At 43.5% G+C, this 288,358-nt stretch overlaps 1 protein-coding gene across 4 annotated transcripts; it reads right to left on the reverse strand.

Moving 5' to 3' along the window:
• Window positions 1–32,745: 32,745 nt before the first annotated feature.
• On the reverse strand, window positions 32,746–211,914 carry SI (sucrase-isomaltase). Of its 4 annotated transcripts, none has more exons than XM_033957601.1 (48): window positions 211,821–211,914; window positions 180,352–180,475; window positions 174,470–174,657; window positions 172,858–172,978; window positions 172,651–172,760; window positions 167,091–167,242; window positions 164,553–164,724; window positions 161,785–161,884; window positions 158,468–158,580; window positions 153,556–153,681; window positions 152,305–152,436; window positions 150,346–150,462; window positions 149,677–149,790; window positions 147,250–147,334; window positions 141,239–141,356; window positions 139,327–139,498; window positions 131,962–132,078; window positions 130,187–130,341; window positions 120,656–120,740; window positions 115,754–115,810; window positions 114,559–114,680; window positions 111,233–111,321; window positions 106,164–106,213; window positions 100,530–100,700; window positions 95,810–95,959; window positions 92,897–93,100; window positions 89,686–89,843; window positions 83,729–83,897; window positions 80,463–80,559; window positions 79,101–79,213; window positions 78,272–78,397; window positions 75,333–75,461; window positions 72,214–72,324; window positions 70,973–71,035; window positions 70,217–70,351; window positions 66,473–66,557; window positions 63,933–64,071; window positions 57,762–57,895; window positions 54,827–54,861; window positions 54,619–54,735; window positions 47,620–47,768; window positions 45,679–45,763; window positions 45,337–45,393; window positions 40,432–40,556; window positions 39,038–39,126; window positions 37,064–37,113; window positions 33,727–33,888; window positions 32,746–32,998 (listed from the first exon to the last, which is right to left on the reverse strand). In XM_033957601.1, the coding sequence occupies exons 2-48, from the start codon at window positions 180,473–180,475 to the stop codon at window positions 32,921–32,923; spliced, it is 5,550 nt and encodes a 1,849-aa protein (XP_033813492.1). In that variant the 5' UTR covers window positions 211,821–211,914; the 3' UTR covers window positions 32,746–32,920. The 4 variants fall into 4 exon arrangements, with proteins under 4 accessions (XP_033813492.1, XP_033813494.1, XP_033813495.1 ...); XM_033957603.1 differs by lacking the exon at window positions 211,821–211,914 and adding an exon at window positions 198,830–198,932; XM_033957604.1 differs by lacking the exons at window positions 167,091–167,242; window positions 174,470–174,657; window positions 180,352–180,475; window positions 211,821–211,914 and having other exon boundaries at window positions 172,858–172,977.
• Window positions 211,915–288,358: the final 76,444 nt, after the last annotated feature.

Here is a 288,358-nt window from a genome sequence, read left to right on the forward strand (position 1 = left end):
TTCTCATCCTACACTGAATATCTCCCAAATATCTGCTTTTTATGGCAGATGTTATTAAAGGTTTTGGCTCTATTAGCCCTCCAGAAGCCAGAAATAATGTGTGTGAATTGAGCCATATGTTCCCACGCCTTTCCCTCAAAATACCAACAGGTGTTTTCTGGATATGCTTCATTAATTACAAACCAATATTGATCTCTTCTGAGATTCATTCCAATCAGTAGTTGGAAAATATACGGCTAAGCAACGCTGTGCACCTGTTTCAAAACCAGGTACTGTAGGTTAACTATTTGAAGTCTGAGGATCTTTTCTTAACAGGTGTTCATCGAATTATCATCATTGTCTGCGTACAATAAGGGCTCCTTTTACTAAGGTGCACTAGTGTTTTTAGCGCACACAGGAAATTACTGTGCGCTACGCTTCTAGAACTAACACCAGCTCAACGCGTTATGTGTGACCATTTGGATAGCTATTCCCGTCATGATCAAGAAAAGACGGCTTTTATATTTATCCAAAGTAGGCTTAACGTGTAATAACGTACCACAAATTATGGCTTCATCAGTTAAGGGAATAGATGACTCAAGAATAAGATTTATTTGTCCCCAAATTGACCTCTGGAAATTAAATGTCAATGGACAAAAATATAACAGATGATCCAGAGTCCCTATATTAATATGACAATGCCAGCATCTATTAGACTGGCTGTATCCTGTTCGAAAATACATGTGAGATGGATGCATTATTCCCTCTAAGTTGAGCAGAGTCCTCCACCTATAGTTCTGCCAGTGGGTGGTGCTGATCCACTATCGCAGTTTCAATAGCAAGGGACAGGCAAACTCTGCAGAACTCAAGAGAACCTGCATGTTTCTAGGGATTGCGCCTCTGTAATATGGTACATAAACCCCCAAATCAACATATGAAAGGACATCACTGATGATTAAGCTGGAAAGCACGCAGGACATTGGCGTGCCGACAATCGCGTGCCGACATCTGCATGCAGGATGAATGCGCACCGCCGGTTCAGTCACTTTTACGCATTACAGTTAGCGTTCTGAGGAGGGGTACCCCCCAGTATACTTAGAACTGGTCGTGCTCTCGTTGGGGGGGGGTTGGGAGGGGGAATGCCCCCAGTAAACTGAAAACTTCCATTCTCTCGCTGTTTGGGAGTTTTCAGTGTAGTGGGGGGGGGGTTCCCCTCAACACCCAGCAGGAGTGGGAGCAGTTATAAATGTAGTGGGGGGTCCCCCCCACACCCCCTTCAGAACGCTAATGGTAACGCGTAAAAGCGGCGAAGTCAGCGGCATGCATTCATCCTGCGCGCAGATGTCGGGACGCGATTGTAGGAGCGCCAATGCCCGACACGCTTTTGAGGTGCCACCGATTAAACCTGTTCTTCAAAGAACAAATTCTTAATTATAATTTTATTAGTTGCGATGTTTGAGTTAATATTTTGTCGCCACATTGCTTGTTAGTGACTATGGGCTCCTTCACAAAGCCGCGGTAGTGAGATGCAATGTGTCAATTGTGACGAAGCCCATTGGAATTAAGGGGTCCTTGTATTAAGGCGCGCCAACCGATTTAGAGATAAGGCCTCCATTATATTCTATGGGCGCCTTAGCATTTAGCACACGCCACATCAGTTTGCGCACCTTAATAAAAGGACCCCTATATAGGCTACATTGCAGTTGCCGTGCTAGGATTCACTACCGTGTCTTTTTAAAAGGGGCCCTATAAGTTGAAATTTTCTTTTTGATTATGTGATATAGTCAAGATTTTTCCTGTATATTTACTTTGTTTGCATATACAGTGGTACCTCGGAATCTGAACGCCCCAGAACTCGAACATTTTGGAATCCGAACTATTTTTTGTAGTAAATTTTGCCCCAGAATCCGAACTCTGCTTTGGAATCCGAACGCCCTGCACATTGTATGTGTGTGTTTCTGCCCCTAAAATCTAGTGTATTTACTGTTAAAATTTGAGTTTGAGGGACTCAGAAATGGATTAATCCAGTTTCCATTATTTTCAATGGGAAAAATTGTCTTGGAACTCGAACATTTTGGAACTCGAACGGGGTTCTGGAATGGAATAAGTTCAGATTCCAAGGCATCACTGTATTGTCAAATGAGATATAAATAAAAACAAAACAAAACCCATAAAGGCATAAATATGAGAGAATGAATGCGGAGTGTTTGGGGTCTAGTATGACATTCAATAAGGTGTGGAGCCCATTGACTGCATATGTTGAATTGCAATGAATGTCAGGTATCTCCCTTTTTATAGATTCCTTACACATCCAGGGGGGGGGGGGGAGAGGTGGGGGAGGGGAAGGTATTTGGGCTTGCTAAAGGTAATATATTCTAGCACCCGTTAATGTAACGGGCTATAAGATTAGTTTATCTATAATATTGTAATAATATATGCATGTGCAGTGTAATAGTTATGCAAGGAAGGGAGGGAGAAAAGGATTGGTAATGTATTAATTTTGTGTATTTTAAGTGTGTTATGTATAATGCTCATGTTTAATATATTTGTATTGCACTGTCAAAATTTGAAAATCAATAAAGAATTTAAAAATTAAAAAAAAACAAAAAACCCATAAAGGACATCACTGATTTTTTTCAGGTTAACTACATAGCTATGGGAGTTAGAAATGCTGCTACTTGTCAAGTAATAACAAATTTTTTAAAAAATTGAAAGGTAGGAATGACCTTCTTTAGTTTAGTTTTTAAAGCTTGTGAAAACATTCTTGAGAAGGATACATGTAATGACAAGTAAGTCGGAGATGATTGACGGAAAATCTGAAGTGGAGACACACAATGCACACCCAGCAAAATCCGATTTCATTTATCAGCAAAAAAGATGGAAAGATTTATTTTACACCGACAGATCGCTGAGAGATTTATATGTAGACAGAAGATTAGAGAATCTATTATTTTGCTCTTGCTCAATGTTTGATGTCCCTACTATCCGATAATACAAAAGTAAAATAATAATATTAAAAAAAACCAACATCTCGGTGACAAAAAAAAAACATTTTCAGAGCAGTCAAACATTATCCCCTTTTTTCTTTACTGTATGGGCTCCTTTTACAAAGGAGCATTAGGGCCTTAACGCGCGGAATAGCGCACGCTAGACCTTAATGCAAGCATTGAGATGGCGTTAGTTCTAGAAGCATAGCGCGGGTTTAGTGCGTGCTAAAATGCGTGCGCTAAAAACGCTAGCGCACCTTAGTAAAAGGAGCCCTATATGTTTTAAAATGTATATGTTTTCTTTATTGTCTCAAATTAATCTTGTGTGTCTCCGTTGTAATCCGCCCAGTTCTTTAGATAGTGTGGAGTAGAAATGTTACAAATAAATAAATCTATCAAGGTGTCTCGAGACTGTATGTAGGAATGTTTTTGTTTTCTTTCTATATTTTATTGCTCATGAAAGTAAAATATAGAATTTTATTTACTAAGAACATAAGAACTGCCATACTGGGACAGACCGAAGGTCCATCAAGCCCAGAATCCTGTTTCCAACAATGGCCAAGCCAAGTCCCAAGCACCTAGTTAGATCCAAAGTAGTAGAAGCCTAAAAAATAAAACAGGAGACTTTCCCCCTGTTTTACTACGGTGCACTATCCGATTAGCGCACGGTAATCAAATTAGCGCGCGCTAAATGCTAACGCGGCCATAGATTAACATGTACATGTTAGCGTTTAGGCGCTCTAAGGGCTCTTTTTACAAAGGTGCCTTAAGGCCTTAACACGCGGAATATCGTGCGCTAAATTGCCGCACGCTAGCCGCTACCGCCTCCTCTTGAGCAGGCGGTAGTTTTTCTGGTAGCGCACGCTAATCCGGTACGTGCGCTAAAAACGCTAGCGCACCTTTGTAAAAGGAGCCCTAAATCAATTAGCACGCGCTAATCGGTTAGCGCACCTTAGTAAAACAGGGCCTTAGCGTCTATAGCATTGAATGATGAGGTAGATACACAGTACTCCCCCTAACCACATCCACTTCTGGGTTTCAGCAACACTATGCGCCGCCAGCTATCAGGGACCTAGACGCTGGTTCAGAGGCCATGTAGCAGAACCTTTTTTTTGTAATTACTTTTTAATAAGAATATAAACTTTCTTTATTCACTATGCTTGCTCCAGGTTATTAAAAACATGTGCACATCACCATGTTTCACCTAGGGCTGATTCAGGGGCATACAGGGTATCTATTGGTCCTAAAATCCACATAAGAACATAAGAATAGCCATACTGGGTCAGACCAAAGGTCCATCAAGCCTGTTCTCTCGGTGACCAATGCAGGTCACTAGTACCTGGCCAAAACCCAAGGAGTAGCAACATTCCATATAGAATCTCAAAGAATAGCAAGATTCCAGAACCCCAATGAAAGCAACATTCCAGAGCTGAGATTGTGATGTTATAATGCCTCATTCCACAGTGCCTCAGAGCCAACCTCATCAGTGATGTTACAATGGCTTAATTGTCCTATACTTGGCTCACGTAAGAACATAAGACTAGCCTTACTGGGTCAGACCGATGATCCATCAAACCGTAACCCGTTCTCTCAGTGGCCAATCCAGGTCACTAGTACCTGGCCAAAACCCAAGGAGTAGCAACATTCCATATAGACTCTCAAAGCATAGCAAGATTCTGGAATCCCAGAGAGTAACAAGATTCTAGAATCCCAAAGAGTAACAACATTCCATGCTACTGATCCTGGGCAGGATTCTATAAGTGGTGTCTAGCGATTGATTGACAACTATGGCAAGAAGCACCTACAATGTAGGCCTTGGCTTAGCAAGGGGGATGGGGGGTGGTCTGCCCCGGGCGTCATTGAGGTGGGGGCACTAGCGCCCGTCCTCCTCTCTGCCCTCCGCTCCTTCCTGACCCCCCCTGCCATACCCCCTTCCCTCATATCGCTTTAATTTTCCTGGCATGAGCAGCATCATGAACTTGCTGCCCGCATCGGTCTTGGCTCTCTCTAATGTCATTTCCAGGTCCTGTGCCTAGGACATGATGTCTTAAAAAATTACTCTCACAGCCATCCAGAATCTCTTTAATTTAAACCTCACAGACTTCTCTTCCCTTTCTCGTGACGAACAAACTTCTCTTTGGGATACTTCCACAAAATCCCTATTAGACTCTCTGGCACCTCAACAAGAAAAAAAGAAATTCACTCCAAACCAGACCCACAAAAACAAACAACAACCCTGGTATAATGAAAATCTCACCCTTCTTCGCAGACAACTTCGCTCCATAGAGCATAAATGGCGAAAAACCTCTCTCCATAACTTCCTCACTCTGTACAGAGAAAAAGCCTCTCACTACAAAAATGCTATTCAACAAGCCAAAAAAGAATACTACACTAAACTTGTAACCACCCGCAACTCTTCTACTCTTTTCAATCTAGCTCAATCTCTTTCAAAATACTCTAAAAAAAAACTACCCCTAACTACCACCCCTTCTGCAAATGAACTAATACTTTTCTTCGATAAAAAAATCAAGGATATTAGATCTCATCTCGGACCTGCCTCTTCTGCTCCTCCTTTACATATGCCCAATGATTCCTCTCATCTTTCATTCAGCTCTTGTTCAACCTTTAAAATGCCTTCGTTAGCTAACTTACTTCCCATCCTGAAATCTCTAAATACCTCTAACACTCCTTTGGAGAGTATTCCTCCTTCTCTCCTCAAAAAATTCTTCTCTTTCTTTGGTCCGTATCTCTGGGAAATGATATCCAAATCTCTTTCCGACTGCTCTGTTCCTTCGGCCTGGAAAACTGCCCTTGTCTTTCCAAAAATTAAACAATACAACTCTGATCCCTCCCTTCCAGCAAGTTACCGTCCTATTGCTAATCTTCCTTTAATATCGAAACTAACGGAAAAAATCATTCACACTCAACTTTCTGAATTTATCGAAAAAACCTTTGCTTTACATCCCTGTCAAACCGGTTTTCGTTCTTCGCACTCAACGGACCTGTCACTGCTAGGCCTCATCTCAACTATACACTATTATCATGATCATCAAAAATCTGTCCTTCTTATCTCACTCGACCTCTCAGCAGCCTTTGATACCATTGACCATTCTCTTCTCTTAAACAGACTCAAAGATTGCGGTATCACAGGATCTGCACTTTCATGGTTCACGTCTTATTTCAAAGAACGTAGCTTTAAAGTCCATGCAAGGAATGAAACCACTACCTCTTTATCACAAACCTATGGCGTCCCACAAGGTTCCATTCTATCCCCTTTACTATTTAATATCTTTCTATCTCCTCTCCTAACCTTAGCTCAATCTATTGGATTTACGATCTTTGCCTATGCAGATGACATACAACTTCTTCATCCAATCAACACCTCTAACATTTCTGATATAAAAGATATAAACAATAAACTGGACACCATAAACGACTGGCTCTACTCTAATAAACTTTCTCTCAACATTGACAAATCCCGTGGTCTCCTATTTTCAACTAAAAATACCGAATTTCTACCGGAAAAAAATTCTATTAAATCTGTTCCAATTCAAATGGAAACAAAAATAAAACTTTTAGGAGTCATTATTGATAAAGATTTATCATTCCACAACCATATTAGTTCAGTAATAAAAACGTGTTTCTATAAACTTCGTATCATTCGCTCATTAACTTCAATCTTGGAGACCGATTCTATCACAATTCTGGTTCACTCTTTGATTATTTCCCACTTAGACTACTGTAATTCCCTTCTCAACGGTCTCCCCCAAAAAGAAATCCGACGCCTTCAATTAATACAAAACACTGCAATAAAACTCATCTATAAACTAGGTAAATATGATCATGTCACTCCAGTCCTGAAAGATGCACATTGGCTTCCCGTGGCTCATCGAATCACCTATAAAATCATCCTCTTGACTTTCAAAATAAAATCTTCTCATCAGCCTTCATACCTTCATAAACTCCTCATTCCTCAATGTTCATCACGAACTTTGAGATCTACAAATCAAAATCTCCTATTAATTCCCTCCATAAAACACTTCTATTACACACGGAAAATAAATTTTGCTGTATCTGCCCCAACATTGTGGAATTCTCTACCACAACCACTTCGAGATGAACAAAAACTAGATAAATTTAAGATAGGCCTGAAGACTTTTTTATTTCGCGATGCATTCTCTTCTGTTTAGATTTTACTCATCTCGCTAATTTCATTCACATAACTTTCAATTTTTTATTTTTTTTTAAAGAACCTTCCCCACCCAATATGTTTTATTCCCACTTCCCCTTTCTCCCTTTTCTCTCTATAATGTAACTCTACCCTCCCATTCCCTTTTTTCCTCACTGTCAAGTTTGTCCTGTCAATGTCTTAATGTTCACTATATGCACTTCTAAATATTTATTATTTTAACTTCCTTTCAATACTTATTTTTTTAATTTAATGTAAACCGGCCAGATATTTGTTTGATGGTCAGTATATTAAAATCTAATAAACTTGAAACTTGAAACTTAAGGAGAGCCGACATGACGCGGGTAGCAAGTTTGTGATGCTGCTTGTGCCAGGAAAATTAAAGAGTTACGGGAGGAGAGAAGGGGGGCATGCTTGCAGCAAGGGGGGGGGCAGAGAAGAGGGCGAGGAGGGGTGCCACCTCCCTGGTCACCACTCACCCTCACTATACCACTGAATGTAGGCGTTGTTTATAGAATCTAGCCCTAACCAGTTATTTTCAGCAGCACTAACCAGTTAATTGCCATTGAACATGACCAGTTAGCCCTGGACGAGTGACTTAACGAGCCAGGAGCCATTTCTGGATGGAGAGCTTGCTTTAAATATTGACTCCCTGGAGACAAATCTCTCTGGTGAAAACAGAATAATCTTCCATGGAAAAGTTTCAGCAAAGTTTAGCATTCTCTTCCTTTTTATGTCACTTATGACTGGCAAAGAGAACGTAGAGGGTGATCCACACAGTTCATTCCTAGCAAGTAACGGAAAACATCTGTTCCATTCTAAATCCTGCGAGACACCCACTTAAGATATTTCTTCTGTCACTGACACTTGGATCTAGGTCAATCTTTTAAATGGGCTCATTAAATGCTGCCTGTCTACGGCAAGAAGTTGATGTGGAAAATTAATGAATGTTGGTGTCTTTAGATCAGTTGATGCAGACTAAGAATAAGTAATAGTGGGAAGCTATATAAATAGAGCATATATTTAATGAAATATTATATACAACTTTCATAGTATCTTACTGTATATTTTAAAATCTGTGATAAATATACAACACATCAAAATATATTGTCAGGGATAAGTATAATCTCTTTTTGAAAATAAGAACATAAGAATTGCCATACTTCGACAGACCGAAGGTCCACCAAGCCCAGTATCCTGTTTCCAACAGTAGCCAACCCAGGTCCCAAATACCTGGTAGAAACCCAAGGAGTAGCAACATTCCAGAGCTGAGATTGTGATGTCATAATGCCTCATTCCACCAATGTCTAAGAGGCAACTTCATCAGTGATGTCACAATGGTTTGATTATCTTATACTTAGCTCACATAAGAACATAAGAGTTGCCATACTGGTCAATCAAGCCCGGTATCCCGATTCCAACAGTGGCCAAACAAGGTCCCAAGTATCTAGCTTGATCCCAATATCAAGTTATTTTTTAAAATCACATCTATTTTTTTTGTTGTTGTCACATTGAAGAGCTGTCATATAATTTTTGGTGATCTTCAGATAGAGCTTCACTGAAAACAACAGATCTGAAAACCACCACGGGAAAACACTCAACGACTACAGTGAGCTCAAAACGCTGCTATCAGACTTCTGAAAAACCTACAAGCCTATGACCCAGTCTCTCCAGCACTGACATCGGCCTAGTGCTAGCTTATAAATCCCTCTACAACATGATACTTAGATACTTCTCAGACAAACTTCCTCTCTACACTCCAAAAAGAGTGCTACAATCCCAGGATGAAATACACCCACCTACACCTTCAGGACATGCCCTCCAGCTCCAAACAGCGCGGAAACAACCCTACTCCCACTTCCTACCAAATCTCTGGAACAGCCTTCCTCCCCACATCAGATCTCTTGAAGGTCTCCTAAACTTTAGAAAAACTATTTTTTAAAAACCTACCTCTTCACCTAGCCTTTCCCTCTACCCTCTTCCACCCCATCCTATCTGTCGTTATCGCCTCAACAAAATTTTCCATAGACTGCGGCTAAATGATTAGACACACGAAGAGGCTGATCTTTTGTGTATCATCTATACTCTTGCATTGATCAATATGATGCTCAATATGTCCTACGCATGTTAGATGCCATTTTTATTTGCTGAAACTCCGTGATTAGGCTGTACCTCGTATCCCCTTCTTATCCACCTTCCATTACTGCTCACTTGACTCTAAAGTGACCCTATCCAAGATTCCTCTAAAACAGTGGTCTCAAAAGTAAAATAAAAAGTTTCTTGATCATATGTCTCTTTAGCTATAAATTACAATATTATTATTAAGACTTAGCCAAAAGGAAAGATTTATAAACTATAAAGAGTTTTACCTCATGCAAAATTGTCATTTCTTGAGGCCTTCCAAGTACTTACAAATCCAAAATGTGGCCCTACAAAGGGTTTGAGTTTGAGACCACTGCTCTAAAACTATGCAATGTCCAGAGAATAACCTGTATAATGTTATGTTGTAACACTATAAATGTAACTATATACAGTGCTACCCCGTGAATTCACAATTTGCGAATCACGGACTCGCTCATTCGCGGTCTACTCCGACCACCTCTTCCTTTAGTAAAGTCGGGCTACACCAATCAGGATAAAGACAGGTTGTTCACCCTCTCCAAGGTAGGGAGAACGAGAGGGCACTCTCTAAAGTTAAAAGGGGATAGATTCTGTACAAACGTAAGGAAGTTCTTCTTCACCCAGAGAGTGGTAGAAAACTGGAAAGCTCTTCCGGAGGCTGTTATAGGGGAAAACACCCTCCAGGGATTCAAGACAAAGTTAGACATTTTCCTGCTGAACCAGAATGTACACAGGTAAGGTTAGTCTCAGTTAGGGCGCTGGTCTTTGACCTAAGGGCCGCCGCGTGAACGGACTGCTGGGCACGGACTGATGGACCACTGGTCTGACCCAGCAGCGGAAATTCTTATGTTCTTATGTCTGCACCAGCTCTGCTCCCAGAGTTTGTTTCATGCAGGAATTTGTAGTCTTGGCTTTCTCAGGGAATTCAGTTAGGAAATTAGACTGCATGACTGGATCAACCCTGTCAAACAAATCTGGATCCAGTTGGCAACCCATATTTTAAATAATAGTATTTATATGTGTAAATAAGACTATGCATATGAGTAAACATTTTAGCAGAGACACAAATTATATGTAACAATATGCAGTGGTTTTAATGAGGCCTATTCTGACAAGCCTTCCAGGTATATATGTGGGATGTATTTTAGAATTTTAATGCACATGCTATATGCATAAGACATTTTGCTCATTGGAATTTAAATCTGCTTAGAGTCAGGTATAACCCATAACCTACCTTTAAGGATGTGCAGGCAAAAAAAAAAAAGTTTGTTTAGTTTCTTTTGTAATTTGTAGGGCTTTTTTTGCTTACTAAATTTTTATTTTGTTAAAAAAAATTTAAGGGTAATTATGTTAATTAAAAAGTAGCTATGTCTGTTGCCAGCACCCCACCCCCCAAAAAAGCAAACAAAAAAAATTATAGCAAATCATTCCAATTCTTGATCACCACCCAAACTCCTAATGACATCTGGCGGCTTCTGGGACAGGTCAGCGACAACACACTCACCTCGTTGCTGTGCCGACTGCCTGAAAATTGAATTACAATGGCCAGGGAGAAGGTAGGTGGAGAAGTCGGGAGCTATAAAAGTTGTGAGGGGAAGCAGCATCGGAGGTTGGAGGAGGGAGGGAGGGTCGGCTGGAGAAACATCATCAAGGGAGGGAGGGAGTGCAAGAGAAGCATTAGGGAAAGGAGAGAGTGCTGAAGAAAAGAGCATGGAGTAGGATAGTGCTGGATGAAAGGGGAGAGACAGAAACAGCAGGAGAGAAGATTAGAAGGAGAAAGAGAGAGAGAGAGAGGCACCTGTGTGTGTGTGGTAGGGAGAGTTGGGACTTGGAAAGAATGAGAAAGAGAGAAAGAAAGAAAGAAGCACCCATAGGAGAGAGGGGTTGGAAGGAAAACGAGAGAAACACCCATGGGGAAGGAGGATTGGAGGGAGGGAGATAGAGAGAGAAAAAAAAAAGCACTAAAAGGGTACAAGGAAACAGGTAAAAGACGGATGGGGTCATGTGTCATCTTTTTTGTCTTCACAAATAAGATACATTAACACCATGGGCTCCTTTTACTAAGATGCGCTAGGGCTTTAACGCATGGAATAGCACACGTTACATTGCCCCGCGCGCTAGACCTTAATGCCAGCATTGAGCTGGCGTTAGTTCTAGAAGCATAGCGCGCGGTGTAGCGTGCAGTAATTTTCTGCGTGCGCTAAAAACGCTAGTGCATCTTAGTAAAAGGAGCCCTATGTGAACTAGTATTTTTGTCTGTTACGGCCCCTCCAATCTGGAATTCGGCACCGAATCACATTACATCCCTCGATAAATTTAAAAGCATGCATACGTCGTATGATAGTCCTTTTAAGGACGGTAATGGAAGTCTATTCCCTTCCACTAGCCTTATATTTTCAGCTAATGTACCTGTTTCCCCTTCCATTTGTTTTAATATTGTAGTTCTGCCCAGTTACCTAGTCATTGTTTGTCAGTGTGTCTGATTGTCGTTGTATTGAAATCTGTTTTTAATGTATTTTTTATAGTTTATTTTTTATATACTATGTAAAACCGCCTTGATACGTGGTCAACCTGATCCTACTGCTATCATTTAACATTTCTATAGTGCTGAAAAGGGTACACAGCGCATGTTAACCCTTAAGGAAACTGTAAGGTAATAGGTTCCAGGAAGAAGATTTTAGGCCTGTTCTGGATTTCTGATGCATTATGGGACTTGCAGCACTGATTTGAAAAAGTAGCATTAGAGACATTGCTTTGGGATATAAGTTTAAAATCAGCACAAAATGTTGTGTAGTAAGTTTTGCAATTGATTTTTTCAGAGCAATGGTAATAAGACTACTGCTAGGGATCATATCAGCCATTTTGAATCTCGGCAACTGCAGGATGGCAGGGAGTAAAAAAAAGGAATTCACTAGGTTATCAGGGATAACTCAGAGTGAGTTCCAGGGGGTGGAGTAAGGTCAGCAGTTGACCTAGTTGGGTTTCGGTCAAGGTTCCTGTTGGGGAACTGACTATGGCGGGTGGTAGTAGTCTTGGAGGAACTGGTCTTTGGGGCAATTCCTGTTGTGAGGGATGACCATTGTATGGGGGCTGATCTTAGTGGTGTTGATCTATTGGGTGTTTCCTGTTGGAGGGCTGATTGCGGCAGAGAAAGCGCTGATCTCAGGAAGGTCTTGATCGTGGGGAACACGAATTGGAAAAGTGGGTGATTTGATCAAGCAAGGGGCTTAGATCAGATGTAGGAGGTCAAAAGGATCAGATTGGGGGGTGGGGGGGGGGGAACAGTGTGGCACAGTGGTTAAAAGCTACAGCCTCAGCACCCATGCTTTTCCTTGTGACCCTGGGCAAGTCACTTAATCCCCCCATTGCCCCAGGCACATTAGATAGATTGTGAGCCCTGCAGGACAGACAGGGAAAAATGCTGAATGCCTGAATGCCTGAATAAACTCATGTAAACTGTTCTGAGCTCCCCTGGGAAAACTGAATGAATGAATAAATTGTCTGCAAGGTTTTATTTTAAGAATTGCTTTGGGCTGTGGTGCAGAAGCATTGAACACCTCTCGAGGAAGCATTAAGTGCAGCTGTAGATGGCCATGATTCACCTGGATGCCACACCTACCTGCACTAAGCAGTTAGCAATGAAGGCACTGCTCGATATGTGCCATTTATAGAATCATGCCTAGTGACGCCTAAGCGGACTTAGCCATCGCAAGGTGTCCTAGACAAAGGCGCCGTTGCATTAGGCCATCTTTTCACCCACCTAATTTAGCAGCGTCTATTTGTACGCCTAACGACGCCTAAGTCAACGTCTCTTCTCCGCCCATGACTACACCTACTTTTTAACATAGGCACCGTTAGGCATCCCTAGGCGTTGGATGATGCCTCCACCTAGGCGTCGCTAGGCATCCTACGATTCGGCGCCAAACTCATAAATTGCTTAATTTTTTTTTTTTTCTTTTTTGATTGGCTGATAACCAGCGCGCTCAATTGCCATGATTAAGCTAATTTTTTTTTTTTTTTTAAATTAAGTTTGGTGCGGATACCAAACTTAGGCGTCGCTAGGCAGTCGTGATTAGGGCACCTAGCAGCGCCTAAATAGGGCGCCATTTATAGAACGTGGCCGTTAGGGCTCGTGTGCTAATCAGTTAGGGCTCCTTTTACGAAGGCGCGTTAGCGGTTTAACGCGCGTAATAGCGCACGCTAAACCGCTAGCCGCTACCGCCTCCTCTTGAGCAGGCGGTAGTTTTTCGGCTAGCGCAGGGGGTTAGCGCGTGATGAAAAGTCACACGCGCTAAAGGCACTAACGCAGCTTCATGAAAGGAGCCCTTAGTGTAGTGTGTCTCAAACTTTTTAAACAACGGCACACTAACCTCCAGGCCGCGGCTGGAGGACACTTGGAAATGCATGGACATTGATGCGATGATGTCACACAGTTTAGGTGTCAGCGGTAAACCCTGTAGGTATAGTCAATACAGTATATAGTATACAGCAGTGTTTTTCAACCTTTTTTGGGCAAAGGCACACTTGTTTCATGAAAAAAATCACGAGGCACACCACCATTAGAAAATGTTAAAAAATTTAACTCTGTGCCTATATTGACTACATATAAAGTAATTCTCTTGAATAGGAATCAAATAAACACAAAGAAAGTATTTTATAATTACTTTATTATGAAATATTAAGTAAACAGAATAGTGAAAAATTATAAAATACTTTATTCAGTGCGAAACCTGGGCCTGTTTGGCTGAACACAAAGCTGATATTCTGGCTGGAATCGAAGAAAGACACACACGTAGTTCTTCGTCAACAGCTCTCAGTCTCTCTCTGTATTTGGTTTTTATAGCATACAAAAATAGACAAATATACCCTCCATCCTTTTTATTAAACCACAATAGCAGTTTTTAGCGCAGGGAGCTGCGCTGAATGCCCAGCGCTGCTCTTGACGCTCATAGGCTCCCTGCGCTAAAAACCACTATTGCGGTTTAGTAAAAGGTGACCATATTGTAAAATATAGACAGCAGATATAAATTCAGAACTGTGCATAGTAAGTGAAGGGAAGTTTTCATCTCTGGGAATTTACCCAGTTAACTATTAAGTTATTTGGGCAAATTCCTTTGAAAACTGTGGTAATACTGCCTCCACTTTGCTAAATTTAAAATAAAATCATTTTTCCTACCTTGTCTGGTGATTTCTGGTTGCACTTTCTTCTTCTGACTGTGCATCCAATCTTTCTTCCCTTCTATCAGCCTGTATGCTTTCTCTCCTCCACACCTCATTCCCTCCCCCAACTTTTTCTTCCTCTCTCCCTGACCTTTCTTTCTTTTTTTCTGTTTCTCTTCTTTCCTTCTGTTTCCCTGCCTGCCCCCTTTCTTTCTTTCTCCCTGCCGTTCCCCAAGCCACTGCCACTGCCGCTGCCTTCGGGGAACAGGACCCACCAATGGATAACAGGCCCCAAAGCCGATGCCGACGCATGCTCTCCCTGACGTCAATTCTGCAATCGGAGAGGAAGTTCCGCCCAGCCAGGCAGCGATTGGATGGCCCGAACTTCCTCTCCGACTGCAGAATTGACGTTGGGGAGAAGAAGACTTATCGGCTTGATAGATTAGATCGCCAAGACAAAGTGAGTCCTGGGTGATCGACTCACTTTGCCTTGGCGAGCTACTGGCGCCCCTGCCTCGGGCCCCCTGTCAGCTCTGGGCCCCTGAATGCAGGACTGGTAGTACTGCCCTGATGGCGGCCCTGCGGCACACCAGGCAACATCTCGTGGCACACTAGTGTGCCGCGGAACAGCGATTGAAAAACACTGGTATACAGTATATTTTCAGTGTCCGTACCAGTGAGACAATTTGTATGACAGTTTTCTGTTCTTAGTATGCTGAAAAGTTGAAGTCATTTTAGTGGTATGGGTTAGATTGACTGTAGTATAATTATGAGGTTGAATGAATGCATATCATGGTGACATATGTGTTTTGTGTATTTCCTTTATCATTTTTAGGTATTAAGGTGCTCGCTCTGATTCTCTGAAGAAGATATGGTGAAACGGGTCCGTCAGAATCAGTTCTTAGAACGATTTGTCTGATACCACTAAGATAAGTGGCTTTTTGTATTTTGTACTATTTAAACATTTGAAATGTAAGTACATTGTTGATTTTGCACATTAAATTAGAGGTGGTGGAGTGATTAAAAACTTTGTTCGTATTGACTGAACAGCCATTTGGCTGGTATGTAACATGAACATATGGTCCGAGGTCTTTCCTCCTTTCCACAGATTATCTAACCGCTCATTGATTGAATTATTTCAGGGACTTAAGTTTTGAACATGTCAGATAATTGAGGGTATATCAATTTATTGATTTTGAATTTTATCTGGGAATAACCAGGCTACTGCCATTCATCTCATCATAGCGTTACATCCCATGTCTGACTTATAGGCTTATATAGCTTGCCCCCGCTGACTATAATTTGTGCGTTCTCCTTTCACTGCAGTTATTCAGATTGCTTTCTCCCAATTCTAAAGATGCCTGAGGACTTGGCATTTAAATTATTATAGTATAAAATGAACACATTACAGTATATTCCCAGAATAGCTGCCTCCACCTGCTGGGTTTCATCTGTCGTCCAGTAGACGCAACACAATACCCATTGGAAATAATATTTCTGTGATGAATGAGCACCCAGCTAAATATCTGTATGCGACATGGGGGAAGGAAGTGACTGCAGGAAAAGACAGGACGAAAGGAAGGACGGCCTAGTCATCAGGTTTCCTCTAGCCATTGAAAACAATTTCTTCTTACGTTTTCAGGCAGGGCATCTTGTTTATGAGTACTTTGCTCTATTGTTAAATTATTTCTTATTATTTAAAACAAATAACGAGGTCCTTTTACTAAGGCGCATTAGTCGTTTAGCGTGTGTTAAATGTTAACGCGTCCATAGAATATAATGGACATGTTAGCGTTTAGCTCACGCCAATATTTAGCGTGCACTAAAACAGCTAACACGCCTTAGTAAAAAGGACCCCTTTGCTATGAGAAATTACATAACCTAGGATGTTTCATTAAGGTGGTATGTGTTGAATTCATGGATGTAGCTAGAGAAAACAGATGGCGTTCTGGGAATAAAAACACTGAAAACAGAAACAGAAGATGAGGGCAGATGAGACCCATGCGCAGGGCCGGATTTTCCTATAGGCTAACTAGGCTTCAGCCTAGGACCTCAAGATCAAGAGGGGCCTACATTCAAATTGTTAGCAAAATTAAAATTACACTATTCTAAAAACAGTGAACACTAAAACACAGAACAGAAAATAAGGAGAAATTCTACGCTTCGGGATCGGAACCGGCTCCGGCCGCAACGGGGCGCCGACTCGGCTTCTCCCTTTCTTTTTCTCGCCCTGGGAGGAGGATTGGGGAGGGAAAGACGTCAGTCCGGAAACAGCTGGGCAAAGCCCAGCCCCGCGGGGAGAGAGGCAAAATGTGGATCCGTCAGGACAGGGCGGCCCAGACTGGCATTGGGGGGGGGGGTGTTTCAGTGCAACGGGGATGGGAGGCAGGCAGGCTGGCATCGGAGGCGGGGTGGGGGGGTTTAATGGAAGGCAGGCAGGCAGGATGGCATGGGGGGTGTTCAATGGAAGGGGGATGGGAGGCAGAAGGGCATCGGAGGGGTTGTGAGGTGAGGAAGGACGCACTGGGGGCACTATGGACATAGGAAGGGGCAATGTTGTGTGTTATGTTTGATTAGTTATTGTTACAAGTACTATATATGGTGCTGAGAATAAATGTCCAAATAAGTGTTCTTGACTTTTTTTAATTTATTATCCGTGTCACATTTTTTATAAAGGTTAGTACCAATAACAACATGTTTCATTTAACATATTGATATATATCACAGTAATGATGTATTTTATTATCTCTCATGTAATTTACAAACTTAAAAATGGGAGGTGAAAGGGCCTCATAAGTGGAATAGCCTAGGGCCTCTTTTCATCTAAATCCGGCCCTGCCCATGCGGCTTCTCCAGTCTGCCCATCCATGCCAACTACTAAGCTCTACAGTCCCTTCTCTCCCTTAGAATTCCTATGTGCTTGTCCCATGTTTTCTTGAATTCAAGTACGGCCCCCCATCTTCAGTGATGTACCTGTGCTGGCAGCCACCTGGCGCGGAGCACCCCCTCCTCTAGGTGGAGCACTCCTTCCTACAGGTAGTGAAGGGTATGCGGAGTGGTTGCAAGGCCGTGGTTTGAAGTGCACAGTTGTTTGCTCTGCTGGTCTCCTGCCCCGAAACAGGAAGTTGACATCAGAGGGAGTAGGGGTCAGTGGTGTACTAAGGATAGGAGGCACCGGTGGCAGTGGTACCCCCCCTACCCTTTCCTCTCCATGTCCCTGCTCCTTCTCAACCCCCACTCCACACTCGCGCTCTCCCTTCCCCCCATACATCTAAATCTTCGCCAGCATGAGTGGCTTCTCCAACATGCTCCTCGGGTCAGTATTGGATTTCCCTCTGACGTCGCTTCTTGGCCCCGTGACCCAGAAGTGATTCAAAGGGGAACCAGGCTGGCGTGAGCAACAGGCAGGAGAAGTTGATTGCACTAGCGAAGATCTACAGAGGTACGGGGTGGGGGGAAGGGATGGCATGAGTGTGGTGTGGCGTGGCGGAACAGAGAGGTGTCGGCTCCCCCAATGGCAAGGCGCCCAGGGCAGTCTTCTCCCCCTTGCAACGCTACTGCTATGGGCCAGTGGAGCCAACGGCCGCACACACTAGACCATGGCCCTGCACTTCCTTACTGGCTGCACCCGGGGTGGATTGCCTCCATTGCCCTGCCCTTGGAACACCACTGCTCATCATTATTTCCACTGGGAGGTTGTTCCATGCATCTACCACATTTTCTGTAAAGGAATAATTCCCTCAGATTACTCTTGAGTGTAGCCATTTTAAGCTACGGTAAGCATTCATTAATAGTTACTACAGCTTGGTAAAAGAACCGCTTAACATTTTATTATATTTCAGGGGAAAAAAAATGCGCTGTTTTTCTCTGCCAAACATGAATCCCCTATAAAAGAAGTGACATAACATTATTTTGCATGGTGCTTGTTAACACAGCAAGAGAGAGATAGGGGTGGCGGTAATGGAGATAACAAAATAAATTATTATCCTGATATCATCTGCCCTATAAAAATAATTTCAGCAGAGTGGGATCTCCTAATGTGTTTTGGAAACATGAATACACCATTATAAATGCATACTGCAGTGCAGCAGGAACAAGGCCTAGTTGTCATTTATTCATCTAACATTGAATTGCTGAAGGTTTTGTTGGTTTTATTTGCATTCCTGAGAAATGACTAGATGATGAAACTTGGTTCAAAGTCATTTGCCCATTATTCTGTCAAAGATTTTTACGAAGAGTAGATTGTCGTTGTAATATTTCCCATAATGGATAAAATTCATTATAATGAATTTAATAAAACCGGGTGAACTTCATTAAATACATATTTATTACTACACCTGTATATGGGATCCGATTTCTAAGAAATGTGATCCAGGACACAAGAACTTGACAGAATCCTTAAAGTAATATAGGAGTCCTTTTAATAAGCTGTGGTAAGAAATGGCCTTCTCACCCCCCCCCCCCCCCCCGTCTCCCCCTTATTTTCATTATCGAAATCTGTTTTTATTAAACCAAGAACACAGTAGAAACAACAACAGCGGAAAACAATGTTTACAAAAAGGTCAGGCACCATGGAGGACTGTACTCTGATGTCCTCCACAGTCACATACAACAATCCCTCCCTTCCCCACAGAAGCCCACCCCCCCGGAATTCCCCCATCTAACCGCGTACCAATGTTTCCAAAGGCAAAAATTCCATTCCATTCATTAATGACCGCGTACCATTGTTGCTAAAGACAAAAATTCCATTATTTTCATTAATGACCACGTACCAATGTTTCCAAAGGCAAAAATTCCATTATTTTCATTAATGACCGTGTACCAATGTTTCCAAAGGCAAAAATTCCTTTATTTTCATTAATGACTGCGTACCAATGTTTCCAAAGGCAAAAATTCCATTATTTTCATTAATGACCGTGTACCAATGTTTCCAAAGGCAAAAATTCCTTTATTTTCATTAATGACCGCGTACCAATGTTTCCAAAGGCAAAAATTCCATTATTTTCATTAATGATCGCGTACCAATGTTACCAAAGACAAAAATTCCATTATTTTCATTAATGACTGCGTACCAATGTTGCCAAAGGCATAAATTCTATTACTTTCATTAATGACTGCGTACCAATGTTGTCAATGGCAAAAATTCCATTATTTTTATTAATGATTGCGTATCAATGTTTCCAAAGACAAAAATTCCATTATTTTCATTAATGATCACGTACCAATGTTTCCAAAGGCAAAAATTCCATTATTTTCATTAATGATCGCGTATCAATGTTGTCAATGGCAAAAATTCCATTATTTTCATTAATGACCGTGTACCAATGTTTCCAAAGGCAAAAATTCCATTATTTTCATTAATGATTGGGTACCAATGTTGCCAAAGGCAAAAATTACCTTGTGAACACTTAGGCTCATATTCTATAAATGGTACCTTACATTAGGCTCCGGTAGGCACTCTACTGATGCCTAACTTAAGTGGAAAATGCCATTTAAAAACATTGCTTGCATCACAGCTTTGGAGGTGCTTTACGATACCTAACACCACTGTCGGCTTAGCTAATGCCAGAAATGGCATTAGGCATTGTAAAGCACCTCCTTAGCCACAATTCACTTGAAAGATAAGCACCGGAAATGAAGAACTTGAAAACTCAGGCACCATTGTGTGATTGACATGCGATCGGTGGCTATTTTTTTTTTAGGCGGACGATAACGACAGTGCCATTCATAGAATCTGGGCCTTACTGCCTCCTGTTTAGTAGGCAGCAGAGACTACCAATTTAACCATGCTCCAACAGGTTAGTATGCAGGTAGGTAGATGCTAACTGGCTAGCACAGGAATGTCTATTCTTCACTCTCCGCACAAGCAATTTTTAAAGCATGTTTAAATCCAGCTGCATTCACTTCTGAAGACTATCAATGTGAGCAGATAATTCAAAGCACTGTAAAGTCTTTTCCAGTCATTAACAGGCTCATTATAGCAATCTATCCCTCACTGTATCTACCCACAGACACTTCCCAAGCTACTGAAGAAAAGCTGTTATCATTCAGATAACAGGGTGAGCCTAAATAAACAAATATAACTAGGGTTTTAATTAGCCTAATGTATTTAAATTCCCAGTAGGCAAAAATTTCATTTCAAATCATGGTTAACCATGCAAAATGACAGACAGGGTTGGTTTGTTTAAAAACTGGTAGAAGGAATTTCTTTTAATATTTAACCACTAGGAGAGTGGAAGTCTAGAAAAATATAAACAGGGTGGTGTCGATCCAGAGGAAGGCATCTACAATGGTTGATGGTCTACATCAGTGGTTCCCAAACCTGTCCTGGAGGACCCCCAGGCCAGTCGGGTTTTCAAGATTGCCCTAATGAATATGCATGGAGCAGATCTGCATTCTGGCATCTCCATTATATGCAAATCTCTGTCATGCATATTCATTAGGGCTATCTTGAAAACCCGACTGGCCTGGGGGTCCTCCAGGACAGGTTTGGGAACCACTGGTCTACGTCATAGGGCGTACAGGAACAGACTTAAAAGATCTCAGTATGAATACTTTAGAGGAAAGGCGGGGGAGAGGAATTATGACAGAGATGTTTAAATACCTATGTGGCATAAATACGCATGAGGCAAATCTCTTTCAATTGAAAAGAGACTTTAGAGGGAGAGGGCCTAGAATGAGGTTAAGAGGTGATAGACTCAGGAGTGATCTAGAAAAAATATATTTTTATCATAAGGGTGGTAGATACATGGAATAGTCTCCCAGTAGAGGTGGTGGAGACTATGGCTGAATTCAAGAAAGCATGGGATAGGCTTGTGGGATCTCTTAGAAAAAGGAAGAGATAATGGTTATTGTGGATGGGCAGACTGGATGGGACATTTGGCCTTTATCTGCCATCATGCTACAATGTTTCTAAAACCATAAAGTTCTATACAATCACAATGCAGGTGTAAAGAGCCTTAGCCAATAAGGAGAGGGGGAGATAGAGGATGCTGTGGATGGGCAGATTGGATGGGCAATTTGGCCTTTATCTGCCATCTGCCAAATTGGGTGCCCTATGCCAGTGTTTCCCAACCCTGTCCTGGAGGACCACAAGCCAGTCGGGTTTTTGGGATAACCCTAATGAATATGCATGAGAGATATTTTGCATATAATGGAGGTGAAAGGCATGCAAATCTGCTCCATGCATATTCATTAGGGCTATCCTGAAAACCTGACTGGCTGGTTGTTATCCAGGACAGGGTTGGGAACCACTGCCCTATGCTATTCTCTCAACACTGAATTTTCGAAATCATTTATAGAATCTGGCCTTAAGTGTTTCCACGTTAAGTCTGTGTTATCCAGTTAGTGCGTTTTGATTAATGCACATTAGTTAGATAAGTAAACAGTCAATGACGTTACAGGGAAATACTTTTAAAACCAATAGGAGAAAACAGAGCTGAGTTTAAAAAAAGGTTTGGTCAAGTTCCTGGAGGAAAAGTCCATAGTTTTCTATTGATATAGACATGGGGAAGCTACTGCATGCCCTGGGATTGGTATCACGGAATCTTGCTACTTTGGGAGGATTCTGTGTGGAATGCTGCTACTATTTGCTACTCTTTGAGATTCGGGAATGTTGCTATTATTTGGGTTTCTGCCAGGTACTTGTGACCTGGATTGGCCACTGTGGAAATAGGTACTGGGCAAGGTGGACAATTGTTTTTTTTAGAAACATAGAAATAGACGGCAGATAAGGGCCACGGCCCATCCAGTCTGCCCACCCTAATGACCCTCCCCTACCTTTGCCTTGTGAATAGATCCCACGTGTCTATCCCATTTGGCCTTAAAATCAGGCACGCTGCTGGCCTCAATCACCTGAAGTGGAAGACTATTCCAGCGATCAACCACCCTTTCAGTGAAAAAGAATTTCCTGGTGTCACCGCGCAGTTTCCTGCCCGATTTTCCACGGATGCCCTCTTGTTGCCGTGGGACCCTTGAAAAAGAAGATATCTTCCTCCGCCTCAATGTGGCCCGTGAGATACTTGAACGTCTCGATCATGTCTCCCCTCTCTCTGCGCTCCTCGAGCGAGTATAGCTGTGATTTGTCTAACCGTTCTTCGTACGGAAGATCCTTGAGTCCCGAGACCATCCGGGTGGCCATTCTCTGGACCGACTCCAGTCTCAGCACATCCTTGCGATAATGCGGCCTCCAGAATTGCCCACAGTATTCCAGGTGGGGCCTCATCATGGATCTATACAATGGCATAATGACTTCAGGCTTACGGCTGACAAAACCCCTGCGTATGCAACTGATTTGTCTTGCCTTGGATGACCCATTATGGCTATTCTGTTCTTCTGTTCTAATGCTACCATGCCCATTCCCTGCCCACATCATTCCCCCTCAAAAATATTTTTTAAAATAAATAGCATTAGAACGGTGTCTCTCAAACTGTGTGCCATGGCACAGTGGTGTGCCACGAGAGATTCCAGAATTTTACTTTATTTTTAACAATTCCTTTCATAAGTATACACTAGAATAGATGACATGTCTGTTGTTTATGCAAGAGTCTGTTAATGCTATAAGCCTCTGTGTGCATAAGGATATACCCTTCCCCCGCCCCCCTCCCCCAAACAGGCATAATTCTTTGACGTGATTGGTCCTTGAAAACTAACGGTAAGTAATTTTACATGCAGCCTTTATCCTAACTTGAGCAACAAAGCAATCAAGGCTTTGTTACCATTTGGATCTTCTTATCTTTGCAAACTTGGATTTTCAGCTTTGACAGAAATTAAATCGAAAAGATGAGAATGGCTGCAGATGTTTGCTTGTCAATTATCGGGCCGCATTTGACTTAATTTGCACATCCACTGTATTGATTAGCAATTCAATTCTAGTTTCACCATTGTTACAATTACCCATACATACATGTAGCTTAAAGTAGTGTTCTTCAACCACCGGTCCATGGACCGGTGCTGGTCCACAGAAATTTCCTGCCGGTCCACAGGACCAGCACGTGCATCAGGCCCAAAACAGTGTTCTTCAACCGCCGGTCCACGGTGCGATCGATGCGGCGTTATCTTCGAGCCAGCTCCCTCTTCCTAACGGATTCAGTGCTCAAAGCCACGGGCAGTGGCTCCTACGGGCATCCTGCGCCTGAACCGGAAGCCTTCTCTCTGACATTGCAACGTCAGAGGGAAGGCTTTCAGATTAGGCAAGGGATGTGCAAGGTGCAATTAGTACTATTATGGGGGCGGGGTCTGGGGTGGAAATTGGGTAGAGATGGGCGGGGTCTGGCCCACGACTTAGCCCCGTGTTCTTCAACCGCCGGTCCACGGACTGATGCTGGTCCACAGAATAATTATTTTATTTCTGGCTTAAAGAACTTTAAATGAATAACTCTCAATTTTAATTTTTGTTGGTTTTGCAATTTTATTATTATTCTCTGTATAGTGCGCCACAAAAAAACATTTCACTATTTAGGCCCTCTTTTACAAAGACACATTTTAGCGTGGATTTAGCACGGCTGAATCAATGCGTGCGCTATCGGCTAATGCGTCCATAGGATAGCATTAGCGTTTGTTTAACATGTGATATTTAACGCATACTAAAAAGCATGGCACACCTTTGTAAAAAGGGGGTTAGTGTGCCGGGGTAAAAAAGTTTGAGAGACACTGGATTAGAATGTGTTTAGAGGCAAACTACTGAAAAAGCTTTAATGCATCTTGCACTAGACCTTTTTTCCTGCATTAAATGTGCGTTAATACTTAATGTGGTTTAGAAAAAAGGTCCCATTGCACCTAGGTCTTTAAAAATAAACAGAGAGAGATCGACCTAAGTGAGACCACATCGAGAGCCTTTTTTTCTAATTTATAGTTAGCACTTCTCTATAGGATAATGTATAAAACCATTTTCTAAAGCACTTCTTTTCATTTATCTCAAGAAAAAAAATTATAAATCTGACTTCACAGACTTTGTTTACAAGTTCATTCCATTATCCATAATTGGCTAAAAAGAAATGTAGATGTCAGATAATGCATTACCTTATGTGGAAATAAAAATGATTTAAAGAAGATTAAATTACCATCTACATATCAAAGGAACTGGTAAAGGATGAATATAGCAAGACATACACTCAGAGCTAGAAAGATATTGACTCGGGCTCTTCAGTTTGGAAAAGAGACGGCTGAGGGGAGATATGATTGAAGTCTACAAAATCCTGAGTGGAGTAGAACGGCTACAAGTGGATCGATTTTTCACTTTGGCAGAAACTACAAAGGCAAGCTAAGTGTTTTAGCGCGAATTTAGTGCATGCTAAATCAACGCGTACGCTAACCGCTAATGCGTCCATAGGATAACATGCACGTGTTAGTGTTTAGCGCGCGCTAAAAAGATTAACGCACCTTTGTAAAAAAGGGGGTAGGGGATACTCGATGAAGTTACAGGGAAATACTTTTAAAACCAATAGGAGGAAATCTTTCTTCACTCAGAGAACAGTGGGAGGAAAAAGGATTTAGAGTGCTTTAAGACCCCCAAACTATCACGATTTCGTCAAAAATCTACTCAGTGAAAATTAATTTACTGACGTAGAAAAAAAGGTCATAGATAAACTGTAGCCATTGATACTGTACTGCTTAGCTGAGTCCCATCAAATTTTCTGTCGCCACTCGACAGAGCCCCGTGTCGGCATCTTCGTCAGGAGCAGAGACTGGTGAGAGCTGATAAGATAAAATAAGGAAGCAGCTAGTCCATTCAGAAACAACAGGGAACCGTGAATCCTGTAAAGAGCAACCTGCCAAAGCTTAGCATAGTCAAACTAGTGCTGCCCAATTCAGGAAAAAATATTTCGATTCGATTCAGCCTATTGAATCGATTTTTCGATTCCATTCGATTTTCCTGCCCAGTTGGGTGGTTTTTTTCCAAACATCCTGGTGGGTTTATTTTATAGCCTCTTCACCCTCTTTGCCCTCTCCTACCCACACTGTGGTCCTGTGGTGTAAACAAAATAAACAAACTAAAAAGACTTTTCCTCTCTCTATTAAATCCTAGCTCACGTTTGCGGTCCAATACCAGCTCTGGAAGGATACACATTTCAAATCTGACATATTGTAATCAAAAAACAGAAAATAAAATTATTTTTCCTACCTTTTGTTATCTGGTCATTTTTCAAATCTTGTTGGTCCCATGTTGGTCTGGTTGTCTTCTGATCAGGCTCTCCTTCTTTCTCCGTGCTAACCATCCATCTTCCATCTCTGTCCTCCCCTTCTGTTTCCCTTTCCTCTCCCGGAGGTCTGGCATCTTTCCTTTTTTTCATTTCCATCGCCCCGCAGCTGCAGCGATGGACCCCACCATCCACAGATCCATCTCTTCTTTTCTCATCTACCCTTTCATCCAGCATCTCTCTTCTGTGTCTCTGTTCCTATGCTCCCTCCATGCCCAGCATCTTATCTCTCCCCATATCCAGCTTCTTCTTTCTCTCTCCCTTACCTCCTGTATCCCCTTCCCAAGGTACAGGCTTTCTCCTACTATCGCTCCTGCCATCCTGCACCTTACCCACCTACTTTGGAGCAGTATCTGTCCTTCTTGTACCCTTCCCCTTGTGGTCTTGCATTTTTCTCTCCCTCTCTCCATTAGTCCAGCACCTCTCCTCTGCTTTCCTCCCCCTCTCTTTGGTCTCTCTCTTCCCTTCACTTCACCCCAGGTCTGGCATCTTCCCTCCCCTCTCTTACTCCTTCCTCCTCCTCCCTATGCACAGGCCTGCCTCCCCACCGCCAAAAGGGTGACGGGGCTTAAGTGCGCAAGACAGATGCATGCTGACAAACGAGCACTGACAACTCAGCACAAGACTTCAGTGCGCCGCAGAAAAACCTTCTTTTAAAGGGCTCCGATGGGGGTGGGGTGGGGGGAACCCCCCCACTCTACTTAATAGAGATTATGCTGCCGTGTTGGGGTGTGTGGAGGGTGTAACCCCCCACATTATACTGAAAACTTAACTTTTTCCCTAAAAAATAGAGAAAAGTTAAGTTTCTAGTATAATGTGGCCTTATAAACCCCCAAAACCCCCCCCCCAAAGCCAGTGCGATCACTATTAAGTAAAGAGTGTGTGTGTGTGGGGGGGGGGTTCCCCACCAACACCCCCCATCGGAGCCCTTTAAAAGAAGGCTTTTCTGTGGCGCGCTGAAGTCTTGCACTGAATTGTTGGCCTGCGTCTGTCTCGCACACTTAAGACTATGAACCGCCAAAGGAACTCTTCCTCCTCCTCCCTCTGCACAGGTCTGCTTCCCTGCCCTGAAGGCCTGTTTCCCGCCACGAAGACCTGTTCCCCCCCACGAAGGCCTGCTCCCCCCAGGAAAGCACTTTCTCTTCTCCTCCTCGCTGAGAAGGCCTGATTCCCCCCCCCCAGCAAACGAACGCCTGCTTCCCCCCGCCCCAAAGGCACATTTTCTCCTCCTCCCGCCGGAAACGAACGCTGCTCCTCCTGAAAGCCTGCACCTTCCCCATCTCCTTACCGCTAATAGGGCAGCTTGCAGGCTGCTGGTTTTATAGCGATCCCTGCAGCTGCCCGTGGTCCTCAGCGGTACGTTCTTCCTGCTACGTCCTGCCCCTGCTCTGATGTCAGGAGCAGGATCACGGCAGAGAGAACGTGCTGCTGAGGACCACGGGCAGCTGCAGGGATCGCTATAACACCAGCGAGCCTACAAGCTGACCTATTAGTATAAAGGAGGCAAGAGCGGGCAAGCTGGGGGAGGCCTTTCTGCCCGACCCTCTCCCCTCAAGCGGGAGCAGCAGCAGATGGCCAGCAAGAGGCAGCGCTGCAGCTCCTGCTTTAGGAAGGCACGGGGGAAGGTTCGGTCATTGAATCGGGAGGCCAATTTTTTTTTAAATTGAATCGATTCGAATCGATTCACCTGATTCGAATTGGTGAATCGATTTGAATCGTGAATCGGGCAGCACTAAGTTAAACTAATGCTAGAGTCTGGTGCTAGTCACTTATAAGTTCCTGCCCAGGGCAATTAAAGGGTTAGTTGTGCCCGTACTGATGTCTTATTAATATTCAATTGACATTTATTGATATTTATTGATGTTCTCATTGGGAATTAGAAGTTTTTTGCCAATTGTTGTTTGGTTTAGACATTGTAATGTAGCATATTCCTCCTGTTTTACTAAGGTGCGCTAACCGATTAGCGCGCGCTAATCGCTAACGCATCCATAGACTAACATGCACGCATTAGCGTTTAGCGCACGCTAATCGGTTAGCACACCTTAGTAAAAGAGGGCCATTATGTCATACTTTGCATTGATATTTGAATATTTTAACTTCTGCAATTGTCTATTGCTCTTTAATAAAAGGATCCCTTCATTTTTTGCAGAAACCAGACTATTGTTCAAGCTCTTTAAAACATATGTGAGACATGCTTTAAGCTTCTCAATGTGGATGAAGGCTGAAGCCTCTACATATTATAGTAACACCTTTAATCAAACTTATATTATTTAAAATTAATGGGAAGGAAAGTGTTTGTTGAGATAGAGATTAACACTTTCACTAAATCACTTTGCTTTTCACAAACAATGTCATTATCAATCAACAAGTAACTGTGCCGGTAAGTCGGAGAGTGAATGTTTGGTGCAGGTAATTGTGATTATTGAGAAAATAGAGACAGTAGTGGTAACTGAAGGATTTAGTGTTAATGTTGGTTGGTTTATATTTATAGTACCCCTCCTGAAGAAGCCAGTTGGCGAAACCTAGGTTGGGGGGGTCGACAGTGTATGTACAATGTATGCAGTTGTATGAATAAAGGAGGAGCCCGGAGCAGTTATATCGATTACCCACACCATTCAAAGCTAAGTTGGTTATTTCATTTGATGTTATTTAGCCATTGTATGGTGGGTGAGACTGTGAACAACGATGATGGTCTCTCAAATCAGCTGCTCCGTGATTTTTTCACTGGGACCTCAGCTGTGGGTCTGAGTGTTCACTAAATACTTCAGTTACTTGTTGATTGATAATGACATTGTTTGTGAAAAGCAAAGTGATTTAGTGAAAGTGTTTATTTGTATCATATCACTTTGGATAAGTAAATTCCCTTGAGGTACAAGAGATAGAGATTAAGACAATATGATAGAGACAGAGTCAAGAACAATGTCCTTGTGTTAAGTTTAACTTTGTCTTTGGGAAAATTGATTCTTTATATTTTCTCCTGCAGTCATTGGCATGTGGTTACTGTTTATCAAACCCAATCATTTGTCTATGGGCTCCTTATTGAGATAAAAATCCTTTGGCACTGGTGATCAAAGTGAGGCCTCTGTGGCATGATCATTTTAACAAGCATTCACTGCAGAAAAATTTTGTTGAAAACAATTGAGGCAGACTTGCTGAAATCTCCTCTGTCAAACAGACTTTATGTGGCTATAATTTATTTATAAGCTTATGTAAGACCTTTGGCACACATAAAAAATTAGATAGGAGAGGTCCCGCGAGTCAACATTATAGTCCTACATTCTAGTGTTTAAAAAGAAACATTTAATCTTTAAGAAAATTAGAAGCCGCCACCCCGCAATGGAAGCTTCTATTTCAACAACAAAATTGCAATGCCCGGAAAAAAAATGTTTTAGCCTCCTATAAAATTGGACCTGCTACTTTTGATAAATGAGAAGCATGTCCTCAAGCTCGTGCAGTGAAGTCTAGAAGTTACAGATTGCAGCCATGTAATTCAACTACTGAAGGACATTTGAGAGCAAGTTTCAGAAGTCACAGTCACAAGCTAATGAATATAAAATTAAATTTTCAGTGTATTAAAATTGTATACCAGGCAAAATGAATGTAATAAAGAAAATGCATTATTGATTTCATGAAAAGATTAATTACCTAAAACAAAAGAGTTTCAGTAATCTACTTCTCAAAGTTAACGTTTCACCAGGAGGTAGAAAGTACAATCGCAAGCTCAAAAAGTATAAAACTGACATCTTACATTTTCAATATTGTAAGGTCCCGACACGAAACATGTTTCATTCTCTGCTTCAGGGAACCAAACCAGGTCCCTGTAAACTTTAAATGAATTCTTCAATCTTCCTGCCCTGAAGAAGAGAACGAAACATGGTCCGTGTCGGGACCTTACAAAATTGAAAATCCTATATAATAAAACCCTAGAGCGCGCATGCGCTCTTGAAAAACTGTGATCCCTGGCGCCGTGTTTTCTGATCCGTGGCCGCGTTCCATTTTAGAACGTGGACAGGGATCACTCTGGCCACTCCCCTCCTCACTCACCAACCCGAAGCAAGCTCCTCACCAACCGGAAGCAAGCACCTCACCTCCCGCCCTCGCTCACCGCTGCTGCTGCCGCTGCTGCTGATTCTTCTCTTCGGGGCAGCCTGCGATCGTGGCTGGCTTTGGCGGGCCTCGCGGGCCGCTTTCTGGCCTTGGTGGCACATTCCCTCTGACGCACGGGATCGCGTCGGGAGGGAGCGTGCTTCCGGGTTGGGGAGCGGCCTGTTAGGTTCGCTGGGGCCAGCCACCACGATCGCGACCTGGAGCAGGCCAGAAGACGCCGGGATGCAGGGAGGGTAAGCAGGGGAATCAATACAGGGGGCCAGAGGGAGAGGGAAAAGGGGCTGCTTTGTGGGGAGGGGTGTGCTGAGGGGAGACAGAAGAGGCCATGGAGAGACAGGGAGAGGGAAAGGGGGCTGCTTTGGGGGAGGGGTGTGCTGGGGGGAGACAGAAGGGGCCATGGAGAGATAGGGAGAGGGAAAGGGGGCTGCTTTGGGGGAGGGGTGTGCTGGGGGGAGACAGAAGGAGCCATGGAGAGATAGGGAAAGGGGGCTGCTTTGGGGGGGGGAGGTGTGCTGGGGACAGACAGTTTTGCACTGGGGGAAGACAGAAGGGGCCATGGAGAGACAGTTAGGGAGAGGGAAAGGGGGCTGCTTTGGGGGGAGGGGTGTGCTGGAGGCAGACAGCTTTGCTCGGGAGGGGGGGGGGAGACAGAAGGACACAGACAGCGGCCAAGGAGAGAGAGATAAAGAAACACAGATAGACAGACACACATATATTCTAGCACCCGTTAATGTAACGGGCTTAACGACTAGTTTAATATAAGTTTGTTTGCACTTTGTGACTGCATGATTTCTCATAAAATATATGCGATGATCAGTCGGTGGGACTTCAATTTGAGATAAATATCTCATAGACACCCCCTCCCTCCTTCACAAAGCCATGCTAGCGTTTACAGCGCCACCCGCCGCAGTAACAGCTTGGACGTTCATAGGAATTCTATGAGCGTTGGAGCTGTTACCACAGTGGCCAGTGCTAAAACCACTAGCGTGGCTTTGTAAAGGAGGGGGGAAGTCTCTGAACATATATTTAAACAAATCAATATACTTTATTATTGCTGGTATCATTTGTTATAGAAATTTACAATTTTTCACAGAATCTGGGTAGCAATACAAAAGTGTGCTCTCTAGTATTCTTGACATTTCTGTGTGCAAGGGTGATAGTTTGGACATCTAGATTATAGCATTGCCCTTAAAATGTACACTTATAACATAACATAACTTTATTCTTCTATACCGCCATAATCAAGCAATTTCTAGGCGGTTTACAGCAGAAGAAGGCTGGACAATCAGCGAAATACAGATAATTACAAATACAACACGTTACTTAACAATGTTCAATATACAATTTTTGTTAACCCTAATATCCATGTTTAGGAAATGAATTTGGCAAACAACGCTGACTTAATTACTTTTCCATAAGACATCATAACTCTACCGACATAATTACCCCAAGACTGCTGCTTACTTGCTTGAAATGCAAGATGAGTCTTATCCCAAAAAGTCTTGTATCTGCAGCCGATAATTTTTGTAACTAAGGCCTCTTTTAGTAAGGTGCACTAACCGATTAGCTTGCGCTAATTGATTTAGCTCATGCTAAATGCTAACACGTAATCGGATAGCGCACCTTAGTAAAAGAGGGGGGGTAAAGTTTCATTATAATGGAACCTGATTTCATACATTTTTATAAATACGTATAAAAATGGCTAAACGATAGACTTCAGAGAGTGGTGGTGAATGGTGCCCCTTCAAAAACGTCAGAGGTGGAGTGGAGTGCTGCAGGGTTCAGGGTAAAATCACATTATTCGCCAAACTATGCAACATAGTAAGTGAGAACACTTTACCAGACAGTATGACGCAGGACCTACTTCTATTGGAACACAGGTCCTCGACTTGGCAGCTAAACTTCAATGCTAAAAAAATGTAAGGTCATGCACCTTGGCAGCAGGAATCCATGCAAAACTTACACACTTAATGGTGAGACCTTAGTTAGGACCAAGGCGGAACGTGATTTGGGGGTGATCATTAGCGAAGACATGAAGACTGCAAATCAAGTGGAGAAGGCTTCATCAAAGGCAAGACAAATGATGGGTTGTATCTGTAGAAGTTTTATCAGCCGGAAGCCTGAAGTTATAATGCCGTTGTACAGATCCATGGTGAGGCCTCATCTGGAGTATTGTGTACAATTCTGGAGGCCACATTACCAAAATGATGTGCTGAGAGTTGAGTCGGTTCAACGAATGGCCACCAGGATGGTCTCGGGACTCAAAGACCTCCCGTATGAGGAAAGGCTGAATAAGTTGCAGCTATACTCACTCGAAGAACGTAGAGAGAGGAGACATGATAGAGACGTTTAAATATATCACGGGCCGTATTGAGGTGGAGGATGATATCTTCTTTCTTAAAGGTCCCTTGGCCACAAGAGGGCATCCGCTGAAAATCAGGGGTGGGAAATTTCATGGCGACGCTAGGAAGTTCTTCTTCACCGAAAGGGTGGTCGATCGTTGGAATGAACTTCCACTTCAGGTGATTCAGGCCAGCAGCGTGTCAGATTTTAAAAGGAAATGGGATACACATGTGGTATCTCTAGGGGGGGTAAATTCAAGGGGGTAGGGTTGTTGGAGTGGGCAGACTTGATGGGCTGTGGCCCTTTTCTGCCATCATCTTCTTTGTTTCTATGCATTAAATTCAGGGCTCCTTTTACGAAGGTGCGCTAGCGTTTTTATTACACGCACCGGATTAGGGCACGCTATAGTGCACGCTATCTGAAAATATACCGCCTGCTCAAAAGGAGGCGGTAGCGACTAGTGCACGCGGCAATTTAGCGTGCGCAATTCTGCGCGTTAAGGCCCTAGCGCACCTTCGTAAAAGGAGCTCTCAGGTTGTTTTTTTTGGTTTTTTTAAAATCACCATATTCAGTATCTTGCTGCTTCAAAAAGATTATGGCCACATGTACAAAAAATACTGAGAAATCTGAACTGGAAAAATTATTGTTTTATTAGGATAAGAGAATGTAATATTCACACAATGAAAATATCATAAAAGCCACAAATAGGAATGAGTTTCGTTAAACATATTTTTAAGATGTTACCCACAATAAAAATAAATCTATTCTTCAGGTGGATCTATTCTTATACTGTATAAATGCAATATAAAAATGTCCCTTGACTGGTTTGATTCTGATTAGGGTGAAGTTTGCCATGTAACTTTTACTGGCTTGTCCAAGCTGACGTTGATGTCTGTCAGAGTAATACTTAAAACCTAAAAAAAGAGAAATAAATGAAAAAACAAGGTTTTTATGAGCTGTTATTTTGAACCAGCTAGATACAGAAAAATCAGAACTGTCATTTTATAGTATTTGACAAATCTAACGGCATTGCAGGCATTTTAAGATGATAAAGGGGCTGGAACTCCTCTCGTATGAGGAAAGACTAAAACGGTTAGGGCTCTTCAGCTTGGAAAAGAGACGGCTGAGGGGAGATAGGATTGAAGTCTACAAAATCCTGAGTGGAGTAGAACGGGTACAAGTGGATCGATTTTTCACTCCGTCAAACATTACAAAGACTAGGGGACTCTCGATGAAGTTACAGGGAAATACTTTTAAAACCAAAAGGAGGAAAATTTTTTTCACTCAGAGAATAGTTAAGCTCTGGAACACGTTGCCAGAGGATGTGGTAAGAGCGGAGAGCGTAGCTGGTTTTAAGAAAGGTTTGGACAAGTTCCTGGAGGAAAAGTCCATAGTCTGCTATTGAGAAAGACACGGGGGAAACCACGGATTGCCCTGGATCGGAAGCATGGAATGTTGCTACTCTTTGGGGTTCTAGAATGTTGCTCCTCTTTGGGATTCTAGAATCTTGTTACTCTGGGGATTCTGCATGGAATGTTGCTACTATGTGGGGTTTAGATGTCAACCCATGAATATATAAGGAAAATATTCCTATTATACTAAAATTAGTTATTATGAAACATATGCTTTATTTTTCACCTACCTGATCGGTTGTGCTACTAACAAACTGAGGGTTATGGGTTGTGGCATCAACTTCAAGATTAACGCTTGTTACTGCAGAGTTTCCAATTCCATAGATTTTAACATAGCCAAGTTTCAGTCCTGATATATAGTTATTATGGATTATTTTGCTTTGCAGAGTTCTCTGGAAAATAAAACCATACAACAGGCATTTGACTGGGTGCATTTGTTTCTCATAACCTGATTTACAATATGTTATTTGCAGAATACCTATGCGGTAGACTCAAAAGTACGTTGCATTCCATTTGCTCCGGTCTTGACAAGATATCAAGATGAGGTGAAGCATCTTATTACAGTAACGGAGCTACATAGCTGGAGCTATTTTACCAGTTATACCACAGCTTGAGACGTGTACCTGTGCACATTGTAAGCCACGGTATGGTATTTACATAATAATGAGCTACGTTACATACATTTGCATGCTTTGCATTTCAAAACACGGCAATTAAACTTATCTATAAGGTTGGGAAATATGATCATGTCACTCCTCTTCTGCAAGAAGCTCACTGGCTACCCATTACTCACCGTATCACCTATAAAACTTTAATGCTGGTCTACAAAATCAAATTTTCGTGTCTCCTTTCTTTTCTCGATAAATTCATCCCTTTTTGCCCTTCCCGGACTCTTAGATCGGCCGATCAGAATCTACTGACCATACCTTCCATCAAAGAATTCTATTACACTAGAAAAACTAATTTCTCCGTTGTAGCTCCTACTTTATGGAACGCCATGCCACTTCAACTCTGCCAGAGAAAGGGCGGGACCGCCGGAAGAGGAAGCAGCATAGACGCAGGGCTAAGAGAAGGGGCAGGACCGCTGGCAGAGGAAGCAGCAGGACGACAGTAGGAAACTTCTACATGATGGGGGGGGGTGGGGAGGCTGTGTGGTGTGCGAGCGGTCCTTCGGGGTGCGGGTGCGTGTTCCAACGCGAGCGGTCCTTCGGGGTGCAGGTGCGAGCGGTCCTGCGTGGGGGGTGAATCGGACGTCGGAGGGGGGCATCAGGCTTTCAGGGTGGGGACAGGACTTCAAGGGGGAGAGGAGAGTCGGGGTGGGCTAAAGGAGAGTGGGCTGGCCAGAGGAGAGTCGGGGCGGGCTAAAGGAGAGTCGGGCTGGCCAGAGGAGAGTCGGGGCAGGCTAAAGGAGAGTCGGGCTGGCCAGAGGAGAGTCGGGGTGGGCGAAAGGAGAGTCGGGCAGCGACGGGAAAGTCGGGGCGGAATGCGCGGTATACAGGTGTGTGCGGTATATAAAAATTTATTTACATAAATTACAGTTCCCCGCGCGCTATACCCGTGTGCACGTTTTACACGGGTGCGCGGTATATGAGTGAAAATACGGTAATTATTAACTTTACATTCCCCCCTTCCCCCTCAAGTTCACAGTCGTACCTGTAATTTGTCCATTTAATGTTCACACTTCTCCTCCCCTTATAATAATTTATTTTTAACCTTTCGTTTTTAACATTGTAAACCGGCCAGGTGTCGGTCGATGGTCGGTATATTAAAATTAATAAACTTGAACTTGAACTTATTGCTATCTAATACAGAGTGACACATTTAACACAGTGTTGGGGCACCATACTCAGCGCTAGAGCCCTTTAACAAGCATTAAAGGGCAAATAATACAGGTTTATGCCCTATCACATCTTGATAGCTTTCTTCTTTAAACCACATATAGACAGTGGCAGATCCGTTTTAGAAAAGTGAAAGGAAATCATGAATATACCAACTTAACCATCTGGACAATGAAAACCATATCTCTTACAATGCCTTATCAACTTATCCGTGTTATCTACCATTATCTGTGTTTGCCATACTATGTTGGCTCTGGTATGATCTCTCATACCTTGTTTGCTACACAATTTTTGAATTTGCAGACCTACCGTATTTTTTGCTCCATAAGACGCACTTTTTCCACCCCCAAAATGGGGGTGGAAATAAGGGTGCGTCTTATGGAGTGAATACCCCCCCCCCCATTACCTTTTTTTTAAATTATGGTGCCCTCCCTCGCTGGACGCAGATGCCTGCCTGGTCCCTGCCAGTTCCCGCGAAGCACTGACGGCTGATGTGGCTGCTTCTGAGTCCTCTTCTTTTCCCGTGCGGCAGAGCGGCGCACAAGGCTGTCTGCCCGGTCCTGCGCCGCTTCCCGACCAGGCAGGCAGCCTTGTGCACCGCTCTGCCGCAAGGGAAAAGAAGAGGACTCGGAGGCAGCCGTCAGTGCTCGCGGGAACCGGCAGGGACCAGGCAGGCAGCTGCATCTAGTGAGGGAGGGCGCCAGAATTTTAAAAAATGTAACGGGGGAGGGAGGCCGGGGCCTGCCCTACCAAATTAAAAATAGGTAAGGGGGGGGGGGGAAGAGGCCTGAGTCAGGGCCGGGCCTGCCTGATATGATAATGCGTTTTAATCAAAATTTTATTAAACTTGAAATTTGATTCTCCGGGACCAAGGCGTAGCATTTGAAAATAGAAACATAGAAACATCGAAATAGATGGCAGATAAGGGCCACGGCCCATCTACTCTGCCCACCCCAATGACCCTCCCGTACCTTTCTCTGTGAATAGATCCCATGTGTCTATCCCATTTGGCCTTAAAATCAGGCACGCTGCTGGCCTCAATCACCTGAAGTGGAAGACTATTCCAGCGATCAACCACCCTTTCAGTGAAAAAGAATTTCCTGGTGTCCCCGTGCAGTTTCCCGCCCCTGATTTCCCTTGTTGCCGCGGGACCCTTGAAAAAGAAGGTATCTTCTTCCACCTCGATGCGGCCCGTGAGATACTTGAATGTCTCAATCATGTCACCCCTCTCTCTACGTTCCTCGAGTGAGTACAGCTGCAACTTATCCAGCCGTTCCTCGTACGGGAGATCCTTGAGTCCCTAGACCATCCGGGTGGCCATTCTCTGGACCGACTCCAGTCTCAGCACATCCTTAGGGTAATGCGGCCTCCAGAATTGCACACAGTATTCCAGGTGGGGCCTCACCATGGATCTATACAACGGCATAATGACTTCAGGCTTACGGCTGACGAAACTCCTGCCTCTGTTTCCAAACTGATTCTCCCATTTGATATGATAAGGAAAATGATGTTGGTAAATCAGTGTGTCTTTCTAATTAATGACTTTTAAAATATAATAAGCCGATGACAGCTACTTCCACTGGATTCTAACTCAGTCCTATCCTTAGACGATTGCACCTGTTCCAATAGATTGCCATATAACAATGCCTAGTACTCACTTACTCATTTGAAGTCCTGTTAAATGTCAACTGAAAGCAAGAATTTCTGTGTATAAACATAGAATACATACCTGAAATGCATTAAATGAAACTTGGAAATAAAGGTTCTTTTCATAGACATCTGTAATGCAGAAGAGTAATGAAATGCATCTCTAAATCAAAAATATTTATTTCTTTCTAACATTTCTAACCAGCTTAAACCTAAGTGGCTTACAAAAATGCATACATAATTATCAAACAACACACTGCTTATTTTTTTTTAAAAAAAACCAACATTCTATAAATTCATTACAGCATAGAAAATATGTTCCCCACAAGAAAAATAGGGGAGAAGTTATCAACATGGGCTAGATTTAGAATATCTTCTTTTAGCTATTTATTTATCGCTGTTATCAAAGTTCCACTCCTTCTACCATGACATTCAGAGCTGATATTCAGACAGCAGAGGCTGAATATTCAGATATAATGATCTGAAATTTGGCAGCTAAGATTTCATGCTAAGAAATACAAGGTCATGTGTCTGGGCTGCAAAAACCCGAGGGAACGGTACAGATTAGGGAGTGAAGAGCTTATGTGCACGACAGAAGAGCGGGACTTGGGTGTGATTGTATGTGATGATCTTACGGTGGCCAAACAGGTTGAAAAGGTGATGATGAAAGCTAGAAGGATGCTAGGGTGCATAGGGAGCGGTATGGCCAGTAGGAGAAAGGAGGTATTGATGCCTCTTTATAAGACTCTGGTGAAACCTCATTTAGAATATTGTGTACAATTCTGGAGGCCCGCACCTTCAAAAAGATATAAAAAGGATGGAGTCGGTCCGGAGGAAGGCTACTACAATGGTGCGTGGTCTTTGTCATAAGGCGGAAGGGGCCAGACTTAAAGATCTCACTGTGTATACTTTGGAGGGAAGGCGGCAGAGGGGAGATATGATAGAGACGTTGAGGCGAGTCTCTTTCATTTGAAAGGAAGCTCTGGAATGAGAAGGCATAGAATGAAGTTAAAAGGTGATAGGCTCAGGAGCAGTATTCCCTCTAAGCGGGCGGGTGTTGTGAGCAAACTTTTTTCACTGTGAGCTAAAAATATCGGGCGCCAGCAAGTTATGAGCCAAATAAATATGTTGTCAAAGTTGCTGATACATGAGGACGAGGTATTCAAAGGAATTTTAGGCCTACACGCTAAATTAAATAACGTTAAATAATATTTTTAAGAACACAAAACAACGCATTAATTCTTGAAAGTACAAAATTCTTTATTTATTTTTTTTTTTTTACCAGAAAAACTCAAATTTATTTTAAAACAGTCTACAGAAATTGTAGGGATGAAATGATATCTTAATAAATGTTTTACAACAAATGTAGTTATGTCTGTTACATCCATATGTGTAAACTGTAAATTAAAAACAGTCCAGAAGACAATACGTTTGATGCTTTCAATTTCTAGACAATCTATCAATTCCAGCTTCTACACAAAAGTATAAATACATTAAAACACCCCCACCCCGACGTCCGATTCCTCCCCCAGCCTCCCCTTACCTTTGCGACGCGTTACATGGACTGCCAGCTCGCCTGCCTGCAAGCACGTGTGTGCGCTGTGACGAGAAACTTGTGCGCTGCGATGTAATATTTTGTGCGCCAGCGCACGCCAGCGCAGCTTAGCGGGAACACTGCTCAGGAGTAGACTAAGAAAATACTTTTTTTTTTATAACAGAAAGGGTGTTAGATGCCTGGAATAGGCTTCTGGTAGAGATAAAGACTGTCTGAATTCAAGAAAGTGTGGGACAGGCACATGGGATCTTTTAGGAAGAGATAGTGGGTGCTGTAGATGGACAGACTGAATAAACCATTTGGCCTTTATCTGCCATCATATTTGTATGTTAATGCGAATTGCCATGGCTAGTGTTTAAATGAAATATCTATCTGTATGTTTCTACGTTATACCAATTAAATAAATTTAATTAAAGAATATATTCAAATTCAGACATCTTTTCCATTCAAACGTCTTTTACCATTTAGGATTATTTCTTCACTGGGAGGGAATTCACTTACCAATACTTATCCCATCATCCCAGCAAAGTTGACCTTGAGCAGTTCCGTTTTCATCCAAAGCAACAGTAAGCCCCATGAAATTTTGGCGGCTGCATAAATTTAAAAATAAAAAGCATAGATGTGTGGATGTGTTGTAGCCTAAGATATCAGTCCAAAAAAGCACCATTTAATTTGTAAATTATAGTCCATAGGTTGTATTACAAAAACATCTTTTAAAAATAAAATAAATACCTATCAATTCCAGTACAATGATTATAGTCCACATTAAAGGAGAGTGAAACCATACACAATCAAGGGTAGTTGAATTAAAGAAAACTAAACTTGGTCATATTTGCATATGCCACAAATGTACAGGGTTCTTATGATTTGATAATAATTTCTTGAATGTATTTAGTTACATGTATCAAAGTGCTTTTTGTGATCTTTGATGTGAAAATGAATAAAATAGATTTAAATATAAATACCTATCAAAATATACACAAAATTATGAACAGAAATAATGTTAACAATACAGAACAACAACATGCCAATTATAGTCTCAACTATTTGATGTAAACCAAACCTGACCCGTTGTCAGATAAGAGCAAAGTCGGATAATACAGAAAACAATGGTAAAAATCACACAGAATATGTACTTTGGGGCTGATTCTCCAAACGGCATCCCGATTGTAAGCGGCAGTAGATGTCCTGCCGCCTTCTCACCAGCCAATCGGGTTGCAAGTTTCTAAAAAAATGTGTGAGGATCTATGTCTACATTTTAGGCAGGTACAGTGCGTCTGTAGAGATGCATAGAGATGCTTAAGAATGCCCAAGGTGGGGCATAGGTGTGGTTTCGTCCAGAAGTGGACTTGGGAGGGCTTATGTATCCCTACACGTCTCCGTGGACAGGAGACATATGTTTGAAATGTAGGCCTGCAAAATGCTGGCCTACATTTCTTACTTCAACAGTAGATAAGACTTGCCATCAGCTAATCACGGCATGGGAATCCCCGATCAGCTGAGCCGGCAGGACTCAGTTCACAGAAGCGTGGGATGAATACAGAAGATTTAGAATCAGAAAATAATATTAAATATTGAACTAGGCCAGTTACTGGGCAGACTTGCACGGTCTGTGTCTGTGTATGGCCGTTTGGTGGAGGATGGGCAGGGGAGGGCTTCAATGGCTGGGAAGGTGTAGATGGGCTGGAGTAAGTCTTAACAGAGATTTCGGCAGTTGGAACCCAAGCACAGTACCGGGTAAAGCTTTGGATTCTTGCCAAGAAATAGCTAAGAAGAAAAAATTAAAAAAAAAAAAAATTTTCATTGAATCAGGTTGGGCAGACTGGATGGACCATTCGGGTCTTTATCTGCCGTCATCTACTATGTTACTATGACTCCCCGAAGCGTTCACTTACCTATAGTAGGTGGTGTTTGCTGGTTCTTGCCACGGAATGATGTAACCGCCACGGACATGAAGGTTTATATGTTCAAGAGGAGCTGGAAACTCATACCACTGTCCCCTTATTCCAATATCCTTACCCTACAAAAGATAATTCAGGGTGTTTGTGAGATTTCTCTATCATTACTGAGCGTGGAGTTTCCTCTTTTTTCTCTGCATATCTTTTTGGTGTTCAAGATTCTGTAATGGTGTGTACAAATCCACAGGTGTGTAGTTGGAATTTTTTTTTTTTTTTAGTCAAAAGGGAATCCAGTGAATGGAACCTCTGGAAGGTATTTATCTCGGTTAGGGCTCCTTTTAATAAGGATTAGTGCGCACTAATCACACCCTAAACACTAACACGTGCATGTTAGTCTATGGACGCGTTAGCGTTTAGCGTGCACAAAGATTAGCACGCGTTAAACACGCGCTAAAATGCTTAGCGCACCTTTGTAAAAGAGGGCCTTAAATTTCCCACTTCATATCGAGCCACTGGAATCGACTGCCCCTGCAGATCAGATCCCTTGGGGGACTCCTCAACTTTAGAAAAGCAATAAAAACATACCTCTTCATCTAACCCCTACCCTTGACCGATAGACTACAAAGAGATGTATATTGGTACCAGAACCAGTATGTGTCACATGAGGATAATTTGTATCATACACTGTAACTTTTTGTTTGTCAAATTAGGATATAACTTGTACTGAAAAACTTATCCTGTAAGGATAACTATTTCAAATTATAACCAGTAAACTGTAAATTAAGAACAAGCTCCGATCCCGTATAGGGAGGAGCGTGGCCAAATCGGCCGAAGCTGGAGCGAAAAGGAGGGTGGGGGAGGGGGAAGGGAGGAGATAGAAGGGCCAATCAACAGAGGAAGCGGTGGGGGTTAGGGGGATAGGGGTGAGCGGAAGGGAGGTCGCCCTTTCGACATGGCGATCCAGGAAGATAGACACGGCTTACCTCACCTGCAGGAATTTCTCGGTAGGCCCAGCGAACCCACCGCGCCTCGTTCGCCTGCCAGCGCGCACCTGCCTACCAGCGTGCACTCTCTCCTACGGAGGCACGCTTTGCCTGAGTCGCGTCGGACATCTCCTACTCTCCCTGAGCTACCGGAGAGTGTCGGGTTTAGCGTGGATAGCCAGACCCCGCCGAGACGCTCCTGCTGGTTTGCGAGGTAAGAACGTCCCGCAAGCGGATCGGACCGCCGTACACGCGACCCCGTACTGTCCCTGAACCCCAATGTAGCTGGAAGTGGGTCTGGCCACTGTACACGCGGTAAACACGGTCACCAGTGTGCACCCAAGGAGCCGGTAAGCGCCGCAGCACACGCGGCCATTTAACTCCCTCGTTAGGGCTACGGCGGTAGTGGGGAGGTGTGGATTCGGCTCTGGCAGTAGTGGGGGGACAGGTTGATGGTGCGCCGCAGCCAACTTCAGTGATCCGCTAGTGATCCGCTCCTGCCGGTGAATAATGGCTCCGGCTGCCGCGGAGAGCAGATTATGCGCCCACGTGTCCCGGCGGCTGGGTCAGTTATCCGGCGCTGCCGGTTTGTCTACAGGGAGGACTCCGGCTGCTGCGGGGGAGCGGGTGGTGTGACCACATGGCCATGTGGCCTCTAGCAACGCAAGCAGCGAAACTTGACCACACCATCTCCAACTTACTGACAACAACGAGCGAGTTTAAATCATTTCGTAAAGACATTAAAACCTTGCTTTTCAAAAAAATTTATCCAGCTGTCTTAACTCTTCCCCCTGCCCCCTCCCTTGTAAATTCCCCCCAAAAAATATCTTCCTCTTTTGCTACTTCATTCTCCTCAAAGTCACATCCATGTAAACAACTCCTTAAATTGCAATTCTCCAGGAAATGTAAACAAATCCCTAAATTATAATTCTCCTGGACTTGTCCAGTTATTTTATTTTATTTTTTCTTTTGCATTTCAAAAATCCTAAATTGTATTCTCCTGGAAATGTCCAGCTAGATTCTTTTGTAAACCGCCTAGAACTGCAAGGTACGGGCGGAATAGAAGTCATTAATTTAATGTAATGTAATATGAGACCCTAGTACATATCGTGGACCTGATGGGTCGCCGTGGGTGCGGACTGCTGGGCATGATGGACCTCTGGTCTGACCCAGCAGAGGCAGCTCTTATGTTCTTATATCAAAATAGGATAAAAACTTGTATTGTAAACTTGTACAGAAATTATCTTTGTTAAACATGTAACCCGTTCTGAGCTCCTGGGGGACAACGGGGTAGAAATCGAATTAAATAAATAAATACCAAAATCAAGAAAACTTTTCTTGCATTGCAGCTACTCCACCGGACCACTGCCCCATACATGGATCTTTCCCGTGCTAAGGTTTGCTGCAGCTGGAAAATGGCCGATTTTTCATGTTCTGCATTAATAGCCACACGCTGTTTCCATTCGCATGCGGGCCCTTATCACCACCCATTTTGCCGGCCATAAGAGCTTATGTGCTAATTACCCTGTTTCCGCGAAAATAAGACCTATCCCAAAAATAAGCCCTAACATGATTTTTAAAGATGCTCCTAATATAAGCCCTACCCCAAAAATAAGCCCTAGTTAAGATCCACCCCCCTCTCGAATTTACCCAACACTCTCTAAATCCATCCCTGACACTAGTGCTGCCTAATTTGCTGAAAAAATTGGACCCTGCTGCTTTAGGAGGCCTCGAGGGTACGGTATGTTAGTCTCACGGTGGGAGGGTCGGTGGGGTTCTGCTGTACAGGGAGATGGGAAGGAGGGATAGAAAGATGCACAAGGGGATGGGTGAGATGGGAGGAAAGATGCTGCACATGGGGGGGGGGGGAGAGAAAGGAAAGAGGAAGAATTGGGGTGGAGGAGAGGAAGGGAGAGATGATTGTTGTGCATGAAAAAAATAAGACATCCCCAAAAGTAAGCCCTAGTGCATTTTTTGGACCCCCAAATTAATATAAGACACTGTCTTATTTTCGGGAAAACATGGCAGTTAGCACATGGCAATGTGGCTGTACTAAATGGATTAGAGCAGACTCTCCCACTCACCACCACCAGACACACTCCCTAGGCCAAAAAATAAAACTTTATATTAGCACACAGGGACTGTGCACGTGCGTCAGAATTTTACAGCAGAATGCTTCAGCGTGCCCCACAGCAAGCCCTTTTTTAAGCTGCGTTAAGCATGCATTAGTGCTTACTGCAGCTCAGTAAAAAGACCCTGTTGTAAATTGGGGTTTTATTTATTTACTAGTGTTTAAGCCCGTTACATTAACGGGTGCTAGAGTACATGTCTGTGGTTTTTTTTTTTATTTGTCTCTCTCTCCTTGGATGCTGTCTGTCTATCATTCTTTCTGTCTGTCTCTCCCTGGCCCCCTGTCTATCTTTATTTCTAACTCTATCCTCTTCCCTCAATCCTGCATGTGCCCTTTTTTCTTTCTCCTCCCCACTTCCTTCCAACGTCTGCTCCCCCTGTCCCTCAGACTTCCATTCAGTGGCTGTCCCATCTCTCCCTCACACTTCCATTCAGTGTCTGTCTCCCTCTCTCTACCCCTTCTATCTACTGTTCACCCTCTGTCTTGCCCCTTCCATTCACTGCCCTCTCTTTTCTTTCCATCCAGTGTCCGCCCTCTCTCTCTCTGTTCCATATGGCATCTCCTCCTTCCTTTCCCCTTTCCTTTTCCCTTGGTCTGGCATACATTCCTACTTCCCTCTATGCCCTGCCATCTCTTCTTCCCTCCAAGCTATTCTCTCCCCCTCTGCTCCCTTTCCTCCTTGAACTTCACCGGGCAGCAGCAGCAGCAGCATTCACAATTCATTGCTGTTGCTGGCTTCAGGTCTTCCTCTCTGTCGGCTCATCTTCCTGAAACAGAAAGTAGGCAGGACCCGCCAGAGAGGAAGGCCTAAAGTCGGCAATAGCAGCGAATTGTAAACGCTGCTGCTGCCCGAAGAAGCCAGGCCTTGAAAAACCCAAGGCAGACCGCTTCTCTTCCCTCCCAGCCCAACCCCCGCTGACTCGGCTCCCTTACCCTTTCCTATCCCCGCCTGTGTCGCGGAAGCGGCAATCGGGGTGGCGAGGACGCTAAGGAGACTGTGAAGGTGTTGGCGCACGGCGGCGCTCCACGTAGTCCTCCTCCCAGCAGCTGCCGCCAGCACCAATCGGGGCGGCGAGGACGCGGGCAGGGAGAGAGCTTGCCTGCGCTTCCTCCAGCGATTGATGAGTGAGGGCGGGAGGAGGGGAGTGGCCAGAAATTTCCCTGCCGCCGGATTGGCTGCCATGGATCAGAAATCACGGCGGCAGGGATCACGAAATTTCAAGAGCGCATGAGCGCTCTAGGGTTTTATTATATAGGATTTTAAAAAATTCTAGCCCACTTATGCCTAAGTGGTTCACAATATATATACAAAATTAATCATCAAAATAACAATACGACAACATACGTTCATCTCAAAAATTTCAAAGAATAAATAAATCTGTCAAGAAAACGCCTCAACAAAACTTCTTTAATTTTGCAAATGCACTACATTAATAATGCTGTAACCTAAGAAAAAACCAGTGGGAAATATTAATTCAAAAATAGGTCTGGAAGAAAAACTGTGAATCACAGAAAGCATAATCCACAGATACAACAGTGATTCAAATATAAGTGACTCAACCCCTCTTTTACTAAGATGCGCTAATCGATTTAGCTCATGCTAAACGCTAACGCGTGCATGTTAGTCTAGGGACGCATTAGCGTTTAGCATGCGCTAATCGGTTAGCGCACCTTAGTAAAAGAAGGGGGCCGAGTCACTTATATTTGAATAACTGTTGTATCTGTGGGTTTTGATTTTTGTGAATACATTAACAAATAACACAGCAAACAAACAACTTATTTCCTTACCGTGTAATAATCATACCAGCGTGCCTTTGGTATGTATGCATACACACTTCTATGTCCCTGAAATTTAAGAATAAAATAATGTTACCTAAACACTCTTATCTTCCAGTGCACCAAGGGCTCCTTTTACGAAGCCGCGTTAGCGGCTTTATCGCACGCGCATTTTTAGCGCGCGCTAACCCCCGCGCTAGCCGAAAAACTACCGCCTGTTCAAGAGGAGGCGGCAGCGGCCAGCGAGGCCGGCAAATTAGCGCGCGCTATTACGTGCGTTAAACCGCTAACGCGGCTTCGTAAAAGGAGCCCCAAGTTTTGAAATATTCCAAGCACCTTTTTAGAAATACTTACTTCATCCAGTACTGGACTAATCAATAGTGCGGGTCCCCAGAGAAACTGTCTGTATACCTCCCAGGTTTCTCTGTCATCCACAAACCTAAAAGAGCAATTTAAAAAAAAATGCATTTATACATTTATAATTCTATCCCAATTAAAGGTTCATTAAAAAATATATATATATATTCCAGTTACAAAGGACATTTGCATATATCCAAGAATTACTGGTTAAAGCTACATCCTCAGCACCCTGGGGTTGTAGGTTCAAACCCACACTGCTCCTTGTGACCCTGGGCAAGTCACTTAATCCCCCCATTGCCCCAGGTAGATTAGATAGATTGTGAGCCCACTGGGACAGACAGGGAAAAATGCTTGGGTACCTAAATAAATTCATGTAAAACGTTCTGAGCTCTCTTGAGAGAACGGAATGGAAAATTGAATAAATAAATACATAAAAAAATGGAATAAAGTGAATCTGGACCATTCAAAAATATTTATTTACGAGTTTTATCAAATGCTTCTCAAATGTTAGTTTCACATTTGGGACATCATTTTCTTTTTGCTTAGGGAGCCCATTGTGATTCTTACTCCCCCCCCCCCCCTTTTACAGCTCTGCACGGGGCAGGAGTACAGGAAGATCGCTCCTGCCCCGCATCACCGCTAGACCACCAGGTAAGGTCTGGGGGTGGGTCAGAGCCGGCCAAAAGTTATTCGCGATTTTTCCCTATTCGCGGGCCGGCTCTGCCCCTAACCCCCACGAATAGGGAGGGAGAAGTGTATATTTTATATATATTTTGTTAACAATATAAAAATAGTAAAATGATCAAATATATGTGTATACACTATATATATATATATATATATTTTTTTTTTAGGGGGGTCATTTTACTATTTTTATATTGTTAAGAAAATTAACAATATAAAAATAGTAAAATGACCCCCCTAAAAAAAAAGAGTTTTATGTTAAACTCTTCCTGCTGTATACCAACTTGGTTGAATCTTTTCATAAAGGTAGCTAATAAATCCTAATAAATAATCTAATATAATAAAGCCTTAAGCGCGCATGCGCACTCCCACCTGCGTGCTCCCGTCTTCCGTGAGCTGTAGGGACCCGCAAGAAGGAGTGCGCATGAGCGCTTAGCTGTGGCAGGGGCCGATTGACAGAGGCACGAAACACGCCGCGACTCCCCCCTCCCGCCCTCACTCACCCACCACCAGCTGGCCTCCCTGCTCTCCACCTCGCGCAAACCTAAATCCAAGAAAAACGGCACTACCGGTAGAAGTTTATTTTTAAGATTAAAGAAGGCTTCCAACACAGGCAGCGATCGTGAGAGGAGCCGCGGCGGCAACTTAAACTTGAAAATAAACTTCTACCAGTAGTGACGTTTTTCCTGCTGTGTCCTCTCGATCTCCTTTATCACACTGAGTGCGATGGTAGGCCAGACCGCGGAAAGCAAAGGGGGGGGGGGGGGGGGTTGGTGGAAATGGTGCTGCACAGGGACCTATAGGGAAGGTAAATACCGCTGCTGCTGCTGCTGCTCAGAGAAGTGGACGGAGAGGGAAATACTGCTTCTTTTGCTGCACAGGGAAGTGAGGTCAGGGGAGGGAAATGCTGCTGCACAGGGAAATGAAGGGGGGGAATGTTACATATGGAGCAGGGAGAGAGACAGATAGAAATAAAGACAGACAGACAGTGGGAGGGAGGGAGACAGAAAGAAAGGAAGAAAGACACGGGCAGGAAGAGGGACAGAGAAAGGGGGTCAGGGAGAGAGAAATACAGCAGGAGGTAGAGAGACAGAAAGAAAGACAGACAGACATCTATTCTAGCACCCGTTAATGTAACGGGCTTAAAGACTAGTATATTATATAATCCATAAAAAATGCTGAATGTCATGGAAACTATTGAAGCAGTATGCAAATAATGCTTTGTCGTAAAATAAAAATCTTAGTACTCACTCGTGCAGCATTGGACGTACAACAGTTGATCCATTAGCGTGAGCTTCAAACATTAATGTGTACAGGTAGGGTAGCAGTGTATATCTTGTATTCAGTACATTTCTAGAGATATTTTCAAATGCTTTATCAAATGCAACAGGATCTTGTCTCTGAGAGGAGGAAATAAGAACATCATTACAATTAAACTAGTCAATATTCAAAGCAATTTAAGTGGGCAGGAGAGGCTCCTGTCCACTTAACTCATGGTCTTCAGGCCAGCCGCTGATACTCAGTGACATTTAACTGGGCAGTGCCATTGTATATCAGCTCTAATTGGCCATTCACAAAGTAGATTGGATGCTGGGGAGGGGAATTCTAAGGAGAGAATTAGGAGGGGGAGGGAGCAAGCAGTGCTGTCCCCTGTGATCAGTTATCCCCCAAAATCCCCTCCCATCAATTTAGCTCCCATCTCCCCAAGGTCCCACCTGCATCCGTGATGGGCCTGGGGTATCTGAGCATGAACAATCCCCATTCACTCCTGCCCCTAGTTGCCCCATGTAGTATAATGGATGCCTGAAACTCTAGTGGTAGTCCCTCAGTACTACTACTAGTATTAATTATTTCTATAGCGGTACCAGATATATGTAGCACTGTACAGAGTCACAAAGAAGACAGTCCCTGCTCAAAAGAGCTTACAATCTACACAGACAAGACAGACAATCAAACAGGATGCCATGGATACAGTTAAGGGAAACAGTTAATCAGCTGGCTGGGTTGGTGGGCAGAGGAGTAGTGTTAAGGATTGAAGGCTATATCAAAAAGGTGGGTTTTCAGCCTGCTTTTAAACAAGGGAAGGGAAGGGGTTTGGCAGACAAACTCGGGTAATTTATTCAAAGCATAGGGGGCAGCTAGATGAAAAGAACAAAGTCTGGACTTGGCAGTGGAGGAGAAGGATACAGCTAAGAGCAGATTATCTGAGGAATGGAGGAGAGAGAAAAGAGGAGAGATATTGAGGGGCAGGCGAATGAACACCCTTGTAGGTCAGCAATAGGAGTTTGAACTGTTTGCGAAAGTGGATAGGGAGCTAGTGAACTGATTTAAAGAGAGGGGTGACATGAGCATAGCGAGGTTGATAAAAGATGATTCGTGCAGCAGTATTACCGCTAGATGTCAGTCTTTCATATACAGAGATCAGCGCATGTTGTCCTTACCATTGCTTTGAATCCTATATGGAAGGCTGACCTCTAGTGGTAGTGCCATGAGACTACCACTAAAACTTAATAATAATAATAATAACTTTATTTTTCTATACCGCCATAGTCAATCGACTTCTAGGCGGTTTACAGTGTAAGAAGGCTGGACAATCAGCGAATAACAAGAGGTCTCAATACAATACAATAAGTCAACATACAATACAATACAATACAAAGATTCTGTATACAATACAGTACCATATAGTACGAGTCTAACTACAATATAATACAAAAATCTGAACACAATACAATACATAAGTCTGAATACAATACAATACATAAGTCTGAATATAATACTATACATAAGTCTAAATACAGTATCCTACAATGAGTCTAAATATAATACAATATTGTAGAAGGGAAAGTTACGTATAGTTTGGAGTTCAATAGGTAATGAATATCTGAGTATTTCTTTAGAACTTCCATTGAGTTGGAGTTCTATGGAAAGCGAATATCTGAATACGTGAGGGGCATCTTTAGAGAAAGAAAGGCGTTTACAGTGAGGGAGTTCTATTGAAGGGGGGGACCGTTTTAGTCCGTGAATTTTGCGAATAAGGCGGTTTTGATCGATTTGCGGAATGCACTGTAAGACTGATTAGGTTTATTTATGTAGTTTTTCAGCCAAACTTGCTGTCTGTTCGCTTGGAACTTAAAGGTTCTATCCAGAAATGATTTGTATCTGCAGCCAGTGATCTTTGGGTATGCAAAGATATTTTTGTTTCTGGTCGCTCGTGTGGGGTTGTGTAGGATGAAGTGAGTTTGTAGATATGAGGGTGCTAGTCCCCAGGCTTGCTTGAAACAGGTGCAAGCAAATTTGAATAGTATTCGCGCTTCAATTGGAAGCCAATGTAGTTTTTTATAGTAGGGGCTGATGTGGTCGTTTTTTCTTAGTCCGAAAATTAGTCGAACGGCGGTGTTTTGTATTAATCTCAGTTTTTTTATTGTTTTTTGTGGGATGCCCAGGTAGATGATGTTGCAGTAGTCAAGAATGGATAGGATCAGTGCCTGTACCAGTAACCTGAATGATGTTGGGTCAAAGTATTTTTTTATGGTCCTTAGTTTCCATAGCGTGTAAAAACATTTTTTCACTAGTGAGTTTGTGTGGTCAGTCATAGTTAGGTGAGTGTCTAGCGTGATACCAAGTATTTTTATGTTTTTGGAAATTAGGTGTTCGTGATTGTTTATTTTTATCAATGTTTTCGTGATTTTGTCATTAGGACTAGCCAGGAAGACTTTTGTTTTTTCTGCGTTTAGTTTTAGTTTGAAATTGGTGGTCCATTTATCGATTTCAGTCATTACGTTTGAGAGGTTGTCTACTATTTCTTTTGTGATGTCATTTAGGGGGACTAGAATGGATATGTCGTCTGCGTAAATGTAGTGTATTAGGTTTAGTTTTTGTAGGAGGTGACCTAAGGAGGCGATATAGATATTGAAGAGGGTGGGCGATAGGGGGGAACCTTGAGGTACGCCTGATGGGTTTTTCCATGGTTTGGAGTAATTTCCATTGCTGATTACTCGGTAGGATCTGTTTATTAGGAATTCTTGGAACCATTTCTTTGCCTTTCCAGTAATTCCCATCACTTCAAGGCACAGTAGCATGATTTCATGATCTACCAGGTCGAATGCGCTGCTAAGGTCTAATTGAAGAATTAGTGCGCTTTTTCCTTTGCTAAAGAGATCATAAAGGTGGTTTAGTAAGGAGGCTAAGACAGATTCTGTGTTGTATCCTTTCCTGAATCCTGATTGGTGTTCACTAAGGATGTTAAATTTGTCTAGGTAGTTGACTAGTTGAAGGTTGACCAATCCTTCCTGTAGCTTTGTGAAAAGGGGAATGCTTGCTATGGGTCTGAAATTGGATGCTAGTGCTGAAGAGGTTTTCTGATCTTTAGGGATTGGAGTGATTAGTATGTGTCCCATTTTTTTGTTTAGTGTTCCGCTTGTGAGGGCGGATGTTATCCATTCAAATAGTTCCTTTTTAAATTCTGGAGGGGCGACTGTCATGATTTTAGGGGGACATGTATCAAGCAGACAGTTAGATTTGGTGTACTTGTTGAATAGGTTTAGGAACTGATGCCAGTTTGGGTATTCGAGGTGGTCCCATATCATGTCTACTCTGGTGTCTTGGTCGTGAGGTTCGAGGTATTGAAGGGCAGTTGTTATGGTAGTGGGTAGAGTTGTTCTTAAGTCAGCAATTTTATTTTGAAAGAAGTTGGCTAGGGTTTGTGCTGATGGGGTGGGTTCATTGTCCTTTTTCAGTATTTGTGTTGTATCGGTTATTGTTTTTACTAGTTTGAACAATTCTTTGCTGTTTATTTTTGAGGTACCAATTTTTTTTGCATAGTGCTTAGTGCGTTTTTCTTTGATCAGATTTTTGTATGTATTCATTTTTTGTTTCCAGTTTGTCTTGTCTGACTCATTGTTTGTTTTTTGCCAGATTCTCTCCAATTTTCTTAGTTCCTGTTTGGTGGTTAGTAGTTCACAGTCAAACCATTCATTTGGTGGTCTATTTTTCTTTTTGTATGTTTTATATGGTGCTACTTGTGACACCATTTCACTACAGGAAGCCTCTAGGGGCAGTAGCAAGTGGGAATTACTCCTATTTGGTTACCACCACTTAAGAATTTAAAGAGCAATTTTCATTTATGTCTAAAGCCACAAAAAAAAACCAGGAAAATTCATATTGAACTACAGTATTTTGTGGCCCATGCTGGCGCGTCTAAAGAAAGGATCTATCTGGTCCTAAAAACTGATGTACATGACCTGTTTGGATATTTCCTATGTTGGACCAGTAATGGGTATGATAACCTTCAACGAATCTTAAAATTTTCAGGTGTGAAAAAGGTTGCAAAACGTTGCTCCCTCCACAGAGTGTTGGACATAGTTAACAAATAGATTTACTGAGGCAAGAGTGCGCACGTACAGCAGGAAAAAAAAATGAATGAATTCTGGTCCTTTGAGTATACAGATCACTGAACCGTAGGTCACATCGATTCTACGACGGAAGGTTGAACATGTTGTCCGAGTTGCTACTCTATGATTATGCAGAGAGACTAAGGCCCACTTTTACTAAGGTGCGCTAATCAAATCAGCGCACGTTAAACGCTAACGCGTGCATGTTAGTCTATGGATGCGTTAGCACGCTAATCGGTTAGCGCACCTTAGTAAAAGAGGGGATAAGAAGCTCTATGGTTATTATTTTTTGCTCTGGCTATTAGGGCACTCGTTCCTGAACAATATACCAACAGACACCAGGGCAAGACAAATGACGGGGTGTATCCGCAGATGTTTCGTCAGCAGGAGACCTGAAGTTATGATGCCGTTGTACAGAGCCATGGTGAGGCCTCACTTGGAGTACTGTGTTCAGTTTTGGAGACCACACTACCGAAAGGACGTGCTGAGGATCGAGTCGGTTCAGCGAATGGCCACCAGGATGGTCTTGGGGCTCAAGGATCTCACGTATGAAGAAAGATTTAAAAAATTGCGGCTGTACTCACTTGAGGAAAGAAGAGAACGGGGAGATATGATTGAAACATATAAGTACATCACGGGACGCATCGAGTCAGAAGATGATATCTTCTGGCTCGTGGGACCCTCGACCACCAGAGGGCATCCGCTGAAAATCAGGGGAGGGAAATTTCATGGCGACCCCAGGAAGTACTTCTTCACCAAAAGAGTGGTGGATCATTGGAACAGACTCCCACTCCAGGTGATAAAGGCCAGTAGCGTGACGGATTTTAAGAGAAAATGGGATACTCACGTGGGATCTTTAAGGGAGTAAATTCAGGGGAGGGGATACTTGGAATGGGCAGACTTGGTGGGCTATAGCCCTTTTCTGCTGCTTTTTTCTATGTTTCTAATGCAAGAGGAAATGTCTGTAGGCTTTCTGAGTATGACAGGTTTGTAAAGAGTCAAAGGGATGATAGCAACCACATGAAGGACTGAGCTAAATATGTCAGACATTTTGCTGCCTGTAATTTATTATCCTCCTTTCGTACAGGGCAGCCTTCAGGACTTTTAAAGAGGCCAGAAGCTCCAGTAGGTGACAGCAGTGAATACTAATTTGCCAAACAATGCCTTAGTAAATTAGGTAAGACTGGCAACTAGATGATAACGCTGATGTCTGGATGTTCATTAAGTATAAACTTCCTATTAAAAGGTATTTCATTAGCAAACAAATGCTGGCTTTTACAAAGCCGCGGTGGAAGTTTCTACCCTGGGCCGGGGAGGTAAATGCTCCGACGCTGTTAGAATTCGTATGAGCACTGGGGCATGTGCCTCGCCGGCCCGCAGCAGAAACCTCTACCGTGGCTCTGTCAAAGGAGCCCACAGCTAATTGTTCTTTTGTCAAAGAAAAAAAGAAAATCTATTTCATGCAGGCGAGCCAACTCATTCAAACGGACTGCCCGAGAAAATATAATTAAAGCGCATGCATTTTTAATGTTACAAGCTTTGTCAACTTTTGTTTTAACAGGAACTAAATTTTTCAGGACCCTTTTTCGATTGTGGTAGAGTCACATTTGATCTTTAGGCAACAGAATATATTACACACGGGTTTCCTTGGAGAGTGCAGTTACTATTGCTAACGTTATTCTTGAAAACATATGCATTCCCGTTTGTGTTTAGCCTCACCAGCGAACTTAGCATTTGCAAGGTTTGCTTTCTATGAATATTTTAAACAATAGTAGCCTTTCATTACAAGACTTGGCGATGTAATCAATAGGCTGTTTCCCCACGGCTCCTAGGATCTGAGTTCAAATCCCAAGCTGGGATTTCTGTCAGGTAGCCAGCCTCTGGCCAACTATCCACTCAAAGTCAGTAAATGGCTCATAGTCAGCATTACTACTGCTACTACTACTAATGACTAGTAGTAAATTACTCATAGTCAGTATTACTACTGCTACTACTACTAATGACTCATAGTAGTTTTATTAAGGTGCGCTAAGCGTTTTAACATGCTTTTAGTGCGCGCTAAATCAATGTGTGCGCTAACCGTTAAGGCGTCCATAGGATAACATGCACGCGTTAGCATTTAGCACATGCTAATATTTACCGCGTGCTAAAAAGCATAGCGCACCTTAGTAAAAGAGGGGGATAGTAAATTACTCATAGTCAGTATTACTACTGCTACTACTACTAATCATCATTTCAATAGCACTACTAGACATTCACAGCCCTGAACATAAGGTTACCAGACGTCTGGGAAAACCCGGACATGTCCTCTTTTTAGAGGACTATCCGGGCTCCCGGATGGACTTTCCAAAACCTGCCATTTGTCCGGGTTTAGGAAAGCCCCGATGAACTCCGTCCGCATCTGGAAGGCCTCTGAGTATGCGTGGATGATGGCCCCCTTCCCTTCCCGTACCTCTAGCTGTTCGCCGCCGCGAGCAACAGCTTAAACATGTTCCTCACGACTGCATCAGCTCTCTCGCCGATGTCACTTCTTGGTACCACGCATAGGAAGTGACATCAGAGGGAGAGCGCCGGGGTCACGAGGGAGTGGGGCACGTGCATGGCAGGGGGCATCGGGGAAGGAGCGGGGGGTGGAGATGAGAGCGGTGGAGGGGAGCCTCTGCCCTGGGCGCTTCTCACCCTCGCTACCCCACTGGGAAGGAGGGGTGAAGGGTAGGAAAGTGATTATAGTGAAAAGAGGTGTGTCTTCAGTTTCTTCTGGAATTCAAGGTAGTTGTTGGGTTGTTCCAAATGAGGGCAAGAGAGAAACCCCTTCGTAAATGAGGTCATCCTGGTGGATACTGTCTGGCAAACATACCTTATTTCCTAAACCATTGTGGTTTCTGGAAAACGGGTAAAAAGCTCCCAACTGCATCCATCGAGCACACATTTCATAGGTCGTTTCCCTGAAGAATCCACAGATATCTGCTCCAGTCTAAAATATATATATAAAAAAACAATACTGAGGCCTTAGAACTATTTTTTAAAGCCATTCAAATAAGGCATTCAACAATATGAGAACTTACATATGATATTCCAAAAAGGCTAAATTCCAGCATACCTGCAACAAAAATAATAGACATAAGGTTCTGAGGCCTAAATTCTCTAAAAGTCACATTAAAAACTGATGGGCCGCTGTCACAGCCGTTATAGTAGAGATTTTAAAAGAGCAAGTCATTTTCCAAAAAAAACACTCATGCAAATGAGGTAGGCAGAGTAGCAAAAACTCGCTAATACCTAAACAATTGACCCGCTCTCCCCCTCCCTCCCTATTCCACCTGAACTTACAGCACTGTTATAAATATAATCTGTTATCTTCATCTTATCGTAACTTTACGTTGCTATTTATCCCCAACAGGTCCTGTCGGACATTACCTACTAAAATGCACATATTACATTTTCGCTCAGCAAATTGTATTTCTATACTATTGCCTCCTGAGGTCTCTGATCTCTGTATTTCCTCTGAATATCTACTTATTGTATTTCGCTGAATGTCCAGCACTCTTGATTGTAAACCACCTAGAAGTCGCAAGATTGTGGCGGTATAGAAGAATAAAGTTATTATTATTATTATTATTATAAATTTTCATGTGCCGGGGAAGTGTGTCAGTTGGCGGCGGGAGAGATTGGGCATCTCTCCTGCTACTGGGAGGATGTTTCAATTGGCGGCAGAAGAGATTGAGCATTTCTCCCGCTGCCGAAGGGGTGCTGGAGGTGTGTTTCTTGGCAGCGGGAGAGATTGGGCATGTCTCTTGCTGCCAAGGGGGGCTATAATACATGCGCTCACTCCCACTAAAAATAAAAAAAATAGACAATTTATGATTCTTCCGGAAACTTTTTATTTTTTTTCATTAGCTACAATCAAAACACAATCAAAAATAATAGTCTTAAAACTGGTTTGGTTTTGTTTTTTCTTCATTTCATAGACAAGATTCTTAAAACTGAATCAAGGAGTGATGCCTTAGGCCCTCTTTTACTAAGGTGCGCTAACCGATTAGTCTATGTTAGTCTATGTGCGCGTTAGCGTTTAGCGTGTTATTGTGCGCCAATCGGTTAGCGCACCTTAGTAAAAGAGGGGGTTAGTGAGGAAGCAACTGAGGCTGGGGGGTGGATCTGGGCAGGCCTGGGGGCGGGGCTGGGGGCGGAACTGGGCAGGCCTGGGGGCGGGGCTGGGGGCAGAACTGGGCAGGCCTGGGGGCGGGGCTAGGGGCGGAACTGGGCAGGCCTGAGGGCAGGGCCATGGGTCCGGATTTTAGTTGCGGAAAATCTGGTAACCCTACCTATATCATCTAGGCGCCCCAATGTAGAATTTGGGGAATTATTTCATCTATGACCTAAATATGTCAACGGGGATGCTGCTAAACAGGGTAGCTAAAATTGTGCATGTTCTAGAAATAAGAATAAAGAACTTGTGGAGAAATGATGTCCAAGTTGAGCGAGTAAGTTATCAATGTGAGATACTGACAAGACGTGGTATTTACTACTACTTATCATTTCTCTAGCACTACTAGACGTACGCAGTGCTGTGCGTTAAAACATTGAAGAGACAGTCCCTGAGTAGAGCTTACAATCTAATCTTTTCGTATGAGGAAAGACTAAAAAGGTTAGGGTTCTTCAGCTTGGAAAAGAGATGGCTGAGGGGAGATACGACTGAAGTCTACAAAATCCTGAGTGTAGAACGGGTACGAGTGGATCGATTTTTTTGCTGCATCAGGATTTACAAAGACTAGGTGGACACTCGATGAAGTTAAAGAAATATTACTTTTAAAACCAATCGGAGGAAATATTTTTTTCACTCAGTTAAAAGTTAACTTCTGGAACATGTTGCCAGAGGATGTGGTAAGAGCGGTTAATGTAGCTAGCTTTTAAAAAAGGCTTGGACAAGTTCCTGGAGGAAAAGTCCATATTCTGCTTTTAAGACAAACATGGGAGAAGCCACTGCTTGCCCTGGATCGGTGGCATGAAATTCTGCTACTATTTGGCTTTAACTTGTGGTTTGGATTGGCCTCTGTGAGAACAGGCTATTAGGCTTGATGGACCATTGGTCTGACTCAGTAAGGTTATTCTTATGTGAGCCAAGTATAGGACAATTAAGTCTTTTTAACATCACTGATGAGGTTGGCTCTGAGGCACTGTGGAATGAGGCGTTATGACATCACAATGTTGCTGGAATGTTGCTCTCATTGGGTTTCTGGAATTTTGCTATTCTTTGAGATACTGGAATGTTGCTACTCTTTGGGTTTTGGCCAGGTACTAGGGACCTGGATTGGCCATTGTGAGAACGAGCTACTGGGCTAGATGGACCATTAGTCTGACCCAGTAAGGCTGTTCTTATGTTCTTATCAAACGGAAAAATAGGACAAGTAGGGGGGTTACTTAAAAGCTGTTATACCATGTTCATGATGTGTATCAAACAATATCTTACCTGGAAGAATAAAGTCAACAATTAGTTGATTCTGATCATCGCCATATTACCAAGAAACCCAAAGACCCCAGTGGAAGAAGCAGATCTTTTCCAGATAAGCCCCGCCAAAAAGTTAGCCCCCGCCACCCAAAAAAAATTATAAAAAAGAGGCGCGATCTGTAGAAAGTAAAGTGGGGGGGGGTTCCCTCCACGCCCCCCCCCCCCCCGTCGGAGCCCTTAAAAAAATGGTCGACAGTTTATCCTATTTTTTTATAATGTTAAGTTTCATATCCTCTTTTTTATAATCTTTTTTGGGTGCTCTGATGGGGGGGCGTGGGGGGGAACCCCCCACTTTACTTTATACACTTCGCGCCGCGTTGTGGGACCGTTGTGCTGAGAACTTCACTGGTTAAGGTTGCGTGCGCTGGCAAAAGGTGGCGGGGCTTAACTTTCGGCGCGTCTTTTTCCATTAGTGGCGGGGCTTATCTGGAAAAGATCCAAAGAATCTGCCCCTGGTCACAAAGCTACATATATGTCGTAAGTAAATTTCCACTTACCAATAATAGATTTAAAAAGTTGGTCCCAAGCAGAAGTGTTATCACCAAGCCAGTGTCCTGCCCATTTCCCACTGGATGGATATGTTGAGCGAGTAATGACGACTCCTCGCTCTCCTGTTACGTTGAGTAAGGCACTAATATAAAAAATAAAATAAGCTATTCAGATGACGATGACCCTTTACAATCTCTGTCTGTAAGTATATGATTTTTATCATTTACAGGATTTAAACAGAATCCTTCAGGACTACTATTACCACTCCTCATATTTATCACTTCTTTAGTGCTAGCGCTGTACATTTGACATTTAATAGACGGTCCCTGGTCAGAAGAGCTTGCAATCTAACTTAGACATGACATATAGGGTTGGCGGATGTAGAACCCAGGGTGAAAGGAGTTGGGAGTTGAAAGCAGTCTCGAAAGAGGTGGGCTTTTACCTAGGACTTGAAGACTGCCAGAGACGGAGCCCGCCACAGGGATTTGGGCAGTTTGCTCCCGGCATTCGGCGCAGCAAGATAGAAGGGACGGAGTTTGGAGTGAGCAGAGGAGGAAAATGGCACAGATAGGAGGGAATTACCAAGTGCTAAACCAAAAGTGTGATGGTGTGGTAGTTTTTGTCCTGCCATGACTATGCATTATTGGGCCCAATTCTATATATGTCGCCTATCAAAATATGTGCCATCTGGTGCGGCGCTACGCACGATTCTATAAATGTTAGACGCCCATTATAGAATCGTGCTTAGAGCTGAACGAGCGTGCTGAGGCAGCAGTAAAAGTTCTAACACAGGGGTGTCCAATCTTTTGGCTTCCCTGGGCCGCATTGGCCGAAAAAAATGTTTGTGGGGCCGCGCAAACGCTGCAGCAAGACAGAGGAGGGAGCCGGCAAGACGGTAAACATCCGGGGGGCAGCAGAAGAAAACACTGCATCGCCCTCGACCGTGGCTGCACAAAATACTTCACGGGGCCGCATGTGGCCCTCGGGCCGCAGGTTGGACACCCCTGTTCTAACAATTAGGCGAACCCTATTTATGCCAAAGTTTTCTAGGTCTAAATGCCTAAACTTAAGTTAGGCGCCCAACAGCTCCTCACTCAAAAACATGCCCATGATCCACCCCCTTACCACGCCCACTTTAACCTAGGCACTTTGCACTAGGTGCCTAGCTGTTCTAGAATCATGCCTTCCAAGTTAGGCACCTAATTTTCAATTAATTCCACTTAGTGCCAATTAAGAGGTGCTGAGTACCGACCATTAGCGCCGATTTAGCCAACTACCCAAGTTGGGCACCTATACCTAGGGTTGCCAGTCGTCCTTTAGAGGACATGTCCGGTCGTCCGGACGGCTTTTTCAAAACCCGGCACTTTGTCCGGGTTTGGAAAAGCTTCCAGCTAGGAGCGACGTCGGGACGTCATCTGCGCATGCGTGGTTGCAATGTGGTGACATCACGTGCATGTGTGTGTGACATCATCACGTCACACCAGCACATGCGCGTGCCCTCCTGAGAAGCGAACAGGTTTAGGGGCGGGGCTGGGCAGGCCTGGGGGCGGGGCCATGGGTCCAGATTTTAGTTGCAGAAAATCTGGTAACCCTACCTATATCAGCTAGGCATCCCAATGTAGAATTTGGGGAATTGTTTCATCTATGACCTAAATATGTCAACGGGGATGCTGCTAAACAGTGTAGCTAAAATTGTGCATGTTGAAGAAATAAGAATAAAGAACTTGTGGAGAGATGATGTCCAAGTTGATAGCTTTATTGAAGTAAATATATCATCCACATAAATATATCTAGGGCCGGAACCTCTAGAAACATATGGACCCTACAGGGTCCTTGTTTCGATACAATTGTCTTCTTCAGGGGTCCCTATTGGTCCTAAGAATGGACTTGTGGATTAAAACAAAGAACTCTGTGCAGAAGCGACATACTCGAACTGCATAAAATCGTGCTCCAAGCTCACAGGCTCAAAACTGAACATCTCACAGGCCCAAAACTGACAGGTTTTGAGCCTATGAGCTTGGAGCATGATTTTATGCTGTCTGAGTGCATCGGTTCTTATGTCTGTGACATTTTGTGGAGTGAACAGGGTCAATTCTTTCTGTTGGCATGTTGTAGAAACACATAATTCTACCAACACTGAAAGGCAAATGCATATTTTCAAGGCAAAATGCTGGCGTACTCCAGGCTTTTGCAAATGGCCATCTCCTTAACTACCTGGGCCTTGTTCTAAGTATAAGAAAAGTAGGAGTCTGTAAACATCTTCTGAAAAATAAACCCATCATTTATCATTTCCAGTTCTGTTACTTTTTTTCAGGATGAGGAATATATTTTTGACGATGTATCTTTTATCATAGTATGCTCTTCCAAGGAGGTCAGATTTTTACAATACAGCAAAATACGCAATTGCTATTCATTCATAATGATGCCTTTCTTTTCAGTTTTCAATTAGTGTCCGCTGACTATTCAAATCATGCCTTGGGTTTGGCTTTATTGTCCTGTCAGCACTTGTGCAAATGCTTTGATTGACAGTGACAGCCTGGTGCGCTGCCAAACATAACATCCACTCAGCCAAAAAGAAAAAAAAAAATTCCAGTGGCCTTGATATTATCTTTCTTTATTGCGATTTCAAAGTTAGGAAGGGCTTCGAGGTCATTAAGACCCATAGATAAACGCTGCTCTTTGCTTGCTCACTGAATTGGAATTGAAACAATGTGCTTATATTATCATTATCTCATGCATTGTCTAGAAGAGAAGAGAATATTAGTCAGTAGAGAATTAAAAGTATAATAAAGTTCGCTACCTGAGACAGTGAATTAATGCTAGGAAAAGCTTACCTACACTCTTTTCCTAAAAAGGATCCATCATCTCTCAAGTCAATTTCCAAAAGACTGATATGATCATAAAGCAGAATAAAAAGTTTGCAAGCATTTAAATATTATGCCTACTCAACATATAAGCCAAAGCTTAAAGTAAATCAGTAGCATAATTAAAAATGTCCAATTATACCTTCAGGCACAAAATATTTAATATTTTTAATGATGTTGATTACTTGGGGGTTACTGTTTTGGCAATTACTATTTAATGACTAGAACTGTTACTGCCTTGTGGTAAATGAATATCAGAAAATAGTATGTAATATTTATTTATTTATGTATGTGTATACTACTTATAGCCTAAGGCCCTCTTTTACTAAGGTGCGCTAACCGATTAGCGTGCGCTAATTGAATTAGCATGCGCTAAACGCTAATGCGTGCATGTTAATCTATGGATGTGTTAGCGTTTAGCGCGTGTTAATTTGATTAGCACGCACTAATCGATTAGCGCACCTTAGTAATAGAGGGGGGATAAGTGATTTATATTCAGCTACTCATGCACTTTCCCTATCTGTCCCACCAAGAGCCATTCAGGAAGCTGCTCAGTGCCGAGCGGCAGTGCCAAAGTGCGCTCCTGCTCAGTACCGATCAGCGGCTGAAGCTGGAACTCGCGGCAGCGACCGACCAGGGGGCATGAGCGCAGAAAGCTCGCTCCTGCCTGCTACACCTCTGGACCACCAGGGATTCCAGCGGCAGAGAAAGTACGATGGACAGGGCAGGGAGGGGGGAAAAGGGTGCAGAGCCTGGCGGCCCAGCGGAGGCCTGCAATAAGTCTGGGAGGGGAGCGGGTGGGCGCTGGCCCAAATATTAACTGGGACCCCCGTTTATATTCGAGTATCTACGGTAATAGTTTTATTGCATGTCCCCTAGTCCTAGTATTTTTGGAAAGAGTAAACAAGCGATTCACATCTACTTGTTCAACTCACGGCATTTTATGGACTTTACCTCCAGGAATCTGTTCAAACTTTTTTAAAAATACAGCTACATAGTAACATAGCAAATGTCAGCAGATAAAAACCTGCAAGGTTCATTCAGTCTGCCCAACAGTCACATATTTTCATCTTTCATACTTTACATAGAAGAGTTTTATGATGGGCAATTCAAAAAAAAAAAAAAAAAGACTTTGGAAAATTACCTGAGTCGTTAATAACAGGTTACTTACTTCAGAAAGCCAAGTGAGCATTCGTTGCATATGTTATTTATAAAATAGTTTTTTTTAATAGACACCTACATGGCATTCCTACCTAAAACTATGTCTGCTTGTTAACTTTAATGCCTATGACTGTGTATTAACAGTGTTAACTAGTAGAGAATGACACGGGGAAAAATTCTGTCCCCGTCACTGCTCCGTCCCCGTACCACCATCCTCTTCACCGTCCCGTCCCCGCCGTCCTCTTCACCACCCCGTCCCCGTCTCTGCTGTCACCTTCACCACCCCGTCACTATCCCCACTGTCCCTTTCACCGCCCCGTCCCCGTCTTCAGCGTCTTCTCCTCTCCATCCCCCCACCTCCAGCACCCTTCACGCAGTCCAGCAGCTCCCTCCTGCCGACCAGTCGTGCATTTCCCTCCCTCCCTTTCCCTTACCTTCTCTTGTTGAAACTGGCGATTTCTATAAGGCTATGCGCTGTATTACAGCCGGAGCCTTGAAGTTGTGCCGGGTTGCCTGCTAGAAAAGTCTCCTCTGATGCAACCAGAAATAGGAAGTTGCGTCGGAGGAGACTTTTCCAGCAGGAAACGTGATGCAACTTCAAGGATCCGGCTGTAATACAGCGCATAGCCTTATAGAAATCGCCAGTTTCAACAAGAGAAGGTAAGGGAAAAGGAGGGAGGGAGGGAGGGAGATGCATGGCCGGCCAGCCGGCCGGCGGGAGAGAGGGGGCTGCCGGATTAAACGCTCATTCACCATGCGTGCTAACCATTCACCACTCCACGGGGCGGTGAATGGCCTTGTCCCCGATCTCGCGGTGACCTTTTTTTTTGGTCACCGTTTTGGCGGGTAACAACCACCGTGTCATTCTCTATTAACTAGTTACTGTACAGTATTAAACGGGACACCCAATCATTTACCCTTTTCCTTCTGGTCGAGACAATACTGCAGAAAAAGCAAAACGATCAACTATAGTATTTTAATAGCTAGTAATACCTAATATACCCCTCTTTTACAAAGGTGCGCTACATATTACCATGTGTTAAACGCTATCACATCCATAGGATATAATAGATTACATTACATTACATTTATGATTTTTATTCCGCCATTACCTTGCGGTTCAAGGCGGATTACATAAGAATTGTCATGATGTTACGACATATATAGGCGGATTACATAAGAATTGTCATGAAATTAGGTAATACATAATGGGTAATTTGAACATTTTAGATTTGATAAGGAGTAGATAGTATAGTAGGTGAAGCTTGGGATCTGGTCGTGTTAAATAGGTTTTATGCATTTTTTGAAGAGTAGGGTTTTTGTTTCTTTTTTGAAGGTTTTGTAGTCTGTGGTCGAAGACAGCAAATTGGTCTAGTTTTGCCGCTCTGTCTAGTTTTGCCGCTCTGGTGGCCATTAGGTTGTCATATAGTTTTCTTCGTTTGACATTTTTTGGTGGGCGGGTGTGTGAATAGTGAGTGGGTTCTCCTGTGTCTGGTTGAGGTGGATTGAGTTAGTCGGTTGTTCCAGTAGGTTGGGCTGTCTCCGTTCATAGCTTTAAATAGTAGGCAGTAGAATTTGAAGTATGCTCCTGCTTGTATTGGGAGCCAGTGTGAGTCGTGGTATGCCTCTGTGATGTGGTCATATTTTTTCAGCGAATAGATGAGTCTTATGGCTGTAGTTTGTATTGTTTGTAGTTGTTTTATCATGGTCGCTGGGCAGGGGAGGTATAGTATGTGGCAGTAGTCTATTAGTCCAAGGATATAGTATGTTGCAGTAGTCTATTAGTCCAAGGATTAGAGATTGTACCAAAAGTTGGAATTGTTTCCTGTCAAAGAATATTCAAATTTGTCTTAGGTTTCTCATAGTTGCGAATGATGTTTTTATTATTTTGTTGATTTTTGGTTGCATGGTACAGCCTCTGTCAATCAGTACTCCAAGAAGTTTTAGCATGGGTTGAATGGGGTATAGATGTGTTGAATGGGGTAATAGATGTGTTAGCGCTTAGAGCATGCAAATATTTAGCGTGCACTATATCGATTAGCGCGCACTAAATCAGTTAGCGTGCGCTAAATTCGCTACCGCACTTTAGTAAAAGGACGCGATAATAATGTAAAAGGAAACAGATTCATAAACTCATGAAAATGAAGCACTTACTCATATGTTGGTTTTGTATGCGACCAGCCATACAAATTATGTACATCATAGTGTCTAACCGGTTTTCCATTTGGCAGGTGCTGCTGGCTTTCCATGCAGAGGGTTTTGTGAATTAAACCCTTTTTTCTTGATTCCAGGGCTAATAAAAATGAGATTTATAGTAAAACAATACAGGTAAACAGCAATAACAAGGACCTGTTGTCTTTTTCCCATTCACCTCGACAAAGGGCTCCTTTTACTAAGGTGTGCTAGTGTTTTTAGCGCGCGCTACACGGAAAATGCTAATGCAAGCTCTCTGAAGGCATTAGCGTGTAGCATGCACGGCAATGTAACACGCGCTAAAATCGCTAGCGCACCTTAGTAAAAGGAGCCCAAAGTTTCTAAAACCTTAAGTTATTTTCTAAGATTGCCTTATGGAATTATTACATATTATAAAAGAGCAAAAATCACTCATGCCTGCACATTGTCTGAATGAAGTCTCCTGATGGCAATGCAATAACCCTATGGCGTCACGTCAAGGCCAGCCTTTTTACATCTTTTCCTCAAATATATAGTGTGATGCTAGTGAAATAATATGGAAGATTTACTGCCCCATTCTGGTGTGATTGATTATTCCTTTCATAAACAGTAAGGTCCACATTCAAATACTATAGATTCTTGGGTTAATGCTCAACATGGCTTAAGCGAAGCTAGCTGAGTTGGTGCACATGCGCAAATGCCCTCTCGACGCGGATCCCGAGCTGGAAGCTTCTCAAAATCTGGACAAAGTGCTGGGTTTTTAAAAGCCATTCGGACGTCCTAGGTGCTTGTACGTGGCGAGCGTGTTGTCGGGGCAGCGGCTGGCTTGGCTCAGGAGAGGACGGGTCGTGCGCATGCTCGCACAGGATGGTGGCCGGCTGGGTTCGGGAGCCGGGAGGCGCTGACGGACGGCAGAGGCATAGGCCGAAGTGGGAGGGCAGCCGCACGGGGACCCCGAGGGAAGGAAGCCACCACGCTGAAAGCGCTGCAGCACCCACAGGCAGGTACCCACCCCTGGGCCAACATTGCTGAGAGCTTGTTTATCGGGGCTGTGCTCGGTTTGCGAGACAAAAGTTTGCTGAGTGTTTTGCTTGTCTTGCAAAACACTCGCAAACCGAGGTTCCACTGTAATTCTATTTCTTCAGTCAAAGTTAAAGCAATAGGTTATCTGTACAGTTGGTTTATGGATAACAAGTCATATCCCAACTCTTGCCCAAATCATCCCTTCCCCCCTATTTTTATATGCTTATAATAATTTACAAGGCCAAAACTATAGAGTTATCTATTCCTTTAATTCTGTAAAAAAGCATTTATGATGAAACAGTGCTTTAGACAGGAACAGATTCTTCAAACTGTGGGGAACCACAAGTACAAGGGGGCACTCGGAGAAACTGAAAGGGGACAGGTTTAGAACAAATGCTAGGAAGTTCTTTTTTACCTAGAGGGTGGTGGACACATGGAACGCACTTCCGGAGGTTGTGATAGGCCAGAGCATGCTACAGGGGTTTAAGGAAGGTTGAGATAGGTTCCTAAAGGATAAGGGGATTGAGGGGTACAGATAGAAGTAGAGGTAGGTTATAGGAATAGTCAGGGACCACTTCACATGTCATAGGCCTGATGGGCCGCCGCGGGAGCGGACTGCTGGGCGCGATGGACCTCTGGTCTGACCCAGTGGAGGCAACTTCTTATGTTCTTATGTTCTAGTCCCATTGTGTTCATATTTACATACATTGTTTTTCAGTTTTATGCACACTTCTCCCCATGTATTTGTGGAGGTTAGGGGCAGAGTGGACTCGCAAATACGGAAAAACCGCAAATAACTTCTTCATAAGTTATTCGCAGTTTTCTATTAAAAAACCCTTGGGAAAATGATGAAACCGCCAAAAACTTCCAACACATCTTCCTTGTGCACACCGGGAGGGAACCTCCGCGGAGCCGGGGTCAGACTTCCCCCAGCGTCCAGACTTCCCCAACGACCAACCGTGCCGAAAACTCCAGGGCCAAGCTCCATGCTTGCGTGATGGGCTCGGACTCGCCCACCAATCCTTTCAGGCGCCGGCACGCGCTCCTAGCTCAAGCTCTGGCTCAGCTCCCTCTCCCTCCCCTCTCTCATTTCTGGTAAACCGGGATGGACAACGAGGCGGCAGCGCCGAGCTCCGGGTCCACTCCACCTGCTCACACCATGCCAGGCTTTTAGGAGAGCAGCAGCCGCCACAGCGTCCAGCTCTTCCCATGAGAACTGGGTAAGCGGAAGGCTCCCTGCTCATTCCCTGTCCCCCGGTTCAGCTCTCAGTTCCCACACGCTTGGTATTCCAGCCCTTTCCCTTGCGCTCTTTCTCTTCCTCGCACTCCCCCTGCACTCATGGATGATGTAATTTGGGGGAGGAGTCAGCGTGAGAAAAATCACAAATAAGCGAAACCGCAAGAGCAGAAAACGCAAATATGGGGGGAGAAGTGTATAACAAAATGATCCATTTAGATCAATAAGCTTGTTAATAGTACACATTTGTTTACCAGCTTACCTGGCATATAAGGTGGATTATTTAGTTTTTCATCTTTGCAGTTACCAACTGTTCCATCAACAAAACTTGATGGCTCATTCATATCCTTTAAAAAAGAGAAATAAAGATACTTAAGGAAAACAGGCATCATTGAGATTTAGGGCTTTATGTTAAGGTAAATGTCCCTTACCACGACTTAAACAGCCCTATAGCTGCAAGGCCAAAATTACCGTGCCAATATTTAAGTTACAGCGTGTTACTCAGTAATGAGATGCAAATATGCAAATACATGTTTTGCATCTCATTACTATGCAAATTGCCTAACATGGCTTGCAGCCATGGCTGTCAAAACATAGCCAGATATTTGGCTCCACTAACCAGATATAATGGCCAGTGCTGAATATCTACATGAGGTGGTCAATGGTGGGGCCTATTAGATAGCAGACTGCTATCTGGATAACTTAGGACAGCTTTTTATTTGTCCAAAGATATCCGGCCAAGTTATCCAAATAGCAGAATAAACATTGCCTTTGTCTGGATAAGTTCTGGCTCTGCAAAGGGCCAAGGTAGTTTGTAAGAATTTTTGAGACACTACCTGAATAGTGACCCTGAATATCCCCGTCAACGACACTTATTCGAAGAGCTCTGAGGCTAAAGATATACCTTAGTTGGCATAGAAGTGATGTGATTACCAAGGAACAGAGAATTCTCCATGATTTTGCTGGAATTATCGAGGTACATATTATCATTATATCTGAAGTTCTGGACCGAAAATAAAATCAGATAGCTCTAGCAATTGTGAAGGTGAGCTCTGCAAAAAACCAATGGAAGCTTTTGACAGTTTAGGAATATCTATAATAATAAAACCCTAGAGCGCGCATGCGCTATTGAAAATTTGTGATTCCTGGCGCCGTGAGGTGTGCTTCTGTGGCAGTATTCTATTTGACACCTCATGGCGCTTGCAGGAGCTGGAGGCGCATGTGGTGGCTGAAGGCGCGTGACTGTGCTCTCTCCCTGCCCGCGTCCTCGGCAGGGAACACACCTCCCGCCCTCACTCGCTGCTGCCGCTGCCGCTGATCCTCCTCTTCAGAGCAGCCTGCGATCGTGGCCAGCTTTAAAGAACCTCGCAGGCCGCTCTCCAACTTCAGTAGCACGCTCCCTCTGATGCACGGGATCGCGTCAGAGGGAACATGCTACCGAGTTGGAGAGCGGCCTGCTAAGTTTGCTAAAGCCGGCCACCACGATCGCAGGCTGCTTTGAAGAGGAGCAGGCCAGAAGATGCCGGGATGGAGGGAGGGTAAGAAGGGGATCAATACCGGGAGCCAGGGGGAGAGGGAAAGGGAAAGGGAGCTGCTTTGGGGGGAGGGGTGTGCTGGGGGGAGACAGAAGGGGCCATGGATAGGGAGAGGGAAAGGGGGCTGCTTTGGGGGGGAGGTGTGCTGGGGACAGACAGCTTTGCTCTGGGGGGAAGACAGAAGGGGCCCTGGAGAGACAGGGAGAGGGACAGGGGCATGCTTTGGGGGGAGGTGTGCTGGGGACAGATAGCTTTGCTCGGGGGGGAGGGGGGAACAGAAGGATACAGACAGCGGCCAAGGAGAGAGAGATAAAGAAACACAAACAGACACATCTATTCTAGCACCCGTTAATGTAACGGCCTTAAAGACTAGTGAGAATAATAAGTAAATTCAGAAAGACCTATTCAATCATGTGAGCTACAAACACACTGAAAGGTGGTGGCCTGCAACAACATTTTCTACAAAAAATTAGATGTTGGACATTTGTAATGGCTAGGGTTACCAGACGTCTGGATTTCCAAGGACATGTCCTTCATTTGAGAACATGTCTGGGGGGGTCCAGTTGGCTTTTCAAAACCCGGCAGTTTGTCCAGGTTTTGAAAAGAAATTGCGTCAGGAGGAGGCATCCGCGCCTTTCTGCCCGACAAACAGGCAGCGGGAGGCGGGGCTGGGGGCAGAGCTGGGGCGTAACGGGACAGGGATGGGTGGAACGTGGTGTGCCGGGGGGGGGGGGGGTCTAGGGGTCCGAATTTTACCAACATAAAATCTGGTAACCCTCGTAATGGCAGATATAGGGCTCCTTTTACAAAGGTGCATTATCGGTTTTAGCGCGCACTTAGCGCGTGCTAAAATGTCGCACGCACTAGCCGCTACCTCCTCCTTTTAAGCAGGCGGTAATTTTTCAGCTAGCACACGCTATAGTGTGCGCTAATCTTGTGCGTGCGCCAAAAACGCTAGCGCACCTTTGTAAAAAGAGCCCTCTCACAGCCTGGTGTTCCACCACTACAATCAAACCATGAAAACTGTTGTATTTTGTCGGTGTTAATTTATTTCGGTGCAACGGTGTTTCTTTAGCAGTAGTTCAAGGTAGGTTACTCTCAGATACAACAGCTATTTCCTTCTCGCTGGAGGGCATATGATATATGGGTTAGATTTACTAGTGCGCTATTGTGTGCTATTAGTAAATAGATCACATTGTATAAAATGGGACCTGAGGTAAGTACCATGTGCTATTGCATTTTAGTTAGGCGCCTGCTACTCAATTCATTTTGATTTTTGCCAATTATAAGTTCATTATTGCTTATTAATGGCGCCGATTCAGCTAAGTAAAAATTAAGGCCCTCTTTTACTAAGGTGCGCTAACCGATTAGCGTGCGCTAATTGAATTATCGCGCGCGAAACGCTAACGCATTCATGTCAGTCTATGGACGTGTCAGCGTTTAGCGCGTACTAATTCGATTAGCGCGCGTTAATCGGTTAGCGCCCCTTAGTAAAAGAGGGGGGTAAGTTAAGTGCCCAGATCAGCATCTAGGTGTCTAACTTCAGGCACCATTTATAGCATCTGGGCCTAAAAGTCTGCCCTGTGTGAGTAGGACATGATTCTACATAGGACACCGGTATTGGGGGCCGCCGAAGAAGCGGCTGCCGATCACGTGTCAATCACTCGGCGGCGTCCTATTCAGAAGTGGGTCTGCACTCCCGGACAGATGCCTTAAATGTATTTAAGGTGTTTGTCTCCCATCTATGGAGACACGTACCGACACTTAAGCCTGCCCAAGGTCACTTCTGAGTGAAACCACTCACATCCCCCTCCCCCCCCCCGCCTCAGGTGTGCTTAAGTATACCTGCCCGTCTCTGTAGACGCACCCCAGATGCCTTCCTTGCAGGCATCTTTCCTCAGTAGCGTTTTTTCTAACAACATGCGTACCGATTGGCTACCGGACGGCGGTAGGATATGGTTCAAGAATCAGCACCTTATTGCTCAGGGCTTGCACACACAACACCATATGTTCTGCGCTCAAGGCGCGAGAAGTGCATAAACTTACTACACTTTAGTAAGAAAAACCCTCAAAAATATGTGGCATATCTAGCCTGATTTTCTTCAGTCTTTTAAATTTTCAGTCATATACCCCCCCTTCCTTTTACAAAACCGCAATAACAGTTTTTAGTGCAGGCCAGCGCGCTGCTCCTGACACTCTTACCCTCTCTTTTACTAAGGTGCGCTAATCGAATTAGAGCGCGCTAAACATTAACGCGTCCATAGACTAACATGCACGCGTCAGTGTTTAGCGTGCGCTAAATTGATTAGCGCACCTTAGTAAAAGAGGGCCTTAGAGTTATGAGCGTTGGGAGCAGCGCAGAGCATTCAGCACGCCAGCCTGCACTAAAAACCGTTATCGTGGTTTTGTAAAAGGGGGTAGGGTGCAAATAGTTCTCTTATAGTAAATGACAAGCAAAACATAGAACTTACTATCCACAGGCCATCAAACTTAATACTTTTTGATTTGTCTGTTGGATGGTCATAATAGTCTCTTATTTCTCTTTCCCACCAAGCAGCAGTGCTGTTTTTGAAGAAGTCTGGCATAGCCACATAAGCTCTGTATAACTGCAAAAGAAAAGGTTTCTTTATGGAGTTTTTTTTTTCCATCAAATATAGACTATGAAACAAATCCTTTTATGTACTTATTGTGTTATGTTGTATTTTTAAAAGCACTACTTAAAACCCAAATGGAAGAAACCTCTTATAGTGAACACACAATCAGAAATCAGGTTTCTATAACACAACTAGAGTGTTATGTGAAATGAGAGGAAAAGGTCTCAGAACATCTGCGTTTTCAATGCATGATCATTTGAATAGCTTATGCAGGTCAGGTTTTGACTCATCGACCAAAAACCTCTCTATTTACTTTATAGATCCTTTTTTTTTTTGTATTTTTTAAAAATCTTTTATATAAATAATATTCAAAAATAAATATAAATATGAAAATGCACTTATCTTAATGTTTCGTTATACAATAGTGCAATAATGCAGTTCAGTTTAGCCCAACGGGTCCCTTTTTTTGAAAGGCAGCGTTGTAGCTGAATGCATTTTCAATAACGACCCCCAAGGAAGCCATTATTCATTATTTTAAACTTGCTTTACAGAACGTTAAAGTTTCAGAAACTGTGTTGTACTTTTTTAACATACAGGGTTTTTTTTTAGTTTGAGTTTTAAGTCTCTATATACCTGAACTTGTGTATCCCAGTCCAAAGAGTTATTCACAGTTACGTTGGGAAGATCTGGCCAGACCTACAAAGGAAAAGAAATGACGGAATTAAGCAATCCAATTTCAGGGTATTGTTTCAATAGGGCCAATTTAAAACAAAAACATATGAGCTGTTGATGAAACTAAGGCCCTCTTTTACTAAGGTGCACTAAGTGTTTTAACGCATGTTCAGCAAGCGCTAAATCAACGTGTGCGCTAACCGCTAACACATCCATAGGACAACATGCACACGTTAGCGTTTAGTGTCTAATTAGCGCACGCTAAAAAACATAGTCACCTTAGTAAAAGAGGGGGTAAGGCTCAAAATAGCTTTACCCTGGCATTTATCCTACAGCTTATCATTTCTATAGTGCTACTAGATGTATGTAGTGCTATATACGTTATCTCCCTAGTTCTAAATATGGCACTCAAGAATTGCACATGCATCTTGGGTGAGCCAATTGAGCACTTCATTGGCTCCCTATCCATTTCCAAATATAGTTCAAACTCCTCTTACTGACCTACAAGTGCATTCGCTTAGCAGCCCCCCAATATCTCTCCTCACTTATCTCCCCCTATACTCCCACATAAGATTATTCTTAGAATTAAGCTTGGAGAGGCATTGTATCTTACATGGTGATATGACTTTACAAAATTTCAATGTTACAATCTTATCTTACATGGTGATATGACTCTTTAACTGGACCATATGGTAATATTAAGTTTAAATAGTAATAGTGGTATCTACAGATACCAGGCAGGTAGTGTTCTGCACCCATTTTATGTGGGAAGTTTCTCAGTTCTTGTATAAAACAAGTTTATGAGTGTTTGTTCTTAAATGTGTAAACAAAGTATGCTCTTTGGACTCAATTTCCCAGAGTGCTTAGCTACTCTGCTCTCTCTCATACCAGTGTGGAAACGGTAACTGTGGCTGTGTACTAACAGTTATCCTATGTAAATTCACATGCTCGTATCTTAGTGTCTTTTAGTAAAAAGACTTTCTAAATAAGGAGTGATATCCTGGAAAAAAAAGTCATTCATCTACAGCTGAATATCTGGGAGGAAGGGAGTCAGTTGATCTTTATCAACCATCATCTACTAAGTTGTTATGTAACGAATCATAATAGCATCTTCAGACACACTTCTGAAAAAGCAAAAGCTCAGCAAGCTCAACAGTTTAGCTCGGTGTTCTGCTAATTAAAAAATATAAATTTCATAGTACCTTCGACCACACAATTTCAGTTTCATTTGGCCATGTAATAAAAACATTATCCTGAACACCTCTTGTGAATGGTTCATAGGATTCTGTTTCATTGCCCGCAATTGCTGGGTCCTAAAAGAAAAATATTAAAAAGTCAAAGAGCTTGTGGAAGAGTCCAGTCCGGGTTTTCCTGGAACCCTCTGTACATTCATCCAAACAGCATAAACACGAGCTGCAATAGTGTCAAAAAGTTATTTATTGACTCAAACACACTCCCTGAATCCTGTTACCTCACAGGATCAGGCCCACGGGAATAGTCTCTTGTCCAAAATGTTCTGAGAGGGCCTGTAGCTGACCGGACCCAAAACATGGACCATGGCTTGTGACTGTCGCCCCAAACATTTTTTCCCCCAGTCAGGCAATAGGGCCTAGATCTAGCCAGACCTTAGAACAAGGCTCAGATGTAAGTAGTACAAGAAATTTGGCTTACCTCAGCCAAACAGAATACAAGGTGTATTCTGGGGCTATTTCTCTGGGGCTATTTCTGGGGCAGAAGTGCTCCTTCCTGCCTGAGTCCCACCTCTCTGACCCAGCAGAGTTGTATTCCTCCTCTAAGGGATCTCAGCACTGAACTATAAAGCTCAGGGCATTCTGGGATATGTAGTTTTCCCTGATTTGCCTAATGCCTCCTGCTGCCCAGGGGTATAACTGCAGCTTTAGTGAGGGAAAACCCCTGAATCTCTCACATACCCTGTTCCTCAGCTCAGTCCTAATAGGTTGATTGACTGCTACTGTCAGGGGCCCTGTCCTCAAGGGTAGACCCTCCCAGGACATCTAGGACCCTAGCCACTATTAGGAATATCTAGGACCACCCCAGAGCCACAACACCATCTGTCACACTCCATTCTTCACACATACTCAAGTGAACAGCAGCCATTGGGTCCTGTCACACCAATGGCCTTGAAATTTTTGTTCTTGACTGTTCATCAGTCCCTTGGGAGTCACTTCCTCTGATTCCCAGCACTCCTGGATTCTCTGCTGCTGTCTTTGTTGCAAACCACCCTGTCTGCTTTGGGGCCGCTCTGGCCTGTCACGCTGGGCCCACTTCTTTTTCTTCAGGCAACCTTGTTCACTGCTGGTCTTGTTGACACTGAAATCTACATATCAGTCAAGGTGTACTCCCCCTGACTTAAGACTTCCAGTCCCAGCCTCATCTGCTCTCGGGTTTCCTACTCATAGAGCTCTTGAAATGGTTCTGTGTGAAATCCCAATTCAAGACTCAAGACCCCTAATGGTAGTCTGTCGATACTACCACTCGGGGGTCATCTCTCCATATAAAAGCAAAACTACAACTAGGAGTTCACGGTGCCACTTTGAATCTCATTGCCAGTGAAAGCATGAGCAACTCATTAGATGCCAATGCATTTTTAAGGTAAGGTGGGGCCAATATTGACATGGGGGTTCTTCAGTTGGATGTGGCTGGTTGGGGTGTATTATACTATTCAGGGGGGTTGGATTGGGGGACCACTTCCGGGGAGAGGGAGGAGGAGGGTAATACATGTGTCTATTTAGCCCCACCCTATTTTCAACCACAGAATGATCGAACCATGCTCCCTTGCCACATGCACATGTACAGTATATGATCTGGACATACAAATATATCCTGGCTTTCTAAAATCAGTATTTAAATCTGTTTGCAATATGTATTTCTAAATGGCAGTTTATACATGTGAAATCATGAATAGGGTTTCAAAAATAGCCACCACACAACAAAGAGTTAAAAATATATACTTACAAAAGGTACAAGTTAGAAGTACATAAGAATTGCCACTGCTGGGTCAGACCAGTGATCCATCGTGCCCAGCAGTCCGCTCCCACGGTGGCCCTTAGGTCAAAGACCAGCGCCCTAACTGAGACTAGCCCTACCTGTGTACATTCCGGTTCAGCAGGAACTTGTCTAACTTTGTCTTGAATCCCTGGAGGGTGTTTTTCCCTATAATAGCCTCCGGAAGAGCATTCCAGTTTCCCACCACTCTCTGGGTGAAGAAGAACTTCCTTATGTTTGTACGGAATCTATCCCCTTTTAACTTTAGAGAGTGCCTTCTTGTTCTCCCTACCTTGGAGAGGGTGAACAACCTGTCTTTATCTACTTTGTCTTGAGTCCCTGGAGGGTGTTTTCCCCTCTAACAGCCTCCGGAAGAGCATTCCAGTTTCCCACCACTCTCTGGGTGAAGAAGAACTTCCTTACGTTTGTACGGAATCTATCCCCTTTTAACTTTAGAGAGTGCCCTCTTGTTCTCCCTACCTTGGAGAGGGTGAACAACCTGTCTTTATCTACTAAGTCTATTCCCTTCAGTATCTTGAATGTTTCGATCATGTCCCCTCTCAGTCTCTTCTTTTCAAGGGAGAAGAGGCCCAGTTTCTCTAATCTCTCGCTGTACGGCAACTCCTCCAGCCCCTTAACCATTTTAGTAGCTCTTCTCTGGACCCTTTCGAGTAGTACCGTGTCCTTCTTCATCTAAGGCGACCAGTGCTGGACGCAGTATTCCAGGTGAGGGCGCACCATGGCCCGGTACAGCAGCATGATAACTTTCTCCGATCTATTCGTGATCCCTTTCTTAATCATTCCTAGCATTCTGTTCGCCCTTTTCGCCGCCACCGTGCATTGTGCAGACGGCTCCATCGACTTGTCAACCAGTACTCCCAAGTCTCTTTCCTGGGGGATCTCTCCAAGTACTGCCACGGACATCCTGTATATGATTTTTGTTACGACTTGCATCACCTTATATTTATCCACCTTGAACCTCATTTGCCATGTTGCAGCCCATTTCTTGAGCGTGTTTATGTCACATTGCAGATCTTCGCAATCCTCCTGCGTTTTCACTACTCTGAATAACTTAGCATCGTCTGCCAATTTAATCACCTCACTCGTCGTCCCAATTTCCAGATCATTTATGAATATGTTGAAGAGCACAGGCCCAAGCACCGAACCCAAGCAGTGAAGGCATTTACAAAACAATTACAAATTGGAGTCTTACTGTGTCAAAGCATAACAAATACAGTATAGTTTATTTTACTTGTCACATGTACTTATAGAAAATAAATAAAACTTTATTGAACTAAAAAATGTATATACTTACCAGAATAATAATGAATCTCATTCCTTCTGATTTCATTTGATTAATCAGGTCAGGAAGGCCTTGAAATTTTGGACTAAGAGTAAAATCCATCTGTCGGAGCATGTAATCAATATCGGTATACTGCACATCCTATGGAAAAATGACACATCAGAACCATGATTGCGTGCTCCAAAGAGCAAGAACTGTCTCTTTAAGATGTATGAATGAAGGTGAATTCCAAATAGCTCATATGTTTGCAGGCTGTTCTTATGCTTTTTTTCTTTTTTTTAAATCTATGTATTTTATTTATTTTTAGCAATGACAGAAATGCAATCACAACAATAACACACATACTTAATGCAAATTTTCAGAGTCCACCCTTTGAAAATGATCTAAAGCAAAACACTCCCACTATCCATATGGAGGGTAATTCTACACAGGGCACTTATTTATAGCTGCCAAGAACATACCTATTTGGTTCCTATTCTATAGTATAATGAAAAGTAGGTGCCTGTATTTTAGGCATGAGTATTTATACCAACCACAGAGCTGGTGTAAATGCTTGCATCTAGACTGTGAAAGCCTCTATACAGGTCATAGAAAAGCTGGTTTTAAGAAAGGTTTGGACAATTTCCAGGAGGAAATGTTCATAGTCTGTTATTGAGAAAGACATGGGGGAAGCCACTACTTGCCCTGGATTGGTAGCATGGAATGTTGCTACTCTTTAGGGTTCTAGAATGTTGCTACTCTTTGAGATTCTGGAATGTTGCTACTCCTTGGGTTTTGGCTAGGTACTAGAGACCTAGATTGGCCACCGTGAGAACGGGCCACTGGGCTTGATGGTCTGACCCAGTAAGGCTATTCTTATGTTCTTATGTTACCTTTGCATGTAACTGTGTGTCCATCCTATGCTGTGCTCAAAGTACAACCATGTGAACTACCTCTACAAAGCATGCCTTTGAGTATTGGCACATTCTTACGAACTAATGCGTGACCAGAAACCACTTATTTATATACACATGGGTTCATAAACGCATGCAAATGACTGGAATGTTGGCATTTCCATATGTACTCACCACCTCAGTCTAGGCATTGACTAGTACATAAATCAGTGTATCGCAAATTTGTTCAACGGGCGAGATCCTAGGTGAACCGCAAGATGCCAGCATAGAGGAGAGGCACCGGCTGCCTACAGGATGTGACTCTCATGGCGAGAGGCAAGTCTTGTAGGCAGCAAACCGGCCTCTTCTCCTCAATGGTGCCTCTCCTGATCAAGCCCCCCCTCCACCCTACTGGCGGCTAAGGGCCCTGCCTGGAGTGCCTTCGTGCATGTGCAGACATCAACACGATGGCATCACGCATGCATGAGATGTCATCATTCACATACGCGCTTTTTTGGGTGCCCTCCGGCTGCAGCCTGGAGTTTACTGTGCCACTGAGTCAAAAGGTTTGCAGGACACTAACATAAATTGTCAAAACCACAAATATTTTTTATCACAACGCCTATGGACAAATTTCAGATAGTCAATGTATGCAGGTATTATGTTCTTCCCTGCTCCACAGAAACAACCCTTCTAAGGGTTCCTTTTACTTAAAGGAGTAATTACTAAAGGTGAAGTAAAAATTGGCTTTTCATTGCCCCTTATTTCACCATGGGAGTCACTAACCCCGTGGTTCCCAAATCTGTCCTGGGGGATACCCAGCCAATCAAGTTTTCAGGATATCCACAATAATTATTCATAACATAAAGGGTCTAAGGTGTTTTTTTTTCCCCATGGCAGACATCTGTTTTTAATACCTGATCTATAGTAGATAAGCGAATAAAGCCTAACTTCTATCTTCACATCAGCTTGCTCTTCTCATTATTTCCACATTGGATTTTGTCAGCTAATTGCATCGCTATTTTCTGTGCTATATTTTAATGCTGGTGCCTGGACATGGTCCCTGGCATTGAAAATCTGGGTTAGATTCGGCCTGTGGAAGTCATCATCTTTAAAACCATTGACCTCCATGGGTTGAATATGGGGCGGTATATGTCAACTTTTGTTTCTTTTTTTAAATGATAATATTTATGATTGTTGCCGTTGTCCGGGTCTCGTTGCGTCTGGGTAAGTAGAAACGACGTTTCAGCCATCTTGCTGTGGCTTTCTTAAGAATGTGCTGTGAGGTCTGCAGTTTGTCTTTACATATAGTGTGTTCTCAAACTGGATTAACTGGGGGCTTGAGGTGACTGAGGCAGGAAAGTCCGTTGGCCATGAATTTGAATTTTGGCGGGAAAAACAAATTTGAATTTGATGGGAAAGTCCGTTGGTCACAATTTTAAATTCTGGCAGGAAAGAGGCTGGAAACTTTGTGATCAATGAAGGTTCCCACCGTAATTCAAATTTGTGACCAACGGACTTTCCTTTCTCAGTCGCCTCAAGCCTCAGCCAATCAAGTTTGAGGACTCACTGTATATAAACACAAACTGCAGATCTCACAGCAGACCTTGAAGAAAGTCACAGCATGATGGCTGAAACGTTACTTCTACCTACCGAGATGTGACAAGACCTGGACAACTGCAACTAGGATTACCAGACGTCAAGTTTCAAGTTTATTTGAATATCTGATTAAACGCTTATCCTAAGGTACAAAGCGCTGAAGAATAAAATTTAAAAATTTATGAGGTTACAGGAAGACAAACAGCTTTAACAGATTTTTCCTGGACATGGCACTTTGTCCGGGTTTTGAAAAACCTCCTCTAAATCGCGCCAGGCAGGAGGAAGTCCGTGCATGTGCGGACTTCCTCCTGCCCAATGAGAGCAGGCCATGGGGTGTGTGGCAAGGGCGGGCCTGGGGGCAGGTCTTGGGGGGGGGGTTCCGGATTTTACCTAAGAGAACTGAATTTTTATATTTGTTGCATAAGAATATATCTAGAACTGAAAATATAACAGTATAAACTGGAACTGAACAATACATACATATGGAATCTTAGCTGCCTTCATTTCTTCATACAAGTTAGCTACTTCTGTGTCGTTTTCATACCCATAGCGACATAACTGGAATCCCAAACTCCAATATGCTGGCAAGACAGGGCGCCCGATAAGCTAAGAAGAACAACACATAGGTTAGTGTTAGAAAGTAATATTAATTGCTGTATTGATGCAGTGGCATAGTAAGGGTGAGGGGCGCCCCCTCACTACCACCCCCAATGTGCCGGCGCCCCCTTCCCCGTACCTTTTTAACTTCTCCGGTGTGAGCAGCATGCCCTAGGCGCGGCTTCCGGAAGTGGCGTCAGAGAGAGCGCCGATGCCGACGCGGGCAGCAACCTCGCGCTGGGGAAGTAAAAAAAGTATGGGTGAAGGCAAGGGGTGCGCGGCAAGGAGAGGAGCGGGGGAGCATAGAGGAGGGGTGCTGCGCCCTTAGGAAGAACGTGCCCGGGGCAGACAGCCCCTCCCCCACCCCCTTACTGCCCCACTGTATTGATGTATACGGTACCCCCCCCTGAAATTTGCGGGGGTCCTGTTCCAGGAACCCCTGCGAATTTCAAAAAAAACATGAATGCGGCTTTTCGCCTGCGAAAAGGCTGAAGAGGCAGGAGAGGGCAGCTGGAGCGCCAGCGGGTGAAGGAAATCACTCGTGGTCTGCTCCGACCGCCTCTTCCTGTAGTAAAGTCGGGCTACACCAATCAGGAGCTGCTTTGACACGCAGCGCCTGATTGAAGCAGAAAGTGGCGGTCGGAGCAGGCTGCGAATGAGCGAGAACGCAATTCGCGAATTCACGGAGGAACACTGTAGTTCAGTAACTTACGTTTGTGTACTCCTGAATGACCATCTCGGGCGTTGGGCCCAGTACCATGTAAAAGTCCAAAATTCCTCCAATCGTCCGATATGTTAAAGCTGGAATTGGTTGAAAAGTGATGTCTGGAAAAGAAAAGAAACTTTTTTGTTTTTTTTTAACCCATTTGCTTTTCATTTTGGCTACCAGTTCATACTGTGACTATGGTGTGATAAGTGGTTATTTACAGCTACCTGAACTATTTTGCTTATTATCCACTCTCTTTGCAGTTTTACAGTTTACACTTTTATGTTGCTTTATTAACCGCCTAACTGCCATGGCAACCCCAATGGTGCGCAATTTTAATACATACAATATAATTAAAAACAAAAAAGGTACTCCAAATACATGACAGACAACTGACAAGGAACTCCAAATAAATTTAAATCCGTTCAAAATGCTGCTGCGCGGCTCATATTCCGTGATAGCCACTATTCTCACATTACCCCTCTCCTCAAGTCGCTTCATTGGCTCCCTAACCTGTATAACCGATTTGTAACCAAGAACTCTTAAAGCCTTACCCATATTCTACTTACATGTACATGATGTGATTTTTACTCTGTCTCTTTCCCTCCCTACAAATATTCATGTATTCAAAGACTTCATGGTTTTTTTTCGCCGACTGTCCAGTTCGTCTTATTGTAAACCGCCTCGAACTACTATGGCTTTGGTAGTATATAAAAATAAAATAATTATTATTATCTCCGAATACAGTTTAAACTCCTCTTGCTGACTTATAAGTGCGTTCGCTCTGAAGCCATCCCCCCCCCCCATATCTCGCTTTACCTATCTCCCCCTATGCTCCTCCCCGTGATCTCTGTTCGTCGGGCAAGCCCCTCTTATTGGTACACTTCTCTTCAACTGCCAACTCCTTCCCTTCTTTCTTGCGGCGCCGTATCAATACGTCATGCTCCCTCCCTGGCAGCGTTCAAATCCAAGCTAAAAGCCCATTTTTTAAAAATCTGTTTTCAACTCCTAACTCCCACTGTATCATTTCCTCTACCATGATCTCCTCAACCCCGAAATGGCCTGTCTAAATTAGACTGTAAGCTCTTCTGAGCAGGGACCATCTATTGTATGTTAAAATATACAGCACTGCATACGCCTTTCAACGCTTTAGAAATAATAAATAGTAGTAGTAGCAATGATAGGACAGACTCCAGACAGGATCCACCCCATAATCGATACCCAAAAAATAACCCCTGAACCTGTACACCACATCATTCCCTGCCCGCACACAGGAAAACATTAGTAGGAGTAATAGTGTCACAAGTATTTCCATTTAAATCTGAGTTGATATGAATGTTGCATGTAAATATGACAGTGTGTTTTTACCCTGTGCATTGCTGTTTAGAAGGAGAACTCCGTGGGCATTTCCATCATTTTCCAGACATGTATAATATGGATGAACACCATAGGAATTCATTTTGTACTGTGAAATCAAAGAGAGGAAATTAATTTTCCATTGTAAGAAATCAGGAAAATATCTTTGAAGTGTTTGTCTCAATTTATGAATGTTGGTAAAATCTTATAATAATTGTCCCTTGCTCTACAATGAGGATAATTAATTGAGGCGTTTTCCCTTTATATGAGTGAGAATTATAGAAAAATCCTTAGGCAATTAGGGGCTGATTCTAGAAGACTACGGGAACTCCCAGCAGCCATTTCCTCATGGCGATCTGCACAGGGCAGGAGTGTAGGAAGATCGCTCCTGCCCCGAAAGCCCTCTAGTCCATCAGGTAAAGTCGGGAAGGCGGCAGGGAGGAAAAAAAGATGGGTTTTTATTAATTTTCCCCCTCCCCAGAAAAAAAATCGCGATTATGTGAAATTGCGAGTGCAGAAACCGCGAATGGGGAGGGGGAAGTGTAATTGCAGTACTTAGGGGCACGCTCATTCAAGCAGCTCATCAAGACAATCAAAGCTAATTTGGCCAACGTAACCACTGTTCCCCAAACAAAATAGTGATTTGGTCCAATACGAGGGACCCCTGAAAAGTTCTCAGCCTAACCATTTTCATATCATTGAAACAAAAAGTGTCACAGTCTAACTAAAGCGCCTAAGAGAAAAAAAAAGAACATCATTTGCATATTCAAAGATAAAAATAGAAAGAAGATGAGAAGGAAGAAGGAGCCCCGGAGAGATGCAGAGAGCCAGGGAAAGTGAAGCAGAGTGGTTATATTGTAGAGGAAAAAATTGAATAGTAAATCTAACATGATAAATATAAATTACTATATCAGGCATATATATTGTGATGTCATAATGCCTCCTTCCATCAGTGCCTAAGAGCCAGCCTCATCTGTGATGTCACAATGGCTTGGTTTCCCTCTACTTGTGCCCATATACTAGATGCATTTGCCTCATTGAAGTGAACAGTGCCAAGAAAAGTGTGGAATAACTTGTAAGTTTCTTGGCTCCACATCATTCTTTTCTTGGTTAGGCTGAGAACTTTTTAGCAGCCCAACAGATAATCCCAAGACTGAAGTGGGTTATCAGTAAGCACTGTACCATTGATCCACGATGCAGAACTTGACAGATTCATCACGACTGGCCATACCCAGTTGTATCAAGACAATACAAGGAAAGATCTGATTCACTTATCAAATATCACCTTGGGATTTATTATTTAACTAGTCTTTAAGCCCGTTACATTAACGGGTGCTAGAAAGCAGCCCCCTTTCTCTCTCCCCCTCCAGTTCCTCCCTGTCTCTCCGTAGCCCCCCTTCTGTCTTCCCCCCCTAAGCAAAATGATCTGCCTCCCAGCACACCCCTCCACCGAAGCAGCTCCCTTTCCCTCTACCCCTCCAATTCCTCCCTGACAGTGTCTCCGTGGTCCCCCTTCTGTCTCCCCTCCCAAGCAAAGCTGTCTGCCTCCCAGCACACCCCTCCCCCCCAAAGCAGACCCCTATCCCTCTACCCCTCCAATTCCTCCCTGACTGTCTCTCCGTGGCCCCCCATTTTTTCTCCCCCCCCAAGCAAAGCTATCTACCTCCCAGCACACCCCTCCCCCAAAGCAGACCCCTTTCCTTCTGGCCCTCCAGTTCCTCCCTGACTGTGTCTCCGTGCCCCCCCCCTTCTGTCTCCCCCCCAAGCAAAGCTGTCTGCCTCCAAGCACACCCCTCCCCCAAAGCAGGCCCTTTTCCCACTCCAGTTCTTCCCTGTCTCTCTGTGGTCCCCCTTCTGTCTCCCCCCATGCAAAGCTGTCTGCCTCCAAGCACAGCCCTTCCCCAAAGCAGGCCCCTTTCCCTCTCCAGCTCCAGTTCCTCCCTGTCTCTCCATGGCCCCCCTTCTGTCTCCCCCCCAAGCAAAGCTGTGTGCCTCCAAGCACACCCTTACCCCAAAGCAGGCCCCTTTCCCTCTTCCTTCTTCCCAGTTCCTCCCTGTCTCTTCGTGGCCCACGCGATTTTCTCTTCTCGCGGTCTGGCCAGCTCCCCTAGTCCCTTGCCGCCGCCGCCACCCTCTTCCCTTCCCGCGGTCGACAAACCTCTTGCCTCCAGCAGCAGCCGCAGCACTGTAAACACGCTGCTTCGCGGCCTCTACTGCCCCGATTTGCTCTTCCATGTCCCTGATGACATCATCAGAGAAACAGAAGAGCAAATGAAGGCAGTAGAGGCCGCGAAGCAGCGTGTTTACAGTGCTGCGGCGGCTGCTGGAGGCAAGAGTTTTGTCGACCGCGGAAAGGGAAGGGGGTGGCGGCGGCGGCAAAGGACTAAGGTAGCCGGCCAGACCGCGAGAAGGGTGGGCTGAGAGGAACCCGGGACCGTGGCAGAGGCTCGTTGCACAGTGTAAATACAGTTGCTCAGTGTGAGGCTTCCTTCGCTCTTCCGGGTTTGCATTCCGACTCCTCAACGCGCCAGCCGGCATAGGTGGTTGAGGGGGGAAGGTTGTGGTCGGAGTTGCTAGGCTGCAGTGGATGTGTGAGTTGCGAGTGTGGGGCCTGCAGCGGCGCGAGGTGGAGACGGAGAGCAGGCTGTGTTGACGTTGTAGGCGCGCATGCGCACTCGTATTTTCGCAACAGATCAGGGAACACGTTTTTTTTAGTGCGCATGCGCGGCCTACCATTTTATTATATTAGATGGTTTCTTGGTCATTCTTGAGCTTCTTACATGCATCAGTGGCTAAAACGGATTCTTTAAGTGGGGGCTGTGGACCAAGCTGTGCTACTCTGCATCCACAGTATAACAGGTAACAAAGTGAAAAGATTGTATTGGGCTGCAGAGGCATCGAGAGACAGAACATTTTAGCTGGTATCAATGATGGAGTGTCTCATCAGGCTCTCTCAAGAGCGGCAGTCAGCTAGGTGCATGGCAGCCAGTCAGTCTGTACCACAAGGCTGGAGGCCACAGGTGTACAATATAGCTTAGCTTGGTTTGGCATGTTGGGTCTAAACCATGATCCTGGTGAATGCCTACCTGTTACAAATCCAGCATACTGCAAATACTGTAATCAACAACATGGACTGCAATGTTGGCTCGGGTAAACCAGCAGATCTCCATACCCCTTGTAATTTTTTTATCAATAAAATTGCAATCTTTGGCGTGTTCACAATTAAGTAGCAGCTAGTCAAATGGAAGAAAAGTAATCCAAAGCTACTAATCACTTACACCAGGAGGCTGGTCTTTTGCAAACATTCCCCAGGTGTGCCAGTTCAGGTCATTCCGGAATGATGAGTGCTCACTCTCTCCAAACCCATATACGTATCTGGAGGGCAAGCGGGTTGAGATCTGGATGAACATGTCGCTGAAGATAAAACCAGCTAACTGAGAATCCCAGCTGTAATCAAAGAGTGTATAATTGTAGTTGTGCACAATTTCCTTATCTATATATATAAAATCGGATGTATGTTCCAGCATAACTCCGAAACACATGGACAGATTTCAACCAAACTTGGTATATATATCAATTACTATCTGGGAAAATATACTGTGGGGATGGGAAGGGGTGACATGTAAAGCAGGGGTGTCCAATGTCGGTCCTCGAGGGCCGCAGTCCAGTCGGGTTTTCAAGATTTCCCCAATGAATATTCATGAGATCTATTTGCATGCACTGCTTTCATTGTATGCTAATAGATCTCATGCATATTCATTGGGGAAATCCTGAAAACCCGACTGGATTGCGGCCCTCGAGGACCGACATTGGACACCCCTGATGTAAAGAATCATCAAAAAAGACAAATATTGCTTTGACCAATGGTGTGAAGCTTGGGGAATGATGTCACACAGAATGATGTCACAGTCAACAGTATATATAAGGAAGTGCAGCTGTGGTATGGCGTGGTGAAGCCTAAACAGAAACTGAAAATTTGTGTGATGTTAATCATCAAGTGAATGTAAACCAACACCCAAGGGAATTTATATCCGGGCAACGCCGCAAACAACTTCAACTAGAGTTATGGGGGAATGGAAGGGGGGCACGCACGTGGAGGGGAGGATTGGAAAGAGGCGGGGGAGCAGAGAGGAGGAGAGGTACCAGCTTCGGGAAAGATGTCACACAGTCATTTAATAGTATATAAGGAAGTGCAGCTGTGGTGCGGTGTGGTGAAACCTAAACGGAAAGTGAAAACTGAAAAATTGTGTGATGTTAATCCTCAAATGAATGTTCCTTAAGGGAATTTAAATCCAGGTAATGCTGGGAGATCAGCTAGTATAGTATATTATAACTGGAATGCATGATGATCAAAATATTAAATTAATCCAAGAAAGGTTTGGATTTTTAATAGTGTAAACTTGGCTGATCAAACTGGTTATGTCACTTGAAGCCCAAATGATTAAGCTGCAACTGTCTTATTTTGTTCACACTATCAGAAGAGAAAGATCATTGGAGAAGGACATTATGTCGCCACTATAAATGCACCTGTTTAGCTTTCAAAATCCTATATGGTATCCTCCTTTCCTTTATCCCTCTTTCTTGGAATTCCTCAAACCCTAATACCACCAGATCCTCCCACAAATTAAAACTATCCTTCCCCTCGCTAAAAGGCATTTCCCACACAGGAAAGCTAGGAACCTCCCTCCCCTTCAAAATCACTGAGCTCTGGAACAACCTTACCTCCCCTCTTCGGAACTTGAGCTCTCTCCAAGTTTTCCACAAACATCTGAAAACCTGGCTTTTCTCAAAAAATGTAAGTCTCCCTCCAACTTAGGAATCAAGGAAACTCTTATATCTTGGCATCCCAAGTCCTCTAAATTTTCTTCACACTTCTACCTCTAACCCTCTGTTGTAGTTCCTTCCTATTACTCCTACTGTAAACCGCATCGAGCTCTACGAACGTGGAGATGATGCGGTATACAAACCTAAGGATTAGATTAGATTAGATGTTTGGGAAGATCGAAGGAACCAGGTGAAGAGGTCGACCTGCAATCAGATGGCTGAACATGTTGAAAACAGCCATGGGGATGACGTTGGAGGACCTTACCGACTAGCACAAAACCGATTTCTTTTTAGATCTGTAATTCATCAGCTCGTTAGGGTTCGAACATGAGTCAATAGCACTTAATTAACTACACTTTGCTTCCTCCTACACAAGGTTTCGCCCTTTAGTCCCATCCGTGGCTCACTGCACTCTTGTTGCTGCTTGGTGTGTCTAGTAGAAATCCTTCGTGCTTGTCACTTTTAATTTATCTATGAAAGTGAGCCATGTGCAATTTGAAAGGGACGTTCTAGGTAACAAACTCTCTAAAAACATACACATTTGCAAATAAAAAAACAAACATACTTATTTCTAAATTCAAGCAATAATGCACATGTAAAGCTGAACATCTTTCCTCTGTTGTGACCTAGGCTTTTAGGGAACCTTTTACAAAGCTACGCTATAAGTGACCATAGCATGCTCTTACGCTGGTCTTTCCTGCACTCTAAGGCCATTTTTTATCACAGCTAGAATATGGACAATTTTTCATTTTCCAAATTAATGGCCATGTGCTAATTTTGCTTTTAGCACATGCCCATTAAGAAAGATTAGTGCATGAGCCTTACTGCCACTTATATTGTAGGAGTAAGGGTCAGATTCTAAAAATGGTACCAAATCTAATCATGTGCTAATCAGTTAGCATGTGGGAGTCCAGACCGCCAAGTTGTTAATCTTTATACCCCATTCTCGTCCAAAAAATTGTCAAATCCCCAAAACACAGAGAACAAGACCTTTTGGACATGGCAACAGAGTAGTGGGACACCCTATAGGGCACTGCTGTGAACGTCACAAAAAGGGTACCACATAAACATCTCACCACAACTCCCTTGCAGGTGAGCTCCCCCCTCCAAAAAAAAGAAAAAAATCCCCAAACCTACTATGCCCACATGTCTACAACCCAATAGCCCTTATGGCTGCAGGTGCCACCTATATGGCAGTACAGCAGGGTTTGGGGGGAAGGTTTGGTGGACTCACATTTTCCATCATGAATGCAGTGGTTAGAGTGGCCTGGGTCCTCCTCTCTATGGTTCACTAGCCCTCCCCCCAGACTACTTATGCTACCTCTGTGCAGAATAGCTCCCAAATAGGCAGCTATTTGGATTTCCTACACGGGTGACCAAGTTTAGATCACGAGTCATGAACGTGCAGCCCACACCAACAACTGAGCCTGCCAAATAGGTCTGTACGAAGGGATAGAGCAGTGGTTCCCAAACCTGTCCTGGGGGACCCCCAGCCAGTCAGGTTTTCAAGATATCCCTAATGAATATGCATGAGAGAGATTTGCATATAATGGAAGTGACAGGTATGCAAATCTCTCTCATGCATATTCATTAGGGATATCTTGAAAACCTGACTGGCTGGGGGTCCTCCAGGACAGGTTTGGGAACCACTGGGATAGAGGGATGGAATCTCAACAACACATGCAATATCCCCTGTTGCAAAACATGCCTTAAGAAAGCCTGACAAAGGCTGATCCAGATTTTCAGAACTGAGAAATCAGATTTCCAGATTTCAAGTTTGCTTCATATTTTCTGCTAGAAAATTTGTGAATCAATTTACTAGACTTTCAAGCGTTGTCAGATTTAAACTTCTGTTCGGTAAATCTGTAGTGAAGAGATTCACACATTTCTGTTTACAGAGGTCTCGTGAAATGCTTCCAGTTTTACAAATGCAACAGGTTTATTAAAAAAATAAAAATAAAAAAATCCAATTGTATCTTTAATCCAACCGCGCTAGCATTTCATACTCAAAGGATGGAAAGTGAACGAGGTAACCCTCATGATGCAATTGTAATTTTCTTCTTTTTTCCCCCTTAAAATTGATTAAGAGAGAAAGTTTGACATTTTCATAGAAGAATCAATTGTTTTCAAAGCACAATTGACTTCCAGTGAGATGCCTGGGGGTATTCCCATCAGGAGACTAGCTGTATCTTAAAACAGGAAATGTTTCACAAAAGTAATAATTTGCTGGGGGACAAACGAAGCAAAATAAAATAAAACTGTTCTAGTCTGATCAAATTGTGATGCATTTTTATAATATGACTAAAGCAGCTTTTCATAAAAGAGAATATAACCTAGTTAGAAGAAATATGACGGAAGCCTTATTCACGTTATGGATGTACCTAAACCAGCATTTGAGGGAAGGGAATCATCAAGATGTGGTAAAAGTTCTTTTTTTTTACCACACCGTGATTCCTCATGGGGTTCAGCAATCTGTTGGATCCTAGTACTGCAAATTGATGAATCCTGGGACAAGAGAATAACTCTGCTTGCAAGCCACCTAGCAAGCAGCAGTCCCTTGGTCCATTGCTCCTGGGTCTACAGAGCAGGGGTTTCCTCCCTGGCTGAAGACCCCCTCTAAGCCTTGAGACTCCCCCAGATTCCTCTTTCAGCATCAAGACTCCTTCCTTCAGGATAAAGATCTCAGGTCGCCTCCCTTCACTCCCTTTAGGGGTTATCTTTATGAGCTGTAGCGATCTAGGTGAATCTTCAGCCAGGAGCAAGGCCCATTCACTCCTGCTCCAACCGATGCCTTTAGGAAAATGGCACCCTAGTGGGGTTAAGGGATCTGGTGATGGAGGCTTGAGCTGGCTGCTGACCAGTTAAATTGTTTGGTTTGGGCTATCCGTTATTTGGGGGTGTTTTCGGGCAGAGTCAGCCCTTGGCCATTCAGCATTTAACTGACCAAATTACCTGTATAAAGGGACCACATAAAAGGCTGTTCATTCTTCATGCGATAACCCATAGCTGTTTAGGTGTTGAATATTGACTTAGTTGGCTATTAATATTCAAAACCAAAGCCTGGACATGGCCCAGCATTGAATATCTAGGAAAAATACCAGCAGCAATCAACAAAATGGCCACCGACGATCACTGTATATATACCCTGACATGATTTCTATGAGGCTAGAGTAGGGCACAAGTATACACATGAAATCCCCATTTCAGAAGAGGGATATAAGATAATGTCCGCTGACACAGAGGCATAGAGAAGGAGGTTGTCACCCTTGGCAGTGGCACCAGGCATCACTGCACTATGAACCCTTCACTCTTTCCTGCCCTCCTCTTCCCCACAGTTTGCCCCCCCTAAGTCTTCCCCGTCTCTTGAGGGCCACCCCACCCCCGATCCTGCATACCTCTTGAAATGTTTGCCGGTGCAAGCAGCATCTTTCACCCGCTGCTCTCGCTGGTGTCGGCTACCTTCCTAGTCCCATGACCAAGAAGTGATGTCAGAAGGGAGTCGACACTGGCGCAAGCAGCAAGTAGAAGATGCTGCTTGAGCCGGCAAACATTTAAAGAGGTATGTGGGGGCAGAGTGGAGGAGAGGCAGCACCAGTGGCCCCCCCCCCCCCATGAAGATGGCAGCTGGGGCGGTCCACCCTTCCCCCCATTTACTATGCCACTTCTCTGACATGATCAAGATTTGCACTTGCTACCAGGAATGCCTAGGGCATAATATGTTGTTGGTTTTGTGTAGTGCTCTATTGGAAATATTAGGGTTGTTGCTCCCTTTATACCCAAAAAGTGATTCTGACAAAGGATATCAGGTGCTCTGACAACTCTGGAACACATAAGAGCATAAGACTAGCCATACTGGGTCAGACCAATGGTCCATCTAGTACAGTTTCCTTTTTCCATAGTGACCAATCCAAGTTACAAGTACCTGGATTGGCCACTGTGGAAATAGGATAAACATGTGTGTTATTAAAATGGCTGTTCGAGCACATACATTGGTATGTTCAGAAATACCAACATACAGATGTATGTGCTAGCACATACATGGTTCCCATTGCCTTGAAGATGCTGTTGTAGTTTAGATGTTGAGATTTATAAAATGACCGTTCCCGACACATATAACTGATGCCTACACATTCATTCCTGGATGTACTATACAACAGCCTCCGTATTGGAAGATCCTTTTCTAATATTCTACCAGAACCTGGCATGATTAGGGTTACCATATAGCTCCAGAAAAAGGAGGACGGATCGAGACATCCGGGTTTTACTTCCATTGAAAGCAATGGAAATAAAACCCGGATGTTGCAATTTGTCCTCCTTTTTATGGAGCCGTATGGTAACCCTAGTTACATGATCTACCTCATAGATGTCTCCATCCTAAGTGTCCTTTCGAAACTCTCCTTATTACACTTACATGATTGTGCCAGTGCTCTTGCGTCGAATCTGGATTCCAAAATCTGGATTGTTTTTTATATCAACTTCATAAAGTCGATCATTTGGAGTACTTAGTCGAGTGCTTGGAATGTTCAGTGGTACCGGGACTTCATATCTTTCATTGTTAGGGTCATAAATCTTTTAAGAAAAGAAGAAAACAATTATTTTGAGGTTATTTTTATATAAATTGTTCTTAGCGTCTTTCAAGTATAAATCACCCTTTGTACTAAAATTTATGTATCTGATTTTCTTCCACATTTTCCCAGGCAACATTGATAAAACACCTGGTGCACTAAGCTATCAATATGCAAATTATCTGCTAAAAGGGTAATTTTAAAGTGATGTGGCCTTTAAATGCAGGTCCTCTGCATATTTTTTAACATTGCACATCTTCTGTCATACGAACAGGCCCGATGTAAAAGAGTCAGCCCACAGAAATGGCAAAATCAATGATACCCCTGTTTGATTGTCTTCAGTAGGCCAACTGCCAATATTCAGTTTTCCTTAACTGGACAGTATTGCTACATATTGCTCTGAGTAGCCATTTTTGAAGTAGGTTAGAAATGGGCATTCCAAGGGCGGAGTCAAGGAGGAGCTTACAGTTATATGTTGTTGGTAGGTGCCATCGACTCATGCTCGACCAGATGGCTAGTACCTAATGAATAGGTCCTGGATATTTAATGCCAATACCCAGACGTGGTCTGGTATTGAATATACAGGACTAACCGCCACAGGCTGAATATCAACTGGCTATATTTTCCTGGATTTACCCCTCTTCCCCTCCCCCCTTTTATCAAGCTGCGCAAGAGGCAAGGTAAGTGCTCCGATGCTGATAGGAATTCTATGAGCGTTGGAGCATTTACCGCACTGGCTCACGCTAAAAACCTCTAGTGCTGATTGATACAAGGGGCCCTTATTAATTGTTATATGTCAGTTTTGGAAAATATGCAGAGCCGTAAAACAACTAACTCCATCTTTTACGAACTCATAGTGCCAGCATTGGCGGTAACTGCTCTGATGCTCATAGAATTCCTATGAGCGTCGGAGCAGTTACTGCCGCTGCCGGGCAAAAACCCACGTAACAGAGGGGGGAAATAAATGTAACTTAGGTTTATGTTTATTTAAGATTTGATATATCGCTCCTGCATTTTACTGACCTAAGTGGTTTACAATGTATCAAACTAAAATGAAATTAGGGACTTGAGAAAAACAACCCGATCTTTCCCGAAGGCTTACAATCTAGCTAAAGTACCTGATAAACTAAAAATAAGTAATAACAACATATCAAAGATCAAAGAAATAGAAAATAGCAATTACTTTTAAGTAATAATTACTTTTACTTGCAAAAAAGTACAAGATAACATTTGGCTTTTTTTACTGAAGCAATAATTTCACCAATTTTCACTATTTTAACCTAGTTACATCTGAAAGGAAACTTTGAAGTTAAGAGGTGATAGGCTCAGGAGTAATCTAAGAAAATACTTTTTTACGGAAAGGGTGGTAGATGCGTGGAACAGTCTCCCAGAAGAGGTGGTGGAAACAGAGATTGTGTCTGAATTCAAGAGCGCCTGGGATAGGCACGTGGGATCTCTCAGAGAGAGGAAGAGATAATGGTTACTGCGGATGGGCAGCTCTATGACCTCACAATGCAGGTGCACAGAGCCTTAGCCTATAGGAAGAGGAGATGCAAATGTTAAGAGCCTTAGCCAATAGGGAGAGGAGGAGATAATGGTTACTGCAGAAGGGCAGACTAGATGGGCCATTTGGCCTTTATCTGCCATCATGTTTCTATGATACATTACATCTGCAGACCCAACAAAAGACATCATTAATATTGCAGCCTGGCTTGACCTGAAGGAACTTTTTACTCAGACTGAGCAATCCACTTTTTGCCAGTACAATTGCTGAACACCTTTTAAGCTGTACTGGTTTAATAATGACTCACAAGCACACTTGCATGAGTGACAGTCATTTTCAACATTTTAGTTTTACTAAAAGCAAAATGGATTGCCTATAGAGCAATACAATTGTTGGGATGAAAACATTAACAATATGTAACTGCCTTCATTGTAGTTACGATACTTTCACTTTTTTACTCAAAAGTATTATATTAGGCAATAACATTTTTACTTTTACTTATGTAAATTTGTTAATATGTCCTTCACTGTACTTTTACTTAAGCATTTGACCATGCACTTTAAACAACATTGGAGATGTGTATCTCTAATAGCTTGCAATTCAGTTTTTATATACAGCACGGATGTCCGAATTTGTTTGGGGTTTTGCAGCTCTGAAGGGGTTTCCCCTTCTCTCCCCCCCACCCCATTCACCATTATTTGCATTTTTCAAGTGCTGACCTTCCTGAATATCGTATTTTCACGTAGATAACGCGCACCCGTGTAAAACGCGCACACGGGTATAGTGCGCGGGAAACCAAAATATATGTAAAAAAAATTTTTGTATACCGCGCACGCCCGTATACCGCGCATGCTGCCCCGACTCTCCCGTTGCCGCCCATCTGATGTCATAGAAAGGGCGGGACCGCCGGAAGAGGAAGCAGCGCAGGCACAGGGCTCACAGAAGGACCGGGACCGCCAAGAGGAAGCAGCAGGACACCGGTAGGAGCTTCTACATGATGGGGGGGGTCGGGAGGCTGTGGGGGTGTGAGCGGTCCTTCAAGGTGGGGGTGCGGGTGGGAGTGGGTGCGAGCGGTCCTTCGGGGTGGGGGTGGGGGTGCGTGCGAGCGGTCCTTCAGGGTGGGGGTGCGAGCGGTCCTGCGGGGGGGTGAATCGGACGTCGGGGGGGGAACTATGTAAAAAAAATTTGTATAACGCGCAAGGTTATGCATGGTTTGTAAAATCGTGTATAATGCGCGCGTTATATGTGTGAAAATACGGTACTTTCTTTCTGCTCTTTAACTGGGTGAATTACCCTTTCTCAAAAGTTCAACATCAAATATTGTAGCAGAAAAATGTTTGGTTTTTGTAATGGAAAGTTTTCTTGCTCATGCCTCTGTCCAGGAAAAAAAAAAGTCTACCATTTGTCATTTTTAATTTCAGCACTTTGATGCAAGAAAACACTTCATACTACACCCCTCCCCCATCAATTATTTACACTAAACTTTACAGTATTTTACATATGAACGCCCAGAGAACAATTTTTCATTTAAAAATCATCTAGGTTGAATTTACCTTAAACTGCAGCATATCATTCTTATGATATATCACCTCCAAGCGAAGGTCGTTGATAGGTGTAAAAGGATTATTGAGAGAAGCAAAGTCGTTATGTAACTCAACCATAAAACCATTACCAGTTTCAACAACTGGACTAACAGAATAACCAGAACTGTAATTGGATGGATAATAGCAAGCTGGCGCTCCAGGACTGATGGAATCCTAAAAAGAAAATAAAAGCATAATTATTGAAATTAACCCAGATTTGGAGGCAGGTTATTTTCCCACACAAGTAGCAGTTTTTCTTCTATTGACCTAGCTAAACCCTCCCCCCTTCCCTTATCCCTATTTATTTATTTATTTAAAAATGTATATACCGTATAATAATTATGCGGTTTACAAAATTACATGCATACATATTTATGTATAATCAATTTTTAATTTTGGAAAAATACTCCATCCTACAAATACAATCAACCATGGAATAACAACCAAATAAAACCATGATACAAACGACACAGATCCAAAACCCCAGCCCCCCACCCCAGATCTATAGTCAAAGCAGAGACCACAGTGCAGTGGACCTGGACTCAGATAGCCCACTGCCAAGGAAGGAAACCTCCATCCCCACAGACCAGAAGAGAAAAAAAAGCAGAAAAGGAAAAAAAAAATATATAAAAAATTGTCCTCTCACGCACCCCGGGACCCCCCACGCCAACCATTTACCAAAGCACCAGCAAGGTTAGAAGGAGCTGAAAATGTCACTCCGGACTCTCGGGGACAAAGACTGAATATAGGGATCCCAAATTTGGAGAAACTGCCTCTTTCGTCGAAGACTGAGACTGGCCACCCTCCATTCCATCAGCAACAGAGCATGCAAGCGGTTTCTCCAGGCCCAAAAGGAGGGTAAGGTGTCACTGATCCAAACCGAAAGAATTACTTTCTTCCCCAAGACTCCCACCCTCCTCATGAACTGCCACTGACCACTACGAGGCATATAAAAAGCCTCGTATTTATCAAGTAAGAGGCCAGCCGCAGATAGAGGGAGAGGACAATCCAAAATGCCCTCCACGTAGGACAAAACCTGCCCACAAAAACATTTAATTTTCATGCAGGACCAAAAGGCATGGAAAAATGAGTGGGGTTGCTGGGAGCATTTAGGGCAAAGAGGTGAGTCCGTATAGCCAGAGAGATGTAACTGGCGCCGCGTAAAGTACCCACGATGAAGCACCCAAAATTGACATTCACGTAAATCCGCATTAACTGAGACTCCAGGCACAGGCATACATATTTAAGAAATGCTAAACATGTTTCAACAAGACAAGAAGACATTAACTAACGGTATCATTATTAAAATCTTCTTTTAAATTCATCCTACAAGATGGAAACACAAGATACCATAAAATCATTTACAGGACGGGAAGGCATTAACAGAGAATAGCATTAGCACAGGAAGGCATTGACAAATAATTGCATTTAGCTTTGAAATATTTGGTCAGAAGTTGCAAGAACTGGATTTTCCATTTTGGGTTGACTGAGACACTCCCCCTCCCCCTCCCCTTTTGCTAAGCCACAGTAGTGGTTTCTACCATAGCCTGGAGTGCAAAATGCTCAGACACTCCTCCGATGCTCAAAGAACTCCTATGAGCGTCAGAGCAGCATCGGAGCATTTAGGGCCTGATTCTCGGTGGTGTCCAATCGCATGTCAATTATGCATTGGCATCCCTTAAGAGAATTGCATCAACTTTTACTAAAAGATGCCTTAAATCTTACATGGAGGTCATTCGTTTACAGGCCTACATTTATGGTATTTATTTTGCATCTAATGAGATGCATAGGGATGCTTACGGATGCCCAAGGCCACTTCCCGTGAAGACCACGCCCATGTCACACCTTGGGCAGCTGTAAGCCCCCAGAAAGTGGTAGAAATCTGGAACGCTCTTCTGGAGGCTGTTATAGGGGAAAGCACCCTTCAGCGATTCAAGAAAAGGTCGAATATGTTCGCAGGTAAGGCTAGACTCAAATAGGGCCACCGCGTGAGTGGACTGCTGGGCAAGATGGACCACTGGTCTTACCCAGCAGCTGCAAATCTTATGTTCTTATGTTCTATGCATCTCCCTAGGCACACGACAAACGCCTACAATGTAGGTATCCTTCCCCGCCTGCCTTTTTTTTTTTTTTTCTAAAAATGTGCATCCTGATTGGCTGTGAGATGGTGGTAGAACACCTCCCGCCACCTATAATGGGATGCCCATTTGTAGAATCAGCCCCTTTGTGCCCTGAGCTGCAGTAGAAATCCCTACTGTGACTTAGTAAAAGATGGCCAAATAATTTTAAATTAAGTCAAAAATAGTAGGTGGTGAGGAAAATGATCTGAAAGAATGCAGGGCTGAGGTCAAATTCGATAACAATATAACACTTTCTTTTTAGACAATGATATGTAAGCAGTTTGTATTAACCTTAAAACCTTGTTTTTTATCTTTCTTCACTCTAGTAAAAAAAAATTTTCGTCTACATCACCTAGCAACTATTTCTTTGGCATTTGAAACTACCAACACCTCTTTTGGGTTCCTTGAAAAAGACCCTCGAAACATGGTCCATGTCGGGACCTACTAACACCCCTTTAAGTTAAGTAGGAATTGTTTTTCCTTTCATTGCCACTGAAAAATACTTTTATTATTTAAGAAGCACCCCAATGTTATTAGCATTATAGTCATACACAGTGATGGGACAGTGGGTTCGGCTGTAGGAGCCACGGCTCTTGGTCGGATTACACATATCTGAGTGTTTGTATAAATGCATTTACTTTATTGTATCTGAATCTCTTCTTACTTCTTCTTTCAAATAATTTTAAATATCATCCCATACATTTTTTGATGATCAAACCAGTTAATCCACAAAGATCTCTTCAAGCCTGGTGGTTTCTCTCACCTGCCAAATACAGTTGCGACTCACACAGCTAGTCTCATTTACATCTGAGTCAGGATGACAGTCAATTCGTTCAATCTCATTAGCTATAGGATTCCAGTCTACAGTATAGGATTCACCAAGCTGAAGCTGAAGCTTTGTCACATGAAAAACCTGTAAAAAAATTAACCAAGCCAAAATCATACTATAATGCATTGTTGCAAAAAAAAACAAAAAAAACCAATTAAATTTTGTCTTAGAAAAATACCATATATTATTTTTTACACGCTACTCTTTAAATCATTTTTATAAAGAATGTCCTATAAATTTCTGGAAGTTGGGGTGATTTTCAGTAAAATCGCCTCTGTGTCTGTCCTCTGACGCTAGCAGAAAAGCTGAAGTCAGGTTTTTTTTTTCTCCGAATTCCAGGATTTGTTGAGTCAAATTAGAACGTGCTGGTTAATAACTTACTGGATTCATTTGTTTGAGTTTCCTGTTGAGGTTGAGTACACAACACATCAGTATTAAACACTGCATTCTTACGAGAAAAATATGAGAGAGTTTAATAACATTTTTTAAATTGATAAACCAATTACGTACAGGCGGTATACACCCATTTTGTAGGCGGCAACGGCTCACAAGGTATTCCTGTACGAACAAGTTAGCAGAAGGAATTTTTTGGAAGCATTAGGAATGAAGATTTTCACACGGCATTAGTCCAGGCTGTTCACTTTCTTCACATTAGAAATGAAAGATATTAATGGCACACGGAACACGCTAAGGGCTCCTTTTACTAAGGTGTGCTTCGTATTTTAGCGCATGCTAATGCGCCCACTATAAGTCTATGGACGCGTTAGCATGCGCTAAATCAGCTAATGCACCTTTGTATTTTATTTTATTTAAAAAATTTTTTAATTCATTTTATATAGCAAAATATAGCTGAAACACAAGGCTCCTTTTATCAAGCCGCGCTAGCGGGGTTAGCGCATTGGACATTTCATCACGCGCTAACCCCCGCGGCCGGCTAAAAAACTAATGCCTGCTCAATGCAGGCATTAGTGGCTAGCGCGGCAGGCGGTTTAACGCGCGGTATTATGCGCGTTAAACTCCTACCGCAGCTTGATAAAAGGACCCCACCGTGTTAGAAAATTTATATAAATTAGCAATATGTTCAGAAAACACCAAGAAACTAGACATATATAACTTAAGACCAACCCCTCCGATCCCCCCAAAATAAGCCCACCCCCCCCCCCCACTCACATCCTGTATGTGTATAAAAGGATCTTGAATTGAAACCAAGTCCAAAAGGGTACATTTTATGCGAGCTTTGTCCCTGTGATTAATAAAAGCAGAACACGGTCCCTGGTCAGGAGAGCTGACCAGGTTAAAAGTAATGATATAGAAATTGCTGACTACCCCTCAGACAGTATGAGCCTAAGGATATTCAGCGGAATGTGCCATACCAGAGTAAATATACCAGAAAGCCTGTTAGGACTTTTACTGAGAAGTGAAGACCTGGTCCTACAGGGTATTCACACTATCGTCAGCCTAGGAGAAACCAGCTTTATTTCCCAAGGGATTTCCATCCCAACACCCCTCCTAGTAGAGAGGGGTGGGTCTATGACACACTTAAAAGCAGAGCCCTCAATCACAGTAGGGGGGAGACAGGGGAGACAGAGGCAGGAGAAGCAAGGCAGAGGCACCAGCAGCAGTGCCACCAGGATGGTGAGGGGAGGAGTCTTTCCCTTCTTCCTCACAGCAGTGAGGACGTGGATATGGCTGAGGACTTGCCTAGCCTGAGACCAGCTGCTGATAGCAGGGTAGGAGCCAAGTCTATGGACACTGCAGAATTGCCTCTAGATGCCAGCTTTAGCCCAGGTGGCTCTAAGGAGAGAAGGAAAGAAAACCTCTCTGTTTTCTCCGTGTCTGTTCTGATGCTTTGTTTGCTGAAAAGCTGTAAATTTAAACCTGTGAAGTTTCTGTGATAAAGCCTCTGCAACAACAGTACCTTGTCTAAAGCACCCTGCTGTGCTACGTCTACAGAAAAGCTCAGCTGTTGCTGATAAGCCCTGTTAAGTGGAGATCAACTGCTTTTACATCTAAGCAGCAATGAGACCAGCCACAACCACCGAGAGCACTCAGACCCGATCCTACCAAGAGTGTGAACTCTTCCCCCCCTGCAATCCGCTAAGAAGATCGACTGTCGGCTCCGGGCGGCTTTCCCGCAGAGGAGAGAATCCTGCATTCACCGTGGACCTCATCTGGGGCAGCCTCCTTGGAGCGGCTGGGACACGGGCAGTGTGTCTGGGAGGGAATGCATGGATGGGAGAACATCGCAGGGGAGGGGACATGGGCATCCTGGGACTGTCGGCCACAAGAAGCCCTTTCTGGATACGTCAATCGCTCCTCCTAAACTTACTTGCTCCACTTCATCACTGACGCTGACCCATTCTGCTTCTATTCCTTTCTCTCCTCTCTTCTACCTTCCAAAGTATTTAGATCAATGCTGTCTTTTTAAAATGTTTATTTTATTTTTATTTTTCCTCTAACTCTACTTTTCACTTCACTATTACCCTCCAGGTACTTTAGTTAGATTGTGAGCCTTCGGGACAGTAAGGGAATTTTCCAAGTACCTTTCTTATTTCTAATCTTAATGTATATTTTCTGTAAACCGCTTAGAACCTAACGGATGTAGCGGTATATAAGAAATAAATTACATTACATTACATTACATTAACCACCGGAGCTCTGAACGGAGCAAAGGCTGAGAGCTGGACACTATACCCTGCAAGGTTAGCCATGGACTGGGGGCTTCATCTCCAAAGTTTTGCTACTGTGTTTGGGTTCCATGTTTTTGCAGTTTTTTTTTTTTCTTGTATGGAATTTTTTTTTCAAGGCATTTCTACTTACCTGAACCCTAGTGAAGAGGACTGTCTTTAACCAGAGAAAGTCCAGGGGAATTATATTGCATGCCATACTTGAACTTTGATAGAAAAAACAGACTGACTGTAGTAATAATGTTTAACAGTGAGGAGGGAGTGGACCTACTGGTGTTCAAAAAATGCTCAGAGAAGTGAAACCCTGAAGAGGGGGTGAAAACCACCTCTTGAAAGGAAGAGTTTACCATCCAATCATTGCATTTACATGTAGAAAATCACTCTCTGGTCACTGGTAAAAGTATAGGTTCATATACTCAATGCAGTATTATTCCAAAACTTATAGCAAAAAGTTCTCTATATGGACAAAATGATGTAATGCACTTAGCTGCAAAAGACTTAAAAAGATTGAAAGTCTCAGGGGACCCCTGAGACTTTCAATCTTTTTAAGTCTTTTGCAGCTAAGTGCATTACATCATTTTGTCCATATAGAGAACTTTTTGCTATAAGTTTTGGAATAATACTGCATTGAGTATATGAACCTATACTTTTACCAGTGACCAGAGAGTGATTTTCTACATGTAAATGCAATGATTGGATGGTAAACTCTTCCTTTCAAGAGGTGGTTTTCACCCCCTCTTCAGGGTTTCACTTCTCTGAGCATTTTTTGAACACCAGTAGGTCCACTCCCTCCTCACTGTTAAACATTATTACTACAGTCAGTCTGTTTTTTCTATCATTTAGCAATTTTCTGACTACATTGATATATATCCCTGTATCCTCTTAAACATACTTGAACTTTGGACATTTCTGACAACTGTGTGAACCATTTTTATTTTTGCCTGATTTATGAATGTCATTATTGTGGCTGACGGTGCTCAGATCACTTACCAAATAAAGCCTAGAATTGAGAGTTTAACAATACCTGGACTGTGTCTCCCATTCTTGGTAAATTTATCTCAGTGTGGACTGGGCAGACTAGGCAGGGGCCTAGGTCTGTTTTTACCTGAAAGGCCTTCCTCTTTCCTGAGGAAGCCACACTGACAGGTCAGAGTAAAACACTGCTAAGCCACCTGAAGGGCTAGGCAGGGATTAGCTGTGTGACTTTTTAAAGAAAATTAACATATGTATCTAGTGGACCCTGTGTTTCTTTCAATTTTCAAAACTCCCCAGATTTTTCTAACATCTCTCTTTCAAACCTATAATACTGACATACAGTTTCCCACCAGAATGAAAAATTCCAACAGTCCCAATGTTTCCAATTTCTCATTATCATCTGTATTGCAATTCCGGTCATAATTAGTAAGAGTTTATCTTTATCTGCTCCAAGCGGATTTTTAGACAAAGAAGTGCCGAAGATAACCGTATCGTAAGACAATGGTAAAGTCACTTCAAGAATGAGCATAATTTTGCTCCAAATAGACCTAAAAAAACCTTTATAAAAGAACAATGAAACAAAAGATGATCTAAAGTACCTGCTTCAATTTGACAGTACCAACATCTGTTGGAGTGTGTACTATCTAATTTTTGTAATCTCACCGGAGTCTAAAATATTCTGCATAATAAAAAATAAAGTGTTTGTCTCATTGAAGCAGAAGCAGTACAGTAGACTCTTTTATTCCAAAATAAAAGAGGGGGTTAGAAGATCAATATTGAAATGCAAAAAATGAAATACATATTTGTAGCAATGCTGAAAGTTTTCTGTGGCTGTTAATATGCATCTCAGATAGCCAAGACTCCATTTAATAGCATAACTATCGATGCAACTGAGAAAAAGTACAAGGTGCACAAGAGAGCACTCAGTACACATTTCTTTTAAATCAAATCCTTGCAAAGTAGTTGATAGAAAAGATTCAGTAAAGGATTACCTTTAGAGCTGCATCGTAGATGAATTGATGTGCTGATGTTTCTATAGTGTTGTTTTTCTTCACAACTACACTGGAGGGACTTTCAAGCAGTCCTAGAATCTTAATATTTTCAAACACCAAGTTGTTTGGGTCATTGTATTTTGCATTTGTGGCATTCATATGCAGCTGGTTCTGCAAGATGAATGGGTAAACTTTGAATATCACTGTATTAATGTAGGATATGATTAGTCAAGGAGATAGACTGAGAGCAAAATGTAATAAACAGACACAATAGAAGATATACGGGAAAATTAAGAGAGTGGAGAGATAGTAGAATTGGTCACTTAAAAAAAAAAAATAGACTACGTTTTTGTAGCTACATATAATAGGAAAATCCAAAAGGAGCAACAGTATGTCTAAAAATAATCCTGTCTTTTAAGTTGTCAATGCATTCTTTTTTTTTTTTTTTATAAATCTTTATTGATTTTCAAAACTTATAAAAAGTGCAACAATTATACACACAATAATAACAAATAACAACACGTAGGGCTCCTTTTACAAAAGTGCGCTAGTGGTTTTAGCGTGCACTTAGCATGCGCTAAAATGCCACATGCGCTAGCCGCTACCGCCTCCTTTTAAGCAGGCGGTATTTTTGCAGCTAACGTGCGCATGCGCTAAAAACGTTAGCGCACCTTCGTAAAAGGAGCCCTTAAATTCATGCAAACATCTGAAACAGATTACCCCATCCTTCCCCCCTCCCTTTCTCCCTTTCCCTCCCTCCCTCCCTACCTGGATGTGTGTAAAAATCTAAATAAAACCAAGGATTTAATCTTTCTATTGCTTGACAAATACCTGCAAAGGATTCCTAATCTCTCTGAACCTTTTACTATTTCCAGATTATTCCGCTATCATCCTTTCATATCTATAGTATTAACGCAGTGTTTCCCACCAAAAAGAAAAATTCAACCTGTCCCAATATTTCCAATTCCTAGTTATTAATTGCATGGCCACGCCAGTCATAATAATATGGATGTCATAAATGCCTCATAGCCTTCATCTCCAATTCGATTCATAAACATAATCGCGGAAGACAAAGGGCGCGCCGACAACTGAGTGCAAGACGGAGGCGCGCGCCAAAGAAAATTACTGTTTTTAGGGGCTCCGATGGGGGTTTTTGTTGGGGAGCCACCCCCCCACTTTACTTAATACAGATCGCGGCGGCGTTGTGGGGGGTTTGGGGGGTTATAACCCCCCACATTTTACTGGAAACTTAACTTTTTCCCTAAAAACAGGGAAAAAGTGAAGTTTTCAGTAAAATGTGGGGGGTTACAACCCCCCAAGCCCCCCACAACGCCCCCACAACGCGGTGCGATCTGTATTAAGTAAAGTGGGAGGGGTTCCCCCCCACGCCCCCCTGTCAGAACCCCTAAAAACAGTAATTTTCTTTGGCGCGCACCTCCGCGCTGCGCTCAATTGTCTGCGCGCGCCTTTGTCCCGGCGCGCTTTTGACCTGACACCCTCCAATTCCCCCCCCTACCAAATGTTCAGGAAGTCAATCAAAACCTACCTGTTTGACAAATTCCTCTAACTTCTCCCCACCTCTTCCTTGACCTCCTCCTCTGACCTCGATTTCCCTCCAGACTCTCCGACTCCTCCAATCTTGTCAGCCACTAAATGGCTTAACAAAATGGATCACTCTATCCAACTAATTACCCTGTCTTCGTTATTCCCCATACTAAATGCCTCTGCTCTGCCTTATCGAACACCGAAGTATGTATCTACGCCGAAGGTAACTCTGCTGTATGTAACACCGCTCTATGTAACTTACAGTAAATGTAACAAATGTAACCTAGCTGCAACATAACTTCACCGTAAATGTAACATCGCCAAAAATGTAAACGTAGCATTGCCGAAAATGTAACTTCGCTGTAAATGTACAGTCTCTTCATCTGTAAACTGCATAGAACTTCCATGGTAATGCGGTATACAAGAATAAAGTTATTATTATTATTATTATTATTGACAAATTAGTCTTTAATTAATTGCAGCTTAAGCTTTTTTGTTGATTTTACAGTATTTAAACAAATTCACATATTGACTTATGTATGTATTGCATGCATATGTGTGTTTTATTAAAATGTAGGACCTGATTTAGAAAAATGTTTTGTTTTGTTTTTCTCTTAGGAACAGAATTGGGGGGGGGGGAAGAGGTTGAAAGAAAGCCTATATAAATCAGGCCTTTAGGCTGAAATAATCATAACCTTAAACCTCATGGGGGGGGGCATTTTTTTATAGGATGTATAAGTCTGTGTTTGGACATTTTGGGAAACACTATCAAAAAATCCTACAGAGAAAATGACCATTTTCAAATCAGAAAATAATGTCTGAGTTTTTTTTTGAAAATTGCCATTTTCTAGATGTTGATCAGCTCAGTATGTCTATCTTTTAGGACCATTTTCAAAAACAAAGCTGCCCAAAAGAAAAACACACACAAACAAGCTATTGAGACGTACAAACTGGCCACACAGACACATTTCAGCAAAGAGGAGGGACAGGCTGGGGAGTACTGCAGTGAATGTCACATTAAAAACTCCCAAGTACACATCTCACCATCACCTGCTTATACACTTCCCCCTCCCCATTCGCGGTTCCTGCACTCGCGGTTTCATATAATCGCAATTTTTTTCTGGGGAGGGGGAAAATTAAAAAAATAGTCTCAATGTAAAAAAAAATCCATCTTTTTTCCTCCCTGCCGCCTTCCCGGCCTTAGCTGGTGGTCTAGAGGGCTTTCGGGGCAGGAGCGATCTTCCTACACTCCTGCCCCGTGCAGATCGCCATGAGGAAATGGTTGCTGGGAGTTCCCGTAGTCTCAAGACTACGTCGGGAACTCCTTACAGCCATTTCCTGATGGCGATCTGCACGGGGCAGGAGCGTAGGAAGATCGCTCCTGCCCCGAAAGCCCTCTAGACCACCAGGTAAGGCCGGGAAGGCGGCAGGGAGGTGGGGGTGGGTCAGAGCCGGATAATCGCATTTTTTTGGCATTCGCGGTCCAGCTCTGCCCGTATCCCCCGCGAATGATGAGGGAGAAGTGTATTGTATTGTGAGCCCTCTAAAACCAGCCCAAAACTTACCCCCCCCTCTTTTACAAAGGTGCGCTGAGCTTTTTAGCGTGCACTAAATATGCGCTAAATGCTAACACGTGCATGTTATCCTATGGACGCGTTAGTAGCTAGCGCCCGTGTTGATTTAGCGCAAGCTAAATCTGTGCTAAAACGCTTAGCGCACATTTGTAAAAGAGACACTTACTATACCCCTTGGAATACCACAATAGCCTTATGCCTGCTGGTTTCATCGTTATGTAAGTACAGTATGTTTGGGGTGGGATTTGGAGGGCTCACTGTACAATATAAGCAGGTTATGATGACTTGTATACCTGAGACTTTTTAACGAGACGTTCACTGCAGTACCCCTTAGAGCAGTGATTCCCAACCCTGTCCTGGAGGAACACCAGGCCAATCGGGTTTTCAGGCTAGCCCTAATGAATATGCATGAGAGAGATTTGCATATGATGGAAGTGATAGGCATGCAAATTTGCTTCATGCATATTCATTAGGGCTAGCCTGAAAACCCAATTGGCCTGGTGTTCCTCCAGGACAGGGTTGGGAACCACTGCCCTAGAGTACCCCTCTGCCGTGCTAAAATGTGTCTGTGTGGCCATCTGAAACTGTAATACAGGCTGGAATGCACTGTGTGCGTGTGGGGGGGGGGAAGAGTGTGACAGTGACCACTGGGGGAGTAAGGAGAGACATGCCTTAATAACTCCAGTGGTCATCTGATCGTTTTGGTCACCTCTTTTTGCCTTAATTCATTTTTAAAATAGGTCTAGCTCCAAACATCTCTGAATGGTGCCCTGGGCATTTTGCTAAATGTTCAATTACTTGCTCACGTGTGAGAGTTTACATATGTGCAATGGTTTGAATGGGTGCATTATTGGGAAAAGAGTGAACACGTGAACCCCCCGACACACACACACACACACACAAAATTTCAAGGTTTCTTTCCACACACGTTGTTCACATTTCTATGATCATTTTATTTGACAGCCCAACCCTAGTAAATAGACCCATTACATAAAATGGGAAATGTGGTTAAAAAAAAATAAATAAATTTTAAAGTTTATTAGCAGGCACTGATATGGTATTAATTTTGAGAAAATCTATCCCTTTGTCTTCCTATTTCTTAATTATGTGCTAATTACCCCCCTTTAAAAAAAAAAAACCCAAAAAACGCATAAGAGGTTTTAAGCCCTGACCGATATGCTGAATGCTCTGCACGGCTCCGATAGTCATAAGAACATAAGAATAGCCTTACTGTCAGACCAATGGTCCATCAAGCCCAGTAGCCCGTTCTCATGGTGGCCAATCCAGGTTCTTAGTACCTGGCCAAAACCCAGAGAGTAACAACATTCCATTATCTCAGGGTAAGCAAGATTCCGGAGCCCCACATAGTAGCAACATTCCATGCGGAATCCTCAAAGAGTAGCAACATTCCATGCTACCAATCCAGAGCAAACAGTGGCTTCCCCCATGTCATTCTCAATAACAGACTCTGGATTTTTTCCTCCAGGAAATTGTCCAAACTTTGCTTAAAACCAGTTATGCTATCCGCTCTTACCACAACCTCTGGCAATGCGTTCCAGAGCTTAACTATTCTCTGAGTGAAAAAAATTCCCCTAGTCTTTATAATTTTTGACGGAGTGAAAAATCAATCCACTTGAACCCGTTCTACTCCACTCAAGATTTTGTAGACTTCAATAATATCTCCCCTCAGCTGTCTCTTTTCCAAGCTAAAGAGCCCTAACCTTTTTAGTCTTTCCACATATGAAAGGAGTTCCATCCCCTTTATCATCTTGGTCACTCTTCTTTGAACCTTTTCTAGCACCACTATATCTTTTTTGAGATAAGGAGACCCGAATTGAACACAATATTCCAAGTGATGTCGCACCATGGAACGATACAGGGGCATTATAACATTCTTAGTCTTGTTAGCCATCCCTTTTTTAATAATTCCTTGCATCCTGTTTGCTTTTTTGATCACTGCCGCACATTGGGTAAGGAACATTTTATTGTATTTTCTACAATGCACCCAGATTCTTTTCTTGGGTGCTAACCCCTAAGGTAGACCCTAACATCTGTGATTCGGTTTATTCTTCCCAATGTGCATCACTTTGCATTTGTCCACATTAAATTTCATCTGCCACTTGGACGCCCAGTCTTCCGATGTCATAAGGTCCGCCTGCAATTTTTCACAATCCGCTTGCGTTTTAACAACTTTGAATAGTTTAGTATCATCTGCAAATTTAATCATATCATTCGTCCAATTTCCAGATCATTTATAAATAAGTTATATAGCATCGGTCCCAGTACAGACCCCTGAGGCACTCCACTGTTTACTGTCCTCCATTGAGAAAAATGACCATTTAACCTAATCCTCTGTTTTCTATCCGATAAAGTTCCTGTGAGCATCAAAACAGCCCAGAGCATTCACCACACTGGACGGTGCTAAAAACTTGATGCACAGTTTTGTAAAAGAAGGGGGATATATTGTATAAATTCTTGGTGAAATGTTGAAACCCATGCATCACTTTCTACTTACCGATTCAACAGAAAACTCATAAAAAATGTAATTTCCAGAGGATATTGAACCTAGAATAATGACGATATGAAAAAAAATATCAGCATGTCGAAACACAGCAGTTGAATGCATAATTTGTCTATAAACAAAGAAATTACTAACACACAAAAGGCGCCAATATTAGAAGAAACACTATCGTGCATAAATGCTTTGTTCAAAACGCTATAGACCGATTTTATGAGAAACATTTAGGGCTCCTTTTACAAAGCCACGCTAGCGGTTTTAGCGCACGCACCGGATTAGCGCGCGCTATAGCACACGCTAGCCGAAAATCTACCGCCTGCTCAAAAGGAGGCGGTAGCGGCTAGCGCGCACGGAAATTTAGCGCGCGTTATTCCGCCCTTTAAGGCCCTAGCGCGGCTTTGTAAAAGGAGCCCTTAATTCTAAACCAAACCATTCTTCAAATCAAAATGCCAACAGTTAAATGTAAAAGGTTATTTTTCTGTTAGCATTTGTATACATGTGTGTGAAGTTTTTTGGGCTTTTCCCACTATCTAGTATATGCATGTGATCTATGCACTTAATCTTTGATTTTTTTTTTTTAATCATACATTCCAACAACTACCGTATATACTTGTCTAAGAAGTCAAGAAATTTTGACTTCAAAATCTAATCAATAAACTGGAGCTATCTATCTTGTCGACGGGCCATTCTCATCAGTGTCATGGCACTCTCGCTATTGCTAGCTTCATGGAAATACAATGAACAGACCCCCCAGTTGGGCTGAAGTAGTTTGAGCTGATAATCCAGTGCTATATATGAATCTGGTGTGGGCAGCACGCTTAATCCAGTGTTTAAATTAAAGAGAAGAGGTTTGGATGAGGTGTGCACGTGAGACGGGGGAATAATAATTAAAAGGTAGTGATTGTTTAAAACACGGAAATATTCTTTTGGGTTGAAAGTTACTCCCCTGTTTTACTAAGGTGGACTATGCGTTGTACCGCACGCTAAATATACGTGCGTGTTAACGTGTCCGTAGATTAACACGCACGCGTTAGCATTTCGCATGTGGTTAGCGCGTGCTAAAACGCATAGCGCACCTTAGTAAAAGGAGCTCTTAGTTATTTTCTATTTTAATTAGAATATACTTTGTAAATTATTATTATTTTCTTTGTATTTTACTTCCCCATTGATTATGGACTTCTTTTCTTTTTTGTTTCGTACTATGTAAACCACTAGGATGACGTATTTAATAGTGGTCTATAAATACCAATACACATAAACATTCTAAGCATGCAAAGTGAGAGGAGGGTATGCCTGCAGTGAAGTGACAATTATCAGGTGACCTGGAGAAAGCTACAGCCAGAAGCCAATTGATTGGCTGATGGCTCAAGCAGTAGGTTCAAAGAGGAAGCTTATCTGAGACAGTGTTCAAAGAGTGGTGGGTTAATTTCAGATTATTTTTTTAAAAATGAAAGACAAACAGGAGAGTGTGTGTGGGTACTAAGAAATACTGATTTCTCAATAACACATTTATCCTTGGATAGAAAGGGTAAGTGACTTCTGAAAATACATTTTGCTTTAGTAAGAGACTTATGAGTGACAGCGTTGTTCCCTCTAAGCCAGGGGTGTCGAAGTCCCTCCTCGAGGGCCGCAATCCAGTCGGGTTTTCAGGATTTCACCCATGAATATGCATGAGTTCTATTAGCATACAATGAAAGCAGTACATGCAAATAGATCTCATGCATATTCATTGGGGAAATCCTGAAAACCCGACTGGATTGCGGCCCTCGTGGAGGGACATTGACACCCCTGTTCTAAGCTGAGCAGGAGGCCTCCACCAATAGTCCTGCCAGTGGGTGACGCTGTTTCACTATCACATTTTCAATAGCGAGGTCCAGGACAAGATTTACATGATTCCAGGTAACCTGCCAGTCTCTAGAGATTAAAAAAATAATATTGAAGCACTGCATCCCGTTGGAAACAATGCAGTTGGAGAACTGAAATCTAATGATTTAGCAGTTTCCTTATGGCTATCTGTTCTTACCCTGTTAAAATCTGTGAAGCTGTGGGCTATGGGAAGAAGGGGTGAGTTTTGGAAAGTCAGGAAAGATGTTGGAGAGAAGGGAAAGAGAGAGAGAACAATATTAGACTGGGAGATGTAGGAGAGGGAGGGTGATGAAGCAATTTTGGACCCAGCCTCAACTTATACACTGCTCACAGCAATTTTTTACTTCTTACACACCTCTTAACTTGTACACGAGATTGACTTGTAAACAAGTATATAGAGTATATATCTCCTAAAAAGGAACTATCCTCTCAGTGATTAAAGATGACATTTAGGGGGAAATTCTTTAACTAATGCCTAAACTTAGGCGTTGGTAGGCACCCTGCTAATGCCTAAGTCAGGGGTGTCCAACCTTTTGGCTTCCCTGGGCAGCATTGGCTGAAAAAAAATTTCTGGGGCCGCAAAAACTGGCAAATGCTGCAGCAAGACAGAGGAGGGAGCTAGCAAGACGGTACACACCCAGGAGCAGCAGAGGAAAACACTACATTGCCCTCAACTGGGGCCGCACAAAATACTTCAGGGGGCCACAGGTTGGACACCCCTGGCCTAAGTAATAGAAAAATGCAATCAGAAACAGCAGTGTTGAAGTGCCTACTGATGCCTAAATAAAAGGCGGCTGAAATAGCTGCTGGAATCACAGCTAGGTAGCCACTTTAAGCCGCAGAATAGTCTCCCGGCCACTTTAGGCCACAGAACAGAATGCACTGGGAAGGAGGCCTAAGGCTCCAGTTGTCCCAGGTGCCTAAAGCCCCTGCCTTAGGTGCCTGGGTCATACCAGGATGCACCAGGAAGGGGGAAGGCCTGCAATTTTGAAGAGGTGGGCCTGCCAGCTGAAGGGAGTAGGCATCCTTCCACCTGGACTTGCAGATAAAGGTACAGGGGCTCGGGTGGTTTTCTGGGGGAGGTGTTCATAGGGTCATGCGTTTGGGGGTGCCGGCAGGAGGGAGTGGGCATCCCTCCTGCCAAGGGTTGTTTTGGGGGTTCTTGCAGGAGGGAATGTGGGGGGTCTCTGTCTGTGATAATTGGCTTACCTGATCGTGGCAGGGGAATGCACTCTCCCCCATCAGCTGAGTGGTGGGACTCCCCAAAGCCAAGATTCTGTATCCGGCGCCCTCAAATGATTGACAGGCAATCCAACATGGGTGCCAGTTACAGAATGTCAGTTTTAGGGAGATCCTGCTGCTCAGCTGATGGGGAAGGGGGGATTGCCTCTGCTGCGATTGGCCGCTGCGGTCTAGTGGCAAAGATAAGTGGCTGAAATGTAGGCCAGGATTTTCTAGGCCTACGTTTCAGCCACCTATCTTGACTAAATAGGCACAATTCTGTAACCGGTACCCTTGAATGATTGACAGGCAATCGGCAGCCACTTTTAAGGTGGCTGCTAACTAGGGCGCTGGTTACAGAATCCGTCCCTTAGAACCAAGGATAAATTATTAGATGGTTGGTGAGACCCCCTACCTAATGTATTATATTTAGATCTGGAGGATGCACCTCCAGAAAGATAGAGACAAACTGGAGATGGCCCAAAGAAAAGCTATGTAATGTAGGATCTGCACCAAACTCCATGTGAGTTAAGACAAGGATCTAAATATGTGTACCCTAGGGCTCTATAAATGGCCCTTAAGCACGCTTACATTGAGGATGCTGGTAGGAGTGATTGTCAATCATCCGCTTGGTGCCACTTATAGAATCATGCCTAGCAGTACCTAAACATGCTTTGGTGTCTCTAGGCATCCTAGAGGTAGATGCCAGTATATTAAGCCAGGTTTTACCTAACTCGAATGTCTATTGAAACCTAAGTCAACCATGCCTATTCTCTGCCCCTAACCACCGCATGAGTCGAGTCTCTTTCAATTGAAAGGAAGCACTGGAATGAAAGGGCCTAGGCTGAAGTTAAGAGGCTCCGGAGTAATCAGAAGAAATACTTTTTTACAGAAAGGGTGGTAGATGCGTGGAACAGTCTCCCGGAAGAAGTGGTGGAGATAGAGACCATGCCTGAATTCAAGAGGGCCTGGGATAGGCACGTGGGATCTCTCAGAGAAAGGAAGAGATAATGGTTACTGCGGATGGGCAGCTCTATGACCTCATAATGCAGGTGCACAGAGCCTTAGCCTATAGGAAGAGGAGATGCAAATGTTAAGAGCCTTAGCCAATAGGGAGAGGAGGAGATAATGGTTACTGCAGATGGGCAAACTAGATGGGTCATTTGTCTTTTATCTGCCGTCATGTTTCTAATAGGCGTCAGAAGGTGCCTGGACATAGGCATTGCTAGGCACCACTTTAAGTTCCACGTGGAACTCTTAACTCTTAATTGAATAATATGTTTTCACTTAACTTCAGTGGCATAATCAATTAAAGCAATTTGAGTTGCGTGCAAATTTAGCTAGGTGTCCATGATTAGGGTGCTTTACGGCGCCTAACGTGGGCACCATTTATGAAATCTATCCTAAAGGCAAAACATGGTTATGATAGAACCAATTGTCCCATGAGGTGTTCAAAATGTAGAAAAACCAAGTCTTCTTCATTTTGTCCTGAGACGCCCCCGGCCAGTCAAGATTTTAGTATAATACATATGCATGAGAGATTTGAATAGACTGTCTCTGTCACAAGCAAATATATCTGATGTACATTAATTGTTGAAATCCTTAAAACATGACTCCCTCGGGATCTTCCATGACAGGTTTGGGAACCAGTGTTCTAAAACCGTAGAATTTTGACAAGAAGAAACAGAGCGTTTGCGTTTCTGTTATGAAGCTTAATGTGTCACATTTGGAATCAAGGAGTATACTGGCAAACTGTTGTATGAAAAGTTATAATTTCAAGTGTTCCTCAAGTTTCCAATGAGATTTATGTCATTGTTTATACGTTACAAACAAACTAATCAGGTCTTTTTGCCTTTACAAGTCCATATCATTGGTCAAAATCCAATAAAATAAGCGTGAATGGTGTAATTTTTCAACAAAGCTTTGTTCTTATTATTTAGGAATTGCATTTTTTTTTCATCAAGTTGAAAAATTCCTACTTCTGGATTCGCCATCGTCCCAGAATAATTCTCCTTTTGCTTTCTGATGGTCATCCAGGGCAATGATCAGACCCATGGGATTTTTACGGCTGTCAAAAAATATAAACTATTTATTATGTGTAAGAAATCACTCTCCCCCCACCCCCCACCCCTCCTTTTACAAAACCTTGAAAGTGGTTTTTAGCACTCACTGGCACGCTGAACACTGCGCTGCTCCCAGAGCATTCAGTGCACTGTTCAGCGCTAAAATACGCGGTTTTGTAAAAGGGAAGGAAAATTTATATTCAATTTAATCTGAACGTGTCTTACTTAAAATCAATATTATAGACTGTTCAGATGATGATATCAACAGTTCCCTTTTATTTCATATCTAAGGTAAAATATGGCCAACATTGAACTCACACAAATTTGAAGCAATTGTACTCAAAAGTACAGTAAGACTAATGCAATGTTAATGAAAGTAAACCCCATGTCAATGAGCATGAATAGAAGTTAATATTGCCATGGACTGATGTAATAAAATATTAATCAAATGTTGCATGCAAATTCATGCAAAGTAAGGCATTAACATTTTAAATGAGTCATAAACAATTTTAAGCAATACAGTTTGCATTAATCTGCTAGTAATGGAAAAAGAAGAGCTGTACCTTTCTGGTCTCGTGTTTGCATTAACCTCTGGGGGCTAATGCGGGAGCAATTAGGGACAGTGGGCCCCCCCCCCACCCATGCACACCAAAATTAATGCCTCTTTAGTATCTACATCAATCCCAAAAAGGCAAGTTAAATCCCCCTTCCATTGTCAAGATTCTCTCCCCTGCATACTCCATTCAAATTAGTGCCCCCGTTGATGGGGGCAGGAAGGACGGCCTTTTTTTGGTGATACAAATGCCAAGAGAGCTTCAAGGGATTGGAGGATGGAAAGGGTCCAGGTTAAAGGGCTAAAGCAATTTGCATTTATTGTGAGCGGGTACTTTCTCTCTCCTTCGTGGGCTCGCAATCTATACTCTTTTGTACCTGTAGCAACAGAGGGTTAAGTGACTTACAAGGCGCTGCAGTGGAAATCGAACCAAGTTCCCCAGGTTCTCAGTCCTCTACATTATGCATTAAGCTACTTCTCCACTCCATTGGGTGTGAATTAGCGCAGGGAAAGGGGTGACATGATTGAGACATTTAAGTACATCACAGGTCGTGTCGAAGTGGAAAACGACATATTCTTTCCCAAGGGACTCTCGGTCACAAGGGGGCACCCGCTCAAACTCAGAGGAGGGAAATTTAATGGTGACACCAGGAAGTATTTTTTCACAGAAAGGGTGGTAGATCGCTGGAACAGACTTCCGGCGCAGGTGGTCGAGGCCACCAACGTGCTCGACTTTAAGAATAAATGGGACATCCACGTGGGGGTCCCTTCGAGGGTCGAGTTAAGGTCATTAGCACTCAGACCTAAAGGGGTGGGTCAGTAGAGTGGGCAGACTTGATGGGCTGTGGCCCTTTTCTGCCGTCATCTTTTTATGTTTCTATGTTTCTATCAGTGCATTGAAGGTTGCAGTAATGTGATGTTTACCTAAGAATTGCCATACTGGGACAGACCGCAGGGTCCATCAAGCCCAGTATCCTGTTTTCAACAGCGGCCAACCCAGGTCCCAAGTACCTGGCAGAAACCCAAAGAGTAGCAACATTCCAGAGCTGAGTTTGTGATGTCATAATGCCTCATTCCACCAATGCCTAAGAGCCAAACTCAGCAGTGATGTCACAATGGCTTGATTACCCTATACTTGGCTCACATAAGAACATAAGAGCTGAAATACTGGGACAGACTGAAAGTCCATCAAGCCCAGTATCCTGTTTCCAACAGTGGCCAACCCAGGTCCCAAGTACCTAGCAAGATCCCAAGTAGTAAAACAGATTTTATTCTGCTTATCCTAGGCATAAGCAGTGCATCTCAATAAAGCCATCTCTTAAAGTTGTTTTATTTTATTTTATTTTTTATCTTCTTTCATTATTTCTATTTTCTATTTCTTTGATTTTTGATCTTGGAAATGTATTACATATTTTTATTTTAATCAGGTACTTTAGCTAAATTGTGAGCCTTCGGGACAGATAGGGTAGTTTTTCTCAAGTACTGTACCTAATTTCATTTTAGTTTGATACATTGTAAACCACTTAGGTCAGTAAACGCATAAACATAAACAATAATGGCTTATGGACTTCTCTTTTAGGGAAGTATCCAAACCTTTTTTAAACTCCGCTAAGCTAACTGATTTCACCACGCCCTCTGGCAACGAATTCCAGAGTTTAATTACATGTTGTGTGAAGAAATATTTTCTCCGGTCTGTTTTAAATCTACGACTTAGTAGCTTCATTGAATGTTTGCTCCAAGAGCGGGTCTAAACATGCTTTAACACTGTTCTTCTCAAACTAATTTAACCAATTACTGGTCAGGTTTTCAAGGCAGTCGCACAGAATAAGGATGAAAGCACAAAAAAAATATAGAGAGGTAGGTCCAATATTACATTACATTAGGGATTTCTATTCCGCCTGTGCCTTGCGGTTCTAGGCGGATTACAATATAGAAATATCTGGAATATTCCAGTAGAGTTACATTTCAGGATAAGTAAGTTACAGGAACAGTAGTGAGATATGAACTACAATTTCACAGAGGATAATACTTGTTACAGAAGATAGTACATATAACGGAAGATAATGCATTTAACAGAGGTAATACATGTTAACTCGATCGGTTGAATCGGGTGTAGTGTAGCAGAATTACAGTACATTCTAGATCGCAGATAAAAAGATAATATAGGTGGGTATTTCCGAAGTCGTTGATTGGGAGGTCATTGGGTGGCGGTTAGAGTGATGGGAGATATTTTTTGAACAGTAATGTTTTTATTTCTTTGCGGAACTCTTTTATGTCTGTTTATGAAATGTTAGGCAAACTTTAGAACTATACATATATTTTTTTGCATTTCCAAAGAAACAGAAACCTAAATCCCACTTGAAGATCTTACACCAGAGGAAAGTGAACTCTGATCGTCCAAGTCTGGTCTGACAAGTTTGCCCACACTGAAACCAACATAATATATTGCTGTAATTCTGATAGTCATTTCTGGCTTTGATGCAACACTTAGGGCTCCTTTCACAAAGGTGCACTAGCGTTTTTAGCGCACGCTAGCTGAAAAATTACCGCCTGCTTAAAAGGAGGCGGTAGTGGCTAGTGCACACGGCATTTTAGCGTGCGCCAAATCCGCTAGCGCACTTTTGTAAAAGGAGCCCTTAAACCCTGATTGCTGTCTAATTTGAACTATAAATGTAGCGTTCATTATTACCTATATACTGTGGTGTTTGCTGGATTTTGTGTAGGATAAATGTAGCCTCCTCTGAGATGAAGTCCAAGTTTATCCGCTGGAAGATTCATGTCCACCCTTGTTTTTCTTGTATATTTATTACCCTGATTTACAAAAATATATAAATTATCGTATTTTGTTTTTTTATGTGAAAGTCATTCTAAAAGGATCTGAGCATGCATCAAAATCTTTTTATAAGCAGATAATTTATAGTATATAGGGTTAAAAGATGTCTGGATTTCCCCGGACATGTCCTCCTTTTCGAGGACATGTTCGTGGGTCTGGATGGCTTTTCTTATGTTCTTATTACATTCAATTACAGTACTCCCCCGATATTCGTGGGGATTCCGTTCCAGGAACCCCCGCGAATCTCGAAAAACCACGAATACTGTTTTTCATGGGGAAGCCTGAAGAGGGCAGCGGGAGAGGGAAGCAGGAGAGCAGCTGGAGCGCTGCAAGTGCAGGAAATCACTCGCGGTATGTTCTGACCGCCTCTTCCTGCACTAAGTCGGGCCTTATCCAGTCAGGACCTGCGTGTCAAAGCAGCTCCTGATTAGATAAGGCCCGACTTAGTGCAGGAAGAGGCGGTCGGAGCATACCGCGAGTGATTTCCTGCACTCGCGGCGCTCCGACTGCTCTCTCCTGCCTCTCCCGTTGCCCTCTCCTTGTCGGCGGTTCGTGGTCAGAAAATACCACGAATGACTGGGACCACGAACCGCAGACCACGAATGACCGGGGGAACACTGTATTTATTTATTTTTTGTACACCGCATAGAACTTCACGGTCCTGCGGTATATAAGCTGATTGTTATATATATATATATATATTCTGTATATATAAATTGTAAATTGAGATATTTATTTTTGGAGGGTACAAAAATCCTGATGTTTACTCCATTACAAATTAAATACAAAAATATTTTCAAAAGGCAAACATTTAGCTGTATGAAAGAATCTCTTTTTTTAACCTCACCTTTGGCAAAACCATAAGCCCCCCCCTTCACCTAGCTTACCCCAGTCTCCTTCACCAAGAAAACTCCGTCCCTTTAAATCTTCCCCTACAAGCCCAGCACCAGCACTCTTCCCCTAAACAACATCAACCCTACCATTCTTTCAACCCGCCAGGCTGTCTTCAAATGGCACAATTTATTGGTGCAATCAAATACACTGCACTTACTGTTTCATATTCATACCACACTGCATCAGGCATATAGGCACTCACTGTGGTTGTACCCTGAAACCATAGAAAAATAGATTTATAAAGCTTTTTTTTTTTTTTAATCAAAGCTAAATTTTTCTTTTTTTTTTTATAAATTCTTTATTCATTTTCAAAATTACATTAAATGTATATATATATTCAATCACATTAACAATAAATATACCATTTTACATTCTATCATTTGTACAGTACATAAATTTTTACCCCTCCCCTTCCCACCCCTCCCTACCATATATTCCATAATCATATAAAAAACATATTAATAAAATATCCCTCACCCTACCCAAATTAATTGATACATTAAAGGAAAACATTTTCAACTAATCCGTACAAAATTTTGCTAATGGTTTCCACACATCCTGAAATTTCTTGAAATACCCTCTTTGTACTGCAATAAATCTTTCCATTTTATAGATATGGCACAAAGAGTTCCACCAAAAACTGTAATTTAGTCTCCTCCAATCCTTCCAATTATATGTAATTTGTTGAATGGCAACCCCAGTCATTATAAGTAACAATTTATTGTTGTTCGCAGAAATCTGACTTTTTGCTCTCATTTCCATGCCAAAAATCACAGTATCATAGGATAAATAAAGCTAAATTCTTGTTAAAGTTACACTTAGGGGGGTCAATATTCAAAACAATTTAACCAGGCAGGGACCAACTACTGATATTCAGCAATACTTAATCCAGACCTGCCAAGTCTTCAGCTTTCCGCGGGAGACTCCTGCTTTAGCGGGTCTTCTCCTGCTGATGAGCCAGAATCTCCTGTTAAGTTGCTTCTCCGTGCCCTGGCAGCAGGAAAGGCCTTCTTAAAAGTTCATTTCCTACTGCTGCTAATTCTGAGGCAGCAGGAAGTGACCTTTTATGAAGGCTTTTCCTGATGCCAGGGTATGGGGAGTCAACTACTTTTGCCTCTGACAGTGGCGTAGTAAAGGGGGGCGGGCAGGGAGGTGGTTCTCCCTGGGTGCCATCTTGCTAAGGCTTGGTACCCCTCCTCCTCTCTGCCCCTCGCCTTCCCCCGTACCTTTTTTTTATTTCCCTGGCACGAGGTTGCTGCCTGCACTGGCATCGGCGCTCTCTCTGATGTCACTTCCTGGGACCCACGCCTAGGAAGTGATGCCAAAGGGCGAGCCAACACCAACGTGGGATTGCTGCTCATTCCGGAGAAATTTAAAAGGTATGAAGAAAGGGAAGGGGCATGCTTACGGCAGGGAGGTGGGAAACAGAGTGGGGGAGGGGCAACACCGCCCCGGGTGCCGTTGACCCTTACTATGCAAATTGGCTGTGCTAGGGGCGGAGCAATGGGTGGCGGGGCAGAGTGATGGACAGGGTTGGGTGGAGCAATGGGTGGGTTGGGTAGTGGGATCGATGCCGGAAATTTCATTTCATGAGATATCATTTGTAAACGCTGCAAGCATCCTTTTGTTTGACATTCATCACCATAATTATAATTCTACATATTTGGGTAGCTACGCTCTTGATAAGACCCCTGATAAAGGCTCTGTAGCCAAAACACGGCCCATGTTGGGTTTATGAAGATCCCAATAAACATTTATGAATCTGAGTCATTTCCACTGGTTGTTTATTGTTATCGTGTGACCTTTGGAGGTCAGTTCTGTCCTTGGTTCTTCTTGTAGCATTTGCACATGGCCATAATGCTCAATATAGAAAATCGAGAGGCGAGTTGTAGTTCATTCTCCTTTTTCTTCACTGCCAAATTTTGTTTTAACACTTTTTAATATTTTTTTTTATTATAAGCCGCTTAGACATTTTATGATAGGTGGGATATCAAGATTGAAATACACTTGGAAGCTTGGGGAGTTTATGGTCACGGTAAAAATGGCTTACGGGAGAGAAAACTAAGATGGCGACGGAGCAGGTTGCATAGTTGCCTTTGATGTAAATAAAAGACAATAAATAACATTTTTTTAAAAAAAGGCTTTCAAACGTGGGAAAGACTCGCATATGGGCACTAATTTTTATTGCAGCTCCGTAAAAGAACCCATATGTTAGCCAGCCAAATGGGACTCCATAAATAGCAGTACTATCTTTGCACCCTTTAATTTACCGTAGCTAAGTAAAAGGAACTTTATGTACGTGTAGTCCTAGTTTCCCGCCTCCACCGCATGGCACAGGGCTCGGGAGAGCTCTTCGGGTTGGGGTGGGGGAGGGGGTCACGCACCAGACCATAGCGCTCACAAAAAGATACAAGATACAAGTTTGGAGGGAAGAATGTCGATTATGCATGTCAAGATCGGAGCATCAATGATATCTGTGGCTGGTGTAGAATTATGGAATGCCCTGCCTAGTATTTTACGATTCTGTATTGAGAGGATGTCCTTTAAGAAAATGCTGATAACGCAATTATTTGCCAATGCTTTCTTATGCTATTGCTTATTCCTTTCATCAAGTTTCAAGTTTATCAAGTTTTATTATAATTTGATGAATCATTTATTCGAAATTTACTAAGCGAATTACAATAAAATAAAAATAAACATAAATTTAGACATACTATTTAAAATTTACATATAATGGGCTAGACCGATAAACTTACAGACAAAATTGATACACAATATCCTCTTGAGATTTCCCTGTCATTAACGTATGATTTAAAGCATGCTGTATTTCTGAATTGATTTGCATGCCAATGTGAATTGGTGTGGCTATCTACTTTAGAGTCGATCATTTGATTTGATGTGAATGTGGTTTTGCCTTGAACTTTTGATATTTTATATTGGGGGGATGTCTATGATTACATTACATTACATTAGGGATTTCTATTCCGCCATTACCTTGCAGTTCAAGGTGGATTACAAAAGAATTATCCAAGATGTATTACAACAAGAACTTACAAAAAAAAAAAAAAAAAAATTGATCATTTTCAAAAAGAGTGAGAAATGGGTAAGGTTATTTGTTTGGGGTAGTTGGCTTTAGTGAGAGGTGGAGTTTGAGACTTGCAGTATTATTTCTTTTTTCAGAGTTTTCTTGAAGAGTATGGTCTTTATTTCTTTTCTAAAAGTTTTGTAGTCTAGGGATGCCATCAGTAGATTGGCGATTTGGTTGTCTAGTTTGGCTGCTTGAGTGGCTAGGAGGCCATCATATAGTTTTTTCCGTTTGACCTCCTTAATTGGGGGGTATGAGAATGGGGTTTGAGTTTTCCTATGTCTGGTTGAGGTGTTGTGGATGAGGCGGTTGTTCAGGTAGTTTGGGCTGTCTCCGTATAAAGTCTTAAATAGTAGACAGTAGAATTTAAATTGTATTCTTGCTGGGATCAGAAGCCAGTGCGATTGGAGATAGGCTTCTGTAATGTGATCATGTTTCTTTGATGTTGTCCAGACATGTCTACGTTATATGTGGAAATCACAGGGAAACAAGATTTTATGTATGTGACTTGGAAACCGCATAGTCGTAGGGAGTGCATACAATTTTTAATAAATAAATAAATGTTTGAGTTGCAAAAATCTCTCACACAGCTGTTTTCAGTCCCTTGTGGACTCACAGATCACACTCGAGCTTAGGCATAGGCTGGGGCCGGAGAGATCCAGTAAATCAGAGGATGAGCAACTCCAGGGTCTCACTCGAACGCCTTAATCTCTTTCTGATGTAAAAGACAGCTCAGTCCAAGGTATGAGTGAACCAAATTGGAACTTTATTTAAAGTTGATTTGAGGAACAGTCTTTGAGCTATTTACATTTAATCAATGAAAGGCAGTTACTCCAGTTCCATCAAAAGATTTTCCCCCATCCCTTCCTTTCTCACTTGGAGGCCATTATTTACAGCTTTTTCAGTAACAGCAGACAATTTGGTTCTATCAACAGATTTTCTCCTGTCACTTTCTATTCTCTTTTGTCTCCATTATTCACACAGACTTGTGAGTTCCCTCCCAAATTGCTCTGAGAGTCTCCCTCGGTTTTGAGCTTTGGTGGGAGAAAGTAACAAGCAAAAAAGTCAGGATCATACTCCTCCCTTCCCTTTTATAACCTTCCCCCTCCCTCCTGGGAAAAAGGGACCTCCCACAACTCCTCTCTAGCCACAGTTAAGACTCAGCGACCACCTGAAAAATCCTCCACCACTGCTTTTACAGCAGAGGAATTTTTCAGGAAGGGGGTCACATATGTTTAGGGTTACCAGATTTCCCCGGAATGTCCTCCTTTTGAGGACATGTCTCGGGGTCTGGACGGCTTTTCATAATCTGGCACTTTGTCCGGGTTTTGGAAAGCTTCCCCCGAAATTGTGTCGAGCAAGAGACGCGGATGCCACGTGATGCCATTGCATTGTCCGACCAGAGCAAGCAGTGGGGGCGGGATTAGGGGCAGGACTGGGGCATGACGGAGCACGGATGGCCGGGTCTTTGGGTCTGGATTTTACAAATGTAAAATCTGGGAACCTTACATATGTTTTGCCTTTTTATTGTACTTCGTTGGGGGATTTTTTTTTTTTTTAATATTGGTCCTGTCTAAGATATGTTCCAGGCTTTTAGAAAATTTTCCACTCTGTATAGTATGTGACTTGCCCAGGGTCATAAGGAGCAGCGAGGGATTTGAACCCACAGCCTCAGAGTGCTACGATTGTAGCTCTGACCCCTGCACATGTGTAAATTCTAGTGCACAGATCTGAAAAGGGGGCGTGGTCGTGTGAGAGGCCTGGATGAGTCATGGGCATTCCAAGAATATGCCTGATCAGATGGTATAAATCCTCATACCCAGAAGTTAGGCACAGATCCTGGCGCTAGATGGCATTCTATAAACGGGAGTCCTGTTTATGGAATAACGCTTAGCATTCATTTTTTTATCGGTGCCAATTTTTCAGTGCCATATAGTGAATTTGGTGCAAGGTGTAAAACTATATCAGACTTACTGGATCTAACACTGGTGTAATAAGAAGCCCAGGACCCCACAGGAACTGTCGATCCACACCCCATGTTGCTTCATCTGAATAGAACCTAAATAAATATAAAAATAACAAGATTGGAGTATGATCGTGTAATGGTCTAAAAGCGATCAGAATAATTTTAAATTGAAATCAGTACATTATTGATAGCCAGCATGATAGTAGAGGACTTTTTCAATCTCATGTGGTGTCCAGCATTCTTACCCTTCCCCTATGTCCTGTAGTGTCCAGCATTTCTCCCCTTCCCTCCCTTCCCATGATGCCCCTTTCTTCCTCCTCCTCCTCCACTGCCACCCCCGAACTGAAAGAACTTCTACTTCCTCACTTCTTGTGTCCCTCCCATCTCCCCTACAATTCCCTCCCCCCAAACAGATGAAGCCCCCTCTTGGACCCATCTGTAGGCCCTGAATGGTGATCTGCAGCATTTTTTTCCCTCTCTGACCTCTCCGCCCCCCCCCCCCCACTTCCCCATGATAATCAACATTTCTCTCCCTCTCTGATACCCCCTGTGTTGACCACTTCTCTCCCTCTTCCCTGCTCACCCTGCCATAGTGATTAGACCTCTCTCTTCCCTTCCCCCTATCCCCATGGTAACCAGCACTTTTTTCTCTCTTCTCCCTCCCCTCAACTATGGTGACAGCCATTTCTCTTCTTACTGGTTCCTCCTTCTGGCCAGTCGCTGTTGACACTGATATGACTGCAAGCGGGGCCATTCTGGGGCCTTATCATCTGTGTATGCTCAAGGCCTTCTGGCCCCCTCCTTCTTCAAAACAGCATGTGCAGCTTGCAGTAACTTTGCAGTGGCAGTGCCAAGGAGATACCAGTAAGAAGAGAAATGCCAATCAACACAGGGGGAAGAGGAAGGAAAGAAATTGGTATCAACTCAAATATAAACTGAGATCCCAATGTTGGGACTTTTTTTGTGTGTGTGTTTGTGGAGGGGGTGAGGGAGTAAAAAAAAAATCTCAGCTTATAGTTGAGTATACAGTGTTCCCCCGGTTGTTTGTGGTCGGCGGTTCGCGATCCTGGTCATTCGCGGAATTTCCAATCGTGAACCGCCAAGAAGAGGGCAGTGGGAGAGGCAGGAGAGAGCAGCCGGAGCGCCGCGAATGCAGGAAATCACTCGTGGTACGCTCCGACCGCCTCTTTCTGCATGTCGGGCCTTATCCAATCAGTCGGGCCTTATCCAATCAGGAGCTGCTTTGACACGCAGCTCCTGATTGTATAAGGCCCGACTTCATGCAGGAAGAGGCGGTTGGAGCATACTGCGAGTGATTTCCTGCACTCGCGGCACTCCGGCTGCTCTCCTGCTGTCTTCTCCCGCTGCTCACTTAAGGCTCCCCCATGAAAAACCGTATTCGCGGGTTTTTAAGATTCACAGGGGTTCCTGGAACGGAACTCGCGTGAATCTCGGGGGAGCACTGCATATGGCAATAGGTCTTAGTAACTAATAATTACTACTACTACTACTACTACTAGTAGCCAAAGTAGAGGTACCAGATTTTCCAAACGGAAAATTCAGACCCCTAGACCTACCCCCAGGCCTGCTCAGTTCCACCCATTCCCACTCCATTATGCCCTAGTCCTGCCCCCATCCCACCCTAGCCCCACCCCCCCGCTGCCTGCTCTCGTCGGGCAGAACGACGATTTGTTGGAAGCTTTTCAAAACCCAGAAAAGCCATCCAGACCTCCGGACATGTCCTCAAAAGGAAGACCTGTCCGTGGAAATCCAGATGGCTGGTAACCGTAAGCCAAAGCATCATTTCTATAGTGCTACAAGATGTATGTAGTACTTTACAGACACATATAACTTACTCATTAGAGCTCATAATCTTATCTAGTCAGACAAATGACACACAATCAGTAACATACAGTATAAAAACTTTGAGTTATGGCAGGACGGTACGTGATGTTCAGACAGGGATTGCTGACATTAATTGGATAAAATACAAAGAAATCAGGACAGCATCCCCCAAACTCTAAATGAATTGCTGAGTCAGGGAAGGATGAGCAGGGAGGGAGGGATGCTATTTTCAGCAGAAATCTATTTGCATCGCATATTTTCCTGGTTATGTGCAAAGGGGGAAAATTCTGGGTTCATTTCCTATCATTTGCAATCTTTCTTGGTTTTCAGGAAACGTGTCTTCATGAAAAATGATTACAGTTTTTAAAAAAGTTTTAACAAGCATTAATTTATAGTTTAACGTGTCCTAAATTGATTTAACGCATAGTATTGAACTGAATGCACACTTAATAAAGCACAACTCTGGTATCTTGCAATCTGGACAAAACTCTGCAGCGCGACTCATCTTCTACCAAACTCGCTACGCTCTCCTTAAATCACTTCACTGGCTCCTTATCCGCCATCACATATAGTTCATTGCTGACCTACAAGTGTGTTCATTCTGCTGCCCCTCCATATCTCTCCTCTCTTCTCTCTCCTTATACACCTCCCAGAGAACTCCATTCCTCAGATAAGCTGCTCTTAGCGTTACCCTTCTCCTCCACTGCCAATTGCAGACTTGGTTCCTTTCATCTAGCTGCCCCCTATGCCTGGAATAAATTACCACAGTTTGTCCATCAAGCACTTTCCCTTGTTTAAGAGCAGACTGAAAATCCACCTTTTTGACATAGCCTTCAATCCTTAACCCTACTCCTCTGCCCTCCAACCCAGCCAGTTGATTAACCGTTCCCCTTAACTGTATCCATGACATCCTGTTTGTCTGTTTTGTCTATTTAGATTGTAAGCTCTTTTGAGCAGGGACTGTCTTCTTTGTGGCTCTGTAAAGCGCTGCATGCATCTGGTAGCGCCATAGAAATAATTCATAGTAGTAGTAATAGTGTGAAGAGTTTCAGACTTTGGGAAGCAGAGCTGAGATTGTGATGTCATAATGCCTCACTCCACCAATGCCTAAGAGCCAACCTCATCAGTGATGTCACAATGGCTTGATTGTCCTACAAATAGTCTCAGGTGTCTCATTTATGGAATTTGTTACCGTTGACAATCCAAAATAAAATGAGTTCTTTTAAAATATGTCCTTCAAGTGTTGTAGAATCAATATTAGGTTTAATGCCCAGTTCTGAATAATCAGGCCAAGGTGGTTTACAAAATTAGTTGTATGTGTAAACTTCACATCTTTGGGTGACCCTCGGAGCTTTGTCATATTGACACTGCGGCCCTTAACATGAAAAAGGTTGGAGATCACTGGCTTAGGATGTCCTTCATCAGCAGATACGTGTTGGCCATGGGAAGTTTGCACAACCTTATGAGGGTTATTTTTAGACATTTACACAAGGATGTTATCACTCTAAAGATGGTTTGTTTGTTTTTTAATTCCACATCATTCTGTAGAAACAGAGATCCATGTATAGGTTTACCAGATGTCTGGATTTTCCCCGGACATGTCCTCCTTTTGAGGACATGTCCAGGGGTCTGGACGGCTTTTCAAAACCGGGCACTTTATCCGGGTTTTGAAAAGCTTCTACTCAATTGTGTCGGGCAGGAGGCAATCTGCGCATGCGTGGATTGCCTCCTGCCTGGGGGGCGGAGCTTGGATAGGACTGGGGCAGAGATGGGTCTAGGGACTGGGGGGCGGGTCTAGGGTGTATGGATTTTACAATCATGGAATCTGGCAACCCTAACCGTGTATCGTTGTTACATGCGATCATTGTTACATTTATATCGGCCGAAGCAGAACTTCGTTCGATGGACAAGTTGCTGTTGGATGTGCCATCTTTGAGTGTAATATGGTTGGCAGGGTTCCGTAAAACCGCAGGTGTCAGAACGAGGGAGGCCACGGGGGCCATGGCCTACCCAAAAATTCTCGGTCGCTTTTTTTTTTGTGGGGGGGGGCAGCCCTCCTCCCACCCATCCTTCTTAAATCTTTGGACAGCCACTGTGCATCCGCCGTGCAGCGCCAGCCAGCAGGCCTGCCCCAGAACCCTTCATTCTGCTTCCGGGAACAGGCCTGATTGTGGATACTGTGCTGAGGCTGCTGAAGATTTAATTAAAGCCCTGAGAGGAGGTGGATAGGGGACTCAGGAGCTGTTTAGAGGTCATGTGCTAGGGCAGAGCACCCGGGCCCCCCCCAAACAAAGCAGCATTCCGCTGCCTATGCATAAAACCATGTTCTCTGTACAGGGGCCTGCCTGTTGGAACATGTTGCCACAGGACTTGAGGCAGGCCAGCAGTGAGTTGCAGTTTAAGAGCGGTTTGAAGACTGTACTGTTTTTGCGCTCTTTTGAACCCTGAATCGGCATTTTGTGCCGTTTTGCTGGGACAAATGGTGGTTTCATAGCTCGCTGAAATCAGTGATGTGTTGTGTTGATGTGGTTATTGTCTTTGTTATGGTTTTTTTTTTCCCTGTGATTTTATTATGCATGTTATTTTGTAATCCGCGTAGAATCGCTGGATATACGGAATATAAATGTTTTAAATAAATGTATTTTAAATTGGCCTCCGTGTTCACTGCAGCTTTTGTAAAATATGGCCTCCATTTCCTAACTATTCAATTTAATTTCTTAGACTTCTGATATTAGCACACATGCACGTAACAATGACTTTTATTCCTGTTCTCTACCTGTTCATTATTATCAGTTGAATCAGGTAATTTGGAATCATTCTTATCTGGCTGCTATTCATTTAAGTCCTTCTAAGCTACTGTCAGCTTTCATCTATGATATAGTTAAAAAGCTGCTCTCTGAAGAGACCCGAGTGGTATTGAAAGTTTTTGAATTAATGTAATAAATTGGATGTGTACGCTATATAGTATGTGCCTAATAAAGCTTTTTCCCAGGTATTGAAACAATGGCATTATTAATAATTGCAGGACTGGGGATGTAGAGGGTTATGAAAACTAGCAATTATTGAATTCATAGTGATTAATATGAAAAGTGGAAACCTCTGTGTTGCTTCAGTTCTCGGCAGCAGAAGAAAATCAGCAATCCTGACCGTTCAAGAGCTCATCAGGATCTCAGCTTTTCAAGTTTAAAAAATGCCTGTACAGCGACAGCATCTATGAGACAAACTTGGTTTTTCTTGTTGCATGGGATTTTTGGGACCCCAGTTCGTTTGCAAAAGTTAGACAGTTCTAAATCTAATAGATGCTGGCATTGTCATCTTGATATAGGGACTTTGGATCATCTGTTGTTTTATTGTCCTTTGATACTTAATTTTTGGAAGTCGATATGGGGCCAAATTAATGTTGTATTTGGGTCATCGATACCATTGACTTATGAAGCCATAATTTGTGCTACTTTACTACATGTTAAACCTTCTTTGGATCGTTATAAAAGCCGGCTTTTCTTAATAATGACGGGTATAGCAATGCAGATGATTACACGCAATTGGAAGAGTTATGATAGACTTAATTATACTTTTTGGTGGGCGAACTTATGTTGCAGTTACAAATATGAAAGAATGAACGCTGAATTTTTGGGCTATAGTAATGCATTTAGAAGGGTGTGGAGCCCGTTGACATCATTTGTTGAATCACATTAGTTGTCATAAACCTCTTCATCTTAGTTATTTTCCTCACACATCCAGGGTGGGAGGGAGGGAGGTAGGAAGGCATCATTATTTCTTGTATTTAGTTTATTGAAATTCTATATGTGGTTATACTTTTGTGGATGAATGGGAGGAAGGGGAGAGAAAATGATTAAAACGAAAATGGTAAAAGGGCTGGAACACTGCTCATACGCCGAGAGGCTGGATAGGCTGGGGCTCTTCTCTCTGGAGAAAAGGAGACTCAGGGGAGATATGATAGAGACCTTCAAGATCATGAGGGGCATAGAGAGGGTGGATAGGGACAGATTCTTCAGACTGAAGGGGACAGCAAATACGAGGGGACATTCTGAGAAACTGAAGGGAGACAGGTTCAAAACAAATGCAAGGAAGTTTTTTTTCACCCAAAGGGTCGTGGACACTTGGAATGCGCTACCGGAGGAAGTGATCAGGCAGAATACGGTACAAGGATTCAAACAGGGATTGGATGGATTCCTGAGGGATAGAGGGATCGTGGGATACTGAGGGAGGAGCTGGGATGTAACACGGGTGTAGGAAGTTAACCAGGAAATGAGTAACCCAACCTGGTCGTGCATGTGTAGACCGGAGGGCTAGGACTTCGATAGGAAGGCAGGACTTAAATGGGAAACCAAGGTGGCAGGGGAGCCCCTTCTGATGATTCAGACAGGTCTTGACCTGTTTTTGGGCCACCGCGGGAGCGGACTGCTGGGCAGGATGGACCTGTGGTCTGACCCGACAGAGGCACTGCTTATGTTCTTATGTTCTTATTGCTTTTAGAATGTTTGTATATTTAAAGTGCTTTTCCTGATTAGTTTATGTTTAAAATTTTTGCAATGCACTGTTAATATTTGAAAATGAATAAAGATTTTTTTTTTAAAAACCCACAATACATTCTGAGAGCTATCTAAAAAATAACAAAAAAAAAAAAGCCTGATTTTTTAAATTCCATTGGCAAGCAACTATGCATGTGGCATGCGGAAGAAAGTTAATTTACACAGAGAGTAGTTTTATGAAGGCATTTTCATGGTGTCAGGTCAAAAGCGCGCCGGGACAAAGGCGCGCCCAGACAATTGAGCGCAGCGCGGAGACGCGCCCCACTCAAAATTAATGTTTTTAGGGCTCTGACGGGGGGGTGTGTGGGGGGGAACCCCCCACACTTTACTTAATAGACATCGCGCCGCGTTGTGGGGGCGTTGTGGGGGGTGTGGGGGGTTGTAACCAGTGTTCCCGCTAAGCTGCGCTGGCGTGCGCTGGCGCACAAAATATTACATCGCAGCGCACAAGTTTATCGTCACAGCGCACGGCGTACGGCAGAAGGCAGGGCGGCGAGAGGAGAATCGGGCGAGTTGGCTCATAACTTGCTGGCGCCCGATATTTTTAGCTCACAGCGAAAAAAAGTTTGCTCACAACACCCGCCCGCTTAGAGGGAGCACTGGTTGTAACCCCCCACATTTTACTGAAAACTTCACTTTTTCCCTGTTTTTAGGGAAAAAGTTAAGTTTACAGTAAAATGTGGAGGGTTACAACCCCCCACACCCCCCCACAACGCCGGCGCGATGTCTATTAAGTAAAGTGTGGGGGTTCCCCAACAAAACCCCCTGTGGGAGCCCCTAAAAACAGTAATTCTGAGCGGCGCACGCCTCCGCGCTGCGCTCAATTGTCTGGGCGCGCCTTTCCGTTGTCTATGAACCCATTTTCACTTCCAAGTGCTATAACATGTAGAAATATGACTTCCAGTGACAAAACAAAGGTGTTCAATAATATAGGAGAGGAAAAAGGATCTCGGAAACCTGCTCAGAAACTGATGGAATACTTAAAGATTCAAGTCTGAGGCTTATCAGTTCCAGATTTCAATCACTGACCCTGTAACACTTTTTATATGTGTATATTAATATCTAATCTTTCATTTTTGATTTTTTGATCGCAACTCCTACTGCACCCACATTAAATCCTTGTGTGTAGCGCATAAAACTTCCTGTAATTGTTATAATATGTAATTAGATGCACACTGGATATTGAATAATAACATCTGACTTATACAAAAAGAGCCACTAAACTTATCTCAAAAAATGGTTTCACCAGTCCAATCCCAACGGTGCCTGTTTCGCCAAACTTGAGTCGGCTTCTTCCGGGGATACACTCAGGACTGGAAAGAACAGGTTTGGCTCAAAAAGATTGTTATATTGTCAGCTCGGACTTTACAAGATAGTAACCACTCCTCAATTACAGCATTGTTTTATAAAGAACCGATTCTATGAAGCGACCCCCATGCCATGCTGTTTTTCCCCTCCCCCATACCCTCCTTTACTTTTATTTTTATGATGTACCGTATTTCCCCTCATATAGGCCACCCCAGTGTACAGGCCACAAAAAATACTTATACATGTTTTAAAACTCTTAGATAAGCCGCCCCATGCTACAAGCCGCGGCTTATCTATGAGTTTTAAAACCACATAGGGGCAGTCTATACATCCCTCCCCCTGTATACATTCCTCACCCCCACCCCCCCCCGCCAGCTGCCTTTTGCAATGTTGCGGCGCAATCTTTTCAGCGTCCAGCCACCACCGCGCTGATTCCTCAATTTTCACCTTCTCCAAGGTAGGAAGAATGAGAGGGCACTCTCTAAAGTTGAAAGGGGATAGATTCCGTACAAACGTAAGGAAGTTCTTCTTCACCCAGAGAGTGGTGGAAAACTGGAACGCTCTTCCGGAAGCTGTTATAGGGGAAAACACCCTCCAGGGACTCAAGTCAAAGTAGATAAAGACAGACTGTTCACCCTCTCCAAGGTAGAGAGAACGAGAGGGTACTCTCTAAAGTTGAAAGGGGATAGATTCCGTACAAACGTAAGGAAGTTCTTCTTCACCCAGAGAGTGGTGGAAAACTGGAACGCTCTTCCGGAGGCTGTTATAGGGGAAAACACCCTCCAGGGACTCAAGACAAAGTAGATAAAGACAGGTTGTTCACCCTCTCCAAGGTAGGGAGAATGAGAGGGCACTCTCTAAAGTTGAAAGGGGATAGATTCCGTACAAACGTAAGGAAGTTCTTCTTCACCCAGAAAGTGTTGGAAAACTGGAACGCTCTTCCTGAAGGCTGTTATAGGGGAAAACACCCTCTGGGGATTCAAAACAAAAGTTGGACAAGTTCAAACCCACAGTGCTGCTTGTGACCCTGGGCAAGTCACTTAGGGGCAAATTCTATAAGAAGCGCTCAAAAGTTAAGCGCCAATATAGGCACCATTCAGAGCGATTCAAGTACAATTGGGTGCTGTTTAGTAAATCGCGCTGAGCGGCACCTCTATGGGCACCTATTTTAATAATAATAATAACAGTTTATATACCGCAGGACCGTGAAGTTCTATGCGGTTTACAATGATTAAAAGTTACAGAGTTAAGATTTAGCGCCCAATAAACAGGCCAGCTCGAACCACAACTAAAACTTTGGTGCCCATGCGAGCACTTAAGCACGCTTAAGAGCAGCGATTCTGTAATAAGGCGCCTAACACGAAGCCACGCCCACGCCTAACATGCATAGCACCTTTTTTTTTTTTGAAAGCCGCATAATTTTTAGAGGCGCCTTGTTATAGAATCGCTCTTTCTTGATAAGCACCTAGGTTTCAATTAGTGCTGATTAAAAAGCTTACTTGAGCTTGTTATTCAATTTAGATAGGCGCCTATCTAGTTGAGCGCCTCCGAAATAGGTGCCCAACATTAGACGCTAGTTACAGAATTTGGGCCTTAATCCCCCCATTGCCCCAGGCGCATTAGATAGATTATAAACCCACCAGGACAGACAGGGAAAAATTCATGTAAACCGTTCAGATTTCCATTATGAGAACAGTATAGAAAATTGAATAAATAAATTTCTGAAATCCCACTTTCAATTCACTAGAAATCTATGCAAATATTGAGCAAGCACAATTACTTATAATAATATAGGTTTCTATATTTCCTTTTCCTTTTCTTTTTTCTACTTACTCATGCATTACTGGTCTCACTACTGTGTCGCCTCTGGTGTGAGCACGGTAGAAGAGAGTGTAGAGATAAGGCAGTAGCATATAACGAATGTTCAAGTAGTGCCTGGAGGTTTGCACCAACAGTGAATCTTCTCCAAAGTACGCTGGATCTTGAGGCTAAAAATTAAGGTGAATTAATTGATATGAGAGATTTGGATAGTTTTCTTATGTTCTTTTTTTGAATGATGATTGCCAATTCATACCTATCTAAGGCCCCCTTTTATCAGGCTGCGTTAGAGTTTTCTATCGTTAGAGTTTTCTGCGTTAGAGTTTTCTATCTGAGGGTAGCCCCTGAGGTCTTTTAAGAAGATTAGGTAAAGGTTTTTCTACGATTGATGTGTCTACTTCCCCTACTTAATTGTGGATAATATCGCTGACTACTAATATGGATTTGGGATCTTTATAGAATAAGGGCAGATCATGCCAAACTTATGCCTAACTGGAAGAAACAGGCATAAGTCCAGTGCTTAAAGTGAGGTGTGGAATGCCAAAGACCTTCCTATGCCACTCCCATGGCCACATTCCCTTTTGGGTTCTGCATGGGAAAAGTTAGGTGCCAAGTTATAGAATAGCACATAGGGGATATCTGCATGAAACTTCAATCAAATATTGTATTATTAATTTATTGTTTACTTATTGTTACTATGTATGTTCTGTTGTAAGTCACATAGAATTGCTGGATATAAATATTTAAATCAATCAATCAAGCACTTATTACCTCATTAAATTGTGCATGTATCTCTTATCAATGTGCAAAAACTGGCTCCCAACTTTGCAGGAAAATGTGTTTTCTCATTTGTAAATGGCATGGGATAGTTCTTTTCCATTGCAAATGCTACTAGGTCCTTTAAGGCTCTTATGTGGATGATTTATTTTTATGTGGATGATTTCAGTGTACCTTTCAAATAAAGTCCATTTAGGAACATCGTCACTCCATAGAGTTTTTTTTGGTTTTCTCTGGATTTTCTTCTTTGTGGATATTTTGGGGTCAGTTCCTTTTGTTTTTTGCTACTTAGGATTTTAAAGTGTTTGAAGCTTGCGCAGATGAGGACGGAGCTTAGGCATTGGTGGAATGAGGCATTATGACATCACAGTCTGAGCTCTAGAATGTTGCAAACACAAGCAGTGTCTTACTTCCGGCTCACCACACAATTGTTTCCCACGTACTCACCTTTATAGGACCCCCCAGGGACCCCTGAAGAAGACTTTTTGTCGAAACGCGGACCGTGTTGGGTCCTGTATCCCTAGCGGACTAGGTCCTTTAAGGCTCTTATGTGGATGATTTACTTTTATGTGGATGGAATTATTTTATGTGGTTGATTTTAGTGTACCTTTGGAACTTTGATACTTTCAAATAAAGTCCATTTAGGAACATCGTCACTCCACAGAGTTTTTTTGGTTTTTTCGTGGGATAGTTCAATATCATTTCCTATATTGTTGCAAATGACATCTCATCCTTACCTGGGATGTCAGAGTGCCTTTGGGGAGGTAAAGAGGCTTGATATACTGACTTTTTCTGGTTACAATCAAAGCAGTTTACATGCTATGTACAGGTATTTAGTTTGTACTTGGGGTAATGGAGGGAAAAGTGACTCACCCAGATTTACAAAGAAGCTGCAGTGGGAATTGAACCTAGTTCCCCAGGCTCTCAGGCCACTGCACTAACCAGCGAGCTACTCCTCCACTGCACTGCACTCTACTATTAAAACGTTTACAAACATGTCCATTCAGCCTTACGTTATATCCCTCTGCATTGTGGTTTCTTGAAAACGGATAAAAAGCGCCAACTTGCATCCATCGTCTGCACAGTTCTTCTGAGACGTTGTCAAAAAATCCACATATATCTGCACCAATCTGAAAAAGAAAAATATTGCTAGTATACATATTTATTGATGTACTAATGCGGTAGAACTGTGCAATCCAAAAAAGCATAGCGCAATTTACAAAATACGTAAAACATAATAGTATAAAACACTAAAAATAATCATGATCTGTAACAAAAAGCATAAAGAAAACATAAGCACAGTCTATGCTTTTTTGCATTCCAGAAGGGTAGTAGGTCTTACGTCTTGCAAATTTACTTAGGCCCATATGCTCTAAGCTTACCGCGCCTTTAATGATCGATGCTAAACCAGATCTAACCAGTTTAATGCTAAAGTATAGAAACATAGAAACATAGAAATTGACGGCAGAAAAGGGCCATAGCCCATCGAGTCTGCCCATACCAATGACCCACTCCCTGATTCTTACTCCCCTATAGAACCCACATGAATATCCCATTTTCTCTTAAAATCTGACACGCTGTTGGCCTCAATCACCTGCTGAGGCAGCTCGTTCCAATGATCAACCACCCTTTCGGTGAAGAAGTACTTCCTAGCATCACCTTGAAATTTCCCTCCCCTGATTTTCAGCGAGTGTCCTCTGGTTACCCTGTATGACTGAAGATATCATCTTTCACCTCTATACGCCCCGTGATATATTTAAAGGTCTCAATCATGTCCCCCCTCTCTCTTCGCTCCTCCAGTGAGTACATCCGCAGTTTTTTTAACCTTTCTTCATACGTGAGATCCCTGAGCCCCAAGACCATCCTGGTAGCCATTCGCTGAACCGACTCAACTCTCAACACATCTTTCCGGTAGTGTGGTCTCCAGAATTGAACACAATACTCGAGATGAGGTCTCACCATGGATCTGTACAGTGGCATTATAACTTCAGGTTTTCTGCTGACAAAACCCCTACAGATGCAGCCCATCATTTGTCTTGCCTTGGACGAAGCCTTCTCCACATGATTGGCAGCCTTCATATCATTGCTAATGATCACTCCTAAATCTCGTTCCACCGTGGTCCTGGACAAGGTTTCACCATTTAGTGTGTATGTTCTGTGTGGATTTTTTTTGCCTAGGTGCATTACTTTACATTTTTTAGCATTGAAGCCTAACTGCCAAGTTGATGACCACTGTTCTAGCTGCCGTAGGTCCTGCGTCATAAAGTCAGGCACACTGCTTTTGTCTACTATGTTGCATAGTTTGGCGTCGTCGGCAAACAGTGATACCTTTCCTCTAAGCCCTTGGGTCAAATCTCCTATGAATAAATTGAATAGAATCGGCCCTAAGACGGAGCCCTGAGGTACTCCACTCGTCACTGCTGACGTTTTGGAGGGTATTTCAGCTACCAATGCACAAGATGGCTATTTGCGGTATTTTCCACTCTATGTAGCAGCCTCCGAGAATTGTTTTGAAATGTATTAAAATGAGCACTCCGGACGATGACCTGATAATGCATATAATGAAGTGCCGGCATTTATCGTTCCAAATGTAATGGTATGTATAGAAGTGCTGGTAGCATTGATACATGTGGATTAGAAGCATGCCTTATGCACATGTGTCAAAGGTGCATCTCATGCACATTTGTTAAAAATTCAAAAATACAAGGTAAGAGCACCATGTCCTGCCGAAACAGTGTAGAAAAAAAATCATACATATCTTGTGTTTTCCTATTTGTATGGCTTGCTTGTAGGTAGGTCTCCGCCCCTCCTCTCCCACCCTCCAATGGGATCGATGGACACTTATCATGTGCATGCCTATGATTCATGCCTATGACATAGGGCTCCTTGTACGCGTAATAGCGCGTGCTAATTTGCCAGCCGCGCTCGCTGCTACCGCCTCCTCTTGAGCAGGTGGTAGTTTTTCAGCTAGCGCGGGGATTAGCGCGTGCTAAAAAGTTGCATGTAATAAAGCCGCTAAAGCGGCTTCGTAAAAGGAGCCCATAGTATTTCCTGGTGCCTGTGCACGTTAATGCCTTTTTTTCTGTGAACTATTCTGCACGTGTCAATCGCTTTCTCCAACGTCTGATCAGATGGGATTTCCGGGAACCTCCATGAACCTCGTCTGCACGCAGTTTTTGAGCAAATTTACCGATACTACGGTGACCCAGAAGATTTTAACATGGACCTTAGAGCATCTGGCTAAATCTTTTCAAAAAATAACACTTTTGAGGCTATTTACTTAAACCTGCTTTTCTGTACCGATTATTCTGTTGATTATAAACTAATTAGTCTTATAGCCCGTTACATTAACGGGTGCTAGATTATATGTGTGTGTGTCTGTCTTTATTTATTTCTCTCTCTCTCCTTAGCCGCTTTCTGTATTTCTGTCTTTCTTTTTCCTCGGCTGTCCACCACCACCCCTTGCCTGCTCCCTCTGACCATTCTCCCTTCCTTTTACCTCCCCTGTGTCTGACAACCACCCCTTCACTGCTCCCCCTTATCCAGCAGCAGCCCTTCTCCCTTTGTTTTACCTCCCCCCTGTTCAGCAGCACCTCTTTCCTGCTCCCCCTGTCCAGCAGTAGGCCTCCCTTCCTTTTTCTGCTCCCCCCCTGTCCATCAGCACCTCTTCCCCTGTCCAGCAACACCCCTTACCTCCATTCGCGTCTGCTCTCCGCCACAGCCGCCTCAAGCCACCACGGCCTGCAGGTACCGACAGCCACGGCGGCCTGCAGGCGCTGACAGCCACCGCACATACCTGAAGCCGACAGCTGCCTCGGTAACGCTTCCGCCATCCCTGCCACCACCGCTGCTTGAGAGGCCAGCGGGACCGAAGGCGGTCAGCGTGTCTGGGGTTCAGGAGGAGGAGTCACACATGCACGCTCCTGCCGACCACTGACCTACAGATCAGGGATCAGGGAACACGCGATAAGAGTGCGCATGCGCGCTTAGCATTTTATTATTATAGATAAGGAGGTGCCTAAAAAAAAGCGCCCTACTTAATTAGTGAATTGACATCAATTATGAGCTTTAACAAGCCCATAATTGAAAGAAAAAAAACCCCTAATTGGGCAGTAGGCACCTATCTTCTTTGGTGCACTTAAGGCTGGATTCTGTATAGGACGCCCGGTCTCAGAAGCCGCCTAAGAGACTTTTGAGAATCACACACGAGCGTCCTATATAGAATCACGTCTGTCCTCACGGACAGACGCCTAAGCCTGCCTAACCACCATGATTCTCTAACCGGCATCCATGTCACAGGCGCCGGTTAGAGAATCATGTTGCCACTGAGCTGATCGCGGCAAGGGAATCTCCCTGCTGCAATCAATTTAACGTCCGTGGCAGGGAACCCATCCCCTCCTCCCCCGAGACATCCTCCGGCAGGAGGGATGCCCAGACCCTCCTGCCAGAACCCCCTGGACTAATCTCTTAATATAGTAGAAGGTTTAACAACGGGAAACTGTGCAAGTGAAATCAAGAAGGGCAGATATTGAGAACTTTTGCCAAAGACGGTAACAAGATTGCAAAGCACAACAACGGAGTGGATTTTTTTATTATGAACATTTGAGCTTTGGGGTGTTAGCAGGGGGGGATAGTCCTGTTTATAACACTGAAATTGATGTAACTACTTTAAGATATTTATGTGGTTTTACGTGGGTATTGTGGAAGGTTGATATATGTTTATAATAAAAATTTATATTTTGAAAAAAATTTATTGTACATTATAATATTAACTAGCTTCTAGGAATTAGTGTGCATTTAACTTAAAACTTAGGTGCTTGTAATATAGACCAGGGTTTTAAAGGCCCCAATCTATACTTTCTAGGATGAGTATCTAAATTTAACTAACATATACAAACTGCAAAGAGAATTTGGAATCCTGCGAAATTGATTAAAATAGCTGATAAAGACTGATGAGGAGGCTGGTTACAATAATCTCAAAACGAAATGATTCTGGTCTTTTGAGAGGCGGCCACTGAGGTCTTTAGATAAATTACTATGAGCAGATGTATGAATACGAGCTGAAATTTATGTTAAAGCTGATAAATGAAAAAGGTGAAGTTTTATAGAGACCATCTAAAAGGACAGCATGGCTGAAAATTTACTTAAAGATAAGTGAATAAAACATCCACTTATCTTTGTGCAGAGCCCATGAGATTGGAGAGACTACCTCAGCCAGATGAGATGAATAGATGCATTTATCAAGATACCTTTATCTGTGATATCGAGCAGTGCTGAGAAATTGACTATTATGCTCAGTAGGTGGTTGAAAAATATCCACTGGCCTCATACTGTATGTAGGCGCTAGGTACAATGACTATGCCAATGTAAACACTGCATATACAACGCCAAATCTATAATATCAATTACAATTCTGCAAGAGAAACCAAGTAGGGTTTGGTTTGCCAAAAGAGAGCTCCCTTGGGCTTTCCTCAGTTCCTTGTGGTTTAGAGCAATGTTTCCCAAATCAATCCTGGAGTACCCTCTTGCCAGTCAGGTTTTTAGGATATCCACAATGGATTTGCATGAAATTGATTTGCATATGCTGTCTCCGTTATATGCAAATCTCCATGCATATTCATTGTAAATATCCTCAAAATCTAACTATCAATACTCCAGGGCTGACTTGGGAAACACTGGTCTCGAAGGGTTCCACTGGAGCAGGAGTGATGCCTGCTCACTCTTTCCCATGGCTGCGATTGCATCCAATATGGCGGCTGCAATCTTTCACCCCAGTCTTGTGATTATGCTGCAGCTGCTGCCATGGAGAGGAACGGGCATCACTTCTGACCCAATGGAACCCCCACTGGACCACCAGGGGCTGAGGCAATCCTTGGGGGGGGGGCTACTGGGGCAGAGAACCTCAGGAAAAGAGCCAGAAAATTTGTTTTGTGTATAATCTCCCATGAAAACAAAATGGAAATTTCCAAAGATGATATTTGAGAAGATACAGAACATCTGTTAACGGTATAATATGTATGTCAACCTGTTACCCATTCTGAGCTCTTTGGGGAGAATGGAACAGAAAACAAATTAAATAAATAATATGTTCTAATTCAGACAAATAAGTATCATTAACCACTGTTCTAGCTTAAGTCGTCTTGGGGATGGGTTAGGGACCCATAGAGAGGAGGACCCTTGTCCATAAGCCCCTGTAATCACTGCATTGATACTTAAACATGTGCACTGCCCTATACACCCCCAAAACCCTTTTTTACTGGCGTATAAGTGGCTCCTGCAGCCATAAGGGCTACTGGGGTGGTAGATAAGTGGGTCTAGGGGATTCTGGAGGTGGTTTGGGGGCTCACCGACACCTATAAGGGAGCTGTAGTGAGGAGAAGCCATGGCTCCCTGTTTGTGAGGTTCACAATAGTGTCCTGTAAGGTACTCCACTATTTAGGTGCCCTGTCTGGGTGTTCTGTCCATCACTTTGCAGGCCCCTCCCATGTCCAACAGGGCTTGTTCTAGACGTTTTGGACTTGGACGGACAGTTGGACGAAAATGTGCTTTAAAGATCGACGTTTTAGCGGCTTGGACGATCAGATCTTCAGGACGTATAACTGGACGATTTTCGTAAGTCAAAAGACGTTGGACGTCTCTTTCGAAAATGGGACTTAGGCTCTTTTTGACTTTGGACGACTTGCGAAATGGACGTAAACGGACTTAGATGTCCCTTTCGATTATGCCCCTCCACATGTGTTTGTCTGCATTTTCACTCCTATCATGTTTAACTTTCTTTCCTCGTTCCATCTGCTGGTGCAGTCTTCTATTTGAGTATCCTGGATTACTGTAATATTATATATCTAGGGGTTTATAAGAAAATACTCAAGAAACTGAGACTGATTCAGAACACAGCTGTTCGCCTCATTTTTGGATTAAAAAAAATGGGAGCACATTACTCCTTTTTATCAAAAACTTCATTGGTTGCTGGTAGAGTCCAGAGTTCTGTTTAAATTATTTAGTATCTGTTATAAAGCAGTTTTTAGTATGTTACCAGACTATCTCGCTCCTCATTTTCTCTTGAGTCTTCCTAACAAGAGTACCGTATTTTCACTCATATACCGCGCACCCGTGTAAAACGCGCACACGGGTATAGTGCGCGGGGAACAGACATTTTTGTAATAAAATTTTAATATAGCGCGCACACGCGTACACCGCGCATGCTAAAACCTCCTCCCGCCTACTCCGAACCGGCATCCTCCCCCCCGCTCGCGTCACCCCCCCCCCCCGCGATCCTACACCCCCCCAGCACCGCAAAGACAACTCTTACCCGAATGGGCACCGGCACCGGCACCAGCACCAATGCACAGGATGTGCCAGTGCCAGTGCCCGAAGATCCTCCCTCGTTGGGCTGGGCTGGGCTGGGCGGTGCGAGAGAGATCCTCCTTCTTCCTGTGCTGGGCTGGACTGGGCTTTGAGCATTTGCGTATGCTCAAAGCCTTTTGGTCTCGCTCTCTCCGAGATTATCTCAGAGAGAACAAAACCAGAAGGCTTTGAGCATGCGCAAATGCTCAAAGCCCAGTCCAGCCCGGCACAGGAAGAAGGAGGATCTCTCTCGCACCGCCCAGCCCAGCCCAACCCAACGAGGGAGGATCTTCGGGCACTGGCACTGGAACATCCTGTGCATTGGTGCTGGTGCCGGTGCCCAATCGGGTAAGAGTTGTCTTTGCGGTGCTGGGGGGGATGTAGGATCGCCGGGGAGGGGGGGTGACGCGAGCGGGGGGGAGGATGCCGGTTCGCAGGGGGAATGCCGGATCAGAATGAAAAAATAAATTTGTACAACGTGCTCAACACATATAACGCGCATGGTTATTGTACGGTTTGTAAAATCGTGTATAATGCGCGCGTTATATGCGTGAAAATACGGTACACGTAGGATTAATCTGTTTAACTATCCCTCTATTAAATCCTGTCAATACAAGAAGTTTCTTGAGAGAACTTTCGCTTTCCAGGCCGCTAAATTGAATACGGTATTTGGAAAAACTATGTTAGAGGCTACTTCTTATTTTGATTTCAGAAAACTGCTAAAGACCCATCTGTTTGATAGGTTGACGCCTTAATACTTTCCGTGTTTTTACATAAAATCTCCTGTTTTAACCGATCTATTCCAATTTTATTTGCTTATTTCATCTCTTATGTTATTCCTATTCAAACTGTATGTATTAATCGTCCTTGTTGTAAACCGCTTCGAACTTTTTGGCTTAGCAGTATATAAAAAAAATAAATTATTATTATTAATAACACACAATAACTATCAATAGTGCACTTTACGCAACGATAGGACAATAACTAAAGACAAAAACAGAGATCAAAGGCCTAGTGTTATCAAAAGTGCTTACATAAGGTATCCCAAAGAGGTTGAATTCCAACATTCCTGGTATAGCCCATTTAATATCATTCCAGTTGGCTGCATTATCACCAAGCCAATGTCCAGAGTATTTTCCTGATCCAGCAAAGGTAGAACGAGAGAAAATGAGGCTTCTTTTTTCTTGGAAAACGGCTTTAATAGCCCTAAAAAAAATGAACTGTATTGAAATCTATTATTGTTTTCATAGAAGCAAATATTGTTTCATACATTCATGCAGTGTTCATGTTTCATTGTTACATATTATAATACTTAGAGGCCGACCAAATGTCATTTTCAGTTATGGTTATGGTGCCAAAACTGACCCACAATCCTTTTTCTGCCCGGTTTCCATTTCAGCCAAAGGCGATGCTCATGGTTTCGGCCAAAAGACCATGACCATGGTTTCTGTTTTGGCTGAAACCATGTGTTTTTGGTGTAAGTGGAAAATTGTGCATTGTCCTGTTTGTCTTCCTCTCTTCCCCTCCCCTCCAAACAGGAGTTGCCTATTCTACCTGTAGATACTCCTTTTGGGCCTATCATACAATCTCTGGAGACTAGGGGTATAGTCAGGGCAGGACTGATCCCCAAGTGCTCTCAAAATGGTTGCCAATACCTCTAGTGTAAATCTTATGAGATTGCTGCAAGAAGTTATAGCAGCCATTTTGAGAATAGAGCTGACATAAGTAAGAGAGACTGGGGATCACTCCTGAGCAAAACAAGCCTTATATCAAATAGTTGTAATAAATATAAACATAACTACATACAAATAGGAAACATCTCAATGGTACTTTCTTTTGTTATTTGTGCACAGTTTGGATAATCATAAAAAGCTGGTAATTATTATTTTTAACACGTTCTCAAGAGGATATTTAACTATATCTTCACTAGTCTTATAACCCGTTACATTAACGGGTGCTAGAATATATGTGTGTGTGTCTGTCTTTATTTCTTTCTCTCTCTCTCTCCTTAGCCGCTTTCTGCATTTCTGTCTTTCTTTCTGTCTTTCTTTTTTCTTGGCTATCCACCCATTCTCCCTTCCTTTTACCTTCCCTGTGTCCACCATCACCCCTTCACTGCTCCCCTTATCCAGCATTCCTATGAGCGTCCAAGCTGTTACCACCACAGCTGGCGCTATAAATGCTAACACGGCTTTGTAACGGAGGGCTTTAATTCTTCATATCAGTCATAATGGATCATGGCTCAAATCACTTGCCCCCCCCTCTTTTACAAAGGTGTGCTAAGCTTTTTAACGTGTGCTAAATATTAGCACCCGCTGAACACACGCTAAACGCTAATGCGTGCATGTTATCCTACAGACATGTTGGCGGTCAGCCCACGTGTTGATTTAGCGCATGCTAAATCCGCAACTAAAACGTTTAGCGCGCCTTTGTAAAAGAGGGCCTTGGCGTTTGCATGCACGCAAAGGGAAAAGTGTGTGTGTTTTTTTAAGATTGATAGTTTGAGTTACTCTGTTTTCCATTACCGTATCCTCAAAGAATCCAAAGCTGTTTGCATTGTTCGTAATGGCGTTATATATCAGTTTCCTTTTACAATAGCTACACTAAGGGCCTGTTTTACGAAGCTGCGCTAGCAACTGAGCTGCGGAAACGGCCCCGAAGCCCATAGAGATTTAGGGCTCCTTTTACTAAGGCGCGCTAGCATTTTTAGCGCACATACAAGATTAGCGTGCGCTAGCTGAAAAATTACCGCCTACTTAAAAGGAGGCGGTAGCGGCTAGCACGCGCGGCATTTTAGCGCGCTAAAACCGCTAGCACGCCTTTGGAAAAGGAGCCCTTAAAGAGCTTCGGGGCCGTTGCCGTGCGGCTTCATAAAACAGGCCCTAAAAATTCAAGTAAATTAATCAAATGTGTCTTAATTTATTAGACGGAACAAGCAAGTCTTACTCTTCAGTTGCAAGGATCATTGAATGCCCATATACACTGTGAAGGTCATAGTGCGTTCCACTGTAGTGCTTTGCATCCATGCATAAGGTTTTTGAATACATAACTCCATCCATAATTCCTTAAAAAGAAAATCATGGGAAATTAATATTAGTTTGTTTATTTTTCTAGACTTTTTTTTTATCCAGGATTTTAAATTTGGAAATATATTAATTCAAAACCATGGGCTGAATTTTTTTTTTTTTTCTTCTCAGATTTTGTCTTATGTTTCTTTTTTTTTATTATTCTTTATTAATTTTCCAAACTTCAATAGGTCAATACATAAAAATGTAACATAATAATGCAATAAAAAGCACATTCAACTTACAAGTAATCATAACCAACCATTTTCTCCCACCAATAAAACACAAAAAACATAGATTATCGCAAAAACCTTACCCTATTCTAATCAATAATATCCTCCCATCATCCCACCCATCCCAACTATAATTACTCAAAGAACAAAATTAAAACATAAATAATCCCCCCAATCCCTCTTCCCTGAATGTGTATGAAAACAAGCAAAAACTGACTCCTACTCAAAGATCTACTATAGTGAAGAAATATAACGTCAACGGGCCCCATACCCGTTTAAATATATTACTGTGCCCCAAACTATCAGCGGTCATCCTTTCAAATCTATAGCTAGAGCAAAGATTTGCCCACCAGAAAGGAAAATTTAAACGATCGTAGTTCTTCCAATTGCATGGCTATCCCGGTCATGATAAAGAAAAAATGGCCTTTATATTGATCCATAGGGGGCTTGACATGTAATAATGTTCCACAAATGACCGCCTCATACGTTAGTGGAATTGATGATTCCAAAATGTTATTAATTCTACCCCATATTGACCTCCAAAAGTTAAGTATCAAAGGACAATAGAACAACAAATGATCCAGCGTCCCAATGTCTAGATGACAGTACCAGTAGAACAGTCTAACCTGTGTAACCTAACCGGGGTCCAGATTTTGTATTATGTTTCAAGAACAGAGAACATTTATTGCTTTTTATCATTTACATTGCAAGTTGAATTAGATTATGATATATTGATTTTATTACGCTTTGATTTTTTTTTTCACTCAGGATCAATGTTTCAGAGTTGTAAATGTCAATCAGCTCTTTACCTGTTTTAATGAACACTATTTCTTTTGGCCATTAATAAGCCTAAAAGCTATAGGACTGTTACATTACCCTATATGATACAATCTGGTTTTATATTGTGTCTATAATTAACAGAGTGCACAGACATATTTTACTAGAAAATTAAAGTATTAAATAATAAATCATTTGCATGCTTATAATGAATACATAACTCTAAGGGGTCAATAATCGAAGTGATTTAAGTGGGCAAGAGAGGTTTCTATCCGCTTAAATCATGCCCGGTGGGCTGGCTGTTGATATTCAGTGACCTTTAACTGGGCAGTGCCATTGAATATTATTACTAAGCAGCTGTCTTACATTTAGGCAGGAACGGGATGTTCTGGGGAGAAGCCAGGAGTTATGTAATTGTTTAGCTATGCAGGTACCAGTACTGAATATTGGCTGATACCTGCGTAACCTCTAGGGTAGCTCAACCACTATAACCCTGAGAAATAATCTGCCAGTAAAAACAAAACTAAATTCCCAAGAACCAACTGGACAGAACTCTAGTTCTTGTGGAAAAAATGTTTGGAGAATATATTTGAAAAGTAAAGAAATAGTAAGATTATCTTTAAATAATGGACATCAGTATGAGCCTTGGTGATACCACACGAGAGACTAATTGGCTCAGGCAGGAACTCATTAGTGACTAGCACTAGACCTTAAGTCTAAATAAGGACTGCCTCATACATCACATTGTCCGTGTGTATATCAATTTCAACAAAACATTTTTTCCAGTAGAACTAACCCTTAACTATCTCCCAAGACTCAAAGAATATAAAGTGCTAAGGTGCTGAGAAATAAAGTGCTGAAAAATGCTCTAGGGTGCCAGCTGACCCTCTGATGCCCCCCACCATGTGGATCCAGTCCTCTTGTGACCTTGAACCACATGGTTTCAACCCTCATCTATCCACCACCATTATGACCCTCCTCTATCTCACTCCCAGTTTTTAATATCCCTTCAACTCCACCCCCCAATTTTTGATTCTGCTCTAACTCTCCTCCCCCAGTTTTTATCCTACTCTACCCTCCCTAACGATCCAATCCTTCTCCAATTCCTCATTTACCTTGCCGGACTGTGATAGAAACCTCTACCGCAGTTTAATAAAAGTCAGCATTAATTTGTTAGAAGTTAGGGTGAATCCTCACTAATGTCTAACATTAGGGGGAGAGTGTGGTGCAGTGGTTAGAACTACAGCCTCAGCACCCTGAGGTTGTGGGTTCAAAACCAACACAGCTTCTTGTAACCCTGGGCAAGTCACTTAATCCCCCATTGCCCCGGGTGTATTGGACAGAGTATTAGCCCACCCGGACAGGTAGGGAAAAAGATGAATGTAACCCCGAACCCACAAAAGCCCACCCGGACCCATCCCTGTACCTTTAAAAGGAAGGCTGGCTGGAGGGATGCCTACTCCCACCGGCCAGCAGGCCTGCCTCTTCAGAATTATAGGCCTTCCCCTTCCAGGTGCATCCTTGGATGCACCAAAGAAGGGCCTAAGGCCCTGATTGGCCTGGCACCTAAGGCCCCTTCTATAGGAAGGGCTTTAGGCAACTGAGCCAATTGGAATCTTAGGCCTCCTTCCCAGTGGATTCTAGGATGCACTGGGAGTGGCCTAAGACTCCGATTGGCCAAATACCTAAAGCCACTCCCATGGGAGGATTTGGGCATACCTCCTGCCAGGGATTGTTTCACATTTTGCAGCAGAAGGGAGTGGGCATCCCTCCTGCTGCAGACAGTGTGTGTGTGTGTGTGTGTGTTGGGGGAGGGGGTTTGAGGATGGCGGCGGGAGGGAGTAGGCATCCCTCCTTCTGGCCGACTTATGGTGGGGCTCGGGGATTCCCTGCTGCGGCCACTCAGCTGATCACGGCAAGGAGATTTCCTTCTCGCGGTCAGTTTAGTGGCCGCGTCTAATTGAAATGTAGGCCAGCATTTCAATGGCATACATTTCAGGTGCCTAGGTAAAACCATGCCCATGCCCATGCCCAGCCTTGGGTGAGCTAAAGCTTCCCTACACATCTACCTCAACTGCAACAGACGTCTACAATGTAGGCGGCCTGCCTCGGATTGTTGGTTTTCTTTTTAGAAAAGATGCATCCCAGTTGGCTGGTTAGACAGTGATAGGACGCCTACCGCTGCCTAAAATCGGGACGCTGTTTATAGATTATGGCCCTAAATGTCCAGGTATGATTGGACATGCCTTTGGAATTTATGTGGGTCCCAGCTGATATTCAGCTGTTCATTTAAAATGTTCCGCCAATTAGCTTGTGATAATGTGTTAACTATGTTAGCATGTGCTAAATGCTAAGACAAACATAGGAACATAATGGACATAAGAATTTTCGTACTGGGACGGACCGAAGGTCCATCAAGCCCAATATCCTGTTTCCAACAGTGGCCAATCCAGGTGCCAAGTACCTAACTAGATCACAAATAGTAAAACAGATTTTAAGCTGCTTATCCTAGGAATAAGCAATGAATTTCCCCCAAGCCATCTCAATAATGGCCTATGGATTTCATATTTAGGAAATTATCCAAGTCTTTTTTTTGAACTCCGCTAAGCTAACTGATTTCACCACATTCTCTGGCAATGAATTTTAGAGTTCAAGTGCACGTTGAATGAAGAAATATTTTTCCGGTTTATTTTAAATCTACTATTTAGCAGCTTTTTTGCACTAGTCCTAGTATTTTTGGAAAGAGTGAACAATCGATTCACGTCTACCCTTTCCACTCCACTCAATATTTTCTAGACCTCTATCATATCCCACCTGAGCTGCCTCTTCTCCAAGCTGAAGAGCCCTAGCTGCTTTAGCCTTTCCTCATAGGGAAGTCGTCTCATCCCTTCTCTGTACCTTTTCTAAGGGCTAGATTCACTAAGCCCACTGATCAACTTCCGACCACTTAGCGACCCTTTTATGACCCGATTTCCCTCTGACCCGATTCACTAACCTCTGTCTCGATCATCCTCCGATCTGCACATGCAAATGAGGGGGAACGGCATTCAAATGCAGGCAGGAAACGATTCACTAATACAAAAAAAGCAACATCGACTGGGCTGGTCGATCCAAAAATAAGCGACTGCTGAGGACCAGTCGCTGAGGTCCTTTCCGACTGCCCTGCCTTCTGCCGCCCTGCTTCTCTGCTCTCAGCCCCGATCTCCTGCCCTTTCCTGCCTGCCCCGAATCTCCTGTTCTTCTCCTGCCGCCCCGCTGTCGCCCCAAATCTTTCCTGGCCTTCCCTGCACTGCGAGCCCATGGTTTTAACCCGCGGGTTAAAACCACGGGCTCGTGAAGAAAAAAAGAAACAAAAGCAAAGTTAAAAAAAAGGTCGCTGCTCTTAAGCATGCGCAGACCATCTACAGATGGTCTGCGCATGCGTCGGGATCACTAGAGAGCGATCCCGACAGTCGGATTGGGAGGGGGGGGGGTTGATTCTGATCACCCTCATTTGCATGAGAGCGATTCATGAATCAGCCCACTGGACATGGATCAGATCGGATCCCTCACGGATCGGATCCGATCCGTGCCCTTTGTGAATCTAGCCCTAAACCCGCTATGGCTTTCTTGAGATGTGGTGATCAGAACCGCACAGAGTATTCGAGTTGCAGCCGTACCACAGAGCGTCACCAGTGGGGTGCCGCAGGGCTCGGTGCTTGGACCCGTGCTCTTTAACATCTTTAAGGGGCTGGAGGAGCTGCTGTACAACGAAAGATTAGAGAAACTGGGCCTCTCCTCTCTCGAACAGAGGAGATTGAGAGGGGACATGATCAAAACATTCAAGGTACTGAAGGGGATAGACTTAGTAGATAAGGACAGGTTGTTCACCCTCTCCAAGGTAGGGAGAACAAGAGGGCACTCTAAAGTTGAAAGGGGACAGATTCCATACAAACGTAAGGAAGTTCTTCTTCACCCAGAGAGTGGTAGAAAGCTGGAAAACACCCTCCAGGGATTCAAGACAAAGTTAGACAAGTTTCTGCTGAACAAGAATGTGCGCTGGTAGGGCTAGTCTCGGTTAGGGTGCTGGTCTTAGACCAGAGGGCCGCCGTGTGAGCGGACTGCTGGGCATGATGGACCACTGGTCTGACCCAGCAGCAGCAATTCTTATGTTTTTATATTCTTATGTTCTTATGATACAAGGGCATTATAACATTTTCATCTTCGTTTTCCATTCCTGTCCTGATAGCCGTGGCATTGAGCGCATGCTAATCTAATTAGCATGTGCTAAGTCAGTTAGTGCTCCTTAATGAATTCCTCCCTAAATGATCGGCACGGCAGCGTAATAAATAGCAGCCACGGAAAACTACCGTTTAAGACTTTTGAACAATAGGCTTTCAGTTTACATAGTCCAGAAGTTGCTCATTATTTTCTCTCTGCCTCGTCTCACCGTTTGTCAGTCGCTGCCATAAGAAACCGATCGAGGGAGTACAATTTTTATATGAGATAAAGAAAAAAAATTGTTGGTTATTGTCATGAGAGCCTGACATATATTCATGATGGGAACGACTGTCATTTCATCTCTCAGCAGGTGAGCTAAAAGTACTAATTTATTGAACTCCTGGATGTAGTGAGATAATGAGCTGAAGTTACTGGAGGCTTCTAAGTACTGGATCATGCATTAGAATTTCAATTTAGTTATGTTAATAAGACTTTGTGCACACCTAAAGCTATGACTGATGAAGCATGATCAATACTATTAATTAACTCAGTAGCAACTAAGAAAATGGAGATTTTTTTTTTTTTGGTGTGTGTAAGAAATGGTTCCCCTTGTGACACCAGTGACACTATAAATCCCAAAGAGTTTAGGATTATTGTGATTCAATTACAAATATTGACTTACTGGGAACAAAAGGAGGGTAATTTAAGTTGTTATCTGCGCATCCTTTCTTAGAACCCTTTAGAAAATTAGATACTTCATTCATGTCCTGAAATGAAAAGAAAAAAAAACACAACAATAATATCCTGTTTACAGAAGAAAATACACAGCCGTAGACCTGTCCAAATTGAACAGTTTTAACATTAAAGAAAATTTAAAATAACCTGAATAAGAAAAGAAAGAATCAGTAATTGCTCCTGATTGTAGAAATGAGAGGCAAGGATATGTACAGAATCACTAATAATAAAACCCTAAGCGTGCATGTGCAATCCTACCTGCATGATCCATGCTCTGCAGCTCCGTGGCTTTGCATGCGCAGTAGAAGGAGTCGGCGGTGGTTTCTTCTGCGCATGCGGAGGCACCTTAAGCAGGGACCCACGGAGGCGACTCCCCCCCTCCCACCCTCACTCCGTCTAACACAGCGCGGCCCGTGGTCTGGCCGGCTCCCTTACAGTCCCTTGCCGAAGTTATTTTTAAGTTCAAAGCCGTCGCTGCGGCTCCTCTCATGAGCCGCACCTGCGTCGGAAGTCTCTCTGATGTCACGTCAGAAAGAAGGCTTCCGACGCAGGCGCGGATCGTGAGAGGAGCTGCGGCGGCAGCTTTAAACTCAAAAATAACTTCGGCAAGGGATTGTAAGGGAGCCGGCCAGAAACAAACAGAAATGCTGCTGCACAGGGAAGTGGAGGGGGAGGGAATTCTGCTGCACAGGGAAATGGAGGGGGAGGGAAATGCTGCTGGTGAAAAAAGGGGGCTGGGGCTGGAAGCCGAAAGGGAAAAGATGGGAGATGGGGACTGGGGGGGAGGGTAAATATGGGTTTGGAGTTGGGGCTGAAAATAGAGGACATGTGAGGGAAGGAGGCTTTACTGGCACCCGTTAATGTAACGGGCTTAAACACTAGTTAAAAATTTTAAAAAAACAAAAAAATAAGCAGACCAGTCCCGCACCCAAGGTGGCCATGTTTTGCCCACAGGCAGTGTCAGGAGTAATAACTGCAGGGGATAGACAAACACAGCCCCTGCCAGTCAGCATTTCCAGTCCACAAAGCAAATCAGAGTATCTTCCTTCAAAACTGGCAGCGTTTCTTTGCTAGCTTGCCAGCTTTTGTGAGCAAGAAATGCTGCCAGTTTGAAAGAAGATAATCTGAGTGCACTAAAATAGCTTGGGTCAATATTCGATTGCCTCATCCTCCTGGGGAGAGGAAGAGATAGTGGATGCTTCAGATGGGGCAAATGGAATGGTCCATTTGGCCTTTACCTGCGGTCATGCTTTTATGTTTCTATAACCATAATGGCTCTATGACCTCACAATGCAGGTGTAATGAGCCTTAGCCAATAGGGAGAGGAGGAGAAAGTGGATGCTGTGGATGGGCAGACTGGATGGGCCATTTACCTTTATCTGCCATCAGGTTTCTATGTTTTTGAAGTCATAAAATATGCAGATATTCAAATCATTATCCAGATAGAGCCTGATTTTATAAACGGTGACAGATTTTTTGGTTTTTTTTTAATAAGTCGCTGCCCAGATACTATTTATCAGACCCAAATTCTGTGTCCAACTTTATGCAACATAAGAACAGCCTTATTGGGTCAGACCAATGGTCCATCAAGCCCAGTAGCCCATTCTCATGGTGGCCAATCCAGGTCACTAGTACCTGACCAAAAACCAAAGAGTAGCAACATTCCAGAATCTAATCTAATCTTCTATTTGTGCGTCATGCATACCTATTCAGGCAACATCAAAAGGAGAAGAGGAGGGGAGAGGGGAGGAGGAGAGGGAGGGGGAGGTAGGAGGGGTGAGAAGAGGAGGGGGAAGTAGAAGAAGGGAGAAGTAGGGAGAGCGGTGGGAGAGGGAGATTATGTATCGAAAAGATGGGTTTTCAGTTTCTTCCGGAAGATGTAGCAGCATTCTAGAACCCCAAAGACTAGCAACATTCCATTCTACCGATCCAGGGCAAGCAGTGGCTTCCCCCATGTCTTTCTCAATAACAGACTATGAACTTTTCCTCCAGGAAATTGTCCATACACAAGAGATGCATGTGAAAATACATTAATGAGCTCAGAAACATCACTTGTTGGATAATAGCAACTAATTATTGATGCTCATATTTGTGTGCTCATCTCACCGACTCATATTCTACAAACCGTGGCGCCTAACTTCAATTGCATATATCTGAAAAGTGACCATGCCTGGGGGCATTCCAAAAAATTGGGCACTCAAAAGTTAGATCCCAGAACCTTGCTTAATGCTGTTCTATAAAGGGCGTGCTTCAAACTCAATTTCTTTGGCGTTGAAGTTTCAACACCATATATTGAATTCCCCGATGACTGTGTTTCTAGGCCTGGATATTTAGCATACCTTTCAAAATATATATATATATTAAAAATACTTACAATCCATATTCCATCATATTTCACTTTCTCGTAAAACCTCTTGCATTCATCCACCCACCATTCTTTACAAGCTGGATTGGTGTAATCTGGAAACACTGTACTTCCTGGCCACACCTGCAAGGAATAAATGGTAAACAGAATTTTGTGATCTATGTGATTGATAGCCAAAAAACAGATGTATACCTACCCCCCCCAAGACAGTGGTTTAGTGAGGGTGAGAGGCACCCCTTCCCCGCCCTCATCTTTGCCCCCCCTCTCCTTCTCCGATCCCCCTGTCGCACGCACGCCACCTGCCCTTCCCTTCCCCCACTCCTCTAGTTCTTCACTGCCATGAGCAACAAGAACGTCAATGTGCTCCTCGCGACTCCCTCGGCTCTCCCTCTGATGTTGCTTCATATGCGCGGCACCCGGGAGTGACATCAGCGGGAGAGATGACGCGGTCGCGAGGAGTACGTTGAAATTGTTACTAAGGGTGATGAACAACTAGAGTTCCTATGAGCATCGGGAGCTGTGCAGAGCATTCAGCTTGCCGGCCTGCGCTAAAAACCACTAAAGGGGGGGAGGGGTAAGTTAGGTGTCGCTAGGCATCCGTGATTAGTCCCTGTTTATAGAATCAGGCCCTATATGTATGTATTTCTGCAACATATGAATTGTTGTTTACAAAGTTACCTCTCCAACAAGCGGTGCATTACCATCGGATTCATACACCCATACTCTCTTCTCATTTCCTCTGTCATAAGTTTCATAAGTACCATTGACGAGAGGAGTGTCAGCAATAGCTGGATCCTAGTGAACATGAATTAAAACAAATATTAAGAATTTTGCAAGAGTTTTTTAAAGTTACATATTCTCAGAAAAATCAGTCTCAGTTGTATTGTTGGTGACAATTGCAAGCAGTGTCCTTAGGCCCCTCGCCGGTGCATCCCACAATGGGGCAGGCCCACCATTTTGATGGAGACAGGCCTGCCGGCCAGCCGGAAAGCGCACCCAGCTGGCTGGCCAACAATAAAGGTTAGAGGGGGGTCTGTATGGGGTCGGGTGGGGATATGAGGGGTTCTAGTAGTGGTGTGGGGGTCCGGGTGTGGGTGGAGGGTGGGTTTGAGGGGTGGCCCTGCGCTGAACTACGGAGGGGAGTAGGGGGATTCCAGCAGGAGGGATTGGGCATCCCTCCTGCCAGCGATCTATGGAAGTGTGTTGGAGGGTGCCAGACAGGAGGGATTGGGCATCCCTCCTAATGGCAATCTATCGAGGGGGTGGGGGAGGGTTCCGGCAAGATGGATTTGGCATCCCTCCTGCTGGCAATCTATAGAGGGGGTTGGGGGTTCCAGCAGGAGGGATTGGGCGTCCCCCCTGCCAGTGATCTATGGAAGGGTGTTGGAGGGTGCCAGACAGGAGGGATTGGGCATCCCTCCTGATGGCAATCTATCGAGGGGGTGGGGGAGGGTTCCGGCAAAAGGGATTGGGCATCCCTCCTGCTGCAAATCTATAGAGGGCATGGGGGTTCCAGCAGGAGGGATTGGGCATCCATCCTGCTGGTAGTATTCGCAGGGGGTGGGGATGGGTTGCCACTAAACCTTGCTGCGATAAGTTCAGTGGCAACCCGATTCTCTAACCGGCGTTTGTAACATGGCTTTCGGTTAGAGAATCGGGTTCATTTTAGGCGGGCTTAGGCGCAATTATGTATAGGATGCCCATCGGCTTCTGAGACCAGTCATCCTATACAGAATTCGGGCCTATATGTCTATGTTCTAAAAGATCAACATTAGAAGTTGCATCTCCTCCTAAGCTTATTTAGGATTTGGGGACCAGTCACCAATCTAGGTCACAAATACCTGGCAAGAACCCCCCAAAATAGAACATATTTTATGCTACTTATACTAGGAATAAGTAGTGGATTTTCCCAAGTCCATCTTAATAATGGCTTATGGACTTTTCGTTTTGGAAATTATCCAAACCATGTTTAAACCCTGATAATCCAATTGCTTTTACCACATTCTCTAGCAATGAATTTCCAAATTTAATTACACATTGAGTGACAAAATATGTACTCTGGGTTTTTTTCTTTTTAAATTTCCTACTTAGTAGCTTCATTGCATGTTCCATAGTTCTAGTATTTTTGGAAACTGGAAACAAGCAATTCACATCTACTCTTTCCACTCTACTTGGTATTTTCATAGATCTCTGTACATTGGAGGCCACCTTTTAAAGCGTCCTATAGTAGCCTGTTTAATGCCTTATAGTAAAAGGGCCCCTTAAAAATAAAGAGAGAATTAAGGACATAAGAACTGCCGCTGCTGGGTCAGACCATTGGTCCATCGTGCCCAGCAGTCCGCTCACGCGGCGGCCCTTGTGTCAAAGACCAGCGCCCTAACTGAAATTAGCCCTACCAGCGTACATTCTTGTTCAGCAGGAACTTGTCTAACTTTGTCTTGAATCCCTGGAGGGTGTGTTCCCCTATGACAGACTCCGGAAGAGCGTTCCAGTTTTCTACCACTCTCTGGGTGAAGAAGAACTTCCTTATGTTCGTAAGGAATCAATCCCCTTTCAATTTTAGAGAGTGCCCTCTCGTTCTCTCTACCTTGGAGAGGGTGAACAACCTGTCCTTATCTACTAAGTCTATTCCCTTACAAGTATAATTATGTAATGTTGTCCATGGGCATGAAGATCCTCAGCGAAAGCAGGAAGGTCCTTAAATTTCTCAAGGTCAATTGTGAAGTCTTTTTTATTTTCCATGTAGTCAATATCAGTGAACTGGACATCCTGAAAGACAATACAATTGACATTAAAAATAAAGTGATGCTCAAATCTATATGTATTTTGAGACATTGCCTCTTAAAGCAGAACAGTGGTTCTTAAATCTGTCCTGGGGGACCCCCAGCCAGTTGGGTTTTCAAGATTTCCCTAATGAGTATGCATGAAACGGATTTGCATATGATAGAGGTGACAGGCATGAAAATCTGCCTCATGCATATTCATTAGGGATATCTTGAAAACCCAACTGGCTGGGAGTCCCCCAGGACAGGTTTAAGAACCACTGAAGTAGAATATTTATTTCCATGTAGTTACAAGAATGGACTGCGGCAAATGCAATTTCCACCACCAATTTTGATAAATCATCAGAATACAGATGAATAGTTTCAAAATGTCTGATATGAAAATGCTTTTCAGTACCTTGGCTATTGTTTGACAAAAATATAAAAGCCTTTTTATTAAGTTACCTTAAGCCCTAACATATGTTTAATGCTGGAAATATGGCTTTAAAAGGACACATTCTCCCTTCTGCCTGCTGCCTACCTTTAAAGTCAGTCTTCGGCCCTAAAGGCCAGCGGCAGTCATATAGAAAGGCTGCCTGTGTCCTACACAGGGCCTTTGCGTCTGATCTGGCCTACACCTTCTGAAAGAGGAAGACACAACAAAAGAGGTGGGCCGGGTCAGAGGGAAAGGCCTAGTGCAGGCCGCATATAACCTTTCTATATGGCTGCCACTGGCCTTCAATGCCAAAGATTTATTTTAAAGGTAGGTAGTGGGTGGGTGGTGGAGAGCAGCCATATTGGGTCAGGGGAGGGGGGAGGTGAGTTGATGCTGGACTGGATGGGCAGGCGGGTACACAAGGAAGTTCCGAGGCCGCAGGTTGAGGTGTGCAAGGGGATATAATTTATTCCCCATCCCCTTTCACTCCTGTTCTCTTTCCATCCATCCTCTCCCCGCAGTAATAATTTATTTTTTTTTTCTTCTCTATCCCTGTGGGTTTCCCATCAACCCCATCCTCATGCACACCTCTAATGTAGGGCCAAAAATTCAAATAATACAAAATGGCCAAATTTATTGCCACATTAGAAAACAAAGCTGAATTTGACGTTTTATTTTTTAGGTACTTACATATGGTAATCCAACTGCTCTGTTCCGCTCTAAAACTTGTTTCACTTCATCCAGAGACTGGTAACCCCAACGACTTATCTGGAATCCTAGAGACCAATAAGCAGGCATCATTGGTCTTCCAATAAGCTGAAAGACAATGCATAAAAATCCATTATAATTAAACTACGTCTGGATTTTAAATCCCCAAAATCTTAAGAGTCAAGATTAAAGAATTTTGCATACGTCATACAAAAGATGAATATTATTTTGAGTAGGCCTGGGGCCAGTTATTTTTCTATTTGTGGGACACGTGGAGGGATATTTTTTTAAGTTGCCTAGGTTCAGAGGTCAAATAACTGCTTAAATGAAGCTTGTTTTATAAAGATATGAGCACATAAACAGGACTGTGAAACCCTGAGTGAATTTTTGCATTGGCATACCCTTCCCCCCTCCCTTGATCTATTATCTCCCCCCTCTATCTCAAGTCTTCCTCCCTAATGTTGGTGATAAAGGACACCAAAATATTGACTCCCAATCCAGCATCTCTCCTTCCCCACATGCAGAGGGGAAGGAAGAGAGAGGGAGAGATGCCAGACTGGTGTTTTGGAGCCCTTTATCACCGATGCTTTGGGTCAGGGCCTCATCTGGCTCATAGGTTGAGCCAGTCCTGTATATAAGCACCAATTTGTCTTTCTAAAACACTAAGGGAAACTGGGACCAAGTGTAAATGTTAGCACATAACATACATGTGTACAAGTATATTATGAAGCATTTGCATTTCTTAGGGTCAACAGACATCTGGGAAAACCTAGATATGTCCTCTTTTTAGAGGACTGTCCGGGTTCCCAGATGGACTTTCCAAAACTCAGCAGTTTGTCCAGGTTTTGTAAAGCCCCAAACTCTGGCCTTGTCTGGAGGGCCTCACACGCATCCACAGATGCTGGAGGCCCTCCAGACACAGCTTGGAGATCGGGAAAAAGAGAAGCGGCTTTTGGGGGCATGGCTGGAGGCAGAATGGGGAGGGGCTGGAGGTGGGAACAGGATGGAGCATGAGATGGACTGGGGCAGGGCTGAGGCAGAACAAGGCAGAGCTAGGGAGCCGAACAGGGCGGGGCCATACATCCGGGTTTGTCCATCTTTAAATCTGGTAATCCTAGCATTTCTGATCCACCAAAACTCGGCTACAGAACACAGCAACAGGAAGATTGCATAAAAATACATTCCTTCATTGCACTTACCCCTGTCACCATTTGGGTAATTTTATGACAGCCAAATTAGTAGAATAAAAAGGCCTTTATAAAATTTGAACACCCAAAGTTGTGCATGATCCTTAGCTCCAATTGCAAACAAATTAGATAATGAGTCATTAACAATCAATGACTGGCTGTTAATAATCAATCAATTAGTAACATTGGATGAATGGATTATGCCCCTGGAAACCCTATATTTGAGTGAACCTTTTTTCCCCCTATTTGGGGGGGGAAAAGGTTAGTTTGGTTTATTTCCGGACCGGTTCATATTTGAGTATAAACGGTACATGTATATTTTCTTGGCCAAGTATTTGGTTAATGATAATGTAGATGTGTATCTGCTTCTTTTCTTGCTATTAGATGTGCAGTTGAATTTACTTCCCATTTTGTCCTTAATTTAGGCATCTACATTTCAAATACAAAACGCCTTGTCCTTTCCTTCCCCAGAAAAGCCTACCCTCAGTCTGGGTAAATGTATATACACCTAAGTATTTCTATGCATTAGGGAAATGTGCAAAGGAACTTTTTTGTTTATTTTCAGTTTAGAGTTTGGTTTTTTTTCCCAGACTTTGTTTGTTTCACACATTCATTTTAATAATAGCTTTTTTTTTTACAAACGTTAGAACATTTTAACATACACTAATAGACTTATGGTACATTAATTCATAGCTTGATGAGCTTTAAATCAGTTTAGCGCTTATAAAAAAAATTTTAAGGGTTTCTAATGAACCGAATGCACACTAACAATTTGGCATTCCTACTATATACCAAGCAGAAAATGTTATGAAAGCACGTTTCCATGGAAATGCTTCTGAAAATTACCTTCTAAAAGTAACCCTGCAGTTTGGAGCCTCTGTTTTTGTGTGGATGCCCATGGAGGGTAAAACAGTGTGTGTGCTCTTTCCAACCGATGTTCCTTCTCTGACCTATTCCTTCCGGGAATGGATCTTCAAATTGCTAAAAGTAGCTACCGGTAAATTATGGAAACTAGCAAGCACATCGTAACTGGGAAGATGAGAATGGTTTTCTTCTCACTTCCCCTCCTTTGCAAGTCAAAATGTAGGGTGAGTAGTGGTGAGCTTGCAGAAGCCAGCCTGTTCTATTTATTTATTTAAAAATGTATATATTGCATATTAACTATTTCCTGCACGCCAAAGTTTTGCTACGCAGCGCGAGAGTAAGCCGGCATCAACGGCTGGTCGCCTCTTTTCTGTCGCCGTGTTTCCTGCACGTCGCTCAGCAGCTAGCGAGAACACTCGCCTAGACACTTTTTAAAACAAATGCACGAGCTCCGCTAGCCAATGAAATGAATGAACGGGGAAGCTGGTCTGGCGCCGTCGGCTGGTCCGGGTTCTGAAAAGCCGTCCGGACCCCAGACATGTCCTCAAAAGAACGACAGGTCCAGGGAAATCTGGACATCTGTTAACCCTACCTACGGTCACCTAAATCCCGCTCCACCCTTAAAGCACCAAGGCGTAAGGTGCCATTAGGTGTCCTGCTGTAGACACGATTCCAGTGCCTATACTGTAGACACCACCCGGAGCTTTAGGAGAGGGGGTAACGTGAGTATAGCGGCTTTCCTGGAATTATGCTCAGGTAGGATGCAATGGTTTGGCCCAGATGTTATTTTTTTAATCATTATTATTAGTAGAAGCAGTAGTATTTTGGGCAAAAGCTGCAGCTACTTTTTAATTCGGCAAATTGCCCCTGAAATGTAAATACATTGGGAACAAATTTTTTTTTAAAATCCACCTTGTAAATGACACAGGAATCTAAACGGAGTGGCCTAGTGGTTAGCGCTACAGCTTCAGCACCCTGAGGTTGTGGGTTCAAACCCTGCACTGCTCAATCCTCCATTGCCCCGCCAGGATAGATAGGGAAAAATGCTTGAGTACCTGAATAAATTCATGTAAACCTTCTTTCTGACATCAATTCTGACGTCGAAGAGGACGTTCTAGGCCAGCCGATTGCTGCCTGGCTGGCCCAGAACGTTCTCTCCGACGTCACAATTGACATCGGAAAGAAGACTTCCTGTCGGCTTTAGCAGCAGCAGCAGGGTGGTAAGATAGCAGCCAACTCGGGGAAAGGAAGGAAGGAGGCTTTGTTTTTTTTTTGGAGCGGCAGGGAGGGAAGGAGGTAGGCAGGCAAGCAGGCTGGCTTTGGCAAGGGAGGGAGGGAGGGAGAGAGGTAGACAGGCAGGCAGGCTGGCTTCGGGGGTGGGGGTGGGGGTGGGACAAAGTGTGGAAGGCAGTGAGAGGGACATAGGAAGGAGGCACTGGGGGCACTAAAGACATGGGAAGGAGGCACTGGGGGCACTAAAGAAAGGAAGGGGCACTAAGAACATGGGAAGGAGGCACTGGGGGCACTAAAGACATGGGAAGGAGGCACTGGGGGCACTAAAGACAGGAAGGGGCACTAAGAACATGGGAAGGAGACACTGGGGGCACTAAAGACATGGGAAGGAGGCACTGGGGGCACTAAAGACAGGAAGGGGCACTAAGGACATGGGAAGGAGACACTGGGGGCACTAAAGACATGGGAAGGAGGCACTGGGGGCACTAAAGACAGGAAGGGGCACTAAGAACATGGGAAGGAGGCACTGGGGGTACTAAAGACATGGGAAGGAAGCACTGGGGGCACTAAGGACATGGGAAGAAGGCACTGGGGGCACTAAGGACATAGGAAGGAAAGAGGGAGTGACAATTCTTGGGCCTGAGTGCAGAAAGAAAGAAATGAAAGAAAGGATACATAGACAGAAGGAAACACAACCAGAGACTCATGAAATCACCAGACAGCAAAGGTAGGAAAAATGATTTTATTTTCAATTTAGTGATCAAAACGTGTCAGTTTTGAGAATTTATATCCGCTGTCTATATTTTGCACTATATTTGTCTATTTTTCTATAGTTACTGAGGTGGCCGAGCTCGCGGAGATGGGGCGGAAACGGGGTTTTTAAATTGTAGTCCTAGTAGTTTGCCGGTCCACAAAATAATTATTTTATTTCTGCCGGTCCACGGGCGTAAAAAGGTTGAAAAACACTGATCTAAGTGGTTTACATACAGGTACTTCAAGCATTTTCCCTACCTGTCCCGGTGGGCTGACAATCTATCTAACGTACCTGGGGCTACGGAGGATTGAGTGACTTGCCCAGGATCACAAGGAGCAGCGTGGAATTTGAACCCACAACCCCAGGGTGCTGAGGCTGTAGCTTCAACCACTGCGCCACACACTCCTCCGTACTGCTCCTTGTAACCCCGGGCAAGCCGCTAAATCCTCCATTGCCCAAGGTGTGTTAGATAGATTGTGAGCCCACCAGGACAGAGAGGGAAAAATGACTGAGTACCGGATTGTAAGCCGCCTAGAGAACCTTGATAGGCGGCTTATTTTTTTTATTTATTTTTAATATTTATATACCGTCTAAACCTAGACAGTTTCCATACAAACATACACAATAAGAATTAAAAATAGACGAGATAAGCCACATCTTAAAACTAAATAGTAGCCGCCTAAATAAATACCACTTTGAACCGAAAGGTATTGGTGGAATAGAAATCTGTAATGTAATGTGAATACCTAAATAAATAAATTATATATATATATAATTATTATTATTATTATTTTTGCCCACAAACCCCTAAAACACACAGAGTACTGAATATGGTAAAAGTCTGTGCTAGACATACTGTTAAATATTCTTGAACTACATTTTCCGGAGATGTTCCTAAGAAGACGTAGAAATCCAGAATTCCTCCAATTGTTGTATAAGTCACTGCTGGAGCTGGTTGAATAGTAACTTCTACATAGGTGACAAGAAAGAAACAGGTCAAAACCACATGAAAAAATTACACTTCCCCTCCCCTCTTTTTACTAAGACCGACAGCATGGGCCAGTGCGGTAAATGTTTAGACCAGGGGTGTCCCTGGGCCGCATTGGCCAAAAAAAAATGTTTCTGGAGCCACACGAACGCGCAAATGCTGCAGCAAGATAGAGGAGGGAGCCGGCAAGGCGGTAAACACCCGGGGGCAGCAGAGGAAAACACTGCATCGCCCTCGACCGGGACCGCACAAAATACTTCACTGGGCCGCATTCGGCCCTCGGGCCGCAGGTTGGACACCCCTGGTTTATCATAGGAATTCAATGGGCATCAGAGCATTTGCTGCAAGGCACTCGGCTGTGTGGCTTAGTAAAAGGGAGCCAAAGTGACATAGATAACAATGTGGGCTACCATGGAGATAGAACAGTGTTTTTCAACCTTTTTATACCTATGGACCGGCAGAAATAAAAGAATTATTCTGTGGACCGGCATTGGTCCGTGGACCGGCGGTTGAAGAACACTGGGCTAAATCGTAGGCCAGACCCCGCCCATCTCTACCCAATCTCTACACCAGACCCCGCCCCCATAATAGTTCTAATTGCACATTGCACGTCCCGTGCCTCATCTGGAAGCCTTCCCCCTGACGTTGCAACATCAGAGAGAATGCTTCCGGTTCAGGCGCAGGATGCCCGTAGGAGCCGCTGCCCATGGCTTTGTGCACTGAATCAGTTAGGAAGAGGGAGCTGGCTCGAAGATAACGCCGCATTGATCGCACCGTGGACCGGCGGTTGAAGAACACTGTTTTGGGCCTGATGCACGTGCTGGCTCTGTGGACCAGCAGGAAATTTCTGTGGACCGGCACTGGTCCATGGACCGGTGGTTGAAGAACACTGAGATAGACTACTTTGCCTCTAGCTTGTGCTGCTTTAGCACAGGTCCCATTTTTTTACAATGATCCTATTTACTAATAACTGGGTTTATCAATACAATAACACGTCACAACAGTAGCCCAAGCGCCTGTGCCCACTATAAGGAACACTGAGTCTGTAGAATTCTGTGATGCATGGTCAAGCCGTAAGCCCCAGGTTATTATGCCATTATACAGATCCATGGTGAGACCCCATCTGGAATACTGTGTGCAGTTATGGAGGCCGCATTATCAAAAGGATGTGCGGAGAGTTGAGTCGGTTCAGTGAATGGCCACCAGAATGGTTTCAGGACTCAAGGATCTTCCGTATGAGGAACGGCTGGATAAGTTGCAGCTATACTCACTCGAAGAACGCAGAGAGAGGGGAGGTATGATCGAGACGTTCAAATATGTCACGGGCCGTAACTAGGTGGAAGAAGATCTCTTTTTTCTTAAAGGACCCACGGCGACAAGAGGGCATCCGTGGAAAATCATGGGTGGGAAATTTCATGGCGATATCAGAAAATATTTTTTCACCGAAAGGGTGGTTGATCGCTGGAATAATCTTCCACAACAGGTAATTGAGGCCAGCAGCGTGCCAGATTTTAAGAAAAGATGGGATTGGCATGTTGGGTCTCTTCATGGAGGTAGATAGGGGGTGGGTCTTTGGTATGGGCAGACTGGATGGGCCGTGGCCCTTTTCTGCCGTCATTTTCTATGTTTCTAAGCTAGTCTACACAAAGAAAGGCATATTCTCCATGGTACGAGCTTATTTGGAGTGTTGCGTTCAATTCTGGTCTCCTTATCTCAAGAAAGATATAGCGGCGCTAGAAAAGGTTCAAAGAAGAGCGACCAAGATGGTAAAGGGGATGGAACTCCTCTCGTATGAGGAAAGACTAAAACGGTTAGGGCTCTTCAGCTTGGAAAAGAGACGGCTGAGGGGAGATAGGATTGAAGTCTACAAAATCCTGAGCGAAGTAGAACGGGTACAAGTGGATCGATTTTTCACTCTGTCAAACATTACAAAGACTAGGGGACACTCGATGAAGTTACTGGGAAATACTCTTAAAACCAATAGGAGGAATTTTTTTTTTTTTAATAATTTTGAATACTTTACAATATCCAACAATTCAAAAGAAAAAAGGATATCACATAAAATAATACATAATCAAATCATACATACAAAGCTCCTTTCAAGCCCACATTAATGGGGAGTATATCTTGCTATTTCTAATAAAATAAAGTTCAAGAAATATAAAGGATAGTGATTCTTGGTTCATATTTATGAACCCTGAGTCATTCCTTAATCTGGGATACTGTTATATTAATTCCCCTCATATTTCTCAGTAAGGTGAAACAAATCTCATTTCTATTTCTTTTCTCTTGCAATTAAGGATTGTTGTAATTGTATTGGATCCCAAAAAGAATATTCAATATCTAGTAGTTTGATCATACATTTACAGGGAAATTTCAGGTAGAAGGATGCATCCAGTGTCAACACTCTATCCTTCAATTTCAAAAATTATTTCCTCCTCAACTGTGTGGTTCTGGATACATCTGGAAAAATCCTGACCAAATCCCCACAAAATTTTGTTAACCTATTTTTGAAATAAAGTCTCATTATCAACATTTTGCCCATGGAAATTTTTTTTTTTCAATCAGAGAATAGTTAAGCAATAAAAACCCAGTCAAAATAAGGTGCGGACCTTACACGGTTGTGTCTCGGTTAGAATTGCCTTCCTCAGGGGTCCAGGATATGAAAACCACACACTTGATAATGCATAAAATGAATCCCTTAATTTTCATGTTTTTTTTTCCTGCTCACTTTTCATTTGATAATAACATCTAACATCACGACATATGTCGCTGACATTTTCACATATCAGTGCAAATAAATACCCATCCCTGTCCTCAATATGACCCACTATCTCTACAGATTTATTATTTATATCTAAAGTACAACCCCAACCCCTCAAGAAAAAGAGATGCAAATTTACTGAGGCCCTCTTTTTACAAAGGCGCGCTAAGCATTTTAGCGCAGCTTTAGCGCATGCTAAATCAATGCATGCGCTAACCGCTAACGCGTCCATAAGATAATATGCACGCATTAACGTGTGTTTAGCGTGCGATAATATTTAGCATGCGCTATAAAGCTTAGCGCACCTTTGTGAAAGAGGGGGTAAGGGTAAAATGGTTCCTATTTCGTCTTGATATTTATGGTTGGTAGTAGAAAAGAATGAGCAAAGGCAGTAAGATTTGGAGACATAGATCCTTCTCACCCATTGCATTACTATTCAATAAGAAAACGCCAAATGCAGAACCAGAATTATCTTCTAGACACAAGAAAAAGGTCTGGGCTCCATACAAGTTATGCATATCCTACAAAAATACAAAAAACAAGACAGCACATAGTAAGCTCAACCAAAATTATATTAGAAAAGCATTAGCATTGCACTGGAGTATAGCAAAGACGAGAAAGGAAAACAAAACCATTAGGAAATAGTTGAGAGATTGTTGTGGCGGTAAATTTTTGCTGACTTGACACCTTTTTTTTTTTTTTAAAATCACATGCTGTGATGGACCAATCACAATCTGTGTTATTGATTTGTGGACTGTTCACTATCCAGATATTATTCTGGCAGTTTTTCCTTTTGTTTGCTGAATTTACAGTGTCCATAAAAGTCAGATTTAACTCACTTAGCTCAGTAAGGAGCCCCTAATAATAATGAGCTGCTCTACAGAATATAGCAGTGCATCACCTCATGAAATAAGAGTGCACATCACAAAAATAACGTACAAAAAAGTTTCACGTGCAAAAGAGGATTTTGACATGCTCCTCACACAGTAAAGATGGAAGTTATGAGGGTAGTTTGAAGAGTTTGTTTAAAAAAAACAACCAAGTTAAATAATGTCGTCTCCATCGAGGGCTATACGCTTACCATCCTCCCCTTTTACAAAACCGCGCTTAGCGTTTTTAGAACTGGTCTCAGAGGTAACAGCTCTGACATTCATATAATTCTATGAACATCGGAGCTGTTACCGTCGTAGTCGGCGCTAAAAACTGCACTATGGTTTTGTAAAAGGGGGGTTCGTCCAGCGAGTTTCCAGTTTTGTCCTAAGCTATTTTTCCTACGATACGAAAAAATTGGAAACTCGCTGGACTAAGGTGCAAATTCTATAAGAAGCGCCCAAAAGTTAGGCGCGATTCAAGTAAAATTGGCTTCCGTTTAGTGGATCACGCTGAGCGGCACCTATTTTGGAGGCGCCCAATAAATAGGCCAGCTCTAGACGCAACTAAAAGTTAGGCGGCCTTCTAAGCGTTTAAGCACGCTTAAGACCAGTCATTCTGCAACAATGTGCCTAACACGTAGCCACGCCCGCGCCTAACACGTAGCCACGCCCACGCCTAACGTACATAGCACCTATTTTTTTGAAGGCCGCCTAAATTTTTAGAGGCGCCTTATTGCAGAATCGCTCTTTCTTGATAGGCGCCTAAGTTTCAATTATTGCTGATAAAAAAGCTTAATGGAGCTTGTTAATCAATTTAGATAGGCGCCTATCTAACTGGTCGCCTCCAAAATAGGTGCCTAACATTAGGTGCTGGTTACAGAATTTGGGCCTAAGTGTATAGCTAAGGTGACCATACATCCCGTTTTGAATGGGACAGTCCCGTTTTCAGATCTCCTGTCTCGCTGTCCCCACAGACAGCTTCGGGACGCTGAAATGTCCCATTTTCAGGGACAGCGTCCCAAAGCTGTGCTCAGGGACAACGGGACAGGTGATCACTTACTGTCCCTCCCTGCCGCAAAAAAAAAAAAAGAAAAGCCTCCCCATCTTTCCCCCTGTCTGTTGCTCTTACCGCCCAGCCGCTACAGCTGCTAAACCCGACAGGAAGTCTTCTTTCCGACGTCAATTCTGACGTCAGAGAAGACGTTCTGGGCCAGCTAATCGCCTTGACATCTTTAAACCCCCTCCCAAATATAAATGATAATTAACATTTTCTCTGTGTATAGTGTGCTTTGTAGTTTTTTAAAATTTTATGGTTACCATTATGAATTAATAAGATATGTGTTCATGAAAAATGAATGGAAGAAATTGGGGGCGGGATTGGGGGTGGGGCTAGGGTGGGGTTGGGGTGGGGCTAGGGCGGGGTTGGGGCAGGGCTAGGGCGGGATTGGGGGTGAGACTGACAATTAATAGATGTCCCCTTTTGATGAAAAAAATAAATGGTCACGTTATGTACAGCCCTCAATGGGGACTACTTTCCTTAACTTGTTTTTTCACCAAACCTTTCAAACCACCCTTGTACTAAGCTGCCAGAAAAAAAAAAATAAATACAGATTCATTTATCACAGAATTCATTGAAGGGGGAAGTTAAAATCACCTTTTACCGCACCTTGATTTACTGCAGTACTCAGCAACCAGTAGTGTAACAGTTTTGCAGGTTAACTAGAACTGGTAAATAACTAGGTGCCATCTCAAAAATATTGCTATTTTAGCAGCCCAGAGCATTAGGCTGCCAAGTTATAGCCTGATGCTCCTGTCCATCACGATCTCAAGCCCCGCCCCCCAATGCATATCCCCCCTACCTAATGCTCCTCCCTCAATCAAGCCCATGAGGAAAACCCCCCCACCTTCCACCCCTCAAAAATTCCAGAGACCTCCTCCGCCCACCCCCACAAGGTCCCAGCTCAAGCCCCTTCCCCCACAAGGTCCCAGCACGAGGGGGGAGCTTAGACCCCCCACAAGGTCCAAGCTCCCCCTTCCCCCACCACATGCTGTTAGGTGCCATTGACTCGTGTTCGAGTCCTAGCGACTTGATGAATTGCGGATCTAAAAAGAAATTGGTTTTGTGCTAGTCCGGAAAGGTCCTCCCCATATCCCTAAAGGAGCAGTTTATCTGGGATGTCTTCTTTTGCATTACTATTACTATTCACTATTTTATTGCATTTACAACGTCTCCCCGTCTCCCCCCCCCCCCTCTTAGATCATCATCCTTCTAAATTAATTTCAGCAGTTTGAAGGAGATGCATGAACTAATACTTACACCATTGGGAAACCAATCCCTTGTAAAGATGGGCCATGTTTTCCAGTTTACATCATGCTTGAACTGCCTGTGAACGTGTTCCCCCAAGCCATAGATGTTGGCACTGGGTAGTTTGATGGAAAGTTGTAAATACTGGTCCGCATAGTGAAGTGGTCCAATAGTCGTGTCAAACCTGATGAAACAAAAAAGAACCTCAGAGTCTACTGGAAAAATCAATCTCAAAACCCCCCAAATTTAGTCAAACATTTACATGCAGGATCAGGTCCAACTTCCCTTTCCGTTTTATGCAAAGCAGTGCACTTATCACACAGTTAACACAAAAATTAACGTGGAGTACATGTAAAGCCTGGGTGGCAAATTTAGGGGGTGTACCCTGTGTTTGCCCTGCCTTTACTGCACAGGGCAGTCAGTTAACACAGCACGAGCGCTGCATTAGGTAAGGTGCTAGACAGCATAGGTCTTCTTGTGCTAGCCACCGCAGTGTGTACCCAGGAAAGTTGTATTTATTTAAAATTTGATGAATCGCTTAATCAGTCTTCTAAGTATAGTGTGCCATTGCCGCCCTCCCTTCCCCCTGCAGCTCCATTCCCTCCTGCATCACAGCCCCCTCTCTCCCAACATAATAACTGTCAGCCCCAAACCTTCTGACACTCCAAGTAGAGAATGACACGGTGACAAAATTCATCACCGTTCCCGTCCCCATGGATAACCGCGAGAAATAATCCCATGTCATTTTCTAGTGTCTATTTCAGCCTCAGTCCTTCTACACCAGCATTCTTCAAAGCAAAGCTTGCGGGTCAGTGGTTGTGGCCATTCATACTCTGATTCTTCCCTCTCTCCTTAAAGAATGACATGAAGATGGTTTCCCGCAGTTTTCCGCGGGGACGGGAACGGTAATGAATTTTGTCACCGTGTCATTCTCTACTTGGAGTGTCAGAAGGATTGGGGCTGCCAGTTATTATGTTGGGAGAGAGGGGGCTGTGATGCAGGAGGGAATGGAGCTGCAGGGGGAAGGGAGTGATCACAACTACCAGCTATGCTCCCTCTCCCAATCTCCTAATATCATAGCTGTATCTCTAATTCCCCTCCTATCACTGCCAGCCCCAATACCCCTCCCTTCTAAATACCTCCCCCCCCTCATTATGTTATACCACCTTTATCAGCCTGACACTCCTTCTGACCCCCATCCATCCCTAGTAACTATTGAGAGTCTTCCAGGTGGTCCAGTGGTATCCGGGTGTCAGCCGAGCCCCTCTGCTGCCTCCCAGTACTCCACCAGGAAACAAAATAGCTGTCATGGCCCCTAGTGATTCTATCATCTTGTGGCACTTACATAGGGTTAGGGTTTCCCCAGACATATCCTCCTTTTGAAGACTTATCCAGGGATCTGGACGGCTTTTCAAAACCCGGCATTTTGTCCAGAGTTTTGGGGGTTATTTTTTGAAAGTTTAAACTTTATTAATTTTTCAAACCAACAAAAGTACAGAACAATATATATATATACAATCATTAATCCACCACAGTAAGCACTTATAATCTGTCAATAATAATACATAAAGAATAACCTCCTCCCTTCCTTTCTATAACCTGTAGACATAGAACATAACAAAGCAAAGATACCCCCCCCCCAACCTCCCACCCTTCCCTGGATGTGTGTGTAATTCCACAAAAAACTAAAGATAAAAGACAATTATAAGAAGTAATAAAAGATGTCAATGGGCCCCAAATCAAATTAAATAATGTGCTATGCCCCAACATATCAGCATACCTGTGGCAGAGGCATAAATTTGCCTACCAAAAAGGAAACTTAAGGCGATCGCAATTTTTTCAATTACGAGTAACCATCTGTATGGCCACCCAGGTCATAATAAGGAGTAGCTAGCTTCTTTATCCGGGTTTTGAAAAGCTTTCCTTCATGTAGGAGGGCATCCGCACATGCGCGGATGTCCTGTCCGACGAGAGAAGGCAGTGGGGTGAGTGAGGAGGGGGTGGGATTGGAGGCGGGGCTTGGGGGGGCTTGGGGGCATGGCAGGGTGGAACCGGAGCATGATGGGGCGGGGATGGGAGGGATGGATTGGTCGGGGGGGGGGGGGGGCGGGTCTAGGGGGTCAGGGTTTTCTGGATGGAAAATCTGGTAACCCTACACTTAACAAAGCCTATGAAGCATTCACTCTTCTTTAAGATTAAGGCTGGCAAGGAGGTAGGGGCAGGTTATGAAGTGGAGAGAGGAGATGGTGAACATAGTGGAGGATAGGGAAGGGAAGGGGAGATAAGATACTGGCCAACTGAGTGTGGGGGCACTGAGGCCAACTGAGGGAGGAGGAGCTGAGGGCGTAAGATGCTGGCCACCATGGAGGAAGCGATAGAGAGGGGGTAAGAAGATACAGAACTATGGAGGAAGAGGATAGGGTTTCAGCTACCCCTGAGAGGGAGCACGGCTGGTGGCTTGCCTAAAGCATCAGACATTTGGGGGTCAGTCCTATCTGCACAGACCATCTTTATCTGATCACATTTACAAACTGCCATAAAGTTACTTACAAGATTTTTGAATTTGACTTTCTGATCACTTTGAGGCCAAACGGTTGCTCAGTAAGTTTAACAATGTAGTTTGGATTAGAAGCGGCTGGCCCATTAAATGGTGCTATATTCTCATGCACAACTTCATATCTTTTTGCATTAGGATCGGTAATCTAAACACAACAAAAATCATTAAAATCAATAGAATTTTGACTAGTGGTTGGGAGTCTGTAATAATCTGTTTCTCTCAGTGAGGCACTTTTTTTTTTTTTTTGTAAATCTTTATTGAGTTTCCACACTACAATTGTGCAAACAACAATTGATATATATACAGTGGTGCCTCGCATAACGGACGCCTCACACAGCGAACGCTGCGCATAACGAACTTTTTGTCTTGCTCCCTATAACGAACTTCGTTTCACACAACGAAGTCGCCCGAGGGGCCCGGGGGGGGGGCGGAACTACTCTCGCCGCTTCCTAATGTGAGCCGGGAACAGCAGCACCCTCCTGTCTGAATGCAGTGTTCCATCATCTCCCTCCACCTTACCTTAGATGCCGAGTTTTCCGGCTTTCTTTTTCGGCCAGCCACACACTTTCAAAGAGCAGCACATGCGCGCATGCTCTGTTGTTCAATCTTCTCCTCTGACGCAACCGGAAACCGGAAGTTGCAGGAGAGGAGAACATTGATCAACTCCAGCAGCTGCGCGTGCACAGCTTTTTGAAAGCGTGCGGCTGGGTGAAAAAGAAAGCTGGCAAACTCTGCATATAAGGTGAGGTGGAGGGAGGGAAATGTAGGGCTGCAGAACGAATTATTTTGTTTTACATGTATTCTTATGGGAAAACGCGTTTCACACAACGAACTTTTCGCATAACAAACTTGCTCCTGGAACGAATTAAGTTTGTTGTGTGAGGCACCACTGTATTATATTACAAGAAAAGCACATTAAACTTACAGACATTAATGAGCAATTATTTTCCCCCACCCCCCACCAAATATTCAGAAAAAGTAAATATCTTCAAAAAAAACCTCCCCAAATCAAATTCCAATACAAAATCCTTCCCCCCTCCTACCCACCCTGGATGTGTATGTTTAAAGGTCAATAAAATAAAATCAGTGATCATTCCTTGCAGAATTTAGTCAATGGCTCCCAAACATCCATAAATTTCCTGTAGCGTCCCTGTTGTATGGCCATCAAGCATTCCATTTTAAAAGAATAACAAAGAGATTCCCACCAGAAACTGTAATTTAACCTATCCCAGTTCTTCCAATTTTTTATAATAAGTTGTATTTCAACCACTGTCATTATAAAGAGAAGTTTGTTATTCCGAGCACATATTTGACTTTTAGCTCTCATTAACATACCAAATAGGATGGTATCATATGTCAATGCCACTGGATTTTCCAATATATTATTCACTTGATCCCAGATAGATCTCCAAAATGTAAGTATCAAGGGACAATAGTATAGTAAATGATCCAAAGTCCCAGCTTCGAGATGACAGTTCCAGCATCTATTAGACTTTGAACTATCTAATTTCTGTACTTGAACTGGGGTCCAAAATGCTCTATGTATATTAAAAAAAAAACGTTTGTCTCATAGATGCAGACACCGTACATCTCATCCTCCAAGTCCAGATTTGTGGCCATTGAGACACAGTAATCTGATGCTTTATCTCAATGCTCCAAATGTCACGAAGACCAGTTTTTGGTTTCTTATTCAAAAATCCAGAAATTAATTTATACCACTGAGAGGCCTGGTGACCCAGGAAATCCACTTTTCATTTTCACCAAATAATTTAACAAGAGTGCTGTAATTTATAGCTAAAGAGACATATGATCAAGAAACTGTTTTATTTTACTTTTGTGATTATGATAAACATACCGAGGGCCTCAAAATAGTACCTGGCGGGCTGCGAGTTTGAGACCACTGCTATAGGCTAAGGCTCTTTACACCTGCATTGTGATGTTATAGAACTTTATGGTTATGGAAACAGTAACATGATGGCAGATAAAGGCCAAATGGCTCAACCAGAGCATCCACTATCTCCTCCTCTCCCTATTGGCTAAGGCTCTTAACATTTGCATATCATCTTCCTATAGGCCAATGGTCTCAAACTCCAACCCTTTGCAGGGCCACATTTTGGATTTGTAGGTACTTGGAGGGCCTCAGAAAAAAATAATGTCTTATTAAAGAAATGACAATTTTGCACGAGGTAAAACTCTTTATAGTTTATCAGTCTTTCCTTTTGGCTAAGTCTTAATAATAATATTATAATTTATAGCTAAAGAAACATATGATCAAGAAACAGTTTTATTTTACTTTTGTGATTATGAAAAACAGACCGAGGGCCTCAAAATAGTACCTAACGGGCCACATGTGGCCCCCCTGGGCCGCGAGTTTGAGACCACTGACTTAGAGGGAACAGTGGAAGAGTATCTTTCACACCCCTGCAGACTCAACCAGCAAATCACTGATTCAATTAAACACTAGAATTTAGAAATATTCTGAAATAGCCATTTAGACAAAATTTAAAAAGTTAAAATGTTAGCACAACATTTAAAATTACAAACATTTTTTTAAGGTCATAGATTTTGAGGCTGATGCACAAAACTATGAAGCCACTTCACGCAAAAGTAAGGCATTGCTTCGACTTTGGTGTGCTAAACCCTAACATGAGTTTAGCATACCAAAAAAGGTTTATTGCAGGACATTCTAAAGCATCTGTCAGTAATTTTCCTGTTTTCATGCAGTAAGTATGCCCTTTGCCTCTGGTTGAGCCAATTAGCAACCTATGGAACTCTGTAAGTCAAAGTGCTTTGAAAACGAGCCCCAACCTGTAGTAGGCCGTAAGGAGGCGGAGTTACATTCACAGGGAAACAAATTTTATTTCAGAACCCGATAAGGCCCATGTTTTGGCAAAAGCCTGGGTCAGGGGTCAAAATATAGTCCTCAGTATATAAACTCTTCCATCAAAAGCAGTCAAACTTTGTTCCATCTACGGCCTACTACACTTTACACAAGTTAAATGACATCCACCTATCTGACATGTTAGGGTGTATTTCTCAGTGTCACTCATACAACTTTGGTGCAGGTGCTGGGGATGTTGTTTCATGCGTGGCCCACTAATGAGCTATCTTGGATTGAGTTACAAAGGTGTTAGATGGAGGAGGATTTTGTAGATCATAAAGTACTGTGACCTCTGCTAAAAGATTTCTAAGGCATGACCAAGGGCTTGGACTTCATGAGGGCTCATAGTCCTCAGAAAGTACAGGTAACGTCTGGCAGCATTGAGTGTAACAGCTTGCTACTTGATATCCAATCGTGGACAGACTCCTTGCAAAGTAGTTCATGGGATTTGGGACATCATGTGCCCTTGAATTGCCCTGCTATTTTCTCCACTTCCCACCTCAAGGGAAGAAGAATCCAAAAGAGAAGTGTAGGTTGGAAGAATTCCTCCCTTTAAGCCCTCCTCCACCTACAGTTCTGCCTGTGGGTGATGCTGTTTCACTAGGACATTTTCAATACTGAAGAACCTGTCTGTCCCTAGTGATTGAAAACACAGTATTGAGGCAGCAATGTAGTTGCTCAGCTTAGAGTTCAGGCAGCTAGGATAAATTGTATTGCTGATTCAGGAGGAAGGAGCGGCCTAGGGTTGGGTTACCAGATTTTACATTGTAAAATTCAGACCCATGACCCCACCCCCAGGCCCTCCCTGTTCTACCCAGCCCCGCCCTGTTTTACCCAAGTCACGCCCCATTCTGCCCCAGCCCCGCCCACCACCATCTCTTCCTGTGCTCGGAGCTGCATCGGGAGGGCATCTGCTCATGCACGCGATGTGATGCGATGATGTCACACGCATGCGGAGAGGCCCTCCCGAAGCAGTCCCGAGTTGGAAGCTTTTCAAAACCCGGACAAAGTGCCGGGTTTTGAAAAGCCGTCCGGATGCCCAGACAGTCCTGTATAAAGAGGACATGTCCGGGTAAATCCAGATGTTTGGTAACCCTAGCCTAATGGTTAGAGCTACAGCCACAATCAAAGAAAATTGACCCCAAGATATCCAGAGAGGAAAAAATCCAGGAGAAACAAAAAGAACACTGTGGAGTGACTTTATTAAAAATGGACTTTATTAAAAATGTCAAAGTTCCAAAAGTACAATAAGGCAATCCACATAAAAATAAAATGATCCGCATAAAAAAAACCTAGTCCGCTGAAAGCGTAGGACCCAAGCGGTTTTCTTACGAGTTTCCACATATCAGCTTTTCCACGTATCTACCACCTGATGTCAGAGAAAGGGCGGGACCGCCGGAAGAGGAAGCAGCGCAGGCGCAGGGCTCACAGAAGGGCCGGGACCGCCAAGAGGAAGCAGCAGGACACCGGTAGGAGCTTCTACATGATGGGGGCAGGGGGGGGTTGGGAGGCTGTGGGGGTGCAAGCAGTCCTTCAGGGTGGGGGTGCGGGTGCGGGTGGGAGTGCGTGCGAGGGGTCCTTCGGGGTGGGGGTGTGAGCGGTCCTGCGGGGTGAATCGGACGTCGGGGGGGGGAACGATGTAAAAAAAAAATTTATACAACGCGCTCACACGTATAACACGCAAGGTTATGCACGGTTTGTAAAATCGTGTATAACGCGCGCGTTATATGCATGAAAATACGGTAACTAAAACTTCAACCTTTATATCAATCAATTAAATTTGTCTTTGTGTTTGTTGACTCAGGACTGAGAAGTCTGAGACTTGGGTCGGTTAGGGCAATCCATCTTAATGAAATGAACAATGTAATAATAAATGGTGACAGCCCAACCTACCTGAACAACTGCCTCATCCAAACTACATCAACTAGACATAGGAAAACCCACACTCCATTCACGCACCTTCCTATCAAAGAAGTCAAACGGAAAAAAACTATATGATGGCCTCCTGGCCACACAAGCTGCAAAACTCGACAACCAAATCTCCAATCTACTGATTATGACCCCAGACTACAAAACATTCAGAAAAGAAATAAAGACCCTACTTTTCAAGAAATTCCTGCAAACGACTTAATACCGCTAGCTCCTTCCCACCTCCCAATACCACTTCCCAATACCTTCCCAATTCCCCAAAGCAACTTCAGCCACTCTTTTATCTCCTCTACAAATTACCAGATATCTTCTTCTTGTAATATGTTTTTGTAATTTTTTTGTAATCCGCCTTGAATCGCAAGGCAAAGGCGGAACAGAAATCTCTAATGTAATGTAACGCAATAATAACTCGGGGGTCCTTTTATCAAGCTGCGGTAGGGGTTTAACGCGCATAATACCGTGTGTTAAACCGCCTGCCGCGCTAGCCGCTAACGCCTGCATTGAGCAGGCATTAAGTTTTTTAGCCAGCCCGCGGGGGTTAGCGCGTGATGAAATGTTAGCGGGGGTTAGCGCGTGATGAAATGTTAGCGGGGGTTAGCGCGGCTTGATAAAAGGACCCCATGATGTAATAAAGATCATTTTCATGACGTACATTTTACAATCATGCCAAATCACCTAATATCAAAACAGTTTTCGCTGGTAATATTAATGGAAAAAAAAAACCAACGCCAGTAAAAACAAACCTTGAAATGGAAGCGGTTTTCTGTCTGCAATTCCGCTGTAAGGAGGACCTCATTAATATCATTTCCAAATACAGAAGGTGTAGGTATCCTGACTAAGCGAGCTTCAAATCCTTGAAAGTCAAAATCAAAGGTCTTATTTTATGTTTCTTTAAAATAATCATTCAAACTATCTATCATATAAACATCTCTGAGTATCTATTTGCTTACCTTTTGGGGTTGAATTTTGCCCTCCCTGCACATTATACCCATAATTTTTGGGAAAGAAACACCACGGCGCATTTGTTTCATTGAATGGACTCCAGCAGCAACCACGGAGCTCGCACAGGGCCTATTCAAGCAAAAACATCAAAGATGAGAGGTATTACAGAAAGCTCATTTTCCCCTGTTTATAAAAACAGGGAAAAATGGCATTAGATAAAGACCATATGGGCCATCCGTTCATCCTTACTATCTACTCTCCCTTAGAGATTGTTCCGTGCTTCCTTGAATGTGTTTGTAGTCTTCACCTCTGCTATCTCTACCGGGGAAGCTGTTCCAAGCATTTCCTGAGTCTGTCCAAATTCATCTCCATCCTATGCTCCCAAATTTTAGAGTTTCCTTTCAATTGAAAGAGCTATGCATTATGAGGGGCATATTTTTTTTTTTAAAAACACATCTAAGTCTTTACAATATTTAGTCAATGGCTCCCACCCCTCCATAAAATAATGAATAATTTAATTTATTTTATTATATAAACAAGGAAGGTATACATCCTGGGGGATGGGGTAAGGGAAGGGAATGGAATGGAATGGAATTTTATGATTTTTATGAATGGTTTCATGAAGGTTTGATTTATTGATTGTATATTTGATGGGGGGGAAGTTACTTTTTTGTAGTAATATTTGAAAGTTCGCTGCACTTATTTTACAATTGTACATATATGTGATTTATTTATGGCGCATTTATAGTTTAAAAATCAATAAAAAACATTTTAAAAAACCGTCTAAGTCCATTTTGGGCCTAGAATTCAAGTCACTCAAAGTCGGCAGCGTCTAAAGTCCATTCTTGGAAAAATGTAAAAAATAATTTTTTTTTCGAGAATCATCTGCTTCTACATCCAGCCGTTTGATTGTCCAAACCGCCAAGTTGTCTATCTTTATATCTCATTCTCGTCCCAAAAATCATCCAAAGCAAAAACGCCTAGAACAAGACATTTTGGACGTGGGAGGGGTCAGCAAAGTGATGGACTGGCCCCCCAGACATGGCAAGAGAGTAGTGGGGCACCTGTGAGGGCACTTCTGTGAACTTCACAAAACGGGTGCCATATAAACATCCCACCACAACTCCCTTGCAGTCATGGTGAGTCCCCCAAAACCTACTATACCCACCTGTCTACCACCCCAATAGCCCCTATGGCTGCAGGTGGCACCTATATGGCAGTATAGTAGGGTTTTGGGGGGGAGTTGGTGGATGCACATGTTCCACCATAAATGTAGTGGTTAGAGTGGCTTATGGGCCTGGTCCTCCTCTCTATGGTTCACTAGCCCCCCCCCCCCCCCGACTACTTAAGTCAACTCTGTGTAGCTCTACTAGGCTTTCCTATGCCAGGTGCTAATGTTCTGGAGGCAGTTATTTAGATTTTTATGGTGGGGGGTCAGTGATCACTGGGGGAGTGTGTGGGGTCTGTATTTTGTGTCTACAGTAGTTATTTGGTCACTTTGGACACCTTCTGGGCACTTATACCCTTTTTTAGATCGCTTAAGTCACAACGTATAAGTTACATCTAGGTTATGCAAGAAATGTTTTGGTCACCAATAATTCAGAGTTATAATTTGCTGACCTTTGTAGCCGTTTGTTGTGGAGAACAGTCTATTCTTGATGAAACGTCTACTGCAGGACACTGTGGTGCTGTTGTTGGTGGTGGTGCTGTTGTTGTTGTTGGTGGTGCTGTTGGTGGTGGTGGTGGTGCTGTTGTTGTTGGTGGTGCTGTTGTTGGTGGTGGTGCTGTTGTTGGTGGTGGTGGTGCACCTAAAAAAAAAAAAAAAATGAAGGAGATGATTATTTTTCATCAGTAAACTCTTTCCAAAATACTTCAGTTGAGACTAAAAAGGGTCCTTTGCAGAGCAAACCACATCCAATTACAGCTTCAAAGCCAGAAATAAAATCTCAATCTGCTAGCGTGGCGGTCAAAGGAGTAGAATCTAAAGACACTTCCCTTCTAAGAGCGAGCATGCTCCAAGACCCAGCAGCAATTTAGTCTTCTCAAAAAGTACACAAAAGCAAGGCCTGCACACGACACCTCATGGTATCGTAGCTCAAAAGCAGTCTGAGAGAAATGGACTCCCCAAATCGGTTCCTCCTTGCAGCTCTAGAACAAATACTGTGTCTGGAGTAGAAATCGTATCCAAAAGAATAATGGGAGCATCTGCAAAGACTGTTCCAGCTAACTCAGTCTGAGTCAGGACCCTGAAGTTGTCTTTAATAAAAGAGACAAAGAATCTGCAGAACGAAGGGCTCGTAGAGCTCAATGGAGTGCTTCAAAAGGAAGGGTGATAAAAAAAAGCCCCTTGTCCAAGCACCAGAGATAACTCAGACTCAGGAAGAGGTGCCACAAGACCCATCAGTTCAGCCCTTCTAGATCACCCTTCTAGAGGAGGATGAGCAAGGACTATTCACAGAAAAAGTTAATAAAACAACTGCAGAATGCATTAAGCTAATTGACCAGGTATAATTTATCCACCGCTTATATAAACAGATAACAGTAAATGAATCATTACCATGTGTACTGTCGAGGTTTTGAAAATTTGTGTAGGACTTAGGTGGGATGACAAATGCATGATGTGTACCCACACTCATAGCTTCCTAAAACACCTGTTCATCCACAATACCCCACCCCTCACCCACCACACACATTGCCCAACCCACTACTTACCTACACAACCCTTTATCTACTACATTCCATACTCACCCTATCCACAACATAAGTCTAGACAACTCTCAACACTTCATATCCTAAACGCTTCTAAACCACCAAACGTCACTCGTCACCCACCATCCACATCACCCAACTTGCCTTTACCATGTACTCCACCCACCCTCCCTCCTCACTCGTCACATAACCCACACACCCAATGCTCTACTCCCCAAAAGCAGCCATTGACCAGTTAAATAGTTTTTAACTGACTAACTGTAAATATTCGGCAGGGGATAACCAACTATTTCAAGCTGAATGGGAAAGAGTATTTCTGCCCAAGTAATTTGTTCATTGATTTTGATTCTGACTACACAGTTAAGGAAGCAGATTAGTTTCAGATTGCTGTGTGACCATCAAGTACTTTAGGTGATTTCACTCTGCTGTATATCCCTTATCAGCTCTCACGTTGTTGTTTTTTTTGTCTAGTTTCTTCATCGTACAATAAATAGACTGCCATTTTGTCAGCATGCAATTAAATTATTACACATCTGAGAGAAAATATGGCCTCCAAGGAGCAACAATGCTATCAACCTTTACTCTTGAATCTTATAAGCTATTAAATCAAACTCTATTCCTCGCGGTATTGATGTTTCACTGTAACATTTTATTCAAATCTCTGTTATGAAACAGAATATTTTACCAGATATTTTAGGAACTCTTGAGTTAGGGATATGCATTTGAATCTTTTCCAAAATTAATCAAAAACAAAAAATGTATATATATACAGCAGATGGGAGTCTGTGGCGCAGTGGTTAGAGCTACAGCCTTTGCACCCTGAGGTTGTGGGGTTCAAATCCCATGCTGCTCCTTGTGATCCTGGGCAAGTTACTTAATCTACATTGCCAGATATTTTAGGAACTCTTGAGTTAGGGATATGCATTTGAATCTTTTCCAAAATTAATCAAAAACAAAAAAGGTTGAGTATGAGCCCACCAGGACAGATAGGGAAAATGCTTGAGTACCTGAATGTAACCCACTTAGGCTTTAAGTGGAATATAAGTACTTAAAAATATTATATATTGTGGACACTTTTCTCTTGACAAGTTTCTTTGCACCTGCCTCCTCCAGCCTAACCTTCTGATTGAACGTTTTATAATAACTCATGCATTAGGGTTTCTATTGTAATTTTCCCATCCCTTCAGACTCCCTTCCTGCTGTGCTTAACTTACCGCATCCTGTCGGTGGGACCATATGAGAATTTCTCTTTGCAGTTTCAGCGCATCAACACAGATAAGTTTTACCCCCTCTTTTACAAAGGTGCGTTAAGCTTTTTAGCACACGCAAAACGCTAACGCATGCATGTTATCCTATGGACGCGTTAGCAGTTAGTGCACATGTTGATTTAGCGTGCGCTAAATCCACGCTAAAACGCGTGGAGGGGCATAATCGAAAGGGACATCTAAGTCTGTTTGCGTCCAACTCGCAAGCCGTCCAAAGTAAAAATACGTAAAAATACGTCCAAAATACGTATAAATACGTCCAAAATTTTTTTTTGTTTCAAAAATCGTCTAATTATACATCCTGCCAATCTGATTGTCCAAGTCGCTAAAGCGTCCATCTGTATACCACATTTCCGTCCAACTTTTTGTCCAAGTCAAAAACGATTAGAACAAGCTCTGTTGGACGTGGAAGGGGTCTGCAAAGTGATGGACTGAACACCCAGACATGCCACCTAAATAGTGGGGTATCTTACAGGGCACTGCTGTGAACTTCACAAAAAGGGTGCCATGTCTTCTCCTCACTACAGCTCCCTTATAGGTCATGGTGAGCCCCCCCAAACTACCTCCAGAATCCCCTAGACCCACTTATCTACCACCTCAATAGCCCTTATGGCTGCAGGAGCCACTTATATGCCAGTAAAAAAGAGTTTTGGGATGTATAGTGGAGTGCACATGTTTAAGTATCAATGCAGTGATTACAGGGGCTTATGGGCCTGGGGCCTCCTCTCTAAGGGTCCCTAACCCACCCTCAAGACGGCTTAAGCCGCCTCTGTGCTGGACGACTAGGCTTTCCTATGCCAGGTGGCCAGGTGATGATGGTCTGGAGGCTGAATTTTAAAGGTGTGATTAATATTTTTATGGGGGTGGGAGGGTCAGATATCACTGGGGTAGTGTGTGGGGGTCTATTTTATGTGTTTGCAGTGCTTCTCTGGTGAGATTAGGTGGGTTTTTGTGACTTAGACCATGTTTTACATGGTCCAAGTTCTGTCGATCGTGGGCTGTATAACTTTCGGTTATGCATGCTGTACGACTAAGTCTAAGCCGTCCCACGTCCCGCCCAACTCCCGCCCTCGACACTCCTCCCGAAACACCCCGTTTAGCTTTGGTCGTTCAGCGGCACTATGTAGGCCTAGGTCGTTTAGAAATACATCCAAAACCCATTTTTAGTATCGGCACTTGGACGTATTTGGGAAATGTTTGTCAAAGGCTGGTTTTTGGGATGTTTTTCTCTTTCAATTATGAGCCCCTTAGCATGCCTTTGTTTCTTTACAGCTTGTACACCGAGCAAAAATTTTTTTGCATTTAATTGGAATATAGATGAATGTCGTAGAAGGGTTTTTTTTTAATGTCTATGCACTAGCTTAGCAAGGGTGGGAGGCGCCCCTCCTTGTCCTCTTCCCCGCCTCCCCGCCACGCATGCGCCCCTTCCCTTCCCCTGTACCTGTTTAGCTTCCCCGGCACGAGCAGCATCTCCAACTTACTGCCTGCACTGGCATCGGCTCTCCCTCTGATGTCACTTACTAGTCGCAGGACCCGGAAGTGACATCAGAGGGGGGCACTGAGGCTGGCCCAAGCAGCAGGTTGGAGGTGATGGGCACGCCGGTAAAGAGGTAGAGATACGGTGGGGGTGGGGGAGGAGAGTGAAGGCGTGCGTGCAGCAGGAGAGGAGTGGGAAGGAGCGGGGGAGGGGGGGAAGAGGAGGAGAGGTGCTGGTGCCCCCACCAAGACAGCACCTAGAGTGGTCTGCCCCTCTGCCCCTCCCTTACTGTGCCACTGTGCCTATGAATTTAGGGGGAAATTCTATAAACAGTGCTTAAACTTAGACGGCGGTAGGCGGTCTGCTGGCGCCTAAGTTAATCGAGAAATGCCATTTAAATTGGCAAAAAAAACATTAAAGTTAAAGCGCCTACCAGGGCCTAAATAAAAGGCATCGGAACCGTACCTATGTAGGTGCTTGATGGTGCTTAACGCCACTATGGGCGTGGCTAATACGTTTACAAAGGCACAATTCACAACAAAGACCGGCGCCAGAAATATAGACCTGGAAAATCCCAGCCTACATTTCTGGCCACCTGTCTCTCTTCGGAAGCGTGATTCTCTAGATGGCACCGTTGCATAATTTGCACGCAATCAGCAGCCTCCTTTTAGGTAGCTGCCGATATCGGTCCCATATAGAGAATATAGGCCTTACTGCCTATATAGCTAGTATTATTTGAAGACTGTGTTGGCTTTGGTCCGAGACTTCATCCTTCCATGGATATATAAACAATATTTTCATTTACATTACAACCTCAGTAACAAATACATTAAAGAGTATCTGTCGGATATATTGATCTGATTCTCTTCTTTCCCCTATTTGGATTGAACATAATGTGTAGGAAGCTCCAGTTTTAACCCTCCTCTCTTCATTTCAGTGATTGCTTTTTCTAGTCGGAAGGCATGAACTACGATTTCTTGCCAAACCAGTCAAAAATACAACGTTGATGTTCCATAGGATCCCTGTTGCCACTAGGCCGAGTGGGAGTCCTCCGCCTACAATCTTGCTAGTGGATCACATTTTCAACAGTGAGGAACAGGCAAATTAAGCAGGACTCCTGGGAACCTTTTTCCCACATCAAATGAAAGCATAACATTGAAGCACACCCCCTCCCCCACACCAGCAATACAGTTGGCGAACTCTCATTCGGCTCATATGGGGGCCTTTTTACTAAGGCGTGTTAACTGACTCAGCGTGCGCTAATAGCCGTTCAATTGATGACCAGTAATTGGAAAACCCATGATAGAAAAAATTATACTTTTTGGTGGGTGAATGTGTGCACAACGTAGACAGATATGAACGAATTAACGCAGAGTGTAAGGGATTTAGTGAGGTATTGAATAAAGTTTGGAGCCCATTGACTAAATTTGTAAAAATATAATAATGTATATTTATCATATCTTTCCTTTGGTTCATTTACCTTTACACGTCCAGGAGGGGTGGGGGGGGGGTTGGAAGGTGGGGAGTAAATATTGATAGCGACATTTGGGTAATTTTATTCTTCATTTGCATTATATATTAGGATATATTGTGCTATTATTATATGTAAGAAACTGAAATTATTGAATGATATCTATGTTACCTGTATGGATATTAGTGCAATGTATGTAATACCTACTGTTCTTTCATTTGTATGACACTGTTTTTGATTAAAAATCAATAAAGAATTTAAAAAAAAAAAAAGATTAGCGCACGCTAAATACTAAGGTGCCTATTATGTTCTATGGACGCATTCGCACTTAGCCCGCGCTAAATCGATTAGCGCACACTAATCAGTTAGCGTACCTTACCCCTCTCTTCTACAAAGCCGCGCTAGTGGTTTCCGCGCGGCAACAGCCCCAAAGCCCTTTAAATCTCTAGGGGACTCGGAGCCGTTACCGCGTGGCTGCCGCTGACGCGGCTTCGTAGAAGAGGGGGTTAGTAAAAGGACCCCCCTAATATTTAAAGTTTATTATTAAAGCTGTACCCTTTAAAATAAAGTGTTTACTTACTATCGGTTTTTGTTCCTGATTCTCCCGTAGCCAAAAGCACTATCATAACTATCGCGACTATAGTCATGAAGGTGAACATGAAAATTAGGGAAATTTCTAAGCCACTGAATTTCCGTTTCCCCATCTAGAGTGAGAGAAAAAAAAAATTAATCTGTTAGCTTCGAATCAAGTACACTTTCATGGCTTTTCAAGTTGTTTTACCCAAAGCCTATTAAATTTAAACAAAAGTTAATTTTTTTTTTTTAACAGAGACTATGAGCTCCTATTACAAAGGCGCGTTAAGGCCTTAGCGCGCGGAATAGCGCCTCCTGTTCAGCAGGCGGTAAATTTTCAGCCAGCACGCGCTAATCCGGTGCGTGCGCTAAGACGCTTAGCGCAGCTTCGTAAAAGGAGCCCTCAAAAATATATAAAGTCGCCTTAACTACCGGTAACATATATAATTAAGAACATGCGCAATACAAATAGTACTGAATTCCATACAAAAGCTGGGATGGTCCTTGTACTTAATGTATTTATTTTCTGCTGATAACTTGTTTCATTTTTAAATTGCTTGTAAATGCAATTCAGCTGTATAGGGAGGATAGTTTACAAAGCCATTTCCTTGAATAAAACAGTACATTACCCTCAATATTGCACTTTGGTAATATTATCCTCCCTATATGTAGTTAAATGCATGCGTGTAATGAGAGACAATTCAAGGGTATTTTACCTGCTAAATTAGGCAAATGTACACCCTTACGTTACATTACATTACTGATTTCTATTCCGCCTCAACCTTGCAGTTCTGGGCGGATTACAAAAGAGACATCTGGACATTTCCAGGACGATTACAAAGAGACTTCTGGACTTTTCCAGAAGAGTTACAAGAAGAAGAACATTTCCAGAGGAGTTACAAGAAGAATGGTGTAGTATAGTTTAGGGCAGTGTTTTTCAACCTTTTTACACCTATGGACCGGCAGAAATAAAAGAATTATTCTGTGGATCGGCATCGGTCCGTGGACCGGCGGTTGAAGAACACGGGGCTAAGTCGTGGGCCAGACCCCGCCCATCTCTACCCAATCTCCACCCCAGACCCCGCCCCCATAATAGTACTAATTGCACCTTGCACGTCCCTTGCCTCATCTGGAAGCCTTCCCTCTGACGTTGCAACGTCAGAGAGAAGGCTTCTGGTTCAGGCGCAGGATGCCCATAAGAGCTACTGCCCCTGGCTTTGTGTACTGAATCAGTTAGAAAGAGGGAGCTGGCTCGAAGATAACGCCGCATCGATCGCACCATGGACCGGCACTGTTTTAGGCCTGATGCACGTGCTGGCCCTGTGGACCGGCAGGAAATTTCTGTGGACCGGCACTGGTCTGTGGACCGGTGGTTGAAGAACACTGGTTTAGGGAATGGGATACGTCAAGGAGGATTGGGCTATTCCAGTGGATATACAATTCGGGATGCTGTACAGATAGGATATAGTGCAGTTTCAGTATATATGCAGTTAGGGAAGCAGTTGACAAGCTTGGGCTTTGAGGGGAAGGGTAACTGGTGAAGAAGGGAGGATGGGGGAGTCACGCTGAGGGGAATCCAGGTTGGAGTTATGACATCTGTATAAATTTTTTGAATAGATGGGTTTTGATTTCTTTGTGAAAAGATTTGAAATCGCTTGTTGTCATCAGCAGGTTGGAGATGGCATGGTCCAATTTCGCTGCTTGCGTCGCTAGTAGACTGTCAAACATCTTCTTATGCTGGGTGCCTTTGAGTGGGGGGCAGGTAAATGGAGTTTTAGATCTTCTTTGTCTAGTGGCGAGGTTTTGGTTCAGGCGGTTGTTTAGGTAATTGGGGGCTGAGCCATTTATTGCTTTGAATAATAGACAGTATAATTTGAATTGGATTCGCGCTTGTATTGGTAACTAGTGTGAGTCTAGGTAGGCAGTGGTGACGTGGTCAAATTTTCTTAGTGAGTAGATCAGTCTGAGTACAGTGTTTTGGATTGTCTGTACTTGTTTTATCATTGTTGCAGGGCAAGGCAGGTAGAGGATGTTGCAGTAGTCCAGTAGACCTAGTACTAGGGATTGCACTATGAGCCTATATTGCTCTTTGTTGAAGAATTTTCTGATTTTACGTAAATTGCGCAGGGTTAGAAATGCTCTCTGGGTGGTCTTGTTGATATGGGCTTGCATTGTGCAGCATCTGTCTATTGTTACTCCCAGGAGTTTAAGGGTGGGTTGTATATGGTATTTGGAGGAGTTAATTTCTAGTTCTGTGGTGGAGGGGTTCTTATCCTTTTCGAGGAGTAGAAATTTTGTTTTGTCCGTGTTCAGTTTCAGTTTGTGGTCTGTCATCCATTTTTCCACTGCTTGTAGGGTTTTTTTCCAATTTTTCTGTAGAAGTGGGGTCAGGAGAATCGAAGGGTAGAAGTATGGTGATGTCATCAGCGTAGCTGAAAGAGGTTACATTTAGGTTGTCTAGGGTGGAACCCTTCAGCTAAGGAGGGATGGGGGTCAGGTTTTGAGGAGCATCTGAAACGATGCTCACGCTTTAGAATTCTCAAAATGTAGATGCAAGTGTGTGGGGATCATTACATACATGAGCGAGTGAGGATCGCCCCTGACTCCACTGTAATATTATTGAGCTTAGTTTTAGGAGGGTCAGTGGGGAGCCCAGTAAGAGGATCTGTAGCATTTTAAAGGGGGGTGGAGCCTCTCCGTAGGAAGGGCTTGCAGACTGGCTTTTTTTTTTTTTTTTAAAGAAACAAATCGATGGGTTGCATAAGCTCGGGGGGGATGTCAGAGCTTATTCACTGAATCACTAGGGATTTTGATCATGTCACCCATCCCTACCCCATTATGCCCCAGTCCCGCCCTCCCCCCAATCCTGCTCTAGCCCTCCCACCACCCTCCTCGCCGCCTGCTTTCATCAGGCAGGAAGGCACGCGTGCATGCGATGTGATGATGTCACATGCACGTGCGCGGATGCCCTCAAGCCCGACGTGATTTTTATTTAGGTTACTTATCCCTTATTCTGCAAAGAGAATCTTACGATCTAGCGAACAGAATCTTTTATCGATTCCCTCACTGAAAATTATTAATACGAGGAGACAATTCATCTTCTCCTGTACAGCACCGCAGACCTGGAACGCCCTCCCTATGTTTTTACGGGAGGAGAAGGAGTTTGCAAAATTTAAAAATGAGTTAAAAACTTTTCTTTTTAAAGATGCATTTGCAAATTAATCTTTTATCTTATTGCTCTGGCTTATTTTATTTTCCTTATATGTCTTATTACCCTTTTGTATTTTCCCTTGATGTTTCTCCTTTTCTCTAGGAATTGTATTTCATCCCTCCTTACCTATTGTTTTTGTAATGTTAATTTTTAATATACTAAGCTTATTTATTAATTGTATGTATTGTTTTGTTACCTAATATATGTAAATTTTAAGCGTACACCGCTTTGAAATTTGGATTAAGCGGTTAATCAAGTCAACTAATAAACTTGAAACTTGAAACTTCAAGGAAGCTTTTCAAAACCCAGGTTTTTGAAAAGGCGTCCGGACCCTCCGGACATGTCCTACTATGGGGGAGAAATCCATCAAGGGACACTAACCAATTTCCATATTCCTATGGGCATTTTAGCATGTAGCATGCGCTAATCGTTAGCGTGCATTAAATTGTTTAGCGCCCCTTGATGAATTACCCCTAAACCTATTAAAACCAGATCAACATATTAAGGACGTAGGGAAGACACAACAGGAAGGGACAGAAAACGAAGACCACAGGTTTGCTCAGAATGTGTATTGCTGGGAAAAAAATGTTTATGGACATCAACAGCTAATTTGCTTTCTTGCTTTTCTCACATGCCGAGCAATGACTGATTATAATGTTTTGTCGCTGTTATGTGCTGCTGAGTCAGTGTTGATTCATGGTGACCTTAAACTGTAGATAGTTATCCTGAGTCATGTTGATCTTCAGTCAAGCAACTAATTGCTGATATAGGGGTTTCCAAAGCTATTGCTATCGGGCCCATCACATAGGGCTCCTTTTACAAAGGTGCGTTAGGGCCTTAATGCGCGGAATAGCGCGCGCTAAAATGCCGCGTGCGCTAGCCGCTACCGCCTCCTTTTAAGCAGGCGGTAATTTTTCGGCTAGTGCACGCTAATCTTGCGCGCGTGCTAAAAACGCTAGCGCACCTTAGTGAAAGGAGCCCCTAGTCAATTTTCCTCTTGCGCTTTGACCTTCTACCTTGCCAGCTTCATCTTGCCTTTTGCTAGGGCTACCAGATGTCCGAGATGGTTAGGTTTTTTCCTAACCAACCATCATGCGTCTTTCAACAGAGAGTGGGTTCGAGGGCCGCATGCCGTTTACTTGTCTTCTCACGCAATGCAGATTCCCAGCGTCTCTAAGATGATTTGATTGTCACACAATATATTCTGCAACTAAATATGTTTTGTTATTTATGAGGCTCCTGAGGTAGGCCTAAATGGCCGAAACATGTGTCGAGCCATTATATTAATAAAAGCAGATGTTTGAAATAAGCACCTTGGGGTTTTGGGGGGACATTTCCACTGGTTGTCTGTTGGCTACTATCAGAGCATACCATATAGCACTGCAAATCTCCGCACCAGTGCCAACCACTGACCATTAAGCATTCATGGTCTGCCACTCCCGCCGTAGCCCTAGAGGCCTGGATTCAAATGATACATTTATATCTGAGAAACTGACACACAAAAGAAAAGAAATCTGGAGACCCCCCTTAGAATGAAGGGTTGGAAAACAAAATGTCTGCCGTATTCTAGACCAGTGGTTCCCAACCCTGTCCTGGAGGACCACCAGGCCAATCGGGTTTTCAGGCTAGCCCTAATGAATATGCATGAGAGAGATTTGTATATAATGGAAGTAAGAGGCATGCAAATCTGCTCCTTGCATATTCATTAGGGTTATCCTGAAAACCCAATTGGCCTGGTGGTCCTCCAGGACAAGGTTGGGAACCCCTGTTCTAGATCACCAAGTAAAAACCCTTCTGTTTGTTCTCTTTCTTTCTATTCTGATTTATTTAATCTTAGTACTGTTTCTTCTCCAAGTTGTGAGTATTGAGGAATGTTTTAATTTAAAGATATGTACATTGCTGCACATTAAGCCTCCCATGGATCGCTACAAATGCAGGCTTTTCCTAATTATGACAGGAATAATAGCTAGGCAAATGATAATTCGCAATTGGAAAAATTGCATCCGCCTCAACTTTCCTTTTTGGTGGGCCAGTTTATGTTTAGGTTACAAATATGAAAAGATGAATGCTGATATGTTGGGGCATAGCAATTTTTAAATTTGGTTAGGGATATATTTGGTTAAGGATATATTTTTGGTTTATTTCTTTTTTTTTTCGGTTCAAAATATTTTATTGATTTTATGTAAGTGAAAGAAAATACAATATAGCTAAATTGTTGGATGGGAGGGATATTTTTCTTCTGCATTGTTATTAATGGAATTTAAGTGCTTACCTTGATTATTAATGTCTTTATAATTCCTGGCACTTTGTATTAGTTTTGAAAATTAATAAAGATTAAAAAAAAGAAAGATATGTAGTAAATGCTATTTTCCTAACATTTTTTTTAACATCAACTCATTGTATACGTAATTTATTAGATAACCCAGTGGCATTATCCTATGATACTGTGATTTTTGGTATGGAAATGAGAGCAAAAAGTCAGATTTCTGTGAACAACAATAAATTGTTACTTATAATGACTGGAGTTGCCATCCAACAAATTACATATAATTGGAAGGATTGGAGGAGACTAAATTACAGTTTTTGGTGGAACTCTTTGTGCCATATCTATAAAATTGAAAGATTTATTGCAGTACAAAGAGGGTATTTCAAGAAATTTCAGGATGTGTGGAAACCATTAGCAAAATTTTGTAAGGATTAGTTGAAAATGTTTCCCTTTAATGTATCAATTAATTTGGGTAGGGTGAGGGATATTTTATTAATATGTTTTTTATATGATTATGGAATATATGGTAGGGAGGGGTGGGAAGGGGGAGGGATAAAAATTTATGTACTGTACAAATGATAGAATGTAAAATGATATATTTATTGTTAATGTGATTGAATATATATATTCATTTAATGTAATTTTGAAAATGAATAAAGAATTTAAAAAAAAAAAAAATGTACATTAAGATCTGAAATTCTGTTGTTTTTTTTTTTGCCGGACATAGTAGATCTTTCAGCATTACTGTCCAAAATATTTTAAAACATTTATTTTTAGTATCTGCATAAACATTCCTGCATGGAAATCTGATCTTTTATAGCTTGTGATTTGCAAGGATAAATACACCAGCTGCTCATCTCCGAGATGCTCCCCAGAGAGGCAGATTGCTTTCTAAAGTTAGGATCCATGCCATCACTGACAAACACTTACTGTTGAAGTGTTTGGGCTGCGGAGCCAACTGCTCAGTCTTGTGTGAAGAACAATGTGCTACCATTAATGTTTAACTTACAACAACAACAAAACCCATTACAACTAATCTTCGGCTTTCAGATCAATACAATGGTCATTGGGAAATGTACATTTTACCATGCTGAAAGCATTTTACATTGTAAAGTAAATATAAATTCTGGAAAAATATTCTAGCCTTTCAACTAAACAGAGTATGTACAACAATGATAGATGCCAAAAAAACAAACACAAGTATAGTAGACTTAAATAGTATAATTATGCAAAAATTCATCTACTACTATATAAAGCAATGTGATGTACATATATTTTATTTTTAAACATTTTTACAAACATTGTTATTTATAAAACACATGCTATCAAAAAATTAGCAAGGAGGAAAAAAAACCTCGGATCCCTCCCTTTGCTTCCCAAAGAATAGGCAAAAAGTTGTAGGATATATGTTCTCTTAGGCTTCCGCGGCGGTTCATAGACAGTAACGCGGAAGACAAAGGCGCGTGCCGACAACTGAGCGCAAGACGGAGGCGCGCGCCGAAGAAAAAGACTGTTTTAGGGGCTGCGACGGGGGTTTTTGTTGGGGAGCCCCCCCCCCACTTTACTTAATACATATCGCGGCGGCGTTGTGGGGGGTTTGGGGGGTTGTAACCCCCCACATTTTAGTGAAAACGTAACTTTTTCCCTAAAAACAGGGAAAAAGTTAAGTTTTCAGTAAAATGTGGGGGGTTACAACCCCCCAAACCCCCCCACAACGCCCCCACAATGCGGCGCGATCTGTATTAAGTAAAGTCCCCCCCACACACCCCCGTCGTAGCACCTAAAAACAGTCTTTTTCTTCGGTGCGCGCCTCCGCGCTGCGCTCAGTTGTCTGCTCGCGCCTTTGTCCCGGCGCGCTTTTGACCTGACACCTCCACGGCTGGCGTCATGATTGTAGCAGGTTTCTGGGTTTTGCCGCTTATGTGTAGAAAGAACCGACGTGTCAGCCGTCATGCTGTGGCTTTCTTCAGGGTAGGCTGAGGTCTACAGTATGTCTTTATATATATATAGTGGGTTCACGGACCTGGTCGAGAAATTTGAAAGTTTGGCAGGAAAGTTTGTGGGCTGACCTGATTGAGAACAGGGAAGTCTGTTGGTCATACCCTACAAATTCATGACCAACAGACTTCCCTGTTCTCAATCAGGTCAGCCCGCAAACTTTCCCGCCAAAAATTCAAATTTCTCGACCCACAGACTGTCCTGTTCTCAATCAGGTCCGTGAACCCACTATATATATATATATATATATATATATATATATATATAAGAACATAAGAAATGCCATCTCCGGATCAGACCTTCGGCCATCAAGTCCGGCGATCCGCACACGCGGAGGCCCTGCCAGGTGTACACCTGTCGTAATTTATAGTCCACCATATCCTTATATGCCTCTCTTAAGGAGATATGCATCTAGTTTGCTCTTGAAGCCTAGAACGGTCGATTCCGCAATAATCTCATCTGGGAGGGCATTCCAGGTGTCAACCACTCTCTGAGTGAAGCAGAACTTCCTGACATTAGTCCTGAACCTGTCCCCCCTTAGCTTCATTACATGTCCTCTAGTCCGTGTCAAATTGGACAATGTAAATAATCTTCTCTGCTCTATTTTGTCGATTCCTTTCAGTATTTTGAAGGTCTCGATCATATCCCCACGCAGTCTCCTTTTCTCAAGGGAGAATAATCCTAGTGTTATAAGTCTGTCCTCGTATTCCAGTTTCTCCATACCCTTCACCAGTTTTGTTGCTCGTCTCTGCACCCTCTCCAGCAGTTTTATATCCTTCTTTAGGTAGGGAGACCAATGTTGGACGCAGTATTCCAAGTGTGGTCTGACCATTGCCCTATAAAGCGGCATTATAACTTTCTCCGATCTACTCGAGATTCCTTTCTTTATCATGCCCAACATTCTATTTGCCTTCTTTGCCGCTGCCGCGCATTGTGCCGACGGCTTCAGGGTCCTATCAGTACACCCAGGTCCTTTTCTTGTATATATATATACTAGTGTTTAAGCCCGTTACATTAACGGGTGCTAGTAGAGCCTCCTTCCCTCACATGTGCCCTATTTTCAGCCCCAGCTCCAAACCCATTTTTACGCCCCTCCCTCCCACCACGGTCCAACAGCACCTCTTCCCTGCGCTCCCGGTCAGCAGCACCTCTTCCCTGCTTCCCTGGTCAGCAGCACCTCTTTCCTGCTCCCCTGGTTCCTCTTCCCTGCTTCCCCAGTCAGCAGCACCTCTTCCCTACTCCCCCGGTCCCTCTTCCCTGCTTCCCCAGTCAGCAGCACATCTTCCCTGCTCCCCCGGTCCCTCTTCCCTGCTCCCCCGGTCAGCAGTACCTCTTCCATGCTCCCCTGGTCATCAGGACCTCTTCCCTGCTCACCTGGTCCCTCTTCCCTAATCCCCCGGTCAGCAGCACATCTTCCCTGCTCCCCCGGTCCCTCTTCCCTGCTCCCCCGGTCTGCAGCACCTCTTCCATGCTCCCCTGGTCAGAAGCACCTCTTCCATGCTCCCCTGGTCAGCAGCACCTCTTCCCTGCTCCCCTGGTACCTCTTCCCTGATCCCTCGCTCAGCAGCACATCTTCCCTGCTCCCCCGGTCTCTCTTCCCTGCTCCCCTGGTCAGCAGCAACTCTTCACAAATCTCTCGCCTGTAGCAGCGGCCGCAGCACTCTACACATGCTGCTTCGTGGCCTTCAACTGCCCTGATTTGATTTGCCGCATCTCTGATGATGTCATCAGGGACGCGGTGGAGCAATCAGGGCAGTTGAAGGCCGCGAAGCAGCGTGTGTAGAGTGCTGCGGCCGCTGCTAGAGGCGAGAGGTTTGTGGGGACCGCGTGAAGGGGGGCGGCAAGGGAGTAAGGGTAGCAGCCAGACCGCGTGAAGGGGTTCGTGTGCGGTGGGGGGGATGGGGGCAACGACGACGATCTGGCTTACACGGAAACCGACTCCTCCTGGGGTCCGCGGGAAGGGAAGGGTGGTGTGGCAAAGGACTTGGGTCCCGGGAGGCGGGGTCAGTTTTTCGGTTCATCCTGGGGGGGGAGGAGGTGGTCTTTGTACCCCAGTCCCGGCTTGTGGAGGCGATCGTTGGCTGGCTGGGAGCAGGCTTGTGGAGGCGATCGTCAGCGTGTAAAGAAACTTCCGTATTGTGAGGTGGCTGTGACGTAATAAGCGAGCAGGTGGTGACGTAAAACCCACGCATGCGCACTCGTGTTTTCGCGACGGGTCAGGGAACACGTTTTTTTAGTGCGCATGCACGGCCTATCATTTTATTATATTAGATATATATATAAAGACACACTGCAGACTTCAGCCTACCCTGAAGAAAGCCACAGCATGATGGCTGAAACGTTGGTTCTTTTTACACAGACGTGGCAAGACCCTGAAACCTGCTACAGTCAGTTGTAGGGTACATCTGACCTCATCGGCATAAAAAAAAAAACCCTCTTCCCTCCGCACCTGCACGCTCACTTAGATCTGCCGATCAATTTTTACTTTCTATTCCATCCCTTAAGAGATGTTTTTTCACTTTTCCCTCCTCTTTTCTCATCTCTTTTCCCCCATCCATGTTGTTTTTAACTTTAGCGCTTTCCTTTTATGAAAATGTATTTCTCCCCCCATTCCTCTCGGTTCTTGTAGATTGTTTTATTTTTAACTTGTGTTATTGCTGTCTGTGTGTTTTGTGTATATGACAGTTCCCTGTTTTTATACTTTGCACATCACTTAGGAAATGGATAAGCGATTTATCAAATTTTAATAAAAACTTGAACCACTTGAAACTTGAACCTTTAAGATAGCTCTGTGCGCTGCAAACAATTACAACAGGATCAAATCAAAATGTACTTTTCTCAAACGGAGGGGTTTTTTTTAATGCCGATGAGGTCAGAAAAACCCTACAAGCTTTGACCCATTCTTTGGGAGGCAAAGGGAGGAATCTGAGGGAAGGGGTAAAACGCAGACCTCATGGACCTGACGGACCTCGCGGATCTAAACCCGTACGGCCTTAAAAATCTGAGGTCCGTGTCCGTGGCGCTTGTCGTTTCTGTCGCTGACAGACCTTGATTGAGATTTGAGCGCTGACGGATCCGTCTCAGCTTAGGGAGAGAAAAGTGTTAGGATCCGTCAGCGCTAAAAATCTCTTCGAGGTCTGTCAGAGCCAAAGACTAGTGCTGGAGCTGCAGAGCAGAAGCCAAGAGAGCGGGGACATAGGTTTTGGACGTGCGTTATGGAAAAGAAGTCTCCAAAGTCCAGCACTAGTCTCTGGCTCTGACAGACCTCGAAGAGATTTTTAGCACTGACGGATCCTAACACTTTTCCCTCCCTATGCTGAGACGGATCCATCAGCGCTAAAAATCTCTTCGAGGTCTGTCAGAGCCAGAGACTAGTGCTGGAGCTGCAGAGCAGAAGCCAAGAGAGCGGGGACATAGGTTTTGGACGTGCGTTATGGAAAAGAAGTCTCCAAAGTCCAGCACTAGTCTCTGGCTCTGACAGACCTCGAAGAGATTTTTAGCGCTGACGGATCCTAACACTTTTCCCTCCCTATGCTGAGACGGATCCGTCAGCGCTCAAATCTCATCAAGGTCTGTCAGCGACAGAAACTACAAGCGGCACAGACACGGACCTCAGATTTTTAAGGCCGAACGGGTTTAGATCCGCGAGGTCCGTCAGGTCCGTGAGGTCCGCGTTTTACCCCTTCCCGGAATCTGAGGCTTTTTTCCTCCTTGCTAATTTTTTGATAGCCTGTGCTTTCTAAATAACAATCCCCCCCCCCTTTTTTTATGAGCGTCGGGAGCGGCGCAGAGCATTCAGCGTGCCGTCTTTCGCTAAAAATCGCTATCGTGCTTTTATAAAAGGGGGGGAGGGTTTGTAAAAAATGTTAAAAAATCTTTGAAATGATATATTATTCACTGAGTAGATGGAATTGTAAACATCACTTTGTTTTTTTAGCAGTGTTGGTACCTGACATATTCACAGTGGATGAGTTTTTGCATCATTTACAGCACTGATGGGTGTACAGTACAACTTAATTAATAGTGAATTATCATTATCATTGCAGTGTAAATTGCTTCAGAAAGCATGCACAAGTGTTTAGGCAATGTGATGTAGTCATAACATGTATACTCATATTTCTGGTATGTTAAAGTACTTTGAATTAGACCGGTCTAATGGTTGAGTAGCAAATACTGCCCTGATGGAAAACCTGGGTTTGATTTAATTTGTGTGATTTTTAGACTTTATTTTCCTCTGTATGATTTCTCTACCATTTCTAGCTGGGAAACATCGTCGCATAAATACTTGCATGCTTCACAGCTCATCACTGAGTGTGTATTGTAGTTAAAAGAAAAATATAGTATTAAACTGCATTATTTGCAAATAACTTGTTATTGCAAATTAGCATGTGTTGATGGACAATGACCATGTGCTAGTGATTTAAGGTAGCTTCGTATTAAAGCCCAGGGAATTATTCTTAAGAAGTGCAAGGCTCAAAGGGCTTTCTGCAGAAGGACCAGTGCTTTCTAAACCTGTCCCCTTTCAGTTTCTCCGAGTGCCCCCTTGTACTTGTTGTTCCCCACAGTTTGAAGAATTTGTCCCTGTCTACCTTATCTATGCCTTTCAGGATCTTGAAAGTTTCTATCATGTCTCCTCTAAGTCTCCTCTTTTCCAGGGAGAACAGCCCCAGCTGTTCTAGCCTGTCGGCATACGAAAGCTTTTCCATACCTCTTATCATTTTCGTCGCTCTTCTCTGGACCCCCCTCAAGCACTGCCATGTCCTTCTTGAGGTACGGCGACCAATATTGGACACAGTATTCCAGATGCGGGCGCACCATTGCACGATACAGTGGCATGATGACTTCCTTTGTCATGGTCGTGATACCCTTCTTGATGAATCTAGCCCCATGTATAGTTTGGGAACATTCTATTGGAAATTAACACAGAAAATCTGTGGCATGCTCAGGCTTCACACTGTACGTGCATAAATCAAGTGGAAAATGCAGTGTTCCAGAATCCAGATCAGACTTAAGAGGACCCTCCTAGGAGGAGAGCAAGCTCTCCTGATGGACTGGAACCCAAGACAAGGAGCAAATCTTGAGCCAGAACAGAACTGGAGGGGGGAACTAGACCTATGCTACCTAAGAGCAACCCGGTGTCAGGTCAAAAGCGTGCCGGGACAAAGGCGCGAGCAGACAACTGAGCGCAGTGCGGAGGCGCGCGCCGAAGAAAAATACTGTTTTTAGGGGCTACGATGGGGGGTGTGGGGCGGAACCCCCCCCACTTTACTTAATACAGATCGCGCCGCGTTGTGGGGGTGTTGTTGGGGGTTTGGGGGGTTGTAACCCCCCACATTTTACTGAAAACTTAACTTTTTCCCTGTTTTTAGGGAAAAAGTTACGTTTTCACTAAAATGTGGGGGGGGGCTCCCCAACAAAAACCCCCGTCGCAGCCACTAAAAACAGTCTTTTTCTTCGGCACGCGCCTTTGTCTTCCGCGTTACTGTCTATGAACCGAGCAATCCCAATAAGAAGTTGGGGGAAAGGCATGCTTTCCCTGATTCCACAGAGAGCAGATTCCACAGAAAGACAGCAGAGGTGGAGTTCCAGCCTAGCTTTGAGAGGCTAGAGAAGTCCACCCCTACGGAAATAGAAGATGCCAAGAACTGGACTGGAGAGCCTGAGACTGAGCCCATGGATTATACAGACCTGGAGGCAGAGACTATTTCTTGAGGTATGTAGATATAAAGGGAATAGTAGAGGCAGTAGAACTGGAAGCCTGAATGTTAAGAACAGCCTGCTATCCCCACTAGTGCTATGGCAGCCCTGGAGTAGAGCATAGTGCTGAATTGTCAGAGGTTTATGAGCAAACAAGCTGATAAGCCTTAGGGACTTGTGAAAAGGAGAAAAAAAAGAACAGACAAAATAAACATTGGTTGGAGGAGGTGCTAATGACCTAAGGGACTTAAGAACAGCATTATTGCTTGAAAATTGTGGATACCGCTAAAGCAAAGGACTATTACGAGTAATTATTAATTCTGTTGGGTGCAGAGTACTAGGGACCTGTTATGTTGAACCTCATTTGCATATTTATCAAGGAGTTGTTCCATTCTACATATGTTGGGATTGTTATATGAGACAAGGGAGTTTTGCAGACTTCAAGCCAAAGCTGGCATACCATTGTGGATAGCTCATAGATGGGTAGTGACAGTGTTGCTGCAAAGTTTTAAAACCATTTTTCAGTTCACCCTGAGATATAAAATACAGTGGTACCTTGGAATCCGAACTTAATCCGTTCCAGAACCCCGTTCAAGTTCCAAAACGTTTGCGTTCCAAGACAATTTTTCCCATTGAAAATAATAGAAACTGGATTAATCTGTTCCTTGGTCCCACAAAGACAGCAAGATTGAGACACCCACCGGCAGAGACAGCAAGATTGGCAACTGCAAGCGGTGCTCAGCCCAAACCTTCCCTCCCAGGCGGAAACAGGAAGCTGCGTCAGAGGGGAAGCTTTGGGCTGAGCACCGCTTGCAGTTCGGATTCCAAAGCAGCGTTCGGATTCCGGGGCAAAAATTAAGGGAAAAAAAAAAGGTTGGATTCCAGGTAGAGGTCTGCACAGGAACGAGGATCACGGGAAACCCGCGGGTCCCGTGGGGGTCCCGCGGGAATCCCACCTAACCCACGGGACTCCCATGGGGACCCCCCCTCTGGTCCATGGGACTCCCACGGGGATGGAAGGCTTTGGAAGCAGGGTTCGTCCATATAATATAATGGACACGTCAGCCTTAGTAAAAGAAGGTGTTTATAAGTTAATTACCTGGACAGAAAACAAAAAAAGGGTTCCACCAAAGAGATTCCACAAGGAAAACAGCAGCGCAAACACAAAAGAAACTGTGGAATTGATGATCTTGTCAGAAGTAATTGCTGCTTTTTATGGGGACGGGCGGGGATGGAGGTAATTCCTTGCGGGGATGGGTGGGGATGGAGAGGATCCTGACGGGGACGGGTGGGGACGGAGAGGATCCTGGCAGGGACGGAGAGGATCCGGGTGGGGACGGAGAGGATCCTAGCAGAGACGGGTGGGGACGGAGAGGATCCTGACAGGGATGGGTGGGGACGGAGAGGATACTGGCGGGGACGGGCGGGGATGGGTGGGATTTTTGTCCCCGCGCAACTCTCTAATTCCAGGTCATTTGAGTTCTGGGGCGTTCGGATTCCGAGGTACCACTGTAGAAGGAAATAAAGACCTCTGCAAACTGGGAGCAGCAATTTCATGGATTTCCTTGCTCTATCTGTGAGTTGAGTTTTCTCCTGATGACGGTTTCAACATACATATTAAGTATGTTTGGGCTAATAGTGTTCTATGACACCACTATCACATACACTGAAGCCTCTCACATTATCCATTCATCCTGCCTGAAGCCTCCTGACCCCCCCCTCCCCCGATCAGAAGTCTGATGCTTCCCAACACCCTATCAGAAATCTGATGACCCCCATAAGCCCCTGATCTTATACTCTGAAGCCTCCCACCATGCTCCTCTCACTACGAAGGCCCCTCATAGCTGTCTTCAAACCCACTGAGATCCCCATCCACAAATGGAACTTACATACATGCAAGGCCTGGTGGTCCAGCGGCAAGGTAGGAGAGCAATCTCATGGTATTACTGCTAGGGGTCAGCAATGACATTTTGATCCCTTAAAGCCAGACAGAGCAGGAGCAGACGGCAATTACGCACTCCCACCCCTTGCCACTGGACCAGCACAACAATCTTCCCTTTGTCATAGAAGACACAGTAAGCTGGTCAGTAAACATCGTAAACTAATTATCCCACCTCCCTTGCTCCCTGCTCCAGTGCTCATAGGAGCAGCGAAGCAGCGAAGAGCATTCATTGCGCTGGCTGGCACTAAAAACCTCTTATGCAGTTTTGTAAAATCGGGGCATATACTTTAGCTACCAAATGGCATTTCACCTTGAGCCTCTGATCAGTAGCATTCACAGGCCACATAGGGCTCCTTTTACGAAGCTGCGTTAGTGGTTTTAGCGCGCGCTGCAGATTTGCGCATGCTAACTCCGCGCTACGCGCCAAAAACCAAAGCCAGCTCAATGGTGGTGTTAGCGTCTAGCCCGATAGCGCAGCTTCGTAAAAGGAGCCCATAGTCTTCTGATACAGCTTTAATCCATGTTCTATTTCTAATGACAATGAAGTTGCTGCATCTCTCTTGCTTCGCTCCTCTCCGAGTATATTAACCAATTAGGTCAGTGGTCTCAAACTCAAACCCTTTGCAGGGCCACATTTTTGATTTGTAGGTACTCGGAGGGCCTCAGAAAAAAAAAATAGTTAATGTCTTATCAAAGAAATGACAATTTTGCATGAGGTAAAACTCTTTATAGTTTATAAATATTTCTTTTGGTTAAGTTTTAATAATAATATTGTCATTTATAGCTAAAGAGACATATGATCAAGAAACAGTTTTATTTTACTTTTGTGATTATGATAAACATACTGAGGGCCTCAAAATAGTACCTGGCGGGTCGCGAGTTTGAGACCACTGAATTAGGTGGATACATCCCTATGACTTCTACTCAGCATTTTTTTGCATCAGACATTATTGTCTTCTCTCAGCTTCCCAAAACACTGAACAGCTTTCTTTCCATCAAGCTCCTACTTTTCTTCAAAATCTCAGAATTAAACCCATTGCATTTCACTTCTCTGTGTTCCTCTTCCCCTCTCTGCTTCTCTACAAACAGCCTGGCTTTTCCTTTGATTCCAGCAGCTCTCAGAATAGGCTCCTGTGTCTAACTTCATTCACCCGTATTCTAAACCCTAACTGCTTCCTCACTGCATCTGCCAGACTGTTGTTCTGATCACCTTCCTGTTAGTGCAGGACTCATAAGGACTGCATTTCCCAGAATGACCATGAGCTCGCCTATGCTCTTTGGAGCTCCATCTAGTGATCAACTGCTGTATAACCGCTGCTGTAAAAGCTGCCTGACTTTTAACAATGCATACATTTGCCCATATAGAATAAAATGTTCTATGGAAAAAGAGGTGCATTTCAGAATCCTGTTGTGCAAACTTAGAAATACATATTATTTCATAAAAATGTATATAAATAATCATCATTCAGTTGTAATCTAAGAATCTTAACTGTAATTGTACTGGAAAAATTAAGAATCTTATTGTAAGCCACTATGAATCCTTGTTGAAGTTTCTGGGATATAAGAATTTGTATGATATATTATACATACATTGTGTTGCAAACTTAACATTCAAATACACTTTTTCATGTGATCTGCTTTGTAAAAGTTTAAAACTCTGCCTACATTTTTGCCATCAAGCACTCTTTTGAAGATTTACTCTTAAAATTGTACCCAATTAGGCTTCGTTTGATTATTCAAATTTTAATTTCCAATTAAAAATATTAAAATAATTTTACAATACTGAAAATATTCCCATTAAAAAAATACAGTTTATTAAGACATAGAAGTTTATGCCTTTGGACCACGAATTATTTCCCATCAAACCACCCTTTTGCAATAAGAGGACTGGGTTCTTTTCAATTATTTCACAAGACTTTGTAAACACTGTTGTTTACAAAATATCTAGAGGTCCTTCCTAGATGATTTATTAGTTATTAAGAATTAAGGCATGATTATTCTGGTTATTCCTGCACATGGATTTTTTTGCTATATCTTTTAACTAGAAATCTTGTTATTTTATAATTTTGCTGAGTCGAGCTCCTAACTGGTGATGACCCGGTCTATATATTCAAGTTATAGTTTAGTCCCCATTTCCCTTACTTTTTAAAATTTATCTCGACGTAATTATATTTCCCATCCCCCCATTTTTCCTCCTGAATCAGCACGTCGTGCTCCATCCCTCGCAGCGTTCAAAATCAAATCCAAGCTAAAAGCCCGCTCTTTTGAATCTGTTTTCAACTCTTAACTCCCACTCACTGCTTTCAGATACCTAGACCCACTGTGTCATTTCTTCTACCATTAATCTCCCCAACCTTGAAATGTCCCGTTTAAATTAGTTTGTAAGCTCTTCTGAGCAGGGACTGTCTATTGTATGTTAAAATGTCAGATACCTAAACCCACTGTATCATTTCCTCTACCCTAATCTCCCCAACCCTGAAATGTCCTGTGTAAATTAGATTGTAAGCTCTTCTGATCAGGGACTGTCTATTGTATGTTAAAATGTCAGATACCTAGACCCACTGTATCATTTCCTCTACCATTAATCTCCCCATCCCTGAAATGTCCCGTCTAAATTAGTTTGTAAGCTCTTCTGAGCAGGGACTGTCTATTTCTATTGTATGTTAAAATGTACAGCGTTGCGTGGGCCTTTCAGCACTTTAGAAATAATATATAGTAGTAGTAGTTAGTCTCATTTAGGGGTCCTTTTATCAAGCCGCAATAGCGGGGTTAGCACGTCGGACATTTCATCACACGCTAACCCCCAGCTAAAAAAATAACACCTGCTCAATGCAGGCGTTAGCGGCTAACGCAGCAGGCGGTTTAACGCGCATTAAACCCCTACCGCAGCTTGATAAAAGGACCCCTTAGTCTGTCTATTCCCCCTTTATTTTTAACTACAGCTGTTTTTATTTTTTATATTATTAATTTCATTGGAAACCATTTAGATATTTGTGATAGACGGTATATCAAGTAACTAATAAACTTGAAACTGGAACAAAAGCATGTATTTAGGGGTCAGTTTTAAATGGGGGGTTTTCCTCCTCAGGTTAAGACCCTGCTTATATAGTCAGTCATAGCCTTATATAAATTTTCAGCCTTTCTACTCAAACACTAAAGTAGAGCCAGGGTATTTTCCGTAGGGGAATTATCAAAGGAAACATACGTCCATACTTTCCCTTAGAAAACTGGTTAATTTCTTGTATACCTGCTACCAACTTAAGCAGCACATTGCAAAATTGCTTTTACAAATGCATTGCATCTATAAATGTTTAGCTTTGTTATAAGATTATTTAAAACGTAGTGTAGGCATAAAAAAATCCTATACGTACCCTTATGGTATCCCCTGTCTCTTCTCCTGCTTATGATCTTTCCGAATGCAGAGAGGCTTGCCACCAAACAACCAGATTTTATATGGAACTTGCTCCTTATCTGGCAGTCATTCTATCAGCTAAAGATATAACCCCAGCGTATTGAGGAAAGTGATCACCAAGGTTAAGCATGAATAGTTAAATTCTAATCACCTTCTGGAGTATTACATAGCTAGAAAGGAATGGTTCCGTACTAATTAGATGACAATATAACACACCATAAGAATTATTCTATACACATAAGCCCTAGACATATTGATTTCTTCTCTTCTACAGTCAAACCTTGGTTTGCGAGCATAATCCATTCCAGAAGCATGCTTGTAATCTGAAGCATTTGTATATCAAAGCGAATTTCCCCATAGAGAATAATGAAAACTCAGACGATTCATTCCACAACCCCAAAACTTTAATACAAAATACTGTATGTACTCATATTGTAAGACCTCGCTCATTTAGAACAGTCACTACACTCCCGTAGCGTCAGAGAGAGAAGAATCATTGGCTCAGTTGTGATGTGTGTATACTGTATGTACTTATATTGCAAGACCATGCTTGTATATCAAGTTAAAATTGAATCAAATGTTTTGCTTGTCTTGCAAAACACTTGCAAACCAAGTTACTTGCAATCCAAGGTTTTACTGTATATTTCTTTTACTTCCAAATACAAAGTAATATTTATGTTTTACTGTGATTTAAAAAATACACTGACTGATCATCAAAGCGATCTAGGTGCCTGCTTAAATTACTTTCCACTATCTAAGTGTGGAATTTTAATGGCAACCAGCTGTAGAGTGCCATTGAATATCCCTGCACTGCCAAAAGTGGGCAGGTCAGAGACGGCGCTGGGGCTGAGCCTGCGATTACGTGGGTGTTGGCAATATTCAGCGCTGACACCCGCATAGCTAAGCGGCCTAATTTAGGACAGTGCAAAAGTGTGCGAGCCGCTGTGAGAGGTCGTGGAAGCCATTTTGAAATAGAGCCACAAGAGACGGGAGCGAGAGGGCTGTGCTTCTGCCCCCCCCCTCCCCCCCAACGATCCCCTCTGGACCACCAGGGTGACACGTAGGCCTGAGAAGCCTACCTAGACATTGGGGGGCTCATTCGGAGATAGAGACTTAGAGCATCATGGGGGAGAGGATATAAAAGAGGGGAGCTATTGGAAAGGCCAGGAGGGGGTTAAGCACTCAGCCAGCCCAAATTTAGCCTCCAATATTGAATGCCAGTGCTGGTTTACAATCTAATCCCTACTGAAAGCTTTTCATAGTGAAAGCTGTTTGATTATCTTATGGACAATTATCGTATGGACAATTGCTGAGGTTTAAAAACATATCTAACTCCTTAGTTATTAATTTATATTCTGCATATCCTTCAATTCTATGCAGATTACAAATTATTCAGGTACTCAAGCATCACTCCCAAACTGTCCCAATTGGCTCTCACTATATCTAATGTATGTGGGGCAATGGGGATGAAGTGACTTGCCCAGGGTCACAAGGAGCAGTGTGAGATTTGAACCCGCAACCTCATGGTGCCGAGGCTGTAGCTCTAACCACTGCACCACACACTCCCACCAGTCCCACCACTCCTTACCAGGTACAGTAAAATCTGAGGAAAATGCTTCTAATACTCGTATCCTAAATCTAAGGCCCTATTTTACAAAGGCGGGCTAAGCGTTTTAGCGTGGATTTAGCACATGCTAAATCAGCGCATGCGCTGACCGCTAACACGTCCATAGGATAACGGTATAGAGTACGGTACTGGGGTTTAAGAAAGGACTGGACAATTTCCTGCTGGAAAAAGGGATAGAGGGGTATAGATAGAGGATTACTGCACAGGTCCTGGACCTGTTGGGCCGCCGCGTGAGCGGACTGCTGGGCGCGATGGACCTCAGGTCTGACCCAGCGGAGGCATTTCTTATGTTCTTATGTTATAACATTCATGCGTTAGCGTTTAGCGCGTGTTTAGTGCGCTAAAAAACTTAGCGTACCTTTGTAAAAGAGGGGTTAAGGTTTATGATTATTATTTATTGAAGAGGGGTTTTATATATGGATTGGGCAATATGCATTGATCTTCACTGAAAACATGTACTGTAAAATATTCGTGAATAAAATGCACTCAGATTGGTAAACCAGGTCTAGGTTCTTGTTTACTTACAGATAAGTCCAAGCTAGGTAGCACAATTGTATATACATATGCTGTACAATATTTACATTTGGGATCTTATGCTAGGGGAATACTGAGAAGAGAAGACTGAGAGGGGATCTGATAGAGACTTTTAAATTGCTAAAAGGAATCGACAAAATGGAGCAAGCTCACTCACCAGCAGGGGGAAAGGATGGAGAGCAAGAAATAGCTTTATTCACATTGGCGAATGTGACCCAGACTCGGACCAGAGGTCATGGACTGAAGCTGAGGGGGACACGGCCAGGACAAATGTCAGAAAGTTCTGCTTCACACAGCGAGTGGTGAACGCCTGGAACTCTCTCCTGAAAGAGATGGTGGAGGAAACCACCATTCTAGGATTTAAGGGAAAATTGGACGCACATCTTCTTGCAGGACACATTGAGGGATACGAGTGACTAATGTACGCACCAGGGTGCGCCTGGCTGAGCCTCCGCGTGTGCGGATCACCGGACTGGATGGATCCCAGGTCTGATCCGGTGCAGGCATTTCTTATGTTCTTATGAATATGCATTAAGCGAGATATTATTTCATTCTGAACTAATTGTGCACTCACTTGCTCTGTTTGGCTTTCTGGAATGACCTTTCACTTTAATTATCTGTTCTACGCTAGAGAAGGTTCAGTCTTGATTATCTGGAAGAGTTCTTTCTGCTGTTCTTCTGGAGATGGGGCTAGATTCACAAAGTAAACTGTCCATGTACCGATCGGTTTGCGACCCCTCTGCGACCCTGACCCGATTCACTAACCTCTCCTCCGATCCGATTCCGATCCGTGCATGCAAATGAGGGGAAACGGCAGGCAAAGTAGGCAGGGACGCGATTCACCAAACTTTTCAGAGAACCCCAACTGGGCTGGCCGATCCAAAAAGAAACGACTGCTGAGGACCAGTCGTTCAGGTCCTTTCCGACTGCCCTGCCTTCTGCTGCCCTGCTTCTCTGCCCCGATCTGCTCTCTGCCCCATTTCAGCCCTTCTCGTGCCTGCCCCGTCTCAGCCCTTCTCATGCCTGCCCCGATCTGCTCTCTGCCCCTCTCAGCCCTGATCTCCTGCCCTTCCTCGACCTGTGAACCCGTGGTTTTAAACCGCAGGTTAAAACTACGGGCTCGCTTGGCCAGAAAGTTTTACAAAAAGGTCACCTCTCTAGACGCATGCGCAGACCATCTACAGATGGTCTGCGCATGCGTCGGGATCGCTCTCTAGTGATCCGTGCGGTGGGGCGAGTCATCGATCATCCCCATTTGAATGCAGACCTTTTGTGAATTCGTCAGCCTGCATGCAATTGGGCACGGATCGGACACTGAATCGGGGTTTAGTGAATCTAGCCCCATTGGTTCTTTCTTTCTGCTTCCCCAGATAATTGGAGAGATTATCCTACTTTGTTTTCTTTATCTTGTTTGGTTTTTTTTTTTATTGCCTTCTATAGAATTGAAGGAATGCAATATGATGACCTCATCTTTCATCGGCATCAGTTTATACCAGTGCTTTAAAGGCTATAGGGTGGCAGGGTCTTTAGTTTTCAGTTCTATATTCAATTCAGTTTGAAGTTGTTTATTCCACTTAATCAGCAGACTGATGAAGCTTTCGGAGTGTATTCCATTGAATCAGTCACTTTTGAATTCATTTCATCTGCAGACAGGTGATTGGCTCCTCTCAACATTTCTTTTGTTCAAGATGGCCTTGTTCTTTAGCTAAAGGCTAAACAGAGTATCTGCTTCTCAGAGCTTGATATGACAGGCAAGTTTCTAAAGGCAATTTCTATATTTCACAACATTAATAGTCCAGAATCTAATAAAATCAATAATAACCTGGTTTTAAATGTGCAGAGCACAGGTATCTAAGGCATGGGGCAAGCCACTGCTTGTCCTGGATTGGTAGCATGGAAAGTTGCTTCTCTTTGGGTTTTGGCCAGGTACCAGGGACTTTGGCCACCGTGAGAACGAGCTACTGGGTTTGATGGACCATTGGTCTGACCCAGTAAGGCTATTCTTATATTCTTAACCCTTCAGAAAGCCTTGTGCATTTTATTTAATCAGCCTCTGCTATCTGGATTGCTGATTGGAGAGCCCTCTCTAACCCCTGAAGCAGTGTCAACAAAACTTCATTGAACGGGATTATGGTTGGGCATTCACTGAGTCACAGCAGGAGTTAAGAGATTGTCACAAACAGATTTGATTACAAGCAGAAGATAAAAACCACCGATATGTACATTTGTAAACTAAGGGCTAGATTCACTAAGCCCACCAATCGTGTTTGATCATGTACTGACTCAATTTTCCTCTGACCCGATTCACTAACCTCTGTGCCGATCATCCTCCGATCCGATCCGCACATGCAAATGAGGGATAATGGCATGCAAAGTAGGAAGGCAGCGATTCACTAACCAAAATCAGGCACGCCGACTGGGCTGCTCTCTGCCCCGACTCTCCTGCTCGCCCTTCCCTGCGGTGCAAACCCATGGTTTTAACCCACAGGTTTAAAGCGGGTTAAAACCACGGGCTCGCGAAGGTAAAAAAAATTTTTTTTAAAGTTTCCAGCTCTGTAAGCATGCACAAACCATCTACAGGCAAAGAAGATGGTCTGCGCATGCGTCAGGATCGTTCTGTAGCGATCTGTGTGGTCGGTAGGGGACATACCTCTGATCGCCCCCATTTGCATGAGGACGCGTTGAGAATCAGTCGGCCTTCCACGAATCGCCCACAGATCAGATAGGAACGGTGGGCTTAATGAATCTAGGCCTTAAATGTTAAAAATCAGTTTTCTGTATTCATAGTTTGCAGCCCTTGTAGCAAGAATTTCTTGTAGTTTTTTTTTTTTTTAATGTGTGTGTGTGTCATCATCATACTGGAAAAGACTAAAGGTCTATGAAGTCCAGTATCCTGTTTCCAACAGTGGCCAATCACAACCTGCAAGAGTTAAACAGATTTTATGCTGCTTATCCTTAGAATAAGCAGGGGATTTACCTAAGCTTATGGACTTTTATTTTAAGAACTTGTCTAAACCTTTTTTTTTTTTTTTATATATACCCTGCTAGGCTAACTGCTTTTACCATGGTAAATTTATCAAAAGGACTGTAGCCCTTCAGTTAGAGCTTTTTTTAATATACCTCTGCCAATCTGGACTCTTTCCAAGTTGGTTTCAGGCTAGGATATAGGACTGAGGATATGTAATAGTCTTGAAAAGATGAACTGAGGAAAGACTTTGATCGGGAATCAGAGTCTACAGTACTGTAGTGCTGCTTGATCACTCAGCAGGTTTTGAAATGATAAGTTATACAATATTATTACATGATACCAAAGTACAAAATCTCCCAAACCAAACACAAACTGGTACTTAATATCACTGGTTTGTTTATAATTTTTAGAATAAGCTAACCAACCTATTTTTAACCATTGGCGCCCCTTGCCATAAGCCTTGTGTCCCAGTATGGCACCTCTTATGTTCTCACGTGAGCCAAGTATGGGACAATCAAGCCATTGTGACATCACTGATGAGGTTGGTTCTTAGGCCTTGGTGGAATGAGGCATTATGACATCACAATCTGAGCTCTAGAATGTTGCTACTTCTTGGGTTTCTGCCAAGTACTTGGGACTTGGGTTGGCCACTGTTGGAAACAGGATACTGGGCTTGATGGACCTTTGGTCTTTCCCAGTACGGCACCTCTTATGTTCTTACGTCAATCAACTGCTAGGTGTTGTTTTTAGAATTGTGCCTAAAAGCACCTATCTAGACTTAGGCACCGGTAGGCATTCTGTTAGGTGTTGATATCTTAGACCAGGGTTTTCCTGGCCTAATTTACCAACACTTAACACAGACACTTACCAATGCCTAAGTCATACCATGCTTATTCTCTACCCTTAATCACACCCAGGGCAGGATTAATTCGTTGAGGGCCCCTATGCACACTACACTGGGCCCCCCCTGCCCCGCCCACCCCACCATGCACCCAGGCGGAAACAGGAAGCTACATCAGAGGGAAGCTTTGGGCAAGCAGCAGCGCTTGCAAAATTACAATTCCCGTTGCCTTTCTTACCTGCGTTGCTTGCTTGTCTTACTTTCTGTCAATGGGGGGGGGGGGGGCGCATTGCTGAGCAGGGGGCCCGTGTTGCCGATCGGGGGTGCCCGCATTGCTGGTCGATGCTGGAGGGGCCCATCGCCGTTTGGAAAAAACAATGTTGATGCTTTCCTTCATCGGGCCCCCCTGACCATTTCAGGCCCTAGGCACGTGCCTACTTGGCCTATTGGTTAATTCTGCCCTGACCACACCTACTTTGTGGGTAGGTGCCTCTCAAACTGCCGCATGGAACTCTGAATTAATTGTTCTTCTTTTTTTTTTTTTATGTTTATGTTTTAATGGTGTGGCCAATTAGCACATCAATTAATCTCATTAAGCAATTTTGAGTTCTGCATGGAACTCGGCTATGTGTACCCAATCTAGGCGCCTCTTCTAGAATTAGGCCCTGTGGATATCTTCTAACTGGCTAAGTTAGGGGCAGGCTGGGGTGGATTTAGGGCAGAGTGCTAACTCTTTTTACAAAACGGTGCAAGAGATTTTTAACGCCGGCCAGCGCACTAAATGCTCTGTACTGCTCAAACGCTCATAGGGACTCTATGACCGTCTAAGCAGCACAGAGCATTCAGCATGCTGGCCAGTGCTAAAAACTTCTTGTGCAGTTTTGTAAAAGTGTGTAAGTGTGTGTGTGTGTGTGGGGTAGACATTTAGCCTACCAACCGAGGCAGCAGATTAATCGTTTCCCTTAACTGTATCCATGACATCCTGTTTGTCTGTCTTGTCTGTTTAAATTGTAAGCTCTTTTGAGCAGGGACTGCCTTCTTTGTGACTCTATACAGCGCTGTGTGCGTCTGGTGGTTCATAGACAACGGCGCGAAAGACAAAGGCGCGCCCAGACAATTGAGCGCAGCGCAGAGGCGCGCGCCACACTAAATTACAGTTTTTAGGGGATCTGACTGGGGGTTTTGTTGGGGAGCCCCCCCAGTTTATTTAATAGACATCGCGCCAGCGTTATGGGGGGTTTGGGGGGTTGTAACCCTCCACATTTTACTGTAAACCTAACTTTTTCCCTAAAAACAGGGAAAAAGTGAAGTTTTCAGTAAAATGTGGGGGGTTACAACCCCCCCCCACCCCTCACAATGCCCCCACAACGCGGCGCGATGTCTATTAAGTAAAGTTGGGGGTTCCCACCCCCACGCCCCCCCGTCTGAGCCCTAATAAACAGTAATTTAGTGTGGTGCGCGCCTCCGCGCTGCGTTCAATTGTCTGGGCACGCCTTTGTCCCAGCGCGCTTTTGACCTGACACCGCGTCTGGTAGTGCTATAGAAATATTTAATAGCAGTAGTAGTGTGAAGAGTTTCAGTCTTTGGGAAGCAGAGCCGAGCTAGTGATGTCACAATGCCTCATTCCACCAATAAGAGCCAACCTCATCAGTGATGTCACAATGGCTTGATTGTCCTGTACTCCTTTCTGCCCTCCAACCCAGCCAGCTGATTAACCGTTCCCCTTAACTGTAGCCATGGCATTCTGTTTGTTTGTCTGTCCTGTCTGTTTTGATTGTAAGCTCTTTCGAGCAGGGACTGTCTTCTTTGTGACTCTGTACAGCAGTGCGTACGGCTGGTAGCGCTGTAGAAACAATCAATAGTAGTAATAATCAATCCAATAAGCAGCTAAGTCACCATATAAAGTTTGGACAGCAAAACAAATCTCTTAACTGTATGCAATGAGTTAACTGGGCCCTGTACAATATTCAGCTAACTTCTGGGTTAGTGGAGATACCCAGATATTTAATGCTGAGAGCCACACACACCCTGACGCTGAATATCTGTGGCTAGGTCAGCCTGTAGCTGGAGGTAGGCTTAATATTACCCTGATTAACATTCAAGTCTACAGTAAGGGGAATCAAAATACATATAGGGATTTCAAAATAACATGCCCTAACTTCCACTCCTTGCTTTTTTTTTTTTTCTTTTCTGCCATGGGTAAGAGTATGGTGCAGTGGTTAACGCTACAGCCTCAGCACCCTGGGGTTGTGGGTTCAAACCCACACTGCTCCTTGTGACCCTGGTCAAGTCACTTAATCCCCCCATTGCCCCTATCGGGTTCAGACAGGGAAAAATGCTTGAGTACCTGAATAAATTCATATAAACAGTTCTGAGCTCCTCTGGGAGAACATTATAGAAAACTGAATAAATAAATAGTGTGAAAAGCTTCAGCCTTTGATAACCAGAGCTGGTATTGTGACATCATAATGCCTCATTCCACCAATGCCTAAGAGCCAACCTCATCTGTGATATCACAATGTCCTATACTTGGCTCACTTCTACGGTGAAGGGACTAAATCGCGCGAGACAAAAGCGCGCCGACAACTGAGTGCAAGGTTGACGGCGCGCCGAAGCAAAGCACTATTTTAAAGGGCTCCGATGGGGGTGTGTGGGGAGGGAACCCTCCACTTTACTTAACAGACATTGCGCTGGCGTTGTGGGGGGTTTGGGGGGTTGTAACCCTCCACATTATACTTAAAACTGAACTTTTTCCCTAAAAAACAGGCAAAAAGTTCGGATTCAAGTATAATGAGGGGGGTTACAACCCCCCAAACTCCCCACAACGCCAGCGCGATGTCTGTTAAGTAAAATAGGGGAGGTTCCCCACCAACACCCCCCCCCCCGTCGGAACCCTTTAAAATAGTGCTTTTCTTCGGCGCGCCGTCAACCTTGCGCTCCGTTGTCGACGCGCCGTTGTCTCGCGCGATTTTGTCTACGAACCCACTTTTACTACATTTTGATTTCTAGAATGTTGCAGTGGTTAAAGCTACAGCCTTAGCACCCTGGAGTTGTGGGTTCAAACCCACGCTGCTCCTTGTGACCCTGGACAAGCCACTTAATCACCCTCCCCCCCCCCCCCCCATTGCCCCAGGTACATAAGATAGGTTGTGAGCCCACCTGGACAGACAGGGAAAAATGCTTGAGTAGCTGAATAAATTCATGTAAACCGTCCTGAGCTCCCCTGGGAGAAGAACATAGAAAATTAAATAAATAAATACATTATCCATGAATTCTTATCCATTATCCATGAATTCTTATACATACACTGCCCATGAAGGATTCTTCGGAAAATTTCACCTAAATGAATTCACTCTGTTGAAGAAAATTCTGGCAAAGTAAGAACCCTCCCCCCCAAAAAAACCCTTACAGATGCAGATAAAAAAATGGAAAAAAATACCTTATCATTATTGGTTAGTTACAGTTTGATCAATGCTTGCACTATGTCATAATAAATTACATATACAGCTATAAAATCTGCAACAGGGCATGCATGTCTAATTCGTGGTTTAGAGTTGCAGCAATTACAGGTTTATTTACACAGTACAAAGTAGCTTTGCCATATAAAAACAAATATTTCATTAGTGATGTCGTATATCTACACTATTATAACTTGAAGGAGAAACATACTTGTTATGCTTCTTTAATATATTGACTTGAATTTAATGCAGTGTTTATATACCGCTAAATCATCACACTGGCTTCGAAGCAGTTTATAAAACCAAATAAAATTTGACTTATACAATGACCAAAAAGTGTAATCATGTATTTTAAGTAATTTCCCTCTCTGTCTCACAATCTAACGATCGTACCTATGAAAAGGAATATAGAAACAATTATTATCATATATATCAGGCATAGATAAAGGAAGTACGAGGGAAGAATAACACAGCACAGTACTCCCCCGATATTCGCGGGTGCTCCGTTCCGGACTGGTTTTGGTTTTGTTTTCTTTTTGCGTTTATTCTGCGCATGTGCCCATTGCTATCACCAGCGATGGGCACATGCAAATTTAGCGAGTCTTCGCTACTCTCTGCCAACCTCATTTGTATGAGCGTTTTGGGGGGGAGAATGACTCGCTTTAAAAAAAAAAAAAAATTGCTACCAGAACGGCTGCGATAGCAGCCTGTCGTTTTTGAACACTTTTTTGGAGTGGACAAAGGCACGAGCAGACAATTGAGCACAGTGCGAAGGCGCGCGCCGAAGAAAATTACTGTTTTTAGGGCTCCGACGGGGGGAGCGGGGGGGAGCGGGGGGGACCCCCCCCACTTTACTTAATATAGATCGTGCCACGTTGTGGGGGTGTTGTGGGGGGTTTGGGGGATTGTAACCCCCAAAATTTTACTGAAAACTTCACTTTTTCCCTGTTTTTAGGGAGAAAGTTAAGTTTACAGTAAAATGTGGGGGGTTACAACCCCCCAAACCCCCCACAACGCCGGCGCGATTTGTATTAAGTAAACTGGGGGTGCTCTCCAACAAAACCCCCCGTCGGAGCCCCTAAAAACAGTAATTTTCTCCGGCGTGCGCCTCCATCTTGCGCTCAGTTGTCGGCGCGCACCTTTGTCTTCCGCGTTGTTGTCTATGAACCCTTTTTTGGAGAATCTAGGTCTGAGTGGATGTAAATGGGATAACGATGAGAGTACCATAGGCCTGGGTGAGACAGTCTGAGCATAGTGTGTGACTGGAAGAGTTTGGATGAATGCACAGTGAACCTGCGGGCGTCTGAGTATAGCTTGTCTGACTTGCCCTCAGAGCTGGTGAAAGGGTGACGGGCACCCTTTACGAACTTTTAACCTTACACCTCTCCTTTCCAATAACCCCCTGTTTTACTAAGGTGTGCTAACCGATTAGTGCACGCTAATCAAATTAGTGTGGGCTAAATGCTAACGCACCCATAGACTAACATGCATGCGTTAGGGTTTAGTGCGCGCTAAATCGATTAGCGCACCTTAGTAAAACAGGGCCTAACTTTGAGGCCCCCTAGCCTAAAGGCAAAATTAAAATGCAGTCATATAAAAACCTTTTTACCAACCAAGAGACCCAACACGGTCCATGTTTCAGACAACACGCCTTCATCAGGGGTCCATGGTAAATAAGGTATAAAATGTACCGTCAGAAATGAAGATAACAACAAATGCCTGACTGTTGAATACGCCGAAAACGCTGCCAAAAATGTAGCCACTCAAAAGTGTACATTGTCTACATTGCCTTCCAAGCCGCCAAACTAAACCCTTGGCTAGCCCAAATGGTCCTCAAGGCCTACAACTACCTTGACTTTAGAAAATTACTCAAAACTCACCTATTTCGAGACCAAGACCCTTAATGCCCCTTTTCAATCCTCCTCCTCCCCCCCTTCTGATCTACTCCCCTTCCCCGTCTCCCTCCTCTCCCCCTTACTTCTCTCCTTGCTGTTTGCAACTCTATGATCAATTTGATATGTAACCACTTGTAATCTCTGTCTAACTAATGTGAACCGCCTAGAACTCTTCGGGGTATGGCTGTATACAAAAATAAAGTTATTATTATTATTATTATTATTATTGTTTGGTTTTCCTGTTTCGGTGGTTTTCCTGCAGATTTGGTTGGATTTCTTTTTGTTGCTCTTTGTTGTTCCCCTAGCCTAAAGCCCATTCCCCTAAGATTTTGACAATGCTACACAATAATCAAGTTGGTTATCAAAAATAGTAGTCAAACTTATCCACTATTTTTCGTGCAACCCTAATATATACGGTTTCTTTATAGGATCCTCAGCGGCACCACTTAGAGCTCAATAACATCTCATTGCTCTAAGTTTTACGCGTCAGCTCGACATCGGGTCCCTTTTTCAATCTTACAAGACTACTTAGTTTTTCTTTACTTTTGTTTATATTAACTTTTTAATTTTATATTTGAAGCATATACTTAGCTTAGATCATGTGGTCTCTGGTTAGGGATTTGCATGCCAACATGTTTCACTTTCCCAGCTTTGTCAAGGCTTAACCCCTAAAAATTATACCGCCAGAAGCTGTGACCACCACGTCCTCAGATATCGCTTATTACTTGATTGATTGAAGTCATGGCACATGAAGAAACACAATAATCAAGGGTTCAGAGGAGAGCAACACGTCTGATAAAAGGGATGGAAAACCTTTCATACGCTGAGAGATTGGAGAAACTGGGTCTCTTTTCCCTGGAGAAGAGGAGACTTAGAGGGGATATGATAGAGACTTATAAGATCATGAAGGGCATAGAGAGAGTAGAGAGGGACAGATTCTTCAAACTTTCTAAAAATAAAAGAACAAGAGGGCACTCGGAAAAGTTGAAAGGGGACAGATTCAAAACGAATGCTAGGAAGTTCTTCTTTACCCAACGAGTGGTGGACAACTGGAATGCGTTTCCAGAGGGCGTAATAGGGCAGAGTACGGTACTGGGGTTCAAGAAAGGATTGGACAATTTCCTGCTGGAAAGGGGGATAGAAGGGTATAAATAGAGGATTACTGCACAGGTCCTGGACCTGTTGGGCCGCCGCGTGAGCGGACTTCTGGGCATGATGGACCTCAGGTCTGACCCAGCAGAAGCATTGCTTATGTTCTTATGTTCTTATGATCACAAAAACATTCTTTACACATGCAGGTTACAATACATGTTCATAGTTCGTTGAGTTTGTGTGGCCATCAGTATCTATTATTTTCTTTGACTGTAGCTACTCTTTCCTAACCTCAACAAGCTGCTGCTCTAGGCAGCTGCCTTGCCTAACGGCTGAGCCAGCCCTACTTTCACTAATCTACACCACGTCTAAATGGAGAGAAAGAGAGAGAGGGAGGGTTAGTCATTTATACAGAGCTTTGTTTGTCATGGATATTGCACTCACTGTTGAAAGTCTGCAAGCTCACGTTCAAAAGACTCAGGTTTTATTTCATTCTTTTAGGCAAGAATATTCCTGAAAATATGCTTCTACTTACATTTTTCCTTTAGACCGTCTTCCAGATAGAGACTATATTAAACTTAAGGGTTCAAACTACAGCATAGTCCTGTAACGGAAGACTTGCTATTTTGGGACTCGGAAAAAATTTGTTGGCCGGAGCTCACAGGAATGTGACCAGTTCTTAGTGTCAGAGTAATTTGCATAGATACTTTCTGGAATTAATAAGGGATGCATGCTTATAAGCACTGAGAATTATATTTTTTAAAATGTTGAACAAGTATCTTAAGAAATTGTCCTCTGCTATCACTAATTGCTAAGTAACCCATTTAAAAATATTTAGGGGGAGGGAAAAAGACATTTAACAGGGCATGCCTCCCCTATATGTTATGGGATAAACTTCAAGTAGCTTTTTGCTAAAGATTAGTGCATGTTATCTGCAGCAGGAACCATAGCAATCAGATGAGTCCCTTGGCAGATAACAGGTGCTAACCTTTAGTACCATCTGGAAACTGACAGCATATGAAACCCAAACGTTGGCAACGATGCATGCGTGCTAAATTTTCTTCCAGTGCATATCATATATTTTCCCATAATTTTTTGAATGTGGCCACATGCATGCATTAATGACTTATAAAATGCTGACTAGCTTACATGCGCATGGGTTGCCATTTCGCAGGAGGGCACACACAGAGGCAGAGCACGGGTAGAGCTTGCAAGTAGTAACGTGGAGGGGCATAATAAAAAAAAACGTCTAAGTCCCCTTTTGGCCTAAGCCCTTAAACGTTCAAAGCAGAAGCAGGGAAAGTGTCCATAACCAAAACAAACGTCCTTGTTTTAATTATGGCCTGCCTCTACTAAATGCCCAAATCACCACTACGTCTACAAGTACACCCCCCAATACGTCTACACTTTTTGCCCATAAAGAACCAAAAAAATGCCTAAGCCCCAAACGTCCAACAGAAGGGCTTTTAGGCGAAGGAGGAGCCAGTCCTTCGCCTAAAAGCTGGATTCTGTAACCAGTGTCTGTCAAAAACAACACCGGTTACAGAATTTCCCCCCCCCCCCCCAACGATCCAGGCAGGAGTGTGCCCAAGCCCTCCTGTCATGTCGAACCGCGACCCCCCCTCCCCCCCGACAACATCGGGGCAAGAGGGAGCTCAAGCCCTCTTGCTCCGGCGATCATGCCCCCCTCCCCCCCCCCCCCGCCGAGTACGAGCAGGCCAGGAGGCAGCCCAAGCCCTCCTGGCCCCGGCGACCCCCCCTCCGAAAGGCACGGGCCAGGAGAGAGCCCAAGCTCTCCTGGCCCCGGCGACCCCCCCCCCCTACTGGATTGGGCACATTCGTGTTGAGTCTATTATTTCAAAACAAAATATTCCAGCATCTTTGCTCGTCTTTCACTGGTTGTGTGTGTAGCCTCTATCTAGCCACTATTTAAGCAGGCCGCGTGCTATAGAGACTCATTAGTGCCAAGTTATTTTAATAAAATAAAATAAAAATAGAAGTCTCGTCATCTGCAATCCTATTTAACCTACTGTAAACTTGACCCCTACTTAATTCCATGCATGGAACGTATCATTTTAGACAAAATGTAGGAAGGGAAAACAAGACATTTAAGTCAGAACATGGAAATCTCCCACTGGAAAAATACAGAGCTCCATATGGGGGAAACAGCATCCAGCTTTCCTGCAAATAATCATGGGGGGGGGGGGCGGCTTTTAAAATTGCAGTTCATGACAATATCCATTCCTGTAACAAACAGATCCCATCCTGAAACAATAGCATATCCTCACACCTTCCTAAGACAAGGACTCAAAAGACAAGACCATCCTATCTCTACCTATTCCCACTCCCAGAGCTTATCAGGGGCCCATGATGTATAGCTTGATTATGATTCTGCTGGTAGGGGTGACAGATATCATTTTGAACCTGGGGTTTTTACTGACAAGGTTTGGGGGAGGCCTTATCTAGGTGAACGTGTTGGTAGTGGTGGAGGATTTTTTTTATGGCAAAACAAGAAGAATCCAACAAACTCTGCAATACACCAAACAACAAGGAAAAATCAAACAAAAACTGCAGGCTATGTACAAGGTGCAGGCAAAATGTGTTCTAATATTTGAATGCAGTAATATACAACCTTATTACCAACCAAAGGACCCGACACGGGCCGTGTTTCGGACAACACACCTTCCTCAGGGGTCCATGGTAAATAAGGTGTGAAGCAAACCGCATGAAAATAAATGATAAACAATTGCCTGTGTGAATCAATCAAAAACAGTGTAAATCCTGCAGACAGTTTTCATTTTTGAGACTTCGATTTACACTTTTTTTGATTGATTCACACAGGCAATTGTTTATCATTTATTTTCATGCGGTTTGCTTCACACCTTATTTACCATGGACCCCTGAGGAAGGTGTGTTGTCCAAAACACGGCCCGTGTCGGGTCCTTTGGTTGGTAATAAGGTTGTATATTACTGCATTCAAATATTAGAACAATAAATTTTGCCTGCACTTTGTACATAGCCTGCAGTTTTTGTTTGGAAGGATTTTTTATGCCTGAGGATTGGGGCGCCTTGTCTTAGGGGAGCTAGATCAAGGGGTTCTTGTCTGGAGGATTTCTTAGGAGGTGAGAGTTCTTGCTGTTGGGGGGGGGGGTGAGATATCAAGGGGAGTAGAAATGTCAGGACAGACTGGGGAGGAGTAGTCTCAGCCTTTGCAGGTTGGGCAGACTGGATGGACCATTCGGGTCTTTATCTGCCGTCATCTACTATGTTACTATGTTACTATGTTTGCACCTACCTTTACAAGAAGACACTTTCCCCCTCTTTTGCTAAGGTGCGCTAACCGATTAGCCCACACTAATTAAATTAGCACACACTAAATGCTAACGTGTCCATAGACTAACATGTGCGATAATCAGTTAGCGCACTTTAGATGCGACTTTGGTCAGATATAAATATCAAGAACATAAGAGTTGCCATACTGGGACAGATTGAAGGCCCATCCTGTTTCCAACAAGTACCTGGCAGAAACTCAGAGTATCAACATTCCAGAGCTGAGATTGTGATGTCATAATGCCTCATTCCACCAATGCCTAAGAGCCATACTCATCAGTGATGACACAATGGCTTGATTATCCTATACTTGGCTCACATAAGAACATAAGAGATGCCATACTGGGACAGACCAAAGGCCCATCAAGCCCAGTATCCTGTTTCCAATAGTGGTCAAGCCAGGACACAAGTACTTGGCAAGATGTCAAGGAGAAAACATAAAGAATTTTTGATATCCACATGCATTTTCCCTTGCGAAATGGGAAATACACATTGACATTTTAGACCCATGCAAATCATCCCCTTTCTTTGCCGTAAAACTCCTTTCCTTGTAATCTCTTCATGCTATGTAGCATAACATAACATCTTGCTTATAGACTGCGTAAACCAAAAGTTCAATGCGGTTAACAAAAAAATGAATAATGAAATGACATGTAAATGGTGTTTTACTAAAATCACAGTATGTGCATGTAAGAAATCTACGCTTTAAAATCATTCTGTATTCATGCAGATGCTGCTAAAATAAGGGTCTAAGACTCCTCAGCTCCTCAAACTATAACTCTCCAAGCTGATGTCAATCCATTAAACTGCTTGACTGATTTACAGCCTGCCTGTCTCTATTAGGTTAGAAAATGGAATTGCTGTTGATCATTGGGAAGTAATTGCCTAATCTGTTGGAGGGTGACGGGATAATCACGCACTGACAATCCAGTGCCGACAATTCGGCGCAAGACAGAAACGCGCGGGGGAAAAAGTAATTTTTAAAGAGCTCCGACTGTGGGCTTGGGGTGGCAACCCCCCCCCCCCACTTTGTTGGTTAGTGTTCGTGCTGCCGTTGCGGGGGGGAGAGTGGGGGGTGAAACCCCCCACATTATAGAAAAAACGGAACTTTTCCCGAAAAAAATACGAAAAAGTTCCATTTTCGCTATAATGGAGGTTTCCAACCCCCCGAACCCTCCTCCAACAGCAGCGCAAACACTAACCAATAAAGTGGGAGGGGGGTTTGCCACCCCAAACCCCCGTCCGACCTCTTTAAAAATTACTTTTTCCCCCGCGCGTTTCTGTCTTGCGCCGAATTGTCGGCGCTGGATTGTCAGCGCGCTGGCGTCTTGCGTGCCACTGTCTATGAACCCTGTTGGAGAGAGGTCATTCTCCTGACGCAGAGACCTATGAAACAAGGGGCTCCTTTTACTAAGCTGCGTTAGGGCATTAACGCGTGGAATAGCCTGCGCTACATTGCCCCGCGTGCTAGATGCTAATGCCAGCATTGAGCTGGCGTTAGTTCTAGCCACGTAGCGCGTGGTGTAGAGTGCGGCAATATCCTGCGTGCGCTAAAAACACTAGGGCACCTTAGTAAAAGGAGCCCGAGGTCTCTTGTTGAGAATATTACAGAGAGCTTTGCAAATTATGGATTATTACAACCATCGTTTGATTTGGATAAAGGTTTAAATATGATCACCTACGGTCACATAAGAAAGCAGTAAATTTGAGAGTTAAACGACTGCTCTGAAGCTAATTAACTGCTTTGAAGTATAATAACCTTTTAATATAAATTGTTTGAGTATTTCGGTAACATGTAACCTTATGTGTTATTGAAGAATTTGTAGGTTTCTTCTTACATAGAGCATTTTGGACCCCAGTTCGTTAACAGAAATTGGATAGCTCTAAGTCTAATAGATGCAGGCACTGTCATCTCGAAGCCGGGACATTAGATCATTTACTATTCTATTGTCCATTGATACTTAGGGGTCCTTTTATAAAGGCACGGTAGCGGTTTAACATGCGGAATATCATAGAAACATAGAAGATGACGGCAGAAAAGGGCCATAGCCCAACAAGTCTGCCCACTCTAATGTCCTACCCCCCCTTGATTTTACCTCCCTAGAGAACCCACGTGTGTATCCCATTTCCTTTTAAAATCTGGCACGCTGCTGGCCTCAATCACCTGAAGCGGAAGTTCATTCCATGATCAACCACCCTTTCGGTGAAGAAATACTTCCTGGTGTTGCCATGAAATTTCCCCCCACCCTGATTTTCAGCGGATGCCCTCTTGTGGCCGAGGGCCTTTTAAGAAAGAAGATATCTTCTTCCACCTCGATATGGCCCGTGATATATTTAAACGTCTCTATCATGTCTCCTCTCTCTCTACGTTCCTCGAGCGAGTATAGCTGCAATTTATTCAGCCTTTCCTCAAACGGGAGATCTTTGAGTCTCGAGACCATCCTGGTGGCCATTCATTGTACCGACTCAACTCTCAGCACATCTTTTTGGTAATGTGGTCTCCGGAATTGTACACAATATTCCAGATGAGGTCTCACCATGGATCTGTACAACGGCATTATGACTTCGGGCTTCCGGCTAACAAAACTTCTACGGAAACAACCCATCGTTTGTCTTGCCTTCGATGAAGCCTTCTCCACTAGCCTGCCGTGCTAATACCTAACGTCTCCATTGACGAGGCGTTAGGATTTTAGGCTGCCACGGTGGTTAGCGCCTGATGAAATGTCCGACGCGCTAACCCCCGTAGCGCGCCTTGATAAAAGGAGCCCTACGTTTTTGGAAATCCATTTGGGGCCAAGTGAATAATCTACTGGAAAATCCTGTGGCGTTATCGTATGATACTGTATTATTTGGTACAAGAGTCAAATATCTTCTAATAATTACATTCCATTAGTGATTTCTATTCCGCCTTTACCTTGCGGTTCAAGGCGGATTACATAAGAATTGTTATGATCTTAAGAAGTACATATTGATAAGATATTAAGAAGTATTTAAGGAATAGTTTGAACATTTTCTAATTTGCTAAGTAGTTGGTAATGCAGGAGGAATGTGGAACATTATTGGTTGTGTTATATTGGTTTTATGTATGTTTTGAAGAGTAGGGTTTTTTTTTTTAAGGTTTTGTAGTCTAATAATAATAAACTTTTACTCATTATGAAAAACTGGAAAATTTGGGATCGGCTGAATTATAATTTTTGGTGGAATTCTTTATACCACATCTTTAAAATGGAGCGGGTAATAGCCATACAGCAGGGGCATTTTAAGAAATTTAAGGATGTTTGGAAGCCATTAACAAAGTATTGTAAAGAATGAATATTACTTTTTCCCTTTGAACATACACGTCCAAGTTAGGGGAGGGGATGGGAATACTTGATGTTTTCTTATGTTTAAGGACAATTGTTGGGTATGTGGGAGGGAGGGATATTGGTTGTGAATTAGACTTTGTTAGAATATTAACGGCTCCTTTTACGAAGGTGCACTAGGGGCTTAATGCGTGGAAGAGCATGCGCTAAATTGCCGCGTGTGCTAGCCGCTACCGCCTCCTTTTGAGCAGGCGGTAGATTTTCTGCTAGCGCACGCTATAGCACGCGCTAATCTAGTGCGTGTGATAAAAATGCAAGCAAACCTTCGTAAAAGGAGCCCCAAGTGATGCTAAAGTGTAAAATGATTTTATCTTGTACTGCACTCTTTGAAAGTTTTAAAAAATGAATACAGATGTATAAAAAAACTAAACTAAACTAAGCCTTAAGTTTATATACCGCATCATCTCCACGGAAGTGGAGCTCGGCACGGTTTACAAAGCTTAAAAATATAAGAAGAGAGGAGAAAGATTTACAAGAGTATATGAATAGAGGGAATATAACCAGGAGAAGAAATGATTTTATGTTAGAAAAAATGATTATGTGTTAGAAAAGAGCCAGGTTTTCAATTGTTTGCGGAATAATTGGAGGGAGCCCAGGTTCCGCAGCAGGATAGTGAGATCGTTCCAAAGGCCTATGATTTTGGAGAGGAGGGATTTTCCCAGTTTGCCTGCGTAGAGAATACCGTGTAGAGAGGGGAAGGATAGTTTATGTCTGTGGGCGGATCTGGTGGTAGCAGGCCTTGAGGCGTTAAAGGATAGTGGGATTAGGGGCGGAAGGATGCCGTGAATGATCTTGAAAGCCAGACAGGAGCATTTGAAATGAATTCTGGAAAGCACTGGGAAGAAAGTTTTTCTTTTTCTCTCTCTCTGGCGTTTTTCTGTAGTGGGCCAATGTTAAAAGGAACGACTCTTTAAGGAGCTTTGCTCTTTTTCAGTATTTATCCTTTGGGATTTTGAGGCCTAATTGATAAATATTTCTGTAGCTCAATCAATCACTAGGCACAAATATAGGTAGGCACAGTGAGTGTCTGTATTGATCTGTTGAACTAACCCATATACCCCTTACCCTTCAAACACCGCGCATCCTTACACTATATTATTTAACCTCTACAAACATCGAGTGTTTATATAGAGATAATAAGGAAGACTGCTAGTGTATATTACACTAAAGACAGTAATTACTTTCAGGTTTGCCTAGCATGGCCCTCTCACCTGGGTGCTTACAGTAAAGCCTGTTAATAATGACAGCTTTACACTGTAAGTCATGATGGCAGCAGCATAATAACAGTATTTGAGTAATAACCAAGGAAATGCCAGTCTACCGTACTTTGTTGAGTCAGAGCTAGAGACCCTTAAGTTATACACTCAGTAGTATCAGTCCTTTGGATACATTTGATAAAAGCAAGGAGTAGCAACATTCCATTATCTCAGAGTAAGCAAGATTCCGGAATCCCAAACAGTAGCAACAGTCCATGCTACCGATCCAGGGCAAGCAGTGGCTTCCACCATATCTTTCTCAATAACAGAGTATGGGCAATGTCCTAGAGGAAAAGTCCACAGTCTGTTATCGAGAAAGACATGAGGGAAGCCACATGTGCCTAAGGCCCCGCCCATAGGAGGGGCCTTAGGCAAGTGGATCAATTCCGCTTGGCCCAGTGGCCTAAGGCCCCTTCTATGGGTGGGCCATAGACACCTGGGCCAATCAGGCCCTAGGCCCCTCCCTGGTGCATCCCACAATGCACCAGGAAGAGGCAGGCCTGCCATTCCGAAGATGGCGGGCCTGCTGGCTGGACAGACAAAGGACTTGTCCGGCCAGCTAACCTTCAGGGTAGTGGGGGGGGGGGTTGGGTAATGGGGGGTGTTCAGGGGTTTGTGGGGATACAGGGGGTGGGGGGGTGCCTTCGACAGGAGGGCTTGAGATCCCTCTTGCCGCGATCATGGGTTTGGTTGGGGGTGCAGGCAGGAGGGCTTGGGATCCCTCCTGCAGGTTTGTGATAGTTTGGGGGGGGGGCGGCAGGAGGACTTGAGGTGCTGGCAGGGTTTGGGTGGGGGTGCAGGCAGGAGGGCTTGGGATCTCTCCTGCCAGTTTGCGTCAGTTCGGGGGGGGGGATCGCAATTGCGGCAGGAGAGATTAGGCATCTCTCCTGCCATGATCATTGCGAGCTGGGGTGGTCCCCAGGATTCTGTAACCAGCATTGTTTTTGACAGATGCCGGTTACAGAATCCTGCTTTTAGGATTGGCCTAAAAGGTCTTGTTTTGGGCATTTGGGACTTGGGCGACTTTTGGGTTGGGAATGTGTTCTAAGGCTGGACGTCGTGGTGGTCTGGGCGATAAAACTGCTGAACGTAGAGGTAGTGACTGTACTGAAAACTAGTGCACAGAGTGAAAAGGATTTATAAAGAATATGCTCAAAAAAGTGAAACTGAAGAGAGAGTGACAACCCTCTCTTGGGGTAAGAGTTTACCGTCCAGTCATTGCATAATTGATTCAAAAACTCACTCTCTGAGAACTAGTGAAAGTAATAAAAGCTAATTTAAATCTTGAAGTTTCTAAACACAGTCCAGGTTCAAAAACATTTTTTAGATATGAAATATAATAAATCTCATTGGATTTTTGATGATGCACTTATCTTATAAAGATAAACTTGTTATAGGGGTCTCGGGTCTCAACGTGGCCCCGTTTCGTGGTCTGCTTCAGGAGACTCAAAATCAATCTTTAAACATTATAAGTTGTGATGCATGAGATGATCATTTGCAGAAGGAGTTCAAAAATTATAATGCATATCCATGAGAAGATCTACAATACAAAAAATACTATCAAAACATATGTTTTGAGAAGATGAGAAGATCTACAATACAAAAAATACTATCAAAACATAGCACAGCTCTTACCCCAAGAGAGGGTTGTCACTCTCTCTTCAGAGTTTCACTTTTTTGAGCATATTCTTTATAAATCCTTTTCACTCTCTGTGCACTAGTTTTCAGTACAGTCAGTTCCTATTTTGGTTATTATACACAATTTGGCTGACTTTTTGCATAATCTTTCCCTGTGCATACTGTGAACGTAGAGGTAGGCCATTCTAAAAAAAAAACAACCTCATTTGGATTTTTTTTTGAGAATGGACATTTCGCTGCTGCCTAATTTCAGCATTTAGGGACTTAGGCTAAAAGAGTGACTTAAACGTTTTTTTAAAATCTTTTATTATGTCCCTCTAACTATTTAGCGCTATATATAGAATTTCTTAGCTGCCTTGGTATTTCTATTTCTATGGCACGTAACGTACAGTATATATGCTAGTGCGGTGGCCTGAGAAGCTGGGGAGCTGGGTTCAATTCCTACTGCAGCTCCTTATGGTTATGGACAAGTCACTTAACCCTATAGAAAAAAGACCAGCTCTCAACTCTTAATAAAGCAATTGAGACCGTGGGTTACCATTAGGGCTTCACATAAAAAAGCCTTTTTTTAACTCTTTATTAATTTTTCATTCAAAGACAATGCATTAAAATATACACTTACATACAATTAATTTCAAAATTGCATTTACATCAGTCATAGAAATACTTCAATGACTCCCCTCCCTCCCACCCCAATAAAAGAACAAAAACTAAATGCATTATTTCAGACATATAGTGAAAATCATATTAAAATTATGGATCAATGAAAACATCAAAATATAATAATAATAATAATATAATAATAACTTTATTTTTCTATACCGCCGTAGTCAGGTGACTTCTAGGCGGTTTACATTGTAAGAAGGCTGGACATTCAGCGAATAACAAAAGGACTCAATACAATACAGTAGGTCAACATACAATACAATACAATGAGTCTGTATACAATACAGTACCGTACAATACTACTAGTTTAAATACAGTACAATATAATAAGTCTGAATACTATAAGTCTAAGTACAATACAGTACCTGAGATTAAATACAGTACCATACAATAATTCTCAATATGATGCAATATGATGCAATCGTGTAGAAGGGGAAAGTTACATATAGATTGGGATCCATGGGTCATGAGTATCTGAGTATATCTTTAGAATTTCCGTTTGAATTGGAGTTCTATGGGTAGCGAATAACTGAATATATGAGGAGCATCTTGAGAGAAGAAGAAAGACGTTTGCAGGGAGGGGAGTTCTAGTGAAGGGAGGGGACAGATTTATTCAGTGAATTTTGCGAATAGGGCAGTTTTGATCGATTTGCGGAATGCATTGTAAGACAGATTGGGTTTGTTTATGTAGTTTATCAGCCAGACTTGCTGTCTGTTCGCTTGGAACTTAAAGGTTCTGTCCAGGAATGATTTGTATCTGCAGCCAGACATCTTAGGGTATGCAAAGATGTTTTTGCTTCTGGTCACTCTTGTGGGGTTGTGTAGGATGAAGTGAGACTGTAGGTATGAAGGTGCTAGACCCCAGGCTTGCCTGAAACAGGTGCAAGCAAATTTGAATAGTATTCGCGCTTCGACTGGAAGCCAATGCAGCTTTTTATAGTAGGGGCTGATGTGGTTGTTTTTTCTTAGTCCGAAAATTAGCCGAACGGCGGTATTTTGTATTAATCTCAGTTTTTTTATTGTTTTTTGTGGGATGCCCAGGTAGATGATGTTGCAGTAGTCAAGAATGGATAAGATCAGTGCCTGTACCAGCAGCCTGAATGATGTTGGGTCAAAGTATTTTTTTATGGTCCTTAGTTTCCATAGCGTGTAAAAGCATTTTTTCACTAGTGAGTTTGTGTGGTCAGTCATAGTTAGGTGTGTGTCTAGAGTGATACCGAGTATTTTTATGTTTTTGGAAATTGGGTATTCGTGGTTGTTTATTGTTATCGATGTTCTCGTAATTTTGTCATTAGGACTAGCCAGAAAGACTTTTGTTTTCTCTGCGTTTAGTTTTAGTTTGAAATTAGTGGTCCATTTGTTGATTTCGGTCATTATGTTTGAGAGGTTGTCTACAATTTCTTTTGTGATGTTGTTTAAGGGGATTAGAATGGATATGTCGTCAGCGTAAATGTAGTGTATTAAGTTTAGTTTTTGTAGAAGGTGACCTAAGGAGGCGATATAGATATTGAAAAGGGTGGGCGATAAGGGGGAACCTTGAGGCACACCTGATGGGTTTTTCCATGGTTTGGAATAATTTCCATTGTTGATTACTCGGTAGGATCTGTTTGTTAGGAATTCTTGGAACCATTTTTTTGCCTTTCCAGAAATTCCCATCACTTCAAGGCATAGTAGCATGATTTCATGGTCTACCAGGTCGAACGCGCTGCTAAGGTCTAATTGTAGAATTAGTGCACTTTTGCCTTTGCTAAAGAGATCATAGAGGTGGTTTAGTAAGGAGGCTAAGACAGTTTCTGTGTTGTATCCTTTCCTGAAACCTGATTGGTTTTCGCTAAGGATGTTAAATTTGTCCAGGTAGTTTACTAGTTGAAGGTTAACCAATCCTTCCTGTATCTTTGTGAAAAGGGGAATGCTTGCTATGGGTCTGAAATTGGATGCCAGAGCTGAAGAGGTTTTCTGATCTTTGGGGATTGGAGTGATTAGAATGTGTCCCATTTTTTTGTTTAGTGCTCCGCTTGCGAGGGCGGCTGTTAGCCATTCAAATAGATTCTTTTTAAATTCTGGAGGGGCAACTGTCATGATTTTAGGGGGACATGCATCAAGTAGACAGTTAGATTTGGTGTATTTGTTGAATAGGTTTAGGAACTGATGCCAATTTGGGTACTCGAGGTGGTCCCATGTCATGTCTACTCTAGTGTCTTGGTCGTGAGGTTCGAGGTATTGAAGAGCATTTGTTATGGTAGTGGGTAGAGTTGCTCTTAATTCGGTGATTTTATTTTGAAAGAAGTTGGCTAGGGTTTGTGCCGATGGAGTGGGCTCATTATCCTTTTTCAGTATTTGTGTTGTATCAGTTATTGTTTTTACTAGTTTGAACAATTCTTTGCTGTTTATTTTTGAAGTACCAATTTTTCTTGCATAATGCTTAGTGCGTTTTTCTATGATCAGATTTTTGTATGTTTTCATTTTTTGTTTCCAGTTTGTCTTGTCTGATTCATTGTTTGTTTTTTGCCATATTCTCTCCAATTTTCTTAGTTCCTGTTTGGTGGTTAGTAGTTCACTGTCAAACCATTCATTTGGTGGTCTATTTTTCTTTTTGTATGTTTTATATGGTGCTATTTGGTCTAGGAGTTCTTTGCTGTAAGTTTCCCATCTTGTAGGGAAATCCTGAATTTCGTCGGTTATTGGGTGTAATTCATAGTGGGTCCAGAATTCTGTTGGGTTAATAATGCCCCGACTGTTTATTGTGTTTGTGTTGACGTTTTTGTGTTTTTGTTGTGTGTTCTGTTTTAGCCAGTGAAGATTGAACTTGCCAATGAAGTGGTCTGACCAGATGCATTTTTCCCAGGGTCCTGGGTAGTATTGTATTTTGGGATCTATTGTTTCTTTGTGGGAGAAGGTGATTAAGTCTAGTTTGTGTCCTTTTTCATGGGTTATTTCTGTGTCTGGGTTTGGAAAATCTAGTGACATTAGGAAGTTGGTGATTTCGGTTATTTCTGGTTTTGTCTGTTGCTCTAGGTGTGTGCTTATGTCTCCCAGGAGCAGGTTGTATGCTCCTTTTAGGGTGGATAAGGTAAGGAATTCGGCGAATTCCTCTTTAGCGTTTGACCATTTTTTGGGTGGGATATAGAATAAAGTTGTAATTAGTGGTTCTTCTAACTTTGCGTTAGTGATTTTGCAAGATAGTATTTCAAGGTTTTCAGACGATTTGGAGTCGGTCTTGATGTAGTCGAAGTGGTCTTTTAGGATGATCGCTAGACCACCTCCTTTTTTCCAGTTTCTTGATAGTGGAATGATTTTGTATCCCTGAGGTAGGATTTCTTTCATGATGGTGTCATTGTCTGAGATCATCCATGTTTCTGTTAGAAACAGGAGATCCGGTTTTGTTTGTAGTATCCAGTCATTTATTATGTGTGCTTTGTTTCTTACCGAACGGGTATTTAGGTAGTATCCCTTAATGTTTTCGTAACTGTTTGCTGTAGGGATTTCAGAGTATGTTATCTTTCTTAAGTTTCTGTTGCAGGTCTTATTCCTGTGAGGTTTGCGGTGTTTGCGGGTGGTGTTTAGTACTGTGATTTGATGGGGGTCTTGTTTTGGCTGGATTTGGAGGGGTTGGAGAGGGTTGGAGGACTTAATTAGTTCGACTGGTCTGAGCCAGGAGATGGGGTAGGTGTGCATGGGTTGGGGGGGGGTTGTCTCCATTGCCCCAGCATTTTGAGCATAGTAGGTATAGTATCCCTAAGAGTAGTTGCTGTTTCTTGCAGATTGCCATGTTGTGGGATATGGTGTGCGGTTTGGGTTGGGAGAAGAAGGGACTGTTGCCTGAATGGGTGTGGCAGTCAGTGAGCAATGGGAATGGGTGAAGGTAGAGAGAAACTGGTTTAGTAGATAGAGTGAGTTGGATGTAAGGAACAGAGTTGAATTGAGAGAGCGGTTAAGTATTGGGAGAGCTTATGGTAAGAAAGTAGAGAAAGTTTATGTCTGGGGAAGAGGATGGTCTACTGTAGCCTAGTTCTAACAGGTTAAGTGTATGGAGTAAGCTTGCTGGGTTGGTTGTGCAATTAGTGCCAGGTACCCACCCACCCACCCTCCCTGGATGTGTAAATCAAATAAGAAATCAGGAGAATAAACCAGATAATCATCATTAACAAAATTGGTCAATGGACTCCATGTTAATTTAAATAACTTATTATTACACAACATTTAAAATTATTAACACTAGACGTCAATTTATTTTTTCTGTAACTGCTCCTCAAACTTGGAACGATCTTCCCATTTACCTGCGGAATGAGCAGGATTTAGGAAAATTTAAAAGCAATTTGAAAACATTTCTTTTTAAAGATGCTTTTAATATTTAATTAAATAGTTCTTAATTTGGTGATGTTATTTTACTGTGTTATGCTACGTGTTAATTGATTTCCCTAATGTATTTTTCCTTTGTTTTACTTTTCTTTATCAATTGTATTTCTAACCCTTATCTTACCCTATGTCATGAATATACAATATTATGTATTAGTTTTTACCCAATGTTATTATTTAAAGTTTGTTTTGTACTGTATTGTCCTTATTTGACTTTATTTAATATGTTCATCGCTTAGAATTTGATTAAGCGATTAATCAAGAAAAATAATAAACTTGAAACTTGAAACTTGAAACATTTCTGAATTCAGTTTTTCATATTTGTAGCATAAACATAAAGAGTCCCACCAAAAGGAGAAATTAAGTTGATCCCAATTTTTCCAGTGTTTGGTAACCATTTGCATGGCTATCCCAGTCATGATGGAAAATAATCTACTTTTACACTTGTCTAAAGGAGGTTGAGGTGACAACAATATACCACAAATAATCACCTCACACTATAACGGAATCGAAGACTCCAAAATCAAATTAATTTGTCCCCATATTGATTTCCAAAAGATGAATATCAAAGGACAATAGAACAACAAATGATCCAGTGTCCCTACTTCAAGATGATGATGCCAACGTCTATTAGACTTTGAACTGTCTAACTTCTGCAAACGAACTGGGGGGGTCCAAAAAACTATGTAGCAAAAGAAACCAAGTATGTCTCATAGATGCTGTTGCTGTATATCTCATCCTCCAAGTCCAAATCCATGGCCATTGAGTAGCAGAAATCTGCTGCTTTATCTCAGGGCTCCAAATATCCTTTAAACTAGTTTTTGGTTTTTTATTCAAATATTCTGATATTAATTTATACCACTTGGCAGCCTGATGCCCTAGCAAATCTGCCTGGAAGCATAGGCCCTTAAGTAAGAACATAAGAAGTTGCCTCCACTGGGTCAGACCAGAGGTCCATCGCGCCCAGCGGTCCGCTCCCGCGGCGGCCCATCAGGTCTGTAACCTGTGAAGTGGTTCCTGCCCATTTCTATAACCTACCTCTGCTTCTATCTGTGCCCCTCATTCCCCTTATCCTTTAGGAGCCTATCTAAACCTTCCTTGAACCCCTGTACTGTGCTCTGGCCTATCACAACCTCCGGAAGCGCGTTCCATGTGTCCACCACCCTCTGGGTAAAAAAGAACTTCCTAGCATTTGTTCTAAACCTGTCCCCTTTCAGTTTCTCCGAGTGACCCCTAGTACTTCAAGTTTCAAGTTTATTAGGATTTTATATACCGCCTATCAAGGTTATCTAAGCGGTTTTACAATCAGGTACTCAAGCATTTCCCCTATCTGTCCCGGTGGGCTCACAATCTATCTAACATACCCCACAGTCTGAAGAATCTGTCCCTGTCTACCTTCTCTATGTTTGAAACTCAGGGCTGTTCAATCAGTTTACGGGAACTTCTCATAGATTCTAAGAGTTCACCAGGGTCTATTCGCGCATGAAAGCACCCTAGGGTGCCCGATAAGAACAGCCCACAAACATCCTTTATGTCCAGCCCTGTGTGTGTATTTTTAAAACTAACCACAGTGTTAATGACTTGTGTAACACAATTTTTAAAAAAGTCTCAAAAAGTGTCAAGTTCAAAAAAAGTTTTTTGAGAGTTTTTTAAAAAATTTTTCAACCGTATTGGTAAATCACTTCAAAAAGTTCCCAGATATAAAGAGCAAAGTCATATTCAAACATCTATCAAGCTCTGATAAAAATCAAAGAGGGAACTTATCTTGATGAAGCCTGCAAGTTGCATCTGATATATAAGTCCATTCAAGTCCATTGAAGGCAGTGCCTGCACCGATCGCCCTATAGAGCCTCGTTTCATCTTCTTCGTCAGGGGCAAACTCAGGGGCACTTCACCCAGAAAAGAAGTCTAATGCTGCTCCTCATAAATGCCGCATCTCAGACTAGCACACAATTTTCCGAGTGTCCAATTTGACATAATTGGGGAGATCCTGTAGATGCAAAATATACACCTATGTGCCTGTTATGAAAAAAAAAAAAAAAACCCTCCACATATGTAATCTTTCATTCCCAAACTGGCACAATTAGCAAACCTATTATTCACTGATGGTCAACTAAATCCTCGTAAAATTTGCACTTGTTTCCTTTTCGTCGAGTATTAAAATTTAGGGCTTTCATTTGTCTCGAGATGGGAGCTTTTGTGGCAGTGAAAATAAAATAGAATTAGATACGTAGGTAGGAAGAGATCAATCTCAATAATGTAGTTAAGCAGCAAATGAATATTAGAAATTATTTCGCTCCAGTACTCTGCTTACACTCACATAATTTTATTTGAATCCTATTAAAGAGCGTGCAGTGAATGTCTGTAAGATGATCTTAACAATAGATGCAATTGCCACATGACCAACTTCATACAAATTATGTAGTCTCCAGTCATTGGATAAATTATAGGTTACTGACACCCATGATTCTGGGTAGTCATGGAGAATGATAAATTTCCATGAGCAACTTACTAACAAAATGACTGCAGAAATTAAAGCGATAATGCTCTACTAGGTAATGATTATTTCACCGGTACTTAGGGACTTTGTTTTTTTTTTTTAATTAGTTTAATAGGCTATTAATTAATGTTCAACTAGTAAATAATAAACTCTGGAAGGGGAAGAAGGTTCCTGGAAAAATATTCCTCTTGTGATTCATACAACATTAACCCTTTCAGGACCAAGGGACATATTTGTCCCATAACTTTAAAATCCTATACATTTTGATTGGGATAGTCTACCGTTCTAAATTTGATATGTACGGATTCCATAGGATACTGCCTTTATGTAAACAAACTGGTTCCGACATTCATTCATTAGCGTCGTTGCCAGATTGACGAGAAGATTCACTTGCCACACTGTCCATAAGCCAGAAGTTTGATTTTTTTAAAAAAAAATAATGATATTTCACAAAAAAAATCAATTTTTTGGCATCTGCAAGCCCTTTTTACCATAAAAATGTCGTCAAAACCACAAAAATTGGCCTACGATCCTTATGGTCCTGTAAGGGTTAAGAGGTCGATATTCAGCCAACGGCAGGCAATGTTTTACCGATCACCGCCAGCTTTATTCACAGATGTTCAATGTTAGACCATGGCCAGTCACCAGCACTATGGACATACATAGGTGGCTAAAATGTACGCCTTTCTGTGCTATATAAATGATACGTAGTAGCAGTAGTCGGAGAGGTGGTGCTCTTAAGCAAGCTAAGTACAAGGATGCAGGGCAGGATTAATTCGTTGAGGGCCCCTAGGCACAGAAGTACACTGGGCCCCCTGCCCCACTCCGCCCCACCATGCGCCCAGGCGGAAACAGGAAACTGCAGAGGGAAGCTTTGGGCAAGCAGCACCGCTTGCACAATTACAGTTCCTGTTGCCTTTCTTATCCGCGTTGCTTGCTTGTCTTACTTTCCGTCGATGGGGGGGGGGGGCGCATTGCCGATCGGTGGGGGGCCCGCGTTGCCAATCAATGCTGGAGAGGCCCGTTGCCGTTTGGAAAACAACAATGTTGATGCCCTCCTTCATCGGGCCCCCCCTGACCATTTCAGGCCCTAGGCACGTGCCTGCTTGGCCTATTGGTTAATCCTGCCCTGCATGGATGATAATTTGTAGTGTATTTGGCTGATCAATTGAATAAGCATAATTTGCACAAGAAGACTGAACAAATGAATTGAACATATAAATTGATATTCCATTTAATTAAATGAACTGAAAATACTATTTAAGCAAATAAATTAGTGAATTAAAGCAGTTAACGGAAATATTTCTATACTATGCAAACTAAATCAATGGGATTCATGAGGAGTCCAGTCAGTTTGGGTCTGTTGACTCAACTGGCATTCTGAAGACCCAACGCTTGATCACCAGCATATCTGCACACCCTGTTTTGTAAAAGATGTACTTTGATGTATAGTTTGACATTTTTGAACTTTATATTATTGAATAAATCGGCAAAAAATTGGTAAAAGATTGTTTCACAAAATGGCACAAGTTAATATGTGGGCAGACAGTGGAGGAGTTGGAACAGAGTTGGCACCTAACTGGATAAGTGCCTATAATGAGACCTTAACCAGGTAAGTTAAGCGGGCAAATAGGACTACATAATAGTAGTCATATCTTTGTCCAGTTTAACTTACCCAGTTAAGGGCTGAGTGATGACACGGCCATCCATTTGTACATACCCATATATTCAGTGCTTGGACATGGCCTGGCTTTGAATATTCTGGCATAATTCTGGCCACCAGTTGCATATTACCTCCATACTATCCACAAGGGGCCAATGAAAAGTTCTCAGCCCAACCAAGAAGAGTTTGATGTGGAGCCATGAAACTTACAAGTTATTCCACACTTTTCATTTTCTTTTTATATCAAGAAAAGTGTGGAATAGCTTGTAGGTTTCATGGCTCCACATCATTCTCTTCTTGGTTGGGCTGAGAACTTTTCAGAGGCCCCTCGTATTGTGATGTCATAATGCCTCATTCCACCAATGCCTAAGAGCAGTGGCGTACCAAGGGGGGGAGGGTGGTCCGCCCCGGGTGCACGGCTTGGGGGGGGTGCACAGCTGGCCAGGTCCAGGTCTTCCTGCCCTTCCTTTCCCCTGGCCACACCGCTACGATCCTACCTCCCCCCGCCGACAAGAAGTCTTTCTGACGTCAGAGAGGACGTTTTGGGCCAGCCAGGCAGTGATTGGCTGGCCCGGAACATCCTCTCCGACGTCTGAATTGATGTTGGAAAGACTTCTTGTCGGCGGGGGGAGGTAGGATCGTAGCGGCGCGGGCTGGGGGAAAGGAAGGGGAGAGGCACTTTTTTTTTTCCGCGGCAGGGAGGGCAGGATGAAGGCAGGCAAGCTGGCTGGCTTTAGCGCGGCAGGGAGGGAGGGAGATAGGTAGACAGGCAGGCTGGCTTTGGGGTGGCCAAAATCTGGAAGGTAGTGGGGGGAACATAAGGAGGCACTGGGGGCACTATGGACACAGGACAGAAGCACTGGGGGCATCATGGACACGAGATGGAGGCACTGGGGGCACTATGGACATGGGATGGAGACACTGGGGGTACTATGGACATGGGATGGAGGCACTGGGGGCACTAAGGACACAGGACGGAGGCACTAGGGGCACTAAGGACACAGGACGGGGGCACTGGGGGCACTATGGACACGGGACGGAGGCACTGAGGGCACCAAGGACATGGGAAGAAGGCACTGGGGGCACTATGGACACAGGATGGAGGCACTGGGGACACTAAGGACATGGGAAGGGAGGAGGAAGGGAATAGAAAAGGACAATTGTTGGACCTGAGTGCAGAAAGAAAGAAATGAAAGAAAGGATACACAGTCAATTAATAGATGTCACCTTTTGATGAAAAAAATAAATGGTCATGTTACCTCTGACTTACTTTCGTTGCAGCAGAGTCGGCAGCCGTGCTGAGGTGCAGGAAGGTCCCATGCTGACTCGTCTGCCAGCTCTGCTCCGGAAGAAATAAGTTACGTCGGAGCGGGTGGACCCGGCAGATGCAGTCATTGCGGGACTTTGCCACAACTCCCTGTGTCTGCCGGGTCCACCCCCTCCGACGTAACTTACTTCTTCTGGAGCAGAGTGAGCAGACGAGTCATCGCGGGACCTTCCAGCATGCGGCTGCTGAGTCTGTTCCAGAGCAAGTACGTCGGAGTGGGGTGGACTGGCAGCCGGCAGGTACAATCATCGTGGGATCTTGCTGCATGAAGGGAGAGAAAGGAGCAGGATTGCTGGAATGGAAGAGTGGTGGAGGGAAAGAAAGGGGGCAGGGTGGTATGGAAGAGTGGTGCTGATAGAATTGATGTACAGAGAAAGGGGAGAGACATAAGGGGGAAGGATACTGGAGGGAGAGAAAGGGGGCAGATGCTGATTGAAGAGGGGTGGATGGCAAGAGAAAGGGCAGACATTGGATGGTAGTGGGGAGCTTATGCTGGATGGAAGTGCAGATGGGAGAGATAAGGGAGCAAATGCAGGAAGGAAATGGGAGGAGAGAAAGAGGGGAGAAGATGCTGGATGGAAGTGGACAGAGAGAGGAGAAGGTACTAGATGGAAGGGTTGGAGAAAGAGGGTGCATGATGGAAGGAGGGGATAAATAAAAGGAGGGCAGATGATGGGGAGAAAAGGATTGAGTTAGGGAAACACTGGAGGGGTGAGGGAAAGAGGTGGCAAGCTTTAGGTAGACAGTAAAAAAGGACATTGATGAGAGGGTAGTAAGAACGTAATCTAGACAGATGCAGAAAAGGAAAATGAGGGAAAAAAGGGAAAGGGATTGCAGAGGACTACTGTCACGACTACTTAACTGTGACTTCTGGACTTTGACAATTCTATTGTTTGATAACCAGTTAATGATCAACTAGTGTTCAAATTTCTGACCCGCAATGAAACTATTGAGGTTAAATAAGGTGCTTTAATCATTTCAAAACCGATGATTTATACAAAGAGTTCATTTACTAAAACAGTAGGAGATTTTGGACGACTATCTGTTTTGAAAATGAGCCCCCCCCCTAATCTTGTTTCACTAATCTGCTCTGAGAAATTTTCAAATCAGTTGTTTCACATAAATAAAACTCTTTCCCCAGATGACAATTGCCTCGTAGCATTAATAGAAATTATCCCAGATCAATTCACTTCTGTATTAAAGAAGATCCTTATGACAAATGGTCTTTCGACTATGGATCATCACATTAGCAATGTCCTTAGCCCGATAGTCATGGCCACACCCCAAGATTTATTCACAGTAAAGGTGACAAAATCCAGAGTCAGAATAAGATAGTTATTTTATCATGGTTGCGTGGCAGGGGAGATAGAGTATGTTGCAGTAGTCTAGAAGATCTAGGGCTAGGGACTGGACCAAGAGCTGGAATTGTGCTCTGTTGAAGAATTTTCGAACTTGTCTTAAGTTTCTCATGACCGCAAATGTTTTTTGTATTGTTTTGTTGATTTGTGGTTGCATGGTACAGCATCTGTCTATCGTCAATCCTAGAAGTTTTAGAGTGGGTTATATGGGGTATGTGATTGAGTTTATTACTAGATTTGTTATGGTTGGGATTTTATCATTTTCGAGGAGAATGAATTTTGTCTTGTCTGGGTTCAGTTTCAGTTTGTGATTTTTCATCCATGTTGCTACTATTTCAAGTGTCCTGTGTAGTGTGTCTGTCATGGAGGACGTTGGTTGGTCAAAAGGAAGGAGAATGGTGATGTAGTCTGCATAGCTATAGGAGGTTAAACCTAATTTGTCCAGGAAGATGCCGAGAGATGCAATGTAGAGATTGAAGAGAGTTGGGGATAGTGGAGATCCTTGGGGTACGCCGCACGGGTTGGACCATGGTTCTGATTTTTCATTGTTCAACTTTACTCTAACCCAGAAGCTTTCTCTTGTTCATTTGGGCTTCCTGTTGATCAGATCCAGCTCACATCAGAGATTTTGTGTCATAAGCCTTTATTTGCAGTTTTATTGTAACCACTCTCTGCTTTCTTTCCAGCCCAGCCATTTTAATAGCAGTCCTTGGCCATTGATAACAGATCAAAATCTCCTTCAGAACACAGAATATGAGCACCGCGAGCCTTGCTAATAGGCACTGCAATAATTTGGGCTCCTTTTTCACTGGAGGCCTTGAACACAGTTCATGGAGCAGAACCAAAACCTGGGCATTAAAGCTGAATCTAGTCGACGGCATCACAAAGAACTAGCCATTAAGCCAGCCAGAAACATGATGAGGCCAAATTTCAGCAGGGCAGGCGATACATAATTTGAAATTGATAATGTAGACAGTTCCAAACGTCATTTCATTCTCTTTCATTTTATTGGATTATCTTCCATCATCACACTTCTTGGTGGTTTATAGCAAAAACATACTTCACCTAAAACACGCCAAATGCAAAAACAACAACATAAAACTATTAAAACGAACAAGAATAACAATGATACAAAGCCACAAAGCATGGAAAGGTGGATAAAAACATCCTTGCCTCCACAATTCGGGCAACAAACCGTTCCATAGACGATGTCAATGGGCAGAAAATATATGTGATTGTGTGGTTTCCTTTCTTACTACTACAGCAATGGGAACAGTCAACAGCCAGAACCGAGCAGAGTGGCGTGACCGTCCAGGGTGATACTCTTGCAATAAAATTACAGATCAGTGATTGAAACTCTGAACTGCTTGACCATGCACCAAACTTTAAGAGGAAGCCAGTGCAGCTTGCCGTGAACTGGTGTGATCTGGTCCCAATGCCTTAACCCACTGATCAAACAGGTTTCTGTTTCTGAAGGGCTCTCAATTTAAAAAAAAAAAAAGAGTTGAAGTGGGATTTGCACCTGGGTCCCTTGACTCTTAGCCCACTACTCTAACCACTAGGCTACTCCTCAGACCTGCTGTTTGCTCTGTTAAGAATGACCATAGTACCTGAAATGTTCATAGAGCCTGTTATCCCCTCCTGATTTATCTTTCAGGGGAGGGTGGGGGCTACATCCACTGAGAGATTTAGGAGGTGTCATGCCTTAATCCCTCCGGTGGACTGCTGTTCAATCAGAGCATCTTTCTTAGGGTTACCAGATGTCGAGGAAAACCTGGACTGTCTGGATGCCTGGATGGACTTTCCAAAACCCAGCAGTTTGTCCAGGTTTTGGAAAGTCCCAAGCTCTGGTCACATCTGGAGGGCATCTGAGCATGCATGGATGACGTTGCACACAACCGCGTACACTCGGAGACCCTCCAGACGGGTGCCTGAAGGTCAGGAAAGAAGAGACGAGGCTTTGTGGGCAGAACGGGCTGGGGTTGGGGGTGGAATAAGGCAGGGCTGGGGGCAGAATAGGGTGTGATATTGGAGGAATAAAGATCTTCACGATACCAGATGAGTTGGAGGACACTTTTTTTAGTGCACATCATTCTGATCTGGACAATTCCATTTTTATTTCTTCGTATCTGTGTTTGTGGTTTTGTTTTCCCCTGGTTTGTTCTCTCTCTTGACACACAAAGTATACCCTTCAGGAAATCCAGAATACCTATCATCTTCGGTTATTCCCTACACTCTTTTGCGATCTCGTAGTTCACTGGATGCAAATCTATCAGTTTTGCCAGGTTCATTGTGAGTCTTCATGCACTTCTGCTTTTTATTTTCTACTACTATTAATTATTTCTATAGCGCTACCAGACGTACGCAGTGCTGCACAGAGTCACAAAGAAGAAGAAAACAGTCCCCACTGGAAAGAGCTTACAATCTAAACAGACAAGATAGCCAAACAAGATGTAATGGATACAGTTATGGGGAACAATTAATCAGCTGGCTGGGTTGGAGGGACAATCAAGCCATTGTGACATCACTGTTGAGGTTGACTCTTATTGGTGGAATGAGGCATTATGACGGTTAATCAGCTGGCTGGGTTGGAGGGCAGAGGAGTAGGGTTGATTGAAGGCTATATCCAAAAGGTGGGTTTTCAGTCTATTTTTAAACAAGGAGACTGACGGACAAACTCAGGTAATTTATTCCAAGCGTAGGGGGCAGCAAGATGAAAGGAAAAAAGTCTGGAATTGACAATGGAGGAGAAGGGTACAGTTAAGATCGGCTTATCTGAGGAGCGGAGTTCTCTGGGAGATGTATAAGAAGAGAGAAGCGAGGAGAGATATTGAGGGCAGCAGAATGAATACACATTTTCTGGGACCTAAGTTATAGAATGACCTGCCAGGGTCTTATCAGAAGGTCAAGATTTTACTGAAGCCTTTTTATTTTTTTTAATAGACTTTAGGAGTTCACCTTTGAGTCTAGTGATTTGTTCTGTTATCTGCTGTTATCCAGTTTGGCAGTATGACTGTGTCTTGAATGACTGGTTCTTTCCTGTCTAATTATTCATTTCTCTTTTATTGATTTTATTTGTAAACTGCTTTCAACTGCCCATCAGCATAAGCAGTATATCAAGATTGGCACAAAACATTTCATTAGATGTGGCAATCACTATCTCCAAAAGGAACAAAGGTTGCAAAAAAAAAAAAAAAAAAAGCTGCATGATTTTATTCTCTGTATTAAGGTTTCTAAACTGAATTTTGCGAGCATTTCCATCATTGTCTTAATTTTTTTAGCTCAGTTTCTTTATTGAAATTTTACGCATACAAAGTCATAAGACTATTGATTGAAAAATATCAATCAAGAATATCTCTTTTTTTAAAAAATAAATTTTATTATTTTCTAATATGAACAATGTAATATAAATATATACATCTGAAACATATCAAACCATTACAAAGCACTTTTGAACTACAGAAATTAAAAGACATCATTACTCCCAACCCTGTATAACTCAGAAATGTAACATACATCAAAGATATATATACGCTGCCCCTCCCCTCACCGGATGTGTATGGGAACCAAACCTAATTTTAAAGAGATATGACATAAATATATAACTACATATCTTAAATATATGCAACAAAAGCTGCTAATGGGCCCCACACTAACTTAAATACCTTATTATTCCCCCAAAATTCTGCATTCATTTTTTCATATTTGTAACTAGAACACAAATTTGCCTACCAAAAAGGAAAATTTAAAGTATCAGAACTCTACCAATTTCTTGTTATCATTTGGATGGCTATCCCTGTCATTATCATGAAAAGCCTGCCTTTATCCCGGTCAAATGGGGGTTTAACATACAATAAGGTACCACATATAAGCATCTCATATGACAATGGAATTGCAGAATCAAGTGTTACATTGATTTGTCCCCATATTGATTTCCAGAAGCTGGTCCTACAGCAGCACTGAAAAGGCCTTAGTCATTTTTAGATATGTCTAAAGCCCGGTTTGATTATCGGCACTTGGACGACTTGTCTTACCGATCGTTCAAGTGCTGATATAGGCTGTTTTTAGATGTATGTATTTCTGTTTTGATTAGGAGCACCATACTGTTTTACAATAACCCAATAAAATTATCCTACACATATCTAACGAAATAGCAATTATGCGCCTTAAGGTACTTTCAACTAGAGATATGTATAGGAATGGGGATCGCAGGAATCCCACGGGTCCCGCAGGAATCCCCCCTAACCCACAGGATTCCCACGGGGACCCCCCTCTGGCCCACGGGACTCCCACGGGGATGGAAGGCTTTGGAAGCAGGGTTCATCCATATAATATAATGGGCATGTCAGTCTTAGTAAAAGAGGAGGTTTATAAGTTAATTACCTGAACAGAAAACAAAAAAAGAGTTCCACCAAAGAGATTCCACAAGGAAAACAGCAGCGCAAACACAAAAGAAACTGTGGAATTGATGATCCTGTTGGAAGTAATTGCTGCTTTTTATGGGGACGGGCGGGAATGGAGGTAATTCCTTGCGGGGATGGGGGGGACGGAGAGGATCCTGACGGTGATGGGTGGGGACAGAGAGGATCCTGGCGGGGATGGGTGGGGACGGAGAGGATCCGGGTGGGGATGGAGAGGATCCTGGCGGGGATGGGTGGGGACGGAGAGGATCCTGACGGGGACGGGTGGGGACGGAGAGGATCCTGACGGGGACGGGTGGGGACGGAGAGGATCTTGGCGGGGACGGGTGGGGACGGAGAGGATCTTGGCGGGGACGGGTGGGGACGGAGAGGATCCTGACGGGGATGGGTGGGGACGGAGAGGATCTTGGCGGGGACGGGTGGGATTTCTGTCCCCGCGCAACTCTCTACTTTCAACCATTATTCATCAACTACATTACAGGAAAACAGTGCAATTTCAGAGGAGTAATTCATATTATACTCTGAATCTGAATCCACTGACAATCCAAAGCTTATCTCCACATAAAGGACTCCTTTTACTAAAGTGCGATAGTGGTTTTAACGTGCGCTTAGTGTGTGCTACATTGCCCTGCGCGCTACATGCTAACGCCTCCATAGAGCTTGCGTTAGTATTTTTCGTGTAGCACAGGGTTAGCGCGCGCTAAAAACGCTAGTGCACCTTAGTAAAAGAAGCCTAAAGAATCCAGTACATCCTACTGTCCAGAGGTGCAACCCAGACTTCACTCTCCAGGCTGGTCTTAACATAACTTTTCCTGCCAGCATCCAGGAGTGAGACAAAGCGGCGTCAGGAACAGCAAATCACATTCAGCGATTTTTAATCCACCAACTTTGATAGTCCTCTTCCCTTTTTAGCATTATTTTTGTTTTGAGCTGTGGGTGATTAGTAAATTTTCAGCATGAACAATGAATTTGTTCACTCACCGACAAGGCTCGAGCCGACCTTTGGCAAACAGTGGCAGTAAAGCAGAGGTTCCAGAATATTTGCTATCTCCTGTATTTGACTGCTGGTTGATCTCTTTTAAAACTTACCAAAAACTACTTAGAGTTGGGTTCATCTATGCTCAGTTCCTGATGAAAATGCTTTGGATTTAGTTCAAACCTTTTTCAGCTGTAGCTCCAGGCAAGTGATCCATATTTCATAGATATTTTCCTGTTCACAGAAGACTTACAATCTAAAGGGTCCTTTTATAAAACTTTGGTAAAACATTGGTCTTATTGTGTCCTTATGCAGGTCATTCCTGTGTGCTAAAGTCATTTTTACCTTGGCTACAAACCCCCCAATTTTCTATTTCCCCCCCCCCTCTTAATAGTCATGTGCTAATGCTATCATTAGTGTACAAAAAAACAAGGAAATGAGCCCCAGGGGGAAACAATAGAAATCGTACAAGTGAGGTTGGAACTGTGTAATCGACATCCAGCAGGTGGCGCTCTCATGAACCAGTTGACAGGATATACTTTTATTGCTTCTGGGTTGTACCCAATTCACTGGCAAAGCTGTTTTTGACGTCACAAGAGCGTCACCTGCTGGGTGTCGATTACACTCCTGAGGCAGGCTTCCTAGCCAAAACACGGACTGTTACATTAGTGTGCAGCCATTTTTAAAATTTAGCACAGAAGCATTTACCCTCACCTATTTTGTTATCCATGCATTAACCAGTTAGCAGGCACTAATGTAAATGCGCTAACTGCTTAGCCCAACAATATCCACTCTCAACCCCTGACACACTCCCTAAAGATATCAAATGATAAGGATTATTTCATAAGTTCTATTTAATATCATTGCAAAGGATCCATAAATGAACATATGAATTATTTGAATTGGTTCAAGCCTAGCTTATTGGATTAGACTCACTTTTAATTATAAAATCTTCCACAAGTTTTTACAAACCTTTTTATTCCTCAGATATGTGGTGGATAAATTTTAGATTGGAGAATTGTTATGCTGTACTTTCCTACATGTGCCTAGTCTCTTTATATATCACACATTGAATTTCAAAGGTGTTTGCAGTTTTTAAGCAATGAGGCCCTCTTTTACAAGGCGCACTAAGCGTTTTAGCGCGCGTTTATCACGTGCTAAATCAACACGTGCGCTAACCGCTAACATGACCATAGGATAGCATGCATGTGTTAATATTTATCACGCGCTAAAAAGCACAGCGCATCTTAGTAAAAGAGGGGGCGAATGTCAAGAAAAAACAAAACTGAGCACAACGGGATGAGGAAACATATGTGTACTTTTTGTGGACAGTGATAAACGACCACAGACATATTTGCATTTGTTTGATCTTTGTAAATGACACAGTGGATCTAGAGGCAAACATTTGTTCCCTTCCAACAAGTAAATAAACTGCACACCTCTTACTGGAAGAGCTGCAAAATGGGCAGACGCATGTGGTTCCAATCTCTTATCAGTGAATGCAGGTTACAGCAATACAAGCCAAAATAATCATGAAGCAAATGTATTATCTAACGGGCACAATTCCTGTTATGAAATATATTTTTTATGTCCCTGTTGTTTTCCCATATTGTTGGAAATAATGATCATTTAATGGTGGTAAAAGAGGCATAGTTTGCATTCCAAGGCTAAAGAAGATATATAAGTGTACGTAAGAAAAAAAATGGTACCTGAATTCAAAAAAGCTAGGGACATAGAGAGGACCCCTGGCTGCCAGATGATGGAAATGACACACTAGTTAAACAGCATGGCTGGAGAGAATCTCTAAAAAAATATCCCGAGGAAAAACACAAAGTGGAGAAGGCTGAACAAACGGAGATGTGGACCACAGATCCAAATGGAACGTCTTCATTGTGCTAACCCAACACAACCATGTCTTGGCACAATGCCTGTGTCAGGAGTCATAAATTCTCAGTCCAACATCCGGATATCAAATCATTTGTTGTAGCTCAATTATTATTTAAATATTGTATAAAACTCTATAACTGTATAAATAATGTTCTTCAGTAAGAAAAAAGGCCTCAGAAACACCAGCAGGAGGATCAGCTGACATATGAGTAGTATATAATACTACTCATACTTACTTAAGAATTTAGGGAGAGTCGGATGGCAGTAGCGACACTGGTAAGCATAAGTGCTTTTACCCATAAGATCTAGCTCTAAGTTTCCCATTGATGTTTGGTGGTTGGAGCTTCATTAATAGTCCATTTAATTCAATAGAGTTTAAGGCCCTCTTTTACTAAGGTGCACTAATCAATTTAGCACGCACTAAAGGCTAACGCGAACATGTTAGTCTATGGATGCATTAGCGTTTAGCGAGCGCTAATTAGTTAGCGCACCTTAGTAAAAGAGAGGGTAAATGCTTTTTAAATTATTTTATAGGGGGATCCTTGATAAAGCAAGTTCATTGTGAAACATTTTGGATCCGTAGCTCCCAGGTCAAACCAAAATTGAGATGAATTTAAGGGCTCCTTTTACAAAGGTGCGTTAGGGCTTTAATGCGTGGAATAGCGCGCGCTGAATTGCCGCGTACGCTAGACCTTAACGCCAGCATTGAGCTGGTGTTAGAAGCGTCCAATATTTGACCCAACCTACAAAATATCCAACACTTCCATCCGTAGGGTTACAAATTATTCAACATATATTTCAAATGTAGCAAAATGTGGCCTCAGGTACACCTCCTCCACCCTTAGTAGTGTTCAATATCGGTGGGAATACCAGTGCTTTTATTCCTCATTGGCCCACATTCTTTTTGCAATTATTTAATTTATTAAACTTTTTATCCACCGTGATCCTTTTAGAAGTTTCCTTAAGGTTATTCTATTTAAAAATATTAATAAATATTCAAATAAATACTTAGCTTTTCATACTCTCACGCTACTGGGTTACATGATCCGACATGTTTCGCAACAATTTGCTTTATCAAGGATCCCCCAGAGCCGTTATGTCCACCATCTTACTCAAAAAACTTTACAGGCCTCTGTACAGGTCATTGGTGAGGCCTCACCTGCAGTACTGTGTTCAGTTTTGGAGGCTGTATCTGGCTAAAGATGTAAAAAGACTTGAAGCAGTCCAGAGAAAAGTGATGGTATGGGGCTTGCGCCAAAAGACACAAGAAGAGACTGGAAGACCTGAATATGCATATCCTAAAGGTCAGGAGGGACAGGGAAAATGATAATAATAATTTTATTCTTATATAACCCACACCAAAAAAGTTCTAAGCGGTTCACAACAAGGTGAGCTAATACATGGGATCCAGATAAAATACACATTAGAATAATGGACTTAAAAACAGATAAAGACAGAAAGCATTTACAATATAATGCAGAAAATACCGGCATGGCAGGGAAAGAAGTAATGCATAGAACAGATAAAATGTATCAAGTTGAATATAAGGAACTTAATTGAAAAAATGAAGCCGAATGCATTAAGATACCAGCCTATCAAGATTCCAGAATCCCAGAGAGTAACAATATTCTAGAATCAAGATAGGAAGAGACCTCTAACATAATTTTTCCAAGCCATACATTCAATTTAGCGGCTTGAAATGAGAGGGTTCTCTCAAGGAACTTCTTATAACGACAGGATTTTATGGAGGGATATGAAAACAAGTGTACTCTACGTGTGGTCTTTTTGGCGTGACTCAAAGAAAAATGAGACACAAGATGTGATATGATGTTTAAATACCTGAAAGGTACTAATATAGAAACAAATCTAAAAATAGAAGGCATGAATTGAGGTTACGGGGTGGCAGACTTGGGAGTAATATTAGGAAATTATTTTTCGCAGTGAGGGTGGTCGATGCCTGGTACGCCCTCCCGAGGGAGGTGGTGGAGATGAAAACGATGATGGGATTCAAAAAAGCGTGGGATGAACACAGAGAATCTCTAATTAGAAAATAAATGGTATAAAACAAACTAAGGCCGGTACAGCTCCCCCTCCTGGTTTGCGGTTTCCCCAATCAGGAATTCGGTTATTCGCGATTTTGTTTTAGCCTTGATTTTTCACCGAGAAGCGTTGTAGTCTCGTGAGACCACAGGAACTCACTGCCCGGGTGCACAGCACGGCTCTGCACGGGGCGGGAGCATAGGAAGATCGCTCCTGCCCTGCCTCGCCGCTAGACCAACAGCTAAGGTCGGGGACGCAGGAGGGAGGCGGAGGTGGGTCAGAGCCAACCTAAAAAATTATTCGCGATTTTCCCTATTCGGGGGCCAGCTCTGCCCCTAACCCCTGCAAATATTGAGGGTCTGCTGTACTAGGTGATCCCATGCGGTCTGTGTCCCAAATTTGGTGATTTGGTTTAGGAGGAGCTGGGGAGGGCTTTGAAAGAAGCTCCAGTGGCAGGATGGTTAGGATAGACTGGAGTGGGGACTTCAAGATCAACTCCAGCAGTGGGAACCTAAAGACAGTACCGGGTGGACTTCTATGGTCTAATGCCCAGAAATATACCGTATTTTCACGCATATAACGCGCGCGTTATACACGATTTTTACAAACCGTGCATAACCTTGCGTGTTATACGCGTGAGCGCATTTTACAACTTTTTTTTTACATAGTTCCCCCCCGATGTCCGATTCACCCCCCCACAGGACCGCTTGCACCCCCACCCCGAAGGACCGCTCGCACGCACACGCACTCGCACCCGCACCTGCACCCCCACCCTGAAGGACCGCTCGCACGCACTCCCACCCGCACCCCCACCCCGAAGGACTGCTCGCACCCCCACAGCCTCCTGACCCCCCCCTCATCATGTAGCAGCTCCTACTGTTGTCCTGCTGCTTCCTCTTGGTGGTCCCGGCCCTTCTGTGAGCCCTGCGTCTGCGCTGCTTCCTCTTCCGGTGGCCCCGCCCTTTCTCTGATGTCAGGGTGGGGACAGGACTTCAAGGGGGAGAGGAGAGTCGGGGCGGGCGAAAGGAGAGTCGGGGTGGTCAGAGGAGAGTCGGGGCGGGCGAAAGGAGAGTCGGGCGGCAATGGGAGAGTTGGGGCGGCATGCGCGGTATACGGGTGTGCGCGGTATATAAAAATTTCTTTACATAAATTACAGTTTCCCACGCGCTATACCCATGTGTGCGTTTTACACGGGTGCGCGGTATATGAGTGAAAATACGGTATATATTTTTAAAAGATAATTTAACCATGAATATATAGTGTGTGTGTCTGTTAGGCAGACTGGATGGACGGTTCAAGTTTTTATCTGCTGTCACTTACTATATTACTGTGTTACTGTATAATTTTAAATGCTTTATCAAAAGCAACAGGATTTTGTGTCTGAGAGGAGAAAAGAAACACATAATTAAAAATGCATATTTTGAGCTACATTGTAGAAAGGACGTAGAAAGCGGAACTGGGAAGTTCAGGTCGGGATGTCTTAAGTTCTACTAATATTTTAGAACAGACCTGCCAGCCTAGGGCCTGTCATAAAATCTATGTATGTACCATCTTTTCGAAGAGATTCACCCAAGTCAATTTAAAGTTATGCAGACAGTTTCAGGTGTCTACTACTAATAATGATCATTTTTATAGCGCTGCTAGACATACACAGCGCTGTGCATTAGAATATTTAAGACAAGGTCCCTTCTCAGAAGAGCTTACAATCTAATCAACAGACAAACATGACAAGTAGGGGGTTGGGGTGTTCAGGCATGAATGCCCTACAGCGAGTGAGGGTTAGGAGTTAAAAGCAACCTTGAAGAAATGAGCCTTGAGCCTGAATTTCAATACAGGAGGAGCTTGATGTAGTAATTCCAGGTGTTCGGCACAGCAAGAGAGAAGGAATGGAGTCTGGAGTTGGCATAAGTAGAGAAGGGTACTGATAGGAGAGACTTCTTCGATGAACGGAGTTCCTGGGGAGGAGTACAGGGAGAGATACGGTAAGAGAGGAGAGATATTGAGTAGCTTCGACATGAATGCACTTGTAAGTCAGTAAGAGGCGTTTGAATTGTATGTGGCAATGGATAGGGAGCCAGTGAAGTGATTTGAGGAGAAGGGTGATATTGTATAGTGACTCCGGTGGAATATAAGTCATGCAGCAGAATTTTGGATGGATTGAAGGGAAGAGAGGTGCTTACGAGAAAGTCCTGCAAGAAGCAAGTTGCAGTAGTCTAGGCGAGAGGTGATGAGGCCAGAAGAGGTAGAAACGTATTTGGACATCGATTGGCCCGCCTACTCAACAGGGCTTTAAACTAGGTAAGTTAGGGGAGGGTACATACTTATATCCCAGAGCAGTAAGAAACCACCCTGTGGAGGCGAGTCGCACTGACACTACCAAATCTAAGGTAAGTACCAATGATATCCACAATTTTTCAGGGAGAAAAATCACTGATAATCTAGAAGCCACACTAACTCATAAAGGAATCTCTTCACAGATATGGAGGGCTATGTATGTTAATGCACACAGCTTGGGCAATAAAATTCTAGAATTAGAGACTGAGATAACAAACGCTGATCTTGATGTGATAGCGATATCCGAAACCTGGTTCACAGAATCGCATGGGTGGGATATGGTTATACCAGGGTACAACCTACTTCGTTGCGACCGAGTGGGTAAATTGGGGGGAGGAGTAGCACTATACACTAAGGAAAGCATCAAAACCACCAGAATCACAGATGTTAGATACACCGGGGAATCCATCTGGGTGAACCTGGCCAGAGGAAAGGAAAAATGCCTATACCTTGGTGTGATATATAGACCTCCCAGGCAACAGGAGGACAAAGACATAGAATTAATCGAGGACATAGAGAACATCACACTGCGCGGGGACTCAGTAATGCTAGGAGACTTCAACATGCCAGATGCAGATTGGGACACACTCTCCGCGACTACGGGAAGCAGCAAAAGAATATTAAACTCCATAAAGGGTGCACATCTCAAGCAATTGGTATTGGAGCCCACCAGAGACCAGGCGTTACTAGACCTAGTTCTCACCAATGGAGATAGCGTCACGGAAGTCTCAGTAGGAGACACACTAGCCTCCAGCGACCATAATATGGTATGGCTCAACCTCAAGAAAGGTTTTCCTAAGACAAACACAGCAACAAGGGTTCTCAACTTTAGAGGCACAGACTTCAACCGCATGGGAGATTTTGTCCATCAGGAGCTACATAAACAAGCAATATCTGACAATGTGGAGGATATGTGGTCGTCTCTGAAGTCCATCCTACACGAAGCAACAGACCGATACATAAAGACAGTAAGTAAACGCAGGAGAAACAAAAGACCCCAATGGTTCAGTAAAGAAATTTCAGACCTAGTTAAACAGAAAAAAGACGCATTTATCACCTACAAACATTTAGGCAGAGAGGGGGCGAAAGAGGACTATCTAGACAGATCTAAAGCTGTCAAAACAGCAGTTAGAGAAGCCAAACTCCGAATGGAGGAAGAGCTAGCACGGAAAATTAAGAAAGGGGATAAATCTTTCTTCAGCTATATTAGCGACAGGAAAAGAAATAAAGATGGGATAGTACGCCTGAAGAAATCGGACGGTAACTTTGCGGAATCAGATTCTGAGAAGGCAGAACTACTAAACCAATACTTCTGTTCAGTGTTCACCCGCGAAATGCCGGGAGCTGGTCCACAGCTGCAGAAAGGAGATAACCAGAAAGACCCGTTTCAAGATTTCGAATTTACGCCCAGTAGCGTCTACGATGAACTATCAAAACTCAAAGTAAACAAAGCCATGGGACCGGATAACCTACATCCCAGAATGCTCAGAGAGTTAAGGGAAGTCCTGGCTGAACCATTATCTGTTCTTTTCAATCTTTCCCTAAGCACAGGAAGAGTCCCCTTGGACTGGAAAATCGCTAATGTAATCCCACTCCACAAGAAGGGCTGCAGGACAGAGACAGCAAACTACAGACCAGTGAGTCTCACGTCTATAGTGTGTAAACTCATGGAAACACTGATCAAACAGAATATTGACACAATCCTAGACGAAAAAAAACTGCGTGATCCACACCAACACGGGTTCACCCAGGGAAGATCTTGCCAATCTAATCTGATTAGCTTTTTTGATTGGGTTACTAGACAACTGGACGCCGGAGAGTCACTGGACGTGGTATATTTGGACTTCAGTAAAGCATTTGATAGCGTCCCTCATCGAAGATTACTGAACAAGCTGAAATCGATAGGATTAGGAGACACTCTAACTACATGGGTTGGGGATTGGCTAAGCAGTAGACTTCAGAAGGTGGTGGTGAACGGTACCCCATCCGAAGCATCAGAAGTGATCAGTGGAGTGCCGCAGGGCTCGGTCCTGGGCCCAATTCTATTCAACTTATTCATAAGAGATATGACGCGGGGACTTAGAGGAAGGGTATCACTGTTCGCCGACGACGCCAAACTTTGCAACATAGTAGGCAGAAGCTTGTTACCTGATGATATGACACACGACCTACTGCTTCTGGAACAATGGTCGACTACTTGGCAGCTAGGCTTCAATGCTAAAAAATGCAAGATAATGCACCTGGGTAAGAGAAACCCGTGCAGAACTTATGTACTAAATGGTGAGACCTTGGTTAGGACCACGGCGGAACGCGATCTAGGAGTGATCATCAGTGAGGACATGAAGGTTGCCAATCAAGTGGAGAAGGCTACCTCCAGGGCAAGACAAATGATGGGATGTATCCGCAGAGGTTTTGTCAGCAGGAGACCTGAAGTTATGATGCCGTTGTACAGAGCCATGGTGAGGCCTCACTTGGAGTACTGTGTTCAGTTTTGGAGACCACACTACCGAAAGGACGTGCTGAGGATCGAGTCGGTGCAGCGAACGGTCACCAGGATGGTCTTGGGACTCAGGGATCTCACGTATGAAGAAAGACTAAAGAAATTGCGGCTGTACTCACTTGAGGAAAGAAGAGAACGGGGAGATATGATTGAAACGTATAAGTACATCACGGGACGCATCGAGACAGAAGAGGATATCTTCTGGCTCCTGGGACCCTCGACCACCAGAGGGCATCCACTGAAAGTCAGGGGAGGGAAGTTTCATGGCGACTCCAGGAAATACTTCTTCACCGAAAGAGTGGTGGATCATTGGAACAGACTCCCACTCCAGGTGATAGAGGCCAGCAGCGTGACGGATTTTAAGAGAAAATGGGATACTCATGTGGGATCGTTAAGGGAGTAAACTCAGGGGGGAGGGATACTTGGAATGGGCAGACTTGATGGGCTGTAGCCCTTTTCTGCCGCTTTTTTCTATGTTTCTATGTTTCTATGAGGGCATAGATAATGGTTTTGATGGTGTGCTCCAAGAGGAAGGGTCAGATTTTGGTGATATTATAGATAAAGAAGTGATACGTTTTGGCGGGCTGCTGGATTTATTCAGAGAAAGAGAGAGTGGAGTCAAAGATGATCCCGAGGTTGTGAGCTGACGAGACAGGGAGGATGAGAGCACCATCCTCTAAATTAGAGTGGGGAAAGAGGCAAGGTGGGATTAGGCAGAAGGATAAGTAGCTCAATCTTGGCCATATTCAGCTTTAAACGGTGGTGGGACATTCGGGAAGCGATGTTGGATAAACAGGCTGAGACACAGGTCTGGATACGTGTAGAGATTTCTGGTGGGGAGAGGTAGATTTGGGAATGATCAGCGTAGGGGTGGTATTGAAAACCAGGAGAAGAATTCATAGCACCAAGGGAATGAGTGCACAGTAGATGGAGAAGACTGCCTAAGAAGTCCAATATTAGATCGGTGCCAGGTTCAGGGTGATCCTAAAAATAATCCGGAGGAGGTGATTGGGCAGAGTGCACTACGGGGATTCAAAGAGGGATTGGATAGATTCCTGAAGGATAGGGGGATTGAGGGGTACAGAGAGAGGTAGATAGGGTATAGAAAGAGTATAGATAGAAAAATAAGGGGGCTATAGGGCTAAATCAAGAAAGCCTGACAGGTCATGGACCTGATGGGCCGCCGCGGGTGCGGACTGCTGGGCGTGATGGACCTCTGATCTGACCCAACGGAGGCAACTTCTTATGTTCTTATGTTCTTAGTGTTGAAATTCAGTTGTCAAGCAATTATTCAGATAAGGTCTGGTTAGTTCTGGAGAGCAGCATTGAATATAAAGATTAAGCTAAATGCCAGTGTCATTGCTTGGTTCATAGTCAGTTGCACGCAAGACATAAGCGCACGGAGAAATGGCAGCAGACAAGTGAGCGCAAAGACAAGTGAGCGCAAGATAAGTAAGGTGGGCTGTTCTGAGCACGTAAAAAAGGAGCTAACGTAACCATAGTAATGTGATCGTGCGTGTGATTGTCGTTGCACTGATTTGTCCTTCCGCTCAATTGTCTTGTGCGCAATTGTCTTTGCGCACAATTATCATTGCACTCAATTGTCTTGCATGCTATTATCATTGTGCTCACTTGTCTTTGCGCATTTGTCCGCGCACTTTTGTCTTGTGCGCATTTGACTTGCCACCCGTTGCTTAGCTGAAGCCTGTGACCATGCTGTCTCAAAATCTGGCCCGAGTATAATACTTGGTGGTTATAATTGTTGCTTTAGTATTTGGGACAATTAGTTCTCAAAACCGATGCCCTAAAATTTGACAAAGTGTTCCGGAATGTTCTTTGAGTGTGTTGGTTTAGTAAAGGCGCAAAGCGATGGGTAGGGACAACCTGACGGACTGAACTGAATATGTCAGACATTTTGCAGCCTGTAATTTATTATCCTCCTTTGCTACAGGGCAGCATTCGGGACTTTCAAAGAGATCAGAAGCTCTAACGAGTGACAGCAGTGAGCATTTTCTTTTGTAATTCAGTAAATTAGGTAAGACTCAAAAAGCTACATGATAATTCCATCTTGAAATTTTCAGTAAACGTATGCTTCCTTTCACAAGGTATACCTCACTAACAAAGAAAGCAATGCATTCAATCCGTTTGATTAATTTTACTGGACCATCCAATGAAACTAGTACAACATATGCATCGAATTCTTATTGTATCTCGCAGGCTTTGGTAGCAGTATTTCTTGGGGGATTATATACTGCAAACGGCAATAAGTGGCTTGTAAACTGCTCCCAGTCATGGGCTACTTAATGCCAGGGCATGCATGGCTCCCAGCATTAAACATCTGGGTATGTCCAATATTCAGACTAGTGTTGGTTAATATGCCACATAAAGTTAGGACAGTGGCTTTGTTAACACGTGCCTATGCAGTTAAACGTGAATGCCTCTTTTTCCATGTTTCCCTTATATTGATGGTGCCAGCATTTGCTTATTTCTGATCTGAGGAAGAAGGAGTTACCTTCAAAAACTAATCATAAACTACATTAAGGGGTCCTTTTATTAAGGTGCACTAACTGATTTAGCACATGCTAAATGCTAAGGCATCCATTATATTCTATGGGCATCATAGCATTTAGCACACTTAAATAAAAGGACCCCTAAGTTGGTCCAATAAAAATGATATTATTTGTTCCTTGAATTTTTTTTGTTTCTTTTTTTCTACATATTACATGTTCTAAAGGAAAATCTATGTTGAGTTTACCTTAAACTGCAACGTGTCATTCTCGTGATACATCGCCTCCAGGGCTAAGTGTGTCGATAGGGGGAAACACAGGACCATAGCGCAAATGCGGAGCAGCATTATGTAACTCAGCCGTCAAACCATGGAGGCTGGTTTGAATGTGACCAACAGAATATTCATAGGTTTTTTGGGGGGGGGTGATAATAGCAGGTTGAGGTTCTAGGACTGATTAGATCCTAAACAAAGAGGGAAAAACTGGCATGTATTGATCGTGCACTTTGAACATGCAAATAGACAGGTCCAAAACCTTCAGTTTATTTGTTATTTATTTTTTTCTATTTTACCAGACGTTACTTGCCTCGTACATAAGAACATACAGAGCACCAGTCCTAAAAATCCATCATTTCTGGGTGGCACTTCCATGTCTCCTGCTGAGGGTCCAAACCCAAGTTAGACTATTTTCAGAACCCCTGAAAACGGACAGCTCTTCCTGGATTAACCGTGACATCTAAGCAGATCCTCAAAGTCACAGATGCCTTTCTCCGAGAACACACACAAAACATTACATTACATTAGGGATTTCTATTCCGCCATTACCTTGCAGTACAAGGCGGATTACAAAAGAGTTAAAGAGGGTGGTTTTACAAAAAGATTTCTGGTCCTTTTGGGGGGGGGGGAAAGAGTAGAGCAGGTTGATTTTGGGGTTTGGGGGGGGGAGGGTTAGAGGGATGAAACAAGGAAACTTGAGAGGTTAGGACTTTTTAGGGATTTTTTTGAAAAGTACAGTATGGTTATTGTATCTACAGGATTTTGGAATACAATCTGAGAAAAATCTCCCTTCTCCAATAGCTTAACTCCTTTCCCTAGCAGGACCTCATTCCATAGCTTTATTTCCCCCTGGCATGGCACCCTCTCCCCATTCCAATCATCTGGGAATAAGATGATCTATAGTTTTAGTCCCCAATAGCGATGCATTACCTAAGAACATAAGACTTGCCGCTGCTGGGTCAGACCAGTGGTCCATCATGCCCAGCAGTCCGCTCACGCAGCGGCCCTCTGGTCAAAGACCAGTGCTCTAAATGAGTCCAGCCTCACCTGCGTATGTTCCAGTTTAGCAGGAACTTGTCCAACTTTGTCTTGAATCCCTGGAGGGTGCTTTCCCCTATGACAGACTCCGGAAGAGCGTTCCAGTTTTCTACCACTCTCTGGATGAAGAAGAACTTCCTTACGTTTGTACGGAATCTACCCCCTTTCAACTTTAGAGAGTGCCCTCTCGTTCTCTCTACCTTGGAGAGGGTGAACAGTCTGTCCTTATCTACTAAGTCTATCCCCTTCAGTACCTTGAATGTTTCGATCATGTCCTCTCTCAATCTCCTCTGTCCTCGCAGTCTTTTCTCTTAACAACAAAAAAAAGGTGACCCGGCTTGATCAACCTCTCAATCCTAGTGATACCAGATCCTCCCCAAATACACCCATGATGTCTAAAGCAGATTAACCTGCTGTAACGGAGGCAATAGAGATCTCCCTAATGTTGCCATTTACCCCATAGGAAATGCCACAGAACATACCATATCGGATAATATGAAAATGACTTTATTCGATGAACTACAGACCCTCCAGGCAATATTAAAATAGCGGTTCATAGACAACCCCGCGAAAGACAAAGGCGCACGCCGACAACTGAGCGCAAGACGGAGGTGCGCTCCGGAGAAAATTACATTTTTTAGGGGCTCCGACGGGGGGTTTTGTTGGGGAGCCCCCCCCAGTTTACTTAATAGAGATCGCGCCGGTGTTGAGGGGGGTTTGGGGGGTTGTAACCCTCCACATTTTACTGTAAACTTAACTTTTTCTCTAAAAACAGGGAAAAAGTGAAGTTTTCAGTAACATGTGGGGGGTTACAACCCCCCACACCCCCCACAACGCCCCCACAACGCGGCGCGATCTCTATTAAGTAAAGTCATAAAAACAGTAATTTTCTGTGGTGCGCGCCTCCGCACTGCGCTCAATTGTCTGCGCGCGCCTTTGTCCCAGCGCGCTTTTGACCTGACATCTAAAATAGCTGACTGGATCTGAGCAGCAACACCTGATAAGAACATAAGAACATAAGAAATGCCTCCACTGGGTCAGACCCGAGGTCCATCGCGCCCAGCAGTCCGCTCACGCGGCGGCCCAACAGGTTCAGGACCTGTGCAGTAAATTTCTATCTATACCCCTCTATCCCCTTTTCCAGCAGGAATTTGTCCAAACCTTTCTTAAACCCCAGTACTGTACTCTGCCCTATAACTTCCTCTGGAATTGTATTCCAGGTGTCCACCACCCGTTGTGTAAAGAAGAATTTCCTAGCATTAGTTTTGAATTTGCCTCCTTTCAACTTTTCCGAATGCCCTCTTGTTTTTTTATTCTCTGAAAGTTTGAAGAATCTGTCCCTCTCTACTCTCTCTATGCCCTTCATGATCTTGTAAGTCTCTATCATATCCCCTCTTAATCTTCTCTTTTCTAGGGAAAAGAGTCCCAGTTTTTCCAATCTCTCAGCATATGAAAGGCTTTCCATCCCCTTAATCAGTCGTGTTGCTCTCCTCTGAACTCTCTCGAGCAATGCCATATCCTTCTTAAGGTACGGTGACCAATACTGGACGCAGTACTCAAGATGTGGACGCACCATTGCCCGATACAGCGGAAGGATAACTTCTTTCGTTCTGGTTTTAATACCTTTCTTGATTATACCTAGCATTCTATTTGCTCTCTTAGCGGCAGCTGCGCACTGTGCTGTCGGCTTCATTGTCATGTCTACCATCACCCCCAAGTCCCTTTCTTGGGCACTCTCATTCAAAAACTTCCCTCCCATCGCATAATTATACCTCGAGTTTTTGCTTCCCACATGCAATACTTTACACTTCCCAACATTGAATTTCATCTGCCATCTGATAGCAAGGTGTTTTGGAATATCAGCCCAGTAGTGTTTTAATTTCTCCTCCTGTTTCTGAAATTTGACACACCATTTTTCAGTTTCATACAACTGCAAAAGGGACAACATCCTGACTACACTGAAGGGCCCTTTTACTAAGCCAGAGTGAAATTTGGCACTTACTGCGGCTTAATGCAAGGCTTTACCATACAATAGCTGCCAATTTAACTTGGCAGCTCTTTGGAGAGTTCCCAGTATTTTCAATTGTAAGTCATGCATCAACATTGTCGTAACGTAGGCACTCGCACGCACTCTTCTTCACTCTCACTCGCTTCCTACCATACCCCATTATTACCCAATACAATTCATGGTTACAAGAACATGGTTGCATCTTTATTAACATTTTTAACATACCAAACAGAGCAGGTCAATACATCAAAGTCACGTCAATTAACATATCATAAACAATGTCATATCCCCAGCTAGATGGTGCTGTACCAGCTGTTATAGTCATCTACTCCCCACAGGCCCACGGTACCGCAGAGCCCGAAAACCCATATCGCTCGAGGTGGTGACACACTCAAGCAAACCATAGCCTTTTATTGTCTAATTGACTGACCTTCAACAACCTCAAACCCCCTTCCATTTCCGCCAAAGCTGTGACTGAATAGCAAAGGCCACCCCCGACTCTGTAGTCTACCACCCGTTAAGTCAGGGAGGGATGGGGGGACCTTTTCTCCCACACCCATCCCCCCTACACTTCTCCCTCCCTATTCGCGGGGGTTCTTTCCTCTTTTATGTTTTTCTGCTTGAGAGAATTGTAACTTTATCCTCCTTTCCGTCTCTATCATGTTCGTCACTAAGCCACATGTATAAAGAAATTTATAAGGTGTTATAAGTATATTAACTTTTTACTTGTGTCTTAAAATTGTTTGTCCTCTAAAATGTTGTTTTAAAATTGCTTGTTTTTTAAAAAAAGTTGTTTTCTAAAATTGTTCATCGCTTAGAATGTTTTGTATAGGCGATTCATCAAATAATAATAAAACTTGAAACTTGTTAGGGGCAGAGCCAGCCTGTGAATATGGAAAATTCATGAATAACTTTTGGGCGGCTCTGACGCACCCTTGGACTTACCTGGTGGTCTAGCAGGGACTTACCTGGTGGTCTAGCAGTGACGTAGGGCAGGAGCGATCTTCCTACATTCCTGCCCCGTGCAGAGACGTGCTGTGAGTTCCCTTGGTCCTGTTGTAGTCTTGTGAGACCAAGGGAACTCACAGCACGTCTCTGCACGGGGCAGGAATGTAGGAAGATCGCACCTGCCCTGCGTCACTGCTAGACCACCAGGTAAGTCCAAAGGTGGGTCAGAGCCGGCCAAAAGTTATTTGTGAATTTTCCATATTCGCGGGCCGGCTCTGCCCCTAACCCCCGCAAATAGGGAGGGAGAAGTATAGTATTTAGCTGTTCAAATGCTATTTTACCAGCCAGAAGCTGTTTCTGACCTGTTAAATAATGTTGAACAATGAGGAGGCGGATACCTGTTTAGCCCAAGAATTTCCACTCTCCACCCCATTCCAAAAATACATTTTTTTATCACCCAGATTTGTAACCACTAATTTGGCAGGCCTGAGGATGTTCCATAGTACATGATTTTAAGCTGTGTTTGGCACGCACTAGTGCCGAACACATCTTAGTAAAAAGGCCCCTACGGTATTGAGGCGACTAATAATTCAAGAGCAAAAAGGCAGAAAATGGAACTAAATCAGTTGGGTGGAAAGAAGCCAAAGATGCACTAAGGAGCGGAGGAGAGTGGGGAGAAAGGTCAAAAGAGTATGGGAGAGAACCATGAGAGAGCAGAAAAAGAGCGTGAAGCTGAGAGCAGACACCGTGGCTACACATCTGCTATTGATCCTTATTGTGAAACACCTTGGTGAAGCCTTAAGGATGGCTCTGGACCTCATGTAAGAGCTTTCATATTGCAATTGTTTAGGTATCAATATTTAAATCAAAATATCGGTGCTAGTGGGGAATCAATATTCAATACTCAAATTTACTCCACTATTTAAATTTAGAGAGCCCACTCTCAATGGAAGAAAAAGCCTCAGATTTTCTTTAGGTAGGGCATAAATGCTCAAACCTCCTCCACCAACATCATCGGCCAAAAAAACTTCCGGAGAGAATGTGCCTGTTACCACATTCTATTCTAGCTGCAGGACTGAACTCGCTATTGCTTCTAGTTGTGAGGAAACAAGTGTTATTTCAATTATAGCCAACGTTTCACGGTCTAAGACCATTTCTTCAGGGCTTAAGATATTCCACTTTTCTCCACCACCTTTTGAGCTGCTTGACGCTGAACTTGAGCTTGCGGGACGCTGAAGAAGCAGAACAAGCAGCTCAAAAGGTGGTGGAAAAAAGTGGAATATCTTAAGCCCTGAAGAAACGGTCTTAGACCGTGAAACGTTGGTCATAATTGAAATAACACTTGCTTCCTCACAACTAGAAGTAATAGCGAGTTCAGTCCTGCCGCTAGAGTAGAATGTGGTAACAGGCACATTCTCTCTGGAAGTTTTTTTGGCCGATGATGTTGGTGGAGGAGGTTTGAGCATTTATGCCCTACCTAAAGAACACCTGAGGCTTTTTCTTCCGTTGAGAGTGGGCTCTCTAAATTTAAATAGTGGAGTAAATTTGAGCATTGAAAATTGTTTAGGTGTGGAGTTTCAGATCATGGGTCCATGGAACAGGAAGGCATTGTTTCCGGTAGAATCCAGGTGTGCAGAGAAAGCTGAAAAGAATATGCTGCTGGTCCCGTTATTTTAAGTGGGGCCTATTCCTTAAAAATTGACATTAACATATATAAATATCAGCACAAGTGAACCCATTTTGGGCTCTTTGGGGAAGACAGGCTAAATGAATGAATAAATAAATAACCACCTTCTTAGAGATTCATTAGTTATTTTCCTAGTATGGATAATGACTGAACCTTTAGGGGTCTATATATGTAACAATACAGAAGCTTGAGATATATTTGTAATTTGTTAAGCAAATCATTTATTTTTCAATTACTTATTGCACTATGTGGAGAATACTATAATTAATGATTCTCCAATGCAATGGAAAGTGGTTCTTATTCTTCAATTGACAGAATCATTGTATATTCATATAAATTGTGAAGGTCATAGTGCGTTCCATTGTAATGCTTTGCATCCATGCATAAAGTTTTTGAATGCATGACTCGATCCATTATTTCTTGGGGGGAAAAAAAACCCCATTGTAAATTCATGTTACATTATATAGTCCTTCAAAAGTTATTCTTTTAGATTTTTTTAAATCAAAATACATACATCAAAATGTGCTTTGCATCCAGAACCTGATCCCTGGACCCTACAGAGAGTCAGATATTCAATGAATATGCATCACTCTATTGAATTTGGTAGCCCGTCTCATTAAAAAAGCCCGGAGCTTGTTACAAACAATTAAAAATACATGAGATAAATTTGCATATTTTGGAAATTCCAGCATATTCAAATTTATCTCATAAATATTCATTGAAATTCACGGTCCTGCAAAGGTATTCCCAGGATACATTTTGGAAACCCAGATGTATGTCTTGAGGTTCAATGAATGCATAACAGGCTGAACTAAACTAGTGCATTGATTTTTTTTTTTTAAGAAAATCATGGTTTTCCACATGTATTCACTACTTTAGAGCTTCAAACCTGCTAGCAAGGCACCTTCCTTAATGAATATAATTCCTCATGGCAGACATAAGGCAAAAATAAGAAAATTGTTATTAATTCCATTACAATAACATCTGTATACTGTACATAGTGCTACTTTATTGCAAAAATGATGACATCTTAAATCGTGCATATACTTATGTTTGCATAATCAATAACAATTTTTCTCTGCGAGAAGGGTTTGGACATGGGAGAGGCATAATGGAGCAGAAGCGTGCCATCATTTATGCACTAATCTGATTGAACGTTGTCAGTTTTGCAGTTGATTGACAGCATTTAGGTGTGAGCATTTATACCAGCCTTTGCCATGGCATAAGTGGTCATACGTCAAGTTAAGATTGTAAATGTCTACTTACACTAGTATTCTCCTACGGCAATTGCACCCATAATTCTTGATATAGAATTCATGCATAGCAAACACTATCCCATAATCTAAATTTAGCAGACCTTAACAGAATTACCTCCCATATATCTTGTGAAATAACCCAGAAGAGACACATGAAAACCAGGGTTAAAGCTATTTGGCCCAAAAAGGACTTGGCATATCATGGATATGGAATGTCCAAGCCCTTAGAACAGGGGTGTCAAATGTCGGTCCTCGAAGGCCGCAATCCATTCGGGTTTTCAGGATTTCCCCAATGAATATGCTTGAGATCTATTTGCATGCACTGCTTTCGTTGTACGCTAATAGATCTCATGCATATTCATTGGGGAAATCCTGAAAACCCGACTGGATTGCGGCCCTCGAGGATCGACATTTGACACCCCTGCCTTAGAAGAAGGGAAATATCAATCGCTGTTCCAGAGTCGGCCAAAAAATCATCCAACAGCGATTTACACGGACTTAATGACGGTGTTTTGTGTATCTCGCTCTAAATGACAATGAAGGTTCCAAATTCAAGCTGGTATAAATGATAACAGTCACAGGAGCATGAAGTCTGGGGAAAAGGGGGACAAGAAGGAGAATGGAAACGGGTGAAAAAAAAAAAGAATTCTAGAGAACTACTGTTTACTATGATTTACTCTCTTAAAATATCTGACTCAACTTCCAGCTAAAAATTTGTGTTGTACCCAAAATAAGACATAAGAACTTAGCAGAAGGTTTCTAATTGTAGCCTTGACATATCCATGGTATTCAGTAGAAATCTACATGACAGTTTCAATGTTTATAGACAGACTAACTCCATCTTACCCACTGCGTTGCTATTTAGGACGAAAACACCACATGCTAGACCAGAACCATCTCCAAGGCACACGTTAAAAGTCTTAGCACCATACAAGTTATTCATAACCTACCAAAAAAAAAAAACAACCAAAAAAGAAGAAGGTGAATGTTAAACTGAAAAAAGATTCCTTAAAAAATATTTTAAATTGCAACAAAATATATTGAAAACAAAAATGGGAAATAAATCAGCGAGCTGACAAATTAAAAATTTTCAGTATAGCTCTGATTGTATGAAAAGTGCCATTAAAAAGCAATTAAAAACAATTTTAAAAACCCTTAACTTTTGGGTAGGTGCTTAACTTGGTGGGTGTGGTTAAGGGTGGAGTTTGGTCGTAGAAAGGGGCTCTTTTATTAAAGCCACGGCAAAATTGGCTTAGCGTGCCCTTACTGCAGGTCTTTGCCATGTGCCAAGGCACCCTAATGTGGACCCCTTCCCAGAAAATTAAAAATATTTTTTAATGTACAGTGTGCACACACAAATTGTCCCGTTTACTGTGGGATGCATCACATGCGTAAGGGGTGGGGATGGGGTAGACCATTTTGGTGGGGGCACCGGCACCTCTCCTCCCCATGCCACACTCAGGGCAGCTGCTTTCAATTGCTGCGGTATCTCTGCTGGCAGCGATTGAGGTAGGTTAGAGCAGTGGTTCCCAACCCTTGGATCCCATCCTGGATCACAGTCGATAGCAGCAGCCCACTGATTCTGACAGGCAGATTCACAACCTTTGACTAAGCCGCGCTCCGCCTCCAAGGAAACAGGAAGTTGCATTGAGGAGGCGGGGCATAGCCTAGCCAAAGGTCACGAACCTCCCTGTAGGAATCACTGAGCTGCCGTTATCAATAGTGATCCATGATAGTGGGAGGACTGAATGAGAGAGGTGGTGCTGGCTTGAGGCAGGAGTCAGGACAGGAGGGCTGTTTGACAGTGATTGGTTGGGAGATAGAGTTGGCTGCTAGACCGGGTGGGAGGGGGGATGAGAGAGAAATGTGCTGCTGGATTGGGAGTGGGAGAGCGGGTGGTACTGCACTGCTGACCCTGGGGGCAGTATGAGAGGGAGAGGTGCTGCTAGACCTGGATAAGAGAGGGAGAGGTGCTGATGGGTTTGGTTGGGGAGGTGAGAGGGAATGGCGCTGCTGGCCCTGGGGGAGGAGGTGTGTATAATCAGCATACTCACGTTAAACTAGGTTTAAACAAAACAAAAAAATTCAAAAGCTGTATTTATCACAGACGACAGGAAACGCATTGTCTGTTACTATCGAAAAGTTACCTGGAATTTGAAATGAAAATTTACTTCTTTTTTTTTTTAATCTTTATTGATTTTTAATCTAAAACAGTGTCATACAAATGAACAAACAGTAGGTATTACATACATTACACTAATATCTGTACAGGTAACATATATATCATTCAAGATTTTCAGTTTTCCTACATATAACAATAACATAATATAATATATAGTATAAATGAAGAATAAAGTTACCCAAATGTCACCATCAATATTTATTCCCCTCCCTCCAACCCCCCACCCCCCATGGATGTGTAAAGGTGAATGAACAAAAGGAAAGATAAGATAAATATACATTATTATAATTTTACAAATTTAGTCAATGGGCTCCAAACTTTATTAAATACACCACTAAATCCCCTACACTCTGCATTAATTCTTTCATATCTGTAACCATGACAGAATAAGTTATACTTTTTGGTGGGTGAACGTGTGCACCACTTACAGAAAATTACAATCTATAAATAAGCAACTAAACTAATTTGTCAGGCTGGGGTCAAAATGACCCCAGGTGTGTACAGAAGGGTTAAGTTTGATATAGCATGGCAAAGGTTTTCATTCAGGCCCTTGTCGGCTAGAACTTTATGTGCAATGTGTTAGGATTGATTTCAAAGCTAAATGCTGTTCATTATAAGTTCTAGATTTAATTGGCCATTAAGAAGACTAATTTGCTCCCATGAAATGCATGACTGATGAATGTCTGATAACATTGTCAGCCATTAATAACAATAGTATCATTTCAGCCCTGAAGGTTTGAGTGTCCACTCGGCATACCATAGCAGTAAAACTTCTGTCATTAAAAAAAATATGTAGCTATTAGCTTTATATTACATTTTTAAAAGGTATTTAAGCAGCATCAAAAAAAAGAAATCAATGGGTCAACCTAGTGACTTAATATAGCAGTGAAGTATAATAGAAGTAGACAGGCAGAAAAATGTGGGGGGCTGGAAGGTGGAAGTTCCCAACGTGTGTTCCCTTTAAAATCTGTAATTCCCCCCACTAGACTGTAAGCTCTTTTGAGCAGGGACTGTCTCTTCTATGTTCTGATGTACAGTGCTGTGTATGTCTGGTAGTGCTATAGAAATGATTAATAGCAGTAGTAAAAGAAGCTGTCTGAACGCTCAGTGACATCACAATGCAAAATTCTTGATGACATCATAATGCATCTGGGTCATACCCAGAATTCTTGACATCATAATGCAGCTGCCTATGGTTTCCCACTAAGCACTGTGTATAGATGCACCTTCTTGTCCAGTTTGTCTGTCTTGACTAGACGGTAAGCTCTTTTGAGCAGGGACTGTCTCTTCTATGTTCTCATATGCAGCATTGTGTATGTCTAGTAGCACTATAGAAATTATTAGTAATAGTAGTATGTGTTATTTTACTGTTAACCTGGTTATTGCGTAAAATGAGACCTCTGATAAAATAGTACAAGTTCTGATAAAACAAACCATCTTAACTTTCCCTTTGTATTGTTTCTTCTTTGTTTGTTTTATGTTTGTATGATAGAGCCCAAGAGCTGGTTTTGATGGACGACCTTAATAATGGGCTGGATGGCCCATGGGGAGATGGCTCGGTAAGGCTGTCGGGAGGGGTAGTAGAGGTTCTGGAGCTGTGGGAAGCAGCGGGAAGCGCAAGGGCAACTTGGCTTCCCACTGATGAGCCTGAAAAGTGATTACAGAGGAAGGAAGAGCAAGGCATTATGAGAGGGGAGTATAAAGACTCGTGCCTCCGAGGCACAGGGTTCTTCAGAGGCAGCTTTCAGTGTTACTTGTTCCCCGGTCGATGGCAGCTGTGTGTGGTGGTGGTGGTGGGGAATTCCAACGTCTCCTCCACTCCCGGTGCCGTGCCTGCTTTCATGGCAACTGCCCTGGCGCTCTGGGTGCCGGCCTGAGGCAGAGTCGGAGATGCGCTAGACCATTGGGGTCAGTGATGAGGGCTCTGGCCAGGGTATACTGCGGGGCCAGTGCTGGGGGCTGGATTGGTTGTCAAGCGCAGGGGGAGGTGGCGGCAGCTGCCTCTGTATTTGCTGTAGGGGCGACCCCGTGCTGGGTCTGAGATGGGGTTTTCTAGTGGGAGGGTAAAGGAGGGTTTCAGCTTGCATGCCTTGCTGGCGGTGGGCCAGGCCTCATGGCCGGGGTGTAGCGCAGTTCCAGTGGTGCTAAGTTGGGACCAGCAGTTGCAGTATAGAGTCTGCAGCAGCTGATGCACGATTGGGGTCAAGAGATGTTCCAGCAGGAGCGTGTTCGAGTTGGCTGTGGTCATAATGCCGTTGTACAGATCCATGGTGAGACCCCATCTGGAATACTGTGTACAATTCTGGAGGCCACATTATCAAAAAGATGTGCGGAGAGTTGAGTCAGTTCAGCGAATGGCCACCAGGAAGGTCTCAGGACTCAAGGATCTCCCGTATGAGGAACGACTGGGTAAGTTGTACTCACTCGAGGAACGCGGAGAGAGGGGAGACATGATCGAGACGTTCAAATATGTCAGGGGCCGTATCGAGGTGGAAGAGGATCTTTTTTTTCCTTAAAGGACCCACGGCAACAAGAGGGCATCCGTTGAAAATAAAGGGTGGGAAATTTCATGGCGACACCAGAAAATATTTCTTCACCGAAAGGGTGGTTGACCGCTGGAATAATCTTCCACAACAGGTAATTGAGGCCAGCAGCATGCCAGATTTTAAGAAAAGATGGGATTGGCATGTGGGATCTCTTCATGGAGGTAGTTAGGGGGTAGGCCATTAGTGTGGGCAGACTAGATGGGCCGTGGCTCTTTTCTGCCGTCATTTTCTTTGTTCTATGTTCTAATGGCAGTGACAGGTCCCTTGACATTTGATGGTGGTCACGGTGGTTGCTGTGGATGGCACCACTTTTACCTGGTGACTGGTCTGGAGGAGATATGGTAGTTGCTGCTGGGCCTCAGGGCTGTTCACAGAAGATGGGTGGGGTCTAGCAATGGGCGATCTCTGCTTGTTACAGAGGGGTGAGCAGGAGGTATTCTCGTTAGGGACAAGGATCTGGCTGGGGGAACGAGTAGAGGGGTGTTATTGGCAGGATGTCCTGATGGCTGTTCCTGCTCTGGGTGTTTTATGAGTGCTTCTGGGTATGAAGTTTTGCTCAGCAGCAAGGCAGAGGTGGGTACACGGGGCTGCTGGATGACCACCTCTTTAAAAGATGGGGAGCTGGTGGGCTTCTGGGTAAACATGTTCGTATGGTCAGCATCGTTCTTGGACCTGGGTGGTTTAGGTTTGAGTGGCAGTCTTGTGGTCTGGTTTCGGATTCTGGGCAGATGGGCTATGACTGATAGTCGGTGGTGGCCAACAATGGGGGGCATGAGTAAGTGGCTGTTACAGAGGTGGGGTCTTCTTAGCAGCGGGGACCCTCATTGTGACTGCATGGGAGTTGGGTGTTTGGCTGTTCGTGTTGGACGATCGTCACCCTTGGGGACCCTGGATCGCAGCTTTGGTGGGGTTTTATTTTTTTAGGGGGGCTGTAAGTTATAGGCCTGTGGTGGTAATCCCAAAATACAAGGTTTTCGGCTCATCAGATGAGCGGTTATTTGGAAGTGAGCTCAGATGAGCAGTTACGCCTCGGGTCAGGTGACTCTAAAAGGGGCATAGGATCCATGCCCATCCCCAGGCTCAGCAGGGCTGAGTGGTTATTGGGAAGTGAGCTCAGGTGAGGGGATATTCTTTGAGGTAGGTGACCCTGAACTCCATGCCCACCCCCTAGGCTCTTGCTGACATGGCGGTGTCAGGGGACTACAGCTCTGCATTGGTCAATTGCCCAATGTTTTGTAGCTCGGGAGGTGAAACAATTGTTGATTGTTTGCTTTCCCAATAAATAAAGCTAAGGACTGGTTTTACCATTAATAAAGTGTCTGTGGTTTATTGATCGTAATCGCTATTGCTAAGGGGTATGAAGCCTTAGTTGGTAAAGGATAGAGTGGCATTGGTATGAAGAAGTGGAGGAGGGTGTGTTGTAGGCATACGACTCAGTCATTCCAGATCCATATGTTAATGTGTGTGTTTCATTTTAACTATACCTTTTCTTAATAGAACATGTTAATATAATACTTTTTTGCAGCCCACTGCTCTCTCTCCTCCTATTGTTTTTTTCCCATATGTGTCTTATTTTCTATCACCAACTTGTATTTCTCTCCCTATCTTTTCCTTTTGTTTAATATGGTTTGTCAAGTTAGTTCTATTCGTTTGTTCTGTTTCCCCCAGAAATTTGTAATTTTATTGTTTTGTACATCGCTTAGAATTTTGAATAAGCGATTGATCAAATTTATAATAAACTTGAAACTTGCAGACCAAAATGCACATTACTAAGGAGAAGAGTTTGTTCCCTGGCTCAGGTTTCCTTAGGTTGGTTGGAGCTGGGAATTAAGGATCCCATGCATATGATACGAAGCTGAATCAAAACTTAAAAGGCAATTGTTAAATTCTGTGATAACCAGAATAGAGCTAGTGAAATACAATATGGGGCTCATAATAAAAAAAAAACGTCTAAAAAGTGGCCTAAATGGCTACTTGGACGATCTAAAAGCCTGATTGTCCAAGTACCCATAATCAAAGCTGGTTTTAGACGTATCTAAAACCAGCTTAGGCCTTTCCCCTGTCTCTAAACGCATAGAGCGAAGAGAGGCGTTTTTAGAGGAGGGGAAAGGGCGGGCGGTGGGCGTGAGGTGGGCCGACCTACACCTAGGCGTACAACACGTATAACCAAAACATTTGACAGGTTGCCTAGTCGGCACTTATACGTTTTGACTTAGACCAAGTCAAAACAGGTATAAGTGCCGAAAAAGGGGCTGCTGAGCTGATGGTGGCTGGCGCGATCAGCTCAGCAGCCCGGCAACCTACCCACCCCCCACCAAAACCATCGGGGCAGGAGAGATGGGTCATCTCCCCTGCCGCAATAGCGATACCACCAAGTGTCGCCAAACGTGGCACTTGAGATCGCTAAAGCAGCAGGAGAGATGACCCATCCACCCCTCCAATCGGGCCAGGGAGAGCCCAAGCCCTCCTAGCCCGGTGATCTCCCCCCCTCCCCCTCACCACATGATCCGGCCAGGAGGGAGCCCAAGCCCTGCTGGCCCGCGACCCTCTCTAACCCCCGCCCCACACTAAAATACGGGCAGGAGGGATCCCAGGCCCTCCTACCCTCGACGCAACCCCCCCAACGACCGCCCCCCCGAACCCCTGACTGGCCCCCCCACTGACTAGTGACCCCCCTCGACCTGCCCCTCCTGTGGGCAGGTCCTTAAGCATATGGGCCGGGTTGGGTCTATGTGCCTAAGGCCCCGCCCACAGGAGTGGCCTAAGGCTCCTGGGCCTATTTTTGTTGGCCCAGACCCCTGAGGCCCCACCTGTGGGTGGGGTTTGAGCCACCTAGCCAATCCGTCCCCATTCCTACGCTGGGTGGCCTGCCGGACGGGCGGGCTTGGCACCCGTCCGTCCGTTCAACATTTTTTGAGGTACGGGGAAGGGGGGTGAGGGTGGGAGGGTCGGTGGGGGGGTCATGGGTTGGCAGGGGGCCCAGTCTGGGGTTCGGGTGGCGGTCATTGAGGTGGTTGCGTCGAGGGCAGGATGGCCTGGGATCCCTCCTGGCCGGCTTGTGTGGTGGGGGGAGGGGGGAGATCACCGAGCCAGGAGGGCTTGGGCTCCTTCCTGGCCGGATCGTGTGGTGGAGGATGGGGGGAGATCGCAAGGCCACGAGGGCTTGGGCTTCCTCCTGGCCCCATTGGACTCGGCGGGGGGAGGGGGAGTTTGGGGATCATGGGGCAAGAGGGCTTGGGCTCCCTCTTGCCCCGATCTTCATCAAGGGTTCGGAGGTGCCGCGGGGCAGTAGGTCTTGGGCTCCCTCCTGCCCCGATAGTGTCAGGGAGGTCAGGGATGCCGCGGGGCAAGAGGGCTTGGACTCCCTCTTGCCACGATGTCGTCAGAGGAGGTTGGGGATTGCAGGGCAAGAGGGCTTGGGCTCCCTCTTGCCCCAATGTCATCAGGGGGAGGTGGATTCTGTAACCGGTGTTGTTTTTGACAGACACCGGTTACAGAATCCAGCTTTTAGGCGAAGGACTGACTTCTCCTTCGCCTAAAAGCCCTTGTTTTGGATGTTTGGGGCTTAGGCTTTTTTTTAGGTTGATTATATGGTATAAGTTTAGACGTAGTGGTGGTCTGGGCATTTAAACAGCTGAACATAGAGGCAGGCCATTATAAAAAAAAAAAAAAACTCCTTTTGGACGTTTTTTTTGATAATGGACATTTTCCCTGCTTCTACTTTTGTAGAGTCATGAAATTGTTAACTGTTGTTTGAAATGCTGCTCTGGCCTATTTAGCTGGAAACAGTGTACAACCTGCTGACATCATCTGCCTGAAATGTATGTCCCTGCCTTACCACATTGTAAGCTAAATAGATAAAAGTTTGAGCCATGATGTACCCTACCCTCCTGAACATGTAATAGTTAGAACTGCAAGGCTTAGATAAACAGATAAATGAACTAGCTTCCTATAGGACTATCGCAAGTGCTAGCTTAGGACCAATAATAATTGTAGAAAAGTTATAGAAGTAACAAATGAGAAGTTCTGATGATTTTGCATATATTAGTTTGCATATGTTTAGTGAAAAGGGCATAAAAGTCCGTGCATTTCCTGTTTCTGACACTCTTGTAAGCAGGCTGCTCACTGCACAAGAGTCCGGCATGCTGTAAATAAAACTCTTGTACTTTCTTCACGCCTCTGACTTTGTGTGTCCAAGTGACCTTTCGCTTTCAACGTTTAAGGCCTTAGGCCAAAAGGGGACTTAGACATTTTTTTTTTATTATGCCCCTCCACATGTACTCATATATTGCCTGTTGGATAGTTTGTCTATGCACAGTGCAGCGCTTGACCTTTAGTCGTGTGGCAGCCACAAGGTCAGAAACATGGACGCTTCATTGCAAAATGACAGCATCGAACAGCAACGTGCAGTAGTGCATTTTGGTTATTAAGGCGGAAGGAATGAAACCTGTGGAAATTCACCATTGGATATTGACTCTGTGGGCACAGCTCCATGAATCAACGAACGGTTTATGAGTGGGTAAAAAGGTTTAAAGTGGGAAGAAGAGGTGTAACCAACGAAGGTCGTTCTGGGTCGTCCATCAACATTGCACACACAAAAGCACACTGGCAGGGCGGATGCCTTGATTAGAGAAGACTGACCGATAATGGTGTCTCAGTCGATTGAAAATTTGGATATTAGCTATGGATCCGCATTTGTCTCTGCATGATGACTCGGGATACAGGAAAGTCTGCGTGAGACGGGTTCCCAAACAGTTTACCGATCAGCACAAGCAACGGTGTGTGGAGGCTGCGACCCAGATCTTGAGACGGTCTGAGGAAGATCTGAGTATTCTGGAGAGAATTTTTACCGGTTTCGAGACATGGGTGGATCACTACGACATGGAGAGCAAAAATGGCAGGATTTCAAGGGCCTATATTTCCGGTGCCTACCGTTCATGTGAATTGCAGCTATGGAGGCACTTTATGATGCCTAACCCCAGTTCCGGTGTTAGCCAGGCCCACATTGGCATTAGGTGTCTTAAAGCACTTCCATAGCCACAATGAAGGCGTTGTTTTTCTAGGCACTGGTAGGCACCTACATTTAAAAAAAAAAAAAAATTGTAATTGTTTTTAAATGGCTTTTTCCACTTAAGTTAGGTGCCAGTAGGACACCTACAAGCACTTAACTTAAGACACTGTTCATAAAATATGAGTCTTATGGCCTACCTTGCGCCCACTCTGGCATTGCTGGTAGAGATACTACTCAAGTTTATGAAGATCTTTTGAAGTGGCAAAATGCCAATATGAGCCAACAGGAAGTTACCCTAGTCCTTGATGAAGTCCTCTGAGATAAAACCAGGGTTTGGGCATTTGTAAAGCTTCAGTGGCTCCTGGAGACAGCCCAAAGTTAATGGAGGCTCATAAGAATATAAGAATAGCTGACGGACGTGTAGCCAGCGGCGTCCCGGCTGTCTTTTTTTTGTACTTCAAAACTTACTGCTATTTGCAAGTTTCTGACTATGCCCCATACTAAGAGGAAAGGGGCCGTGAGGATATCTCAACCTGAGGCCCTTACCTCTTCACCGATGCAGCAGACACTTCAGCGGTTCTTTGAGCCACGGAACACTGCTGACCCTCGGACCTCCCTTTGGCGGCAGACCTCCGTGGTGGCTCTGAGTGAGGAAGCACTCAGCGGGCAGAGTAGTGACTTGTTCTCCGGAGGGGAGGAGGGAGTTGCTCCGGAGCAGGTAGCAGGCGGAGCTACATTCTTGGCTGGAGAGCAGGGGAGTAAGAGCTCTGAGGGAATTGAAGCCTCAGGAAGAACTCCTGCTAACACCCTGGATATCATCCTGGAGGCCATAAGGAGAATGGAAGAGAAGGTGGAGAAGACGACTTCAGATGTTCAAGGACTGGTAACCAAAGTAGACTCCTTTACTTCAAATGTTGAAAAAGTGAAACAAGGATGCTTAGAGAAGGTAGCCTCTGAGACTATTCCTTTGAAAAATGCCATTACTACTATAATTAGAGATCAGACTACACTTTCACGCAAGATAGAAATGATTGAAAATTATAATCGATGTCTCAATTTAAGAGTACTGAATTGTCCAAAAATTCCTTCTATGTTACCGATAGATGTCTTTAAAAAATTTCTGGTGAAGAATTTGATTTTTCCACCAGATAAATTACCACCTATAAATAAGGCTTATTTTTTTATCAACATCAAAAAGAAAGGTTCATAGACAAAATCGCGCGAGACAACGGCGCGCCGACAACTGAGCGCAGACAACTGAGTGCAAGGTTGATGGCGCGCCGAAGAAAAGCACTATTTTAAAGGGTTCCGACGGGGGGTGTTGGTGGGGAACCCCCCTATTTTACTTAACAGACATCGCGCTGGCGTTGTGGAGGGTTTGGGGGGTTGTAACCCCCTTCATTATACTTGAAACCGAACTTTTTGCCTGTTTTTTAGGGAAAAAGTTCAGTTTTAAGTATAATGTGGGGGGTTACAACCCCCCAAACCCCTCACAACGCCAGCTCAATGTCTGTTAAGTAAAGTGGGGGGGTTCCCCCACATACACACCCCCTTCAGAGCCCTTTAAAATAGTGCTTTTCGTCAGCGCACCGTCAACCTTGCGCTCAGTTGTCTGCGCTCAGTTGTCGGCGCGCCCGTTGTCTCGCGCGATTTAGTCCCGTCACCAAAAGAAATGCTGGTTTTGAAGAAGTACTCGTTTCTGAAAATATACCACTTTCTGGGAATTTACCAGTTGAAATTGATTTACAAAATTTAACAGCAGTCTTGGAAGAATCTTTTATGGATGTAAAGGACAGAGCTACATTAATTGTAAACGTAACATTTGAGCAAGATCTTAATTCAATTATGAGGTTATTCTTTAAAAAAATGGGTACACCTTTCTGTGGTAAATGTATTTGGCTACATCATGATGTTACAAAACCGACACATGAAAGGCGTAAGCGTTTTTTTAACAATGCGAGAAGCTACAAAGAAGTGGGGGGCTACTTTTACTTTAGCTTATCCTTGTAAATGTATAATTAAATATATGGGTCTAAAATATGTTTTTTATGCACCTGATCATCTTAGATCCTTTTTGGATCTTAAGGGGCTAATCAGATGTGAAGAGTCTAGCTCCGAAAAATAAAATCCGAGGGGGTAGATGTATTAAGCCTTTTTCTTAATTTATAATTTGTAATTTTTCTTTGATTACTCCCTGTAACTGGATCGTTCTTCTAATTTGAGGTCTATGAAAGAGTTATAACCATTGAGAATGGGTTCTGTTTTAATAGTAATGTGAATATTTTTTCTTTTGGTCTTTTATACATAATGGATTATGACTGTATTGCTTTAACAAGTTGTATTACTTGTGAATAATATGATAATGAATAAAAAATTAAAAAAAAAGAATATAAGAATAACCTTACTGGATCAGGCCAATGGTCCATCAAGCCCAGTAGCCCATTCTTGTGGTGGCCAATCAAGGTCCCTGGTACCTGGCCAAAACCCAGGGTGTAGCAGTGGCTTCCTCCATGTCTTTCTCAATAACAGACTATGGACTTTTCCTCCAGGAACTTGTCCAAACCTTTCTTAAAACCAGCTATGCTATCCGCTCTTACCACAACCTCTGGCAACGCGTTCCAGAGCTTAACTATTCTCTGAGTGAAAAAAAAATTTCCTCCTCTATGGATCGATTGTGGAGAACAGCTTTAAGATAAGCAGTCCTTTATGTGACTTATTTAGATTTGCGCTAGTTATTGAAAGTGTTACATTTGGGGGGATTCGCTGACTCACGTAAGAACTGTGGAATCACCCAATGAAAGACATGAGTCGAACCTTTTAAGCGTGTTGAGCTCTTGGCACTGTATGGGTGATTTAACGATCTCACACATATTCATCTTTGAAAAGAAGAAAGTATGAAAGCCCGTATGTGAGTAATGCGTTCTAAATCGTAACAATTTACAGTTTGTTAATCAGCATCAGCGTTTGAGATGGTCAATTTTGATATAGGCTGTGCTTATTAAGATCAGATATTTTGAATCTTTCATTATTGACAGAGAAACTACAAGCATTTGAGAAAAATAACACACTTCGGACTTGTCAGCCTTTAGTAAGAGGATTACTAAGTGGCATACAGAAGCGCTTTGAACAGCAGTTAATGGATGAGGAACTTGCGGCAGCTGCAATATTACATCCAAAGTTCAAGACTGCATGGATCAAGGACCCTAGGAAGAAATTGCTAGGAATGGATTTGCTGTTGAGAAAAAATAACCCTCAAGACAAGAGTTCAAGTCACGGTTAACACATCGGCTCGGACTCAGTCGGACAGGGATGATAATTTCTTCACTGTCAACACTGCAGACACCAACACCACAGGTGGCAAAACTACTCTGCCTACGTGAACAGTGTACATTCCGTGGCAGAACTTGCTGGATATCCTCAAAGACAGCTTTTCAGAACTAAAGGCTGCTTTACCAGCCGGTGCTGTATGCAAACATTTGTTTAGTCCGGTGGCATGCGGTGAGGTGCTTTCAGGGGATTTAGGGCTAGATTCACTAAGCCCACCGATCATGTTTGCGATTGTGTACCAACCCGATTTTCCTCTGACCCGATTCACTAACCTCTGTGCTGATCATCCTCCGATCCGATCCACGCAGAAAAAGACAAAAAAACTTAGCTGCCAATATGATCCGGGTAAGTCATAGAGCACTTCATAGAGACCATTCATAGAGATGAAAATGATAGGAGGCTTGCGCCAGAAGACGTATGAGGAGAGACTGGAAGCCCTGAATATGTGTACCCTAGAGGAAAGGAGGGACAGAGGAGATATGATACAGACGTTCAAATACTTGAAGGGTATTAACGTAGAACAAAATATTTTCAAGAGAAAGGAAAATGGTAAAACCAGAGGACATAATTTGAGGTTGAGGGGTGGTAGATTCAAGAGCAATGTTAGGAAATTCTACTTTATGGAGAGGGTGGTGGATGCCTAGAATGCACTCCTGAGAGAGGTGGTGGAGAGGAAAACGGTGGCGGAGTTCAAAGAAGCTTGGGATGAACAAAGAGGATCTAGAATCAGAAAATAATATTAAGTATTGAACTAAGGCCAGTACTGGGCAGACTTGCATGGTCTGTGTCTGTCTGTATATGGCTGTTTGGGAGAGGATGGGCTGGGGAGGGCTTCAATGGCTAGGAGGGTGTAGATGGGCTGGAATAGGTTTTGAAGGAGATTTCGGCTGTTGGAACCCATGCACAGTACTGGGTAGAGCTTTGGATTCTTGCCCAGAAATAGCTAAGAAGGAAAAATTTTAATAATTTAAATTGAATCAAGTTAAGCAGACTGGATGGACCATTCGGGTCTTTATCTGCCGTCATCTACTATGTTACTATGTCACTTCACTTCAGCAAAATGGAGATTTCCCCATCGGGTTAACTGGCTGCGGTGTCTGGAGGGCGGAGTACCGAGTGAAGTGCTCTATGAATTACCCGGATTATATTGGCAACTAAGGTTTTATGTCTTTTTCTGCTTTGGGATTTTTTTGTGATGACTTTTGCTATTGTGCAAATTTTGGTCACACTATTTGTTGTTTGATTTCACGTGCCTTTGTAAATGGGTGGTTCCCCTGAGGGCTGCTACAGTGCTGGCTTTTTCATCTATAAATAGCACCACACGTGTGCAGGTATTTTCAACCCTTGAGTGTTTTCAACAAAGTGGAGTTTTTTGCCAAATGAAGCTGAACTAAGGCTTTTTCGCCACACTTTTTTGTTTTTCTGTTGTGTGCTCGGGGTATGTATGTGTGAGCCCGTGTGTGTGGGGGTGAGGAGTATGGCCTTGCAGTGTCTTTGAGGTCTCCTGTGCTTCCATTTTGGGATATAGCTGTTAGTAGGAGTGATTGCATGTGTCCTTATCCTATATAATAAAAGCCTACCTCGCGCATGCGCACTCCTATCTGCGTGCTTCCATGATCCGTAGGTCTGTGGCCGCAGGAGTGCGAATGCGCGAGTCCCCAGCCTTACTTCCCAGCACCTACCACTCGCCGGCAGGACTGGACGCCAGCGCTGGACTCCCTGTTCTCCGTGTCGGCTCCTTTCACCAGCCACACCAGCATCAGAGAAGGCTTCCGACGCTGGCGGGATCGAGAGGAGCCGCGGTGACACCTCGCGGGGCGGGAAGGGAAGCCCAAAACACTCCAGCCGCAAAGGGATGCCGAGGTCCCGACCGACTCCAAACCAGCTGATTCCAGCAGCATGTGCAGCACTCTACACATGCTGCTTCGGGGCCTTTTACTGCCCTGATTTGCTCTGCCGCGTCTCTGATGATCATCAGGGACGTGCCAGAGTAAATCAGGGCAGTAAAAGGCCCCGAAGCAGCGTGTGTAGAGTGCTGCACACGCTGCTGGAATCGGAAGGTTTGTCGGACCGCGGGAAGGGAAGGGTGGGGGCGGCAAGGGACTAAGGGAGCAGGCAAGACCGAGGGAAGGGAAAGGGGTGTAAGGGAAACGCTGCTGCTACACAGGGAAGTGGTGTGGGGTGGGAGGGAATGCTGCTGCTGCTGCTGTGGCTGCTGCACAGGAAAGGGGGGATCTAAATGCTGCTGTACAGGGAAGTAGTGGAGGGGGAGGGAATGCTGCTGCACAGGGACATGGAGGGGGAAGGAATGCTGCTGTGGCTGTTGCACAGGGAAGTGTGTGGGGGGGAGAGAGACAGATAGATAGAAAGAAAGCCAGACAGCGAGAGGAAGGGAGACAGAAAGAAAAGAAGAAAGGCACAGGGGCAGAGAGAGACACAGAAAGACAGACAGACAAAGGGGGCCAGGGAGAGAGACAGAAAGAAAGACAGTGGGAGGGAGAGAGACACAGAAAGAAAGACAGGCAGACATATATTCTAGCACCCGTTAATGTAACGGGCTAAAATACTAGTTCTTAGTATAATTGTTATTCTAGAGACCCCAGTAATCATCCTCACGGCTGATTTCAACAGCAGTTGTAACGCCTTCCATTTTGTCTTGGCTATTCAGAGATAAAGGGAGTTGCAATAATCTAATTTTGACAATATTAACCCTTGCACTACTGAACTGAAATCATAGGGTGCTGTCGTAAAGTTTCTTACATCGGGTACCATTATGAGGGGGGAAGGTGAATAGGTTCTGAGTTCTCCTTGATCTGGGTGAGTGGTAGCGGTGTAGGCGGTTGTTTAGGTAGCTGGGGGCACACCTATTTTGACCTCACACCTATTTTGACCTCAGGATCCAATAGGTGGCTGATTAGGCATGATTATAATGCCTACCTTCATAGGTGTCTATGCCTACTTTTTAATCAGTTTTTAATCGTTTTTTAGCGGCGTGGTCAATTACCATGCTGATTAAAACTAATTCAAACCATTAAGTTAGGCGGCTATATGGTGCTCACCCTGAGATGGACTTCTTTCCTGCATTCCTGATTTCACTGACTATTTTTTTAAATCTTTTTGAACAGTCCTGCTGCTGAATCTCAGATTTTGATGTTGATAAACTGTCTTAGCTGAGCTTTGTCTGGCCTCTAAGCAGTACATACAGGTCCTCTGTTACTCGTATATTTCCTGCTGGCTCCCTGTGTTTCTGGCCAGTCCTGACAGCAGCAATTTCTTTGAGGCTGCATTATAATAAGCATACCTGACGAAAAGCTGGGGTTAACATTATGCAATAATCACACTTCTACTAATGTGGACGGGACGGGGAAAAATTTGTCCCCATGTCATTCTCTAGTCTAGGAGTTTAAACCTTTACTATTGATGTCTGTTTCATATATGCATTTCAGGAGACAGTTGAAGACCTACTTATTTTCAAAGTTCTTGGCTTTCTAGTCTCCTAACTATTATCATTTGTGCATTCCTAGCTAATCTTTTGTAAACTGCATAGAACTTAAAGGTGATGCAGTCTAGAAATGGATTTTATGTTATGTTATGTAATTTGTACTGTGTCTAAATATAACGGGTAATGCACAAATTTTCCCTATTCACATTGAACCAAGCAGAATGTTTGCAATTCAAGCCTACTGGTAAATGCAAAATTGGAGGGGAAAACCTCAGACGTTAGCAGGGCAGGATTAACCAATAGGCCAAGTAGGCACGTGCCTAGGGCCCGAAATGGTCAGGGGGGCCCGATGAAGGAGGGAATCAACATTGTTTTTTCCAAACGGCGATGGGCCCCTCCAGCATCGATCGGCAACATGGGGCCCCCCCCATCAACGGAAAGTATGACAAGCAAGCAACGCGGGTAAGAAAGGCAACGGGAACTGTAATTGTGCAAGCAGTGCTGCTTGCCCAAAGCTTCCCTCTGACGTAGCTTTCTGTTTCCACCTGGGCACATGGTGAGATGGGCCGGGGCAGGGGGCCCAGTGTACTTGGGTGCTTAGGGGCCCTCGACAAATTAATCCTGCCCTGGACTTTAGTAGAAGTGTTGCTTCTTATGATCTAATCTGCGTTCTGCTTTCTGTCGTTGCAATTATGCAAGCCAGTGTTTCTCAACTCGGTCCTGGAGTACTCCCCTTGCCAACAAATACAACAACAAAGGTAACCAATTGGTGTTCAGTCTGATTTTTTGCAAATTTGTTTAATAAAGGAAAAGTATTTAAATAAGTTAGAACAGCGTAGTTAGGAGGGGGTTGGATACCTATGATGTCAGCAGGAGCAGATGTAATGCAGATGAAAGTTTTTACATCAAGGGCTCCTTTTATGAAGGTGCTCTAAGGCTTTAACGCATGGAATAGCGGGCGCTACATTGCCGCGCGCGCTAGACCTTAATGCCAGCATTGAGCTGGCGTTAGTTCTAGAAGCGTAGCGCACAGTGTAGTGCACGGTAATTTCCTGCGTGCGCTAAAATCGTTAGCGCACCTTAGTAAAAGGAGCCCCAAACAAGCCCTAAATAGGGTGTATGGCTCCATCTCCTGAGGCAAGCCACTCCTTTAATAATAGTAATTAATTAAATAATAAAAAAATCGCACCCAAGAATATTTATAAAGATTATTCTTACAGCTCTATTTCATGTTCTAGTGGTTTTATAGGATATGGCGTTTAACTTTGTAAACCACATGAATTCCCAGTCACTCATTTTCAGCATAGCAGTTTCTCTTGGTGGAGTTCACTCAAAAGACATGAGACCTCTGGAAGGTATTTAAAGCAGAATAATGATTATACTTAGATCTCCTCTTTAACACCTCGGGATTTATAATATTAGACATACTTTCCTTAAAGTTATACTTGAACCTCGATAAACCAAGGAAAAGAGATATCAATGTCAAAACCTTCTCTCATATTTGCAGGATGTATTTATCTCAATACCACGTCGTCATCAGCCATTTTGCAGTGGTAGTTCCAATCAGTTATTTCTGTATCCAAGTGGTTTTACAAAGTAATTTCTACCTGTGGTAATGGAGCGTGAAATGGCTTGTCTGAGGGTAGAAAGCCTATCAGCAGGTTTGAACACTGGCTTCCCTGATTCTCTAATTGCCCACTCTCAATGTAAGTAGAAGTAGGCTAGTTACTCTACAACAAAAGTGTTTTTACCTGCCGTGTCAAGAGATATTCCCAAGGGCACGGTTAAAGAATACCAGTAGATTTCATTTTTTTAAAAAAGTTTCTTACCTTCAATTTTTTTTTTTTCCTCTCACAAAATACAGGCGCAAAAATTGTGGCTAATATGTACCTTTAACAATAATCAAAGCGTGTTATACAAAATTTGCTTTATTGGTACAAATACATAGAGGGACATTTTCAATAGGATGTCTAAGTCTTTGTTTGGACATTTTGGGAACGACGTCCAGAAAATGTCCATTCTCAAAACAGCAAGAGGGGGGTAAGGTGCACTATGCTTTCTAGCGCACACTAAACGCTAACACGTGCATGCTATCCTAAGCATGCGCTAAAACGCTTAGCACACCTTAGTAAAAGAGGGCCTAAGTGTCATCTTCATGCAAAGGTCGGCAGTTTCGAGTCTGCTCATCTCTCCTCTGCTTCACCCATATTTCTAGGGCTTGACCATTCTTTATTATGAAATAATTTATCGGATCAAAATTGACTTGATTTAAGTTTATTGCGATGCATAAAAACCATCCATGTCTGTCCACCCACATGCATCTTTGCTGAATGCAATCTAAAACTAGCCCCCTCTTCTACTAAGGGCATTACTAAAAAAAGAAATAAGACGATTCCAGATAGTACAAAATGCTGCTATTAAGATCATTTATGGTGCAAAGAAATACGATCATGTCTCTCCACTTTTAATCAATGCTCATTGGTTGCCTATCGAACATAGAATCCTATATAATAAAAGGCTAACTCGCGCATGCGCACTCCTATTTGCGTGCTTCCATGATCAGTAGTTCCGTGGCCGCATGAGTGCGCATGCGCGAATCCCCAGCACTTCCCTACACTCGCCGGAAGGACTGGACTGCACGAGTCCCCAGCACAAGCGTGTGGCCGACCCAGGATCGAGGGAGGATGCGCCGCGTACTGGAGGGGGAGGGACATACCGGTTCTGCACATACCGGCACAAACCTCCCTCCAAGCGTTGGCAGCCGCAGCACGCTAAACAGGCTGCTTCGGACTTTCTCCTGCAGTTGAGTCCCTCTGCCGCGTCACTGATGACGTCATCAATGACGCAACATAGGGACTCAACGGCAGAAGAAAGCCGCGAAGCAGCCTGTTTAGCGTGCTGCGGCTGCCAACGCTGGAGGGAGGTTTGATATTAAAGTCATCTCGCTAGGAGAGAAGTGTCTGCCTCGGGTGCTTCAGGCAACAGCAGCGTTTACAATTCGCTGCTGTTGCTGGCTTCAGGCCTTCCTCTCTGGCCGGTCCTGCCTACTTCCTGTTTTCATGAAGACAGGACCGGCCAGAGAGAAAGACCTGAAACCAGCAACAGCAATGAATTGTGAATGCTGCTGCTGACCAATGAAGTAGTTAAATGAGGAAAGGGAGCAGAGGGGGAGAGAATGGCTTGGAGGGAAGGAGGAAGGTATGCCAGACCAAGGGAAAAGGAAGGAGGAGATGGAGAGAGGCCATATGGAACAGAGAGAGAGAGGGCGGACACTGGATGGAAAGAGAAGAGAGGGGCAAGACAGAGGGTGAACAGTAGATGGAAGGGGTACAGAGAGGGAGACACACCGAATGGAAGTGTGGAGGACAGGGGGAGCAGACGTTGGAAGGAAGTGGGGAGGAGAAAGGAAAAAGGCCACATGCAGGATTGAGGGAAGAGGATAGAGTTAGAAATAAAGATAGACAGGGGGCCAGGGAAAGACACAAACAGAAAGAATGACAGCGTCCAAGGAGAGAGAGACAAATTTAAAACAAAACAGACAGACAGACATCTACTCTAGCACCCGTTAATGTAACGGGCTAAAATACTAGTAGTTAGTTAGAAAATTTTACTATTAACCTTTACTACTCATTCATACAGTCAACCTGAGTTTATTGACAGACTCCTTACTCCTTATTATCCCGCTAAATCTCTTCGCTCTATATCAAAAAACCTCCTAGTCGTACCATCTTTAAAATTAATTAATACATTGAGATCTAATAACTTCGCCGTCATTTGCACCTTCCCTATGGAATTCTTTGCCTAATCACTTGCGAGCAGAATCTTCGACAAAGCAATTTAAAACAAAACTCTAAACATTTTTGTTTGAGGATGCTTTTGGATAAAACTGTCCTTTTTAGGACTAAATCAACTAAAGTCCCTCCCCTACCTATTGTTCTATCCCTAAGTGTGCTTTATTTAAAAACTGTAGTTCAGCCCTTCTTTCCCAATGGTTTGTAGTCTGTATATGTGTCTTTTGTTAATATCGATATACCGAACATTGTCTTGCATAATATTTTAATTTTAATTTGTTTTGTCTCTTTTAAAGAAATCTCTTTTATTATTGCTGTACACCGCCTAGAAATCTGAATAAGCGGTATAAATTTTTTTTTAATAAACTTGAAACTCGCGCTAACCGATTAGCATAGACTAACATGCACGCGTTAGCATTTCGTGCAAGCTAATCGGTGAGCGCATCTTAGTAAAAGAGGAGGAAGGTCTTCAATTCTTGATCCACATGACGTTATGAATTTCTTGGCTTATTGGCACTCGTATAGGATTTTGGGGGGGGCCTGCGTTCCTCAGTATTGCAGTATGCAGATCGAATTCAGGACCTAGTGATGTGAATTCAATTACGTCTATTAATCTAGCTGCAGGATGCTTGTGGGATCAGTTTGCACGCATGTGTTGTATTTTATGTGGATGAAAAAAAAAAAAAAAATTCCAAAATGGATTTATGTACCCCCCCACCCACCCCTTTTACTAAGCCGTGGTAGATGTTTCTGCGATGATACAGAGTGCTAAATGCGCCGACACTGCTCCGGTGCTCACAGAATTCCTATGAGCGTCAAAACAGCACCGGAGCATTTAGCTCTTCGGGCTGTGGTAGAAACGTCTACTAAAGAATGACACAGTGACAAAATTCATCACCGTTCCTGTCCCCACGGATAACCGCGGGAAACCATCTTCATGTCATTCTTTAAGGAGAGAGGGAAGAATCAGAGTATGAATGGCCACAACCACTGACCCGCAAGCTTTGCTTTGAAGAATGCTGGTGTAGAAGGACTGAGGTTTAGAATGACAGTCTCTGGTATCCAGAGCAGATATTGTGATGTCATAATGCCTCATTCCACCAGTGCCTAAGAACCAATCACATCAGTGATGTCACAATGGCTTCATTATCCTTGGCTCCCATAAGAATCAGAGTATGAATGGCCACAACCACTGACCCGCAAGCTTTGCTTTGAAGAATGCGGGTGTAGAAGGACTGAGGTTGAAATAGACACTAGAAAAAGACATGGGATTATTTCCCTCGGTTATCCGCGGGGACGGGATTGGTGATGAATTTTGTCACAGTGTCATTCTCTAACGTCTACCACGGCTTAGTAAAAGAGGGCCTTAGATTCTTGTGTGAAGCCAAAATGGATATAATTTGACAAATTAAGGGGAGACTCCATCCACAGGCGCTGACCCCCTCTTTTACAAAGGTACGCTTAGCTTTTTAGCATTCGCTAAACAGTGCATGCTAAACATGCGCTAAACGCTAATGTGAAGGCATTAGCGGTTAGCACCCATGTTGATTTAGTGCGCACTAAATCCGCGCTAAAACGCTTAGCGCGCCTTTGTAAAAGAGGGCCTAAGTAATTTAGCTCACGCAAATGCTAAGACACCCACAGGAATATAATGGATGTTTTAGCGTTTAGGGCACCCTAAACGCTAGTGTGCACTAAGGTGGTTAATATTGTAGCCAGCACTGGAGCCCTAGGCCGGGACTCTGCAGTGCCTCCAGTGGCCACAAACCAAAACTGCACCGGCGTGCAACTCGGACAGGAGTCACCCTGCAGGAATTTAAGGAACTAAATCAAAAACCACCAGCACAGTTGTAGAATGGCAATAAAGAAAATTTACTACTCAAAATAAAGTCAGAATGGCTCAAAGTTCAATGTAACAAACAAATGTCCAAAACAAAATAGCCAGAGGAAAACTCTGGCAGCATTCAGGATTTCTCTATTAATGCAACAGTTCTCCCTGCTTACACTCAAGCTTCTTTTAAATCAACGCGGGCGCTAACCGCTAACGCCTTCATAGGATAACATGCACATGTTAGCGTTTAGCGCACGTGTAGTATGCACTGTTTAGCGAACGCTAAAAAGCTAAGCGCACTTTTGTAAAAGAGGGGGTTAGCACCCGTGGATGGAGTCTCCCCTTAATTTGTCAAATTATATCCATTTTGGCTTCACACAAGAATCTAAGGCCCTCTTTTACTAAGCCGTGGTAGACGTTAGAAAATTACACGGTGACAAAATTCATCACCGTTCCTGTCCCCGCGGATAACCGCGGGGAATAATCCCATATCTTTTTCTAGTGTCTATTTCAACCTCGGTCCTTCTACACCAGCATTCTTCAAAGCAAAGCTTGCGGGTCAGTGGTTGTGGCCATTCATACTCTAATTCTTATGTGAGCCAAGGATAATGAAGCCATTGTGACATCACTGATGTGATTGGCTCTTACGCACTGGTGGAATGAGGCATTATGACATCGCAATATCAGCTCTGGATACCAGAGACTGCCATTCTGTAGTGTCTGTTTCAACCTCAGTCCTTCTACACCGGCATTCTTCACAGCAAAGCTTGTGGGTCAGTGGTTGTGCCCAATTATACTCTGATTCTTCCCTCTCTCCTTAAAGAATGACATGAAGATGGTTTCCCGTGGTTATCTGCGAGGATGGGAACGGTGATGAATTTTGTCACCGTGTCATTCTCTAGTAGACGTTTCTACCACAGCCCGAAGAGCTAAATGCTCCGGTGCTGTTTTGACGCTCATAGGAATTCTGTGAGCACCGGAGCAGCGTCGGTGCATTTAGCACTCCGTGTCATCGCAGAAACATCTACCACGGCTTAGTAAAAGGGGCTGGGGAGGAGCAATTCCCTGGAACCAGTGGCTGTGGCTGGACGGCACCCGGAAATGTGAAATCAAGATCCGCGCATGCATGGGCGTCCTCCAGCCGCAGCCCTGAGCCTCCTGTTACTGCCGCTGGGGAAGTGCTGCAGGACGAGAGGTGAGGATAAGGAACAGAGGCGCCGGTGAGGAGGAGAGGCACAGGTGCCGGCTGACTGACTTCAGGATGTGCCTTTCACCGCGAGAGGCGTGTCCTGTAAGCAGTCAGTCGGCACAAGCACCTCTCCTCCTCGCGAGCACACTTGGAATCCTCCAATGAACACTAGTGTGCCATAGCACACAGTTTGCGATACGATAGTCTAGACCAGTGGTCTCAAACTCAAACCCTTTGTGGGGCCACATTTTGGATTTGTAGGTACTAGGAGGGCTGCAGAAAAAATAGTTAATGTCTTATTAAAGAAATGACAATTTTGCATGAGATAAAACTCTTTATAGTTTATAAAACTTTCCTTTAACAGTTAAAAGGAAAGATATATAAACTATAAAGAGTTTTACCTCAAGCAAAATTGTCATTTCTTTAATAAGACATTAACTATTTTTTCTGCAGCCCTCCAAGTGCTCTATTTTTTCTGCAGCCCTCACATTTAAAGTTTAATATCTTTTCTTTCTCAAAACTGACACATTTCAATCACTATATTGAAAATAAAATCATTTTCCCTACCTTTGTTGTCTGGTGACTTTATTTTTCTGTGCTTTCAACTATGTTTCCAGGGTCTTCTTATCCTTTGACTGGTTTTCTCTCCGTCTTCACTTTCTGCATCTATGGCATTAACTTAATGTTCAAATTTTCTGCTTTCTTTTCAAAATCTACGTTTCCATGTCTTACCTTCCCTTCCTATCTCTCTCTTCTTCCGTCCTATTGCCATGGTCTGGCATCTCTTTCCTTCCTTTCTCTCACTCCCTCCTTCCTTCTTTTCCCCTGGTCTGGCATCTGTCTCCTTCCCTTCCCCCATGCCCTGGCATCTCTCCCTCCCCCTCCATGATCTGATATCTCCTTTCCTTCCCTCCCTCCCATGAACTTGGCTTCTCTTGTTCCTCTCCTCTCCCTTCTCCTTCCTTCCCTCTCTTTCCCCAATTGGGTGCAGCAGCAACAGAACCTACCCTCTCTAACTGAATTCCATATGTATTTTTCATACAGTTCTTCACTGTCAGTTTAATTTCCATCCTATAAATTCACATAGAATTTTTCTTTTTTCAACCATCTTTATTTTCTCTTTTTTATTAATTTCCAGGTACTTTAGTTAGATTGTGAGCCTTCGGGACAGTAAGGGAATTTTTTAAGTACCTTCTTACTTCTCATTTATAATCTTAATGTATATTTTCTTCAAACCGCTTAGAACCTAACGGATGTAGCGGTATATAAGAAATAAATTACATTACATTACATTTCCCTTCCCCCTTCCCCCTTTTCTGTGCAGCAGAAGCATTTCTCTTCCCCTTTCCCTCCCCCTCCCTTTCCCTGTGCAGCAGCAGTATTTCCCTTCCCCCTTTCCTGTGCAGGAGAGGCATTTCTCTACCCCTTTCCCTCCCTATCCCTTTCCCTGTACAGCAGCAGCAGCATTTCCCTAGGGTCCCCCTTTCCTTTGCAGCAGAAGCATTTCTCTTTCCCCTCCCCTTCCGTTCCCTTCCTTGTGGAGCAGCAGCGTGTCTGACCGGCTCAGTTGATCTTTCCGTACAAAGCCGCGGGTGGTGGCTCCTCGCAAGATCCGTGCCTGCGTCTGAAGCCTCTCTGATGTTGTGACATCAGAGAGGCTTCTGATGCAGGAGTGGATAACGCGAGGAGCCGCCAACCCGCGGCTTTGAACGGAACAATGGACTGAGTCGGCCAGACACGCTGCTGCTCCAAAAGGAAGGGAAGGGGGAAGAGAAATGCTGTCTTGATCGCATCCAGACCGCGGGCCGCAAAATAGACCTGGAGAGCCACATGCGGCCCACGGGCCCCGTGTTTGAGACCACTGGTCTAGACGATCTCGTTGCATACTGACATTTGAACGGTGGCTATTTTTAAGGCAGCTGCCAACCGCGGTGCCATTTAGAGAATCGGTGTCATTGGGTTTTTACAGAAGCTCAAATGCACGCTTAAGTCTTACAAAAGTGCTAATTTCAGCAAGGGCTTTGCAAGCGGGATTAAGGGAGTCATTCTCTTTAATCCCACGCAGTTATCCCCCTCAGAACTCGGCCATCAAAACTGAGCATGTCCTGACCCGGATTTCTTAGTTCTGATTAGAGAATGATATAGGAACAAATTTGTCCCCCCTCCCTACAGGAACTCAATTTCCCCGTCCTGTCCCCCGCGAGTTTTGTTGCTGTCCGTGTCCCTGCTCCATTCTTGTAAGCTCTGCCTTAACTGCACAAACCTCGAACACTTATGATTTTAAAGTGTTTGAGGCTTGTGCAGATGAGGACGGAGCTTAGGCACTGGTGGAATGAGGCATTATGACATCACAATCTGAGCTCTAGAATATTGCTACTTAGGATTTCAAAGTGTTTGAGGCTTGTGCAGATGAGGACAGAGCTTAGGCATTGGTGTAATGAGGCATTATGACATCACAAGCGGAGCTCTAGAATGTTGCTACTTATGATTTTAAAGGGTTTGAGGCTTGTGCAGATGAGGACAGAGCTTGCAGGAATGGGGCAGGGGCAGGAAAAGAACTCGCTAGGAAGGGATGGGAAAATGAGTTCCCACGGGGACGGGAAAAATTTGTCCCCGTGTCATTCTCTAGTTCTGATCTCCATGTTCTATGAAAAATAGGGTTCTCACATATGAGAAAAATCCATGCCAAAGAAAGATCTAAGTCTTACAGTTGGGGAGAAGTTGGCTAATGACTTTTCAACAACTTCCAGATAAAAAGAGAGGAATGTTCTAGTAAGTGAGGAATTGCTCATGTCTGACAACCAAAAAAGTGTGTTATTTTTAATCCAGGCTCTGACAGATTCTAAAGTATACCTGAGAAACTGTCTTATAAGTTTATGGATTGAACTGAACAGATTCCACTCTCATTCGGAACAGGAAGATGAATTGTCTCTTGAATCTTTGACTTAAGAATTTTATTACTTGAAAAGTAAACAGAAAAGATGGAATACGAGCAAAACATAGATAATGCTTCCGCTATATGGGCTATTCCCTGCATAAAACAAACAACTTATCATTCACTTGACTTTCCTCCCAGAAATTATAGATACAGTATATTTCTCGATAAAACAGACTCTTTCCTATAAAAGATATTTATACATAATTTATAAAACTTAGGGCTCTTTATACGAAGGTGCGCTAGCATTTTTAGCATGCGCTACAATGCCCCGCACGCTAACCCCGCGCTAAACGGAAAATACTAACGTCAGCTCTATGGAGGCATTAGCGTCTAGCACGCGCGGCATTGTAGCCTGCGCTAAAACCGCTAGCACACCTTTGTAAAAGGAGCCTTTACTATTGCTTTTTTGCTTGCATGGAACTTTTTCCCAAGTGCCGTTAAGAACGGTTCATAGACAAAACCGCGGAAGACTAAGGCGCACGCCGACAACTGAGCACAAGACGGAGGCGCGCACCGAAGAAAAAGAGTGTTTTTAGGGGCTCCGACGGGGGGGGGTTTGTTGGGGAGCCCCCCCCACTTTACTTAATACAGACCGCGGCGGCGTTGTGGGGGTTTGGGGGGTTGTAACTCCCCTCATTATACTGGAAACTTAACTTTTTCCCTGTTTTTAGGGAAAAAGTGAAGTTTTCAGTAAAATGTGGGGGGTTACAACCCCCCAAACCCACCACAACGCCCCTACAACACGGAGCGATCTGTATTAAGTAAAGTGGGGGGGGGGTTCCCCCCCCACACCCCCGTCGGAGCCCCTATAAACAGTCCTTTTCTTCGGCGCGCGCCTCCACGCTGCGCTCAGTTGTCTGCGTGCGCCTTTGTCCCGGCGCGGTTTTGACCTGACAACGTTAAGAACATTAGTAAGTGGTGCATAGAACTGAACAATACATTTCAAAAAAATGAACATCTAGGAGGGCATTGCAGATCATTTAAGAGTAAGTGGAAAAAAGATGGCTTCTTAGGTTGCTTTTGAAGACAAAGAAAGGGTTGATAAGTGGAAAGCAATTTATCACATCAGAAGACCTGGCAGGTGAAATGGAGAAAGCAGAATTTGTTTGGGTACCAGATGTCCCTTGGAAAAGCAGAGGGGAATTCAGCCAAGACATCATGCAGTGAATTACAGTGGAGCGGAGACATAAGCAAGCATGGAGTGTGAACTTTTGAAGATTATTAGACAAACATAATTAAGGGAGGGATATGGCAATATATACTACTTCTGAATATTACCATGTCCCTCCCTTAATTACATTTTTTTTAAATAGTCTACAAATGCATCTACTCCACGCTTCCACCTTTTGGCTTCAGTGTAACTCGCGGCTTGATCTGCTCTCAGCAGTGCTTGCTGTTTTCTGCTGAACATTATTATATAACCTGTTATTGCAATTATAATAGCAATTATTTCATTTTGAGTGACAATAAACAACATAACCCTCTATTTTATGGCAGCAGAAATGAACCATTTCATATATTCCAAGATAAAAAGAGGATTAACCCCAAGCGTGATCACCTTCTCTCACACCAAGCAGCCTTATGGGGTAAAGACCTAGATCAACTGCTTTCGCCCACTACCTACGAGGAATTTAGGAAGCGCCTAAAAACACACCTGTTCCTGAAATACCTAAACAACTGACCTGCTCTTCCCTCTCTCCTCAATAAGGGTCCTCCCGACCTCTTACGCTTTTCCTCTCTCCCCTCTTAAGTCCGCATAGAACTCTTGGTTCTGCGACATATATAAATTGTTATTATCGTAATTTTCGCTGTACTTTTTGAATTGCATAGCCTTCTCCTAACAGGCCCACTTGGAAATTTCTTCCAATCTGTATACCTTATACTCTCGCTCAGCAAATTGTATATCTATAATTCGGTTCATAGACAAAATCGCGGGAGACAACGGCGCGCCGACAACTGAGCGCAGACAACTGAGCGCAAGATTGACGGCGTGCCGAAGAAAAGCACTATTTTAAAGGGTTCAGACGGGGGGGTGTTGGTGGGGAACCCCCCTATTTTACTTAACAGATATCGCGCTGGCGTTGTGGGGGGTTTGGCGGGTTGTAACCCCCCTCATTATACTTGAAACCAAACTTTTTGCCTGTTTTTTAGGGAAAAAGTTCAGTTTTAAGTATAATGTGGGGGGTTACAACCCCCCAAACTCCCCACAACACCAGCGCAATGTCTGTTAAGTAAAGTGGGGGGGGGTTCCCCCCACACACACCCCCATCGGAGCCCTTTAAAATAGTGCTTTTCTTCGGCGCGCTGTCAACCTTGCGCTCAGTTGTCTACGCTCAGTTGTCGGCGCGCCGTTGTCTCGCGCGATTTAGTCCCGCACTCTGTATTTTCTCTGACTATCTGTATATTGTAACTCGCTGAATGTCCAGCTCTCTTGATTGTAAACCGCCTAGAAGTCGCAAGATTGTGGCGGTATAGAAGAATAAAGTTATTATTATTATTATTACTCATTCTTTTTTTTATTAATTAATATATTCAATTTTCTATACTGTTCTCCCAAGGGAGCTCAGAATGGTTTACATTAATTTATTCATGTACTCAAGCATTTTTCCCTGTGTGTCCTAGCAGGCTTATAACCTATCTAATGCACTTGGGGCAATGGGGGATGAAGTGACTTGCCCAGGGTCACAAGGAGCAGCATGGGTTTGAACCCACAACCCCAGGGGGCTGAGGCTGTAGCTTTAAGCATTGCGTCACACACTCTCCACCCAGAGGTTGGCAGCTTCTCAGATTTTTAGGATTTCTCCAAAAAAGATTCATGAACTCTATTTCCATACAAATGTCTCCTTTGTATGCAAATACATCTCATGCATATTCATTGGGGAAATCCTGGAATCTCAACTGGGTTCTGGTCCTTGAGAACCAAGGTTGCTCAACCTTGCTTTAACCCCTTGACCGCACCCAACAGCAGTTAATGTTTTGCTGGCTTCTTTTAAACGTGCCATAACCTTGGTTTATGAAAAAGCCATCAGGACCCCCAGACATGTCCTCAAAAGGAGGAAAATCCGGACGTCTTGGAACCCTAGAAACCTCTACCATGGCTTAGTAAATAAGGGCCTACGTTAGGCTCTTAGATTGGCTTGGTGTGCTGATCTAGGCGTCTAAGTTTACGTATCTTTTATAGAATCAGGGCCAGTCTGTATGACATACATTTGAGCTTGTTCACTCTAGAGAAAAGAAGAATGCGTGGAGATATGATAGAGTAGAGACTTTTAAAATACTAAAAGGACTAGATAAAATCCAGCAAGATGCATCGTTATTCACGTTGTCAAATGTGACTCGGACGAGAGGTCATGTACTGAAATTGAGAGGCGAGAGGCCCAGGACAAATGTCAGGAAGTTCTGTTTCGCACAGCGAGTGGTGGACGCTTGGAACTCTCTCCCGGAGGAGGTTGTGACGGAGACCTCCATTATAGGATTCAAGGGCAAGTTGGATGCATACCTCCTTGCAAATCACATTGAGGGATACAGGTAAACAAGGTCTCATTATGAAGCACCTAGTTGGGCCTCCGCGTGTGCGGGTCACCGGACTGGATGGACCAAGGGTCTGATTCAGTGAAGGCATTTCTTATGTTCTTATGAAGCTGTTTCTGCAAGTAAGTAAATTCAGAATTATGCAGCAGTTTCTTCATCTTGGAACAACTTAGAAGAGTCTATTATCACTGGATGTCCCTTTTATTTGCCTATGCCAACAGTAATATCTCTACATTACTGTATTATTTTATAGTATACAAGCAGACTGTTCTCTTTGATCTGTTTTTATGGAACTTGTTTGTTGGGTTGTCATGTAAAATCAATAAAGATAACTTGAGCAACAACAAAAAAAAGGAGAGTTATTTTCAAGCCTCAGAATTTTATGCCATCTTTTTGTAAATCCAATCTGCCCAACCTTGAGAAGCATTTTGTAAGTGAAGCCGTGGATGACAGCTGTCATGCCTCTTAGCGGTTCGGTGGACACGTTCATTGAGAAAGAATTATACTTATTTGGCTTTTTTTTTTTTGTACATGACAGGTGCGTTAGATATGTGGCAAATTAAAAGATGCAGCTATTTAAGTGGACAGACATAGAGAAAAATTTGGCCTAATTAAGAAAGGTCCATCCTATATAATAAAACCCTAAGTGTTTTGTGTTCCCTGCACACCGTGGTGTGTGATGCGTGGCCGTGTTCCATTTTAGAACCCGGCGGCAGAGAACACTCTGGCCACTCCCCTCCTCCCGCCCTCACTCACCAACCGCTGCTGCTGGAGGAAGCTGCAGGTACCTAGAGGACAAAGGGATTGAGGGGTACAGATAAGAGTAGAGGTAGGTTATAAGGATAGGATTAGAGGATTAGATGTAAGTTACAAAATTAGTCTGGGACCATTGTTCAGGCGATAGGCCTGATGGGCCGCTGCATGGGCGGACCGCTGGGCAGGATGGACCTCTGGTCTGTCCCAGCGGAGGCACCTTCTTATGTTCTTATGTTCTTCTTATGTTCTTATGTAAGCTCTCTCCCAGTGGCACCAGAGCCGCATCATCGCTGCCCAGTACCGCTGCCGACGCCGCTCTTCAAAGGAACCTGGTGAGAATAGTGGCCGCCTGTAACAAACTTCGCAGGCCGCTCAGCACTTCAGTAGCACGTTTCCTCTGATGTATGCGATCGCGTCAGAAGGAACTTGCTACTGAGGTGCATAGTGGCCTGCGAGGTTCACTACAGCTGGCCGCTATCCTCACCAGTCTGCAAACGAACATGCAGGACAGGGGGAGCAGGTAAGGGGCGCTGATGGGCCGGGGAGCAGGGAAGAGGGACAGGGAGAGCCCGGAAGAGGTGCTGATGGACATGGGGAACATAAAAGGAAGGGAGAAGGACTACTGCTGGATAGGGGGAGCTGGCAAGGGGTGGTGGTGGACAGCGGAGGAAAAAGAGACAGAAAGAAAGACAGACAGAAAGCAGCCAAGGAGAGAGAGAGAGAAAGACACATCTATTCTAGCACCTGTTAATGTAACGGGCTTAAAGACTAGTATTCTATAAATAGTACAATTTTTTAAGGCACTGGTAGGGCCATATGCTGGGCAGCAGGAGAAGGCAATGGAAAACCACTACTGTACTCTGCCTTGAGACATCACATGGAGGATTCCTTACTGTGCTCACAGCCATGGGTCAGTTGTCGACTCGAAGGCATATATGTACATACATGTGCCCAAGCTAACTGAAAAATGCCATTTAAACAATGTTTTAAATTGAATATGTATACCTTAGAGGAAAGGAGGGACAGGGGAGATATGATTCAGACGTTCAAATACTTGAAGGGTATTAACGTAGAACAAAATCTTTTCCAGAGAAAGGAAAATGGTAAAACCAGAGGACATAATTTGAGGTTGAGGGGTGGTGGATTCAAGAGCAATGTTAGGAAATTCTACTTTACGGAGAGGGTGGTGGATGCCT

Source organism: Geotrypetes seraphini, chromosome 9 (genome assembly GCF_902459505.1).
Source record: "Geotrypetes seraphini chromosome 9, aGeoSer1.1, whole genome shotgun sequence".
In the NCBI taxonomy this organism is placed as follows: Eukaryota; Metazoa; Chordata; class Amphibia; order Gymnophiona; family Dermophiidae; genus Geotrypetes; species Geotrypetes seraphini.

Bases quoted from the DNA above. Each gene is read 5' to 3' on its own strand.
- SI (XM_033957601.1), bottom strand. From the start codon at position 180,475: ATGGGGAAACGGAAATTCAGTGGCTTAGAAATTTCCCTAATTTTCATG. The intron at 89,844-92,896 runs GTAAATTCAACC...TTTTCTTAAAAG, and splicing joins ATGATATGCTGCAGTTTAAG to ATTTATGACCCTAACAATGA. The intron at 45,394-45,678 runs GTAAGTATTTCT...CTTAAATTTCAG, and splicing joins TTAGTCCAGTACTGGATGAA to GGACATAGAAGTGTGTATGC.